Genomic DNA, 288,358 nt, shown 5'->3' with positions numbered 1-288,358 from the left:
AGCAGTGAGGGGAACGGCACCTCTGTACCTTCAGGCTCTGATCAGTCCCTACACCCAAACGAGGGCATTGCGTTCATCCACCTCTGGCCTGCTGGCTCCCTTCCTCTGCGGAAGCATAGCTCCCGCTCAGCCCAGTCAAAACTGTTCGCTGCTCTGGCACCCCAATGGTGGAACAAGCTCCCTCACGACGCCAGGACAGCGGAGTCACTCACCACCTTCCGGAGACATTTGAAACCCCACCTCTTTAAGGAATACCTGGGATAGGATAAAGTATTCCTTCCCCCAAATTGTAAAGTGGTTATCCCACTGGCTATAGGGTGAACGCACCAATTTGTGAGTCGCTCTGGCTAAGAGCGTCTGCTAAATGACGTTAATGTGCCCTTGAGCAAGGCACTTAACCCTAATTGCTCCTGTAAGTCGCTCTGGATAAGAGCGTCTGCTAAATGACTAAAATGTAATGTAAAAATGAATACACCTAACGACAGTTTGTGAGCGCTCCATGGCAGCCCAGGCTGATGGCCATACCCCCACCCGCACCCCCACCCCACTTCTCCCTCTCCATCTCTCTACCCTTTCCTCCCTCTACACCTATCCCTCTCACGGAACCAGACCAGAACCAGGAACCATTATTCAACACACCAGAAGAGATGCAGAGGGAGGACCAAAGATCTAGACCTATGCCGGAGCGAGCAGACCACAGTGGAGTACCATCACTGACATCCGGGTCTTGGGCTTCCAGGTGTGTCTGCTCACTCCTCAGGTTGTCCTTCCTCCCCTCTGCAGATCCAACACCAGTCCCAGTTCCAGACCCAGCACCAGCACCAGCACCAGCACCAGACCCAACACCATGGGCCTCATTCATAACTGTTGTGTAGATTTTGCACTAAATAACTGAGTGAGCCATTTCTGAAAAATCTGTGCACAGACAAAAATATTGAGATTTATAAACTTGGTGCACGCCATACATACGCATGTTTCCCGTTATAAATCAGACCTTTCATAAAACTGTGGAGCATGAACAAGCATTATAACGCCGCCTGGAAAATGCCTCCATTCACCTTTTATGGTGACAATAACGCCCTTTATTTTCTGTATAATGTGGAACTATTGGCATTAGGCCATGGCATGCAAAATACAAACTGTTCTTTAATATTTATTTATCAATAGTTTATCAATAGATTATTGGGTTTATGTGTCCTGCCTTGGTATGCTATAGTCTCTGAGATTAAATAGGGAATGATGTCGCGCTCCTATCCCACAGCAATACTGTCAAATACTTTAAATAAGCCACCGGTCTAGACACTGTGTTGGCAGAATTTTTTAATCTTCAGCAGTAATTTACTCTGTGTCTGTGTCAGGACTGTGTCAGTTTCTGAAGGAGAAAACAATAGTAAATTGTCTTGGACCGGTCAGCAGAATGTTTGAATTCAACAATGTTTTCCATCAACTTTTCCTCCAACCTAAATATGGTCTGCCCGCGAATTCTGAAACATTGTAGGGCAGGCAAAGAAATGCAATTACAGTACTTACAGTAGTTACAGTTCTATTTCTCATGTATTTTATAGTGCTACTGATATTCATTACTGTATTGTTGGGAAAGAGCAAGAAAGGCAGTTCATTGCACCTGACAATAAAAACTTAACTTGATGCATAGGCCTACTTCAATGTAAACGATCTGCTGTTAAATTCGACTGTATACCGGTATTATTAACCGCACTGCCTATGATATTGCAAAACATGAAAGCCTACTAGGTCCAATTAAATGAGAGATGTGCATGGTAATTTGTTGTATGGGTCCTTCGGGAATATGTGGGAAAAGGTGAGGAATAATAAAATAGGAAAAAGATTCCTATGTCTAATTATTTTAGATTCTAAAATTAAAACACAGATTTTCGCTCGTCACTAACGGCAAATGGTTGCATTTTTCTTAATATGTTTTTACATTTTTTTGAATGAATAAGCTTATCATCATATCCCCCATTTCCACAAAATACTTACTTGCCAGCTTGCATTACAACTTTTCAACTACTAGCAGATGTGCGTATGCATAGTTAACATTTTGCGGGGAGGAAAGCACATTCTTATGTCAAGTTCAGTTTCTATAAATGCCAACCTTTGAATGAAAACTGGCACATTTTGGGGCCTATTTCATACCTATGGCCGGTGTGAGCAGGCCACTGGGGAGTGCAATCACTGACCTCTGGGTCTTGGGCTTCCAGGTGTGTCTGCTCGCTCCTCAGGATGTCCTTTTTACCCTCTGCAGACCCAACACCAATCCCATCACCAGCACCAGAGCACTAGACAAGGTGCGAAGGAGGGACCAATGATCTTCACCCGGAGCGAGCAGGTCTCAGGAATACCACCATTGACATCTGGGTCTAGGGCTCCCTTGTGTGTCTGATTGCTCCTCAGGTTGTACAGCTTGCCCTCTACAGACCCAGCACCTGCACCAGCCCCAGTTCCCTTTTCCTGGCTCCTGTTTCCCGGTCCCCTGTCCCAGCACCAGACTCAGCCCCAACCCAAGGTTTCCAGTCCCGGCCCCAGCACCAGCACGGTTCCCAGTCCAAGCACCAACCCCTTACCCAACCATGGACACAGCAGTGGCAACTGCAAATGCCACCCCATCCAACAACTGCCAGCCCAGCCCAGACCCCACCCCTTTCCCCTTATCCCTCCCCCAACACAAGGACACAGACCATCAACCACTCCTCCAGACTAATCACACAAGTAAAAACGACAAAATCAAACAGGCAAGACCCACTTCCCAACAGACACTGTGAAACAAACAAACAAACAAACAAACTAACTAACTAACTAACTGTGAAAATATCTCATTTTGTTATTTAATAGTTTTTTTCTTTCATATCCTTCCTTTTGGAACAGTTGATTTGCGCTTACCAGATGTTTTTCACCTGCCTTTTTTTTCTTTGCTATGATGACTTATTGATATAATGATTATTATTTGAAATGTTGATTTATGAAAGGACTGATTATCTTTAAAGCTAATTGCAATTTTGTTTACCTGTAAAATGAAGAAATCTAATAAAATGACTTTCTACAGTGGCTTGCGAAAGGATTCACCCCCCTTGGCATTTTTCCTATTTTGTTGCCTTACAACCTGGAATTAAAATGGATTTTGGGGGGTTTGTATCATTTGATTTACACAACATGCCTACCACTTTGAAGAGGCAAAATATTTTTATGTGAAACAAACAAGAAAAAATAGAAAACTTGAGCGTGCATAACTATTCACCCCCCCTAAGTCAATACTTTGTAGAGCCACCTTTAGCAGCAATTACAGCTGCAAGTCTCTTGGGGTATGTCTCTATAAGCTTGGCACATCTAGCCACTTGGATTTCTGCCCATTCTTCAAGGCAAAACTGCTCCAGCTCCTTCAAGTTGGATGGGTTTCGCTGGTGTACAGTAATCTTTAAGTCATACCACAGATTCTCAATTGGATTGAGGTCTGGGCTTTGACTAGGCCATTCCAAGACATTTAAATGTTTCCCCTAAACATTTTACATTTACGTCATTTAGCAGACACTCTTATCCAGAGCGACTTACAGTTAGTGAGTGCATACATTTTCATACTGGCCCCCCGTGGGAAACGAACCCACAACCCTGGCGTTGCAAGCGTCATGCTCTACCAACTGAGCTACAGGGGACCACTCAAGTGTTGCTTTAGCAGTATGCTTAGGGTCATTGTCCTGCTGGAAGGTGAACCTCCGTCCCAGTCTCAAATCTCTGGAAGACTGAAACAGGTTTCCCTCAAGGATTTCCCTGTATTTAGCACCATCCATCATTCCTTCAATTCTGACCACTTTCCCATTGACTGCCAATGAAAACATCCCCACAGCATGATGCTGCCAAATGGGATGGAGTTCTCGGGGTGATGAGAGGTGTTGGGTTTGCGCCAGACATAGCGTTTTCCTTGATGGCCAAAAAGCTCAATTTTTGTCTCATCTGACCAGAGTACCTTCTTCCATATGTTTGGGGAGTCTCCAACATGCCTTTTGGTGAACACCAAACGTGTTTGCTTATTTTTTTCTTTAAGCAATGGCTTTTTTCTGTCCACTCTTCCATAAAGCCCAGCTCTGTGGAGTGTACGGCTTAAAGTGGTCCTATGGACAGATACTCCAATCTCCGCTGTGGAGCTTTGCAGCTCCTTCAGGGTTATCTTTGGTCTCTTTGTTGCTGCTTGCTTGGTGATGCCCCTTGCTTAGGGGTGTTGCAGACTCTGGGGCCTTTCAGAACATATACTGAGATCGATCATGTGACACTTAGATTGCACACAGGTGGGCTTTATTTAACTAATTATGTGACTTCTGAAGGTAATTCGTTGCACCAGATCTTATTTAGGGACTTCATAGCAAAGGGGGTGAATACATATGCACACACCACCTTTCCGTTATTTATTTTTTAGAAATTTCTGAAACACATTATTTCACTTCACCAATTTGGACTATTTTGTGTATGTCCATTTAAAAAATAAATAATAATATTTCACCTTTATCTAACCAGGTAAGCCAGTTGAGAACAAGTTCTCATTTACAACTGCGACCTGGCCAAGATAAAGCAAAGCAGTGAGATAAAAACAACAACACAGAGTTACATATGGGGTAAACAAAACATAAAGTCAAAAATACAACAGAACATATGTATACAGTGTGTGTGAATGTAGTAAGTTATGGAGGTAAGGCAATAAATAAATAGGCCATAGTGCAAAAATATTTACAATTTCGTAATTAACACTGGAATGATAGATGTGCAAAAGATGATGTGCAAATAGAGATACTGGGGTGCAAATGAGCAAAATAAATAACAATATGGGGATGAGGTAGTTGGGTAGGCTAATTTCAGAATGGCTGTGTACAGGTGCAGTGATCGGTAAGCTGCTCTGACAACTGACGCTTAAAGTTAGTGAGGGAGATAAGAGTCTCCAGCTTCAGAGATTTTTGCAGTTCGTTCCAGTCATTGGCGGCAGAGAACTGGAAGGAATGGTGGCCAAAGGAGGTGTTGGCTTTGGGGATAACCAGTGAGATATACAGTACCTGCTGGAGCGCAGACTACGGGTGGGTGTTGCTATGGTGACCAGTGAGCTAGGATAAGACGGGGATTTGCCTAGCATTGATTTATAGATGACCTGATTTATAGATGACCATTACATGAAATCCCCCAAAAAACAAAATAGCAAAAACACCAAGGGAGATGAATACTTTTGCAAGGCACTGTATATGAGTTCCTCAAGCACCAATGCAAAACCCAAAGTCAGAATAGTTACAACTTTATGTAATCAATATAATCAATGTTAACATTATATTAGAATACGCAATATGCATAAATATTAAAGGAACATTTAAATTTGCAGAGTACAAACTTAACATGATGAACAGGAATAACATTTATTCCAACGGGTGCCCAAAAATAACTTACTGAAAGGCACGCCTGTCACGCACGTTGACTGATGACTCGTGGAACCAAGGCGCAGCGTGATAAGCGTACATTTTATTTCGTACACAACACACGAACAAAACAACAAAACGATACGTGAAGTCCTGAGGTTACACAACACAAACCTTTACGCAACAAGATCCCACAAACTAACTGGTGCCAACAGGCTGCCTAAGTATTGTCCCCAATCAGAGACAACGAGCTACAGCTGTCTCTGATTGGGAACCACCCTGGCCAACATAGATCAACACGATCTAGAACAAAAACATAGAGAACTAAACAATGAAAATCCACACCCTGGCTCAACATTTAAGAGTCCCCAGAGCCAGGGCGTGACAACGCCTCCAATATTCCCATAGGCTGCCACCTCTACAATATATAGAGGTTTGCCAGGTGATGTAGACGCCTCCTGGCGGCCATGTTGGAAGTCCTCCTCATCAATTCTTCCGACAACAACAGCTGTGGCTACCCCAAGCTGCATTTTAACAGTGCCTAAAACGAGTTGATTTATCACCATGTTATATTTCTGTGCAGTATTTGGCTGCTCTAACAAAGCAGGAAAAACAACAGCAATTTAAATTTTTACAGATTACCCGCAATTATGAAACACCAAGGAGATTAGACTGAAGAACTGTCAGAAACGCGAATAAACCTTTTTGCCATCAAGACCTGAATCTAGACAGCTGTCAGTACAGGGTCTGTGATGATCATTTCATCACTGGTAAGTCTGATTGATTTCTAGTTTAGTTAGCTGTTAGCGGTTATGCTAACCTGGTGTTGACAACAAAACTAAGTTAGCCAACATTAGCTATCTAAATAGCTTGTAGTCTAGCTATTAGCATGCATCTCTCTTATAGGCGGCGTGTGAGTTTCAACTTTTGGGGAAGCCATTTTTCACCATAAAAATGCACCTTCTAATAAAGCATTGCATTCATCTATCATCACATTTGCAGACTAATGTAAGCCTACTATTCCTAATGTGATGAGTAGATTGGATGGATATAATTTATTAGGCTATTAATATAACTCAATCTAATTACTGTGCATCGCTGAGCGAATAGTGGCATAGGCCTATAAGCTATATCTGAGAGACATTTATTTTATTTCCTTTGCACGGGAAAAATGTGGCCATTGATAAACACATTTCGTGCAATTCTACTACACTTTATATGACTGGAGACATTATCAGAATCATATTAATACGCCAAATCACAGGGTTGCCTAGGCTTACTCTGCTGACACTGACAAACAGATAAATAAAAACAACCTTGTCTTGAATGCAACCATCTAATCTAGGCTGATGAAAAGGGGAGACACAAATTGTACAATATGACATCCATTTAGCCTGGAGGAGGACATTATTGTCCCAAAAACTCCAGTGGCACTGACCCAATGATAATTTGTTAAGAAATATATTCACAAGGAGGACAAAGGCCTCAATGGGATGGGACAACCTGCTGTGTTGGTTGTTCCAGCCCAACAATATATTTAATCTTTATATGACACTAAAACACCTGAATGAATTAAATAAAACCAAACAATCAAAAGCCCTGATAGGTGACCTAAAGAAGTGATATTCTAACATCAGGAGCTTGTTTCTGGACACAGGTCCAGGAATGGCTGAAGGATTGCAATATTTGAATGGAGCTGACCCTGCAGATAGCCCTACTGGGTGATCTGAAAAGTAATATTCAATCGATCAATAATATAATAATACTTTTTAGCAAAGATGTTTATTTTCAAATCACAAACTGTAGAAAAAATGAGAAGAGAAAGGTTCAGAACTTTTGTAAAACCTCACAGTACAGTTGAAAAATGTATGGCAAATAGAAATCCAATATGGATGGTGTTAAGAGATAGATGGGAGATGTTGAATGGAGCGGAAGGATGGGACTAATAACAACAACTAATAACAACAAGGTAACTAGTGTAAGACATGCTGTGTCCATAATAAGTATATAGGTTATATATTGTGAGCTTTTGTGAAAGAGCACAGTTAGAAAGATATGGCATATAGAAACATACCAGATGGACATCATGAAAATGATCGGAGGAAGTTCAGGAGTAAAACCAAACAAAATATAATTATTGTGTACATAAAATGTATATAGTATGTCTAAGCATGAAGTAGAGGCCTAAGCATTGTTGTTCACTAGTTTACTCCAACTAGGGAGGGGATGGTGGGGTTGGAAAGTAATAAAGGGAAATATATATATATTTTTAAAGGATATGTATGTATATATATATATATATATATGTACAGTGGGGAGAACAAGTATTTGATACACTGCCGATTTTGCAGGTTTTCCTACTTACAAAGCATGTAGAGGTCTGTAATTTTTATCATAGGTACACTTCAACTGTGAGAGACAGAATCTAAAACAAATATCCAAAAAATCACATTGTATGATTTTTAAGTAATTAATTTGCATTTTATTGCATGACATAAGTATTTGATACATCAGAAAAGCAGAACTTAATATTTGGTACAGAAACCTTTGTTTGCAATTACAGAGATCATACGTTTCCTGTAGGTCTTGACCAGGTTTGCACACACTGCAGCAGGGATTTTGTCCCACTCTATTCCATACAGACCTTCTCCAGATCCTTCAGGTTTCGGAGCTGTCGCTGGGCAATACAGACTTTCAGCTCCCTCCAAAGATGTTCTATTGGGTTCAGGTCTGGAGACTGGCTAGGCCACTCCAGGACCTTGAGATGCTTCTTACTGAGCCACTCCTTAGTTGCCCGGGCTGTGTGTTTCGGGTCGTTGTCATGCTGGAAGACCCAGCCACGACCCATCTTCAATGCTCTTACTGAGGGAAGGAGGTTGTTGGCCAAGATCTCGCGATACATGGCCCCATCCATCCTCCCCAGAATATGGTGCAGTCGTCCTGTCCCCTTTGCAGAAAAGCATCCCCAAAGAATGATGTTTCCACCTCCATGCTTCACGGTTGGGATGGTGTTCTTGGGGTTGTACTCATCCTTCTTCTTCCTCCAAACACGGCGAGTGGAGTTTAGACCAAAAAGCTCTATTTTTGTCTCATCAGACCACATGACCTTCTCCCATTCCTCCTCTGGATCATCCAGATGGTCATTGGCAAACTTCAGACGGGCCTGGACATGCGCTGGCTTGAGCAGGGGGACCTTGCGTGCGCTGCAGGATTTTAATCCATGACGGCGTAGTGTGTTACTAATGGTTTTCTTTGAGACTGTGGTCCCAGCTCTCTTCAGGTCATTGACCAGGTCCTGCCATGTAGTTCTGGGCTGATCCCTCACCTTCCTCATGATCATTGATGCCCCACGAGGTGAGATCTTGCATGGAGCCCCAGACCGAGGGTGATTGACCGTCATCTTGAACTTCTTCCATTTTCTAATAATTGCGCCAACAGTTGTTACCTTTTCACCAAGCTGCTTTCCAATTGTCCTGTAGCCCATCCCAGCCTTGTGCAGGTCTACAATTTTATCCCTGATGTCCTTACACAGCTCTCTGGTCTTGGCCATTGTGGAGAGGTTGGAGTCTGTTTGATTGAGTGTGTGGACAAGTGTCTTTTATACAGGTAAAGATTTCAAACAGGTGCAGTTAATACAGGTAATGAGAGGAGAACAGGAGGGCTTCTTAAAGAAAAACTAACAGGTCTGTGAGAGCCGGAATTCTTACTGGTTGGTAGGTGATCAAATATGTATGTCATGCAATAAAATGCATATTAATTACTTAAAAATCATACAATGTGATTTTCTGGATTTTTGTTTTAGATTCCGTCTCTCACAGTTGAAGTGTACCTATGATAAAAATGACAGACCTCTACATGCTTTGTAAGTAGGAAAACCTGCAAAATCGGCAGTGTATCAAATACTTGTTCTCCCCACTGTATGTGTATGTATATGTATATGTAAAGTGAGGGAAAAAAGTATTTGATCCCCGCTGATTTTGTACGTTTCCCACTGACAAAACAATGATCAGTCTATAATTTTAATGGTAGGTTTATTTGAACAGTGAGAGACAGAATAACAACAAAAAAATAGAGAAAAACGCATGTCAAAAAATGTTATAAATTGATTTGCATTTTAATGAGGGAAATAAGTATTTGACCACCTCTCAATCAGAAAGATGTCTGGCTCCCAGGTGTCTTTTATACAGGTAACGAGCTGAGATTAGGAGCACACTCTTAAATGGAGTGCTCCTAATCTCAGCTTGTTACCTGTATAAAAGACACCTGTCCACAGAAGCAATCAATCAATCAGATTCCAAACTCTCCACCATGGCCAAGACCAAAGAGCTCTCCAAGGATGTCAGGGACAAGATTGTAGACCTACACAAGGCTGGAATGGGCTATAAGACCATCGCCAAGCAGCTTGGTGAGAAGGTGATAACAGTTGGTGCGATTATTCGCAAATGGAAGAAACACAAAATAACTGTCAATCTCCCTCGGCCTGGGGCTCCATGCAAGATCTCACCTTGTGGAGTTGCAATGATCAAGAGAACGGTGAGGAATCAGCCCAGAACTACACAGGAGGATCTTGTCAATGATCTCAAGGCAGCTGGGACCATAGTCACCAAGAAAACAATTGGTAACACACTACGCCGTGAAGGACTGAAATCCTGCAGCGCCCGCAAGGTTCTCCTGCTCAAGAAAGCACATATACAGGGCCGTCTGAAGTTTGCCAATGAACATCTGTATGATTCAGAGGAGAACTGGGTGAAAGTGTTGTGGTCAGATGAGACCAAAATGGAGCTCTTTGGCATCAACTCAACTCGCCGTGTTTGGAGGAGGAGGAATGCTGCCTATGACCCCAAGAACACCATCCCCACCGTCAAACATGGAGGTGGAAACATTATGCTTTGGGGGTGTTTTTTCTGCTAAGGGGACAGGACAACTTCACCGCATCAAAGGGACGATGGACGGGGCCATGTACCGTCAAATCTTGGGTGAGAACCTCCTTCCCTCAACCAGGGCATTGAAAATGGGTCGTGGATGGGTATTCCAGCATAACAATGACCCAAAACACACGGCCAAGGCAACAAAGGAGTGGCTCAAGGAGAAGCACATTAAGTAGCCTAGGCAGTCTCCAGACCTTTATCCCATAGAAAATCTGTGGAGGGAGCTGAAGGTTCGAGTTGCCAAACGTCAGCCTCGAAACCTTATTGACTTGGAGAAGATCTGCAAAGAGGAGTGGAACAAAATCCGTCCTGAGATGTGTGCAAACCTGGTGGCCAACTACAATAAACGTCTGACCTCTGTGATTGCCAACAAGGTTTTTGCCACCAAGTACTAAGTCATGTTTTGCAGAGGGGTCAAATACTTATTTCCCTCATTAAAATGCAAATCAATGTATAACATTTTTGACATGCGTTTTTCTGGATTTGTTTGTTGTTATTCTGTCTCTCACTGTTCAAATAAACCTACCATTAACATTATAGACTGATCATGTCTTTGTCAGTGGACAAACGTACAAAATCAGCAGGGGATCAAATACTTTTTTCCCTCACTGTTATATATATATATATATATATATATATATATATATATATATATATATATATATATATATATGCAAGAAAGAAAAAAAACATATGGGGGATTGGAAGTGATGCAGACAATTACATTGATGGAAGTTACAATCTATCTGCAATATTAAAGCTAATCTACCCCCTAAGAAAAAAATAAAAAAACATCAGTTGTGCTTTTCATTTGTTTATGTACTTCACCAGCTGACCGATATCAAGACACCCATGTCGAATGAATTCCCACTGTGAAGATGATCAATGCTGCAGCAGTATCAGTTTCTACTTCTAATACTTCCAGATATGAAAGGAGACATCTCTCAATTAGACAAAATGGTTGTCATATGCTGTGCCTTGGTCAGTCTGAATGATTCTGTTCTGCAATTTGAGTAGAGAGTACCTTCAACTTGTTGTCTTGACAAAAGTGCCCACATTACCCCCTAGAGTCGATGTCCGCGCCCTGCGGAAATTTAATTAGTATGATAAAAAATCCCCAACAAAATCAGTCAGTTTAAGCTAGAGATATCAGGGTTTTTTGCATGGGCTGCATCTCAATCCACCACATCCGCCGATGTCGCCTTCCGCGGTGAAAGTTGGCAGAGCTAGAGTGGTGTTTTTCAGACCATGAGACATCCCGAAAATCGGTCTTCTAACGAAAACATCTATAGTGTCCGAATGGTTCAAACTATTATGACCTCTCTACGGAAATATGATACTTTCACGAACACGATGGTGTTCTCTATTTTGCTCCACAAACCCCACAAGTGTCACGGGACTCATCTGAAGTCAGAACAGCCGATCTGCCAACTTCTGTCTGTAGCGTCGGAACAGTTTGGGCTACACACTAAAAGGGGAGTCTCTCACGAACACGTACATGTTGGTTGTTCTGCTCTAGGATCCCCACAAGCCTCTCACGACTAATCTGAAGGTAGCCGGGTACCAGTTGAAAAACAATTATGGAAGTACAGTGCCTTCGGGAAGTATCAAATCAAATGTTTTTGGTCACATACATGTGTTTAGCAGATGTTATTGCGGGTGTAGCGATGTTAATGCTTCTGCTTCTAGCTCCGAAAGTGCAGTAATATCTAACAAGTAATATCTAACAATTGCACGACATGTACCCAATACACACAAATCTAAGTAAGGAATGGAATTAAGAATATATACATATATGGACGAGCGATGTCAGAGCGGCATGGACTAAGATACAGTAGAATAGTATAGAATACAGTATAAACATGATAGATATGAAAGATATGTAAACATTATTAAACTGGTTAGTTTTCCAATTCATAAAGTGCCCAGTGATTTCTAGTCTATGTCTATGGGCAGCAATGATGCCATTGAGATAGAAGCTGTTTTTCAGTCTCTCAGTCCAAGCATTGATGCACCTGTACTGACCTCGCCTTCTGGAATAGCGGGGTTAACAGGCAGTGGCTCGGGTAGTTGATGTCCTTGATTATCTTTTTGGCCATCCTGTGACATTGGTTGCTGTAGGTGTCCTGGAGGGCGGGTAGTTTGCCCCCGGTAATGTGTTGGGCAGACCTCACCACCCTCTGGAGCGCCTTGCGGTTGCAGGCGGTGAAGTTGCCGTACCAGGCGGTGATACAGCCCGACAGATGCTCTCAATTGTGCATCTGTAAAAGTTTGTGAGGGTTTTAGGTGCCAAGTAAACATTTATTTAGCCTCCTGAGGTTTAAGAGGCTCTGTTGCGCTTTCTTCACAACACTGTCTGTGTGTGTGGTACATTTCAGTTTGTCAGTGATGTGTACGATAAGGAACTTGAAGCGGTCCCGTCAATGTGGATAGGGGGGTGCACCCTCCACTGTTTCCTCAAGTCCCGATCATCTCCTTTGTTTTGTTGACATTGAGTGAGAGGTTATTTTCCTGGCACCACACTCCCAGAGCCCTCACCTCCTCCCTGTAGGCTGTTTCGTCATTGTTGGTAATCAAGCCTACTACTGTTGTGTCATCTGCAAACTTGATGATTGAGTTGGAGGCGGGCTTGGCCACGCAGTCATGGGTGAACAGGGAGTACAGGAGTGGGCTGAATGGGCACCCTTGTGGGGCCCCAGTGTTGAGGATCAGTGAAGTGGAGGTGTTGTTTCCTACCTTCACCAACTGGGGGCAGCCTGTCAGGAAGTCCAGGACCCAGTTGCACAGGGCGGGGTTCAGACCCAGGGCCTCAAGCTTAATGATGAGCTTGGAGGGTGCTATGGTGTTGAATGCTGAGCTATTCTCAACATTCAACTGATATGATCCTTGACTAGTCTCTCAAAGCACTTCATGATGACAGAGGTGATTGCTACGGGGCGATAGTTGTTTATTTCAGTAACCTTTGCTTTCTTGGGTACAGGATCAATGGTGGCCATCTTGAAGCATGTGGAGACAGCAGACTGGGATAGGGTATTCAGACCCCTTGACTTTTTCCACATTTTGTTAGGTTACAGCCATATTCTAAAATTGATCAAATAATTTTTTCCTTCATCAATCTACACACAATAATGCATAATGACAAAGCAAAAATAGTTTTTTTGAAATGTTTGCTAATTTGTTAACAAGAAAAATATCACATTTACATAAGTATTCAGACCCTTTATTCAATACTTTGTTGAAGCACCTTTGGCAGCGATTACAGCCTCAAGTCTTCTTGTGTATGACACTACAAGCTTGGCACATCAGTATTTGGGGAGTTTCTCCCATTCTTCTCTGCAGATCCTCTCAAGCTCTGTCAGGTTGGATGGGGAGCGTTGCTGTACAGCTATTTTCAGGTCTCTCCAGAGATGTTTGATCGGGTTCAAGTCCGGGCTCTGGCTGGGCCACTCAAGGACATTCAGAGACTTATCCCTAAGCCACCCCTGCATTGTCTTGGCTGTTTGCTTAGGGTCGTTGTCCTGTTGGGAGGTGAACCTTCTCCCAAATCTGAGGTCCTGAGCACTCTGGAGCAGGTTTTCCTCAAGGACCTCTCTGTACTTTGATCCGTTCATCTTTGCCTCAATCCTGACTAGTCTCCCAATCTCTGCCGCTGAAAAACTTCCCCACAGCATGCTGCTGCCACCACCATGCTTCACTGTAGGGATGTTGCCAGGTTTCCTTCAGAAGTGATGCTTGGCATTCAGGCCAAAGAGTCAAATCTTAGTTTCATCAGACCAGAGAATCTTGTTGCTCATGATCTGAGAGTCTTTAGATGCCTTTTGTCAAACTCCAAGCTGGCTGTCATGCACCATTTACTGAAGAGTTGCTTCCGTCTGGCCACTCTACCATGAAGGCTTGATTGGTGGAGTGCTGCAGACATGGTTGTCCTTCTGGAAGGTTATCCCATCTCCACAGAGGAACTCTAGAGCTCGGTCAGAGTGACCATTGGGTTCTTGGTCAACTCCCTGACCTAGGCCCTTCTCCCCCAATTGCTCAGTTTGGCCGGGCGGCCAGCTCTAGGAAGAGTCTTGGTGGTTCCAAACTTGTTCCATTTATGAATGATGGAGGCCACTGTGTTCTTGGATCCTTCAATGCTGCAAAAAAATGTTGGTACCCTTCCCCAGATCTGTGCCTCGACACAATCATGTCTTGGAGCTCAACGGACAATTCCTTCGACCTCATGGCTTTTTTTTTTGCTCTGACATGCACTGTCACCTGTGGAACCTTATATAGACAAGTGTGTGCCTTTCAAAATCATGTCCAATCAATTGAATTTACCACAGGTGGACTCCAATCAATTTGTAGAAACATCTCAAGGATGACTTTTTTTAAATAATAGGCTATATTGTTGTATGGGTGAAATGAAAAGTGTTTTGTGTGTCATTTCTGCATTTCATTGCCACAATGAATAACAAGTATTTCTTATACCGTAACTATTCGTTATTTATTTTACAATTAACACATTTAGCACAGACAATGTAATTGTTGTGGTAATCTTAGGCCAACCATCTTCATTATCACAGTGGCACCTCTCAGGAATTCACCAGGGCAGCTGTCTAGGCCCCTTACTTTTTCCAATCTTTACTAACGATATGCCACTGGCTTTGAGTAAAGCCAGTGGGTCTATGTATGTGGATAACTCAAAACTATACACGTCAGCTACTACAGCGACTGAAATTACTGCAACAATTAACAAAGAGCTGCAGTTAGTTTCAGAATGGGTGGCAAGGAATAAGTTAGTCCTAAATATTTCAAAAACTAAAAGCATTGTATTTTGGACAAATCATTAACTAAATCCTAAACCTCAACAAAGTATTGTAATGCATAACGCGGAAATTGAGCAAGTTCTGGTGACTAAACTGCTTGGAGTAACCCTGGATTGTAAACTGTCATGGTCAAAACATATTGTTACAACAGTAGTTAAGATTGGGAGAAGTCTGTCCATAATAAAGTGTCGCTCTGCCTTCTTAACAGCACTATCAACAAGGCCCTACAGGCCCTAGTTTTGTCGCACCTGGACTACTGTTCAGTCGTGTGGTCAGATGCTACAAAGAAGGACTTAGAAAAATTCCAACTGAATAGGGCAGCACGGCTGGCCCTTGGATGTACACAGAGAGCTAGCATTAATAATATGCATGTCAATCTCTCCTGGATCAAAGTGGAGGAGAGATTGACTTCATCACTACTTGTATTTGTGAGAGGTATTGGCATGTTGAATGCACCGAGCTGTCTGTTTGAGCTACTGGCGCACAGCTCGGACACCCATGCATACCCCACAAGACATGCCACAAGAGGTCTCTTCACAGTCCCCAAGTCCAGACCAGACTATGGGAGGAGCACAGTACTACATAGAGCCATAACTACATTTATTTCTATTCCACATCAAGTAACTCATGCAAGCAGTAAAATTAGATAAAAACACACCTTATGGAACAGCGGGGACTGTGAAGAGACACAAACACAGGTACAGAGACATGCATACACACACGATAACATATGAACTATACACACACGTACACATGGATTTTGTGTTGTAGATATGTGGTAGTAGAGTAGTGGCCTGAGGGCACACACTTAATGTGTTGTGAATGTATTGTAATGTTTTTAAAATTATATAACTATCTTAATTTTGCTGGACCCGAGGAAGAGGCAGCAGCTAATGGGGAGTCATAATAAATACAAATACAAGTGCCACTCAGACCTTCTGGGAGAAAAGTATCTGGCATAGAACTTGGTAGCAGCAGTTGTGTGTATGTTTTAAGCTAAGGCTCCCATCATCTCCTGCTTCCAGACATTTCACTACCTAGATTACAAGGGTTGGATTTGCACTAAACAGTTTAATGTCAGCACAAGGCATGTACAAAATATAGTATAATGATTAGCCTCATATACATTGTCTACTGGTATCATTTTTAAATTGAGAACATAGCTTAACAATATGTAAACAATGTCTGAGTTAAGCTATTCTCTGCATCAGATGCACAATGTCAAGGGGTGCATTGCAAATGCCCATACTATATATACTGTAGGCCTATGGCTGCATTGGCGTTGCATGCCATTATCATCAGCTGCAAAATGGGTTCACATGGCTGATATCCTGAGAAAGAGTGACAATCAAATAAAACTAATTGGAGAGCTTACAACTGATCAAATAGGTAATGTTTATTTGAGAAAACAACACATAAACACAGACAAATTAGAGACGGATTCTCTTCCCCTCTTTGTTGCAGGATTGTAATCTCTGATTAATCAACATTGACACTAGTTCATTTTGAATAATAGTTTTAAGTTATTAATTAAGAAACTTAACTTCAAAGAATCAACACTTGATTTCATATCATTTCAAAGTGTACAAGTAAGCTAACTCATATGTAAAGGTTAGACATCTTAGTAACAAGTAGGCTATTATTACTAAAGCAACATTTAAGTCAATACCAGAGGTGGCCAACCTCACTCCACTGATCCATGGTCTACTTGTTGAGCATACTTCTATTCCAGCCCAGCAATAGCACACTTGATTATCAACTCATTAGGTTTGATCAATTTAATCAGGTCTGTTAGTGCTGGGCTGCCTGGAACAGAAGCCTGCACACTCAGCAGCGTCGTCCTGCTCCAGTTGTAATAGGTTTATACATTGTGTGACATTAAACTGTATTTTTGTTTACATCATTTGTTAACATAGGTACATATACACTGAGTACACAAAACATTAGGACCACCTGCTCTTTCCATGACATGGACTGACCAGGTGAATCCCGGTGAAAGCTATGATCCCTTATTGAAGTCACTTGTTAAACCCACTTCAATCAGTGTAGATGAAGGGGACGAGACAGGTTAAATAAGTATTTTAAGCCTTGAGACAATTGAGACATGGATTGTGGATGTGTGCCATTCAGAGGGTGAATGGGCAAGACAAAATATTTAAGTGACTGAAAAGTGTATTGTAGTAGGTGCCAGGCGCAACGGTTTGAGTGTGTCAGGAACTGCTACGCTGCTGGGGTTTTTCCACTTTCAACAGTTTCCTGTGTGTATCAAGAATGGTCCACCACCCAAAGGAAATCCAGCCAATTTGACACAACTGTGGGAAGCATGGAGTCAACATGGGCCAGCATCCCTGTTGAACGCTTTCGACAACTTGTACAGTGAGGGAAAAAAGTATTTGATCCCCTGCTGATTTAGTACGTTTGCCCACTGACAAAGACATTATCAGTCTATAATTGTAATGGTAGGTTTATTTGAACAGTGAGAGACAGAACAACAACAACAAAATCCAGAAAAATGCATGTCAAAAATGTTATAAATTGATTTGCATTTTAATGAGGGAAATAAGTATTTGACCACCTCTCAATCAGAAAGATGTCTGGCTCCCAGGTGTCTTTTATACAGGTAACGAGCTGAGATTAGGAGCACACTCTTAAATGGAGTGCTCCTAATCTCAGCTTGTTACCTGTATAAAAGACACCTGTCCACAGAAGCAATCAATCAATCAGATTCCAAACTCTCCACCATGGCCAAGACCAAAGAGCTCTCCAAGGATGTCAGGGACAAGATTGTAGACCTACACAAGGCTGGAATGGGCTACAAGACCATCGCCAAGAAACTTGGTGAGAAGGTGACAACAGTTGGTGCGATTATTCGCAAATGGAAGAAACACAAAATAACTGTCAATCTCCCTCGGCCTGGGGCTCCATGCAAGATCTCACCTTGTGGAGTTGCAATGATCATGAGAACGGTGAGGAATCAGTCCAGAACTACACGGGAGGATCTTGTCAATGATCTCAAGGCAGCTGGGACCATAGTCACCAAGAAAACAATTGGTAACACACTACGCCGTGAAGGACTGAAATTGTGCAGTGCCCGCAAGGTCCCCCTGCTCAAGGAAGCACATATACAGGGCCGTCTGAAGTTTGCCAATGAACATCTGAATGATTCAGAGGAGAACTGGGTGAAAATGTTGTGGGTAGATCAGACCAAAATCGAGCTCTTTGGCATCAACGCAACTCGCCGTGTTTGGAGGAGGAGGAATGCTGCCTATGACCCCAAGAACACCATCCCCACCGTCAAACATGGAGGTGGAAACATTATGCTTTGGGGGTGTTTTTCTGCTAAGGGGACAGGACAACTTCACCGCATCAAACGGACGATGGACGGGGCCATGTACCGTCAAATCTTGGGTGAGAACCTCCTTCCTTCAGTCACGGCATTGAAAATTGGTCGTGGATGGGTATTCCAGCATGACAATGACCCAAAACACATGGCCAAGGCAACAAAAGAGTGGCTCAAGAAGAAGCACATTAAGGTCCTGGAGTGGCTTAGCCAGTCTCCAGACCTTAATCCCATAGAACATCTGTGGAGGGAGCTGAAGGTTCGAGTTGCCAAACGTCAGCCTCGAAACCTTGAACCAACTTCAAGAAACGTCTGACCTCTGATTGCCAACAAGGGTTTTGCCACCAAGTACTAAGTCATGTTTTGCAGAGGGGTCAAATACTTATTTCCCTCATTAAAATGCAAATCAATTTATAAATTTTTTTGACATGCATTTCTGGATTTTTTGTTTGTTTTTCTTTCTCTCACTGTTCAAATAAACCTACCATTAAAATTATAGACTGATCATTTCTTCGTCAGTAGGCAAACGTACAAAATCAGCAGGGGATCAAATACTTTTTTCCCTCACTGTAGAGTCCATGCCCCAACGAAATTGGGCTGTTCTGAGGGCAAAAGGTGGGGCAACTCAATATTAGGAAGGTGTTCCTAATGTTTTGTACACTCAACGTATAAGCTATGGTATACAAGGTTGTACCCTTATTCTCTAGGGAGATTAATTGGGACCTCTTCATCTGCAGAAATGGTTTTACAGCTCTCTGTATCTGAGGACAGAAAATATCACAAAGAAACAGGCTTCATTATACTCAAATTAGACAGCACTGAATATTATGTTGCTATATCTCTCTGTCTTCATAGTTTTTCTCGCTAGGTACTGGGACTGGAGAATCTTTTCGTGATGTCCTCCCACAAAGGTACCTGCCCTATCAAGAGTAGCCTACTCTCTCCCTTCTCTGACAGCTGGAGTTGCTAATCCTTGTTTCACCCTCTTCTATGGCTGTTAGCTAGCTAGCTAGCTACAAATGCATTTAGAGTTTGATGGAATATAACATTGGTTTGCTGATTTCATGGATCTTTGGCCAATTCGGATCTGGACTGTCTGTGTATATGTGACTTTTTATCAGAAAATGCCAATTTGCATGTCACGACTTCCTCCGAAGCTGCCTCCTCTCCTGGTTCGGGCAGGCTTTGGCATTCATCATCACCGGCCTTCTAGCCACTGCCGCTCCTCATCTCATCTCATCATTCCATTTGTTTTGTCTTGTTTATTACACACACCTGGTTCATATCCCCTCATTAGTACGTGTATAAGTGTCCTTGTGGGTGATTGTTTATTGTGAGGCGAGTGTAGCCCGGTTGAGCGCTGTGTATTTTATATTGCGGGGGTATATTTTCCCTGTGTACCTGTTTGGTTCCAGTGCGCCTGTTTTGTGCACTGGACTGTTTTGACACATTTCTGCTTAACTCTGTATTCCGGAATAAACTCTGTATTCCGTGATTTACACTCCTGCGCCTGACTCCTTCAAATCACCCATCACAGAATCACCCACCTGACATGGAGTCAGCAAGAGAGGAGTGCATGCCTGGAGTCGTGGCACGGGTCCAGGAGCATTCGACGATGCTAGCCATCTTGGGAGAAGCGATGGATCGTGTTCTCCAGGTCGTCCAATGCCTGGAGAGGAGAGGACCCGATCTGTCGGGACCAGCTGGGCGACCGGATCCAGCCACCCATACTCCAGCGCCTGACTCGGATCATGAGCTGATGGAGCTGGGTGGAGCGGCGATCTGGGAGAGCGGAGGACGACAGCGCCAGTGTCACTCTGGTGGCACGAGAGGACATTTCACTGCACAATGTCGTCAGCATTCTTTTGGGTCTGGAGGCAGCAGGCGGGGCACTCTCGTGTCACCCCAGGTATCGAACACACACACTCGTTCAGAGCCCTCTGCTGCGCACTGTACCCTACTCATCCACTTTCCTGATTACATTGTAGTTCCCCAGTGTAAGGCGGTGGTCAATTCAGGCGCAGCTGGGAACTTTATGGACAGGTCATATTTCACACAGTCAAGGCATTACATTGGTTCCCCTATCCATACCACTCCCCATCAGAGTACTTGACAGTTGACTATAAGGGTCAGGGTCCGTTAGGGAGGTTACAGCACCAGTAACTATGGTTACACACGGGACTCATCGCGAGCAAGTAACTTTTTTTTTTACTGAGTCTCCTGCTTTCCCTGTTATGTTAGGTATTCCCTGGTTAGCACTCCACAACCCCACCTTTACATGGCCGCAGACGGTTCTCACGGGGTGGTCGCGAGAGTGTCAGGGTAGGTGTCTCTGTGTTTCCGTTGGGGCATCCATGGTGAAAAGTCCAGACAGTACCTCCACCGTGCGCATTCCCTCCGAATACCTCGATTTGCCGCACTCGTTTTCCAAAACGCAGGCGACCAAATTACCACCTCATCGGGCGGGGGATTGCGCGATAAACCTCTGGGTAGACGCTGCGCCTCCCAGGAGTCATGTGTATCCCCTTTCACAGGCTAAAACGGAGGTAATGGAGACATACGTCACTGAGTCCCTGCGCCAGGGGTTTATACGTCCCTCCACTTTGCCCGCCTCCTCGAGTTTCTTTTTTGTGAAGAAGAAAGATGGAGGTCTGCGCCCTTGCATTGATTACCAATCACTGAACAAGGGGACGATACGATTTAGTTATCCTCTACCCCTCATTCCATCTGTGATCGAGGCAATGCATGGGGCACGCTTCTTCACAAAATTAGATCTTCGGAGTGCGTACAACATGGTGCGTGTCAGAGAGGGGGACATTAGGAAGGTGTTTCTAATGTTTTGTACACTCAATGTATAACCCATGGTATACAAGGATGCACCCTTATTCTCTTGGGACATTCATTGGGACCTCTTCATCTGCAGACAGGGTTTCACAGCTCTCTGTATCTGAGGACAGAAAACATCACAAAGAAACAGTCTTCATTATACTCAAATTAGACAGCACTACATATTATGTTGCTATATCTCTCTGTCTTCATAGTTTTTCTCGCTAGGTACTGGAACTGGAGAATCTTTTCGTGATGTCCTCCCACAAAGGTACCTGCCCTATCAAGAGTAGCCTACTCTCTCCCTTCTCTGACAGCTGGAGTTGCTAATCCTTGTTTCACCCTCTTCTATGGCTGTTAGCTAGCTAGCTAGCTACAAATGCATTTAGAGTTTGATGGAATAAAATACCACTCATCACATCGCTTTGGTTTGCTGATTTCATGGACCCCCCCGACATTCCACAATTTTTATGCATGGGTTTTATCAGGTAATGTATAATATTTATTTTGTTAAAAGGTGTATGTTTAGCAAAACATAATGTAACAAATGTCCTATAAAAACAATGGTAACAATTTACATTATTAACGGTATGTTCATAAATAATACATAACACATCTAAAAGCACATTATACACATGATGTTATAGATTTTTTGAGCATTATTAAAGCTTATAAAACCAAGGAATTAAAGGAATAACTGAATTAAAATGTCCATCAGTTTGTCACCATCTCCAAATAGTTGGTGGTTACATAATACACCCGGGTGATCTTGTTTAGACAAACTGTAAAAAACAGAGCACGATGTGAGAGTCAAAATTAAGACGCTTTCTTCAAAGAGGATCTCTGAATAATTTAATAAAGTTAATGAAGGTTCATGAAAAATGTAATTCTCACACACAGACACATCTCAAGAAAATTGGTTGCGAATATTCTGAAATGGGGGGGAAGCTTTCCATAATTCAACATCTCTGGGTTTGGTCTTTGAAATCAATAATTAGTAAGTCTAATTGAGAGGGTCGATCCCGTTTGAGTGATGCCTCAGTTGGGATCTCAGAAAACTCCTATTTGCATACGAAATTGTTGTTTTACTGTGCAGAAAACTTTTTCACCATTACAGTATTGTGCCTAATAGGAATGTTATTTGATGCTGAGCTGCATATTGCACTATAATATTGTGTTTCTAACTTTTCCACTGCTACTACAACCTATCAAACATAATTGCTCAATATTGCTTAATTTTAAAGTCACAATGACTTTCCACCCTCAAGTCAGGACATGTTCCTTTCATATAAGGGGATACATTATGTAATAGGTGAGGTTACAGTTTCCCATTTCTACATCTAACAACAAGATGTGAAATACACCTAACACTGCTTTTATCACACAACTGGCTCCCCTTTAGCGGAGTAAAACTCTACTTCAATCAGTGGTGTAGTGGAGGGTACACACATTTTTTTTTTAGGTGGTAGATCAGCTTTAATATTGCATATAGATTGTAACTTCCATCAATGTAATTGTCTGCATCACTTCCAATCCCCCAAATGTTTATTTTATCTCGCAAAATATATATATATATATATATATATATATATATATATATATATATATATATATATATATATACATAGATGTATACAGTTGAAGTCGGAAGTTTACATACACTTAGGTTGGATTCATTAAAACTCGATTTTCAACCACTCCACAAATGTATTTTTAACAAACTATAGTTTTGGCAAGTCGGTTAGGACATCTACTATGTGCATGACACAAGTAATTTTTCCAACAATTGTTTACAGACAGATTATTTCCCTTATAATTCACTTCATCACAATTCCAGTGGGTCAGAAGTTTACATACACTAAATTGACTGTGCCTTTAAACAGCTTGGAAAATTCCAGAAATGTATGTCATGGCTTTAGAAACTTCTGATAGGCTAATTGACATCATTTGAGTAAATTGGAGGTGTACCTGTTGATGTATTTCAAGGCCTACCTTCAAACTCAGTGCCTCTTTGCTTGACATCATGGGAAAATCAAAAGAAATCAGCCAAGATCTCAGAAAATATATTTTAGACCTCCACAAGTCTTGGGAGCAATTTCCAAATGCCTGAAGGTACCACGTTCATCTGTACAAACAATAGTACACAAGTATAAACACCATGGGACCACGCAGACGTCATATCGCTCAGGAAGGAGACGCGTTCTGTCTCCTAGAGATGAATGTACTTTGGTGCGAAAAGTGCAAATCAATCCCAGAACAACAGCAAAGGACCTTGTGAAGATGCTGGAGGAAACAGGTTCAAAAGTATCTATATCCACAGTAAAACGAGTCCTATGTCGACATAACCTGAAAGACGGCTCAGCAAGAAAGAAGCCACTGCTCCAAAACCGCCATGAAAAAGTCAGACTAAGGTTTGCAACTGCACATGGGGACAAAGATCATACTTTTTGGAGAAATGTCCTCTGGTCTGATGAAACAAAAATAGAACTGTTTGGCCATAATGACCATCGTTATGTTTGGAGGAAAAAGGGGGTTGCTTGCGAGCCGAAGAACACCATCCCAACCGTGAAGCACGGGGGTGGCAGCATCATGCTGTGGGGGTGCTTTGCAGTAGGAGGGACTGGTGCACTTCACAAAATAGATGGCATCATGAGGAAGGAAAATTATGTGGATATATTGAAGCAACATCTCAAGACTTCAGTTAGGAAGTTAATGCTTGGTCGCAAATGGGTCTTCCAAATGGACAATCACCACAAGCATACTTTCAACGTTGTGGCAAAATTGCTTAAGGACAACAAAGTCAAGGTATTGGAGTGGCCATCACAAAGCCCTGACCCCAATCCTATAGAACATTTGTGGGCAGAACTGAAAAGGCGTGTGTGAGTAAGGAGGCCTACAAACCTGACTCAGTTACACCAGCTCTGTCAGGAGGAATGGGACAAAATTCACCCAACGTATTGTGGGAAGCTTGTGGAAGGCTACCTAAAACGTTTGACCCAAGTTAAACTATTTAAAGGCAATGCTACCAAATACTAATAGTGTATGTAAACTTCTGACAAACTGGGAATGTGTTGATAGAAATAAAAGCTGAAATCAATAATTCTCTCTACTATTATTCTGACATTTCATATTCTTGAAATAAAGTGGTTATCCTAACTGACCTAAGACAGGGAATGTTTACTAAGATTAAATGTCAGGAATTGTGAAAAACTGAGTTTAAATGTATTTGGCTAAGGTGTATGTAAACTTCAGACTTCAACTGTATATACATACACATATTTACATAACCACCACCCCTTCCCTAATTTGAGTAAACTAGTGAACAACAATGTTTATGCCTCTACTTCCAGCTTATTCTTACAATTTATATTTTATGGACACAGTCAATTTTACAATAATTGTATTTTGTTTGTTTTTACTCCTGAACTTCCTCTACCCTCAACCTCTCCGATCATTTTCATGATGTCCATCCGGTTTGCTTCGATATGCCATATCTTTCTAACTGTGCTCTTTCACAAAACCTCTCGACCTGTAACCTATATACTTATTATGGACACATTATGCTTTACATTATTAGTTATCTTGTTGTTAGTTGTTATTAGTCCCATCCTTCAACTCCATTCAACACCACCCATCTCTCTCTTAACACCATCAATATTGGATTTCTATTTGCCATATACAGTGGGGGAAAAAATTATTTAGTCAGCCACCAATTGTGCAAGTTCTCCCTCTTAAAAAAATGAGAGAGGCCTGTAATTTTCATTATTGGTACACATCAACTATGACAGACAAAATGAGGAGAAAAAAATCCAGAAAATCACATTGTAGGATTTTTAATGAATTTATTTGCAAATTATGGTGGAAAATAAGTATTTGGTCAATAACAAAAGTTTCTCAATACTTTGTTATATACCCTTTGTTGGCAATGACACAGGTCAAACATTTTCTGTAAGTCTTCACAAGTTTTTCACACACTGTTGCTGGTATTTTGGCCCATTCCTCCATGCAGATCTCCTCTATAGCAGTGATGTTTTGGGGCTGTCGCTGGGCAACACGGACTTTCAACTCCCTCCAAAGATTTTCTATGGGGTTGAGATCTGGAGACTGGCTAGGCCACTCCAGGACCTTGAAATGCTTCTTACGAAGCCACTCCTTTGTTGCCCGGGCGGTGTGTTTGGGATCATTGTCATGCTGAAAGACCCAGCCACGTTTCATCTTCAATGCCCTTGCTGATGGAAGGAGGTTTTCACTCAAAATCTCACGATACATTGCCCCATTCATTCTTTCCTTTACACGGATCAGTCGTCCTGGTCCCTTTGCAGAAAAACAGCCCCAAAGCATGATGTTTCCACCCCCATGCTTCACAGTAGGTATGGTGTTCTTTGGATGCAATTCAGCATTCTTTGTCCTCCAAACACGACGAGTTGAGTTTTTACCAAAAAAGTTCTATTTTGGTTTCATCTGACCATATGACATTCTCCCAATCCTCTTCTGGATCATCCAAATGCACTCTAGCAAACTTCAGACGGGCCTGGACATGTACTGGCTTAAGCAGGGGGACACGTCTGGCACTGCAGGATTTGAGTCCCTGGTGGCGTAGTGTGTTACTGATGGTAGGCTTTGTTACTTTGGTCCCAGCTCTCTGCAGGTCATTCACTAGGTCCCCCGTGTGGTTCTGGGATTTTTGCTCACCGTTCTTGTGATCATTTTGACCCCACGGGGTGAGATCTTGCGTGGAGCCCCAGATCGAGGGAGATTATCAGTGGTCTTGTATGTCTTCCATTTCCTAATAATTGCTCCCACATTTGATTTCTTCAAACCAAGCTGCTTACCTATTGCAGATTCAGTCTTCCCAGCCTGGTGCAGGTCTACAATTGTGTTTCTGGTGTCCTTTGACAGCTCTTTGGTCTTGGCCATAGTGGAGTTTGGAGTGTGACTGTTTGAGGTTGTGGACAGGTGTCTTTTATACTGATAACAAGTTCAAACAGGTGCCATTAATACAGGTAACGAGTGGAGGACAGAGGAGCCTCTTAAAGAAGAAGTTACAGGTCTGTGAGAGCCAGAAATCTTGCTTGTTTGTAGGTGACCAAATACTTATTTTCCACCATAATTTGCAAATAAATTCATAAAAAATCCTACAATGTGATTTTCTGGAGAAAAAAAATCTCTATTTGTCTGTCATAGTTGACGTGTACCTATGATGAAAATTACAGGCCTCTCTCATCTTTTTAAGTAAGAGAACTTGCACAATTGGTGGCGGACTAAATACTTTTTTTCCCCACTGTATATGGGACGGCTGTCAATCCTTTGGTCCTTAAATGAAATTGATATACTTTTTTATTTATCACAGTTTTCCTTAACCAATTATGTTATTTAATGCAAGGCCGAAAGACAAGTTCCTTCCTTTCTCCTCCTTCCACTTTCCTCCTCCATTTTTGCGGTAAGGCTGCAATTATTTGGTTGTAATTTTGGGTAGAGCAGACGTTTCCATATATTTTTGTTAGCTGCATGTGCGACATAACTCCACCAGTCCTACCGATGATATCATTTACAAAGATTATACCTTTTTTAAACATTTTGTCAAAAAAAATAGTTTTTTTGTCTATTAGTATATTTGAGTTAAACCACAATATTTGTTGCATTATTTGTTCTGTAGTTTCTGGAGGATTAAATAGAAATTGCAACCAACTTTCTATGGCTTGTTTTAGAAATAGTTATATCTGGGAGATGATTTCCTTTTCAAATAACTGAAAGTGAGTGGTTGTAATCTGAATAAAGGGAAAAAGGCCATTCTTGAACATTGGGTGAGACAATCTTACTAATTTGCTAGAGAACCAGTTCGGATTTAAGCATAACTTTTGTATGACTGAAGCTTTTAGTGATAGGTCTAATGCTTTAATATTTAATAATTTCTGTCCTCCGAATTCATATTCATTATATAAATAGGCCCGTTTAATTTTGTCTGGCTTGCCGTTCCAATTAAAATGGAATATTTTTTTCTCATATAATTTAAAAAACTGTTCGCTAGACGTAGGCAATACCATAAGCAAATAGGTAAACTGGGATAATACTAAAGAGTTAATCAGGGTGATTTTTCCACAAATTGACAGGCACCCACCTTTCCATGGTAGCAAGATCTTATCTATTTTTGTGAACTTTCTATTATAATTTATTGAAGTGAGATCATGTATTTCCTTTGGGATATGTATTCCAAGTATATCCACATCACCATCAGACCATTTTATTGGTAAACTACATTGCAATGTAAAAATTGTATTTTTATTGATCCAATGCGTAATATAGTACATTTGTCATAATTTGGTTGTAATCCAGAGAGGTTAGAAAATGTAACTAGATCCTCTATGAGGCTGTGGAGTGATTCTAGTTGTGGATTTAAAAGAAAACATGAATCATCAGCGTACAATGACACCTTTGTTTTTAAGCCCTGGATTTCTAATCCCCTGATATTATTGTTGGATCTGATTTTAATAGCTAACATCTCGATGGCCACAATAAATAGATATGCCGAGAGTGGACAACCTTGTTTCACTCCTCTTGACAGTTTAAAACTTTCTGAGAAATAGCCATTACTATTTTACACCTAGGGTTACTATACATGATTTTGACCCATTTTATAAGAGATTCACCAACATTGAAATGCTCTAGGCATTTATATTTAAACCCCAGTCATACTTTATCAAATGGCTTTTCGAAGTCTGCTATGAATAGCAGGCCTGGTTTCTCCGATTTTCCATAATGTTCTATTGTTTCCAATACTTGCCTTATATTATCTCCAATGTATCTTCCATGTAAAAAACCTGTCTGATTAGAATGAATAATATCCGACATTACCTTTTTAATTCTATGCGCTATACATTTTGCTAGGATTTTTGCATCACAACACTGAAGTGTAAGGGGACTCCAATTTTTTTAATGGACTGGATCTTTATATTTTCCACTTGTATCCTGTTTCAGTAATAATGAGATCAGACCTTCTTCTTGAGTGTCTGATAATCTACCATTTACATAGGAGTGGTTAAAACATGCTAATAACGGTCCTGTTAGTATATCAAAAAAGGTTTGGTATACTTCGACTGGTGTGCCATCCAACCCTGGAATTTTCCCGGACTTAAAGTCTTTAATTGCATCCAGAAGTTCCTCCTCTGTAATTTCACCTTCACATGAGTCTGTTTGGCTGTTAATTTTACATTATCAATTTGACCTAAATAGCTTTTGTTTTCGAGATGAGTACTGAATTGCATGGCCTCTAAAGGCACATTTAAAGGTCTGACAAATTTGTGTTGCTGGTTTCCAGGTTAGGCTGGCGGTTGTTAAGGAGCGTGGTTAGGTGGGTCATGTTTCGGAGGATGCATGACTCCACCTTCGCCTCTCCCGAGCCCGTTGGGGAGTTGCAGCGATGAGACAAGATCGAAATTGGGGAGAAAATGGGGTGTAAAAAAAGATTGCAAGTGATAGTCAGCTTTTTCCAGTCAGTTTCCAACAGTATATCTCCTAAGTCTTCAGAAATTGCTGTGACTTTCCATGCCTTTTATTCAGATCAGTGTTAGGAATGTCTGTCATCTTACAGTATCTACATTTCAGCACAACTGAACAGTACATTTGATTCAAGAAATTCAAGAAAGCTTTTCAATCGCGTGGTGTTGTTGTTACTCGACTCTGTTGAGTTCATTTCCGTTAACTATCTCATTATCATATTTCCCAACATACTTTGTTGCAGGTAGATTTTTAGAATATTTGATTTTAATATCTATGTTTTTCCTCATGGATATTGATTAATTGATCTTATACTATAAAGATATCTAACTTCCTTTTTTTCTGAAACTAATCCAATCTGTAAGGGGTTGGATTTATTGCACCAATTACTGAGATGGTTGTTCCATTTTAGATCATTTAGGTATTCTACTTTGATAGTTTTTACAATAGCAGTAATGCTTAGTGCAGGTTGCGGGTGATAAACTGTGCTTTCTTTGGCTGGTTTCTGATAGGAATTACCAATGTCTTCAAAAACAAGCATATTGTAATTTGCAGGACTGGTGTTGACCATGAGCCAGGATTTTCAGTCTACAATGTTGAGGATAAGTACAGTGGCTTGCAAAAGTATTCATCCCCCTTTGCGTTTTTCTTATTTTGTTGCATTACAACCTGTAATTTAAATGGTATATATTTGGATTTCATGTAATGGACATACACAAAATAGTACAAATTGGTGAAGTGAAATGAAAAAAATAACTTGTTTCATTAAATTCTAAAAAATAAAAAATAAATAAAATAAAAATAAAATAAAAATAACGGAAAAGTGCTGCGTGCCTATGTATTCACACCCTTCGTTATGAAGCCCCTAAATAAGATCTGGTGTAACCAATTACCTTCAGAAGTCACATAATTAGTTAGATTTCACAAAGTTGGACTTTATTTAAGGGTCACATGATCTCAGCATATATACACCTGTTCTGAAAGGCCCCAGAGTCTGCAACACCACTAAGCAAGGGGCACCACCAAGCAAGCGGCACCATGAAGACCAAGGAGTTCTCCAAACAGGTCAGGGACAAAGTTGTGGAGAAGTACAGATCAGGGTTGCTTAACTATTCACCCAAGTCAATACCTTGTAGAGACACCTTTTGCATCATTTCACTCCACCAATTTGGACTATTTTGTGTATGTCCATTACATGAAATCCAAATAAAAATCCATTTAAATTACAGGTTGTAATGCAACAAAATAGGAAAAACGCAAAGGGGGATCAAATGTTATTGGTCGCGTACAAAGATTTGCAGATGTCATCACAGATGCAGCGAAATGCTTGAGTTTTTAGCTCCAACAGTGCAGTGATACATAGCAATACAAAACAATACACACGGAATCCAGCATTTTTTTATTTATATATATATATAGTATGAGCCATGACTAAAATACAGTATACAGTGAGGGAAAAAAGTATTTGATCCCCTGCTGATTTTGTACGTTTACCCACTGACAAAGAAATTATCAGTCTATAATTTTTATGGTAGGTTTATTTGAACAGTGAGAGACAGAATAACAACAAAAAATATCCAGAAAAATGCATGTCAAAAATGCTATGAATTGATTTGCATTTTAATGAGGGAAATAAGTATGTTTGACGGTGGGGATGGTGTTCTTGGGGTCATAGGCAGCATTCCTCATCCTCCAAACACAGCGAGTTGAGTTGATGCCAAAGAGCTCCATTTTGGTCTCATCTGACCACAACACTTTCACCCAGTTCTCCTCTGAATCATTCAGATGTTCATTGGCAAACTTCAGACCGCCCTGTATATGTGCTTTCTTGAGCAGGGGGACCTTGCGGGCGCTGCAGGATTTCAGTCCTTCACGGCGTAGTGTGTTACCAATTGTTTTCTTGGTGTTGATGGTCCCAGCTGCCTTGAGATCATTGACAAGATCCTCTCGTGTAGTTCTGGGCTGATTCCTCACCGTTCTCATGATCATTGCAACTCCACAAGGTGAGATCTTGCATGGAGCCCCAGGCCGAGGGAGATTGACAGTTCTTTTGTGTTTCTTCCATTTGCGAATAATCGCACCAACTGTTGTCACCTTCTCACCAAGCTGCTTGGCGATGGTCTTGTAGCCCATTCCAGCCTTGTGTAGGTCTACAATCTTGTCCCTGACATCCTTGGAGAGCTCTTTGGTCTTGGCCATGGTGGAGAGTTTGGAATCTGATTGATTGATTGCTTCTGTGGACAGGTGTCTTTTATACAGGTAACAAGCTGAGATTAGTAGCATTCCCTTTAAGAGTGTGCTCCTAATCTCAGCTCGTTACCTGTATAAAAGACACCTGGGAGCCAGAAATCTTTCTGATTGAGAGGGGGTCAAATACTTATTTCCCTCATTAAAATGCAAATCAATTTATAGCATTTTTGACATGCGTTTTTCTGGATTTTTTTGTTGTTATTCTGTCTCTCACTGTTCAAATAAACCTACCATTACAATTATAGACTGATAATTTCTTTGTCAGTGGGCAAACGTACAAAATCAGCAGGGTATCAAATACTTTTTTCCCTCAATGTATACATATACAGTGTGTGAAACAGTATGTAAACATAAGTAGCCCTTTCCTGCAGTCAAATGACCTAGCGACCTCATGGGTGGAAGATTATTCATATTTTTCATAATTTCAGAGTTAATAATGTAAAACAAAATAAACGCTGAAAATCTGGTGTTTTTATGTCAAAAAGTTTTGTTATATTTCAGTTTTCTATGATGTATAGAAAGTGTAATATTGGGATGCAAACTCAAAATTGAATACATTTCAACTCTATATCTAACATGGTACAGGTGTCTTCTTCTTTTTTAAGCTCATAACCATGTGTGTGAGGTGTATACTTTTGTTTCAAAGTAGATTTGTTCAAGACTACCAAGAAACACACTGTGTGACCCTGATTTAGCCCACTGCAGTAAAAGGTTACTAACGTTACCAGTGTTCAATGACACCATGTACATAGGTCATTAGTGTCTAAGGTGCAAGGTAGTGTACCGGGTCGTAGCCGGCTAGAACAGTGACTAAGGTTCAGGGCAGGGTACTACTGGGCGGAGGCCGGAAAGTGGTAAATATTTAGCAGTATGACAGCTTGGATATAAAAGCTGTTTCTCAGTCTCTCGCTCCCAGCTTTGATGCACCTGTACTGTATCCGCCTTCTAGATGGTAGCGGTGTGAACAGGCGCTGTTGCGCCTTCTTCACCACGCTGTCTGTTTAAAGGGATAATTTCAGGTTGTCAGTGATGTGCACACCGAGGAAGTTGAAGCTTTTGACCCTCTCCACTGCAGTCCCGTCGATGCGGATGGGGGGTGGGGGGGCGTGCTCTCTCTGCTGTCTCCTGTAGTCCACGATCAGGTCCTTCATTTTGTTGACGTTGAAGGAGAGGTTGGTTTCCTGCCACCACTCCGCCAGGGCTCTCACCTCCTCCCTGTAGACTGTCACATAATTTTGGGTAATCAGGCCTACCACTGTTGTGTCGTCAGCAAACTTGATGATTGAGTTGGAGACGTGCTTGGCCAGGAGGGAGCTGAGCACAAACCCCTGTGGGGCCCCTGTGATGAGGATCAGCGTGGCGGAGGTGTTGTTGCATATCTTGACCACTTGGGGTCGGCCCGTCAGGATGTCCAGAACCTAGCTACACAGGGACGGGCTCAGACCCAGGGCCCTGAGCTTAGTGATCAGCTTGGAGGTAGAGGTCTGCTTGCGACTGATTTCTTCATCCTGCTCCCGCCCGCACCAACAGCAGCTCACCCTCCAGCCATGGTCCCATCAATTGTCTGCCCTATAGGCAATATCAAAATGCGCAACAAAAAAAACTAAGAAATAGGTGAAGTTAGCAGAGAGTCTTACGAGACCCATTATATTAGTCTATCGGTATTACTGGGCTATATCAGCCAATACGCTAGATGTACAGTTTATGTCGGAAGTTTGCATTCACCTTAGCCAATTACATTTAAACTCAGTTTTTCACAATTCCTGACATTTAATCCTAGTAAATATTCCCTGTCTTAGGTCAGTTAGGATCACCACTTTATTTTAAGAATGTGAAATGTCAGAATATAGTAGAGAGAATGATTTATTTCAGCTTTTATTTATTTCATCACATTCCCAGTGGGTCAGAAGTTTACATGCACTCAATTAGTATTTGGTAGCATTGCCTTTAAATTGTTTAACTTGGGTTTCGGGTAGCCTTCCACAAGCTTCCCACAATAAGTTGAGTGAATTATGGCCCATTCCTCCTGACAAAGCTGGTGTAACTGAGTCAGGTTTGTAGGCCTCCTTGCTCGCACACGCTTTTTCAGTTCTGCCCACAAATTTTCTATATGATTGAGGTCAGGGCTTTGTGATGGCCACTCCAATACCTTGACTTTGTTGTCCTTAAGCAATTTTGCCACAACGTTGAAAGTATGCTTGCGGTCATTGTCCATTTGGAAGACCCATTTGCGACCAAGCTTTAACTTCCTAACTGAAGTCTTGAGATGTTGCTTCAATATATCCACATAATTTTCCTTCCTCATGATGCCATCTATTTTGTGAAGTGCACCAGTCCCTCCTTCAGCAAAGCACCGCCACAGCATGAAGCTGCCACCCCCGTGCTTCACGGTTGGGATGGTGTTCTTTGGCTTGCAAGCAACCCCCTTTTTCCTCCAAACATAACGATGGTCATTATGGCCAAACAGTTCTATTTTTGTTTCATCAGACCAGAGGACATTTCTCCAAAAAGTACAATGTGCAGTTGCAAACTGTAGTCTGGCTTTTTTATGAAGGTTTTGGAGCAGTGGCTTCTTCCTTGCTGAGCGGCCTTTCAGGTTATGTCGATATATGACTCGTTTTACTGTGAATATAGATACTTTTGTACTTTTTGTTTCCTCCAGCATCTTCACAAGGTCCTTTGCTGTTGTTCTGGGATTGATTTGCACTTTCGCACCAAAGTACGTTCATCTCTAGGAGAAAGAACGTGTCTCCTTCCTGAGTGGTATGACGGCTGCGTGGTCCCATGGTGTTTATACTTGCGTGCTATTGTTTGTACAGATGAACGTGGTACCTTCAGGCGTTTGGAAATTGCTCCCAAGGATGAAGCAAACTTGTGGAGGTCTGAGGTCTTGGCTGATTTCTTTTGACTTTCCCATGATGTCAAGCAAAGAGGCACTGAGTTTGAAGGTAGGCCTTGAAATACATCCACAGGTACACCTCCAATTGACTCAAATTATGTCAATTAGCCTATCAGAAGCTTCCAAAGCCATGACATCATTTTCTGGAATTTTCCAAGCTGTTTAAAGGCACAGTCAATTTAGTGTATGTAAACTTCTGACCCACTGGAATTGTGATGAAGTGAATTATAAGGGAAATAATCTGTCTGTAAACAATTGTTGGAAAAATTACTTGTGTCATGCACATAGTAGATGTCCTAACCGACTTGCCAAAACTATAGTTTGTTAACAAGAAATGTGTGGAGTGGTTGAAAAACAAGTTTTAATGACTCCAACCTAAGTGTATGTAAACTTCCGACTTCAACTGTAGTTTGAAGAGAGCAAAGTTGGAGAGAGAGCAGACACTTGCACTTTCTCTTGAGCTACTTTTATAGCCTACCAATTAGGAGTGGGACGATTTTCAGACGGAGACAAATATGGGTGATCAATATGTATTTCTAGGCAACGTATTAAACTATAGCCTAATCATATTTAGTAAGTGAATTAACTTTTTAGAAAGACGGTTTGCAGGCAGAGACAAATCAATTGTTAATCAATATTTACTGAAAATAAAAAGGTGCAACGTTCGCTCACCATGTTAGCCTATGCGTGCATTACGCCATTTCCTTTTCAATGATGATCCCATTTTTAGATTGAACCTCAACTCTCATTGGTAGAGCGCCCTCCACTTCTTTCCATCATCAATATTTATTTACAGACACTGTAGTAAACTACAGCCTATTCATATTTAAGTGAATTTCCTTGGAAAGATAACTGCCACGTGATTCTCCACCCATGCATTGGCAGCCTACTCTATTTAATTGAGACCACACACATACTAGTCACACGTTATCTCACACACCCAACTAGGAGAGGAGAGGTAGGCTACTGAACTGGAAACAGCGAATTCTGAGTGTGTGAATAATGTGACAAAGAGGTGCTTTAATATAACAAGTAGGCTGACGCATACAAAGCAGAAAGATGACTTTTTCCAAATAATCTGAGGGCCCAAAAAATATTCTCATCCCAAAGTTGTCTGTCGGACCGCCCGCAGCATAAAATATGCCCATAATCTCTTTCGGGACCCGCAGGTCCCAGGGAATGCAGCCCTCTACTTGGAGGGCACTATGGCGTTAAAGGCTGAGCTGTATTCGATTAACAGCATTCTTACATAGGTATTTATTTTGTCCAGGTGGGATAGGAGGTGGGATAGGGCAGTGTGCAGTGCAATGGTGTTTGCATCATCCCTGGATCTGTTGGGAAAATATGCGAATTGTAGTGGGTCTAGGGTGTTGGGTAAGGTGGTCACGATAGTCATTTAGTTCAGTTACCTTCGCTTTCTTGGGTACAGGAACAATGGTGGACATCATGAAGCAAGTGGGAACAACAGACTGGGATATGGAGAGATTGAATATACTGTATCTATAAACACTCCAGCTGGTCTGCACATGCTCTGAGGACACGGCTTGGGATGCCATCTGGGCCGGCAGCGTCGGCAGCTCGATGTTGTTTTCCTCGAAGCGGGCGAAGAAGTAGGGAATAGAGTGGCTTTTGGGACACAGACATTGTCAAGTTGTCACCTCGCTCTCACGTCACATATCTACAACTCCATTCACATTGATATGCTGTGGGGTTTATATTCGGTGATTGGCTATATGTTGGGTACATAATCCGATCATCATTTTTGGTTCTGTAGTATCGCTGCACTTATGAAATATTTACACTGTGTTCTAGGGATCTCAGACTGGAGTGTGTGCGTGCGTGTAAATTGTTGCTATACTGATCTCTATACTGATCTCTAACTTTATTTCCATGTTCTCACAAGATTGATACTGAAACAAATACTGCACTAGAACAAAAGCATTTTATTCAAAGAGTGTACAAGTAGTTGTAGAACCAGCTCCACATTCTAGGAGAAAAAAATCTCAATAACTGATGAGTGAAATAAGGGAGAGAAAAGATCATGTGATACTCAGAAAATGTCTCGCTGGTTGGAGAAAATTGCTCGCTTTTACTCATTCCATTAGGAATGCATTGGCTTCATTTACAAGAAACATAGGAATGCAATGGAAGAGATGCAACAACATACACACACGATTGTGTCTTCAGCAAAACCAGTGACCCAGACCAATCAGACTTGTGTGTTTGAAATACAAACACATACTTGCATTGGGGGATGAAGATTCTGCAGTTTAGTTTTTGAGTATAAAAGTCATTTCAGTGGGCTGCTGTTAAGGATTGGGCCATTAAGATTTCAACTGATGAGACAACTCTTCAGTCTTCACTGCTCATCAGACACAGGGTTTACGTTGTTTGCATTATTGGTTGATTCAGTCTATATCGGAAGTATGCCTGAACTAGCAACATACTGTATGCAGAAAGAAACAAAGAGAGGTTTTGGGCATGAGGCTGCTTCCCTCTTTTAGTGATTTCTCACAGAACTTTAGCTTTTCTACTCCCTGTAAAGGGATTCATTTTGAAATGCAGCCCAACAGCAGAGGACAACGTTGAGTAGTATTTCCATGTCTGATCGTTGTTTCAGAGAAGAAAAGAGAGTTGCTCCCTTGCCTGACTTGTCACATAAATAGTGTAGCGTTAGCCTGAGCTCCTTTGAACTTTCGGACATGGTTTCAGGAAGGAGTCTTGAGGGAGCAGAAATATAAGAGATAATCTCTCAAATGTGTCTGTACAAAGACAAAAAAGTGTATTTCTCTGTGGAGACACTCACGGCATAAGTATTTTCTGCGACAGTGTATAATGTGTCAGCGGTGAGGAGATATAACTTCAGACACACGTAGCTTCACGACATTACCGAACAATGAACTGAGATGTCAACCATTTATAGTGCCTTCAGAAATAATTCACACCTTTTTCCACATTTTGTTGTGTTACAGCCTGAATTTATTGAGATTTAGTGTCACTGGCCTACACGCAATACCCCATAATGTCAAAGTGGAATTATGTTTTTAGAATTTTTTTTAAAATTAATTACAAATGAAAAGCTGAAATGTCTTGAGTCAATAAGTATTCAACCCCTTTCTTATGGCAAGCCTAAATAAGTTCAGCAGTCACATAATAAGTTGCATGGACTCAATAATAGCATTAAACATTATTTTTGAATGACTACCTCATATCTGTACCCCACACATACAATTATCTGTAAGGTCGCTCAGTGGAGCAGTGCATTTCAAACTAAGATTCAATTACAAAGACCAGAGAGGGTTTCCAATGTCTCGCAAAGAAGGGCACCTATTGGTAGATGAAAATAAAAAAAGCAGACATTGGATATCCCTTTGAGCATGGTGAAGAAATCAATTACTCTTTGGATTGTGTATCAATACACCCAGTCACTACAACGATACAGGCGTCCTTCCTAACTCAGTTGCGAGGGAGGAAGGAAACCGCTCAGGGATTTCGCCATGAGGCCAGTGGTGACTTTAAAACAGTTACAGAGTTGAATGGCTGTGATAGGAAAAAACTGAGGATGGATCACCAACATTGTAGTTACTCCACAACACTAACCTAAATGACAAAGTGAACATAGGAAGACTGTACAGAATAACATGCATCCTGTTTGCAACAATGCACTGAAGTAAAACGGCTCAGAAATGTGGCAAAGAAATTAACTTTATGTCCTGAATACAAAGCGTTATGTTAGGGGCAAATCCAACACAACACATCACTGAGTACCACTCTTCATATTTTCAAGCATGGTGGTGGCTGCATCATGTTATGGGTATGATTGTCATCGGCAAGGACTAGGGAGTTTTTTAGGATGAAAAGAAACGGAATATAGCTAAGCAAAGACAAAATCCTAGAGGAAAGCCTGGTTCAGTCTGCATTCCAACAGACACTGGGAGACAAATGCACCTTTCAGCAGAACAATAACCTAAAACACAAGGCCAAATATACACTGTAGTTGCTTACCAAGATGACATTGAATGTTACTGAGTGGCCTAGTTACAGTTTGGACTTCGGCTTGAAAATCTATTGCAAAACTTGATAATGGCTGTCTAGCAATAGTCAACAACCAACTTGACAAAAATAAAAGAAAAAGTGCAAATATTGTCCAATCCAAGTGTGGAAAGCTCTTAAGAGACATACCCAGAAAGACTCACAGCTGTAATTACTGCCAAATGTGATTCTAACATGTATAGACTCAGGGGTGTGAATACTTATGTAAATTAGACATTTCTGTATTTCATTTTAAATAAATTAGAATGAAATTTTCACTTTGTCATTATGGGGCATTGTGTGTAGGTGTGTGAGAATTAGTTTTTATTAAATCCATTATGAATTCAGGCTGTAACACAACAACATGTGGAATAAGTCAAGGAGTATGAATACTTTCTGAAGGTACTACAGGCTGAATCAAATCTCTCAGTTATGATCACAAGGAGACACCGAAACACGACACATAATACTGTTTCTAAGCTCTTAGTTCGGCCACAACCACTCAGAAACCACAACCACCATCTTTCACTGGATTCATTTATCAAAATGTCCTGAATAAATACCATGCACAACATAAATAATGTGCATAAGTTATACCTAGAGTGTTGAACATTTTAGATACAGTATATAGTGAATCCCCACCTCTGGTCTTTGTGATCATTAACACACTCTATTCAGTAATGCAGTAGCTTGAGGGGTACTCTAGGTCATGAGGGATTACATGTAATGTGGAAGTCCCATTGTATATGTTATTCACCTGAGGGTTATAGCTCTGCCATGGATAAGAACCCCACTATAGTGGGTATCATAAATATTCACCCCCTTGGATTCTGTTGCATTACAAAGTGGGATTGAACTTAATGTAATCGTTTTTTTTTTGTCATTGATCTACACAAAATACTCTGTAATATCAAAGCGGATGAATGTTTGTAATTTTGTAAAAACAAAAATAATGACAAATAAAACACTAATATACCTTGATTAGATAGGTATTCATCGCCTGAGTCAATACATGTTAGAAACACCTTCAGCAGCGATTACATATATTGACTCAGACTCACCGCCTGAGTCAATACATGTTAGAAACACCTTCAGCAGCGATTACAGCTGTGAGTCTTCTTGGGTAAATCTCTTAGAGCTTTGCACACTTGGATGTGCAATATTTGCTCATTATTCTTTTCAACTCTGTCAAGGCGTTGGAGATCATGGCCACCCTTACAGAAATACATGTGCAATTTCATGTGGTTTTGAAACGCTACACATGCTTTTAACATGTGTTTTTAACTTAAATATTTGACACATTTCAACATACATGAGTACATTGTGTATGTTTTTTTATACAGTATTTATTATTCAAAGTGTCCTTAAATGGGATTTGAATTAACATGCACCTACAACAGCATTTCACAAGGCCAGACACTTGACATTGTGGATGCATTGTGTTTATTAACAAAATACAACAGATCATATTAATTGTGATGATATTCCCACTCATGGGAGACCAAAAAAAGAGAACTGATGGCCACGCCTGCAATATTATGCTGCCAATTAGCAAGTAATGTTGCATGTTGTCAACAGAAAGAGTCAGTAGCTAGGTTTCCATCCAATTGGCGACAGATTTTAATGCAAATATTCTAAAATCTGCATAAAAACAATATGCACATTTTCCCACCAGAGATATGTTTCCATCAAATTGACTTGTTGCAGATAAAAGGCTGTGCTTGATGACATACTGCACACAAAAATATATTTTGCGGTTAAATTCCCATGTACCGAATAAAATAATACAAGTTAAATGGGTTAAATTCCAACCCCATTTTCAACTCTAATTATGTTTTTTTCACAAAAAAATATTGCATTACGTAACGAATGTGTCCACTCTGGTATTGGCATGTGCACTCCAGCACTATCTGCACGCTGTTGTCTAGAGCGCACATATAGCCTACATGATGAGATTATTATGGATAAAAGAGCAAGATTGTTTTTATATGTCAAAGGGCAGCCAAGCATCGTTTATCATGTCACCAGAATAAGACCATCAATATTTATTGGAAAGGAGAATCAAGTTCATCATCTTACACTTTCACCACCCTGTTAAGTTCATCATAATTTATTTCATCTGTAGCCTAATAAACTGCATGCTTTCCCGACTAGTCATAGTGGGAGGACCACACAACATGTCATCAATTGACTCCAAGTTTACTAATATTTGCACATAAAAGCGTTTCCACCGACATTTCTCAAATAATTCAATTTATCGACACATTTATTTTGTGTGTTAATACATGTTCCAAGCAATAAGTATGAACCTGGTGGCACTGCAGAAACTTTGAGGTTGCAAGTTGAAATCTTCTAAGCATTCATGTATACTCTATTTCAAGTGTCCTTGAGCACTGCTAGTTTTAAGTTGATGTAACATTTGTGGTGATAATTGGACAATTATTTACTTGATTCTGGGCAGCTTTTAGCGAAGTGCAGGAATGTATTCTTGCCAATAAGTCTGTAGCCATATCTCTTCTAGGCTCACAGACCTGGTGGTGTAGCAGGATATGTGCCAGGACATTTCAGGTTGCTAATGACCAAGAGGTTATAAATTCAAATCCCAGTTAAGGCTGAGTCCCAAGTGTTGTAACAGTACAAGATTCAAGTTGTATGTACTTTAGGCAAACATCAAAAAATGTATTCTTGTTAATATAAATGTATGTGTAGTCAATCTCTATGTCCACAGACCTGGTGGTGCATCAGAAACTTCAGGTACCTAACAACCAAGAGGTTGTGAGTTCAAATCCCAATTGATGTTGTGTCCCAAGTAATCCAGGAGAACCTGACACAATGTTCTACAAAAAAAAAAGTTATTGGGGATATCCCTGGAACTAGACAAAACCTGCAGGGGACCATGACTGTTTTAATTGAATTAATGTCAATTATGCATTATAAAGTAAAATATTCTCAATTACATTTGACACCTGGGTTTTCATATGTCACCTGTGTAGTTTCATCGTATCACATGTTGAAATTCTACATCCCCATGTTGTCACATTTATTTCACGAGATCATGTTTTCACGTGCTCACGTTGTCATGTGTAGTTTCATGTTATCACATGTTGACATTTTGCATTTTGCACACGTGAATTTCATGTGGTTTTTCCGTAAGGGATAGATAATTTTCAAGTTTTGCCATAGATTTTCAAGCCGATTTAAGTCAAAACTGCAACTTGGGCACTCAGGAACATTCAGTGTCTTTTTGGTAAGCAACTTCAGTGTGGATTTGGCCTTGTGTTGTACATTTATTGTCCTGCTGAAAGGTGAATTCCTCTCCCAGCGTCTCGTGTAAAGCAGACTGAAGAAGGTTTTCCTCTAGGATTTTGCCTGTTCTTAGCTCCATCCCGTTTATTTTTTTCCTGAAAAACTCCCCAGTCCTTAACGATTACAAACATACTCATAACATGATGTAGCCACCACTATGCTTGAAAATATGGAGGCAGTTACGCAGTGATGTGTTCTGTTGGATTAGCCCCAAACATGAGCCTTTGCATTTAGGCTAAAAATGTATTCCTTTGTCATGTTTTTTTGCAGTATTACTTTGGTGCCTTGTTGCATACAGGATGCATGTATTTTTTTCTGCTTTTCTCTCTGTCGTTTAGGTCATTATTGTGGAGTAACTAAAATGGTGTTGATCCATCCTGTGTTCTCCCTTCACAGCCATTGAACTCTGTAACTTGTTTTAACCTCTACGGGATCGGTGTCCCGTATACGGGACAGTTGAGCTAATGTGCGCTAATGTGATTAGCATGACTGTTGTAAGTAACAGCAAACTTTCCAGGACATAGACATGTCATATATGGGCAGAAAGCTTAAATTCTTGTTAATCTAACTGCACTGTCCAATTTACAGTAGCTATTACAGTGGAAAAATACCATGCTATTGTTTGAGGAGAGTGCACAACAACAAAAAACTTGTCACGGCAACTGGTTTGATACATTCACCTCTGAAAGTTACCAATGTACTTACATTCAGTAATCATGCTCTGATTTGTCATCCTAAGGGTCCCAGAGATAAAATGTAGCCTAGTTTTGTTTGATCAAATCCATTTTTATATTCAAATGTAGGAACTGGGTTCTACAGTTTGAACCCCTGCTGTCTCTGGCTCCACACCCGCCCCGCCCGGCCATCTAGATGTGTGTAAGTTAGTGTACAAGCTAATGATCCATCATGTATGACATTCCTGGGAGTGTGTAAACTTACATTTTGTATTAACATATTATTTTTGTATGTTCTCTATAGTTATGTACTTGAAAATGTATCAATTGACCAATTCGGCACATTTGGGCTGACTTGATACAATATAGTCCATCATTGCAATGCTTCACTGGATCAATCTGAAACTTTTTGCACACACACTGCTTCCATCTAGTGGCCAACATCTAAATTGTGCCTATATTATATTGTGGCCTTTCTCTTGCATTTCAAAGATGATCAAAAATAAATTTAAAAAACATGTTTTTTTGTTTGTATTATCTTTTATCAGATCTAATGTGTTATATTCTCCTACATGAATTCCACAAACGTCAAAGTATTTCCTTTCAAATGGTATCAAGAATATGCATATCCTTTCTTCAGGTCCTGAGCTACAGGCAGGTAGATTTGGGTATGTCATTTTTAGGCAAAAATTGAAAAAAAGGGTCAGATCCTAAAGAGGTTAAAATCGACAATAGCCTCATGGTGACATCCCTGAGCAGTTTCCTTCCTATCCTGCAGGTCAGTTGAGAAGGACAACTGTGTCTTTGTTGTGTCTGGGTTGTTTAATACATCAACCACAACATAATTATTACATTGATCATGCTTAAAGAGATATTCAATGTCTGGTTTGTTATTGTTACCCATCTACTAATCAAAAAGCTCCCTGTTCTTTGTAGTTGAATCTGGTCTTGAAATGCAATACTTGACTGAGGGACCTTACAGATGTATGTATGAGGGACAGACGAAAGGGTATCCATTCAAAAATCATGTCAGCCTCCATTATTTCACACAGAGTGAGTCCATGTAACTTATTATGTGATTTGTTAAGCCAAATGTTATTCCTGAACTCCTTTAAGCTTGCCTAAACAAAGGGGCTGAATACTTTTGCAACAACTATATTTAAGGTACATTACATATTTATAATTTTTTTACATTTTCTTTTCACTTTGACATTATGGAGTATGTTGTGTAGATCAATGACAAAAAATCAGAACAATATCCATTTCAATCCAGCTTTGTCATGCAACAAAATGTGAAATATTATGCGGGGTGAATAATGATGATACCCACTGTATCTGCCTGGGGTCGACCATCTTATTCAAATGCAGCTGAATACTTTGATGTCCGGGTCAGTCAGGGGCACTTTTGATAGAAGTGTTTGGCCAGTGGCAAAGTGGCAGCATGCATCCAAATATATATTACCTTCATACTTAACTTGTGGATTTCCGTATGTTATTCTGCAAATCTTTCTATCTGCTGCGGGTTCGTAATTTCTTTCTAAATTATTTCTTGTTTTTCCATAAGTGATGCTTTTAATTAAAATTGCCCCACAAGACAAAACAAAGCCTCTATTTTAAGGGAGCATAATATGTTCATCGTCTGTGGATCCAAACTCATAATGGAGATCAGTAGGGTATATTCCTTTGCCATTACGCTGATCTGCTGCTCGTACAAATATAATAGCGTTTAGCATCGGTAATGCTCCTGCAGGGCCATTGGGATTGTGAGAGATGGTTAAAACCTCAACTACAAATCAATACCAGATGTTGAGGAGGAGATACTTTTTTTTTAGGAAACAGTTTTAAATGGATGGGGATGGGTTGTTGGTGGGCTATTGGGAGATGGTGTAAATTCCACAGTCTCAACTACAATACAATAGCAGGTGTCAGAGTTTGGAGAGCATTTTTGTTTTCGGAAACAGTTGAATAGGGATGGGGATCAGTGGGCTGTTGGTCATGGCTGAGTGCTCTGAACTCCATATCTTCACAGCCCAGACTCGGTCTCAGAGGTCACCTTTACCCACTCAGTGAAGCTCTAAGGGTCTTCATGCATAATCCCCCATTCATTCCGATGGTGGAAAAACACTAGCCAAATTTATACAGTTTGTATGTGTGTAAATAAAGCCTTGTGTTCTTATGCTTATCCCCACCTGGAATGTTCAGGTGAAGAACGGAATATGTTACAAATGCTTTCAGACAAAGGTGGATGTGTGTTTCTGTCTTACAGGGAAGTGGTGTTACATGCAGGGGCCATAATATATCCATCATTTGCATAAATTACAATTTGTCTGTTTACAATTATGATTCATTGTATGCTGAAACAAGGTGTGTTGGCAGAAGCATCAACTAATCCCACCAGACAAAACAGAGGTATTAGTGATAAATACCTTAACCAGAAAGTTGTGATTTTTAAAGGTCCAATGCAGCCGTTTTTTATCTCAATATCAAATAATTTTGGGGATAACAACTAAGTACCTTACTGTGATTGTTTTTCCAATTAAAATGGTCAAAAAGAAACAAAAATACCTTCTTAGCAAAGAGCAATTTCTCAAGCAATAATTTTGCTAGGACTGTCTGGGAGTGGTCTGAGTGGGGAGGGGAAAACTGAAAATTAGCTACTATTGGCAGAGAGGTTTGGAACTGTCTTTCTTATTGGTCTATTAACTAATTTACCGCCTGGTGATGTCACCAGGCAGGCCAAAACTCCATCCCACCAAAAAATGATGACATTTCAGGCAGTCTTTTCAAACAGGTCTTACTCTAAAAGGGCATTATCATAATTTTTCATGTATGGGAGATACGTCCTTAAAACACACACACTGGAGCAGAATTGACAGTATTTAATGAGTCGGTATGGCTGAGATGCTGATTTTAAGCTACCCTCAAAATGACATAGTTCCTTCATCAAGATTGGCAATAGAACATTCTGTAACTGGAAGAAAAATCACCTGGCTACACTTTTTAGATTGAGAAAGTGGTGCTCCTACTGTGAACTAAGTACTTCAATTTCATAAGCATTTTTTCACAGCAGCTCTTGGCATATGTCAGGATGACATTCATATTTCTGACAGGATACGTACAGTGAGGGAAAAAGGTATTTGATCCCCTGCTGATTTTGTACGTTTGCCCACTGACAAAGAAATGATCAGTTTATAAGTTTAAAGGTAGGTTTATTTGAACACTGAGAGACAGAATAACAACAAAAAAATCCAGAAAAACGCATGTTAAAAATGTTATAAATTGATTTGCATTTTAATGAGGGAAATAAGTATTTGACCCCTCTGCAAAACATGACTTAGTACTTGGTGGCAAAACCCTTGTTGGCAATCACAGAGGTCAGACATTTCTTGTAGTTGGCCACCAGGTTTGCACACATCTCAGGATGGATTTTGTCCCACTCCTCTTTGCAGATCTTCTCCAAGTCATTATGGTTTTGAGGCTGACGTTTGGCAACTCGAACCTTCAACTCCCCTCCACAGATTTTCTATGGGATTAAGGTCTGGAGACTGGCTAGGCCACTCCAGGACCTTAATGTGCTTCTTCTTGAGCCACTCCTTTGTTGCCTTGGCCATGTGTTTTGGGTCATTGTCATGCTGGAATACCCATCCATGACCCATTTTCAATGCCCTGGCTGAGGGAAGGAGGTTCTCACCCAAGATTTGACGGTACATGGCCCTGTCCATCGTCCCTTTCATGCAGTGTGGTTGTCCTGTCCCCTTAGCAGAAAAACACCCCCAAAGCATAAAGTTTCCACCTCCATGTTTGACGGTGGGGATGGTGTTCTTGGGTTCATAGGCAGCATTCCTCCTCCTCCAAACACGGCGAGTTGAGTGGATGCCAAAGAGCTCCATTTTAGTCTCATCTGACCACAACACTTTCACCCAGTTCTCCTCTGAATCATTCAGATGTTCATTGGCAAACTTCAGACGGGCAAGTATATGTGCTATGATTTCAGTCCTTCACGGCGTAGTGTGTTACCAATTGTTTTCTTGGTGACTATGGTCCTAGCTGCCTTGAGATCATTGACAAGATCCTCCCGCGTAGTTCTGGGCTGATTCCTCACCGTTCTCATGATCATTGCAACTCCACAAGGTGAAATCTTGCATGGAGCCCCAGGCCGAGGGAGATTGACAGTTATTTTGTGTTTCTTCCATTTGCGAATAATCTCACCAACTGTTGTCACCTTCTCACCAAGCTGCTTGGCGATGGTCTTGTAGCCCATTCGAGCCTTGTGTAGGTCTACAGTCTTGTCCCTGACATCCTTGGAGAGCTCTTTGCTTCTGTGGACAGGTGTCTTTCATACAGGTAACAAACTGAGATTAGGAGCACTCCCTTTAAGAGTGTGCTCCTAATCTCAGCTCGTTACATGTATAAATGACACATGGGAGCCAGAAATCTTTCTGATTGAGAGGGGATCAAATACTTATTTCCCTCATTAAAATGCAAATCAATTTATAACATTTTTTACATGCGTTCTTCTGGATTTTTTTGTTGTTATTCTGTCTCTCACTGTTCAAATAAACCTACCATTAAAATTATAGACTGATCATTTCTTTGTCAGTGGGAAAACGTACAAAATCAGCATGGGATCAAATCGTTTTTTCCCTCACTGTACGTTTAATAAACTAAAGTGATACTGGCAAGAGCAGTGTGCAAGTTGTTCTTTTTTTATTTTATTTTATTCCCACGCACAAGCAAATTCAGATGCTTTTGGAGAACTTGCGATAAAATGTACACTTTTAGTAGAACTGCTGTAGGCCTAACTGGTTACCAAATATTCTATGAAAGGTCAAATAAGCAATTAGTAGGCTATTATAGCCACACACTATGTCTAATCACATGAATCCCAAATGACCACTTAACCATCAATGACTAAGCATTTATCGTATATATAACGGACATTAAGCACTGCAACGTTGTGGGTCCTTAAATAACTCACCAGCAGCAAAGGCTTTGGGGCTGGTTGAGTGCTGCTGTACTCTACAAAGACTGCTTAAGTGGAGCACTACGTCAAACGAGATCATAGGCCAAAACAAGATATCCCACATGATTCTAAAATAAAGAAGGCTTGAGGAGGCACGATGGTGGGATGTCCATGAGAAATAAGAGAAACTGGAGTACATAAAAGATGAAAATAATTTCAAATAAAAAAGGCTGAGGCAGTCTCTTCGCTGTCTCATCCCTCCTCCCACTGACACAGACTTCCCTCAGGACTCCATATGTGAGCTAAACTTGATTGTCTTTGGCCGTCGACAGAACATTACAGAGAAAGCAGCAAATATTTCAAACGCCTGAAGGTACCACGTTCATCTGTACAAACAATAGTACGCAAGTATAAACACCATGGGACCACACAGCCATCATACTGCTCAGGAAGGAGACGCGTTCTGTCTCCTAGAGATGAATGTACTTTGGTGCGAAAGTGCTAATAAATCCCAGAACAACAGCAAAGGACCTTGTGAAGATGCTGGAGGAAACAGGTACAAAAGTATCTATATCCACAGTAAAACGAGTCCTATATCGACATAACCTGATAGTCCGCTCAGCAAGGAAGAAGCCACTGCTCCAAAGCCGCCATAAAAAAGCCACACTACGGTTTGCAACTGCATATGGGGACAAAGATCATACTTTTTGGAGAAATGTCCTCTGGTCTGATGAAACAAAAATATAACTGTTTGGCCATAATGACCATCGTTATGTTTGGAGAAAAAAGGCGGTTGATTGCAAGCAGAAGAACACCATCCCAACCGTGAAGCACGGGGGTGGCAGCTTTGCTACAGGAGGGACTGGTGCACTTCACAAAATAGATGGCATCATGAGGAAGGAAAATTATGTGGATATATTGAAGCAACATCTCAAGACATCAGTCAGGAAGTTAAAGTTTGGTCGCAAATGGGTCTTCCAATTGGATAATGACCCCAAGCATACTTCCAAAGTTGTGGCAAAATGGCTTAAGGACAACAAAGTCAAGGTATTGGAGTAGCCATCACAAAGCCCTGACATCAATCCTATAGAACATTTGTGAGCAGAACTGAAAAAGCATGTGCGAGCAAGGAGGCCTACAAACCTGACTCAGTTACACCAGTTTTATCAGGAGGAATGGGCCAAAATTCACCCAATTTATTGTGGGAAGCTTGTGGATGGCTACCCGAAACATTTGACCCAAGTTAAACAATTTAAAGGCAATGCTACCAAATACTAATTGAGTGCATGTAAACTTCTGACCCACTGGGAATGTGATTAAATAAATAAAAGCTGAAATAAATCATTCTCTCTACTATTATTCTGACATTTCACATTCTTAAAATAAAGTGGTGATCCTAACTGACCTAAAACAGGGAATTTTTACTAGGATTAAATGTCAGGAATTGTGAAAAACTGAGTTTAAATGTATTTGGCTAAGGTGTATGTAAACTTCCGACTTCAACTGTACATTATGGTGATGTAGTTGGATAGCATTCATATATGCATATATATATATACACACACTACCGTTCAAACGTTTGGGGTCACTTAGAAATGTCCTTATTTTAGAAAGAAAAGCAATTGTTTGGTCCATTAAATTAACATCAAAATGATCAGAAATACAGTGTAGACATTGTTAATGTTATAATGGCTATTGTAGCTGGAAACGGCTGTTTTTTTATGGAATATCTACATAGGCGTACAGAGGCCCATTATCAGCAACCATCAGTCCTGTGTTCCAATGGCATGCTGTGTTTACTAATCCAAGTTTATCATTTTAAAAGGCTAATTGATCATTAGAAAACCATTTTGCAATTATGTTAGCTCAGCTGAAAACTGTTATGCTGATTTAAAGAAGCAATAAAACTGGCCTTCTTGAGACTAGTTGAGTATCTGGAGCATCAGCAACTGTGGGTTCGATTACAGGCTCAAAATTGCCAGAAACAAATAACCTTCTTCTGAAATGCATCAGTCTATTCTTGTTCTGAGAAATGAAGGCTATTCCATGCGAGAAATTGTCAAGAAACTGAAGATCTCGTACAACGCTGTGTACTACTCCCTTCACAGAACAGTGCAAACTGGCTCTAACCAGAATAGAAAGAGGAGTGGGAGGCCTCGGTGCACAACTGAGCAAGAGGACAAATATATTAGAGTGTCTAGTTTGAGAAACAGACGCCTCACAGGTCCTCAACTGGCAGCTTCATTAAATAGTACCCGCAAAACACCAGTCTCAACGTCAACAGTGTAGAGGCTACTCCGGGATGCTGACGTACTAGGCAGAGTTGCAAAGAAAAAGCCATATCTCAGACTGCCCATCTTAATCTTTTTTTTTATTGGCCAGTCAGAGATATGGCTTTTCTTTGCAACTCTGCCTAGAAGGTCAGCATCCCGGAGTCGCCTCTTCAATGTTGACGTTGAGACTGGTGTTTTGCGGGTACTATTTAATGAGGCTGCCAGTTGAGGACTTGTGAGGCATCTGTTTCTCAAACTAGACACTCTAATGCATTTGTACTCTTGCTCAGTTGTGCACCGGGGCCTCCCACTCCTCTTACTATTCTGGTTATGGCCAGTTTGCGCTGTTTTGTGAAGGTGTAGTACACAGCGTTGTACGAGATCTTCAGTTTCTTTGCAATTTCTCGCATGGAATAGCCTACACTGTATATCAATTTTATGTTATTTTACTGGACAAAAGAATTGCTTTTCTTTCGAAAACAATGACATTTCTAAGTGACCCCAAACTTTTGAACGGTAGTGTACATACAGTGCATTCGGAAGGTATTCAGACCCCTTGAGTTTTTCCACATTTAGTTACATTAGTCTTATTGTAAAATTGATTAAATAAAAACAATCCTCATCAATCCACACACAATACCCCATAACAACAAAGTGAAAACAGGTTTATAGATATTTTTGCTAATTTATTACAAATAAAAAACAGAAATACCTTCTTTACATAAGTATTCAGAACATTTGCAATGAGACTCGAAATTGAGCTCAGGTGTGCCCCGTTTCCAATGTTCATCCTTGAGATGTTTCTACAACTTGATTGGAGTCCACCTGTGTTAAATTCAATTGATTTGACATGATTTGGAAATGCACACACCTGTTTATATAAGGTCCCACAGTTGACAGTGCATGTCAGAGCAAAAACATAGCCATGAGGTCGAAGGAATTGTCCGTAGAGCTCTGAGACAGGATTGTGTCGAGGCACAGATCTGGGGAAGGGTACCAAAACATTTCTGCAGCATTGAAGGTCCCCAAGAGCACAGTGGCCTCCAACATTCTTAAATGGAAGAAGTTTGGAACCAACAAGATTCTCCTAGAGCTGACCACCCGGCCAGACTGAGCAATTTCGGGAGAATGGCCTTGGTCAGGGAGGTGACCAAGAACCCGATAGTCGCTCTGTCAGAGCTCCAGAGTTCCTCTGTGGAGATGGGACAACCTTCCAGAAGGACAACCATCTCTGCAGCACTCCACCAATCAGGCCTTTATGGTAGAGTGGCCAGACGGAAGCAACTCCTCAGTAAATGACACGACAGCCAGCTTGGAGTTTGCCAAAAGGCACCTAAAGGACAATCAGACCATGAGAAACAAGATTCTCTGGTCTGATGAAACCAAGATTGAACTTTTTGGCCTGAATGCCAAGCGTCTCGTCTGGAGGAAAGCTGGCACCATCCCTACGGTGAAGCATGGTGGTGGCAACATCATGTTGTGGGGATGTTTTTCAGTGGCAGGGACTGGGAGACTACTCAGGACCGATGGAAAGATGAACAGAGCAAAGTACAGAGTCCCCCATAAAAAAAAAAAAAAAAAGTACAAAGAGATCATTGATATAAACCTGCTCCAGAGCGCTCAGGATCTCAGACTGGTGCGAAAGTTCACCTTCCAACAGGACAACGACTCTAAGCACACAGCCAAGACAACGCAGGAGTGGCTTCGGAACAAGCCTTTGAATGTCGTTGAGTGCCCCAGCCAGAGCCCGGACCTGAATCCAATCGAACATCTCTGGAGAGACCTGAAAATAGCTGTACAGCGACGCTCCCCGTCCAACCTGACAGAGCTTGAGAGGATCTGCAGAGAAGAATGGGAGGAACTCCCCAAAAACAGGTGTGCCAAGCTTGTAGCGTCATACCCAAGAAGACTCAATGCTGTAATCGCTGCCAAAGGTGCTTCAACAAAGTACTGAGTAAAGGGTCTGAATACTAATGCAAATGTGATATATCAGTTTTTTATTTTTAATAAATTTGCTAACATTACTAAAAACCAGTTTTTGCTTTGTTATTATGGGGTATTGTGTGTAGATTGTTGAGGAAAAAAGCAATGTAATCAATTTCAGAATAAGGCTGTAGCGTAACAAAATGTGGAAAAGGTCAAGGGGTCTGAATACTTTCCGAATGCACTGTATATATATTACATCTGTGTTATGCAGTGTAACACATATAGCTGGCCTTAGGCTAAGCATTTATTATTATACTGATGCAGTGCAGTGCTACAGTATAGGGAAAGGCTTCCACAGTTCAGTTTCATACAAAACCAGGCCTATATTAGACAACCCAAGTTGTGATTACAGGTGTATTCTATTTTGAATACCAAAGGATTTTATTTTCATTATGTCATTACATTGTCTTTATGCTGTGGCCAAAGTAACGCAGGAGAATCTTTGTGTCCCAAATGGCACCCTATTCCCTTTATAGTGCATACAATTTTTCTGGGGCCTAGTGCTCTGGTCAAAATTTGTGCATTTTAAAGGGAACATGGTACCATTTGGGACGCAACCAAAATGTTGAAATGTGTTTACCATAGAAATGCTATGTTGAACATTGAGGCAATAATCACTATTATTCAACTGTCAGAACACTTACCACTTCAATTTACTACACAACACAGTCCTGTGGAAATACAGACAAGGCATGAGAATGAAGAGCCTGCCTTTCTGAATACAGAGATGTGCCATTACCCATCGTCAGTGGTGGCTGCTGATTGGCTGAACTGGTACATGTTCCTAGGAAAACTTATGCTGCGTTCTAACCAAGTGTGAAGGTGGTAATTACTAGTTCTGAAGTCGTAAATACCAGTTGGATGCATTCATGTGCTTTGAACTCATTGAGAAACACTGATTGGCTTATGGCCAACAATCAACCATAAACTAAAAGTACAGCTATCATGCTTGGAAACAAATTATGGTGTTCAAAAACCACATTAATAGATTGTTTTTTATAAAGAATGTTTTGTTGTTACATATATCTTTAGAAAATTATGTTATCAAGGTAATTTCATTAGAAGGCGTAGTCAGTGGTCAGCATGTGGAGGAAGTCAGAGCTCAGGGATGATAGACCAGTTTCCCACTAGTAATTATGAATTGGAGGGGCGTTCGAGTGGATTTTTCCCACTCGTATGTGGTAAACACCATCTTCCCACTTGGTTATGAGCGGAGCATTAGACACGTGGTTCCTGGGACAATGTACATGTTTTTCCACAGTTTAATAAGCATATTTGTTTAGCATTTTTTCTTTGCTATTGTTTTTGTTTCCTTATGGTTGCTTAATGTAAAGCCTTTTGAGGCTTTTAGAAAAGCGCTATAGAAGACCTATGTATTATTATTTATTATTAATATGGAAATGTTGATTCATTCCACTAATTCCGCTCCAGCCATTACCACAAGCCCTTCTTCCGCAATTAAGGTGCCACCAACCTCTTGTGCTGGGAATACTGTCTGTCAACAGTGAGAACAGACAGGAGAAAGGGGGATACTTATTCATTTCAGAGTGACTATAAAAAGAACATACTTTTTTATTATTGTGAACTAAATGTAAGGAATTCTCATAACATACAATAAAGGTTTCAGTTCTTCTGTCACTCAATGACCCAACTGAAATGTTCACATTAAGGCATGATGGTGATGTAGTTGGATAGCAGTAATTATATATATTTTTAATCTGTGTTAAGCATCCTTAGGCTAAGCATTTATTATTATACTGATACAGTGCAATGCTACAGTATAGGGAAAGGCTTCCACCGTTCGGTGTCATACAAAACCAGGCCTATGTTAGACATCCCGAACTGTGATTACAGGTGTATCCCATTTTGAATACCAAATTATATAATTTTCATTACTTCATTACTTTCTCTTTATGCTGTGGACAAAGTAACACAGGAGAAACCCTAAGGATGTTTCCCAAATGGCATCCCATTCCCTTTATAGTGCACAAATTCTGACCAGGGCCTAGTGCGCTGGTCAAAATGTGTGCACTATAAAGGGAATAAGGTGCCATTTTGGGACGCAACCCAAAATGTTGAAATGTGTTTACCATAGAAATACTACGTTGAACACTGAGGCAATAATTACTATTATCAAACTGTCAGAACATCTTCTACTTCAATTTAATACACAACACAGTCCTGTGAAAAGACACACAAGGCATAAGAATAAAGAGCCTGCTTTCTGAATGCAGAGATGCAACATTACCAATCGTCAGTGGCGGCTGCTGATTGTCTGAATAGTTGGGGCGGGTTTATGTTCCTGGGACAACTTGTGCTGCGTTTATAACCAAGTGGGAAGGTGGTAATTACCAGTTGTGACGTCGTAAATACCAGGTGTATGCATTCACATGCTCTGAAATCATTGAGAAACGCTGAATGGCTAATGGCCAACAATCTGCGTCAACCATAAACTAAAAGTACAGCTGTCATGCTTGTAAACAAAGTATAGTGTTCAAAAACCATATTCGTCAATTGCTTTTATAAATAATGTTTTGTTGTTACATTTAACTGCCGAAAATGCTGTTATCAAGGTAATTTCCTTAGTGACATCAGAGGTCAGCATGTGGGAAAAGACAGAGGTTAGGGATGATAGACCAGTTTCCCACTAGTAATTACAAGTTGGAGGGGTGTTCAAGTAAATACCACCTTGCCACTTGATTATGAATGCAGCACTACACACACATGTAGTTCCTGGGACAACATACAGTACATGTTGTCCCCCAGTTTTATAATTCAATTTGCTTAGCATTTTTTGGTTGATTCTGTTTTTGTTGCTTAATGTAAAGCATTTTGGGGGTTTTATAAAAGTGCTTTAGAAAACGTATGCATTATTATTTATTGCTAATAAGGAAATATTGAGCCGTACAATTATCTTTGAACAAATATTTACAATTTAATCTCAAAGGCTTTTGAACAAATATTGTTTAATAATTAATCCTCTTAGACCTGCTGGGTTCTGGTACTGGTTCCGATCTACATTTTCGCTTATAAATCGATATGTGGACACCATAGATCAAAATGGCTTGCATTGAGTGGTAGCCCTGATTCTCACGGACACAGGAGTATGTCTCTTCTATCTGTGTGAAGCAGGATGTGAAATCTGACATCACTTGAAGCTGGGATGTCACTCCTACAATTTCATTAGCTCTTCCGACTGTCCATCAACTCCTGGCTGAACCCTATGTCACAGCCACTAACAACATATTCCTGGAATCCTGACATCGTAACGCAGCGGGAGAGCAAAGTTTTGTCGCTGTAGCACATTCAGGGATCAATTTATAGCCTGTAATTTAAAATTATTCATAGATTTTAAACAAAAAACACTTTTTGATTGTCATAGATCGACAAGATGAAAGGTAAGTTCCTAACGAGTTCAGGAAGCCAAGCTAGAGCTCTGTGAGACGTTCACAGCGATGAGGGCAGATGTTTTGATCAAGAGAGACCTTTAGAAAATATGCCAATTTTCTCTACCACTAAATATACAAACATGTATTTTACAATTATAAGGAACGTGAAATCTTATAGTTAGTCATTTAATAAATTGATTATACTATATTTATAAATAATATAAGTCATTTCAAGCCTTATTCATACAGTTTTGACGAATAGGAAATACATCACATAAAATATTTCATATTTATATCATGTTTGTGCTGTGTTCTCAAAAGTGACTACACCTCAGCCATTTATAACTATTTTTACCAGAAAGGGGACATTTTAACTTTTGTTGGAGTATGCAGCATTACGTAGATTACGTTTTTGGATTACATTAAATTACATTTAAGAGTAAAAAAATAAATAATCTGAGACCAATCCAGTAGAAAACAGTAAAACATTTAGCATTTACCTGTGATTCCAGTCCGTTTTTTCTGGTGAACTGCCAATAATGCAGCCAAATCACAGCCCCCTTTGTCAGTTTCCCTCGTGTTCATCTGAGGTGAGGACTTTCCTTGTCTGCGCCTAGTTTGAATTTGATTGTCAGCAATGCTCCTAAAGCTCAACAGTGCGTGGCACTCCAAACTAGTGATGGGAAACCAAGGCTTTCTGAAGCTTTTGGGGCTTTCACCAAATTGTGCCGAAAAGCCGTTCATTATGCTGAGCTTTTAACACAATGCACATTAGTGACATCTGCAGGGCAGCAATAAAAAACAGTGTTTAATGTTCATAAATACGTTTTTTTCCACAACATTCATCACATCTCTGCTGTGCAGTGGTTGGTCGTGGGTCTTAGTAGCCTACAATTATAGGTTCTCACCTTCCATCATGCTTCTGTTTCTTTGCTGTGAATCCCATTATTTAGGATGCTTAAGACAGAAGCTTATACTTTATTAAATTAAACAAATTGTTTGAACAATAATGTGCAGAAAGTGTGGTGTCACATAAAACTATTTTCAAAATGGCATGCCTTTGCCAGGTTTCAATCCCATTGCCTGTGAGTGTTCTGGTCCCTGCTGAGCTACCCTACAAGTGAGGATACATGAAAAAACCCTAACTGCATTGTAAGTATGATGTCCAGTAGAGGTCATGGTTTGAAAGCAACTTGAAACCATGGTACATTTCCATGATTCAGATATAAATGACTAAAATGTAAATGTAAATGTAAATATACCATAGTATAAATGATGCAATACCATGGTAATATTTAGGCTAATACTTCAAGGCTAAAACCATGGTACAATTCCATTATTCAGACTATACCATGGTATGAATGAAGTACATTTCTGTAAGGGATTGGAGCTCCAGTATCAATCGTCCCGTCACTACTCCAAAGTGAAATCCCTCAAAATACATGTAAAGAGTGAGATCAAGCCATTTCCTGGGAAATTCACAACAGTATCTTTTTAGATTTTGGCATGTCATGAAAGTAGCAAGATAGCAAATGCTGGCTAGCTGCTAGGTAGCAAGCTAAAGTTCGCTAGAGTATCTAGCGAAGTATCTAGCGAATTCACAACAGTATCTTTTTAGATTTTGGCATATCATGAAAGTAGCAAGATAGCAAATGCTGGCTAGCTGCTAGGTAGCAAGCTAAAGTTCGCTAGCTTGCTAATGACATTGACTGCTGGCAACCTAGCTAGCTAGCAATTAGCTAGTTTTCTGTTTATCTCAATAATTAGAAAAAGGCATGAATGCATTCTTCTTTAGTTATAAGCTAATGTTAATTAAATTGATTATTACCTTTGAGAATGCACATGTGACAACTGTCATGTGACAACTGTATCCAATTTCTTATTGGTTACCAAGGCATACAATTTTGCCATTGGTTGTTGGTGTTGATGACACACAACCATCATCATTTTATAAAGAAAGTGAGAGGATTTGTAGAAAATAGTTTATGTGAAACCACAAATGTTCAAATATTTTTATTTATTTAGTATAGTATAAGCTTCTGTCTAAGCATCCTAAATAATGCCATAGATTCCAAAAAAGGGAAGCATGATGTAAGACGCGAACCTGGCAAGTCAATGGACTGTAGGATATTTAAGCCAACAATTTACCCCTACACTCAGTAGAGGAAAAAAACATATCTGATAATCACACGTTGCTATTTATTGCTGACCAGCAGATGTCACGAATGCACATTGTGAACGGATAATAAAGCTCAGCGTAATGAACCTATTTTCCACACAATTGGCTGTAAAGCCTCAATGCTTCGGGATGCTTTGTTTCCCCATCAGTAGTGTTAGGAATGTCCTGGTTTATAGGCCACATTAGGCCTGCAAGTCATATTATGCAGGCCTGGAAAGGGATGTGTAATTCTTATTGGAATCCAGAAAAGTGTTAGGCTATCCAACAAGTGGAATGTTTTATCGCTTACAACCTGCATTCAAAATGACTGCCAGGGTAGGAGGAGTGGAATATGGAAACTATCTCAATCATGTAAATGGGAATAACCATCTCAGTATTGGGTGCGAAAAGTCCAACTACTAACAGATTGTATTAGTTTAGAAAACGGTATGTTATGTAACTTTGTGCAGCATAAAATGTATCAACCAATCAAAGTACTTATAAAAACACAGATAGTAAAACAAACAATTCAAAAACTTACCCTGCAATAGAGCATGCTGGGAAATGTAGTTATATGTCGAACCCATCTTGCCTTCCAAAGAACCCTTCTTGCCTTCCAAAGAATCTTTCTTGCCTTCCAAATAATCATCAAAGAACACGTTCTTCCAAAAACGTTTCTTAGGATGTTAAAGGTTCTAGGTAGAACCCTTTGCCTTACAAATAATCATTGTCTTCCAAAAAGAGTTCTTCAGATCAAAACGGTTCTTAGTAGAACCCTATCCCTCCACAAATAATCTGTTTGGAACCCTTTTTTCTAAGAGTGGAACATGTGATGCAATAATTTAAATAGCCAAAAATAGCAGCCTTGAGCCGCCTCTAGCTTCTTTATGACCATTATAGGCATTGGAAACAGGTAGGTTTTTACCTTACACACAGAGAGAGAAAGTAACATAGCATTAATGATGTTGTTTCACAAGTAATATGGAAATGCGTGTGGACAAATGCATTAAGTGCATTGTTGTGCCATGTAACACAGCAGGTTTCCCATCAGGTTTCCCACAGCTTGGATGTTTGGATGTAGCCACAACTGTAGCCACAACTAATAACTTTGTTTCTGTGGGAAAACATGGGCAGACTTAAACAGAATTTGTCATTTGCGTTATTACCCAATTGTTATGAGAGAATTATAATATGTTTGTATGGGTTTACAATATATTAAGGAATCATTCTCTCTATACACCAAGTCACTTGGCTCTGTCATATCCTCACATGGTCTCTCCTATCATTGCTACGCAGACAACACACAACTAATCTTCCCTTTCCCCCTTCTGATAACCAGCTGGCGAATCGCATCTCTGCATGTCTGGCAGACATATCCCGGGGAAGGACTGCCCGCTCCATGATCTCGCCATCATGGTTGACAACTCCGTTGTGTCCTCCTCCCAGAGTGCAAAGAACCTTGGAGTGACCCTGGACAACACCCTGTCGTTCTCCGCTAACATCAAAGCGGTGACCCGATCTTGTAGGTTCATGCTCTACAACATTCGCAGAGTACGACCCTACCTTACACAGGAAGCGGCACAGGTCCTAATCCAGGCACTTGTCATCTCCCGTCTGGATTACTGCAAATCGCTGTTGGCTGGGCTCCCTGCCTGTGCCATTAAACCCCTACAACTCATCCAGAACGCTGCAGCCCTTCTGGTGTTCAACCTTCCCAAGTTCTCTCACGTCACCTCGCTCCTCCGCACACTCCACTGGCTTCCAGTTGAAGCTCGCATCTGCTACAAGACCATGGTGCTGATCAGTCCCTACACCCAAACGAGGGCATTGCGTTCTTCCACCTCTGGCCTGCTGGTCCCCCTACCTCTGCGGAAGCACATTTCCCACTCAGCCCAGTCAAAACTGTTCGCTGCTCTGGCACCCCAATGTTGGAACAAGCTCCCTCACAACGCCAGGACAGCGGAGTCATTGACCACCTTCCGGAGACACTTGAAACCCTACCTCTTTAAGGAATACCGGGATAGTATAAAAGTAATCCTTCTACCTTCCCTCCCCCCACAAAAAAACACACACAAAAAAAAAACGATATATATATATATATATATATATATATATATATAAAATAATTTTAACAAAATAAAACATATACTCTCAAAATAAACAATTCAAAAATTAGAGAAATATATAAAAAACTAAAGTAAAGTGGTTGTCCCACTGGCTATCATAAGGTGAATGCACCAATTTGTAAGTCACTCTGGAAAAGAGCGTCTGCTAAATGACGTAAATGTAAATTTGCAAGTCTAGAAGAGCAGTGCAAATGTATAGTTTAATTTCCAAGCCACCTTTTGAATTTCTGTGTTTAATTGTAGCATTAAAACAGAAATCCATGTGGGTACTGAACGTTGAGAAAAATAGATTAATAGGCATGTTTCCATGAGGAGACATTGATCATTTTATTCAGATGAGGACAATACCACGCAGTCATTTGTGATGATATTCGGGACTAATGGCTATCACACAAACCTGGAAATCAAACTAATCATTGGAGGTGTCATGCCTGCTCCCGTTCCCCCTCCCTGGCGCTCGAGGGCGCCAGGCTGCCCATCATTACGCACACCTGTCACCATCGTTACGCTCATCTGCGCTTCATTGGACTCACCTGGACTTCATCACTGTTTAATTACCTCCCCTATATCTGTCTGTTCCTCAGTTGTGATCCTGGTGTCAGCATTAATGTCATTATGTTTCCCCTGTCCAGACGCAGTCCGTGTTTTGGTTAATGTCTGTATATATTAAATGTTCACTCCCTGTACTTGCTTCTCATCTTCCAGCATCTGTCCTCACAGGAGGTTTGTGTGTTGCTGCTACACTCCTACAAAAAAGGGTTCCAAAAGAGTTATTTGAACCATTTTTGGAAGAAAGGGTTCTTTGATGATTCTTTGGAAGGCAAGAATAATTATTTGGAAGGCAAGTAGGGTTCTACATAGAACTATATATAATATTTCCCAGCATGCTCTATTGCAAACCATTTTCAGAATTGTTTGTTTTACTGTAATATCTGTGTTTTTGCATGTACATTGATTGGTTGATAAATTGTACGCTACACAAAGATAAATAACATACAGTTTTCTAAACTAATCCAATCTGTTAGTAATTTGATTTATTTCACCCGTTACTGAGATGGTTGTTTCAGTTTAGATGATTGAGATAGTCTCAGCATTTAATCTTCCCTACCCTGGCAGTCATTCAGAATGCAGGTTGCAGGTGATAAAAAATTAAACTTGTCGTCATATCATAACTCTGGTTGGCTTCCAATATAAATTAAGCATCACTTTACAAGCCAGCATGCTGTTACTTTTGCAGGCCTAATGTGGCCTGTAAACCAAGATATTCCTGACACCACAGTGTTAGGGTATAACTAGGCCTTCAAAGAAAGGCCTTATGATGTACAGTTTAATGATTGTCATAAATAATAAAATGTATTGGCTGGTGGAATGGTTCATAGAGGGTTCTAGGAAGAACCCTCCAAAGATAAAAGGGTTCTTTGAAGAACCCTACATAGAGTAAAATATGTAAAATAATGATTTTGGCAAAATCTACTTCCTCAGAGTCAAATGAACTCATGGATACCATTTGTATGTCTCTGCATCCAATATGAAGGAAGTTAGAGGTAGTTTCACGAGCCAATGCTAACTAGCGAGCGTTAGCTAAATGACTGGAAGTCTATGGTATCCATGCTAGCAGTTACCATAGACTTCCAGTCATTGCACTAATGCTTGTTAGCAACTTCCTGCAGAGACATAGAAATGGTATCCACGAGTTTAGCTGACTCTGGGGAAGTAGATGAAGGGCTTCATTGCCAAAATCCTGAAGTATCACTTTAATGTGTCAGCAAATGGAAAAAGGAAGCGTGGCTGGCCAAAAGAAACCTGTCGAAAAACCATAGAAAAGATGAAGAACTGTCATGGAAAACTATCCCCAAAAAGGCTAAGGATTGGCAGCAGTGGATGCTTTGTGGAAGCCTTGCGAAAATGATTAAGTACATAAATGCGTCAGAAAGCCTGTTTAAATGGTGTAGATAAGGTGGCTGACATTTACATTAAATCACAACAGGTTAAGTTCAGGCATTGGTCTATGGCTGAAGTTACATAATGTAGCTACGGCTATATTGTCAAAGATGCCACAAGCTGGTTATTCATAACACTTGATTTGCTATTCTATCTTTACCATAAGTCGTTGGTCTTTGTTATAGACCAATGACAAAAAGTACATACTGTTCCTGTCAGTTATACAAATTGCATGCATTACTAGTCAGTGAGTGGTGTTATAGAAGAGAGAAGTGGCGAGGGCCTGACCCCTCCTCTGCAGGGTTGGTCTGTTGGACAAATACATGAATAATAATGCTACAGTTGACATGGTGGATGAAAGGTAAAGCTCTGCTAGGTCTAACTATCACAACCTTGCTGTCATTTTAATTTGCTATGTTGGGCATCTTAGAATAATATTATAATATACAGTACCAGTCAAAAGTTTGGACACACCTACTCATTCAAGGGTTTTTCTTTATTTTTACTATGTTCTACATTGTAGAATAATAGTGGACATCAAAACTATGAAATATCACATATGGAATCATGTAGTAAACAAAGAAGTGTTTGGTTACTACATGATTCCATATGTGTTATTTCATAGTTTTGTTGTCTTCACTATTATTCTACAATGTAAACAATGGTAAAAATAAAGAAAAACCCTTGAATGAGTAGGTGTGTCCAAACTTTTTACTGGTAGTGTATATATTTTTGTCACTTGATAAGTAATGCAATAAGTAATGTAAATAAAACGAAGGAGCTGATCGTAGACTACAGGAGACAGCAGAGGCGGCACGCCCTCATCCACATCGACGGGACCGCAGTGGAGAGGGTCAAAAGCTTCAAGTTCCTCAGCGTGCACGTCACTGATGACCTGAAATGGTCCATTCACACAGACATTGTGGTGAAGAAGGCACAACAGCGCCTCTTCAAAATCAGGAAACTGAAGAAATTCGGATTGGCCCCTAAAACCCTCACTAACTTCTACAGATGCACCATTGAGAGCATCCTGTCGGTCTGTATCAACACCTGGTACGGCAATTGCACAGTCTGCAGCCGCAGGGCTCTCCAGAGGGTGTTGCGGTCAGCCCAACGCAGCACCCAGTGTCACAGGAAGGCCAAGAAAATAATCAAGGACCTCAGCCACCCGCTCACCCCACTATCATCTAGAAGGCGGAGACAGTACAGGTGCATCAAAGCTCGGACAGAGAAACTGAAAAACAGCTTCTATCTCCAGGCTGTTAAATAGTCACCACTAACTGGCCTCTATCTTGAGGCCGGGCGGCAGGTAGCTTAGTGGTTAAGAGCGTTGTGCCAGTAACCGAAAGGTCGCTGGTTCTAATCCCTGAGCCAACTAGGTAAAAAATATGTCGGTGTGCCCTTGAGCAAGGCACTTAACCCTAATTGCTCTGGATAAGAGCGTCTGCTAAATGACAAAAAATTACCCTGCCCTGAACCTTAGTCACTGTTACTAGCCAGCTACCACCCAGTAGTCTACCATGCACCTTAGAGACTGCTGCCCTATGTACAGTACATAGTCATTGAACACTGGTCACTTTAATAATGTTACATACTGTTCAACAAACTTTATATATACTGTAAAATACAAACAGTAAAGTTATTTGAAAAATATCATTGTGTATTTCATATTAATAGTATTTCACATTACACAAGGAGTTATGAGAACATTCCAGAAGGTCATCCAACATGATAGTACTACAGTAATTAATGTCTTTTTATTCAGTATGTGGGGTAACATAGAGCAAGTTAGTTTTGTAAAGGTGCATTTGAAGCTGGCTATGTGATAGTACACTGAAGAAAATAAAGGTTCTTAAATAGTTATTCCTCAACTCTTAAGGTTCCTTGGAGAACTGTTGCCAGATAAAGAACCTTTGAGATAAGTGTGGGGTAGTTGACGTGGCATCCACAGTTCTTCAGAATTCTAAACGGTTCTTGAAATGTACGGAAGCCTGCAGATGTGTGCCTTTCATAAACAGCAAATTCTTCAATGTTAAATCAACACTGAGAGTATTAAATCAACACTGAGAGTGTTAAATCAGCACTTAAAGAGTGGGGCCATATAGAGTGCCTTCAGAAAGCATTCATACCTCTTGACTTATTGCACATTTTGTTGTGTTACAATCTGAATTGAAAATGGATTAAATAAAACAAATTCTCACCAATCTACATAAAATAACCCATAATGACAAAGTGAAAACATGTTTTTAGAAATGTTAGCAAGTTTATTGAGCTATGAGTCTGGTTAAGTCTCTAAGAGCTTTCCACACCTGGATTGTGCAACATTTTCCCAAAATTATTCAAGCTCTGTCAAATTGGTTGTTGGTCATTGCTAGACAACCATTTCCAGGTCTTGCCATAGATTTCCAAGTAGATTTAAGTCAAAACTGTAACTCAGCCACTCAGGAACATTCACCTTATTCTTGGTAAGCAACTCCAGTGTAGATTAGGCCTTGTGTTTTAGGTTATTGTCCTGCTGAAAGGGGAATTTATCTCCCAGTGTCTGGTGGAAATCAGACTGAACCAGGTTTTCCTCTAGGATTTTGCATGTGCTTAGCTACATTCCGTTTCTTTTTTATCCTGAAAAACTCCCCATTCCTTAATGATTACAAGCATACCGATAACATGATGCAGCCACCACTATGCTTGAAAATATGGGAGGTGGTAGTCAGTAATGTGTTTTTTGGGATTTGCAAAAAGTTGATTGCTTTGCCACATTTTTGGCAGGATTACTTTAGTGCCTTGTTGCAAACAGGATGCATGTTTTGGAATATTTTTATTCTGTAGAAACTTCCTTCTTTTCACTCTGACAATTAGGTTAGTACTCCTGAGTGGCGCAGTGGTCTAAGGCACTGCATTGCAGTGCTAACTGTGCCACTAGAGATCCTGGTTCGAATCCAGGCTCTGTCGCAGCCAGCCGCGACCGGGAGACTCATGGGCGGCGCACAATTGGCCCAGCGTCGCCCAGGGTAGGGGAGGGAATGGCCGGCAGGGATGTAGCTCAGTTGATAGAGCATGGCGTTTGCAACGCCAGGGTTGAGGGTTTGTTTCCCACGGGGGGCCAGTATAAAAAAAATAATATGTAAGTCGCTCTGGATAAGAGCGTCTGCTAAATGACTAAAATGTAAAATGTAAATGTAGTATTGTGGAGTAACTACAATGTTGTTGATCCATCCTCAGTTTTCTCAGATCACAGCCATTAAACTATGTAATTGTTTTAAAGTCACCATTGGCCTCATGGTTAAATCCCTGAGCGGTTTCCTTCCTCTCCGGCAACTGAGTTAGGAAGGACACCTGTATCTTTGTAGTGACTGGGTGTATTGATAATCCATCCAAAGTGTAATAATAACTTCACCATGCTCAAAGGGATATTCCATGTCTGCTTTTTTTTTACCCATCTACCAATAGGTGCTCTTCTTTGCGAGGCATTTAAAAACCTAACTTTGTGGTTGAATCTGTGTTTGAAATTCACTGCTCGACAGAGGGACCTTACAGATAATTGAATGTGTGGGGTACAGAGATGAGGTAGTCATTCAAAATTCATGTTAAAAACACTATTATTGCACACAGAGTGAGTCCATGCAATGTATTATGTGACTTGTTAAGCAAATTGTTACTACTGAACTTATTTAGACTTGCCATAACAAAGGGGTTGAATACTTATTGACTCAAGACATTTCAGCTTTTCATTTGTAATTAATTTGTAAAAAAATAAATAAAAATAAATAAAAAAACATTATACCGCTTTGACATTATGGGGTATTGTGCGTAGGGCCAGTGACACAAAATCTCAATATAATCATTTTTAAATTCAGGCTGTAACACAACAAAATGTGGAAACAGTCAGGGGGTGTAAATACTTTGTGAAGGCACTATGTGTACTGCTAGTACCATTTATAATTGGTTAACCTAGGGCTAGACTATAACCCCCCTAAACATAGACAGGTCTGCACTGAAAATATTCAAATCATTAAGCCTAGGCCTACTCACCAAACAGATGTTGTGGCCGTAATTCATCACCATGCAGTGTTCAATGTGAAAATGTCAATTTAGAAAATTCCAAAGAACACGCAGAATAATATAAAACATCTGTATATCGAAAAGAAGACAGATTGAACCCCGTTTTGAATGACCACTCTTTGAAAATACCCTAACTGTTCCAGATGTGAGATGAGCATCACCATTGCACAGCCATAGGCTTCTACAAGCAAAAACCACTGCTGAGATTACTGCCTTTTTAAAGATTGTGTTCCACAATATAATATAACAAGTTGATACTACGGTTTCAATAAATCATTCTTAAATGGCAATTGTTTTTTTATTCACTGAATATATACGAAGCTATTTAGCAATTAGGATTTGTTATCTGTAATGTTTATAATGAATAAAGCATTGTTGCGCACTGTTGGCATACAGATAGATGTGCACATATTTTTTTTCTGGTCTTGTGTTCTAAAAAGTTTTATTAAATTTTATTAGAGTGCTCGATTTCAATATAATTTAATGGGGAAAAACCTACGAAAAATAGTTATGTTCTGTTCATAAATATGGATTTCCCCTGTTGAGAAACGGTGTAAATTGCAGGAAATGGTAGAAAAAATGGTACAATTTTCAATGTTTAAATAAAGAAAATATAAAAAATGATTGCACCCCCACGTTCAGACAATGTCAGGCACAGAGCCCAAGCCCGAAAAAAATACTACATTGAAATAATGATTGTGCCTTCATACAATCAGACATTGAATGTACAAAACACTAGGAACACCTGCTCTTTCCATGACGTAGACAAACCAGATGAATCCAGGTGAAAGCTATGATCCCTTATTGATGTCACTTGTTAAATACACTTCAATCGGTGTAGATGAAGGGGAGGAGACAGGTTAAAGAAGGATTTTTAAGCTTTGAGAAAATTGAGACATGGATTGTGTATGTGTGCCATTCAGAGGGAGAATGTGCAAGACAAAATATTGAAGTGCCTTGGAACGGGGTATGGTAGTAGATGCCAGGCGCACCGGATTGAGTGTGTCAAGTACTGCAATACTGCTGGGTTTTTCACGCTCAACAGTTTCACATGTGTATCAAGAATGGTCCACCACCCAAAGGACACCCAGCCAACTAGACACAACTGTGGGAAGCATTGGAGTCAACATGGGCCAGCATTCCTAGGGCTGTTACGATAACCCTATTACCTTCACACCGGCAGTCATGAGTCATGACCGCAGTCAAATTCCACATGACCGTTGAGTCGCGGTAATATCCTCCTATGCACTCTGTACATGAATGGTGCTGATGCGTTTGTAGTACCCAACTCGCTAACGACGGTCAGGTTGCTAATGACCTGATACTCAGCGCTCTATTGTCCCTGTAATCACTCTGACATCAATGCAAATGCAATCGAAAATTACATCAAACATTTCTCATCTAAACAATATAATCCTTTTAAAACTCACCTCTATGCTACATTGTTTGACTTCACTGTGAACGATCAATTTGAAGAAAGAAGTTCAACAACAGGTTGAAACATGGTCGTTGTGGATCTCGTTTCAAAGCCAAGCACAACGAAATGGACAACACTTTCTAAGGTGATGATTAATTCAAAGCATTTAAGATGTTGCATGTAGAACAACCATATGCATATTAGAGCCCGAAAAAAAGCCTGAATTAAAATAATGATTGTGAATTTATGCAATACATATAGCCTAATAGCCTACACAGCAAATTATCCAGTGTTAAATCAACATTGAAAGAGTGGGACCATATACATACTAGAATCAGTGTTCATTAAAATCAACACTGAAAGAGTGGGACCATATACACACTGGAACCAGTGTTAAATTAACACACTGATTAGTGTAAAACCTCTTTCAAATATTTCCCAGAGCCTTTGGAGTGAATTGTAGAGTTACCACCCATGACTGTATTTGTTAGTGACAGAGACATGATTTAATTAACCCATTTTCAGTACTATGGACTTCACCCAGTAAGAGAATATGTAATAATAATAATAAAAAATACGACCGGTTTTTCTTCATTACACGCAACCCTGCATGGTGGAGATTTTCTGGGGTTGTGTCCCTCTCTCTACCCTCTCTTTCACTATCCTTTTCTTTGGATGGACCAGGAGGCAGCAACAGTAACAGTGGCTTGACTGTGGCTGGTGCTGTCTCTCTGGTCCAGCGGACAATGCCGGAATTGCCGGAAGGACTGGGGAAGACGGAAGAGGCCTGAATCGCCAATCCACGGACCACCCCGGAATCCAGCCAGCATCCAGAATCAGCACTGGACCAGCTGCCTGAGGAGGAGACGACGGACTGCAGGCCTTGAGGACAGTAGAGTGCTGCTGAGGCGAGCCTTACTCCCTCTACCCTTGGCCTGCAGCCCTCCTACCTTGCCTTTTGACCAGACCAGGACCAGCTGAGTGTCAACCACCCAGAGCAGACCAACAGAAGGAGAGACCAGACCAGACACCACCATCACCCGAACCAGAGGTGCGAAGGAAGGACCAAAGACACCAACCTACACCTGGAGCAAGCAGACAACAGGGGAGTGCCTCCATTGACCTCCGGGTCACGGGCTTCCAGGTGTGTCTGCTCGCTCTGAGGTTTGTCCTTCCTCCCCCTGCGGTTCCTGAGCAGACCAACGACCAAAAATCATCAAGACCAAAACCAAAACCACCACCCCCCACCTGAACAAGATGACCAGGATGAACCCAGGAGTGATGCGCTGTTACAACACAGTGAGGCTGATGCTAATCCCCAACGAGGAGGCTGCCGGAGACAGAGCCACCAATGGCCGGGAGCAGCGGGAGCAGGAGCAGGAGCAGGAGCAGGAACAGCAACAACAACCACCAGACCAGAAACCATGACCTGCCTGGAATTCAGCAGGGCAGTTCTCCAGAGAGGTATGGGCTTTGTGCCGTCTGACCTGAACTGCTTGGTGAAACCCCCAGGGCCACAGGAATAATTTGAAGCCAGTTTCAAGACCCCCCAGTTACTAGAAAGTTTAAAATACAGATGCAACGATACAGCCACGTTTAACTGAGCTACCCTTTTTCTGAGAATAATTCCAATGGAGTTAGAGTATAGCTTCACAATGAATGCATCCAAGACTATGATATACAAGTGTAGTTAAGCAGGTTCGCCACCCTCATATCAGCGGCTAAGAAGGTCCTGGAAGAAGACAACGTCTAGACTGGGGCACGAAAATGGATGGTCCAGTTAAGACCGGACACAACCAGAGTAGGCGGAGTCCAACAACTCCCCAGAACCATCACGCTGGGGAACAACAGGGGCTCCGTCCACTTCTATGGCATTCTCAAACTCTGCAGGGACTGTGGCCAAATCGGCCATCTGTAAAGACAACCATCCCACCTCAGACTGTACTTCCACATGCCCCTGCAACCTGTGGGGAAAGGGGGCCACTTCTTCAGATCCTTCCCCAATTCCTACGCCAACCCCACTAACCCAAATCCCAACAACAACAACAACTAAGACCCAGAACCAGCCCCAGACCTTTCCAATGGCACCGCCCATCCCACCACCCAAGATGTCCCAGAAACAGCCCCCACCCCTGTCGCCCCCCCCCAAAAAAAAGTTCTTAACAACCTACACCTCTTCCAACCCCCTGGTCAAAGGGGGCCAGTTTCGAGAGAGGCCAAACAACCAGAATAACCCCTCGCCTCACAAATACGGTTCTTAGACAATGACCCAAACTGGACAAAATTTACCAAATGGAAAAGACCAGACAAACAACAGACCAACAAGAGACCAGACCAGAAGACCACCCCAGAACCCAAACTCTGACACCAGCAAACAAGACTCGCAAAACCCCCTATGCCCTCTGAGAAACCGTCTCCCCATCCTAGACTCCTCACCATACCACCCGCCCCCACAGTCCATTACTTCCTCTGATCATGACTGTAAGTCGCTTTGGATAAAAGCGTCTGCTAAATGGCATATTATTATATTATTATCGCTCCTCCCTGCCCCTTACTGTCCCTGATCCCCCCTCCCACCACCATCTTCCCTTGCCCCCCTACCATAACCCCTATTGCCCCTGACTCCTTCCCCCTGCACCTTAGTGACCCAGATCCACCCCCCTTAGCCCTCCCTACCCCTGATACCACACAGCACTAAGTCAGTGTAGGGGGCCACCAGGCAGTCAGTGGGGAGGCACGCCAAGACCTGTGAACAGCCAAGAACCACCCAACAACACAAACGGCCCTCATCCACCTCTGCAAAGAAATGATCAAACCCGGACCTGGACCCCCCCAATAACCCATCACCATGACCCTGACATTACACCATGACCCTGACAGAACAGAAAGACACACTCCAGAAGGCTGTTCATGGTTGCCTCCCCACTAGGGAATCCATCCATAGACGGCACAAGGTACACTACATGACAAAAAGTATGTGGACACCTGCTCGTCGAACATCTCACTCCAAAATCTTGAGCATTAATATGGAGTTGGTCCCCCCTTTGCTATTATAACAGCCTCCACTCTTCTGGGAAGGCTTTCCACTAGATGTTAGAACATTACTGTGGGGACTTGCTTCCATTCAGCCACAAGAGCATTAGTGAGGTCGGGCACTGATATTGGGCGATTAGGCCTGGCTCGCAGCCACCGTTCCAATTTATGCTGTAACAGGAAAGGGCCTTCCCCAAACTGTTGCCACAAAGTTGGAAGCACAGAATCGTCTAGAATGTAATTTTATGCTGTAGCGTTAAGATTTCCCTTCACTGGAACTAAGGGGCCCAGCCCGAACCATGAAAAACAGCCCCAGACCATTATTCCTCCTACACCAAACTTTACAGTTGGACAATATGCATTGGGGCAGGTATCGTTCTCCTAGCATCTGCCAAACCCAGATTTGTCCGTCGGGCTGGCAAATGGTGATGTGTGATTAATCTCTCCAAAGAACGCATTTCCACTGCTCCAGAGTCCAATGGTGGTGAGCTTTACACCACTCCAGCCGATGCTCGGCATTGCGCATGGTGATTTAGGCTTGTGTGCGGCTGCTCAACCATGAAAACCCATTTCATGATGATCCCGACGAACAATTATTGTGCTGACGTTGCTTCCAGAGGCAGTTTGGAAGTCGGTAGTGAGTGTTGCAACCGAGGACAGATTATTTTTACACGCTATGCGCTTCAGCACTCGGCGGTCCTGTTCTGTGAGCTTGTGTGGCCTACCACTTCGCGGCTGAGCCGTTGTTGCTCCTAGACATTTCCACTTCACAATAACAGCACTTACAGTTGACCGGGGGAGCTCTAGCAGGGCAGACATTTTACAAACTGACTTGTTGGAAAGGTGGCATCCTATGACGGGTTTTAAGTCACTGAGCTCTTCACAGTGGCCGATGCCAGACCAGACCCCATCCCACCCCTCCCCTCCCATCCCCAAACACAAAGACAAAGACACCTTGTGGACTGACTGACTAACTGACTGACTGACGGACTGATTGAATGACGGACTGATTCTTCTGATTCTATAAAAAAATTAATTGTGTTTGTTTTTGCTTTTGTTTGATTAGATAACCATTTGGTTTGCCTAATTTGAATTGATTGCTTATTGTTAGAATTTGTTATTATTTCAATTTTTTTATTAATTAATTAATTTCCATAAATTATTTTCTTCTTACTGTAAAATCATATAATATAAAAAATGGAATGGGATTTATAACCATATCTTGTCTGCTAAATGAACTAGCCTACTGCCTAATCTGCCATTGGCATGGTCCATAGCCCAATAATAGATGCTATTATTTTCTTCTGAAATACATTTTCTTGATATCATGTTTCTTTAGACCTGCCTAAAATAAGTCATGGATTTATTGTGATGTTGTAAATTACCTTTAATTATTAGACTTTTTCAAAATACTGTATGTTCTAAAGGCAGACAGCAGCTTGTATGCGTGGTGGCCTGGAGATGCTAAACGTGTTTATGTTAATTAACCTCTTAAGGATCGGACCCTTTTTTTCCATTTTCGCCTAAAATGACATACCCAAATCTAACGGCCTGTAGCTCAGGACCTGAAGCAAGGATATGCATATTCTTGATACCATTTGAAAGGAAAAACTTTGAAGTTTGTGGAAATTTGAAATTAATGTAGGATAATATAACACATTAGATCTGGTGAACGATAATACAAACAAACAAAAACATGAGTTGTCTATTCTTTTTTTTTTTTTATCATCTTTGAAATGCAAGAGAAAGGCCACAATATAATAGATTGATCCAGTGAAGCATTGCAATAATGGACTATTTTGTATCAAGTCTGCCCAAATGTGCCGAATTGGTCAATTGATACATTTTCAAGTGCATAACTGTAGAGAACATACAAAAATGACATGGTAATGCAAAATGTAAGTTTACACACTCCCAGGAATGTCATACAACTTTCACACATCTAGATGGCCGTGCGGGGTGGGTGTGGAGCCAGAGACAGCAGGGGTTCAAACTGTAGAAACCAGTTCCAACATTTGAATATAAACATTTATATTATCAAACAAAACTATGCTGCATTTTATCTCTGGGACCCTCAGGATGACAAATCAGAGCAAGATTACTGAATGTATGTACATTATTTACCTTCAGAGAGGTGAATGTATCAAACCAGTTGCCGTGATACGTTTTTTTGTTGTTGTGCACACTCCTCAAACAATAGCATGGTATTTTTTCACTGTAATAGCTACAGTAAATTGGACAGTGCAGTTAGATTAACAAGAATTTAAGCTTTCTGCAAATATATTAGACATGTCTATGTCCTGGAAAGTTTGCTGTTACTTACAACAGTCATGCTAATCACATTAGCGCACGTTAACTCAACCGTCCTGTATACGGGACACCGATCCCGTAGAGGTTAACGGTCTCCGGGAGACATTTACATGAAAGTAACCGGCGGAAAATTGTCATAACCACCACAGCCCTAGGCATGACAAGGGCGTGGCGGGTGCGGCCCGTCGGCGTGGCTGAAATATTCAGACAATTTTAGGGGCTCCATCTTGGCAGTGCAGAAACATTTGCATTTTTATGGCAGTTTCCTCCATGGACCTGAGAGAAATGTTTGCTGTTTTAAAGCTAATTTCCTGAAGTTCTACACATTTTGCCATGACTAATGCTGTTATTTCGCTCAAACATAATAACAAAATCATTACTGCTAAATTGATTTTAAATTCTCCCTAACTGTCTAGCTTGTATTTTGGTGATTGTTAGTTCTCAAAGATTATATAATTAAAACATGTATAGCTCCATTATCTTTTCTACATACTGTGTATTTGTTTTTTTTTTACACTGTTTGGACAGTGTAAAAAAAAAAACACGTCCCCCTTAAGGATTTCTAGATGTGGACTATAAATTCCCTCCTGCTTGATCCCATCTGTTCCCACGTGGGACATGAAGGATGTCCGCTCTATGAAAGCAATTACCCCCAATGCAATAAGAAAACTGCTACATGTAAAAAGCGACCAAAACGGCAATTGCGCAAGCAACTTTGTCCTTCACATTAAAATGTAATTACTGATCAATGCCCTTTATCGTTGACAATTGCTTGGTAAACATATAAAGTGTGAGTAGTGTGATAGCTAGCCAGCTTGCCTGTTTCCCAAGGTGCTCCTTCCTGGCTGTGTATTAGCCGACCAAGCCCAGAGGTTTCCGTGCTGTAATTTATTCAGGTGAGGTTTTCTTCTTCTAAACTGAGATCAGATTCTTCTACAATTATCCGCCGCCATCACCTCATGTTTCAGCATGATTATGCACGGCCCCATGTTGCAAGGATCTGCACACAATTCCATGTCCTGCATACTCACCAGACATGTCATCCATTGAGCATGTTTGGGATGCTCTGGATCGACGTGTACAACAGTGTGTTCCACTCCCCGCCAATATCCAGCAACTTCGTACAGACATTGAAGAGGAGTGGGACAACATTCCACAGGCCACAATCAACAGCCTGATCAACTCTATGCGAAGGAGATGTGTCGCGCTGCATGAGGCGAATGGTGGTCACACCAGATAGTGAGTGGTTTTCTGATCCACAACCATAAAAAAAAAAAAAAAAAAATGTATCTGTGACCAACAGATGCATATCTGTATTCCCAGTCATGTGAAATCCATTGACTGATTTCCTTAAATGAACTGTAACAGTGTGTTTGGAAAGTGTTCAGACCCCTTCACCTTTTCCACATTGTGTTACGTTATAGCCTTTTTCTAAAATGGATTCAATAAATAAAAATCCTCAACAATCTACACACAATACCCCATAATGACAAAGCGAAAACAGGTTTTTAGAAATGTTAGCAAATGTGTTAAAAATAAAAAACGTAAATATTTTATTTACATAAGTATTCAGACCCTTTGCTATGAGACATGAAATTGAGCTCAGGTGCATCCTGTTTCCATTGATCATCCTTGAGATGTTTCTACAATTTGATTGGAGTCCTCCTGTGGTAAATTCAATTGATTGGACATGATTTGTAAAGGTACACGCCTGTCTATATAAGGTCCCACAGTAGACAGTGCATGTCAGAGCAAAAACCAAGCCATGAGGTCGAAGGAATTGTCCGAGTTCCCGAGACAGGATTTTGTCGAGGCACAGATCTGGGAAAGGGTACCAAAACATTTCTGCAGAATTTAAGGTCCCCAAGAACACAGTGGCCTCCATCATTCTTAAATGGAAGACGTTTGGAACCACCAAGACTCTTCCTAGAGCTGGCCAACCGGCCAAACTGAGCAATCGGGGGAAAAGGGCCTTGGTCAGGGAGGTGACCATGAACCCGATGGTCACTCTGACAGAGCGCCAGAGTTCCTCTGTGGAGATGGGAGAACCTTCCAGAAGGACAACCATCTCTGCAGCACTCCACCAATCAGGCCTTTATGGTAGAGTGGCCAGACGGAAGCCACTCCTCAGTAAAAGGCACGTGACCGCCCATTGGAGTTTACCAAAAGGAACCTAAAGGACTCTCAGACCATGAGAAACAAGATTCTCTGGTCTGATTAAACAAAGATTGAACTCTTTAGCCTGAATGCCAAGCATCACGTGCAGAGGAAACCTGGCACGATCCCTAAAGTGAAGCATGGTGGTGGCAGCATCATGCTGTGGGGATGTTTTTCAGCGGCAGGGACTTGGAGACTAGTCAGGATCGAGGGAAAGATGACCGGAGCAAAGTACAGAGAGATCCTTGATGAAAACCTGCTCCAGAGCGCTCAGGACCTCAGACTGGGGCGAAGGTTCACCTTTCAACAGGACAACGACCCTAAGTATACAGCCAAGAAAATGCAGGAGTGGCTTTGGGACAAGTCTCTGAATGTCCTTGAGTGGCCCAGCAAGAGCCCGGGCTTGAACCTGATCGAACATCTCTGGAGAGACATGACAATAGCTGTGCAGCAACGCTCCCCATCCAACTTGACAGACCTTGAGAAGATATGCAGAGAAGAATGGGAGAAATTCCCCAAATACAGGTGTGCCAAGCTTGTAACGTCATACCCAAGAAGACCGGAGGCTGTAATCGCTGCCAAAAGTGCTTCAAAAAAGTACTAAGTAAAGGGTCTGAATACTTATGTAAATGTAATATTTCAGTATTTTATTTTTAATACATTTGCAAAAATGTCTTAAAACCTGTTTTTGCTTCGTCATTATTGGGTATTTTGTGTAGATTGATGAGGTGGAAAAAAAAACAATTTAATCAATTTCAGAATAAGGCTGTAATGTAACTGTCACGGTTTCGGTCGAGGCTGCTCCTCTTCCTTGCTCGGGCAGGTTTCGGCGGTCGTCGTCCCCGGAGTACTAGCTGCCACCGTTGTATGTTTCATGTTCGTTTGGTTTGGTCTTGATGTTGTACACCTGTTTCTAGTTAGTCTTCATTAGTGTCCTATTTAGTTCTCGTTGTGTGTGTCAGGTGTTGTGTGTGATTACGCTTCTGTTTGGTGTTCTGTGCTACGTGTTTCCCTCCGTTGTTTGGAGAGGTTTTTCGCACATGTTAGTGCGCCTTTTGTTTGACGCCTGTGTGCGCCTTTATTTCGCCTCCGAGCTTGTTGGGCTCGTGTACTACGTGAATATTTCACTAAAGTCTTTTGGACTTAGTTTCTGCGTCCTGCGCTTGATTCCTGCACCACACCCACCTTCAGCACCCGTGACAGAATCACACACCATAATTAATGGAATCAGCAGGAGCAACAGCCACACCTGAGTCGCTGGAGGAGCATGTCCGCGGCCAGGATGACCAGATCAGACAACTGGGGACCGCTCTACAGGATGTCATCAACACCCTGCACCGATGGGAGTCCAGAGGGGTACCCACACCTCCACCTACCTTGCCACCCCCATCGGCCGGTCCACCAGTCCCAGGTCCGGAACCCAGTGGGATTGGCGTATGACGGCACAGCTGCCGGGTGTCAGGGGTTCCTCCTGCAGGTAGAGCTCTACCTGGCCACTGTACACCCGGTGCCCTCGGGACACAAGAGCGTTTCCGCCCTAATCTCCTGTCTCACGGGCAAGGCGTTGGAATGGGCCAACGCCGAGTGGAGGAGGATAGACGCCACCACCATCTCCTACGCAGAGTTCTCCCGTCGCTTCAAGGCCGTGTTCGACCATCCACCTGAGGGCAAAGCGGCGGGGGAGCGTCTATTCTACCTGAGACAGGGGAGGAGGAGTGCACAGGCGTTCGCGCTGGGGTTCCGGACTCTAGCGGCAGACGCAGGGTGGAATGAACGGGCCCTCATCGACCATTTTCGATGTAGCCTACGGGAGGACGTTCAATGTGAGCTGGCCTGCAGGGACACCAATTTCACCTTCGACCAGTTGGTCGACATGTTCATCCGTCTGGACACCCTGCTGGCCACCCGTGGACGTTCCGAGTGGGGTCCGTCCATTCCACCCTCCAGCACCTTCGAGCCGAGCCCTATGGAGCTCGGGGGTGCTGGCGCTAGAGAAAGGAGGAGGAGGAGCCCGAGGGGTCCTGTCCCCTGCACCAATTGCGGTCGTGGAGGGCACACTGCGGCCAGGTGCTGGGGAGGGTTCCCAGAGGGAGGAGACAACAGGCCACGCACTGGGGAGCCTTCCCAGGTGAGTAGAAGCCCCACTTACCCAGAGCTCTCTGTTGTACACTTTTGTATACCTGTTTGTTTTAGACAGGTTGCACCTCATTCCCAGCATAAGGCGCTAGTAGATTCAGGCGCAGCTGGGAATTTGTTGATCGGAAGTTTTGTTTAGGTTTAGGGATTCCTCTCCTGCCTGTTGACAAGCCTTTTCCCGTTCATGCTTTAGATAGCCGCCCGTTGGGGTCGGGGTTGATTAGGGAAATCACAGCGCCACTTAGGATGTGTGCGCAGGGGGGTCATGAGGAGACTATACAGCTATATCTGATCGACTCTCCTGCGTACCCGGTGGTGCTGGGAATTCCCTGGTTAAGTACCCATAACCCTGCCATTTCGTGGCAACAGAGAGCTCTCAATGGGTGGTCTGCTCAGTGTGAGGGGCAATGTCTGGGTGTTTCCGTGGGGGCGACTTCGGTGGAGAGTCCAAACCAAGTGCCCGCACTGCACATTCCGCCTGAATATGGGGATTTGGCTATCGTGTTTAGTAAAGCTAGGGCGACGCAGTTGCCTCCTCATAGACAGGGGGATTGTGCGATTGATCTCCAGGCAGGAGCAGCGCTCCCACAGAGCCACGTGTATCCTTTGTCTCAAGAGGAGAGAAAAGCTATGGAGACTTACATAGCCGAATCTTTGAGACAGGGATACATACGGCCCTCCACTTCTCCCGCATCCTCAAGCTTCTTTTTTGTGAAGAAAAAATATGGAGGGTTGCGCCCGTGCATTGATTACCGTGGTCTCAATCAGATTACTGTGAAATACAGTTATCCACTCCCTCTGATTGCGACCATGACGGAGTCATTGCGCGGAGCGCGGTTCTTCACAAAACTGGATCTCAGGAGCGTGTATAACTTGGTGCGCATTAGGGAGGGCGACGAATGGAAAACAGCGTTTAGTACCACGTCGGGTCATTTCGAGTATCTCGTCATGCCATACGGGTTGATGAATGCTCCTTCAGTCTTCCAATCCTTCGTGGATGAGATTTTCCGGGATATGCAGGGGCAAGGGGTGGCCGTGTACATTGATGACATTCTAGTGTACTCGTCTACCCGAGCCGAGCATATAGCCCTGGTGCGTCGTGTATTGAGGAGGCTGTTGGAGCACGACCTGTATGTCAAGGCAGAGAAATGTCTGTTTTTCCAGGAGTCGGTCTCCTTTTTGGGTTAAGGTTGTCCGCGTCAGGGGTGAGAATGGAGGTGGACCGTGTGTCAGCCGTGCGTAATTGGCAAACCCCAACCACTGTCAAAGAGGTGCAGCAGTTCTTGGGCTTTGTGAATTACTACCGGAGGTTTATCCGGGGTTTTGGACAGGTGGCAGCTCCCATCACGTCCCTTCTGAAAGGGGGTCCGGTGCGCCTGCAGTGGTCAGCTGAGGCGGACAGGGCCTTTGGGAGACTGAAGGACCTGTTTACGTCGGCTCCGGTGCTGGCGCATCCGGATCCCGCCTTACCCTTTCAGGTCGAGGTGGACGCGTCTGAGGCCGGTATCGGGGCCGTACTCTCTCAACGGTCCGGCACGCCACCTAAACTCCGCCCCTGTGCTTTTTACTCTAAAAAGCTCAGCCCGGCGGAGCGAAATTATGACGTCCTTAAGGTGTGGAGGCATTGGCTTGAGGGGGCTCAACACCCTTTCCTCATTTTGACTGACCATCGGAACCTGGAGTACATCCGGGCAGCGAGGAGACTGAACCCTCGCCAGGCTCGATGGAGTATGTTTCTCGCCAGGTTCGTATTTAAAATCACGTACATCCCTGGGTCCCAGAACGGTAAGGCAGATGCGCTGTCCCGGCGGTATGACACAGAGGAGAGGTCCGTTGAGCCTACTCCCATACTACCGGCGTCTTGTCTTGTGGCACCGGTTGTGTGTGAGGTCGATGCTGAAATCGAGCGGGCGTTGCGTGCCAACCCTAGCCCTCCACAGTGTCCTGTGGGTCGGAAGTACGTTCCGCTCGAGGTTCGGGATCGACTCATTTACTGGGCTCACACGTCACCCTCCTCTGGACATCCGGGTATTGGCCGGACAGTGCATTGTCTTAGCACTAAATACTGGTGGCCCACGTTAGCCAGGGATGTGAGGGTTTATGTCTCCTCCTGCTCGGTGTGCGCCCAGTGTAAGGCGCGCAGACACCTGCCCAGGGGTAAGTTACAACCCCTGCCCGTTCCACAACGACCATGGTCCCACCTCTCAGTGGATTTTGTGACAGACCTTCCCCTCTCTCAGGGGAATACCACCATCCTGGTCGTTGTGGACCGGTTCTCTAAGGCCTGTCGTCTTCTCCCTATGTCGGGTCTTCCTACTGCCCTACAGACCACAGAGGCAATATTTACCCACGTCTTCCGGCATTACGGGGTACCCGAGGATATAGTGTCTGATCGAGGCCCCCAGTTTACCTCCCGAGTCTGGAGAGCGTTCATGGAGCGTTTGGGGGTCTCGGTGAGCCTTACCTCGGGGTACCACCCGGAGAGCAATGGGCAGGTAGAACGAGTCAACCAGGATGTGGGTAGGTTTCTGAGGTCGTATTGCCAGGACCGGCCGGAGGAGTGGGCTCGGTATATTCCCTGGGCCGAGATGGCCCAGAACTCTCTCCGCCACTCCTCTACCAACCTAACCCCCTTCCAATGTGTGTTAGGTTACCAGCCGGTTCTGGCACCTTGGCAGCAGAGCCAGATCGAGGCCCCTGCAGTGGATGATTGGATGAGGCGCTCGGAGGAGACGTGGAACGCTGCACACGTCCACCTGCAGCGGGCCATCCGTCGACACAAGGCGAGCGCCGATCTCCACCGCAGTGAGGGGCCGGTGTACGCACCCGGAGATCGAGTCTGGCTCTCAACCAGAAACCTGCCCCTCCGCCTGCCCTGCCGGAAGCTGGGTTGGCGGTTTGTGGGGCCTTTTAAAGTCCTGAGAAGACTGAACGAGGTGTGTTATAGGTTACATCTGCCTATTGAATATAAGAATATTAACCCCTCGTTCCATGTGTCTCTTCTCAGGCCGGTGGTAGCTGGTCCACTCCAGGAAGGTGAGATAGGAGAGACTCCTCCGCCCCCCACTGGACATCGAGGGGCTCGGCGTACACCGTTCGGTCCATCTTGGACTCAAGACGCCGGATGGGGGTCTCCAGTATCTCGTGGAGTGGGAGGGGTACGCCCGGAGGAGCGGTGCTGGGTGCCGCGGAGGGACATCCTAGACCCGTCTCTCCTGTCGGAGTTCCACCGGGGCCATCCCACGCGCCCTGCTCCGCGTCCACCTGGTCGTCCCCGAGGCCGGGGTCGGCGCACGGCTGGAGCCGCGCGTCAAGGGGGGGAGGGGGTACTGTCACGGTTTCGGTCGAGGCTGCTCCTCCTCCTTGCTCGGGCAGGTTTCGGCGGTCGTCGTCCCCGGAGTACTAGCTGCCACCGTTGTATGTTTCATGTTCGTTTGATTTGGTCTTGATGTTGTACACCTGTTTCTAGTTAGTCTTCATTAGTGTCCTATTTAGTTCTCGTTGTGTGTGTCAGGTGTTGTGTGTGATTACGCTTCTGTTTGGTGTTCTGTGCTACGTGTTTCCCTCCGTTGTTTGGAGAGGTTTTTCGCACATGTTAGTGCGCCTTTTGTTTGACGCCTGTGTGCGCCTTTATTTCGCCTCCGGGCTTGTTGGGCTCATGTACTACGTGAATATTTCACTAAAGTCTTTTGGACTTAGTTTCTGCGTCCTGCGCTTGATTCCTGCACCACACCCACCTTCAGCACCCGTGACAGTAACAAAATATGGAAAAAGTCAAGGGTTCTGAATACTTTCCGAATGCACTGTATATGGAAATGTGTATGGTGTCTCAAACAATTGGAGTTTTGATAGTCAATGACAACTCATATTTGCACAATCACAAGTAGTCTCTCTTATTGAATGCCTCCAGAATGACGATTTAACTGTCTTACAAACGATAGTAGGGTAAAAACACTGCATGTGCTTATTCCTCATTAGGAAGACTACTCATGCTTCTACCAGGGAGTGTATACTGGAATTATGTGTAAATCACTGAACATCGTATAATTATTCCGGAAAATATCATCATCGCCAGTATTTGCTTCAGTTTCTCTTTGGCTTTGAGTGCTGTGTGTTTAAAATCCATGAGCAATTGAGTATTTGTCAGCTAGCTCTCTCTCTCTCATGTTTATGCAGGAGGGACAACCTCCCTTAGTGCTGATGTCTGTATTTGGTTTGACTGCGTCTACCCACTGTCGGTAACAGGGTGACTCATTGCTGATATGGCAGTGTTGTGATTTTCAGAAGGCCACACTACATCAGGGGGACGTGCTGGTCCATCACAACAGCCACAGAGATCAAACAATACATTCGTAATGGCAAAAGCCCACTATTCAAAATTGATGAGGAGCGAAGGGGGTGACTATGGTTCATTATACAACAGGTGGTTCTAATCCTGTATGCTGATTGGTTAAAACCGCATTTTCAGCCGGTGTCTATTCCACAAGTTACCACCGGCTAAATCTATGATGTTAAAATGCCTATTTACTCTGTTCATCTGTCTCTTCAGCCTAGCCTGGCAATTATTCAAATATTCAAATTCGATCTCCAGCTGTCCTATAGTAATGAACATGTTGGGAGTCGGGACGAGACAGACAGGCAGGCAGCGTTTCTCAGCCAGTCGAAATCATGAATCAGCTGGCATAATTTTTATGGATATACTGTATACAAAGAAATGTCAATTGAATAAAGGTCAAACAAAACCAAGTGCAGCTAGTTTGCAGTCTTTCCAGCTTCAGTTTGAAGTGATTGTGTTAGCTGTGTTGTTGGCTAGCTCCTGTGAACAACAGTGCCCTGACGAGAGAGCACATTTTCTATGCCAGGTGAAATCGTGACTCATTTCCTCGTTGTTATGGATGTATCCAAATAAATGTCACTAGAAAACAGCTTAAACAAATGCAAGTGCAGCTACTGTTGTTATTCTGGCTGCACTGTTTGACGTGACTGTAAGTTAGCCGTAGTTGGCTAGCTAGCAATCAAGGAATAAGGTCGTTGCCAGCCAGTATGGCAATGGAACATTTAGAAGGAACGACTGGGTCGCTTGCGACCATAGATAAAAAACTAAAAGACTGAACGACTGGGTCGCGTCTCTGGCAACCGAACCGATAGAACGAACGACCAGCCAGATTGGGTAGCAATCCTAGATTTGTATTGGGACTATATCTTGTAGAAGGATGAAATAGTATGAATAAATTCATCAAAATAAAGTTTTTTGTGAAAATATGTCAATCATTATTTGAATATGTTGGTAACCCGTTGGTCTTTGTTTACTTAAGTGATTATGCCCTCGAAGCCAGTGTTTGCCTAACAACACCCATGCCAATATATCCTCCAAACACCGGCTTCTCTGGCATTATCACTTAAGTAAACAAAGACCACACAGTTACCACTTCAGTCTCTGGCCTCGGGGTATAAACCTGTTTAGATGGTGCCTGTTTCCATTTCCATCCATCTCATCCATACCGCTCCCCTTTGACAATATTGTCACCAGAAGTCATAGACATTAAATCAGCTCACATTGGCCCTGGACATCATTTCAATAGATTGAGGCTATAGGGTCCTTATTCAATCAAAACTGGTATCCTGATTTTCTGGATAAAAATAATATTACATTTTTCACACACAGCCAAACCAGATTGAGCGTTATTTCCCAACACTAAAATAAAAAAGAATAAAACATAAATAAATTAAACATTGTTGTTTTTATCAGTGGTGTTTATTTATGAAAACCATATTTATTACATTGACTGAACTGCATTATCTTGGTTAGCCCTAAATTAATTTTTACAACAAGTATAAGTCTATACACCTGACCCACCTGACTGAAACGTCCATTTTCGTGTGGGTCATGGAATAATTACAAAATCCTCAAGTGTCTTCAAAAATAAAAAATATGTATATGATTAAGAGATAAATAGATAAATATGTTAATAAAGAAAACCAACAAAAAACACCCAGACAATAAATAAATAATAGTAATAATAATAATAAATAACAATTCAAAATATCTTTGGCCAAACTTGGGCCAATTTATTGTCTGAGAGTAGTCTAAAACCGACATGCCTCTGTCTGCCAGTCAGCCTATGCTTGCATGACCAGCTTTATTCCAGTGTCTTAGAGAGAGAGAGAGAGAGAGAGAGAGAGAGAGAGAGAGAGAGAGAGAGAGAGAGAGAGAGAGAGAGAGAGAGAGAGAGAGAAAGAGAGGGAAAGAGAGGGAAAGAGGGAATAGGATATGTGCAGTGAAAAAACAAATCTGAAAACAATTATATTGAGGCACTTTTAAGGATGTCAAATAAGAAAATGCATTTTCTGTGTTTTCTGTCTTTCTTCCCCCTAGAGGTGAAGAAAGACATAAATAAGAATAAATAAGACATAAAACAACATTGAATATACAGTGGGGAAAAAAAGTATTTAGTCAGCCACCAATTGTGCAAGTTCTCCCACTTAAAAAGATGAGAGAGGCCTGTAATTTTCATCATAGGTACACATCAACTATGACAGACAAAATGAGAATTCTTTTTCCAGAAAATCACATTGTAGGATTTTTAATGAATTTATTTGCAAATTATGGTGGAAAATAAGTATTTGGTCAATAACAAAAGTTTCTCAATACTTTGTTATATACCCTTTGTTGGCAATGACACAGGTCAAACGTTTTCAGTAAGTCTTCACAAGGTTTTCACACACTGTTGCTGGTATTTTGGTCCATTCCTCCATGCAGATCTCCTCTAGAGCAGTGATGTTTTGGGGCTGTCACTGGGCAACACGGACTTTCAACTGCCTCCAAAGATTTTCTATGGGGTTGAGATCTGGAGACTGGCTAGGCCACTCCAGGACCTTGAAATGCTTCTTACGAAGCCACTCCTTCGTTGCCCGGGCGGTGTGTTTGGGATCATTGTCATGCTGAATGACCCAGCCACGTTTCATCTTCAATGCCCTTGCTGATGGAAGGAGGTTTTCACTCAAAATCTCATGATACATGGCCCCATTCATTCTTTCCTTTACACGGATCAGTCGTCCTGGTCCCTTTGCAGAAAAACAGCCCCAAAGCATGATGTTTCCACCCCCATGCTTCACAGTAGGTATGGTGTTCTTTGGATGCAACTCAGCATTCTTTGTCCTCCAAACACGACAAGTTGAGTTTTTACCAAAAAGTTCTATTTTGGTTTCATCTGACCATATGACATTCTCCCAATCCTCTTCTGGATCATCCAAATGCACTCTAGCAAACTTCAGACGGGCCTGGACATGTACTGGCTTAAGCAGGGGGACACGTCTGGCACTGCAGTATTTGAGTCCCTGGCGGCGTAGTGTGTTACTGATGGTAGGCTTTGTTACTTTGGTCCCAGCTCTCTGCAGGTCATTCACTAGGTCCCCCGTGTGGTTCTGGGATTTTTGCTCACCGTTCTTGTGATCATTTTGACCCCACGGGGTGAGATCTTGCGTGGAGCCCCAGATCGAGGGAGATTATCAGTGGTCTTGTATGTCTTCCATTTCCTAATAATTGCTCCCACAGTTGATTTATTCAAACCAAGATGCTTACCTATTGCAGATTCAGTCTTCCCAGCCTGGTGCAGGTCTACAATTTTGTTTCTGGTGTCCTTTGACAGCTCTTTGGTCTTGGCCATAGTGGAGTTTGGAGTGTGACTGTTTGAGGTTGTGGACAGGTGTCTTTTATACTGATAACAAGTTCAAACAGGTGCCATTAATACAGGTAACGAGTGGAGGACAGAGGAGCCTCTTAAAGAAGAAGTTACAGGTCTGTGAGAGCCAGAAATCTTGCTTGTTTGTAGGTGACCAAATACTTATTTTCCACCATAATTTGCAAATAAATTCATTAAAAATCCTACAATGTGATTTTCTGGAGAAAAAAAATCTCTATTTGTCTGTCATAGTTGACGTGTACCTATGATGAAAATTACAGGCCTCTCTCATCTTTTTAAGTTGGAGAACTTGCACAATTGGTGGCTGACTAAATACTTTTTTCCCCCACTGTAAACGTAATTGAAAGGCTGTCTTTTTCATCTAGCTATCTATCCCCCTTTTAAACCTCTTGCGATTGAGGACAGGACAAAATCACACAAAAAAAATACAACAAATTGATTAGCAAAAAAATAAAACCCTGAAATAGAAAAAAAAAAGTTTTGCTAAGAAAACAAGAATAATGCCATTTTATGTACACTTTTGGAGTCTACTGTGTGAATAACTTCATCAATGTCTGTTTTCTGTTGTTGTTGTCGTTGTGTCTGACTGAGTGTCTGACTGCTCTCCGAATATTCCCGCCAGAGTCTTAAATCGAGGACCCCATTCATTGAGGTAATCATAGTCCTCATCGGTATCTACTACCAGAGACTCGATGGAACTGAGTGACTCTGCTACAGAGCCCTCTCCCTCAAAGGCATAGGTAGCTAGAGAGTCATAGGGTGGGGCCGAGTTGTCCACATCGTTTTCCTTCAGTCGCTGATTGATGAAGTCACGGATATCTGCACTGTCTTGGGAAACAGGTGGTCGTTTTTTGCCGGTTTTGGGCTCGGGTTTGACATCCCGTCGGAATAGGTCCCGGTTCTCTTTCAGAAGGTTCTCCTTGACGACTTTGGGGTTTCGGAGGGTGCCCATGTCGAAAGCATGGGTGTCCTCTTCGCCCCCTCCCTCATCGTCGTAGTGGATCACATTGTCACGGATGTCCTCCTTGGATGTCATCAGTGTCTCCTTCTTCTTCTGTCGTCTCAGACCCATGTAGAGGACCACGATCACTGGAGAGAGATCACAGAGAGAATAACGCATTAGTGGTTTATGAAAACGATGAATCACTCTTAATGGTATTGGTATATGGTGGTATATGGTGTTGGTTATGATATTGCTAATACAGCATTGGAGAGAGATCAAAGATGATAGATGACACATTAGTGTTTGATGAAAAGTAAGAGATAATATAAAGAGCTACTTGCATTGGGGAAATGTAATGGACTGCATTTGATCCATTGTTTATGTTTTTGTTGGTGACTTGAGATGGTAAACATTTCCCTGGTATGCATTCATGTGACTTGCCAATGATGAAGTGACCAAATCTCCCACACATGTTGTTCCTTAGCAACAGACATTATGTACTGAGTACTGACATGACAAAAAACATGATGTAGCCTACTGACATTGCATTGTAGTCAAGCAAAATACACTGATCATTCCAGGGGGGTGGATGGTTATTCTTAAGAATGTACCTCCACAGTTTCTTCCAAATTCCCTCTACCTGGAGCTGCCCATATCGAACACACATCTCCCACACTCATTTTGTAAAGTAAGGGGGACGAAAGATTATTCCACCGTTTTTCCCTCCTCGCTGTGGTAAATACAGTACACATTTCCCATGTGGTTCTTCAATTGGACTATTCACAAGGGAAAGGAATTTACAGTTCAACACATGTAGAGAAAGTATTTCAATTGAAATGAAGAAATAAATTGGTTGAAAATTGACAAAAACAATAGAAAGCATGAGAACTGTAATCTTGAATGCCCTTCTCCTTTTCCTTCTCCTTAGCGTTCTCTTCTATGATATATGAGTCAAACAGTGCGTCAGCTCCCCCCGGTGGTCAAGGTTTGTATTTCATGCATGGTCAATATTATTTGGGCAGTTCTTTCAAATCAAATCCAATTTTATTAGTCACATGGCCGAATACAACAGGTGTAGACCTTACAGTAAAATGCTTACTTATAAGCCCTTAACCAACAATGCAGTTTTAAGAAAAAAAAGTGTTGAGTAAAAAATTGATGGATAAGTAAAAAACTATGCAAATAGTCCGGGTAGCCATTTGATTAGCTGTATAGGGGTAGTAGCTGGGTGTGGTCTAATTTTGATGGTATGGGGAGGTACCGCTAATGCCAGACAGGCCCTCATGCCAGCCAGTTCGACAAACAGCTTGATTTCCCCATCATTTCCACAAAGAAAGGAACAACTTTGTCAGCTTGACATATCCACCACAAAAAAATAACTGGCTTTCAAAAAGAGAGTTTATTCCTGTAAGTTGTGATTCACTCTGGCACTTCCCCAGGGACAGCATGACTTGATGGAATAACAGCGATGCCAGCCAGAGCCTCAAGGCATGTTGACTGAGCTCTGATAACAGTTCTCTCACCACGTGGTCAACCCTTTCAACACTAACTCTACCTTCACAGAGAGCACAGAGGGTGAAGAGGGCCTCCTTTATACAAACAAGGACTCACTCTCAACATGAAAAATAACTCCTCGAAGTTGGCTAGACTAACTAATGAAATCAACACTCTTTGAACAATCTCTAAACCCCATTATCTTTGTAGACATGTAATTTCTAAAAAGTTGAGATAGTGGAGACTTGATGCCATGTACATGCATTTACATTCCATATATGCGAGAGCAAGTTACATCTTAGATGCAAGGGCATAGTATAAAGTGATGTGGCTAGTAGCAGTAGCGGCTAATAGCAAATTATGCTTTCTGAATCTCAAGATTATATAGACATTATTAATTACGTATGCATGCATCATAACAAACGTTGGTTGATGTTAAGCTGATACATAAACTTACACTTTAACAATGAAAACAGTGATACATCTAATACTTTACACTGAGCATAGGGCAGGAGCATCACTCCGTGAAGTAGCATGCAGAGTACAGCAAAGCAAGGCAGAGCAATTCAACACAACGCAACGCAAGGCAGAGCAATGCAAGGCAGAGCAGAGCAAAGCAAGCACGGCATAAGGAAAGCAATACTACATGCACGTGTGGGCAGAGACCAAATTGAGAGGTACCATCGGGAAGGAAGGAGTGGGCAAAACAAACTCCTACTACTCAGCAACGGTGCAGAACTCCCGATAACCAACAAAGTGTTCAGGCAACGCAACAAACGCAAAGCAACATGGGCAGCACCCTCGCTCAAAACAATGGCATCTAATAGATTACGTCATTATGAGATCACAAGACCTCAGGGATGTAAACATCACCCATGCCATCTGAGGTACTGAAGCCTGCTGGACTGACCACCGCCTAGTCAAATCTGTGATGGCCATCAGACTGGCTCCCAGGCAAAGAAAGCAACCCAAAACCCCTACACAGAAATACAACCTCTACAAACTACAAGCAGAAGAGCTAAAAGACTCTGTCCAGTCCCATCTGAACAAAAACCTCCCTGAATGCAGCCCTGATTGCAACACTGCCGATGATGAGTAAGACTGGCATTTACAGACACTTTCACATGTGAGCCCCCATCACTTGGTGAAATGACACCTAATCACACTCAGTTAATTATAGGTGTAACTAAAGGGACGTGACTGGCATGCCAACCCATAACTCTAACCCTGACCCTAACTTAACCATAACACTGACCTTAACCTTAGCGTCTAACCATAACCAATTAGGTAATTAAACATGGGTTTGCAAGTTGATCATATCCCTTTAGCTTTTCCTGTTCATTATGCTAAGTAGTGGAGTCTGGGTGGAAGGGAAAAAATAAGAATTTTATGGCTAAAGATGAAAACGTTTTGATAATTCTATATGGGTCACGGCCATACTTGACCTACACTGTAAAAGGAGAACCAGTTTTAACACGAGGCAAAAAAGTGATATTTACATCCCCTCTCTCTCTCTCGCTGCTACACCAAATTAGCCAATGTTACCTAGTGTAGATTTTTCATTTCTAGTGTTGATTAAAGTGTTAAATTAACTCTGTAGGTCTTAAATGAACACTAATTGGTGTAAAAGAACCCCAGTGTTGGTGTTAATAACCAGTGTCAAACCAAAACCATGCCCATCATTATTATATTTCCCAGCATACTCTAGTGCAGGTTGATTTCTTGAATTGTTTGTTTCTCCCATTCTTCTCTGCAGATCCTCTCAAGCTCTGTCAGGTTGGATGGGGAGTGTCACTGTACAGCTATTTTCAGGTCTCTCCAGAGATGTTAGATCGGGTTCAAGTCCGGGCTCTGGCTGGGACACTCAAGGACATTCAGACACTTGTACCAAAGCCACTCCTGCGTTGTGTTGACTGTGTGCTTAGGATCGTTGTCCTGTTGGAAGGTGAACCTTCACCCCAGTCTGAGTTCCTGATCACTCTGGAGCAGGTTTTATCAAAGATCTCTCTGTACTTTGTTCTGTTCATCTTTCTCTCGACCCTGACTAGTCTCCCAGTCCCTGCCACAGCAAGATGCTGCCACCATCATGCTTCACCGTAGGGATGGTACCAGGTTTCCTGCAGACATGATGCTTGGCATTCAGGCCAAAGAGTTCAAACTTAGTTTCATGAAACCAGAGAATCTTGTTTCTAATGGTCTGAGAGTCCTTTAGGTGCCTTTTACTGAGGAGTGGCTTCCGTCTGGCCACTCTACTATTAAGGCCTGATTGGTGGAGTGCTGCAGAGATGGTTGTCCTTCTGGAAGGTTCTCCCATCTCCACAGAGGAACTCTGGAGCTCTGTCAGAGTGACCATCGGGTTCTTGGTCACCTCCCTGACCAAGGCCCTTCTCCCCCGATTGCTCAGTTTGGCCGGGCGGCCAGCTCTAGGAAGAGTCTTGGTGGTTCCAAACTTATTACGTTTAAGAATGATGGAGGCCACTTTGTTCTTGGGGACCTTTAATGCTGCAGACATTTTTTGGTACCCTTCCCCAGACTGTGCCTCAACACAATCCTGTCTCTGAGCTTTACGGACAATTCCTTCGACCTCATGGCTTGGTTTTTGCTCTGACGTGCACTGTCAAACTGTGGGACCTTATATAGACAGGTGTGTGCCTTTCCAAATCATATCAAATTAATTGAATTTACCACAGGTGGACTCCAATCAAGTTGTGTAAACATCTCAAGGATGATCAATGGAAACAGGATACACCTGAGCTCAATTTCAATTAAAATTCTAATAGCTAAATGATCCTTGGTAGACCATCTTAAAACAATTCCATATGTTAGCTTAGAACCCCTCTCCCCTGGCTTAGACAGGGCTTAGACTCTAGAGAGTTAATGTGGGTTTGTGTCCTGCGTCGTCCGTACAGGGACACACACTGATCTGTTACACAGTCATTACTGATTAGGAGGATCTACCACAGCTTTAAATGACTCACCCAGTAGAATGACGATGGACAGGAGGATGGCTATCAAAGCCCCAGTAGTCAGCCATACAACAAGAAATTACACAGTCATAACTGAGTAGGACCTACCACAAGGGTAAATTACTCAATACGCACCCAGTAGAATTATGATATACTGACTATGGTGGTGGTTAGTCTAGTGGTTATGACGCTGCTTTGTGAGTATGTTAGTGTTTTTGTGAATGTTGGTTGATGCCCAGGGTGGGCCTTAAAGTGATGAACTCCATCACACATTCAATGACTAAGAGGAGTGAATGAGGCATAGTAAATGACTCACCCAGTAGAATGACAATGCACAGGAGTATGGCTATCAGGGCCCCTGTACTCAGCCCCACTGGGAGGAAGATGGCCTCTGCACTGCAGGTGAGGAGCGATCCATCCGACTCGCAGCCACACACACGGATGGTCAGAATGCCTGTGCTGCTTTGGACGGGGTAGCCGCTGTCCTGGATCACCACAGGAAGGATGTAGATCTCCTGGGAACGCCGTCGGAAGTCGCTCCGCAGAGTCACTATCCCCGCAGTGTTATCTGGAACAGAAAGAAACAAATGTAACTACTCATGACTGTTGTTCATTATAGTCTTATTCGGGATACACTAGCCTATACAATGAGACAATGATAATGCTGTCACTGAACCTGTGCATTCTTGTGCATGTGTTTCTGTTGGTTGTTTTGTGTCCCTTGTCTTACAACAAGGTTGACCTGACGTTACCTCAGCCAGCAAGTCAACTCTGAAAATGTCTAAATTGCCTCCGGGACAACCTGCCAGCCCTACCCTCCTTATCCCCTACAACTGAGTGTGCAGGGGAACTTTTGTGGTTTCTATGTGTTCATTTAGCGAACATAACTCTAGGAAAATGGAAGGTTAAACAATGATTAAGAGTAAATGAACCATGTAGCCTGGTAAGGGGAGTAAGGGAACCATGTACTAAGAAAGTAAGGTGGCGTTGGTGTGGTGCTGGAGCAGGTGTGAAGTTGGTCAGAGGAATAGACCTGGACAGATTTTTCTCAGGAACAGGGCGATGTGTCAGGTTGGACCAGCCCCAGACCTGTCCAGTGTGGCTAGACTGTCTGACCCCTGTCAGGATTGGTTTGTTCCTCTGACAAGGCCGGGGACTTTTTCCTGACAGAAGGGTCAAGGTGTCTCAACACACCTTACATGTTATGCACAGACTATAGGTTCGTCCCAAATGGCACACTTTCCCTTTATAGTGCACTACTTGAATAGTGTACTACAAAGGGAATAGGGTGCCATTTGGGATGCAGATTGTGTTTTTTTATATTTTCTCCTGCTTTGCTAGACTTCGCCTTTGGTGCTTTGAATGCCTTGTCCCTGCGCATCAGATCTCATCCCTGTATCTGGAGATTGTGCCTGTTGGCACTGTGACGGCAGGGCGGAAAGCTGTGAGGCTCTGTGTCCAAAAGGTAAAACTGGATCAGGGGTTCAAGCCAGGTCTCTCTTCAAGGTTGAGAAATGAATTTGTTTCCACAGCTTCATACTGCAATGGGTCATACTCACACCCGTCTTCAAAGGGTGTGTTTCGCAATATGCCCATTGGAAAGAGACATTATACCTTTCTGAGAATATACTATACCGAACAAAAATATAAACGCAACATGTAAAGTGTAGGTCCCATGTTTCATGAGCTGAAATAAAAGATCCCTGAAATCTTCCACATGCGCAAAAAGCTTCTTACTCTAAATTGTTTTGCACAAATGTGTTTACATCCCTGTTAGTGAGCATTTCTCCTTTGCCAAGATAATCCATCCACCTGACAGGTATAGGATATCAATAAGCTGATTAAACAGCATGATCAGTACACAGGTGCACCTTGTGCTGGGGACAATAAAAGGCCACTAAAATGTGCAGTTTTCTCACACAACACAATGCCACAGATGTCTCAAGTTTTGAGGGAGTGTGCAATTGGCATGCTGACTGCAGGAATGTCCAACAGAGCTTTTGCCAGAGAAGTGAATGTTCAGTTTTCTACCATAAGCCGCCTCCAACATTGTTTTAGAGAATTTGGCAGTACAGCCGACCGGCCTCACAACCGCAAACCACGTGTAACCACGCCAGCCCAGGACCTCCACATCCGGCTTCTTCACCTGCGGGATCATCTGAGGAGGGGGGGAATTGTTGCATGTTGCGTTTATATGTATATATGACTACATATTTTAAATCATATAGAATTGACACAACAGTACTCATTTTTATACATATTTTAGATAGTTGACTCCCATTGGTGATGGCTATGGCTGCTGCACAAAATTAATAAATATATGCAGTACTTTTCTTGGGTTATATGATATATATATACTGTCTAACAGGTACCCACAACAACATATGTCTAAAGGAGCCTGCTGTGACCTTTTAGCAGGTGTTATGATTCACTGTATCACCTAGAGATATGTTAGCTGCTGTCATCATGCTTATTCACTATGTGGACTACTTTTTCTTCTTGACTGGCACAGTGTCAGAAACCTGGTCAAGATAACTCACTTCCAAAGTCTCGGATAGTGAAGTTCTTGTTGTTGACGTCCCTCTCTGATGGTTTGAAGGAAAACTTATGACCCCTTTGTGGAAGATCCTGGTCCTTTGCACTGAAGGTTTGAATTACCTGAGAGAGAAAAATATTTGAACATTGAACTGAAGGAAAATCATCAAAGGATTGCATGGCTGTTGAGATAGTATTTTTGGATCGTCTAGACACAATAAACTCAAGATGTCGGGACATTTAGTTAAGTTATCCTTTAAGTTCCATGACTCATGAAAAATTACATCAAGAAATTGTTGTATTTGTACATATTTTTTGGGCTTGCAACAATATTAAAGGGGCGGTGCAGTCAATATACATTAGATTGCACATTTCAGTGTCAAAAAGGGGCTCAGGGAAAATAAATGATAAAATATATTTGGAGTTAATTTCATTATTAATTTTTTCCTGTGATTTATTAGACATAAAGCCATGATTTGTAAATAAAATGTAGAAGACCTGCCCCCTGCAGCATTCTATTAGTACCCTCAGAGTGAACATACCGTATTCCCCTGACCACTCCTGTGAATACATAATGAAGCATAGACAAACTTTCTGTTTAATCATCTAATGCCCAGGGACTCAGCTGTGTATCCACATTATACTCCATTGAATAGAGACAATTTAAAATAAATTAAGAATGTTGTTTTTATTTTTCCTAAATCTCTGCAGCAATAAAACCTAGCTCTATTATCATTGTGTATTGGCCACAAAGTGATCCATACATGCTGGTGAACTGAACAGGGACATATCTGTAAGAGAAAATTCATTAACAGTGTCTCTAAACGTCGATCAGTGCACAGGGCTATGATCTCAATGGGAGGTTGTTTAGCCTTGCCACCTCTCCTCGCCTCCTCTCCTCGCATCGCAACTCTCCTCTCCGTGCATGGGGTTTCAGTTTGGGAAGGCAGTCCACTGCCTCACTAAACTCAACCCTCTTTATCTCAGAAAGCATTCAAGCGTGTTTTTGATAATGGTTTTTTCTCTGCTTAATCTGTTTTACTGAGAATGTTGAAACAGGGTATTTGTCCTGTGGCCTTCCTCCCTGCTTTCACATGGAAATATATCTCTCTTGTTTTTCTCACTTGAATACATCCCTGGTTATAGATGACTGTTCAGGGGAGGTTGCTGCTGCACAGCGTGATATGCTTCAGAATACCTGTACTGTACTATAAGTGCTTTGTCTGTTCTTTGGCAGGCAGTGTGAGGACGGCTAACCATCAAGGGGGACATGATTGCTCTTACAAAAGAAGACCTGCAATTCTTTATCGCCGACCAGCTGTGAGTAACACCTGGCGGAATCTTGCTGTGAAAAATACTTGTATGGAAATGTGATGATATTTGGATGAAACCAGATCAAAGTAGGACTACCAAAGTATGAAAAATTACTGTTGCTTCTACACTGATAAAGTTTGATCATAAAGTTAATGGTCCCTCCCCCAGGCGGGATTATTAAGAGCTTTTTGTGACATCACAAAAGCCTCAATTTAATACACCAATGGTAATGTCTTATTCTCTTACCTAATTTAAATAAGTACTGCCTTGTAACCAACATCGCAGAAGGTGTGTTCGCAGAGGGACGTTGTTTTCATAGGTAGCTAGCTAGTCTACTGGTGCCAAAATATGACTGCAGCGTGTCAGCAAATATTATTTAGGTTTCCCCTATTTATGTAAGGTAAAGATACTTATAGCCCATCTGTAATTAGCCCACACAACTACCTCATCCCCATATTGTTATTTACATTGTTATTTATTTTGCTAATTTGCACCCCAGTATCTCTATTTGCACATCATCTTCTGCACATCTATCACTCCAGTGTTAATGCTAAATTGTAATTATTTTGCACTATGGCCTATTTATTGCCTTACCTCCATAACTTACTACATTTGCACACACTGTATATAGATTTTCTATTTTCTATTGTGTTATTGACTGTTCGTTTTTGTTTATTCCATATGTAACTCTGTGTTGTTGTTTTTATCGCACTGCTTTGCTTTATCTTGGCCAGGTCGCAGTTGTAAATGAGAACTTGTTCTCAACTGGCTTACATGGTTAAATAAAGGTTAAATAAAAAATAAAAAAAATAAAAAAAGGTTTCTGCTTTCATCTGTGTCTGGTGTGAGCTAGTAACTGGCAAGCATGGTCTTCAGCCAGCATAGAACAAAAGTGGCGGAAGGGTTGCCCCAAACTCTGATTCATTATATTAAGAGACATGCCTAACTGAAAATGTATACAAACTTCTTGACATCATTGACAGTCTGCATATATTTATTGAAAAGTGCTGCTACCTCAACCTGTGACATTTCAACAGAATTTGTCCAAGCTGAATTAGCTAACTAGCTTGATAAACAGTGCTGACAATGCCATTTGGGCTCGCTGGCTAAATGATACAGCGAACATTTTGTCTATATTTATGCTGTTACAATAACCAAACAGTTGAATAAACACATCATTTGTGAAACCGTGAAGTGATGTATGACAGGATTGGATGTTGCATGCAATTTCAATGTTGTTTGAGTTACTTTGTGTATCAGCAAATTTGCTTTAGATAATCTCACTGCATCACCGCTCACTGCATCCATGTTGCTTGACATAGGCGTTATTACAGAACCGCCGTTCAAGGACCTTTCATCAATTAGATTTGCTCACCACCTGCGTCCTCTCTCCTCCGTCCTCTCACGCATCCTTTTGAAAAAGGTCAAAGTTAATCGAGGAGAGTTGGCGAGGAGAGTGAACGTGGATGGAAATGCGCTTGCTTGAAATGAGACGGTCCTTCTCCACTTGCGCGTCATTATGGAAATTACTTTTAGGGGGGTGGATCCCAAAATAAATGTTTAAAGTGAGTTGTGCATGTTTTTAAACGTGTATGTTTTTCTCTTCTGACAAAACAAAAGCTGATTCAAAGGGGGTGTGGCAGATTTCAAAACTCTTCCGCGGTAGGAAACATGAGTATCCTCAATGAAAGATGGCTATCGAGGAGGGGAGGACACGCGTTCGTTTGCCTACTAATGAACTGATACAATTCTCGACCACTTATCGGTTTCTGGGTCATGGCCTAATAGCTCCCCGCCACTTCAGTCTGTCTTTTCAGACTTCCTGGTAGTTTGACATGAGGGAAAAAGTTATTTTTATCTGTAAGAAATATTGTGTAATGTTTTAGTCACTCAAAAGGCTATTTTCCATGGGAATCAGAATGACTGTTCAGGACTTTTAAAAATAATGGTTAATTGAGCAAGGCATGGGTAAGCATAAGCAATGCTTCTTCAGTGTGTTAATGGAAAGTCTTTCTAGCTATTTGTTAAACCGCCAAAGGAGCTCTGTCGGCACGTGCATGGAGATGTTTGCTAATAGGCTAATTTGTAGGCACATGTGGTTTACAATGCGCACAGGCAGAGACTCCTCTGCATCAAAATATATAATCTGGAATGTACACTTGGTTGCTGATCTGGAAAGCACACCATGCCCCCTCCATTAGCTAAAATAAAGCAGATGGTTTTAGCAATATGCAAAACTTTGATAGAACGATACCTGTGCTATGCATGGCAATGGGCCGTTGTTCTATATGATTTATTTGGTTTTAAATCATAATGTAAAGGCATATTGTATACAGCCGAAGATGAGATTTTACTGGTTCTATTTTAACTGGTTCTTTTCCCTATGGGCCTTGGTCAAAAGTAGTGCTTTGGTACGTAGCCTCTCTGTGTGGACGCACATACTATTACTGTGAATCAGTCATCCTTCCCTTCACTATTAGCATTTTATTCAAGGATGTTCTTTTCAAAATTCCCTACTGACCTTTTTATCAATATGGCACCTTTAATGAGACAGTGCCTCTGAGCATACTTCAAGATGACACACGCATACACACACACACACACACACACACACACACACACACACACACACACACACACACACGCACGCACACACACACACACATGCTCAGACACACGTTCACTTACCTGGCCTACTTTGGCATTTTCACACACAAAGCTCTCGTAAGGGATGCCTAGTTCAGGGGGAAACTCATTGACATCCAGTACATGAACGGTGACAGCCACTCTACTGGTCAGCACTGGGCTATCTGAAGAGTCAAAATCACACAATAAACAACAATGAGCAGTTATAAATGTTTCTAATGAGTTTGATTGTGCTTGCCTGTGGGTTAGTACATGAATGAAGAGAGAAAACCGTGTAAGAGACAATTCCCCATTGATTTTACAACCCTGACATCATGTGGTTGTAATATGCACTGCAGTCTTAGAATTGGCAAATGGTAAAATGATGACTACACTGGCCACGCGGGTTGATTCTGTCCATCCACACCAGACCCGATCATGACATGCAGGTTAAAATATAAAAACCCCAAGACTTAAACATAACTGATATTGGCACAAGATGGAGGGATTGTTGGAACATAACTAACAAATGTACAGTTAGTGAAAATGTACGCTTAATCCAGTATAAACTAATTTATAGAATGTATTATACATGTATTATACAATGTATTATAAAATTCACACATGTTACAGCATAACAACAAAGTAATGTCTTAAGTGTAAAACTAACAATGACTCAATAAACCATGCATTCTGGAAATGCTATAAAGTCCAAAAATGATGGGTGGAGTTAAAAAGTTGGCTGTCAGAAGTATTACAATGTCAATTTACTTTTAATCCGTCTGTCTGCATATTTCAAAACATGTCATACGAAGGTGCAGTGAGATACCCGATGGGTTGGACGATACTCTTCTCTTTAATTATCTTGAAAAAACATATACGTAAAACTGGAAATCAATCAATCCTACATCATTAAGACAATGGAAAAAAATAATATACTTCATTATCTAAATATTGGAAGAACGTGGGCGACGGAGAGGAACAAAATGGTGCAATTTGAGGATATGTGGCAGAGAGTAGTGCAGGCACTGAATGTAGGGGTGAGAACAAGTAGGTCTGAGCAGGTGTTTGTGTGCATCTGTATGTCGTATTTTGTATGTGTATGTTTTGTATTGTTAAAAAAAAAATCTTACAAAGATTTGGGGGCATGTCATAACAAACATGATACATTCACGGACATTCACCACAATACCAAAAGTATGTGGACACCTGCTCGTCGAACATCTCATTCCAAAATCATGGGCATTAATATGGAGTTGGTCCCCCCTTTGCTGCTATAACAGCCTCCACTCTTCTGGGAAGGCTTTCCACTAGATGTTGGAACATTGCTGCGGGGACTTGCTTCCATTCAGCCACAAGAGCATTAGTGAGGTCGGGGACTGATGTTGGGCAGTTAGGCCTGGCTCGCAGTTGGCGTTCCAATTCATCCTAATGGTGTTCGATGGGATTGAGGTCAGGGCTCTGTGCATTCCAGTTAAGTTCTTCCACACCAATATCGACAAACCATTTCTGCATGGACCTCGCTTTGTGAACGGGGGCATTGTCATGCTGAAACAGGAAAGGTCCTTCCCCAAACTGTTGCCACAAAGTTGGAAGCACAGAATCATTTAGAATGTAATTGTATGCTGTAGCATTAAGATTTCCCTTCACTGGAAATAAGGGGCATAGCCCAAACCATGAAAAACAGCCCCAGACCATTATTCCTCCTCCACCAAACTTTACAGTTGGCACTATGCATTGGGGCAGGGAGCGTTCTCCTGTCATCCGCCAAACCCAGGTGAAGCATCATCCATCACTCCAGGCAACACGTTTCCACTGCTCCAGAGTCCAATGGCAGTGAGCCGACGCTTGGCATTGCTCATGGTGATCTTAGGTTTGTGTGCGGCTGCTCGGCCATAGAAACCCATTTCATGAATCTCCCGACAAACAGTTATTGTGCTGAAATTGCTTCCAGAGGCAGTTTGGGACTTGGTAGTGAGTGTTGAAACCGAGGACAGACGATTTTTACACACTGTGCGCTTCAGCACTCGGCGGTCCCTCTCTGTGAGCTTGTGTGGCCTACCACTTCGCGGCGGAGCCGTTGTTGCTCCTATAAGTTTCCACTTCACAATAACAGCACTTACAGTTGACCGGGGCAGTTCTAGCAGCATGTATGTGTAAATTTTATTTGCAACGCTGGCACACACAACGTGACCGTTGTGGTTTGCGTGGAAGTTCTTAGATGCCTGATGTATTCCTCAAAAGTGTCAATGTATTGGAAAATAATATATGAAGTCAATACCTTTAAAGGGGCAATCAGCAGTTGCTACATCGATTTTCTTGACTTATAAATTAATTATTAATGTACCTATTGATTCTTGAAGAATATAGCTTATACCCCATCAGAACCACTAATATAAGCTTGTTTTACTCCAATGTTTGTAAACAAAGTAAATGTAAACAAACACTATATTGCTTCAAAACATGGTTAAAACTATGATTTTGATATCATGGAAGGTCAGTCCTTTCATCCATAGCTCTGTCTATGAATTTGAGAATGGTTACATTTCTCCAGCCCCATCCTTCAGCTTTTTACTGAACAGGGGCGGGGAAGAATGCTTTGTTATTGTTTCTACTGCTGATTGCCTCTTTAAATAAATATGTTCTTTCAGGGAATCTAAAAACAGAAGACTATATTCCATGAACAATAAACGCAGCATGACTGAAAGTTGATAGCTATACTTGAACCCATTATTTGTGTACAGTCCTGTATAGATTGTGCAAACCATTCTACCTCAGAATTCTCCCATGCCAGTTTAAACTGCTGTTAAAATGCAAGTCACATATTAACCTCTTAAGGATCTGACCTTTTTTTTCAATTTTTCGCCTAAAATGACATACCCAAATCTAACTGCCTGTAGCTCAAGACCTGATCAAGGATATGGATATTATTGATACCATTTGAAAGGAAAACTTTGAAGTTTGTTTGAATGTGAAATTAATGTAGGAGAATATTACACATTAGATCTGGTAAAAGATAATACAAACAAAAAAACATGTGTTTTCTATTTTTTGTTGTGTTCCATCATCTTTGAAATGCAAGAGAAAGGCCACAATATAATATTGCAGTTTAGGCGCAAACTATGCTATATTTTATCTCTGGGACCCTCAGGATGACAAACAGAGCAAGATTACTGAATGTAAGTACATTATTTACCTTCAGAGGTGAATGTATCAAACCAGTTGCCGTGATAAGCTTTTTGATGTTGTGCACTCTCCTCAAACAATAGCATGGCATGTTTTCACTGTAATAGCTACTGTAAATTGGACAGTGCAGTTAGATTAACAAGAATTTAAGCTTTCTGCCCATATAAGACATGTCTATGTCCTGGAAAGTTTTCTGTTACTTACAACAGTCATGCTAATCACATTAGCGCACGTTAGCTCAACCGTCCAGTATAAGGGACACCGATCCCGTAGAGGTTAATGACATTGTCAAACCTCACTATAGAAGCTATTACCAGAATCTCTGCTTTTTATACAACATTTCCATACAGCTGGAACTATTTTTTGTAGTGCAAGGCAGAAGTGAAGGTAAACTTGATGGTTGTGAAGTGGGGGGATCGGCTAAGCTTTGCAGTGGAGGCTTACAGGGATGGGAGCGGTGGATGGTGGATGGCCCTCCTCCCCTCCCCAGGGGAATCAGACATACAGCTAAGGCTCAGCTAGAGACTTGTGTGTGACCTTGATGGAAAAAGCAATCTTCTTCACTGAAGGAAAAATGACTGAGTACGGGATTTGCTGCTCTCTCTGATCACACCGACCGCCACCACTAACACTGATACTCCGCTGGCAGAAATTGTGGACATTGCATCTCTCCATCCCTGTGATCTTTTTATCTGTTAAGGGTTTTCTCTTGGCCCTCTTTGACCCAGAACATTGAGCAACGGAACCATCGAAATACAATGAAAGAAACATATTTTGAGAATTATGTCTATTAAAGACTATTTCTATGAGAGGTGAATTGTATCCTTTTAGGAAGCAAGAGTTCTATGACTTTTGTATTGCAAACTACATTTACAATCAAATAGAGGTCGCTAAATAATATAGGGTTAAATAAATGGCATTTATATCATTCATGGAACTGCAAGGGAAACCTCATCCTATCCAATTTGCTGACTGGTTCATTCATTTTAGCACATGACACAATTGTTTCCCCACTAGATGGTGCAATAGTTTAGTTGTTAAAATCAATGTAGTAATAATAATAATTATAATAATAATAATAATAATAATAACTTTATTTGAAAAGTGATTTTCAATACAATAAAATAAAAGTACTCACAAAGAAACAAAGACAGGAGGAGAATGAAAAAGACAGCTAATTAAAATCATACATTGAAATCATACATTAAAAGCATCTTTGTAAAAGTGTGTCTTCAGTAGGGATTTAAAAAGAGGCACTGAATCTGCAAGCCTGATCTCTTCTGGCAGACCATTCCAAAGTCTAGGGGCCCTAATGGCAAATGTCCAGTCTCTTTTCATTTCAACCTAGACTTTGGAATAGTCAACAGTGCCCTGCCAGAGGAGCTCAGGCTGCGTCCTGGCTCGTAGGGAGATAAAATAGCTAAGATATAGGATGGGGCTAAAACCAAGCCTAGCCTTAAATATTAATTATATATATATATATATATATATATATATATATATATATATATATATATATATATATATATATATATATATATATAAAAGGGACTGGTAGTAGGTGTAGATAAGCTAAAATTTGTGTGACAGTTTTTTAAATATTCTGTTATTTTTCTGATTATGTTGTGCACAATAGAAAGTAATGGGAAATAATATATTGTGCCATTTTGGAGTCACTTTTATTGTAAAGAAGTATAGAATTAGTGATGGGGAAATAAAGCTTCCTGAAGCATTGAACATTTCCAGCCAATTGTGTCGAAAATAGGTTCATTACTTGAGGGTTTGATCAACACAATGTACACTAGTAGCACCTGCTGGTCCCAAAAATGTAGAACAGCCAAATTATTATAGATGTTGTCGCACATGCCGTAGTGTAGCCTTTTTGTCTTCATATTCACTTAGGATCTCACTTGGTGAAGACAACAGGAGTTAAATTGAACGAATGCAACAACCATGTCTTTGTCACTAGCAAACCCAGTCATGGGTGGTACTGGTAACTCTAAAATATACTCAAAAGGCACCCTGGGAAATATTCAAATAAGGCTTAAAACCCTGCACAGGGCTGTTCCTGTAGGGCCGAAACATTTCTGTTTTTTTTATTTTTATATGGTTCTTTAGAAACCCTAAAATGGTTCCCATATGTCATCGCTCTCAATAACCATATTTGGTTACAACTTGCACCTTTATTTTTAAGAGTGTTGAGCCAAATTAAAAGTTTTAGCTTCACTGTCCAAATAGAAACGTAGGGTAGTGTAATAATGTGTTATGACTATTAGCTCCTGCATGGTTGGCCCCCCAATACAATTTTTATCCACAAAGTGTGAATATAACAAAACAGAGCACACAGACAGACAATCATCTAAAAGCATTACAATCACTGATTCACATGATGAGTATGACGGCCTGAGCCCCCTATCCCTCCAACCCTCCAGCTCTCCATCCCTCCACCCCCTCCATCAATCCATTCCTCCAATCTCTCCAGAAACAGGAATTAGCATTTCACCCCCACCCAATACGACCTTGAGGGGAAGTGACTAATTCTAGTTTCCAAGGCGATAAAAGCAGCTCAACTTTTAATGGCCCTTATTTCACAGTCCGTCTTAATGAGAATACAGCGTGGGTAATTTTGATTGAGCATCAGCCTGCCTCCCAGATAATGACTTTGATGGCTCTTAGCAGATTTGATGACTTGATGACGATGGATTTGCTTATTTATCTGGAAATTTGCTTCACTTTCCTTCATAAAAACATAATTAGTCTGATGGCATGTCTTAAATTCACAGTGATGTGATTAACTCTTAAAGCAACACTGCAGGGCTCTCCATCATGCATATATTTGACTCTACCTCTTTTTTGTGACGTGACTGAAAACAGACAATTTCTTCATCATCGTCAATATAAGATGATTCAAACAAGAAAACTCAGATCCTAAAATGCTTTAGAAGACAGTTAAAATGTATAGATGGTAAAGCATGAAGAGTCAGACAGAGAGAGTTTAAGAGACATTTTAGGTGGGCACGGCCAGAGGAGACAATGTCCTGATGAAACACGCTCCAGAGGAGCCATCATGCTTTACGGTCGCCCATACACAACTCACACAAAATGGGATTGACTATTGACTTGAGTAAAACCACCTTAAATTCGTCACACAGATAACAATAGAGAAAGGCAACAGTGACACCTACATGAATCACGATCAATCTGTTGTCATCATACTTACTAAGTTTGGTGGCCACAATGGTGATATTGTGCTGGGCGATACTCTCTCTGTCCAGGAGTTCATTAGTGGAAATCGTTCCCTCCACTGGATCAATGTCAAAGTAGCTGTCCAGGTCACTTTTCCAGTCAATGGAATACCTGATAAAAAGTTTGGTAAATTAGGCCATTTCCCACATAAACAAGAGGGTAGCAAGGAATTGATTTTCCCCATGGGCAAATGTGTAGAATTTGTTGTAATATAGTGACCCAGGGGCTGTGTCCCAAATGGCAGCCTATTCCCTATGCAATGCACTACTTTTGACCAGAGCCCTATGAGCCCTGGTCAAACGTAGTGCACTATATAGGTAATAGGGTGCCATTTGGGACACAGTTAATAATTATTTATTACTCATACACTAAGGGCATTTCTACAAAATGGGCTGTGGTAAGCAGCATACATCCTAATTGAGTAATGGGGGCACATATATCTTGGTTTATGCTGACAAAATGCTTTTCTAGAGTAACACGAATGGAGACAACACAAGCAGCCTTTAAAAGAAACATTGCTCTAGAAACATTCTTTGATTGAGGGTTAAGGGCAACTGAAAGCAGTGACATCGTTAAGACACAAGGATGCAAGCTGCATGTTCATTATATGTTGGTCCTATACTGTACTTTTCCTTGAATGTAAAATGTTGGTAGCACAGCTCTCCAACAGCTTACCTGAGATTCTGATCACTGATAAACAGGTCAATGGTTAAAACCTTGTCTCTCATATTTATGAGTTAGTAACAAGAACATGTTTTAGAGTCAACCATTAAAGAGACAGAGTAAAGTTCTAACCAGATAACATGTTTCATTAAAAAAATATTCTGGTGGTTTTCTATTCAAATTCCCAGTTCTCTTAGCCCTCTCTTTAACCCTGTTTATTTGAATGCCTTGAAGTAGACCTGATTTGGTAAGAACCGTTCAGTGTTACTTTCTTTGATGAATATTACACTACAACTCTGATTACAGGTTCAAAGGGGTGAATGCTTATAAAGCCATCCTTTGGGCATTACCGATATTTTTATGGTTGAATCTCAACCTGTCTCATCAGTTTACCTTTATAAATGATCTCCCTTTTGAAATGCTAGTTTTAAGATATCATTTGTAATGGTTAGTATGAAAAGATACCATCCCTTCAAACTTAATTTCAATTATGTATCCAAAAGACACATCACCAGTCTTGTATTTTATATTCATATTTCAATTTACAAGAAAGAATATCATCCTCTAGTCCCATTTTAAACACCATATGCTAATATTATCAATAAAAAACACATCAACAGCTGTGTAACATCATATATACTTAATTGTGAATACCTAACATATGTGTGTAGTCAGTCAATGGAATAACTGAGTGAACAAGAGAAGCAAAACAAAACTCAACAGATAGGATAGCGTATAGTGCTTCAGTCCATTTTTCAGCACCATGGACAGCTCAACTCACTGTTTTGCACCATGGGCAACTCCAGTCACTATCCAGGGCCATGGACAGCCCTGCATACTTTTCAGAACCATGGACAGCTCTAGACACTGTGCAGGACCATGGATAGTTCATTTTACAGTTTAGAACCACTCTGGCGATGGACAGCGACATAGCACTGAATTCAGCACATCTATGCAGTTCACAACTGCTTAACTTTCTCTGTTCAACCAATTGGCATTGAAGTGTGGCCTGCTCCTCAAACTAGAGTAGTTGGAAAGACAACTCCTCACCACACCTACTCTTCTACTCTTTCACATACAATGTGTAGTCTGTCACAAAGAGAACTCAAAAGAGAATTCCAATTTGCCACTCATGACTTTGGAACATATTTCCGTTCAATATTTCTCCGAAATATTGTCTGTGCAGAAGAAGCTTGCACATCAACTGAACACAACATTCTGAAATGGACTGTGCAGTCAAGTATTTGTGTTGTTCTCCTCCACAGCACAAACTAACGTTCGCCTCCATCGAGTCACTATTGAGGAGGCCATAAAGGCCTTTCTCGTGACAGAGTATGATGGAGGCGGCTGAGAGTTTACAGCCAACGCGAGCGAGGGCACTGGATGCTGCACCTCTTCCTTTCAGAATGCTTTCAGATGTTCGTGACCTCTTGTCATGTCAGAAAAGGTTGCACAAATGCAATCCCTCAAAGTAATCTGAACTTTAAGTTGATGTTTGGAGTAACTGTAAAATGCATTATTCATGCCTGTTCTTCCCTCAGTTAGAGATAACTTGGTGATCCACCATTGAAAAGTGGGAGTCTGTGGAGGCTAAACTCTAAAAGTGTGATTTGCTATGCATGGAAGGTCATTGGTACTATTGTTTTGGAGGTGAGAAAGCAGTCTCTTCTTTCATGGCATGAAAATGTGGAGTTGCTGAATAATTAAACACACTCAAGACAAAGTGAAAAATCTAAACAATGGAGAGCAAAGGCTTTTTGTTCTACAAATCTCTGCCTCGTCCATTCTATTGTCTTTTACGAGATGAAATATTCATATTAAAACAAATACTTTCTTGGTTGCAACAGGCTATCTTTGTCATCTGTGTCTTGTTCAACCCTTGAGTAGTACATATTGGAAAATGACCACTGTAGAACTAAAAAGTAATCTGTCTAACTAATAGACTCCAAGACAAATCACCCTTCATAATTTTTGTTACAATGTGCTCTGTTTCCATCTGTGCCGGGACACTCAATTGTGTACTATGTGCTGAGATTTTATTTTAAATACGCTTTGCACTGAGACAGAGAGAGAGTTTTTGGCTTCATTGTTGGTTGAGTAACTTAATCAGTTTAGTATTGTTCAGCTGTAACAAAAGTATATGTGTCAGAGTACCTCAGGTCCAGGAGTGAAGAACATAGTATTACAGCACTACCCAAGCTCCTATAGTTCCTCATCCTATTTCCTAAACCATAATTAAACCTGTAACTTTACTTGACAGGACTGGGTAACACAGCAAAATAGGTAGAGATGGTTTGGGCTTTATTGTTGTTGAATCAGGTTAGTGTAGACCTGGAACAAAGATCTTACACTGCCACCGAGTGTCCTATTCCAGGGCTTTCCAACCCTGTTTCTGGAGAGCTACCGTCCTGTAGGTTTTCACCTTAACGATAATCTAGTGCACCTGATTTTAATAATTAGCTGGTTGATAAGCTGAATCAGGTTAGTTACAACTGCACTCCAAAAAAAAATGCTGGGTTGTTTGGTTGACCCAACTGCTGGGTTGCACGCATTGGGTCAATTAGTTGGGATGTTTTCTGCTGGGTTATTGATACTGGGTTACTGAGATATGACCCAGCAGGTCAGATCAGAAGACTGGAGGCATACTTTAGTAGGGGAGTGGCATTCAGCAAGTTATTTTTAGCCATCCATGAGAATAAATGTAATTCCTATTCATCTGTTCTGTTGTATAAGTATTACATGTTAAAGTTGAACATTAAAACAAATATATATATATATATATATATATATATATATATATATATATATTATAGTCTCACTGAAGCTTACAGAAGTGTATGAGTTCCCTAAAAGCCTTTGTATATCCCATTGTTGCGAAGCATTAAGGTGGTATACCTTATTATTAGTGATGGGGAAATGAAGAATTGATTCTTCCTAGCCAATTGTGTCGAAAATAGGTTCATTACTCAAGGCTTTGATCAACACATTGTACAGTAGTGGCACCTGCTGGTCAAAATAATTTAGAGCAGCCAAATTATTAATAATGATATCCTACAACTTTAAACTATTCATCTATGGCAAAGATACTTATATGTTTCCCATTTCATCTGTGTTAGCTAGTTACGGGCTAGCTAGGTCTTCAGCCAGCATGGAACAAAAGGGGGGAAGGTTTGTTCAAAACTCAGACGCAGTTGTCATGTCAACATATCCGTCAGTGCTGAAATAAAAGATCCCAGAAATGTTCAATATGCACAAAAAGCTTAGTTCTCAAAAATATTGTGCACAAATTTGTTCACGTCCCTGTTAGTGAGCATTTCTACTTTGCCAAGATAATCCATCCACCTGACGTGTGGCATATCAAGAAGCTGATTTAATAGCATGATCATTACACAGGTGCACCTTGTGCTGGGACAATAAAAGGCCACTCTAAAATGTGCAGTTTTGTCACACAACACAATGCCACATATGTCTCAAGTTTTGAGGGAGCATGCAATTGCCAGGTTGACTGCAGGAATCTCCACCAAAGCTGTTGCCAGAGAATTTAATGTTCATTTCTCTACCATAAGCCACCTCCAACGTCGTTCCAGAGAATTTGGCAGTACATCCAACCTGCCTCACATCCGCAGACCACGTGTAACCACGCCAGCCCAGGACCTCCACTTCCGGCTTCTTCACCTGCGGTATCTTCTGAGACCAGCCACCCAGACCGCTGATGAAACTGGGGAGTATTTCTGTCTGTAATAAAGCCATTTTGCGGGGAAAAACTCATTCTGATTTGCTGGGCCTGGCTCCCAATTGGGTGGGCCTATGCCCTACCAGGCCCACCCATGGCTGTGCTCCTGCCCAGTCATGTGAAATCCATAGATTAGGGCCTAATAAATTCATTTCAATTTACTGATTTCCTTATATAAACTGTAACTCGTTGAAAATTGTTGAAATTGTTGCATGTTGCGTTTATATTTTTGTTAAGTACATTAAAAAATGATATCATTGATGCAATTTCAATGTTGCTTGAGTTGCTTTGTGTATCAACAAATTTGCTTGAGATGATTTTACTGCAACACTGCTCACTGCATCCAAGTTTCTTGACATAGGCATTTCAAAGAGCTGGCAGTCAAGTTGAGCTCATGAATATAAGCTCCCCGCCCACTCAGCCTGTCATTTCAAACATTGTGGTAGTTAGTCAGGAGAGATAAAGCACTTTTCAGAATGAGTTTTCAGGACCTTTAACTTACCTGACAGGTCTGTTGCTAGCATCCAGATCCTGTCCGGTGACTGCTCCGATGATGTCGCCTACAGGTGAGTCCTCGTATACCTCCATCTCATAGGAGGGCTTAGTGAACACTGGAGGCTCATCTACATCCAGGACGTTAATCTTCACTGTGGCCGTGTCCTTGAATGCCCCGAAGCTGTGGAACCGCGGGTCCAGGTGGGCGTTGGATGCATCTACCTTGAAGGTGTAGGCCTTCTTCGTTTCATAGTCCAGCGGCTGAAAGATAAATAGAAAGAAAATAAAAGAAGACAGTGATTAGATGTATTGACTGTGTTGACTTCAACAAAGGTGAAATTGCAATAATGCATACTTAGTTTACACCCACTCAATGTGTTCCATATCCTCAATAGATTTCACTCCATGCGAGAAAGTCAAGCAGCTTTGCATAATCCTACATGGTTCAGAAGCATTAACTGCTCTATAAAAGCTCTCAACAAATGTCAGTTTACAGGTTCAAGTGTTCTCGCTCCTATGTCTCTGACATCTCTGCACCGGGTAAGTTAGCTAGAGCTTAGGGTTGCCTCCGTAACCATCGGTAACAACACCATGTCTGCAGCTGCGATGTAAACATCGACTAGTGGTGACAACCATGTCCGCACCACTGCCTGTCTCCTGGCCTCTCATGTGTGGCCGGCCGGCACTCACGTATGTGCACGCACGCACACACACGCACACACGCACACACACACACACACATATTATACGTACACACACACACTGACCTCTCATGTGTGACCGCAGAGCATGGTAGTCACACCCGACTAGTCCTATGTCACATGAAAGACATTTGTTTCTGTGTATTTCAAAACGATTAACACCCAGCCACTATTGCACCAATGCTATCTCCCTGCCCCTAGACCAGCAAAATCCTGGGAATATTCAAGTCCCCTTATGGTGCCAACAAGTGAAAACATCTGGTAAAAGCTGAGGTAAAATGTATGTTTAAGGAGGCCACAAGCGAGAGGGAGAAGTTGTGAATTTAACATGATACAGTTTCTGTGAGGAAAAAACATGGTGAATGTCTTGATGACATTTGTATGCTGTCATGTACAGTGTACAGTCTGTCATGTACAGTGTACAGTCTGTCATGTACAGCGCCGTGAAAAGTATTTGCCCCCTTTCTGATTTTCTCTAATTTTGCATATTTTTGATACTGAATTTTATCAGATCTTCAACCAAAACCGAATGTTAGATAAAGAGAACCTGAGTTTACAAATAACCAAAAAACTGTATACTTACTTTATTTATTTAATTAACAAAGTTATGCAACACCCAATTCCCCTGTGTGAAAAGCAATTGCCACCTTACACTCAATAACTGGTTGTGCCACCTTTAGCTGCAATTACTGCAACCAAATGCTTTGTGTAATTGTTGATCAGTCTCTCACATCGCAGTGGAGGAATTTTGGCCCACTCTTGCATGCAGAACTGCTTTAACTCAGCGTCATTTGTAGGTTTTCAAGCATGAACTTCTCGTTTCAAGTCCTGCCACAACATCTCAGTTGGGATTAGGTCTGGACTTTGACTAGGCCATTCCAAAATGTCAAATTTGTTGCTTTTAAACAATTTTCATGTAGACTTGATTGTGTGTTTTGGATCATTGTATTGCTGCATGACCCAGCTGCGCTTCAGCTTCAGCTCACAGACGGATGGTCTGACATTCTCCTGTAGAATTCTCTGATACAGAGCAGAATTCATGGTTCCTTCTATTAAGGCAATTCGTCCAGGTCCTGAGGCAGCAAAGCATCCCCAAACCATCACACTACCGCCACCATGATTGACCGTTGGTAAAAGGTTCTTACTGTGGAATGCAGTGTTTGGTGCCTAAAAGTACAGTACAAAACACTTTGCTCTGTAAAAGGCATGTAATACGTTCAAATTGCCTCACAATCAGATGACTGATTAGTGTAAACAGGGTTTTTTACTCCTCAGCACCTCTTGTGTTAGGGTCAATGAGTCACTAGCATTTAAAAGGTCACATTAGAACTACAGTATTTGTAGATTTACGTGCTGTTATCAAGCACAGGTCTTAAGTTTTCATGTTCTTCAGGTTGGGGATCAGTAGCATTCAAAGAAAGGCTGTTCCCTTACCTTACAGCTCGTACACACACAGCAATGCATAGCCATTTACATTTAACAGACGCTCTTATCCAGAGTGACTTACAGTTAGTGAGTGCATGCATTTTTTATACTGGCCCCCTGTGGGAATCGAACCCACAACCCTGGCGTTGCAAGCACAAATGCTCTACCTACTGAGCTACACGAGGCCCTGCTCAGCTGAAATATAGGCACAGGTGGAGGGAGGTTGAGAGAAGAGGTGTGCAGCAGAAGGTCTAAAGTAGGCCTCATTAGACACACTCTCACTGGACACCTGGAGAGACATTACACTCCATATCCACAAACACACGCAGTACCCACTCGTGTATCTACAAAGGCACACACGCATGCACGGACATGCACACACGCACGCATGCACGTGCATACACACAAAGCATCGCCACAACCAGGATGGAGGCCTGAAATCTCACTCGATTTCCTCCATATCCGATGTCCATTTATTGTTATCCAAATGGTGTGCTGGGGAAAACCATGCTTTAAGCCAATGTATAAATTCTAGGTAAATGGGTTCTGTAGCTATACTCAAATCTTTAAAAATCGTTAGAAAGAGAACATAAATGAATTGCAGTAGCTTTCCCCAAGCCTGTAAAATACCAGCTAGCACTGCTTTTATTTTACTCCTTAGTCCTCTAACATTTTTATCAAGTCCTGTCCACAAAGTTATTTTCAAAGGTCAGAACTTTGGCTTGTAAACATCGTCATACAGTATAGGGTGCCAAGCAGTGAATTAAGATGCCGTAACAGCAGAGGTCAGAGGTGGAAAACACACTCCCGGCCAGCCACAGTTTTCAGCAATACATGGGTAGGAATAGGTTTGCAAAATTCTGATTCTTTCCCAAAATGTCCAGATTTTCCAGGAATCCTGGTTGGAGGATTCTGTATCCCTGCTTATTCCCTCCTGATTCTGTGAATCTTCCAACTGAGATTCATAGAAAACCAGTACATTTTGGGAAAGTTACTGGAATTTTGCAACTCTATAGGTAGGAAGAAAATGCAGCCATTTTGAACACCCTGTTCACAATGTACAAACTCACCCACTATGATGATTAAATGTCAAATAAATCCCATAGACTACCATGGGTTGCCAGGGTTAGGTTGGGAAGAATGTCAAGAGCTTCATCGCTCTTTTAATGTGTCTGACTTCAGTGATAGCCCCGGTATTGGATTGGCCGGGTATGTTTCTGCTAATGGCTTCCACCAAAAAGCTGTGAAAATGGAACAAAATGGGGTGAAGAGGGGTAATGAGAGAAACTCTAAGTTAATGAGAGGAACTAGCTAATGTGTCAATGCTTGAGCTGTAATCAAAACACATCTCCAAGGCTGTGTCCCACATGGTACCCTATTCCCTTTATAGTACACTACTTTTGACCAGGGCCTATAGTGCTCTGTTCAAAATTAATGCATTATGTAGGGAATATGTTGTCATTTTGGACGCATTATTGGTGTCTGCTGTCAGATAAGAGAGAAGTATGTTCTTACCTCCCTATCTAGAACATGCCCCACTTATCCATGTCCATGGTCTGGTGTCTTATGGGTAAAAACATTTTCAGCGTTCCACATTCCTGAAGTGTCTCATTATGACAGGAATTTGTATGCGTGTTATTCTACGTTCACTGACTGAGAGAGGTAGTCTGCATTACAAATGACACCCTTTTCCCTATATAGAGCACTACTTTTAACCAGGTTTTAGTCAAAAGTAATGCACTATATAGGGAATAGGGTACCCTTGGAGACGCAACCACATGGTCTCTCTTCTCAACAGAGGGGAATGTGTAAAGAGGACAGACAGACAGACTTCCTCTCATGTCAGTGTTGCTGCTCTTCAACATCACAACAGAGCATGCTTTAAATTCTAGACGCGCTGGTTTAGCCCTTTGATATGTAAATGTACACCTTCGTTGCACTGGCGGTGATACTGAATGAAGGAAACCCAAGGTTTTTCAATTGAACACTATTTATGATCCAAGGGACTTTGTTAATTTTGAATTAATCAAGGCACTGTCGTCATAATCTCTTAGGTAAAGATGATAAGATTTCAAAATTATGAATTCAAAACACGATACAAGTGACAACATTTGTTATAATAGCCCTTTAAAAACCTAGTACATACAGTATATTGTAAACTGTCGTTCCTTTTTATCTGTATTTCTGGCTTTGACTTGGGGGTTGCTTTTGGCTTCTCCCTCTGATCTACCTCCCTGAGCGCATTAACGTTTTTTATGCAGGCATTTCTCAGCCTAGTAACTCCCTGGTGCTTTATTTGGAAGCGGAAGCAGGATGATACATTTTTAATAGGTTCTCCATTTGTTTGTGTTGAGTTCAATATTACAATAACAGATCTTTCAACAACCTCCGTCCCTCTGTTACCTCTTTCCCCCATTATTCCGCCATCTCTTTTCCTCCCTCCCTCCTTAACCTCCTCCCTCCCTCCCTCCCTCCCTCCCTCCCTCCCTCCCCCTCTCAGCCCTCTAACCAGGGGGTCCAATCTCATGCTAACACCCTGAGATAAATATAAACCTGTTTTTCTACAGAAAAACTGTTGCATTATGACACTTTATCACAAAAGCTAATTATCAACACACCTGTATAAGTGCCAGACAAACAAGCCCGAAGATGAAAGCAGGTGTAAAATTGAGCAATCCTTCCTGTTAAATCTTTCATAAGCGGCTGAATCATAAATCCCATTTAGTATTATGTATGTAGTACAATGTCACTCATGAAGCATTAACTTCCCTTAGCTTCACATGACTTCAGCCCCGATGAGAGAAAATCACAGCCGAACAGGGCAGTCAACACAACACCATTTTTTATTCCACTCATAAACAACAACAAAGGAAGCAGAATAGCAGGAAAGGCAAAGGCACAGGGTCTCTTGCTGACCCCAGATCAGTCGAGCCATTAAAGTATGTATAATAAACGGCTCAGTGGATGAGGGCCGGTCCAATAGCTCTCTTTGGAGCTATAGCTGTGTTTTTCACAGGGTCAACTCAGCCATTGACTGACTGACAGCTCTAAAAAGTTATCCCCATCATGGGGGTGTCAGACTAGCATTAGCCCTCCATCTCCTCCCATGACATCACCGGTCAATTGAGCATGGAGCACAATGAGGGGACCTACAGCACCATTTACGTTCCGGGAGAGTGCCTTGATGTTCCATTGCATTTGGTGGCCTCACACTGCGGAGATAGAGAAGAGGATGCTCACTTTATTGTCCTACCATCAGTCACACTGGTCATTGTCCTTGGCTCTCTCACTGCTCTTCCCTCCATACAGCTCTCTCACAGTGATGTTGTGTCGGTCTGAGGTTGCGTCCCAAATGTCACCCTATTCCCTTTATTGCACACTACTATTGACCATGACACATAGGGCGCTCATCAAAGTAGTGGGCTGTTTCTGGAATAGGGTGCAATTTGGGATGCAAACACAGTGATGTGGTGTTGGTGTTGGTCTGCGAGACCCACCAGCCAGCTAGCAGCCAGCTAGCAGCCTAGCAGAAGTCCTGCCTAGCTGTCCACACTGCAGCGAGCTGAGCCTATAGGGGAGTGGAATCCTCACACTAGCTAGGACAGGGTTTAGCCGCAGATGAGCCCTGACACAACTCTAATCTATTACACGCCCACATTCACACTCCTCCAGGCCACCAGAGAGAAACCACCACTCCATCCTGAGTGCATTGCTCCTAGTCTTCTTTATTTCCTTTTCTCAATCTCTCTCTTCCACTCTCTCTTTTCATTTATTTATCTCTACATTCCTCTTGCTCTCTCTCTCTCTCCTTTCCCTCATGCACACACTTATACACACGCTTAAGGTTTGATGAAGGTACTATGTCTGTGTTGGGCCACCTGTATCTCCTGCATCTTCTTTGCCTTCCTCCTCCTCCTCCTCCTCCTCCTCCTCCTCCTCTTCCTCCTCCTCCATGGGTGCCTTGCACACCAGGGCCCAAAATAACTCCCCTCACCTCCTAGTGTAACATGCAGCTCAAACCACAGCTTTTAGTTCTAAGACTGTTCTCTCCATTTCAGCATGGTATGTCAGTTAAGGTCCCTATTTGCTATATATCCTTCAGCTCACTCTCTCTAACAGTGATACACAGTATAGGATGACTGTGCATTCAAATTAACAGAAAAAATACAAATGAGATTTTCATCACTTTTGGGATTAGTCGGTTTTGTACTTTCAAAGGACTTCGATCTTAAATAAATGTTGAAACGCTTACTGGAAGCCATTGATTCTAAAGTTCCCAATGGGTGGCAGTGTGTCCACATATCTAAAACCTCCACTTACTTTGTTTGACAAGCAGAAAATCCAGGCTCATCATTTTCACTTCTTCTCCACTGAAGATGGTGCCGTCGTCTTAGCACTTAGCTTTGACCATTACCTTTTTAGAGCCCAGTAGTAACTCATCAGGACCCAAGAAGCGGCAATGGTTTAGAGGCTCTCTGAGAGTTGAATGTAAAAAAATCCCACAAATTACATTTCTGATAGAGAAATGAGACTGTCTGGCTTTGGCGAAATTAAGTGCTTAATTGATGACGACTGACCGGGATGAAAAGGTCCACTAGACTAGCTGAAAAATGGTTCTGACTTTGAAAAGTAAAATTGGAGGCAAGTTAGAGGAATCACTTCAGTTTGTTCTTCAAATGATTAAATCAATACTGCTGTTTTGCTGTTCATTGTGCTTTGTGCTTTGTGTTTAGAAATTGCAGTGCTTTGTTATTTTATTGTGTATTTTAAATGCATCTTTCTACAGTGCCGTAGGGTTAATGCGCCCCCCCCCTTGGTTTGTGCTGTGGTGGAGACCTCTGTGGGCTATACTCGGCCTTGTCTCAGGATTGTAAGTTGGTGGTTGGGGATATCCCTCTAGTGGTGCGGGGGCTGTGCTTTGGCGGAGTGGGTGGGGTTATATCCTTCCTGTTTGGCCCTGTCCGGGGGTTTCTTCGGATGGGGCCACAGTGTCTCCGGACCGCTCCTGTCTCAGCCTCCAGTATTTATGCTGCAGTAGTTTATGTGTCGGGGGGCTGGGGTTAGTTGGTTATACCTGGAGTACTTCTCCTGTCTTATCCAGTGTCCTGTGTGAATTTAAGTATGCTCTCTCTAATTCTCTCGTTCTCTCTTTCTCTCTGAGAACCTGAGCCCTAGGACCATACGTCAGGACTACCGGGCATGATGACACCTTGCTGTCCCCAGTCCGCCTGGCCTTGCTGCTATTCCAGTTTCAACTGTTCTGCCTGCTGGCTACGAAACCCCTACCTGTCCCAGACCTGCTGTTTTCAACTCTAAATGATCGGCTATGAAAAGCCAACTGAGAGACCTGAGCCCTAGGACCATACGTCGGGACTACCGGCCGTGGTGACTCCTTGCTGTCCCCAGTCCGCCTGGCCTTGCTGCTATTCCAGTTTAAACTGTTCTGCCTGCGGTTATGGAACCCCTACCTGTCCCAGACCTGCTGTTTTAAACTCTAATGATCGGCTATGAAAAGCCAACTGAGATTTATTCCTGATTATTATTTGACCATGCTTGTCACTTATGAACATTTTTGAACATCTTGGCATGGTTCTGTTATAACCTCCACCCGGCACAGCCAGAAGAGGACTGGCCACCCCTCATAGCCTGGTTCCTCTCTAGGTTTCTTCCTAGGTTTTGCCTTTCTAGGGAGTTTTTCCTAGCCACCGTGCTTCTACACCTGCATTACTAGCTGTTTGGGGTTTTAGGCTGGGTTTCTGTACAGCACTTCGAGATATTAGCTGATGTAAGAAGGGCTATATAAAATAAAATTGATTGATTGAAATTGATTGATGTAATAGTGTACACATTAAAAACAGATGGTTCTATATACAGTGAGGGAAAAAAGTATTTGATCCCCTGCTGATTTTGTACATTTGCCCACTGACTGTCTATAATTTTAATGGTAGGTTTATTTGAACAGTGAGAGACAGAATAACAACAAAAACATCCAGAACAACGCATGTCAAAAATGTTATGAATTGATTTGCATTTTAATGAGGGAAATAATTATTTGACCCTCTCTCAATCAGAAAGATTTCTGGCTCCCAGGTGTCTTTTATACAGGTAACGAGCTGAGATTAGGAGCACACTCTTAAAGGGAGTGCTCCTAATCTCAGCTTGTTACCTGTATAAAAGACACCTGTCCACAGAAGCAATCAATCAATCAGAATCCAAACTCTCCACCATGGCCAAGACCAAAGAGCTCTCCAAGGATGTCAGGGACAAGATTGTAGACCTACACAAGGCTGGAATGGGCTACAAGACCATTGCCAAGCAGCTTGGTGAGAAGGTGACAACAGTTGGTGCGATTATTCGCAAATGTAAGAAACACAATCTCCCTCGGCCTGGGGCTCCATGCAAGATCTCACCTCGTGGAGTTGCAATGATCATGAGAACGGTGAGGAATCAGCCCAGAACTACACGGGAGGATCTTGTCAATGATCTCAAGGCAGCTGGGACCATAGTCACCAATAAAACAATTGGTAACACACTACGCCGTGAAGGACTGAAATCCTGCAGTGCCCGCAAGGTCCCCCTGCTCAAGAAAGCACATATGCAGGGCCATCTGAAGTTTGCCCATGAACATCTGAATGATTCAGAGGAGAACTGGGTGAAAGTGTTGTGGACAGATGAGACCAAAACCTTTGGCATCAACTCAACTCGCCGTGTTTGGAGGAGGAGGAATGCTGCCTATGACCCCAAGAACACCATCCCCACCGTCAAACATGAGGATGGAAACATTATGCTTTGGGGGTGTTTTTCTGCTAAGGGGACAGTACAACTTCACCGCATCAAAGGGGACGATGGACGGGGCCATGTACCGTCAAATATTGGGTGAGAACCTCCTTCCCTCAGCCAGGGCATTGAAAATGGGTCATGGATGGGTATTCCAGCAGGACAATGACCCAAAACACACGGCCAAGACAACAAAGGAGTGGCTCAAGAAGAAGCACGGTCTTAATCCCATAGAAAATCTGTGGAGGGAGCTGAAGGTTCGAGTTGCCAAACGTCAGCCTCAAAACCTTAATGACTTGGAGAATATCTGCAAAGAGGAGTGGAAAAAAATCCCTCCTGAGATGTGTGCAAACCTGGTGGCCAAATACAAGAAACGTCTGACCTCTGTGATTGCCAACAAGGGTTTTGCCACCAAGTGCTAAGTCATGTTTTGCAGAGGGATCAAATAATTATTTCCCTCATTAAAATGCAAATCAATTTATATTTTTTTTTTACATGCATTTTTCTGGATTTTGTTGTTGTTATTCTTTCTCTCACTGTTCAAATAAACCTACCATTAAAATTATAGACTGATCATGTCTTTGTCAGTGGGCAAACGCACAAAATCAGCAGGGGATCAAATACTTTTTTCCCTCACTGTAGTGCCAAATTATTTGGGAAGGGTGATGGGTTCTTCTGATCCCTTTTTGGTGCTGTATAGAACCCTTTTTTGAAGTTCTATAAAGAACCATGCTCATACAGTTGTAAATGGAACCTTTATGGTGCTATAAATAACCCTTTCCTAATATTAATAAATAAAATAAGATTCTATATAGTACCAAAAATGGTTCCACTATGGTTATAACCCTCAATGGTTCTGTATATAACCTTAATGGGGAATGGTTCTATAATCTCAATCTCAAATGTTCTACAAATAACCTTTTGAAGAACCATACAGGGTTCTTTTTTAAATTGTTAGCCATATTATATTGTTAAAATTCCATTGTGTTCATTGAAAAGTTGAATAAGGGTATGATAGCTCTGGAATAGCTGAGGGTCCTTACAAGAGAATTGAGAAGCACTGATTTTCACAACAGTTCTCAACACAAGGCCATACATCACTCTTTCACAAGACACCGTCACTGGCCATAGTCTTTGCCAATATTGCATAACACAAAACATTAGATGAACTGGAATTTCATTCTCACTCACGGTTGCACAAAAAGAGCTGTGCGCAAACCACGGCCCAATATTCTAATGAGCTGTCGCCATACATTTTTATAATCACTAAAAGAGGAAAGATCCCTTTTCTGAACTGCAAAGAAACATTTAATGGCTCAAAGGTTTCTTTGGGTCAGTATGGTTTTTACATAGAAGCACCCTTCCCAAAGAACACTTGAGGAACCCTATTTTTGTGTGTGTACATTTTGAATGTGTGATACTAATAGGATTCATAAGGAAAGAAGAACCTGACATTTTTTGCTGCACTAGTTTGGTACTCGTCATATCCTACTGTACTTCTGGTTGGCTTGCGGGATAAAGAGTGTTTCTAAATGAGAGACAGCATGAGTCCTGTACAGTATTTAATTGGATCCCCTGGACAGGAGCCAGCAAGGTTTATGCCACACATGTTGCCGCTAAACAATACCATTCCTCTAGGCTTAGTACATTTCAATTACACATATCAGCAGCCTAGTCATTTTCCCTAACATATGCTTAGAGGAAGACTAGAAGAAGCAAATGAACACGCGAGCAGACAAATCACCACAAACACGCTAATCTGACTACAAGCCTCTTACCAGCACAACCCAAGGATGTACTTTCTCCCTCTATCATTCTTTCTCAGTTTGGGCACGTGTGTAGGTTTGTTTGTGTGTGTGTGTGTATCCCTGCATGTATGTGTGCCTCTACTTGTGCATATTCAGGCAAGTGTAAGTTTGTTTTCTCTCAGCATGTGTGTGCATGCATCCCTTACTGGGACTGGGGATTCCTCTACAGTGGCATCTGTCTATTGTCTCTGGTAATCTTTTATTTTGCAGAGGGGATGTCTAACCCTGCATGCGTATGTCCTTATCCCTCCACGCCTCACCCTGCATGTTACTGTATGGGTAGAGTGGGAAGCAGATGATTATCCCCTGAACCCGTTACCCTGCCTGATCCTCTTATCATACAACAAACCTCGCTGAGCCCCTGATTTGGGGTCTGCCAAACTGTGTGCAGAGCTGCTGCTTCTGGTTTCCTCTGCCCTCTACCCCTCTCCCCACTGCTGTGGGGGCAATGAGAGAGGAAAGAAAGAGAGTGAGGGATAGAGAGAATGAGAGAGGTGGTAGAGTGAGAAAGAGAGAGAGAGAGAGAGAGAGAGAGAGAGAGAGAGAGAGAGAGAGAGAGAGAGAGAGAGAGAGAGGGGGGGGGGGAGGTTCAAACAGGGGCCTATTTGCACACACCTCTCTAGGGACGGGCAGCGATCCATTCTAAGACTGTGTGTAGGTTGGTCAGCATACTGAAGGAACACTGTCAAGAATTCATAAAGACTCCATCTCCAACCTCCCTCTTACTCCCCACTCCCTTTTCACACCCTTCTACTCATACCCAAATGCGTCCCAGAGATGGGTCGAAGAACGTTTAGCAAATTACTCTGTGGGCTGTGGGGGGATCCAGTGTGAGTGGCTCAAAGATGTCCCCCATGGACGGTAGCTTTGTGCAATCGCGTCCCAGCGAGGGGAATACATCACACTGTTCCATTGTTGTGATGGCACTGTATCAAGCACAGGAGGTAAAACAATAGAGGAGATAAACGATGGAAAATAATCCTTGGCCCATCAATCTGTGGTTTGTATGACGTAAACAAAGAAATGTCCTCATTTACATCATAATCATAATCTGGGCCTGTCTTGTTTTCTAATTCCATTATTCACAATCGGAGAAGGTCAGTTCAGTTTCGATGATCTATTGCAGTGGTCACCAACCTTTTCTGAGTCAAAATGCAAGCCGAGATCTACCACTCAGATTGTTTTTATACACGATTTTAAAAATGTGAGCCTATGCAACATTTTCCAACTAAAAACAGTTCTGTAGCAATGAGGTTTGTGCAGTAGGCTATAGGCCCAATACAATATCAGTGATATTGGCTATGCTTGAATTGCCCTGCAAATGTAGTTCTTCTTAGACTATTTTGAAATTATATTTAAAAAATGTAGGTATATGAACAAACTGGTAATAGATCATTTGTTGTATTACTTGTGAGGCACAGCTGAGTGAGCGTAATACTTTTTTTACTGTACTGATGGCCTGCATCTGATGGTCAGTCTGAGGGGAGGGAGGGAGCAGTGGTGAGGCTACCTCTCACCTGACTCACCTACGCTCCGCTCTCCCTCCCTCCATCGATTTCATCACTACTTGTATTTGTGAGACGTATTGCCATGTTGAAAGCACCGAGCTGTCTGTTTAAACGACTAGCACACAGCTCAGACACCCATGCATACCTTACAAGACATGCCACCAGAGGTCTCTTCACAGTCCCCAAGTCCAGAACAGACTATGGGAGGTGCACAGTACTACATAGAGCCATGACTACATGGAACTCTATTCCACACCAGGTAACTGATGCAAGCAGTAGAATCAGATTAAAACAATTTAAAAAAAGATAAAAATACTATACACACATGTACACATGGATTTTGTGTTGTGAAATCTGTTATGAATGTATTGTAATGTTTTTAAAATTGTATAACTGCCTTCATTTTGCCGGATCCCAGAACGAGTAGCTGCTGCCTTGGCAGCAGCTAATGGGGATCCATAATAAATACAAACACTGAGAAAGGGGTACCGGGGGACCTTCAACTGGTACCGGGGGACCTTCAGACGAGTCTTGTGAGGCCTGTGGGCGTCATTGAGACACATCCAATGCAAAAAACAGATATCTCTAGCTTAGACTAATGGATTTTTATGGGGATTTTATTTTATGCTAATTAATTTTCCCAGGTAGGTTTTCAGGATTTTGTTGGAATTGTTTTTAATAAATGTGTTTTTGCATGTACATTGAGTGATTGATTGGTTAATCTTATGCTACACAAAGTTGCAGTTAGGGTTGCAACATTTTGGTACATTACCCAGGTTTTCCAGAAATCCCAGTTGGAAGATTACTGCAAATCATTCTATCAGGTTTTTTAAACAAATTTATCTGGGAATATTGAACTCTACCATGTCTCTGTCACTAACAAATACAGTCATCGGTGGTAACAGTACAATTCACTCGCAAAGGCAAGGCACACCGGGAAATTATATTGGAGGTGTGGTTTAGTCAGGGCGTTATATCAAAATGTTCAAGCTGATAAAACTCAAATCTGGACCCCCTACAGGGTCACAGTGACTCTATCAGTTTGAGTAATGACTACAAAATCATTTTAAGTAACTGTACTCAGATATATTAAGTGCAACAGGTTTCCTCAAATGTTTTGAGTAATGACAGCACATTGGGCTTTACAGCATATCAATGGCTGGAATGGAATTATTGGAATGGTATCAACATATAAACATAACGAAATTACTATAACTGATGTTCCCTGAAGGAGGGAAATGAAATTCAACATACTATGGGAAGTTGCACTCTCGCGACTTCGGTTGAAGGGTCTACAATCACACCTGACAAGGCCAATGAAATCCACCCCTCGCTGGATGCCCCTCCTTCCACAGGTGATAAGTGTGAGGCTTGAATTCATTTCTTCAATTTAATACCGCTCTTCACTGACCCCAGGAACAAGGTGCGTGGAGCCAAACAGGTTTGGTACGTCGTTTCCCTCCTTCAGGGAACAGTAGTTATAGTCATAACATTATATAAAGCTATATAGTCATAAATCAGTTAACTTCGATATAACAATCACGCACCAAGCCAGCCAACGGATGCTAAATGAAATGGCCCATGGCAGACCACCCACACCTGACCCCACCAGAGGCGGCAGTCTGGGAATTGCGCACACGGCATGCTGCCTAGTGACTTTCCCCTGTCCCAGCCGTAAGCACACTGTGGGAGCAGACCCAAAAACCACCAAGACCAACAAGATGATCGGGATGAACCCAGGAACAATGCACCACTAAAATGCGGTGAGGATGATGATTAACTCCAACGCGGAGGCTGACGAGGACGGAGCCGCCGATCGCCGTAGAGCAGCAGCAACAACAACCGCCAGACCAGAAACCATGACCTGCCTGGAATTCAGCAGGGCAGTTCTCCAGAGAGGTATGGGCTTTGTCCCCTGTAGCTCAGTTGGTAGAGCATGGCACTTGCAACACCAGGGTTGTGGGTTCGTTTCCCACAGGGGGCCAGTGTGAAAAATGTATGCACTCACTAACTGTAAGTCGCTCTGGATAAGAGCGTCTGCTAAATGACCAAAATGTAAATGAAATGTACCGTCTGACATGGAGTGCCTGGTGAAACCACCAGGGCCACAGGAATCATTTGAAGCCAGTTTCAAGATCCAGTTTTGGTCAACATTCTGAAAGTGCAAAGATTCAGCATGGTTTAACAGATTGCAAGCATACCCTTTCCGACACCGAATCCAAAGTAGTTACAGTACAGTTTCACAATGAATGCGTCCAGGACTATGACAAGTATGGTTAAGCAGGTTCGCCACCCTCAAGTTAGCGGCTAGGAGGGTCCTAGACGAAGACAACGTCTGGACTGGAGCACGAAAATGGCTGGGCGGAGTCCAACACCTTCCCACTACTATGGCATGCCCAAACTGTGCAGGAACAGTGGCCAACTGGCCAACATCATCTGCAAGAGCTGTAAAGACAACCATCCCAGCTCAGACTTTACCTCCACATGCCCCTGCAACCTGTGCAGGAAAGGGGGCCACTTCAGTTCTTACACCGGCAGGGCAAGGGCAAACACCCCCAACCCCCTGGCCCCTCCACTAGATAACAGCAACAAAGAGCCAGTCCCAGACCCAGACCTTTCCACAGACACCGCCCAACCCACCAACCAAGTCCCAGAAACGTCCCCCACCCCTGTCGGCACCTTCACCTCTGCCCCGCCAACAAATCCTTTCCTAGTCACCTCCACCCTCTTCAAACCCCTGGTCAAAGGGGAGCCGATTTTGAGAGAGGCCAACAATTGGTAGAACCGTTTGCCTCACAACTCCAGTTCTTAGACGACGATGATCCAAACTGAACAAAAATTACCAAACGAAAAACAACAGACAAACATCAAACCAACAACAGACCAGAAGACTACCCCAGAACCCAAACCCCGACTCCAGCAAACACTACCCGCAAAACCCCCTATCTCCTCTGAGAAACCGTCTCCCCCTCCGAGACCCCGCACTATGCCCCAGTCCATTACTTCCTATGATCGCTCCTCCCTGCCCCTTACTGTCCCTGATCGCCCTCCCACCACCAACTGCCCTTGACTCCTCTACCATAACCTCTACTGCCCCTGACTCCTCCCCCCTGCTCCTTAGCAGTCCGCCAGGCTCAGTCCCGACCCCCTGGACCCACCAAACCGACTTCACCACTCCCAGCACCCCCCAGTCTATCACCAAGTCAGTACAGGGGGCCACCAGGCAGTCAGTGGGGAGGCCCACCAACACCTGTGATCAGCCAAGAACCACCAAACAACACAAAAAACCCTCTAGAGGCCCTCATCCACCTCTGCATCGAAATTATCAAACCCGGACCTGGACACCCCCAAGAACCAATTATCATGACCCTGACAACACACTCAGAACTGAAGGACTTTCTTCAGATGGCTGTTCATGGTTGACTCCCCATGAGGGAAACCATCCATAGATGGCACAAGGTAAGTACAGAGAACTGCCCCCACTGAGGCAGTCAAACTGAACACACGTACCTAATGTTGGTGACTGCTCCGTGGCCGGGCGTGGTCTGGGCCCTGTTTAGTCCCACTGTCCTCCAGCCTCCAGCATCCAGCCTTTCCGTCGCTTTGCCCCTCCACCACCCCCAAACCCCCTTCTCCCTCTCCATCTCTCTCCCCTTTGCTCACTCTACACCTATCCCTCTCACAGAACCAGACCAGAACCAGGAACCATTCATCACCACACCAGAAGAGACGCAGAGGAAGGACAAAAGATCTAGAACTACACCCAGAGCGAGCAGGCCACAGGTGAGTACCATCACTGACCCTCGGGTCTAGGGCTTCCTTGTGTGCCTGCTTGCTCCTCAGGTTGTCTTTCCTACCATCTGCAGATCCAGCACCAGTCCCAGCACCAATCTAGATCCCGGTTCCAAGCACCAGCACCAGACCACCAGACGAGACGCAGAGGAGGGACCAGATCTACACCCGGAGCGATCAGGCCAATAGGGGGAGTACCACCATTGACCTCTGGGTCTAGGGCTTCCTCAGGTTGTCCTTCCTCCCCTCTACAGACCCAGATCCCGACCCACCTGCAGCAGCCGCAGTTCCCAGTTCCCGTTTTCCCGGTCCTCAGCACCAGACCCAGCACCAACCCCTTGTCTCCAGTCCCGGTCACGGCACGATGTCCAGTCCCGGCCCCAACACAAGTACCAACCCAGGTTTTCCCGGTGCCAGCCACAACACCAGCACCAACCCTGGACACAGCATCGACAAACCACAACTGCTACCTCCTTTCAGCAACTGCCAACCCAAACCCCTCCCCTTCCCCTCCCACCAACAGAAATACACACATACACCGTCATCCACTCTCCTCCACTAGATTCCATTTTTTTACTGATTGCATTTGTCTACTTTTGTCTTTTTTGTTTTGTTCTTAGTTTTATTTTGATTTAATAACCATTTGATTAGCCTAAGTTGGATTGATGACTTATTGATATAATTGTCTTATTTAGAATTTCACCTTATTGATGGATTGAATTATGTGAATTTCCTTTTATACTGATTGAAAAACAAATCAATTGACCTTAAACATTTACATTTTAGTCATTTAGCAGACACTCTTATCCAGAGCGACTTACAGTTTTAGTGAGTGCATTCAATATTTTTATTTGTCATACTGGCCCCCCAATTTCCAGGAATCTTCCCACTGGAATTTCTTGAAAACCTGGGAAAGTGTCCAGAATTTTGCAACCTGCAAGTCATAATAAGCTGGCTTGCAAAGTGATGTGTAATTCCTATTGGAATCCAACCAGAGTTAGAATAGTCAACAGTTTGAATATTTACTCACCCTCAACCTGCATTCATAATGACTAAATGATTGGATTAGTTTAGACAAATGTATATTATTTATCTTTGTGTAGCATAAGATTAATCAATCAATCACTCAATGTACATGCAAAAACACAGATATTAAAAACAATAAAATAACAAATCTACCTGCCTTAGTGCATGCTGGGTAAAAAGTTTGTTATCATAACTTTAAGAAATGGGAGTTGCCACGGGTCCCCACCTAAAAAGGCAAATGATCGCTTCAAACCAAGGAACCTTGGGCCAATGGGGAGTCACAATAATTAATGATATGCCCTCCCGCCGCACCCTCTCCAACATGGGCTGAATCAGAACCACTGCCGGAAACGCTTAAAGAGGGTCCGAGGCCACTGGTGCGCCAGAATGTCCTTTCCCAACGGGGCACTTGGGTCCCTCATCGAGAAAAATAGATGACACTGTGCATTTTCTTGCAACGTGTAAAGATCTACGTCGGCCCTGCCGAATCTCTCCCATATCTGGGCAACCACCAAGGGATGTAGTCTCCACTCCTGAGGAACAGCCCCCCACCCCCTGGATAGCAGATCTGCACTTGAGTTGAGGCAACTGGGAACATGCATCGCCTGAAGTGAGAGCAAATGCGCACTGCTCCACAGTAACAGGGAGCTGCCTGTTGATGTACTGTATGCCACTGTTGTCGGAACTGACCTGCACATGCCGCCCGACAAATATGTGGGGCAGAGCATGTGAGCGGAGTTCAGCGGTTGGAAATCCTGCACACCGCTCTGGTGCTCCATGTCCTTTCCTACCACTCTGCTAAAAAACGCTTTGAGCTCACAGGAAAAAAAACTCCCACTCCAACTTCCCTCCATTCATTAAAATCACAATTTAACCAACACCCATCTATTTTTGTGAATACCTGGACCTACCAATTGTTTTTTAAGTATTGAAACCAAACCATATGGATTTGAATGAAAAGTATTTGAATAAACATGAAAAGGTGAATGTAAGAAGCAAACATAATTTCAAATAGGCTACATGTCATATTACACAGCATATAAACACTCTTAATACGTCAGGAGCCAGACAGGGAGCCTAAAAAGGAATGAAAATGAATGATTTATGCGATGTTATTTAAATTATTTCAAGGCTTAGCCTACAAAGAAATACATTTGAAGCATTTGCGAGTGCGACACAATAGGCTGGCAGGGACATAAAGAGTTCAGCATTAAAAACAACAACATTTTGTTGTATTAAATCATTATATAGTCTATACATTGCACATATAGGCTGTGACTTACTTAGAATTCAATACAAATTAAACGAAAAATGACTTATTAGTGCCTTTGAATTCATTTTTAGAATTCATTTTTAGGAACACGAGTTTGGCCAGTCTGTGGCTTCAGGCTCATGCGATGGTGCCTGGAGAGCAGGCCAGCAGTGGAGAACATCCTCTCCACACTTGCAGAGCCACTGGGGATGCTAAACACCCTTTTGGCCAGTCTTACCAGGCTGGGCAGAGATGCAGAGTTTTATTTTCTTTTTTTCTACAAGTAGGCCTAAAAGTTTTTAGGCAAAATAACCCAATCAAAACAGAAAGCTCCTTGAACGTGGGAATATGCCAGGCCTATTGGGCAAAAAAATCAATTATGGCCTATTGTACAGATAATAGAACTAAAATGAACGAAACGTTTAAGAGATCTGATTTGTAGTTTTAAAATACTTTGCTACAATGACACACTTAGTTATCTACCCACCTCGTTTCTTTCTTTTATCATGTCCACGTAGTAAGTACACCATCATGCTTGTGGGATAAGTGTATTTTCAGATTCCACAATGATTATTTAGTTGTGGACACTACATCACCGCACTCCCTCTCTTGCTCTTGGTCCTCATCTGTGTAAGTCACCTTGATTCAGCACCTGTGTATTTTATCAGTTTATTTCTGAAAATATTTAGCGAACTACATGACAGTAGCTAAAGCAAGGGGCTATAGCAGCACACATGTAGGATACAAATGCATGCTGGGGTGGGCATGCCCTAAGCTCGTGAAGTGATGCTCCACCCTTTGGGTATCTTGCTCCAAGCTCCAGTCAAAGTGGGCACGCTCAACACCTCGCTACACTCCGCTCACATACTCTGGTGAGAGGTGCCTGAGAGCTAAGTACGACGTCAGAAGTTCCAGGTAATTGATATGCCAAGCTGTGACACCGTCCATAGTAACCGAATTGAGTAACTCTCGCACAGCGCGCCCCACACGTCTATTGTGACCACCTTGCGGGACAACACCTGGCACCCTGCGACAGGCTGGATGTGTGCGACACTGCTTGTTCCCTTGACTCTGCTGCTATTAGCCAATCGTCCAGATAGGCCTTGTCAAGCACAATTGTAGATCCTTCAACCGAAGTCGCGAAAGTGCGACTCCCAATAGTATGTTGTACCGAAGTTGAAGGGAACACTGAAAGGGAACCATGTGTTTGATGTGTATGCTACCGTTCCATTCATTCCATTCCAGCCCATTACTATGATCCCGTCCTTTGATTTAAAGTGCCACCACGTGACTGTTGAAGGCCCTTACCCTTTTGAGAATGATGATTCCTTCCTGATTGTGTTCATTGGTGATGATGTCAAACATGTTGCCTCCGTCCCCCGGTACGATGTTGTACTCTACTTCAGCGTTCTTCCCGATGTCCAAGTCATGAGCTTTGATTCTTCCCACAGCAGAACCCACTAGAGAGGACTCAGGGACTCTCAGGTGAAAGAAACCTTACAGACAAAAACAAACAAATAGATTGATCTAGACTCTAGTTCATTTTCAACTTCTGGCATTGTATTGGTCTTTTGTTCAGTGTGTCCCTAAATGGTTTGGAAGTGAGCAGCACAGCAACAGCATCTGTTAATTGCCATTGGTGGCATGGTAATTATTTGTGCAATACAACAAGAGAAAGGGAGGGAGAGCAGCAGACATAAAGAATAGACCGACGACATCACCCCTGGTCTGAACCTTTGTGCTGTAACATCATTTTGGAAATATCATAGTATTTTCACAGAGTGGAGTGACTGCCTGCCTAAGTAGGCTGTCGTAAAAGGCATATCAAAAATACCCAGAGACCAGAGCAGCATACTCAGTCACAATTGCATGTTTGCATTATTCCCTTAACCTTTCATATTCAGTTACAGGGTTTTGGAGAGTGATCTTAAATATATGTATAAAGGCTATATTCATAAATATGCATATTCAAAGTTGTTGTATTGACCAATGTTGTTCAAATATGCTGACTTTTGATTTTCATAGATCAATAAATGAATGAATAACAAAATCTTACACAATGACACAATATGCATGTTTGGCCTGCCTCCTGTATCTTACTTTTTGCACTGATTAACTATTTAAATGAATTGATTTGTTTGTTGGCTTAAAATAAATACTTAATTCCAGCTATTTTAATTACAGGCATCAGCTCCCATTTCAGTTGAACAACACTGCAACTGAAAACATAGAAACTCCCTTTAACAATTGAATAACTAATTAATGAAAGGTAAATACCGAAGTCTGTTTAAGTGAATGTGGCAAAGTACTAAGCTACAAGTAAATAATATATAGTAAGAAATGCAAAGAACATAGACATCTGCCCTGAGGGCATCAGCATCACACTACCAGTCAAAAGTTTGGACACACCTACTCATTCAAGGGTTTTTCTTTATTTGTACTATTTTCTACATTGTAGAATAATAGTGAAGACATCTAAACTATGAAATAACACATGTGGAATCATGTAGTTACCATAAAAGTGTTAAAGAAATCAAAATATATTTTATATTTGAGATTCTTCAAATAGACACCCTTACCCTTGATGACAGCTTTGCACACTCTTGGCATTCTCTCAACCAGCTTCATGAGGTAGTCACTTGGAATGATTTTCAATTAACAGGTGTGCCTTCTCAAAAGTTAATTTGTGGAATTTATTTCCTTCTTAATGTGTTTCAGCCAATCAGTTGTGTTGTGACAAGGTAGGGGGGTATACAGAATATAGCCCTATTTGGTAAAATACCATATCCATATTATGGCAAGAACAGCTCAAATATGCAAAGAGAAACGACAGTCCATCATTAGTTTAAGACATGAAGGTCAGTCAATACGGAACATTTCAAGAACTTTGATGGCAAAAGCCATCAAGCGCTATGATGAAACTGGCTCCCATGAGGACCGCCACAGGAATGGAAGACCCAGAGTTACCTCTGCTGCAGAATATAAGTTCATTAGAGTTACCAGCCTCAGAAATTGCTGCCCAAATAAATGCTTCACAGAGTTCAAGTCACAGACACATCTCAACATCAACTGTTTAGAGGGGACTGTGTGAATCAGGCCTTTATGGTTGAATGTCTGCAAAGAAACCACTACTAAAAGACACCAATAAGAAGAAGAGACCTGCTTGGGTCAAGAAACATGAGCAATGGACATTAGACCGGTGGAAATGTGTTCTTTGGAAATTTTAGTTTCCAACCGCTGTGTCTTTGTGAGACGCGGTGTGGGTGAACGGATGATCTCCGCATGTGTATTTCTCACCGTAAAGAATGGAGGAGGAGGTGTTATGGTGTGGGGGTGCTTTGCTGGTGACACTGTCTGTGATTTATTTAGAATCCATGGCACACTTAACCAGCATGGCTGCCACAGCATTTTGCAGCGACACGCCATTCCATTTGGTTTGGCTTAGTGGGACTATCACAGTGACCCAACACACCTCCAGGCTGTGTAAGGGCTATTTTACCAAGAAGGAGAGTGATGGAGTGCTGCATCAGATGACCTGGCCTCCACAATCCCCCAATGCCAACCCAGTTTAGATTGTTTAGGATGAGTCGGACCGCAGAGTGAAGTAAAAGCAGCCAACAGGTGCTCAGCATATGTGGGAACTCCTTCAAGACTGTTGGAAAAGCATTCCAGGTGAAGCTGGTTGAGAGAATGCCAATAGTGTGCAAAGCTGTCATCAAGGCAAAGGGTGGCTATTTGAAGAATCTCAAATGTAAAATGTAGTTTGATTTGTCTTTTCGTGGTTACTACATGATTCCATATGTGTTATTTAATAGTTTTGATGTCTTCACTATTGTTCTACAATGTAGAAAATAGTAAAAAATAAAGAAAAACCCTTAAATGAGTAGGTGTGTCCAAACTTTTGACTGGTACTGTATAACCAATTATTCAATAAAAAAAATGAAACAGGAATATTAAAACCGATATTATCAACATGCTTATTTAACAGAGTTTAAAATAAACGTCATACACAGAACAGCACCATCCCTCTCCCTCTCTCTCTCTCTCACTTACTTTTGGAAAACCTTGGTGGGTTGTCGTTGACGTCACTGAGGGTGATGTTGATGGTAGTGGTCCCAGCCAGACCTCCCAGCTGACCTCCCATATCCTTGGCCTGGATAAGTACCTGGTACTGCTCCTTCACCTCGCGGTCCATGTTCGGCAAGGCCGTCCTTATTATACCTAATGGCAACATGGTATCTTTAGAACAGGTCAAATTGACATCTGACATCAAGGCACTATTATGCACATAAGTTGTGCAGTCCGAATAGGAGATAGGTGGAAGCAAGATAATAGAGAAGGGACAAGGTGAGTGTTAACGTGTTCTGAAGGATGGCTGATGGCTGCTGTATGATGCGTCCTTTTTGATGCCCTCTTTTTTTGCTAGATAGTTAAAATGTACAAATTACCTGTCTAGTACACTGTAAAAAAAAATTTGTTGAGTAAACTTTAAAAAGTTTGTTACCCTGCCGCCTTAAAATGTTAAGTCAAGTCCAATCTAAAGTTACTTCAACCTAGTATAGTAAGTGAAACTGACACATTTCGATTTAATCACTTGTTGAGTGAACGTGATACTTTTAGTCAAAAGTAACATTCTTGTAAAATTCTTACTATGAGCACACTTGAGAATCAACCTTATCTATTACCATATTTATTACTGAAAACATGTATTCACACACCAGCAAAATAAGAGTAGGATTAGGTTATTCATCTGTGGCCAATCTCTGTCATACCTACAGATTTGGTACCGAGCAGAACCATGCAAGCTCATATGTGTACCTCTGAAGGTACAGTGCCAGTATTCATCCCCCTTGGCGTTTTTTATATTTTGTTGCATTACAACCTGTAATTTAAATGGATTTTTATTTGGATTTCATGCAATGGACATACACAAAATAGTCAAAATTGGTGAAGTGAAATGAAAACAATTTCTTGTTGTATTCACCCCCTCCCTTTGCTATGAAGCCTCTAAATAAGATCTGGTGCAACCAATTACCTTCAGAAGTCACATAATTAATTAAATAAAGTCCACCTGTGTGCAATCTAAGTGTCACATGATCTGTCACATGATCTCAGCATATATACACCTGTTCTGAAAGGCCCCAGAGTCTGCCACACAACTAAGCAAGGGGCATCACCAAGCAAGCGGCACCATGAAGACCAAGGAGCTCTCCAAACAGGTCAGGGATAATGTTATGGAGAAGTACAGATCAGGGTTGGGTTAGAAAAAAATATCAGAAACTTTGAACATCCCACGGAGCACCATTAAATCCATTATTAAAAAATTGAAAGAATAACAACAAACCTGAATAATTATGCATGCTCGTTTTCAGTTTTTTTTTGTCTTATTTCTTTTTGTTTCACAATAACAAATATTTTGCATCTTCAAAGTGGTAGGCATGTTGTGTAAATCAAATGATACAAACCCCCAAGGTTGTAAGGCAACAAAATGGGAAAAATGCCAAGGGGGTGAATACTTTCGCAAGCCACTGTACCTTACGTGTACATTTTACCTATTTGTACACCAGGGAACAAAACTGTACCCTAACTGTACAGTACATTTTTGTAAATGTACTTTTCAAAATACAGTTCAGTTGTAAAAATACAATATAAGTCGTATATTTACTGTATTTTTACCGCAACTACGTAACCGGTAATGTATTTCACAATTATAAATCATTTTTAAAGATGTGTGCCGTAAGCACATCTGAAATATCCTATAATAATAACTGTAATTGCAAGGCATATTAAGATCATTTACAGGACGGTCCAAAAAGTAACCAAGTATATTGCAATTGACAGTAAATATACAGCAAAACAGTAATACAGTACTTATTTACCATACAATTATCAGTATCATAAAATCTATAGCAATTGCTAACAGTGTAGCTTTGTTAGCACAACAAAAAACAAACAGTTGAAGCACATTGATTTGACTAAAAGTATCAAGTTTATGCAACAAGTCATTAAAGGCAGCAGGATAACATACTTTTTTGTAGAATTTTTTTTTTCTCACAATTAACAATTTCTGTATTTTTCAGTTGTGTTGACTTTGGAAAATGAACTGAACAACTAAAAGGCTAAATTACTTTTTAGAGTGTAGCAGCCCCATTAGAAAGAGCCTATACTTAGAGGTGCATTAATGTGCCTGCAGTGAAGGCTGTGATATATAGAAATAGAGGTCATTTCACCAAGTGGACATACTTGACATTCAATACTGAACTAAGTGAGGCTTTATAATGACTCGCCAGAGGATCTGAGGGACCTTGAGATCAGAACAAATACAGCCGAGTAATGGCCACGTCAGCTAGGAGGATGTCAGCGTGAAAGAAGGGATAGAAATGGGGCAAGATGTACATTTCCTCTTCTCTTATTCCCCCATTCACAATATGAATAGGATGGATTTCACATTTGATCCTCAACTCCTGTGTTCTGCAAGTGCAACAAAGGATGTTTTTTTTTTGACATTCTTCTCATCTCTCTAACAGGGAGGGATGATGCTGTGAAGTGCATGGTGATTAAGGCATGTGATTCTCTCCCCCACTTTCCCCTTTTTCGTTTCTCTCTCCTGCTTGTTTGTTCAGCTGCGTTGATGTATGTAGTGGCAGGATCAGCATGGTAAACATTTGTGTTAACAGTTGGATTTTTTCGCCATCAGGTTTGAAATACAGTCACAGTGTGTGTTCTGTATACTCTCCAGGGTGGAAAGGCGTAATCTGTGATAGATTCTCCCCCTTCCCTTTTTCCCTGTGATATCACGTTGGAAATGGTTATCATGATCTATTTCCTTGTATTTTTTCCCACCCTTTTCTTTCTTTTGCACACTTTGAACTGTGTTATCATTGTGGAGATTGTGCAAAAAGATCAAACCTTTTTCATGGGAAGCTCTGTTTGAGCATGAATGCATACAGAACCGATTCAACCAAGACTCCTGAGGATATAGTTTTTTTCCTGTGATATGCATTCATTTTCTTTCAGTTGCTTTCAAATTAAAATACATAATACCAATCTAAATTATAACACAGCCAATTAGACTTTTGAACACACTGATAGAAGTAGAAACTGTATCGACCATTAGGCTACAGCAAATACATATGGTAAGAGGGTTGTAGGGTTCTCGACAGTTAGCTGTCTATTATAAGACTGAGACTCACTGGCCCAGGCTGGCTCCCAGATACACATGACAACTGGAGCGTACAGGGTCGGAGAGGTGCTGATCCTTTGACACGGTCAAAGATCTCAAGCCACAACCATTACTACTGCAGTCACTACCACTAGCACTACCACTACTACTATTTCACAACAAAACATACTTTAAGAAAAGCAAGCACACACATTTTCTGTAGGAAATGTCCTTTTCTAGTTTAGTTTACATTTTCACAGAGGACAAAGTAATGTGCACTGCACGCATATTGAATTTAATTGCAGTTCCTTCAGAAAGCATTCACACCCTTTAACTTTTTCCACGTTGTTGTGTTACAAAGTGGGCTTAAAATTGATTTGTCCTTTTTTTGTCAATGATCTACACAAAATACTCTGTATTGTCAAAGTAGAAGAAAAATAAAATAAAAACTGATTTAACCCCTTTTTTTTGGGTAGGCACAAAACTACCTTCATACTGTAATTCCATTCATTTTCTAAACTGGTACCGGTTACATTCAGACAAGTCCTGTGACACTTGTGGAGGTCATAGAGTAAAACAGTGAACGCCATCGTGTTTGGGACAATCTCCCCTTTCCACCGGAGGGTCACATTAGTTTGTAACCCAAACGGTTTGGACGCTACAAACAGAAGTTGGCACATAGACGGTACCAACTTCAGACGAGTCCCTTGGGACTTGTGTAGGCCAAACCGTTCAGATGCTACTGACGTTTTCGTGAGAAGACTGATTTTTGGGATGTCTCATAGTCTGACAAACACTGCTGTAGCTTGGCCACTTTCCACTGCAGATGTTAAAGTCCGCCACAGGCAGATGAGGTGGATTGAGACAAAGCCCATGCAAAATAACAGAGATCTCTAGCTTAAACTGATGGATTTTTATGGGGATTTTTTTATTACGTTACTTAGATTGCCGCACCGTTGCATTAATAGACTCTAGGGGGTTCAACTCTGTAACTGTTTCAAAGTCACCATTGGACTCATGGTGAAATCCCTGAGCGGTTTCCTTCCTCTCTAGTAACGGAGTTAGGAAGGACGGCTGTGTCTTTGTAGTGACTGAGTGTGTTGATACACCATCCAAAGTGTAATTAACAACTTCCCCATGCTCAAAGGGATATTCAATGTCTGCTTTTTTTTTACCCATCTACCAATAGGTGTCCTTCTCTGCGAGGCATTGGAAAACCACCCTGATCTTTATGGTTCAAATTCACTGCTCGACTGAGAGACCTTACAGATAATTGTATGTGTGGTGTACAGAGATGAGGTAGTCATTCAAATAGGTCAGTGAGAAAAAATCTCAATTTAATCAATTTTAAATTCAGGCTATAACACAAAGAAATGTGGAAAAAGTCAAGGGGTGGGAATACTTTCTGAAGGCACTGTTTATGACTATTCAAGCTACAGAATGTTATTACCTGCTGTCATACAATTTCCAAAAATGGAGGTGTGTGAAATGTAATTTATAAGCGATATCACTGATTGTGTTTCCAGCCTTAGCAAATAAGTTAAGAAAGGGTACAAAGTCCACTTTCTGTATAGCAATAGCTAGGTTTCCAACCAATTGATGACATATTTTCATGCAAATATTCTCAAATCAGCATAAAGAAATATGCACATTTTCCGACCAGTGCTGTGTCTCCACCAAACGGACTCCACCAAACGTAGTGCACACAAAATGTATTATTTCACTTAAGTTTTCATATAACTAATAAAAATCTAAAGTTCAACTCTATCAATAGTTTTGTCACAATAACTGTTGCGTTAAATAGAAAATGTGCCTACTCTGGTCTTGGCACGTACGCTCTAGCCAACAGCTCGCAGATACAGTGCGGGTAGGCTGTGGTCTGCAACCTTGTCTCAGAGCATTTCACATTATTCTGTATGTAAATCCGGGACACTCCATTTAGTATGATATGTTATGTTTGCATGGTATGTATTAATCTGTGGATGTCCATCACCCATTTTGTATAATTATATGTTATGAATTTGCAAAACGTACAATATATTATGAATTCGCAACACATACTATATGTTATGAATTTTCAAAACGTTTGGTATGTTACGAATTCTAGCTAGGTGGCTAATATTAGCTAGCTGGCTTATGTTAACTAGGCTAGGTGTTAGGGGTTTAGGTTATGTTTAAGTTTAGGAGTTAGGTTAAAGGGTTAAGGTTAGGGTTAGCTAAAAGGGTTAGGGTTAGGGTTAGGGGAAGCGTTAGCTAACGTGCTAAGTAGTTGCAAAGTAGCTAAAAAGTAGTAAGTAGTTGAAAAGCTGCTAATTAGTTCAGATGCTAAAGTAGTCCGTGATGAGATTTGAACTTGCAACCTTTGGGTTGATAGATGGTCGCTTTATACATCCACCCACCCCGCATTAAGTAATCATACCAAACGTAACATATCATACCAATTTGAATGTCCAGGTTTTATATTTACTATGTAACGGTCTACTCTATGAGACCAGGCTGGCTGTGCAGTTTGGCTAGTCTACATGATGAGATTATTATGGATAAGAGCGAGAATATTTTTTGGGGCCAAACAGCAGTCACGCATCGATCAGCATATTTATATATATATATATATATATATATATCATATATATATATATATATATATATATATATATATATATATATATATATACAGTGGGGAGAACAAGTATTTGATACACTGCCGATTTTGCAGGTTTTCCTACTTACAAAGCATGTAGAGGTCTGTAATTTTTATCATAGGTACACTTCAACTGTGAGAGACGGAATCTAAAACAAAAATCCAGAAAATCACATTGTATGATTTTTAAGTAATTAATTTGCATTTTATTTCATGACATAAGTATTTGATACATCAGAAAAGCAGAACTTAATATTTGGGACAGAAACCTTTGTTTGCAATTACAGAGATCATAGGTTTCCTGTAGGTCTTGACCAGGTTTGCACACACTGCAGCAGGGATTTTGGCCCACTCCTCCATACAGACCTTCTCCAGATCCTTCAGGTTTTGGGGCTGTCGCTGGGCAACACAGACTTTCAGCTCCCTCCAAAGATTTTCTATTGGGTTCAGGTCTGGAGACTGGCTAGGCCACTCCAGGACCTTGAGATGCTTCTTACGGAGCCACTCCTTAGTTGCCCCGGCTGTGTGTTTCGGGTCGTTGTCATGCTGGAAGACCCAGCCACGACCCATCTTCAATGCTCTTACTGAGGGAAGGAGGTTGTTGGCCAAGATCTCGCGATACATGGCCCCATCCATCCTCCCCTCAATACGGTGCAGTCGTCCTGTCCCCTTTGCAGAAAATCATCCCCAAAGAATGATGTTTCTACCTCCATGCTTCACGGTTGGGATGGTGTTCTTGGGGTTGTACTCATCCTTCTTCTTCCTCCAAACACGGCGAGTGGAGTTTAGACCAAAAAGCTCTATTTTTGTCTCATCAGACCACATGACCTTCTCCCATTCCTCCTCTGGATCATCCAGATGGTCATTGGCAAACTTCAGACGGACCTGGACATGCGCTGGCTTGAGCAGGGGGACCTTGCGTATCGCTGCAGGATTTTAATCCATGACGGTGTAGTGTGTTACTAATGGTTTTCTTTGAGACTGTGGTCCCAGCTCCCTTCAGGTCATTGACCAGGTCCTGCTGTGTGGTTCTGGGCTGATCCCTCACCTTCCTCATGATCATTGATGCCCCACGAGGTGAGATCTTGCATGGAGGGTGATTGACCGTCATCTTGAACTTCTTCCATTTTCTAATAATTGCGCCAACAGTTGTTGCCTTCTCACCAAGCTGCTTGCCTATTGTCCTGTAGCCCATCCCAGCCTTGTGCAGGTCTACAATTTTATCCCTGATGTCCTTACACAGCTCTCTGGTCTTGGCCATTGTGGAGAGGTTGGAGTCTGTTTGATTGAGTATGTGGACAGGTGCAGTTAATACAGGTAATGAGTGGAGAACGGGAGGGCTTCTTAAAGAAAAACTAACAGGTCTGTGAGAGCCGGAATTCTTACTGGTTGGTAGGTGACCAAATACTTATGTCATGCAATAAAATGCAAATTAATTACTTAAAAATCATACAATGTGATTTTCTGGATTTTTGTTTTAGATTCCGACTCTCACAGTTACAAACCTCTACATGCTTTGTAATTAGGAAAACCTGCAAAATCGGCAGTGTATCAAATACTTGTTCTCCCCATATATATATATATATATATATATATATATATATATATATATATATATATATATATATATATATATATATATATACACTGCTCAAAAAAATAAAGGGAACACTTAAACAACACAATGTAACTCCAAGTCAATCACACTTCTGTGAAATCAAACTGTCCACTTAGGAAGCAACACTGATTGACAATACATTTCACATATAATAATATATAATATATAATATGCCATTTAGCAGACGCTTTTATCCAAAGCGACTTACAGTCAAGTGTGCATATATTTTTACGTATGGGTGGTCCCGGGGATCGAACCCACTACCCTGGCGTTACAAGCGCCATGCTCAACCAATTGAGCTACAGAGGACCACATGCTGTTGTGCAAATGGAATAGACAACAGGTGGAAATTATAGGCAATTAGCAAGACACCCCCAATAAAGGACTGGTTTTGCAGGTGGTGACCACCGACCACTTCTCAGTTCCTATGCTTCCTGGCTGATGTTTTGGTCACTTTTGAATGCTAGCGGTGCTTTCACTCTAGTGGTAGCATGAGACGGAGTCTATAAACCACACAAGTGGCTCAGGTAGTGCAGCTCATCCAGGATGGCACATCAATGCGAGCTGTGGCAAGAAGGTTTGCTGTGTCTGTCAGCGTAGTGTCCAGAGCATGGAGGCGCTACCAGGAGACAGGCCAGTACATCAGGAGACGTGGAGGAGGCCGTAGGAGGGCAACAACCCAGCAGCAGGACTGCTACCTCCGCCTTTGTGCAAGGCGGAGCAGGAGGAGCACTGCCAGAGCCCTGCAAAATGACCTCCAGCAGGCCACAAATGTGCATGTGTCTGCTCAAACGGTCAGAAACAGACTCCATGAGGGTGGTATGAGGGCCCGACGTCCACAGGTGGGGGGTTGTGCTTACAGCCCAACACCGTGCAGGACGTTTGGCATTTGCCAGAGAACACCAAGATTGGCAAATTCGCCACTGGCGCCCTGTGCTCTTCACAGATGAAAGCAGGTTCACACTGAGCACGTGACAGATGTGACAGAGTCTGGAGATGCCGTGGAGAACGTTCTGCTGCCTGCAACATCCTCCAGCATGACCGGTTTGGCGGTGGGTCAGTCATGGTGTGGGGTGGCATTTCTTTGGGGGGCCGCACAGCCCTCCATGTGCTCGCCAGAGGTAGCCTGACTGCCATTAGGTACCGAGATGAGATCCTCAGACCCCTTGTGAGATCATATGCTGGTGCGTTTGGCCGTGGGTTCCTCCTAATGCAAAACAATGCTAGACCTCATGTGGCTGGAGTGTGTCAGCAGTTCCTGCAAGAGGAAGGCATTGATGCTATGGACTGGCCCGCCCGTTCCCCAGACCTGATTCCAATTGAGCACATCTGGGACATCATGTCTCGCTCCATCCACCAACGCCACGTTGCACCACAGACTGTCCAGGAGTTGGCAGATGCTTTAGTCCAGGTCTGGGAGGAGATCCCTCAGGAGACCATCCGCCACCTCATCAGGAGCATGCCCAGGCGTTGTAGTGAGGTCATATAGGCACGTGGAGGCCACACACACTACTGAGCCTCATTTTGACTAGTTTTAAGGACATTACATCAAAGTTGGATCAGCCTGTAGTGTGGTTTTCCACTTTAATTTTGAGGGTGACTCCAAATCCAGACCTCCATGGGTTGATAAATTTGATTTCCATTGATAATTTTTGTGTGATTTTGTTGTCAGCACATTCAACTATGTAAAGAAAAAAGTATTTAATAAGATTATTTCATTCATTCAGATCTAGGATGTGTTATTTTAGTGTTCCCTTAATTTTTTTGAGCAATGATATATATATATATATATATATATATATATATATATATATATATATATATATATATATATATATATATGATATAATTGTGCCGGAGGGGGTGGCTGCCTTTTTACCTTCTCCTAACCAACTGCGCTATTTTGTTAAAGTTGTTGCTACTGTCTCTTATGACCGAAAAGAGCTTCTGGACATCAGAACAGCGATTACTCACCTCAAACTGGACAAAGATTTTTTCTTTAATGAGTCCGACGCGAAGGATATACTGCTTCCCGGAGACCAGGCCCAAATCCCCGTCATTCGCGTGAAGAAAAGACGGAGATACAGGGGGCTTAGGTTGGGTGCCTAGTGAGAATTCGTAGGCGAGTGAGCAATCACTGGAATGTGCAATCACTGGAAAACAAACTGGATGAACTATGGTCGAGACTATCCTACTAACGGGACATTAAACACTGTAATGTCTTATCTTTCACTGAGTCGTGGCTGAACGACGACACGGATAATATAGAGCTGGCTGGGTTTTCCATGCATCGGCAGGACAGAGCAGCTACGTCTGTGTCTATTTGTCAATAACAGCTGGTGTGCAATGTTTAATATTAAAGTATTTTCAAGGTATTGCTCGCCTGAGGTAGTGTACCTCATGATAAGCTGTAGACCACACTATCTACCATGAGAGTTCTCGTAGCAGTCTATTCATAGCAATTTATTTACCACCACAAACTGATGCTGGCACTAAGACCGCACTCAACAAGCTGTATAAGGCCATAAGCAAACAAGAAAATGCTCATCCAGAAGCAGCACTCCTAGTGGCTGGGGACTTTAATGCAGGCAAACATAAATCAGTTTTACCTAATTTCTACCAGCATGTCACATGTGCAACCAGAGGAAAAAAAACTCTGGACCAGATGAAGGGATGCTACGCCACAGGACTGTTTTGCTAGCGCAGACTGGAATATGTTACGTGATTCATCCAATGTCATTGAGGAGTATACACCTCATTCCCCGGCTTCATCAATAAGTGCATCGACGACGTCGTCCCCACAGTGACCGTACGTACATATCCCAACCAGAAGCCATGGATTACAGGCAACATCCGCACCGAGCTAAAGCCTAGAGCTGCCGCTTTCAAGGAGTGGGACACTAATCCGGACACTTATAAGAAATCCCGCTATGCCCTCAGACGAAACATCATACATTGTGTAATTATTTTACTTTTTTTTTTTTTTTTTTTTAATTTAGCAAATATTTTCTTAATTCTGTTTATTTAACTGCACTGTTGGTTAAGAGCTTGTAAGTAAGCATTTCACGGTAAGGTCTACACCTGTTGTATTCGGTGCATGTGACAAATAACATTTGATTTGATTTGATCATCATGTCACCAGAATAAGACCGTCAATATTTATTGGAAAGGAACATCAAGATCACCGTGCACTTTCACCAGCCTGTGAAGTTTTTCATAACCTATTTCATCTGTAGCCTAATAAACTGCATTGATTTGTAGTGGGAGGACCACACACCATTCATCGCTTGACTCCAAGTTTACTTCGATATGATGGTTATTATATAAATAATGGAGCATAAAGGTGTTTCCACCAGCAATTCTCACATAATTAATTTTATAGACACAAAAAGATCACACCATGTCGAACGAACAAATTAACTGTCAGCATTAATAAAGTTGCACCAAAATGTCCTGTTTCCATCACAGCTGTCATGTTTTTTTATTTTTTATATACAGTATGACTTTAAAAACTGTGGATGGAAATGTGGTTAGTGATAGAGATCAATTTCTCTGTCCACCATAAAGGAATGGAAGCTATAACTTGTCACTGTTTCTAATCCATTGCCCTGGCCAGCAACAATGTAATCAAATCAAGTTATCTCACTCATTTGTTTAATCGGATCGATAATCTATAATTAAATTAAAGACAACACTTTGTCAATACTAATGTGCAGAGTTAGAATATATGCCCACATATTAGATTAATACAATTACAAAACTTGGCATTTGGAAACTTTTTTGGAGAGGTAAGCTATATTTTTTCTTCTTCTATTTGACAGATAGTTACCCTGCCTTTTTGTCATTTCAAAGAAAGCTGGATAATAGTTAACACAATCCCAAACAAAACAGCATTCAACATCGACCAACAAATGGGTCCTCTGTGGCTCAGTTGGTAGAGCATGGTGCTTCCCAGGACCACATGTACATAAAAACTGTAAGTCGCTTTGGATAAAAGTGTCTGTTAAATGGCATATACAATTATGTAAACAGTAACAACAAAAAGTACCAAATTAGACCCATTTCTGACTGATGTTGCCCATCTTATTTACCTGTCTTGGGATCAACAGAGAAGTATGGCTGGCCATGGAGGATGCTATAGACCACTCTGGCACTGTTTCCATAGGTAGGGTCATCTGCATCTGTGGCTGTCACCTGCATCACATAGGTCCCTGTAAAACATACACATACATTTGTAACATTCAGATGGGGTCATTTTTTATGGAATAGTTTTCATCCAGTTTAGCAGCTTTTGCCACCATGTATGCCTCCCAAATGGCACTCTATTCCCAATAAAGTGCACTACTTTTGAGCAGGGCTCAGGTCAAAAGTAGTGCACTATGTAGCGAATAGGGAGCCATTTGGGACAGAGTCACTTAGATTACAGTGTGACGAGTATATGATAGAAGATGAGTGTGCATCATTGGAACGTTGAATTATTCACTATGTGAAATATACATTTGCAAGTGGATGTTTAGCCAAAACATACATCAGGGGTAAAATGGCTGTTCAGACACGCATTCATTAGACATTGCCTCCATTATAGAAACAAAGAGCCATCCACAGCAGGAATAGGAAACATGGCAGCCATCCAAACTTCCTGCAGTACCAGGAACAGAGTAATTACTGGTTATAGAAGTATGGGCTCATCCTCTTTAATTACTGAAGCTTGAATCTAAAACACCAATTGCATTAATCCACCATCTCCACAGAAGCATGTAAACCTACCATCAAATCCAATGGCAATTATTGTATCTATAAGCTCAATAAAACCACTCCTGTGGCTAAATGAGATTTCTCTGTTTTATTCCATATGTACAGGCTGGGACTGTATAGTCTGCTTGGTGGACATCCAAGAGAAGCTACATGCACAAATGGCCATTGACACATGCTAATCTTTTAGTTGGCTGTAACAAGCCTTTATTAAACAGGCTTTGCGCTGTGAGCAGATGGTAACAATTGTATTAAAACATTAGGTGAGAGAGATTAAAGTGTTAATCCTTCCTAACAAAGCCCTGCACCACCCATCCGGGTGTCATGTAGCTGAGATGCTCTACAGGCTCTATTACTGCTGTGCCAATGCTAATGGTTAATCACTCATTTATAACTAGGCAGTTTGTGCTGGTTTATCAGCATGTGCTGTATTCGTGTTTTTGCTTGTGCGTTTTAGTGATGCAATCCTTTTATAAACAGCTCTATTTCCATAAAGCTTTCAAATACGAGTGCTTGGTTTAAAATGGGTTAATAATAGCTAAACAAAGCTATGCACCACTTTTTAACTTGGCTCATTCCAGTTTCTTGATGTTCTTTGAAAATAAAAATACAGTATTCATCGTAATTGGTGTTTTGAATCCACGCCCATCTCCCTAAGGAAGGCCTATTAGTTCCATTCATTTCATTAATGTAATTAGCAGTGATTCCTATTTTTCTCAGGCACACGCTCCATCAATGCCCTATTGAACCATTTATCACACACACTGCAGACATTGTTGCCAACTATTTTCAGTGAAATCCGCTATTGGCTCCTTGATTTGTCACTAGAAGTTGGTAGATGACGTGTTGATTTTACAGCATGACGTCACAATCAGAACACAATCAGAACGATTGGGAACTATTTCACACTGGGAAGATTTTTACATGACACCGAACACCCCCTTCCCTTGTGCTTGTCTGCCTGTGTGTGTGCTGTTGCTGTGATTTCTGTTGCTCAGACAGCTTCTCCCACTCTTGTTTGCATCAGAGTTGAGTGGGAAAAGTCGCTAAATGCTATCAAAACCATAGAAACCCTCTGTGTCAAAACTCCCCAAAGGCAGCCTGAAAAGTAGTTGAATTTGTCGCTAGACTCTTTTACTAATAAATGTCCCTGGAGGGGTCTGAAAACTTGCTAAATATCGGACAAAGTCGCTAAATTGTCAACAGTGACTGCAGACTAATCTGAAAAGAATAATTATTCCAAAAGCATGCTCAATCCCTTATTTAAAGGTGCAATAACATTTGAATAGTTCACCTAATTTCAGTTTATGTGACAAAACAAGCAGTGTAGAGAATCATTGTACCATCCAAACCGCTGTGAAATATATTTTCAATAACCCAAAATATTGTATTTTCAGCTGTTTGAAGTTGGTGCACAAAACTGAAAGTAAAAGACGCGAAAACGAAACTTAAGAACGGGAAGCATAGAAATAGCGCACATAGAACAGATCTACTGCTTCTTAGACTTGCTTCCAATGAGAATGACAGATCTATAACACACATTTTCTATGTGAATTTGGTTGGGTCGCCCCAAAAGTAACATATTGCAGCTTTAAAGAAAATTGTTATTTCGCAGGCAGGTCCTAGATTCCAAACTCCTGATTTAATACTTGAGTAAAAGTAAAAATACATTAATAGAAAATGACTCAAGTAAAAGTGACAGTCACCCAGTAAATTACTACTTGAGTAATGGTCTAAAAGTCCTTGGTTTTAAATATACCTAAGTATCAAAAGTAAATGGAATTGCTAAAATATACTTAAGTATCAAAAGTAAAAGTAAAAGTATGAATAATAAAACATTCCTTATATTTAGCAAACCAGATGGCACAATTGTCTTAAAAATACAAATATATTATAGCCAGGGGCACACTCCAACACTCAGTAATCATTTACAAATGAAGCATTTGTGCAGTAGGGATGACGAGGGTTGTTCTCTTGATAAGTGTGTGAATTGGACCATTTTCTGTCCTGCTAAGCATTCAGAATGTAACGAGTACTTTTGGGTGTCAGGGAAAATGTATCGAGTAAAAAGTACATTATTTTATTTAGGAATATAGTGAAGTAAAAGTAAAAGTTGTCAAAAATGGAAATAGTAAAGTAAAGTACAGATACCCCCGAAAACTACTTAAGTAGTACTTTAAAGTATTTTTACTTAAGTACTTTACACCACTGATGCAAAGTATATTGAAAGTAGGTGCATCCACACAGGTGTTGTTCCTGAGTTACTTAAGCAATTGTCATCCCATCATGCTTAGGGTCATGCATAAAAATGCCCAGTTACCCATTATTTTAGCTACAATGGCTAGAAGAAGAGATCTCAGTGACTTTGAAAGAGTGGTCTCAAAGGAGCATAGGGGGTTTAAAGTGTGTGTGTCTCAGTCACCAGCAGTGGAGGCTCCTCAGAGGAGGAAGGGGAGGACCATCCTCCTCAGTGAATTTCATAAAAAAATATATTTATTTTTAATTTTTTAAACATTTAAAAAGTTATCATTTTTAGATAAAACTATACTAAATATAATCACGTCACCAAATAATTGATTCAAACATGCTATTTTGCAATGAAGGTAGGGCAGCACCATGGTGTAGCTGGAGGACAGCTAGCTTCCGTCCTCCTCTGGGTACATTGACTTCAATACAAAACCTAGGAGGCTCATGGTTCTCACCCCCTTCCATAGACTTACACAGTAATTATGACAACTTCCAGAGGACGTCCTCCAACCTATCAGAGGTCTTGCAGCATGAACTGACATGTTGTCCACCCAATCAAAGGATCAGAGAATGAATCTAGTACTGAAAGCATAAGCTACAGCTAGCACTGCAGTGCATAAAATGTGGTGAGTAGTGGACTCAAAGAGAGAAATAAGACAATTGTTGAACATTTTTGAACAAATTCATTTCTTCCAAAATGAAGGAGAAGCAAAAGAGAGATTTCATTATTTTATTTTTTCACTTACTTAGCTAGCAAATGCAGCTAGCTAGTTTAGCCTACTCAAACACCCTGCTCAAACAGAGGGATGGTATGTTTAGCTAGCTGGCGATGACTATCCAACACAATGCTGGAACTCTTCCAAGTTAAGGTAAGCTTTTGGTTTTACTAATTTATTGCCACCGGGGCCCGCCGGTGTAACTGCTTACTGACTGTACACTGTAACTTTACTGCATAATTGTAGTGGGTTTACTAACGCATTAGTTATATTAGCTATGTTGACTATGAAGTTACTTTAGCTAATATAGTGACAACGATGTAGGCTATATGTAGCAGTTATAATATAGTTTGGCTTGAATAGGTTTTTTCGCCTGGTCACATACAGCTGATGTGTTGTGCATAGAAATCCACAAGCGAATGGACAAGATGAGAGGAGGAGAGCGCATAGATGTGAGAAGGAATACAATGTGGCTGCTATGAAAGTGAACTGTGTTTACGCGTGATCAGGAGTGTATTCATTCCGCCGATTCTGTTGAAAATCCTTTCTTAAATGGAAGCAAACAGAACCAAACGGGGATGAACATACCTGAATTTTTCAATAGAAACTCTCATTTGCAACTCTTGGACCAATGATTACACCCTATATCAGCTAGATGCAGCCAAGAGTGTGGAAGGCGGTATTGAATGTGTCAATGTCTGACCTGTGTGCACCTACGTTGTAAACTGTCATTCATAGGCTAGGTTGTAGCAACCTCATGATGGGTATAGGGAAAATTAGAGTGTAATCTATTAGCCTGAAATCAAATAAAATAAAATGTTGTGCCGAATACAACAGGTGTAGACCTTACAGTGAAATGCTTACTTACGAGCCTTTAACCAACAAAGCAGTTTTAAGAAAAAATAAGTGTTAAGAAAGTATTTACTAAATAAACTGAAGTAAACAATAAATAAATACAAATGAAAAATAACAAATAATTAAAGAACAACAATAAAATAACAGTAACGAGGCTATATACCGGGGGTACCGGTACAGAGTCAATGTGCGGGGACACAGGTTGGTCGAGGTAATTGAGGTAATATGTACATGGTAGAGGTAAAGTTACTATGCATAGGGGGGGGGATCAATGCAAATAGTCTGGGTAGCCATTTGGTTAGCTGTTCAGGAGTCTTATGTCTTGGGGGTAGAAGCTGTTAAGAACCCTTTTGGACCTAGACTTGGCGCTCCAGTACTGCTTGCCGTGCGGTAGCAGAGAGAACAGTCTATGACTAGGGTGGCTTTGGCAATTTTTAGGGCCTTCTTCTGACACCGCCTGGTATATAGGTCCTGGATGGCAGGAAGCTTGGACCCAGTGACGTACTGGGCCGTACGCACTACCCTCTGTAGTGACTTGCGGTCGGAGGCCGAGCAGTTGCCATACCAGGCGGCGATGCAACCAGTCAGGATGCTCTCGATGGTGCAGCTGTATAACTTTTTGAGGATCTGAGGACCCATGCCAAATCTTTTCTGTCTCCTGAGGGGGAATAGGCATTGTTACATTGAACTGGTTGAATGGAATATGAATGACAGTCATCCAATACGCTGTAATAGAACTAAGGCCATGCTCATTAAAAAATTAAATGGTTCTCCCTCATCTTAAATGGCATTGACTGCCACTGGTCACCAGATCTCAACCCAATTGAACACTTATGGGAGATTCTGGAGTGGCACCTGAGACAGTGTTTTACACCACCATCAACAAAACACCAATTGATGGAATTTCTCATGGAAGAATAGTGTCACATCCCTCCAATAGAGTTCCAGTCACTTGTAGAATCTATGCCAAGGCACATTGAAGCTATTCTTTTGGCTTGTGGTGGCCCAATGCCCTATTAAGACACTTTATGTTGGTTTTTCCTTTATGTTGGCAATTACCTGTACATTGACTGTACCCGGCTCCATTCAACATTTCTATCTGGTTTTTCTGTTCTCTTCGCCAGGGCTTCATTGCCATTCAGATCAAGAGGAGCCAATCTCAGAGTGAATTACCTTGATCTCCCTTCCCTGGGGGTGAGATCATAAAGACAAGCCTCGATCTGCAATGTACTCAGGCACGTTGTGCATAACTGGCTTGCTCGCTAAAACATCAAAATCTGTTGGGTTCTCTTTCTCCCTCCTGTTTACCTGTGGTTATAAAACTCCCTTTCTTACTATGTCTGGATCTAAAACTCAGTACAATACAGTGTTCTAAGAAATGCATCTATTTTCCTATGCCAAGTTAAAGGTGATACATGAAGTATTCTGTGATAATTTGCCTACGTTCCAAATGGCACCTTATTCTCTACATAGTGTACTACTTTTGACCAGAGCCCGTAGGTCTCTGGTCAAAAGAAGTACACTATATAGTGAATAGGCCACACAAAGTATTTTCTGATATTTCTTCTTACCTACAGGTGACATCTCAGGGACACTGGCTGTGTATGGGCCTTCCAGAAACTTTGGCTCATTGTCGTTGATGTCCTGGACTTTGATCACAAACTCTGATTCGGGCTCCAGGGGCCTGTTTGTGTCGATATCGACAGCCTGGGCGCGAAGGGTGTAGTAAGGCTTCACCTCCCTGTCAAGGCTTCTTAAGGCATGGATGTCCCCGGTCGTTGCATCGATGGTGAAAATGGAGCCGGCCCCTTCTCCCATGAGAGTGTACTTCACCTCGCTCTCGCCCTTATCCAGGTCAGTGTGCAGCTACAAGATAAGAGGAAAAGGACAGGTTCAGTCCAAACAATGATACTGCTAATGATTCATTGAGACCACTGGGGGAGAACAGTTTAATGTAAAGGCAGTTGATGAAGTGAGTCGATGGGACTCACTCCACTTCCTGACTACACTTACAAAATACAAAGAAAACCTCCCACATAGTAGGGTATGTGCTGCTAAGCCCACACACAAAATACACTGAGTGTACAAAACATTAAGAAATAAAGATTGAGTTCTGCCCCCAGCCTCCCTTCGTCGGGGCATGGACTCTACAAGGTGTCGAAAGTGACCCACAGGGATGCTGACCCATGTTGACTCCAATGCTTCCCACAGTTGTGTCAAGTTGGCTGGATGTCCTTTGGGTGGTGGACCATTCTTGATATGTTGAGCGTGAAAAACCCAGCAGCATTGCAGTTCTTGACACAAACCGGTGTGCCTGGCACCTGCTACCATACCCCTTTCAAAGGCACTTACATATTTTTTCTTGCCCATTCACCCTCTGAATGGCACACATACACAATCCATGTCTCAATTGTCTCAAGGCTTAAAAATACTTATTTAACCTGTCTCATCCCTTCATCTACACTGATTGAAGTGGATTTAACAGGTGACATCAATAAGGGATCATAGCTTTCACCTAGATTCACCTGGTCAGTCTATGTCTTGGAAATAGCAGGTGTTCTTCATGTTTTGTACACTCATTGTATACAAAGTAGTGTACGTTTTTGGCCCAGAGCTGGTAGAAAAGGTTAGGGATTTGGGATGTGCATATTACCTACATGATGGCTCTCCCAGCAATACAGATCTTAATTTGATCACCTTGTTGTTGCAGGAAACCTAGTATAGTAAGTGAAACTGACATATTTAGACTTAACGACATGTTGAGTGAACGTAACACTTTTGGTCAAAAGTAACATTCTTGTAAGATTCTTCAACGTGAGCACACTTCGCACTTGATCTCACAATCTCTTGGTTGCCAGTGACTTGAATTTCCTGCTATGCCACCAGGTCTGTGGGCATGGAAGAGATTGGCCACCTATTTATTGTAAAGAGTTCATTAAGTACTTTGCTAAAACACCTTTTAAAAAATCCCTGCTGCCTTAAAATGTTAAATCAAGTCCAATACAAGCATTTCACTACACCCGCAATAACTTCTGCTAAACACATGTATGTGACAAATACTATTTTATTTTTTTTGAATACGGATTTCGTGTTGCGTTAACTTCATCTAAAGTTACTTCAACCTTGAGTGTAACAATGCTCTCACTGAACTGTTTTAGCATGTGTCTGTTTTTTTTTTTAACACCTTTACAAAATCTGACTTTGTCTGTCAGCCTGGGGGCATATGTACTGGCTTGACCCAGTTCTTTCTCCACTTCACAGTGCAGTTCCACTTTCTACAATTTATATTTCTGCGTTCCAAATTGCACCCTATTATTAACTACATAAAGAGAAATGGGCGCCATTTGGGACACACACTAGCACCCTATAAGAAGGCATTTCTTTGGCTACAGGCGTTACACCTGTTGACATGGAAGCGTTTCTTCCCTGTACAGGACATCAGACTAACAGATTCGAGTGTGTTGTTTCTAATATTCAGCTACTGTAAAGTATTGTGACCGTCACCATGGTAGAACCCTGTTAGTTACAGGGTTATATATATATATATATATATATATATATATATATATATATATATATATATATATATATACAGTGTGGGAAAAAAGTATTTAGTCAGCCACCAATTGTGCAAGTTCTCCCACTTAAAAAGATGAGAGAGGCCTGTAATTTTCATCATAGGTACACGTCAACTATGACAGACAAATTGAGAAAAAAAAATCCAGAAAATCACATTGTAGGATTTTTAATGAATTTATTTGCAAATTATGGTGGAAAATAAGTATTTGGTCACCTACAAACAAGCAAGATTTCTGTCTCTCACAGACCTGTAACTTTTTCTTTAAGAGGCTCCTCTGTCCTCCACTCGTTACCTGTATTAATGGCACCTGTTTGAACTTGTTATCAGTATAAAAGACACCTGTCCACAACCTCAAACAGTCACACTCCAAACTCCACTATGGCCAAGACCAAAGAGCTGTCAAAGGACACCAGAAACAAAATTGTAGACCTGCACCAGGCTGGGAAGACTGAATCTGCAATAGGTAAGCAGCTTGGTTTGAAGAAATCAACTGTGGTAGCAATTATTAGGAAATAGAAGACATACAAGACCACTGATAATCTCCCTCGATCTGGGGCTCCACGAAAGATCTCACCCCGTGGGGTCAAAATGATCACAAGAACGGTGAGCAAAAATCCCAGAACCACACGGGGGGACCTAGTGGATGACCTGCAGAGAGCTGGGACCAAAGTAACAAAGCCTACCATCAGTAACACACTACGCCGCCAGGGACTCAAATCCTGCAGTGCCAGACGTGTCCCCCTGCTTAAGCCAGTACATGTCCAGGCCCGTCTGAAGTTTGCTAGAGTGCATTTGGATGATCTAGAAGAGGATTGGGAGAATGTTATATGGTCAGATGAAACCAAAATATAACTTTTTGGTAAAAACTCAACTCGTCGTGTTTGGAGGACAAAGAATGCTGTGTTGCATCCAAAGAACCTACTGTGAAGCATGGGGGTGTAAACATCATGCTTTGGGGCTGTTTTTCTGCAAAGGGACCAGGACGACTGATCCGTGTAAAGGAAAGAATGAATGGGGCCATGTATCGTGAGATTTTGAGTGAAAACCTCCTTCCATCAGCAAGGGCATTGAAGATGAAACGTGGCTGGGTCTTTCAGCATGACAATGATCCCAAACACACCGCCCGGGCAACGAAGGAGTGGCTTCGTAAGAAGCATTTCAAGGTCCTGGAGTGGCCTAGCCAGTCTCCAGATCTCAACCCCATAGAAAATCTTTGGAGGGAGTTGAAAGTCTGTGTTGCCCAGCGACAGCCCCAAAACATCACTGCTCTAGAGGAGATCTGCATGGAGGAATGGGCCAAAATACCAGCAACAGTGTGTGAAAACCTTGTGAAGACTTACAGAAAACGTTTGACCTGTGTCATTGCCAACAAAGGGTATATAACAAAGTATTGAGAAACTTTTGTTATTGACCAAATACTTATTTTCCACCATAATTTGCAAATAAATTCATTAAACATCCTACAATGTGATTTTCTAGATTTTTTTTTCCTCATTTTTCTGTCATAGTTGACGTGTACCTATGATGAAAATTACAGGCCTCTCTCATCTTTTTAATTGGGAGAACTTGCACAATTGGTGGCTGACTAAATACTTTTTTCCCCCACTGTAAGTGTCCCTACACTCTTAGAAAAAGGGTTAAAAAAGGGTTACCCTATGGGGACAGCAGAAGAACCCTCTGTGGAAAGGGTTTAACATGGAACCCAAAAGGGTTCTCAAATACTTCTAGTAAGTCAATGAAATGTCATTATTACTTAAAATGTTTATGTGGTACTGACTCAAAACTAAATGAAAAGTCACATAGACTTTCTTGATGCACACGGGAAACTGTTGAGCATGAAAAACCCAGCAGCATTGCAGTTCTTGACACAAACTGGTGTGCACACATACACAATCCATGTCTCAATTGTCTCAAGGCTTCAAAATACTTTTTAAAGTTATGATAACAAATGAACTTTTTACCCAGCATATTTTATTGAAATAGTTTTTAATACCTGTGTTGTTGCATGTACATTGAGTGATTGATTGATCAATCTTATGCTACACGAAGATAAATAACATACATTTTTCTAAACTACTCCAATCATATAGTTCGATTTTTTGCACCCATTACTGAAATGGTTGTTCCTTATATATGGGTTAGATAGTATCCTCACACTTGTCTTAACCCTGGCAGTCACAATGAATGCAGGTTGCAAGTTCATAAAAATTCCAACTGATATTGTAACTCTGGCAGGATTCCAATACGAATTACACATCTCTTTACAAGCCAGTATAATGTGCTTGACTTGGGCAAGAGTTCCCCAGAACTGAGTACCGGCACCTCTAATTTACTACTACTTGAGCACCACTTATAAAATAAATATAAGCTTAAAAGTATTATGCAGTTCCTGCACCTACTTATAAACAGTACTGGCACCCAAAATGAGCACCGACACCTATTTTAGACCAAGTCAAGCATTTACACTAATGCAATACCTGCAAATCAACATTTCAAGGGGGGGGTTTAAAACTCATGTTAAATTCGAACCCTAGCCACAATCTGTGACAATTACCTGGACTAAGCAGTCAGTCAAATACACGTGATAGTTGTTTTGATAATCAGAACACGCTGTTGGAAAGGGAAACCCAGCCACGAGCTGCCCAAAGACGCGAGCCTACCAGACGGGCTAAATGCCTTTTATGCTCGCTTCGAGGCAAGCAACACTGAAGCATGCATGAGAGCACCAGCTGTTCCAGACGACTGTGTGATCACGCTTTCCGTAGCCAATGTGAGCAAGACCTTTAAACAGGTCAACATTCACAAGACCACAGGGCCAGACGGATTACCAGGATGTGTACTCAGAGCATGCTCGGACCAACTGGCAAGTGTCTTCACTGACATTTTCAACCTCTCCCTGACTGAGTCTGTAATACCTTCATGTTTCAAGCAGACCACCATAGTCCCTGTGCCCAAGAAAGCGAAGGTAACCTGCCTAAATGACTTCCGCCCCATAGCACTCACGTCGGTAGCCATGAAGTGCTTTGAAAGGCTGGTCATGGCTCATATCAACACCATCATCCCGGAAACCATAGACCCACTCCAATTTGCATACCGCCCCAACAGATCCACAGATTACACAATCTCAATCGCACTCCACACTGCCCTTTCCCACCTAGACAAAAGGAACACTTACGTGAGAATGCTGTTCATTGACTACAGCTCAGTGTTCAACACCATAGTGCCCACAAAGCTCATCACTAAGCTAAGGACCCTGGGACTAAACACCTCCCTCTGCAACTGGATCCTGGACTTCCTGACGGGCCGCCCCCAGGTGGTAAGGGTAGGCAACAACAGATCTGCCACGCTGATCATCAACACGGGGGCCCCTCAAGGGTGCGTGCTTAGTCCCCTCCTGTACTCCCTGTTCACCCACGACTCCAACACCATCATTAAGTTTGCTGACGACACAACAGTGGTAGGCCTGATCACCGAAAACAATGAGACAGCCTATAGGGAGGAGGTCAGAGACCTGGCAGTGTGGTGCCAGGACAACAACCTTTCCTTCAACGTGAGCAAGACAAAGAAGATGATCGTGGACTACAGGAAAAGGAGGGCCGAACAGGCCTCCATTCACATCGACAGGGCTGTAGTGGAGCGGGTCGAGAGTTTCAAGTTCCTTGGTGTCCACATCACCAACTAACTATCATTGTCCAAACACACCAAGAAAGTCGGGAGACTGAAAAGATTTGGCATGGGTCCCCAGATCCTCAAAAAGTTATACAGCTGCACCATTGAGAGCATCCTGACCGGTTGCATCACCACCTGGTATGGCAACTGATCAGCATCCGACCGTAATGCGCTACAGAAGGTAATGCATACACCCCAGTACATCACTGGGGCCAAGCTTCCTGCCATCCAGGACCTATGTACTAGGCGATGTCAGAGGAAGCCCACATTTTTTTTCAAAAACAGCTTCTACCTCCAAGCCATAAGACTGCTGAACAATTAATAAAAGTAAATCAATGCTTTTCATTGGCTGATACTCATTTTGTGTGTGAGAACGTAATTAACTTTAAATGCTTGCTTATGTTCGCAAGTATGGCCCCATTAAGTCTCACCAAAATTATGTGTTTTTACCACATAGATACAGAGGTACAGAGTCCAACTCCATGCAAGCAGAGGCTTGCGTTTTGAGAAATATATATTTCTGTGAATCACACAATCCAATCTAAGAGATCTGCCTTTCAATGGCTAAGTTCAGCACATGTCCCTCTCACTGTACCTGGTTTTGTCCTAGTCTGCTGTACAGTGTAGTGTTAATACACTGAACAGAAATATGAATGCAACATGTAAGGTGTTGGTCCCATGTTTAATGAGCTGAAATAAAAGATCCCAGAAATGTTCCATATGCACAAAAAGCGTATTTCTCTCAAATGTTGTGCACAGATTTATGTACATCCCAGTTAGTGAGCATTTTCTCTTTGTCAAGATAATCCATCCACCTGATAGTGTGGTATATCAAGAAGCTGATTAAACAGCATGGCCATTACACAGGTGCACCTTGTGCTGGGGACAATAAAAGGCCACTATAAAATGTGCAGTTTTGTCACACAACACAATGCCACGGATGTTTGAAGTTTTGAGGGAGCGTACAATTGAATGTTAATTTCTCTACCATAAGCCACCTTCAACGTCATTTTAGAGAATTTGGCAGTACGTCCAACTGGCCTCACAACCACAGATCATGTGTATGGTGTTGTGTGGGCGAGTGGTTTGCTGTTGTCAATGTTATGAACAGAGTGCCCCATGGTGGTGGTGGGGTTATGGTATGGGCAGGCATAAGCTAAGGACAAGGATCCCAATTAGATTTTATTGATGGCAATTTAAATGCACAGAGATACCATGATGATCATCCACCGCCATCACCTCATGTTTTATCATGATAATGAATGGCCCCATGTCGCAAGGATCTGTACACAATTCCTGGAAGCTGAAAATGTTCTTCCATGGCCTGCATACTCACCAGACATGTCACCTATTGAGCATGTTTGGGATGCTCTGGATCGATGTGTACGACAGCGTGTTCCAGTTCCCGCCAATATCCACCAACTTCGCACAGCCATTGAAGAGGAGTGGGACAACATTCAACAGGCCACAATCAACAGCCTGATCAACTCTATCCGAAGGAGATGTGTCGCGCTGCATGAGGCAAATGATGGTAACACCAGATACTGACTGTTTTTCTGATCCACGCCACCCCTAGCATTTTTGTAAATTACCAGTCATGTGAAATCCATAGATTAGGGCCCAATTAATTTATTTCAATTGACTGCTTTCCCTATATGAACTGTAACTCAGTAAAATGTTTGAAATTGTTGCATGTTGCGTTTATTTGTTCAGTATAATATACCCTAAGTAAATCAATGGAAGGACAGAAGGGGAGGCTGCCTGGATTGTGATGGAAACATTTAGAATGAGTAAGTATATCTTATTATAGTTTATTCAACGCACCACCCATCTTATTCAATACAGAAACCCCAGGAGTGACACTCTTTTATCAGACCCTGCGAATCGATTCAGAACTGCACAATTAAAGATGAAAATTCAATACAAACCCTAAAAAGGAATAGGCCCATTCCCCACGTTAATTAGAAGTGAAAAATTGAGTAATACTAATTAAAAATTCCATTAGGCTAACAATGGTAATCAATTATACAAATTAATTAATTAATGTGAAGGCAGGCAAGTACACTTTTTTAACATGCCACATAATCACCAGGGCCCCACAGACTAGAGGTTTGGAGGATGAAAGCATCTATAAGCACTGCAGAGATGTAATTTTAGTCAATTTGTTGTACAGTAAGAAAATAAGTTAAACTATCGAACTCAAACCCTCTACAGACTCTGCCTTAGTGCATTTGTTTTAACACATGAATCAACAAAACCCAGACCTATGCATGCTGCATTCAAATGATCACATTGTAATATCATTATGTAAATCCAGAAAAGGCATACAGAGATTTGGTTAACAAAACAAAACAAGTCGGAAGTTTACATACACCTTTGCCAAATACACTTAAACTCAGTTTTTCACAATTCCTGATTTTTAATCCTAGTCAAAATTCCCTGTTATAGGTCAGTTAGGATCACCACTTTATTTTAAGAATGTGAAATGTCAGAATGATAGTAGAGAGAATTACTTATTTCAGCTTTTATTTCTTCCATCACATTCCCAGTGGGTCAGAAGTTTACATACACTCAATTAGCATTTGGTAGCATTGCCTTTAAATTGTTTAACTTGGGTCAAACATTTCGGATAGCCTTCCACAAATGTCCCACAATAAGTTTTGGTCCATTCCTCCTGACAGAGCTGGTGTAACTGAGTCAGGTTTGTAGGCCTCCTTGCTCGCACACGCTTTTTCAGTTCTTCCCAGACATTTTCTATAGGATTGAGGTCAGGGCTTTATGATGGCCACTGCAATACCTTGACTTTGTTGTCCTTAAGCCATTTTGCCACAACTTTGGAAGTATGGTTGGGGTCATTGTCCATTTGGTTGACCCATTTGCAACCAAGCTTTAACTTCCTGACTGATGTCTTGAGATGTTGCTTCAATATATCCACATAATTTTCCTTCCTCATGATGCCATCTATTTTGTGAAGTGCACAAGTCCCTCCTGCAGCAAAGCACCCCGACAGCATGATGCTGCCACCCCTGTGCTTCACGGTTGGGATGGTGTTCTTCCGCTTGCAAGCACCCCCCTTTTTCCTCCAAACATAACGATGTTCATTATGGCCAAACAGTTCTATTTTTGTTTCATCAGACCAGAGGACATTTCTCCAAAAAGTAAGAACTTTGTCCCCATGTGCAGTTGCAAACCGTAGTCTGGCTTTTGTATGGCGGTTTTGGAGCAGTGGCTTCTTCCTTGCCGAACGGCCTTTCAAGTTATGTCAATATAGGACTCATTTTACTGTGGATATAGATACTTTTGTACCTGTTTCCTCCAGCATCTTCACAAGGTCCTTTGCTGTTGTTCTGGGATTGATTTGCACTTTTCGCACCAAAGTACGTTCATCTCTAGGAGACAGAACGCGTTTCCTTCCTGAGCGGTATTATGGCTGCGTGGTCCCAAGGTGTTTATACTTGCGTACTATTGTTTGTACAGATGAACGTGGTACCTTCATTACATTTACATTTTACATTTTAGTCATTTAGCAGACGCTCTTATCCAGAGCGACTTACAGTTAGTGAATACATATTTTTTTTATACTGGCCCCCCGTGGGAATCGAACCCACAACCCTGGTGTTGCAAACGCCATGCTATATCAACTGAGCTACATCCCTGCCGGCCATTCCCTCCCCTACCCTGGACGACGCTGGGCCAATTGTGCGCCGCCCATGAGTCTCCCGGTCGCGGCCGGCTGCGACAGAGCCTGGATTCGAACCAGGATCTAGTGGCACAGTTAGCACTGCGATGCAGTGCCTTAGACCACTACGCCTTCAGGCGTTTGGAAATTGCTCCCAAGGATGAACCAGACTTGTGGAGGTCTACAATTCTTTTTCTGAGGTCTTGGCTGATTTCTTTAGATTTTCCCATGATGTCAAGAAAAGAGGCACTGAGTTTGAAGGTAGGCCTTGAATGTCAATCTCCAATTGACTCAAATTATATCAATTAGCCTATCAAAAGCTTCTAAAGCCATGACATCATTTTCTGGAATTTTCCAAGCTGTTTAAAGGCACAGTCAACTTAGTGTATGTAAACTTCTGACCCACTGGAATTGTGATACAGTGAATTATAAGTGAAATAATCTGTCTGTAAACAATTGCTGGAAAAATGACTTGTGTCATGCACAAAGTAGATGTCCTAACTGACTTGCCAAAACTATAGTTTGTTAACAAGAAATTTGTGGAGTGGTTGAAAAACGAGTTTTAATGTCTCCAACCTAAGTGTATGTAAACTTCCGACTTCAACTGTATATGAGCGATGCAATGCATTCCTGTCTGAAGCATGGAGGTTTAGGGTTGTGGAGGGCTGACTGAGACAAACAATGAAAATGCGTCCCAAATGGCACCCTATTCCCTATATAGTGCACTACCTTGGACAAGAGGCCCTGGTCCAAAGTAGTGCACTATTAAAGCAATAGGGTACCATTTGGGATGCAGCCTGAGGAACTACGCCACAATTAAATGCCATATATTAACATACTCCAGATACATGAGTTACATGTTTTGAATTTACAGCATGACTAGCTACGATAATAATAATGTTGTTTAATTTGAACAGATTATTTCCCTAGAGATGATCCAGTCCTCTGTAGCTCAGCTGGTAGAGCACGGCGCTTGTAATGCCAAGGTAGTGGGTTCGATCCCCGGGACCACCCATACACAAAACAAATGTATGCATGCGTGACTGTAAGTCGCTTTGGATAAAAGCGTCTGCTAAATGGCATATTATTATATTATTATTATCCATTTATTAAGTTGGTGCATTGCAGGTGTTAGGTGTTAGACAGGTGTTAGCCCCTTGATGCTACACACTGCCTTCTTCATAATAGGTGCAATTAGCGAGATGCTCCACTCTTGTTGACGCTATACAGCTATAATAAGAAACAAGTTGTCAGAAGAATAATTATATTCGTGTCTCATTATCGTCAAATATGTGTCTGTTAGGGGAATAATACATCTTTAGCTTATTAAAAATCAAACTTTACCATTATGTTTGATTGCTCACTATGGACAGTCAGGTACTGAGGGCAATGAAGAAGTATATGTACTGGAATATGCCTGCAGTATAACATGACAAAATGCACAGTAAACATCTAATTAACATTAACCCTTTTGTCCTGTTTTACATGAAAATACAGTATTACCTGATACAGTTATGAAACCACACAGGAGATTTTGAAGGGCCTTTTGAATAATGCCTTGTGTGAATAGTGTTCTACAGTACATGCATATCATTTTACTGATGATGCTGTTATAAAGTTAATCCCAAATGGCACCCTATACTGGTCAAAAGTAGTGCACTATATACTGTAGGGAGTAGGATGCCATTTGGGACATAGACAGTCTATTCTGTGGGGCCTGTTCTGTTCATGGGGAGTCTGTGTGGTGAGCAGCCTGCCTGGGTCTCTCCTGGAGGATTTTCAGCAGCGGCTGCTTTGCTCCCACATTGGTCATATTGATTAATTCCAGTGATTCAATTGGTAAATGTAACCAACCTCTGTAGAAAATGCTATAATTGGATTCCCGAAACCGGGATTATAAGAGTTTCATGTTGGGAATGCATATTGAGGCAACATCTTATGTGACATGGCTCCAGCTGAGAGCAATGAGAACGAGGCTTAAATACTGCAATGGAGGAGCTCAGAGGGTATCTACATACACTGTAGGCCTACAGACTTTATATGTGCACATGGTGGGGCTCCAGAGGGTGTTATCTATTCAAAATGGGATATTCCTGGATGGAATTTCAGGTCTATATAGACTATTTTGCAATATTACCATCTGACCTCTTTTGGCCATGGTGGGGTTTTGACTGAAATTATGTTATTGGGTTTAAATTAATCTCCAGTATTTGGATTTCTGATGAAATGACATGGCATTTGTATGTTTCTCATTTGTCACATTACATGGCATGTTTGATTATTGATGTTAGAGGCCAATGTCTAAAACATGACACCTTTTCTCAAACATTAATAAAGACAAGAAAAAATATATATCTTACGATATAAATGTTCTCATCCTTAGTCATGGGATGCATCCCAAATGGCACAGTATTCCCTATATAGTACACTACAGGGAATAGGTTGGAATTTGGGACGAAGACATTGTGACATTATTCATCTTTGTTCAGGTACCAATACAATATCTTGAGCAGGCCCGGTAAGTGATACTGATTGTAATATTAACCATTTTGAAATATGTTCCAATGCCAATTCAAGCAGAACCCATTATTAAAGTAGACAAAAATATATGAAAAGGTATTATATTTGCAGGGCTTGATGAATTACATAATTATCTTTCATTTTAGCTCCTCTCCTTTCACAGAGCCTTGCTATATTCATCATCAACATACAATACAATTGTAAATGCCATCAACTCCTTAACACATTGTAATGAGCAGCGAAATTACTGGCAGACCTGACACATTATTATAGGTACAGTAATCCGTTCAAATTACTTCACATCTGCATCCATTAATTATATTGGCATTGAGTCTTTGAGCTAAACACTGGAATGAGATGAAAGTGGTTTTGTTTATACAGTATATGAGAACATCATTACAGTTAGGAGTCTAATCCACATTAATTATGACATTTCATCCCTGCTTTCAAACATATTTCCCTAATTCAGAATATACTGTATCACAAATCATGAAATTGAAATATCTAATTGCTGCATGCACACACGTGTGCGCACACGCACTCACACACACACAATCTGACATGCAGAGTGAATAGCCAAAATTGTGTCCTCAATTCACTCTCCTCTGTGGTTCCATAAAGTACTGTATTATTCCAGACATCCATTTAATGCTTTAGGCATGCTTCATGGATAGATCAACATGATAATTGTCAACTACTTTGCTGTGTCTCTATGCGTGGCAACCTTGATTAGCTTGAAGGTCATTGAACAGACCTCTCCATGATATTGCATGGTGCATGACATGCAAGCTAACGACCCTGTGATTCTAGGCTAGTAATTAAACATTGGCTCTCAACCATTAACTGATCCAATTGAGCTATTTTACTATAGTGTCCACTGGCCAACATATTAGTAGTTAGGGGGATAGGCTGTTCACCCATGCATTGTTTTACACACTTATGCAAAGCAGGTAAACCCATGCCACTGTTACAGGCTTACCATTATCATTGTTTGCAATGCGGAACTCAGTGTGTGGGATCATAACAATGAAGAGCCTAAACGTCAAACAGTCCGGCATTGAAAATCTCACTTTGTTGTTGGGGGATGTGGTGATCAATCAACATACAAGTCTTCTTGAAAAAAAATTATGACCTAATGATAGGTTCTTACTAAAATATTAAATTGCGGACCGAACGCCAGTCATAAATCGTGGCCAAATGTTGGAGGGAACTGGCAAGGGAAGAGCCATCAATAAAATGAAGAATTGCAAGTTTCTGTCAGCCCAGTACCACACGGGTAAACAAGTTGTTGGAAAAACACGGCTGCCCTTTCCAACAAACACTTTTATTGACTCATATTCAAATGAGAGACCTTTACGATATATGGTGGAGAAGAAAACGTATCGGACCATACTGTCAATGCTATTGCACACTATCACGTACTCACGTATGTATTGATCATTTTTTCTAAAATCTATGGCATATTCGTATAATGAATGTCCTCAGATTAATGGCGATATTCCAATGTAATCAATCCTCTATATCAGGGTTGTCAAACATAAGGCCTGCGGTTGGTTTGAATGAAAAAAGTAATAATATATATACAGTTGAAGTCGGAATTTTACATACACCTTAGCCAAATACATTTAAACTCAGTTTTTCACAATTCCTGACATTTAATCCTAGTAAAAATTCCCTGTCTTAGGTCAGTTAGGATCCACTTTATTTTAAGAATGTGAAATGTCAGAATAATAGTAGAGAGAATTATTTATTTCTGCTTTTATTTCTTTCATCACATTCCCAGTGGGTCAGAAGTTTACATACATGCAAATAGTATTTGGTAGCATTGCCTTTAAATTCTTTAACTTGGGTCAAACGTTTCGGGTAGCCTTCCACAAGCTTCCCACAATAAGTTGGTGAATTTTGGCCCATTCCTCCTGACAGAGCTGTTGTAACTGTCAGGTTTGTAGGCCTCCTTGCTCGCACATGCTTTTTTCAGTTCTGCCCACACATTTTCTATAGGATTGAGGTCAGGGCTTTGTGATGGCCACTCAAATACCTTGACTTTGTTGTCCTTAAGCCATTTTGCCAAACTTTGGAAGTATGCTTGGGGTCATTGTCCATTTGGAAGACCCATTTGCGACCAAGCTTTAACTTCCTGACTGATGTCTTTAGATGTTGCTTCAATATATCCACATAATTTTCCTTCCTCATGATGCCATCTATTTTGTGAAGTGCACCAGTCCCTCCTGCAGAAATGCACCCCCACAGCATGATGCTGCCACCCCCGTGCTTCACATTTGTGATGGTGTTCTTCGGCTTGCAAGCATTCCCCTTTTTCCTCCAAACATAATGATGGTCATTATGGCCAAACAGTTGTATTTTTGTTTCATCAGACTAGAGGACATTTCTCCAAAAAGTACGATCTTTGTCCCCATGTGCAGTTGCAAACCGTAGTCTGGCTTTTTTATGGCGGTTTTGGAGCAGTGGCTTCTTCCTTGCAGAGCGGCCTTTCAGTTTATGTCGATATATGACTCATTTTACTGTGGATATAGATACTTTTGTACCTGTTTCCTCCAGCATCTTCACAAGGTCCTTTGCTGTTGTTCTGGGATTGATTTGCACTTTTCGCACCAAAGTACGTTCATCTCTAGGAGACAGAACGTGTCTCCTTCCTGAGCGGTATGATCTCATGGAGCTGCGTGGTCCCATGGTGTTTATACTTGCGTACTATTGTTTGTACAGATGAACGTGGTACCTTCAGGCATTTGGAAATTGCTCCCAAGAATGAACCAGACTTATGGAGGTCTACAATTAGCCTATCAGAATCTTCTAAAGCCATGACATAATTTTCTGGAATTTTCCATGCTGTTTAAAGGCACAGTCAACTTAGTGTATGTAAACTTCTGACCCACTGGTATTGTGATACAGTGAATTATAAGTTAAATCATCTGTCTGTAAACAATTATTGGAAAAATTACTTGTGTCATGCACAAAGTAGATGACCTAACTGACTTGCCAAAACTATAGTTTGTTAACAAGACATTTGTGGAGTGTTTGAAAAACTAGTTTTAATGACTCCGACCAAAGTGTATATAAACTTCCGACTTCAACTGTAGCCCTTGTTTGGGGGGGGGGACAGAGTCAATATACTTTAAAATAACTAAAACCAAATCAAAACTATGTAGAAATTATAATGGACCTGCAGTGGGTATGATACATATTCACCACCCCTGGATTTTATCACATTTTGTTGCATTACAAAGTGGGATTGAAATAGATTTAATTGTGATTTTTTTATTTTGTCATTGCTCTACACAAAATACTCCATAATGTCAAAGTTATACAAATTTAATAACTATATTATAGTTGTTACATAAGTATTCACCCCCTTTGTTAAACAAGCAGGCAGGAGTAAAATGTGGCTTAACAAATCATATTACATGTTACATGGACTCAATATGTGTGAAATAATAGGGGTTGACATGATTTTTCAATGACTACCCCTTCCTCTGCCCCCCATTTCAAGCACAGATTCAACTACAAAGACCAGGGAGCTTTTCAAAGGCCTTATAAAGAAGGGCAGTGATTGGTAGATGGGTAACAATAAAACATCAGACATTGAATGTATCTTTAAGCATGGTCAAGTTAATAATTATGTTGTGGATGATGTATTAAACCACCCAGAAACAACACAGATACAGTCGTACTTCTAAACTGAGCTGCAGGACAGGAAGGAAACTTCTCAGGGATGTCACCATGAGTGTCACGAACAGAAGAGGACCCAAGAGCGCAAGTTCAAATTCAGAGTTCTTTATTCAAGGTTACAGGCGGGAAGAGGAGTCCCAGGGGTGTCAGGGGTCTTTCAGGGTCCTCCTGTGGGTGCCTGTGCTCCGGGGGTCACCAAATGTCCGGGGGTGTCCAGTCCAAGTGCTTAGTGTGTGTGTTCCCCAGTGATGGAGCGGCGTATCGGGCTGAGGGTGGTGAAACGTCTGGGCACGCTCCTCTGGTGGTCGGAGACCGGAGGGGCTGAAGATCGGAGAGTAGTCGAGGTCCAGAAGGCAGGTTGGGATAGACGGGGCAGTAGAACAAGGAGGCAGTCAAGAAAGGATCGGTATCACAAACAGGAGTCAGAGCGCAGACAGGCAGGTTACTGGTCCGGGTATGAAGACGATCTGACAGGGCTTGGCTGAAAAACAGGGCTTGATATACTGGGAGAGGTAGTGGGGAAATGCAGTTCAGCTGGCAGAGTAATTAGAACAGAGTGAGGCAAGGTGAGGATGGTGAGTGGGAAATGCAGTGCAGCTGGCCAGGTAACAAGAGCAGAGCAGGGCAGGTGGAGCTAGTTAGGCTGAGTAGAGAGAGGGAGGTGAGCAGAGTGGAAGATAATTGAATGCAATTAATGTTGCTACCAGGGAGAGAGAGTGCTCATGACAGGACCCCCCTCCAAGGGACGGCCCCAGAAGTCCCAAGAACAACATCATGCCGGGAGGGTGGAGGGGAGCAGGCGGCGGGTCAGAACTCCTCCGAGCGGTCCGAGTGAATCTCCTCATCCTCAGAAGGAGCTGGAGGGTCACGGTCGGGAGACAGGACAGGCACTGAGACAGGAGCAGGGCGGGCCGGACGGCTAGGAACCCCTCTTGGACGGCCCCTACGGATTGCAGGCTGATCAGGATGTAGTCGGTGGAAGTCAGTGATAAGGGTCCGGTCCACTATCCTCCTGGCCGGGATCCAGGTCCTCTCCTCTGGACCATATCCCTCCCAATCAACGAGGTACTGGAGACCCCTACCCCTTCGCCTAGAGCGGAGCAGCCGCCGGACGGTGAAGACAGGACCGCCATCTACGAGGCGCGGAGGAGGTGGCGCCGGAGCTGCAGGGACCAGGGGACTTTCATGGACCGGCTTGACCTTGGAGACGTGGAAGGTGGGGGTGGACCCGCATGGAAGCGGGCAACTGAAGTCGGACCGCCGTTGGACTGATGACTTTCTGCACAGGAAAAGGACCAATGAAGCGAGGGGCCAGCTTTCGTGATACAAACCCGCAGCGGCAGATCCCGGGCAGACAGCCAGACCTTCTGACCAACCCGGTAAGTAGGTGCTGGGGTCCTCCGTCGGTTGGCACCGACGGCGTAGCTGGTTCCAGACTTCAGGAGCACAGTGCGAGCCTGGGCCCAAGTGCGGCGGCAGCGGCGGGCATACGCAAGAGCAGACGGACAGGTGGCATCCGCCTCCTGGCTGGCAAACAGTGGAGGTTGATACCCGTAGACACACTGAAAGGGGGAGAGCCCGGTGGAGGAACTGGTGAGTGAATTATGGGCATATTCCACCCAGAGCAGGTGTTGAGCCCAGGCCCGGGGATTTTGGGAAGCCACACACCTCAGTGCCTTCTCCAGCTCCTGGTTCATGCGTTCAGTCTGGCCGTTTGACTGCGGGTGGAATCCAGACGATAGGCTGGCGGTGGCCCCAAGGAGATGACAGAACTCCTTCCAAAAGGTTGCTGAGAATTGCGGGCCCCGGTCTGACACTATATCCTGGGGTAGGCCATGGATACGAAACACATGTTCCAGGACCACCTGGGAGGTCTCTTTAGCAGAGGGTAGTTTGGGAAGGGGCACGAAGTGGGTCATCTTACTAAAGCGGTCAACAATGGTAAGGATGACTGTGTGTCCGTCAGAGGGCGGAAGGCCCGTAACAAAGTCCAGTGAAACGTGGGACCAGGGCCTCTTGGGTATGAGTAGGGGTTGCAGCAACCCAGCAGGAGGCTGGTTGGGAGTCTTGTTTCGGTTACAAGTGGGACAAGCTCGGATGAATTCTCGGACATCCCGTCTCATCCCCCGCCACCAGAACCGCTGGCGGACCAGATGAAGGGTGCGAGTGATGCCGGGATGACAGGCCAGACGGGATTCGTGCCCCCACTGAATCACAGGTGACCTGAGATTTGCTGGAACAAACAGACGGTTGGGGGCGCTGGTGCTTGGACCTGGCTGGTCCCGAAGAGCCTCCATGACCTGCTTCTCGATCTCCCAGGTGAGGGCCGCTACGACCAAGTGGCTGGGAAGAATGGGAGCTGTCATGGCGGTGGTCTCGTCCTTCTGAAACATCCGGGAAAGAGCATCAGGTTTGATGTTGCGAGATCCCGGGCGGTAGGAGAGCGTGAAATTGAAGCGCGTAAAGAACAGAGACCACCGCTGTTGACGGGAGTTCAGCCTCCTGGCTGTTTGGATATACTCCAGGTTCTTGTGGTCTGTCCACACTACGAATGGTTCCTTTGACCCCTCTAACCAGTGCCGCCATTCTTCAAGGGCGAGCTTGACAGCCAACAGCTCGCGGTTCCCAATGTCGTAGTTGCATTCGGCAGGGGTTAGCCGACGGGAGTAGAAGGCACAGGGGTGCATCTTGCCATCCTCAGCTGCTCTTTGAGAAAGCACTGCACCCACTCCCACGTCCGAAGCATCTACCTCCACCACAAACTGCCTTGCTGCATCTGGCATCTGGAGGATGGGAGCAGAAGTGAAACATGTCTTGAGGATATTGAAGGCCTTATCAGCAGCTGATGTCCATTGGTACGGTTGTTTAGTGCTGGTTAGCGCCGTGAGGGGTGCAGCCACTGTGCTATAGTTTCTGATGAATCTCCTATAAAAGTTGGCAAAGCCCAGGAACTGTTGCAACTTCTTCCGAGACTCAGGAACTGGCCAGGAAGTGACAGCCGACACCTTCGTGAGATCCATCTGAATGCTGCCCTCGGTCACCACATACCCCAGGAATGAAACGGTCTTGGCATGGAACTCGCACTTCTCTGCCTTCACGAAAAGAGAGTTCTCCAGCAGGCGGCGCAGGACCAACCGGACGTGGTGCGTGTGTTCTGACAGAGTCTTTGAGAATATTAAAATATCGTCAAGGTACACAAATACGAACGTATTTAGCATGTCCCTGAGGATATCATTCACTAGGGCTTGAAAAACTGCTGGGGCATTGGTGAGGCCGAAGGGCATGACGAGATATTCATAGTGGCCGGTTGGTGTGTTGAACGCTGTCTTCCATTCGTCTCCCTCCCTCATCCGCACCAGATGGTAGGCATTGCGAAGGTCCAGCTTAGTGAATACAGTGGCTCCCTGCAGCAGTTCGAAGGCAGACGAAAGTAAGGGCAGTGGGTAGCGATTCTTAACCGTGATGTCGTTCAGACCCCGGTAATCTATGCATGGACGAAGAGAACCGTCCTTCTTGCCGACAAAGAAGAATCCCGCTCCTGCGGGGGAAGACGACGGTCTAATTATCCCGGAGGCAAGAGAGTCATTAATGTAGTCCTCCATGGCCTTTCTTTCCGGGGCTGACAGTGAATACAGACGACCCTTGGGAGGTGCTGTGCCAGGCAGGAGATCAATCGCGCAGTCATAGGGTCTGTGTGGGGGTAGAGATGTCGCCTTGGATTTGTTGAACACCTCTTTCAGGCTGTGGTAACAGGCCGGAACATTGGATATGTCGGAGGTAGCGCTAGATCCTTCCCGGTGAACGGGCAGGGTAGCCCCCTTAAACAGGTCTGGTGACAACTCCTTCCCCACTCACGGACTGTTCCTGTCTCCCAGTCGATGTGGGGGGTTGTGCTGACGGAGCCACGGGTATCCAAGAATGAGTGGTTGGCCAGGTGAGTGTAGGAGGTGAAACTGGATGGACTCCTGGTGGTTTCCTGACAGCAGGATTGTCACAGGGGCGGAGATATGAGTGACAGTGCCAAGATGATGCCCATCCAGGGCTCGTGCAGGAATGGGTTGTGTCAGTTGATGATGGTTCACGCCCAGTTGCTGTGCAAGCTCAGGGTCCATGATGTTTGCTTCGGCTCCGGAATCCACAAGGGCGGCCAATGTATGAGTCTTGTCAGAAAGCTGAAGGCGGAGATGAAGCAGGGTCTTTCGGATGGAGGGAGACTGAAGGCTTGTTGAGCTCACCCGGATCTCCCCCTACACCTGGTGAGCTGCGGCTTTTGCCGGACAAGTAGCGACACGGTGATTCTCGCCACCACAGTAGAGGCAAAGGTTGGAGCTTAGACGGCGCCGACGCTCCTCGGGAGTCAGAGAGGCACGGCCAATCTCCATGGGCTCAGGCTGATTGAGTTGGCTATGGGACTTGACAGGCAGGGGCTGGACAGAAGCGGTATCGACCCGAGTACGGATGGCAGGTTGACTGAGACGGCCCTTCTCCCTCCTCCGGGTCTGTATACGGCGGTCAATGCGAACGGCAAGGTCAATGGCGGCATCAAGCGTTGAGGGCGGGTCATGGGAAACAAGCTCGTCCTTGATATAGTCCGCCAGGCTATGGAGGAAGGCTTGCACCAGTGCCTCTGGGTTAAACGAGCTTTGACTGGCCAGGGTACGAAAGTCAATGGAGAAGTCTGCCACTGTCCGATTGCCCTGACGGATGGTGAGCAGAGCTTGTGACGCTTCGGCTGTTGGCGAGCCTAGGTCAAAGACCTTTAACATCTCCTCCTCAAAGGCACTGAAGGAGGCACAGGCTGGGGTTTGCCGGTCGAATTCCGCCGTTCCCCACAACCGAGCTCGACCGGTGAGATGTGTGATGACATACCCCACCTTGGCTCCCTCTGTTGAGAAAGTCCTGGGCTGTAGTGCAAACTGGATTCGGCAGCTGCTCAAGAATGGTCTTACTTGCTTCTGGTTGCCATCAAACGTTCCGGGTTCCCAATCCTTGGTTCAGGAGCGTGGGGATCTGGTGGCAGCACTGCCGGGCCTGCAGCATTGGGACCTCCAGCGGAGGGATGAAGGAGTATCGGTGGTACAGGAACAAAAGGACCAGGGGGTGCAGGTGGAGTAGCCGGGCTTGAGAGTAGTTGCAGGGCTTGGGCTAGCTGTTGTTGCTGCAGTTGGAACTGTTGTTGCTGCTGGTTGAATAGCTGGAGAAGGGAAGCGATGTCGCCAGCCATCCGATTTATGTCTCCCTCAGAGCGTTCCAGTCGCTGTAGGGCAGTCCTCTCTGGCTCTTCCTCCATCGTGGTCAGGGAGTGCGCTGGGTCCATGATGGTCAGATCGTTCTGTCACGAACAGAAGAGGACCCAAGAGCGCAAGTTCAAATTCAGAGTTCTTTATTCAAGGTTACAGGCGGGAAGAGGAGTCCCAGGGGTGTCAGGGGTCTTTCAGGGTCCTCCTGTGGGTGCCTGTGCTCCGGGGGTCACCAAATGTCCGGGGGTGTCCAGTCCAAGTGCTTAGTGTGTGTGTTCCCCAGTGATGGAGCGGCGTATCGGGCTGAGGGTGGTGAAACGTCTGGGCACGCTCCTCTGGTGGTCGGAGACCGGAGGGGCTGAAGATCGGAGAGTAGTCGAGGTCCAGAAGGCAGGTTGGGATAGACGGGGCAGTAGAACAAGGAGGCAGTCAAGAAAGGATCGGTATCACAAACAGGAGTCAGAGCGCAGACAGGCAGGTTACTGGTCCGGGTATGAAGACGATCTGACAGGGCTTGGCTGAAAAACAGGGCTTGATATACTGGGAGAGGTAGTGGGGAAATGCAGTTCAGCTGGCAGAGTAATTAGAACAGAGTGAGGCAAGGTGAGGATGGTGAGTGGGAAATGCAGTGCAGCTGGCCAGGTAACAAGAGCAGAGCAGGGCAGGTGGAGCTAGTTAGGCTGAGTAGAGAGAGGGAGGTGAGCAGAGTGGAAGATAATTGAATGCAATTAATGTTGCTACCAGGGAGAGAGAGTGCTCATGACAATGAGGTCATTGGTGATTTTAAAACAGCTACAGAGTTTAATGGTTGTGATGGGAGAAAAATTAGGATGGATCAACAACATTGTAGTGACTCCACAATAATGACCTAAATGACAGAGTGAAAACAAGAATAAAAATATACAGAATAAAAATATTCCAAAACATGCATCCTGTGTACAACAAGGCACTAAAGTAATACTGCAAAAAAACATGGCAAAGGAATACACTTTTTGGCCTAAAAGCAAAGCCTTATGTTTGGGCATATCCAACAGAACACATCACTGAGTAAATGCCTCCCTATTATCAAGAATAGTGGTGGCTGCACTCAAGGTATGGGTATGCTTGACATCAGCAAAGACTGGGGAGTATTTCAGGATAAAAAGAAACGGGATGGAGCTAATCACATGCAAAATCCTAGAGGAAAGCCTGCTTCAGTTTGCTTTCCACCAGACACTGGGAGAGGAATTCACCTTTCAGCAGGACAATAATACACATCACAAAGGACAAATCTACACTGGAGATGCATACCAAGAAGACAGTAAATGTCCCTGAGTTGCTGTGTTGACTTAAATCTACCTGATCATTATGGCAAGACTTGAAAATAGCTGCCTAGCCATGATCCCCAACACTTCGACAGAGCTTGAAGAATTTTGAAAATAATAATGGGCAAATATTGCACAATTCAGGTGTGCAAAGCATTTGGAGACTTACCCAAGAAGACTCACAGCTATAATCGATGCCAAAGGTGTTTCTAACATGTATTGACTCAGGGAGATGGATACTTATCTGATCAAGGTAGCATTAAGAACACCTTCCTAATACTGAGACTCTACAAGGTGGACTCTACAAGGTGTCAAAAGCCTTCCACATGCATGTTGGCCCATGTTGACTCCAATGCTTCCCACAGTTGTGTCAAGTTGGCTGAAAGTCCTTTGGGAGGTGGACCATTCTTGATACACACAGGAAACTGTTGAGCATAAAAATCCAGCAGCGTTGCAATTCTTGACACAAACCGGTGTGTCTGGGACCTACAGTGAGGGAAAAAAGTATTTGATCCCCTGCTGATTTTGTTTCTGGATTTTTTTGTTGTTATTCTGTCTCTCACTGTTCAAATAAACCTACCATTAAAATTATAGACTGATCATTTCTTTGTCAGTGGGTAAACGTACAAAATCAGCAGGGGATCAAATACTTTTTTCCCCTCACTGTACTAACATACCCCGTTCCAAGGCACTTAAATATTGTGCCTTGCCCATTCACCCTCTGAATGGCACACATACACAATCCTCAATACTCAATTGTCTCAAGGCTTAAAAATCCTTCTTTAACCTGTCTTCTCCCCTTCATCTACACTGATTGAAGTGGATTTAACAAGAGACATCAATAAGGTATCATAGCTTTCACCTGGATTCACCTGGTCAGTCTATGTAATGGAAAGAGCAGTTATTAATCATCTTTAAAAAATATACACTACCATTCAAAAGTTTGGGGTCACTTAGAAATGTCCTTGTTTTCTAAATAAAAGCAACATTTTTGTCCATTAAAATCACATCAAATTGATCAGAAATACTGTGTAGACATTGTTAATGTTGTAAATGGCTATTGTAGCTGAAACGGCTGATTTTTAATGGAATATCTACATAGGCGTTCAGAGGCCCATTATCAGCAAACATCAGTCCTGTGTTCCAATGATACATTGTGTTTGCTAATCCAAGTTTATCATTTTAAAAGGTTAATAGAACATTAGAAAACCCTTTTACAATTATGTTAGCACAGCGGAAAACTGTTGTGCTGATTAAAGAAGCAATAAAACTGGCCTTGAGACTAGTTGAGTATCTGGAGCATCAGCAATTGTGGGTTCGATTACAGGCTCAAAATGGCTAGAAACATATTACTTTCTGATGAAACTCATTAGTCTATTCTTGTTCTGAGAAATGAAGGCTATTCTATGCGAGAAATTGCCAAGAAACGGAAGATCTTGTACAACACTGTGTACTACTCCCTTCACAGAACAGCGCAAACTTGCTAACCAGAATAGAAAGAGGAGTGAGAGGCCCCGGTGCACAAATACAGTGTCTAGTTTAAGAAACAGGCGCCTCACAGGTCCTCAACTGGCAGCTTCATTAAATATTACCCGCAAAAAAACAGTATCAACGTCAACAGTAAAGAGGCGACTCCGGGATGCTGACCTTCTAGGCAGAGTTGCAAAGAAAAAGCCATATCTCAGACTGCCCATCTTAATCTTTTCTTTTTATTGGCCATTCTGAGATATGGCTTTTTCTTTGCAACTCTGCCTAGAAGGTCAGCATCCCGGAGTCGCCTCTTCACTGTTGACATTGAGACTGGTGTTTTGAAGGTACTATTTAATGAGGCTGCCAGTTGAGGACCTGTGAGACGGTAGTGTATATAATTTTTCTTCCACTTTGACATTACATAGTATTTCGTGTAGATCGTTAACAATGACATCCATTTGAATCCAACGTTTTAACACAATAAAGTATGAAGAAATACAAGGCGGGTGAGTACTTATGATTCACACAGTTTCTTGACTGTGTCCAGCTCGCTAATAATCACTGAAATGAAATCTAGACAGTAAGGGAGCACAACAAATTCCCAAATAACTATGGATGGAAGACTAGTTTGACGGCAAGGAACACATTTTCAGTTCCACCCAACACATAACACATTTTCAGTTCCACCCTTCAAACATTTTTGAAGAACCAATGTGGCCCCCAAGGCAACATTAGTTTGACACCCCTGTTTTATACTGTACATTGTGGCCACCTTAAGGTCATTTCTAAACCTTCCCTTGGTGACTTTTTAATGATTTGATCTAGTATACTGCACTATATGATTCTTTAAAAAGTCTTTGCCACTGCCCGCCTATCATGCCATTCATATTCCTACGAAAAGGACATGGGTCTGCAGTGTGGTTCTTTCAGGGAAACCAACACAGTGGTTTCCCACTGAGCCACAGTCTTTGTAAATACACCATGAGCCCAGAGACCAGGACAGCTTTATGTGGGCCCAGTGAAACCCATATCAAACTGATTGGGGTGTATGTGATCTTCAACAAAGGCTCTGTGTGATCTCTTATGACAGAAGTGGCAACACACACACACATATACTGTACAAACAGGCACATACACCAAGAACGAGAAAGAGAGAGGGGGAGAAAAATAGAGAGAAATAGAGATAGACACGTGGCTTTGCTTCCACTGAAAATTGAATAAATCCATTTTCTGGGAAAACAACATGCGGTACTGTATTTTGTATTTATTTATTTACTTCTCCCAATGTCAAGCTGTAGTGTACACTTCCCTATCAACTGTTGTCAATGAATTATTGTGACATCACACATGTTCTAAGTTCTCCCTGAACAGGAAGTACCACACATACAAAAAAAGTATAATATTTGAAATTAATTTTTTTACATAAAAAAACTTCGCTATCAACTGTTGTCAAGGAAATACTGGGACATTGCACAAGTTCTCACTGAACACGAAGTACCATCCATACGAAAAAAAAAATATTAAACATGTATTTTTTGATTAAATCATATAGTTTACATGTGAAATATATATATTTTTGAATAAATATGTATTTATATAATACATTTTAAAGACATCCGAACATATATTACGGAATTTATTTCAAATGTATATACACTTATGTAAAAATGTATATCACATATGTTAAATGCATCAGAACATGCATTTAATCCATTTCAAAATACCTTCTGAAATACATTATTTTTGAATACATGTTCATATGAATTTAATAATATATTTGGTAAATATATTTTGAAATGTTTTTGTAAACGTTTTGTAAAATATATTCGAACATTTATTTTAATGTATTTGTAAAAAAAGTTTTTTTTTTTATTAAAGTGTATGACAAATACAACAAATTGGCCAAATCATATTAAACCAAAATGAAAAAATAAAACAATTAAATGTTAGTAGTCTCTTTGGTATCACATGCACTTACGTCAGTCTCATTAAGACAGTAGAACTGACAGTGTACAAGCTTGACTAATAATTAGAGAACACAACATAACACATGACCTGGCATGACAATCCATATCATTGGAGGCCAAAAAGCACAAAAACAAAGCCATGCCCCCAACAAGTCTTTTAATAGGCTGCCGCTGCTACAATATACAGTGGAAAAAAAGTATTTAGTCAGCCACCAATTGTGCAAGTTCTCCCACTTAAAAAGATGAGAGAGGCCTGTAATTTTCATCATATGTACACGTCAACTATGACAGACAAAATGAGAAAAAAAAATCCAGAAAATCACATTGTAGGATTTTTAATGAATTTATTTGCAAATTATGGTGGAAAATAAGTATTCGGTCAATAACAAAAGTTTCTCAATACTTTGTTATATACCCTTTGTTGGCAATGACACAGGTCAAACGTTTTCTGTAAGTCTTCACAAGGTTTTCACACACTGTTGATGGTATTTTGGCCCATTCCTTCATGCAGATCTCCTCTAGAGCAGTGATGTTTTGGGGCTGTCGCTGGGCAACACGGACTTTCAACTCCCTCCAAAGATTTTCTATGGGGTTGAGATCTGGAGACTGGCTAGGCCACTCCAGGACCTTGAAATGCTTCTTACGAAGCCACTCCTTCGTTGCCCGGGCGGTGTGTTTGGGATCATTGTCATGCTGAAAGACCCAGCCACGTTTCATCTTCAATGCCCTTGCTGATGGAAGGATGTTTTCACTCAAAATCTCACGATACATGGCCCCATTCATTCTTTCCTTTACACGGATCAGTCGTCCTGGTCCCTTTGCAGAAAAACAGCCCCAAAGCATGATGTTTCCACCCCCATGCTTCACAGTAGGTATGGTGTTCTTTGGATGCAACTCAGCATTCTTTGTCCTCCAAACACGACGAGTTGAGTTTTTACCAAAAGTTATATTTTGGTTTCATCTGACCATATGACATTCTCCCAATCATCTTCTGGATCATCCAAATGCACTCTAGCAAACTTCAGATGGGCCTGGACATATACTGGCTTAAGCAGGGGGACACGTCTGGCACTGCAGGATTTGAGTCCCTTGGCGGCGTAGTGTGTTACTGATGGTAGGCTTTGTTACTTTTGTCCCAGCTCTCTGCAGGTCATTCACTAGGTCCCCCCGTGTGGTTCTGGGATTTTTGCTCACCGTTCTTGTGATCATTTTGACCCCACGGGGTGAGATCTTGCGTGGAGCCCCAGGTCGAGGGAAATTATCAGTGGTCTTGTATGTCTTCCATTTCCTAATAATTGCTCCCACAGTTGATTTCTTCAAACCAAGCTGCTTACCTATTGCAGATTCAGTCTTCCCAGCCTGGTGCAGGTCTACAATTTTGTTTCTGGTGTCTTTTGACAGCTCTTTGGTCTTGGCCATAGTGGAGTTTGGAGTGTGACTGTTTGAGGTTGTGGACAGGTGTCTTTTATACTGATAACAAGTTCAAACAGGTGCCATTAATTCAAGTAACGAGTGGAGGACAGAGGAGCCTCTTAAAGAAGAAGTTACAGGTCTGTGAGAGCCAGAAATCTTGCTTGTTTGTAGGTGACCAAATACTTATTTTCCACCATAATTTGCAGATAAATTCATTAAAAATCCTACAATGTGATTTTCTGGAGAAAAAAATTCTCAATTTGTCTGTCATAGTTGACGTGTACCTTTGATGAAAATTACAGGCCTCTCTCATCTTTTTAAGTGGGAGAACTTGCACAATTGGTGGCTGACTAAATAATTTTTTCCCACACTGTAATATATATATATATATATATATATATATATATATATATATATATATATATATATATATATATATATATATATATATATATATATATATATATATATTTTAACTAACTTGCATTTAAATGAATTTTAATTACTACAAAAATGACTACAAACATGATCAATTATCAGTCATGTTTTGACTCCATGTGTATATGACAAGTAAACAAACAAACTTGACGAGAGCAATGCAACCAACGTCCAATAGGCACAACTTAATGTGTACTAGGTCATTCCACGAAATGAGTTCCTTTTGATATGTTAAGTAGAAATGTTCCACCAATATTGACATTTAAAAGCCTGTTATATGAAATGAAGTGCTGTTTAATATAGACCACATGGAGAATTCAATGAATCAGACTTGCTAAAGTGCCAACATTAAGCATTATGACACATCCCTCCATGCACCCTCAGTGACTTCTAAGAAGATTTTAACCCACTTACCCCCCAAAATACTCAAAGATTTCACCATCATTGTAAAGCTCTAGTTATTTTGTTGCTTTGACAAAGTTGTTTCTGAAGATTATTATTTATTTAATGTGATTAGTGATTCATTTACGTCTGTCTCTCATTTTAAGGTCAACACTTTTACTTGAATTGAACATTTGTTTCAATATGGTGAAACTATTCCTTTTTAAATTGATTTCAAAAGAAACATTGAACATCCAATAGCCAAATCATAGTGGAAAAGTATGTGAGCTGGTTCTACTCATTTTGGCAATTTTCTGGTGTTTTGTGGTGAAAAACTAAGCGGGTCGAGCATAACGCGTCAACCCTGTTACCCATAGATAGAGAGGCTAGAAATGCTTTAACAATGTGAATATTTCATTAAATTGCCCCTCCCTGTTGCACACAACAAGCTTCCATTCCCCCTGTCACAAGGGGATTCATGGCTGATTTAACTAGTAATTACCAGTTGGAGGGCCGTTCAAGTGGATCTTTCCCAGATGTGGTAAATTCCCACTTCCCACTTGGTTATAAACACATCATAACACTGGTAACCATCCACTGTAGAGCTGTGTAATACCACTAATTGGAAGCACAAGACCTAGACCTACAATGTGACATATTGTGGAGTGTTGTATGATGTATAGTTTTTGTGTACATTGATAATAATAATAAAAACAGCCTAGTGCCTGATCTCACTAGATTAATTAAGCTGAAGAGAGCCACTTACTACAGTACTTTTTTTGTACCTCTTGAGATGGGAAAACTTGTTTTTATGAAGTTGAACATGTGTGCTTTATGACAGAATGTAAAAATTAGGTGAAATCAAAAGTAGTTTTTTTTTACACAATTTAAATTATATCACTGACAAAGTTTTTCAATGACAAAAATATTCCCATTGATCAATACCGAAAGAGTAATTTAAGAAGACAAATTAGAAACCACTTTGGCCACCATGTAGACTAGTTGTCATGGCCATGCATTTCTGGAATGTTGTCAGGCATTACATGCATTTTTAGCAAAGATGCAAATGTGCCTACAGTTGAAGTCGGACGTTTACATACACCTTAGCCAAATACATTTAAACTCAGTTTTTCACAATTCCTGACATTTAATCCTAGTAGAAATTCCCTGTCTAAGGTCGGTTAGGATCACCACTTTATTTTCAGAATGTGAAATGTCAGAATAATAGTAGAGAGAATGATTTATTTCAGCTTTTATTTCTTTCATCACATTCCCAGTGGGTCAGAAGTTTACATACACTCAATTAGTATTTGGTAGCATTGCCTTTAAATTCTTTAACTTAGGTCAAATGTTTCAGGTAGCCTTCCACAAGCTTCCCACAATAAGTTGGGTGAATTTTGGCCCATTCCTCCTGACAGAGCTGGTGTAACTGAGACAGGTTTGTAGGCCTCCTTGCTTGCACACACTTTTTCAGTTCTGCCCACAAATGTTCTATAGGATTGAGGTCAGGGCTTTGTGATGGCCACTCCAATACCTTGACTGTGTTGTCCTTAAGCCATTCTGCCACAACTTTGGAAGTATGCTTGGGGTCATTGTCCATTTGGAAGACCCATTTGCGACCAAGCTTTAACTTCCTGACTGATGTTTTGAGATGTTGCTTCAATATATCCACGTAATTTTCCTTCCTCATGATGCCATCTATTTCATGAAGTGCACAAGTCCCTCCTGCAGCAAAGCACCCCCACAGCATGATGCTGCCACCCCCGTGCTTCATGGTTGGGATGGTGTTCTTCGGCTTGCAAGCATCCCCCTTTTTCCTCCAAACATAACGATGGTCATTATGGTCAAACAGTTTTATTTTTGTTTCATCAGACCAGAGGACTTTTCTCCAAAATGTACGATCTTTGTCCCCATGTGCAGTTGCAAACTGTAGTCTGGCTTTTTTCTGGCGTTTTTAGAGCTGTGACTTCTTCCTTGCAGAGTGGCCATTCAGGTTATGTCGATATACAGTGGGGGAAAAAAGTATTTAGTCAGCCACCAATTGTGCAAGTTCTCCCACTTAAAAAGATGAGAGAGGCCTCAATTTTCATCATAGGTACACGCCAACTATGACAGAAAAATTGAGATTTTTTTTCTCCAGAAAATCACATTGTAGGATTTTTAATGAATTTATTTGCAAATTATGGTGGAAAATAAGTATTTGGTCACCTACAAACAAGCAAGATTTCTGGCTCTCACAGACTTGTAACTTCTTCTTTAAGAGGCTCCTCTGTCGTCCACTCGTTACCTGTATTAATGGCACCTGTTTGAACTTGTTATCAGTATAAAAGACACCTGTCCACAACCTCAAACAGTCACACTCCAAACTCCACTATGGCCAAGACCAAAGAGCTGTCAAAGGACACCAGAAACAAAATTGTAGACCTGCACCAGGCTGGGAAGACTGAATCTGCAATAGGTAAGCAGCTTGGTTTGAAGAAATCAACTGTGGGAGCAATTATTAGGAAATGGAAGACATACAAGACCACTGATAATCTCCCTCGATCTGGGGCTCCACGCAAGATCTCACCCCGTGGGGTCAAAATGATCACAAGAACGGTGAGCAAAAATCCCAGAACCACATGGGGGGACCTAGTGAATGACCTGCAGAGAGCTGTCACCAAAGTAACAAAGCCTACCATCAGTAACACACTACGCCGCCAAGGGACTCAAATCCTGCAGTGCCAGACGTGTCCCCCTGCTTAAGCCAGTATATGTCCAGGCCCATCTGAAGTTTGCTAGAGTGCATTTGGATGATCCAGAAGAGGATTGGGAGAATGTCATATGGTCAGATGAAACCAAAATAGAACTTTTTGGTAAAAACTCAACTCGTCGTGTTTGGAGGACAAAGAATGCTGAGTTGCATCCAAAGAACACCATACCTACTGTGAAGCATTGGGGTGGAAACATCATGCTTTGGGGCTGTTTTTCTGCAAAGGGATCAGGACGACTGATCCGTGTAAAGGAAAGAATGAATGGGGCCATGTATCGTGAGATTTTGAGTGAAAACCTTCCTTCCATCAGCAAGGGAATTGAAGATGAAACGTGGCTGGGTCTTTCAGCATGACAATGGTCCCAAACACACCGCCCGGGCAACAAAGGAGTGGCTTCGTAAGAAGCATTTCAAGGTCCTGGAGTGGCCTAGCCAGTCTCCAGATCTCAACCCCATAGAAAATCTTTGGAGGGAGTTGAAAGTCCGTGTTGCCCAGCGACAGCCCCAAAACATCACTGCTCTAGAGGAGATCTGCATGGAGGAATGGGACAAATTTGTGGAGTGGTTGAAAAACAAGTTTTAATGACTCCAACCTAAGTGTATGTAAACTTCCGACTTCAACTGTACATCTATTTGAAATACATTTTACTTGACGTTAAATATATTGAAATGCATTTCATTCCATATGGGCACTAGGGAACTATACTGTATATAGTTTTATGTAGCTAGCTAGCATGTCATTTCTGACAAACACATTGCTTAAAGTGAGTCAAAATGGCCTGGTATCTCAGCAACTCTCCAAAACTACAACTTTTGTGGGACACAGTAATTCATAACCATTATAGTCATGTCTGCCATGATGGCAAAAATAAATGCTAGAGTGAGAGAGTGCATGCTGCTGAATTCAGCGGAGAGAGTTTAATAGTGATTGAGAAGAACGAGCAGGAATTGATTCATTGCCCAACAGCTGATGACAGTTTTTCATGCAGATAGCCATTGCTCAACATTGGGACTGTAGGACATTATCTAATTGTTGAGTGTATCAGTCTTGTTACATTATCCCTCAAGGCTATCCAGGCCTTTATTTCCTTGTAATAATAAGTTAAGTTGTTGATGCGCTGCATATAGCTGTTTTTGTTATAAAGGCGGTGGTGTTTTTTCGCAGCTTGTACATGCAGTAATGTAATCCCATAGGTAGCAAACTAAGTTATATTGTCATCAATGAAGGAAGGTTTATGTACACTACCAGTCAAAAGTTTGGACACACCTACTCATTCAAGGGTTTTTCTTTATTTTTACATTGTAGAATAATAGTGAAGACATCAAACTATGAAATAACATTTGAAGTATCATGTAGTAACCAAAAAAGTGTTAAACAAATCAAAATATATTTTATATAGCCACAAAATAGCCACCCTTTGCCTTGATGACAGCTTTGCACACTCTTGGCATTCTCTCAACCAGCTTCATGAGGTAGTCACCTGGAATGCATTTCAATTAACAGATGTGCCTTTTAAAGGTTAATTTGTGGAATGTCTTTCCTTCTTAATGAATTTGAGCCAATCAGTTGTGTTGTGATAAGGTAGGGGGGTTTACAGAACAAAGCCCTATTTGGTAAAAGACCAAGTCCATATTATGGCAAGAACAGCTCAAATAAGCAAAGAGAAATGCCAGTCCATCATTACTTTAAGACTTGAAGGTCAGTCAATATGGAACATTTCAAGAACTTTGAAAGTTGCAAAAACCATCAAGCACTATGACGAAACTGGCTCTCAAAAGGACCGCCACAGGATGTGATGAATACTCAGGGAGAAAAAGGTGTAGATTCTAGAGCAGAGCGTGGCAGGTGTGTATTATGCCTTCGCAGAAGGCAGGAATAGTGCACAGGCAGGCAATGGTCATACACAGGTAGGCAAACAGGCAGGTGAATCAAAACTTGGACTGAAGGCTATAACTGGTTCTCACAAACAAGCTAGGAAAAGGCTTAGTAGAGTCAAAACGAACAATACCTCACAAGGCACAAACAGAATGAACTGAACTAAATAAGGAGCTGATGAGACCAGGTCAGTAACTAACACAGGTGAAATCAATAAACAAAAATGAAAGACAGGGCTACGTTCAAGAACACAAAGAAACAGGGCTATGTTCAAGAACACAAGGTGAACTAAGAAAATAAATATAGAACCTTACACAGGAATGGAAGACCCAGAGTTACCTCTGCTGCAGAGGATAAGTTCATTAGAGTTACCAGCCTCAGAAATTGCAGCCCAAATAAATGCTTCAGAGTTCAAGTCACAGACACATCTCAACATCAACTGTTCAGAAGGGACTGAGTGAATCAGGCCTTCATGGTTGAATTAATGTAAAGAAACCACTACTAAAGGACACCAATAAGAAGAAGAGACCTGCTTAGGCCAAGAAACAAGCAATGGACATTAGACCGGTGGAAATTTGTCCTTTGGTCTGGAGTCCAAATTGGAGATTTTTGCTTCCAACCGCTGTGTCTTTGTGAGATGCGGTGTGGGTGAACGGATGATCTCTGCAAGTGTAGTTCCTACCGTAAAGCAGGGAGGAGGAGGCGTTATGGTGTGGGGGTGCTTTGCTGGTGACACTGTCTGTGATTTATTTACAATTCAAGGCACACTTAACCAGCATGGCTACCACAGCATTCTGCAGCGATACACCATCCATCTGGTTTGGGCTTAGTGGGACTATCATTTGTTTTTCAACAGGACAATAACCCAACACACCGCCAGGCTGTGTAAGGGCTATTTTACCAAGAAGGAGAGTGATGGAGTGCTGCATCAGATGACCTGGCCTCCACAATCCCCCGACCTCAACCCAATTGAGATGGTTTGGGATGAGTCGGATGGCAGAGTGAAGGAAAAGCAGCCAACAAGTGCTCAGCATATGTGGGAACTCCTTCAAGACTGTTGGAAAAGCATTCCAGGTGAAGCTGGTTGAGAGACTGCCAATAGTGTGCAAAGCTGTCATCAAGGCAAAGGGTGGCTCTTTGAAAAATCTCAAATATAAAGTATATTTTGATATGTGTAACACTTTTTTGGTTACTACATGATTCCATATGTGTTATTTCTTGTTTTGATATCTTCACTATTATTCTACAATGTAGAAAATATTAAAAAATAAAGAAAAACCCTTGAATGAGTAGTTGTGTCCAAACTTTTTACTGGTACTGTATGTATTTAATGTATCAATTGAAGCATAACAGATTGTCCTTATAAAATGTTGTGTGAAGGGCATTGTAGACCAGCATACAAAACCATTCTTGTTTTATTGTTTTAAATCTCAGTATATGGAACATGGCAGAAATTATGCTTTAGGGGTTTGCTAGTACTCAAATTAAAAATAATACAATGCCCCAAATTATATTTATTTTTGCATAAGTAAAGTCGAATGCATGCAAGTCATTGTTATTTTATTGTGTTTATTCCTTTGACACATTGACAAGTGAAAATGCTAACTTAGCTTTTTCCTCCTCTGGCGTGTCACAGAAGAAAACAAACGTTGCTTTGCTTGCATTCATTATTTCGAAATAGACGAGAAGGCAGTTCTTGTGAAGAAGTCTTTAAAAAATCCTTTCAGAATTCCCTTTCCCTCTTCCCTGCCATTCCCCACTCCAGTAATATAACCCAATTATTCACCACAGAACTCTAGCCTTAATTTCTTTGGATTGCAATACAAGTAGATGTAAACATGAGGGATGCAGTGTTATGGAGGTTTAAACAGGGGTTATCTCATTAGACTTTTTATTTTAAGTAAGATGGATAATGCTCATAGGGATGTTGTTGTGTTATTATGTTTTGGTTGTCAGAGTGCCCCTTTGTGTTTTGGCCACTGCAAGAGAGTGTTGTCGTTCCTTTCTTGGCAGGCACACTTCTCTTGGACCAATTTCAACATCTTGTGTAAATTTGAAAGCAGAACCCATTCCATAAATTAATTCAGATCTTTGGAATAAATTACAGAAGCTCTGAATTTTCCTCATAAGGCCTCCCCAAGGTGTGAATTCATGACATCCCAAAAATGTTTTTCCATGAAGCCTTGATGACGTCATCTGAGATTATCAGCAGGGCAAAGATTACATAAAACCTATTCATCATACTTCATTCGGAGTGAACATGTACAAGAGTGCTTCCTCAACCTAACCCATGGAGCACAGGGGTCTAACCACAAGTCCATTTAAATATATGATTTAGCACAACAAACTCCTAGTCACTGACCAAGAAACAGTTTCTAAAAAAATCTGAACAGTTTGTTTATGACCTTCGCCTATAGCTACTGGTACTAACAGCCACAGGATGAGCAGCAGAGAGGAGACCTGGTGTGCGTCCCAAATGGCATCATATTCCCTATATAGTGCTCTACTTTTGACCAGGGACCACAGGGTGCACTAAATATGTAATAGGGTGCAAGCTGGTTGTTGGCTTGTTGGGAAACTCTATTCTAGAATGTAATGCATAGTAATTATGTTTGTGTTCTGATGTGAATGTATTTCTGCAAAGTCTAGTCTTGATGTATTTAGACATTAATTCCAGCCACATTACAGCCCACTCTGGTCAATTACAACTCTCGAAAATAAAACAATAAAACAATAAAACCATAATTATGGATATATTATGGATACAGTATGTGTACGAAGACTGTGCTTGATCTAAATCCCTGCAAGAAATGCCACTGTCTGACACCCAGCCAATCAAGTGTCCATTGTCTAGGTAGCATATGCTCCATTGGGTCACTCATCCTGTGACACTGTATTTATTTGGTCGCAGCAGATTATCCCTCTTTAAGATTGTCCTACGCAAGGTCGAGGGACTTGATCTCCAAATGCCTTTGATATGGCAGAGAATCAGTCAATTCTTTTGAAGCGGTGCAGCGGCCAGGGATTAAGTGATTTAGGAGTGCAGCAGACAGACAGCACCCGGGCTGCTTTAGCCTGTGAGATTTCCACAAACATTGCAGCACGTCAGGGCTGATTGCAGTGGCACCGGGGTAGATAGGTCAGTCTTACTATTATCCTGCCTAAGCTAGGGGTGCCAAATTACATCTTCAGTCTTAAAACCCCTCTGACTTTAGTTAAGGATGTCTTAAGCCAGAGCAAGGAGAAAAAACATATTGTGTTAAAAGGGGGAAAAGACAGCCTGACGGGTGTGATGAGAAAAGTGGTGGTGAGGCGATGTTTTAGTGGCTTACAGTGCAGTGCAGACTTCATGCAATTCAGTTCTATAAAGCCGGGCGTACGGTACGCGATTTTGGCCCCAATTTAGCTGTCCCAGACAGGTTTTTGAGATCAGAGACAAAATCCCCATGTCATTGCCTACTCGGGACACGCGGCAGTCACCGAAACTCATTTAATGTGAGCGGGTCAGCGATGCAATCTGAGGGCTACCGATCTCATCTTTGTAGTGTGAGTTGTGCAACGACAAGTTTTTAGAAAGGTGATCAGCAATAGCCAATGAGAGCTTGCCAGAGAAGAAGCCAGTGAGATGATGACGTTGTTTCGCATCACCCAGAATGTGTAGACTATCGAGCAGGAGTGATTACTACTAGTATACGTTAGTACTTGCCTTTAACAAAAGCATCAAATCGTTACAGATCTGAAATTCACAAGCAATGTTATTCAATTCCAAATGTTGGCTAGCTATTTCAACTTTGTATGGCAAGTGTGAATGTCTGACTGAACGTTTATGAGGCTGCTTTGAGCCACAGCGTTTAGCTACGTTAAATCTAATCACATCATTGTTTTTCGAGAGACAGCGTGGTATCCTGAATCCTCACGACCAAGTGAAGAATCTTTCAGTGTGTGACCACCGTCTGTGCCACATCGTTTAGTGTGCACACCACTACATTGGCAACACAAAAAATACTACAGGAAAGACGGTCGTTTAATGTGAGAGGCTCAGCGATGTTAGAATTTTGAAAGTTGTGTAGTGTCCACCAGGCTTAAGGCTATGAGGTGCGTGTCCTCTGTCTTTTATTGCTGTCAGCATCCTCTCTACCTCGTAACTAGGATGTTCTGACAGCTTTACAAGACCCATAATTTAAGTGTATTCCTGCTGGGTCATTGATGCACTCACCACACGAATGCTGCGTGTAGCTGCTATGAAAATGTACGTCTGACATGGAAACATTGGCATGAATCCAAAAAAGACAGACATTTTTCATTGATTTCCTTTCATTCATATCCTAAAACACTCATTAAAAGACATGTTTTGCAAACACGACCCATTATGAGATTAAAATCGTAAAATGTAGCTCCAGGAGCGAAGCTAAGTAAAAGAGTGACAATTGGTAATAGTGATCTGATGTCAATGGACATAGAACTCTCTAATTCAAACACGCTCTACTCCTAGTACCACTCTACCTATATCTTCCTTCTCCTCTCCCTCACCCTCTTTCTACCTCTCTCTCCATTTTAACAATTTCTCCTGAGCTCTTAGCTATGATTTATGACACACTCCCATGCTATAAATAACACAACGTAAAGCATCCTTACCTTGCCCACGTACTGTGGGTCTGACCCCATGTACTCCTCAAGCACAAAGAACTGGTTCCACACCCAGCCCCTCTTGACTCTCTGAAACCCAGATGCCCCATTTCTCATCGGGCCCACCAGGCTCCTGGGATGCTCCTTTCCCAGCCTGCTCCTGCTCAGCGGTGCGCCTGGCCGGCGTACAGGAGACAGGGAGCCTTTGTCGAAGACAAACCAAAGGAACAGCAGCATGCAGTTCCTTGTAAGCATTGGCGGTCTGTGAGTTTGAGGTCTCCAAGTTAAAGTCCCAACAAATGGATCACAACTGAAAGAGGCAGGGATGCTGAATCCGTGGTGAAGGACTGGACACAGCCAAGATTAAGAGCTGCTGGCCGGGTTGGGTTGCCTGTCACGTTCAACGATTAATGGAGCTCATCACCTGGAGGAGAGAAATCAGAAAGAAACGTTAAGCTCCTTCACCTGTATCCTTTATCTCAGTCACCTGTTGGATAATGGTAATGGGCCCCAATTACACAACACACAGAAAACAGTGCTTGAGTCAAAAGAGAGCAACTCAATTTGAAATAAAACTTTCTGCATTTTTGGTGTTTATCTATTTTTCTATCATTCCTGCTTTATCCATCCAGGATATTTATTTAAAAATGTAACAAAGTGCCTTGTAGGAGTAATCCTTTCAGCAAGCATCACTTGATACATGTTGCCTCCTGATAGTTTCAAAAGCTCTTAATAATAGCCTTTTGAAGTGAACACATGCCAAAGGTACAATCTTATCATGTTTCCAGGTTTGCACGTACTATACTGTAGGTTAGCAGGTGGTTATTACCTATGATGGAATAGAGAAACTATGCCTTTTTTTTATCAGAGACCTTCATGGGTGAAGTAATCCATCAAAAGTTCACACCAACCATTAGGAATAAAGATTGTGACATAATTCATAAATCGAACAGTAGATTTCCCCTCTTTTGACATAAAAAGGAGAGATCACAATTTAATTGAGGATACCTATTTTTGATGAATAGAGGTCATTGCTTGTCCCACTGCCTCCCCAATCATTCCAATTACACACTGGAATTATAAGTTGTAATATGCGTCCCAAATGGCACCCTATTCCCTTCATAGTGAACTACTTTTGGCCAGAACCCTATGGGCACAATATAGGAAATAGCGTGCCATTTGGGATACAACTGTAGCCTTCTCCCCAAAAAACACTAAACAAACCCCTCAGATGAGCTATCTGCTGTTCTGTGATCTTAAATAACAGGCTGTGTGCAATTGGATGTGGGCTTAGTAGACTGTGGCGATGCCCGACTCAAAACAAAAACAACAACATATCAGACCAGTGTCAACAATAACAACAAAAACATATCAAACCAGTGTCAACAGAGAGTGCCAATACTGTCTCTCACTTCTCCAATTATCACAGTCCGGTATTCACATCAACTAATGCATGAGAAATACTGTCTAACCCTGCTCTCATATCACCCACGCTAAGACATGCTTTACAATGCTTATCCATTCAACATGGCCATGGGCTAGTAGTATATTATAATTGCATTGTGTTAACTTCAAATTGGTATACAAAGTACAATAATGAATTGAAATGCCCTTAAATAGCCAACTCATATTTTTCCATCTTCTGAATACAGATAGCATGTGTCAATGACATCACTTCAGCCACTCACAACTGCCAGACAGAAAATGGATGAATACAACAACTATGTCTCTGTCAGTAACAAATACAGTCATGGGTGGTAACTATAATTTACTCGAAAAGCAAGGCACTATTTGAATAAGGCTTTCCTCTAAGCAGTGTGTTAATTTAACACTGTTCCGGTGTCTATATGGGTTCACAGACTCAACACTTTCAGTGTTGATTTAACACTCTCATTGTAAAATTATAGTTTTTTTTACACTGGAGAATTTGCTGTGTAGATACATATGTTTTCGCTCAGAACCCTTCACCCACAAACAGTACACTTTCGTTGAACTTGACAATCTTCAGTATAAGTGGCCTCCTTTAGCTCAGTCGGTAGAGCATGGTGCTTGCTTGCAACGCCAGGGTTGTGGGTTCGATTCCCACGGGGGGCCAGTATGAAAAATGTATGCACTCACTAACTGTAAGTCGCTCTGGATAAGAGCGTCTGCTAAATTACTAAAATGTAAAATGTAAGTGCTCTACATTATCCAGTTGAATCCAGACGAACAGCACCTGAATGCCTCAAGCAGTTAAGAATATAAGAACATTTGGGATAATTAGGCCTAATCATTAATCCAGTTAAGCAATGAAAAAATTTGATTACACAAAACCCAGAAAATACAAATAAAATACTGTTGTTCTGTCCAATGAAATTAGAGATGGGCAAGTGGCAACATATAATTTAGAGTGAACAATTGATGCGATCACAGAGCCGTATAAATGAGAATCAACCAAATATGTTCAATGCCAACCAAATATGTTCAATGCCAATCATAAATTGTGCAACCATTAACATTATTTATAATGTGGGCAAACCATATTAAAACACTCAAGCGTTCAACTGTAAGTTGCTCGTATACTGTATGCTTCAATTGAGCTATGGTCTTGTTACAATGTGATGAAATGCAATGGTGCAGATATAGATTTTAATAATTTCTTGTAGTAGCATTTAAGCCATTTGATGCAAAAATAATCAACAAGAAGTCAATAATACACCCGTATTAAGAGTGGCAGTAGGAGTAAAAGCCATGGGAAATATACTCTGAATTGTCCATCAACAATGGAGACAACTTAGTTTAGGATGATTCAACACCTGGCACACTCTCTCTCTTTAGTTCCTTCCTAATGTAGTTATGAGTGATGTAATAACGTGAGCACCAAGGCTTTAATTGCATAACCACAGCCCTCATTGACATCATTGTCTTTGATTAATTTCATAGACTTGGAACATTGGCGTCAGAGGGAGGATAATAAACCAAGGTTACACCCCCATACACCCAGACATTTAAGTTGATACTGTCACTGCAGTATCTTAAAAGTCTAAAGTAATCTGCAAAGTTCCCTTGCAGAATCAGGAGGAACTATCTCGACATGAGGTCAGCCCGTTGATCAGACAGGTCAATCCTTATTTCACAGAGACATAATGAAAAATGACTGTTCCCATAATTCCTGAGAATCTTGTCTACGCTCCGCTGTGCGTTCCTGGAGGGCGCTTGATGCATATTTAATGAGATAAGTTCATTAGCATGTGTCGGCCCTCGGTGCCGAGCCTTGACCCACAGTGTCTGCCTCAGATAACACCACGCAGCCGGCTGACACCATTCTCACACATTACCTCCCATAATCAAAGAACATATGGCTCACCGAGCTGCCGGCGCAGATTGGGAACCGTAAGAGACTCCCTCTGAAAGTTATTAGTTGTCAAGGCTGTCGTAAACATGACAAACAGATAAACGGCATTGACTCTGGCAGAGAGAAAAAATAGAAAACCATTATCTGGTTGAAGTTCTCCTTCATTATATATTTAATTTTTTATGATGTGGAGTGTGATATTTTAATTGTGTCACTACCACAGGTGCGTTGCTGGGTGACATGAGTGTCATCCTGAGGTGCAGAGAAGTCAAAGTTGTTTTAATAAGGTTAAGGACACGTCCGGACCAGATTCAAGAGTTTTAAAACAAGACATGTTTATATTACAAAAGTTTGGCCATGATTCTAAGGTGACAGGTGTCAAAGACTTTTCAGAATCTGCCTCCTGTAGCTCAATCCACACTGTCATTTTTGTATAACAAATATGGTAGTGGATCAGTGTGTGCAAAGTAATTAAAAATATGAATTAAGTTGTTCTCTCAGGATAAACCCATGAGCAAATATAATTGGGAAGAGAAAGATAAACCATCTTTTCAAAATCCAACAGTTGTCAAGCAGAAGTAATTTATTTTATAGATGCTGTGATTCAAACATCTGCATGTTTGACTTTGAAGAATTCATATGCCAATCATATTATGTCAGAATATGAATTTTTACTTAGTTAAGTCTCTCGCTCTCTTTCTCTTTCTCTATGATGCTCTGTGTGAAAGTTTATACAGATTTGCTTCGTGTTAATCTGAGCTCGTTCATGTCAGCGCTGCATACTCATCTTGGTGCAGAACACAATGCTGCATAACATCTGATTTAGGGGCTTCCTCTGCACTGAAAACTCATCTGGTAATGACAGCAGATGTTTCAGGGTTCGACAAACTCAGCATAATGCTCAAGGCGAGAAACTGGAGGGAAGCTGTGGCTGGCAGGCTGGCACATCCGTACTGAATAAATATGAACAGGCACAGAGAGAAACGACCCAAATAAGGAGAAAAACCCCTCCAACATCAGTAGAATGTGTAGCCAGTGCAGTCACAGAGAGAATTCATAGTAAACTCCAGCTTGCAGTCGTGTTTATATCGGCCAGACCAAAGCAGGTCTTAATATGTCTGGGAGCCTCAGGGACTAGAGGAGGAGGAGAACATAGCATTAGAGGAAAGGTAAAGAAGACTGAAAAGGAAAGGTAGTCAAAGAGAGAAAACGTGTCAGAGGACGACAAACTACCTGGAGGATGAGAGGAGGGGGAAGGTAATAAAAATGGACTAACAAATGTCTGGCCAGGCTAAATAAATAATCAGGGAGTAAAGCTTATGAATAAGTGATTGGGACTCTAAAGTTGCTGTAGTAAAGCAGAGTCCCAGCAGGGAAAACCTTGGTTACGTCCAAAATGGTACCCCTTATATAGTGCACTGCTTCTGACCAGGACCCAAAGGGCTGTGGTCAAAAGTAGTGCTCTATTTAAGTGATAATTCCCTCGAAACCGGTGTTTGGAGGATATATTGGCACGGATGTTGTTAGCAAACCATGCCAATATACAGTATCCTCCAAACCCCGGCTTCGAGGGAATTATCACTTTTATACAACGGGTTACCAACATATTCAAATAATGATTGACATATTTTCATTAAAAACGTTATTTTGATTAATTTATTCATACTATTTCATCCTTCCACAAGATATAGTCCCAATACAAATCTAGGGTTTCTACGTAAACCGGCTGGTTGCTCGTTCTATCTGTTCCGTTGCCAGAGACGCAAACCAGTCATTCTGTCTTTTTATTCTGTATCTATGGACGCGACCCAGTCGTTTGTTCTAAATGTTCCATTGCCATACTGGCTGGCAAAGTTCTTATCCCTTGCTTGCTAGCTAGCCAACTACGGCTAACTTACAGTCACGTCAAACAGTGCAGCCAGAATAACAACGAAGTTGCAGCATTTGTTTAAGCTGATTTCTAGTGACATTTATTTGGATACATCATAACAATGATCTAATGATGCGTGATTTCTCCTGGCATAGAAAATGTGCTCTCTCATCAGGACACTGTTGTTCAGAGGAGCTAGCCAACAACACAGCTAACACAATCACTTCTAGCTGGAAAGACTTCAAACTAGATGTACTTAGTTTCGTTTTACCTGTTTTCTATTGATGGTTCTTTGTATATATCCATAAAATTGATGCTGATTCAATTGGCTGAGAAACGCTGCCTGCCTGTCTGTCTCATCCCGACTCCCGACACGTTCATTACTATTGGACAGCTGTAGATCGAATTTGAATATTGAAATAATGTTGCAAATGTCGGAGAGACAGACAGCAATGTTTATATCAAATCTCCACAGTTGAAAACTAAATGTTAGTCTAAAAGAAATGTGACATAATGTGTAGATGCTTTTTATAGTGGAGATCAAGTTTATAAATTCCCGGCTGGGCTGATGAGACAGTGGATTGCGCAGTCAGATAGAACAGAGTAAATAGGCATTTTAACATCATAGATTTAGCCGGTATTAATTTGTGGAATAGACACCAGCTGGAATGTGGTTTTAACCAATTAGCATTCAGAATTAGACCTACCCATTGTATGAATAGGGAATAAAGTGCCATTTGTAACACAGCCTCAATCACATATACACACTTACTGGAGCTCAAAACAACCAGGGCTGGGAAGTGCCCACTTCAGGGGCTTGACTATCATGCTAGGGTACCACACCATGGTAACTTTCTCTCTCTAAATACAAAACAACTCTTTACAAACTCTCAAGTCAGCACATTGCACGGGGCTGGTAGATAAGGAAGGCTAGGTGCATGTATTTGTTAGCCTTGGCAGTTTGGAAGTGCAATCACTTGAGCGAACTTGCGCTAATGTGATTAGCATGACTGTTGTAAGTAACAGCAAACTTTCCAGGTCATAAACATATCTTATATGGGCAGAAAGCGTATCATGGCACCTGGTTTGATACATTCACCTCTGAAGGTAAATAATGTACTTAAATTCAGTAATCTTGCTCTGATTTGTCATCCTAAGGGTCCCAGAGATAACATCTAGCATAGTTTTGTTTGATAAAATCCATTTTTATTTTTAAAATGTAGGAGCTGGGTTGTACAGTTTGAACCCCTGCTGTCTCTGACTACACACACACCCCGCCCGGCCATCTAGATGTGTGAAAGTTAGTGTATAAGCTAAGGATCCATCATGTATGACATTCCTGGGAGTGTGTAAACATTTTGTATTACCATATCATTTTTGTATGTTCTCTATAGTTATGTACTTGAAAATGTATCAACTGACCAATTTGGCACATTTGGGCAGACTTGATACAAAATAGTCCAGTATTGCAATGCTTCACTGGATCAATCTGAAACTTTGCACACACACTGCTGACATCTGGTGGCCAAAATCTAAATTGCGCCTAAACTGCAATATTATATTGTGGCCTTTCTCTTGCATTTCAAAGATGATGGAACAAAAAAAAAAATAGCAAACACATTTTTTTTTCTGTTTGTATTATCTTTTACCAGATCTAATGTGTTATATTCTCCTACATTAATTTCACATTTCCACAAACTTCAAAGTGTTTCCTTTCAAATGGTATCAAGAATATGTACAGCTGTGGAAAAAAATAAGAGACCACTGCAAAATTATCAGTTTCTCTGGTTTTACTATTTATAGGTATGTGTTTGGGTAAAAATAACATTTTTGTTTTATTCTATAAATTACTGACAACATTTCTCCCAAATTCCAAATAAAAATATTGTCATTTAGAGCATTTATTTGCAGAAAATGACAACTAGTCAAAATAACAAAAAATATGCGGTGTTGTCAGACCTCGAATAATGCAAAGAAAATAAGTTAATGTTCATTTTTAAACAACACAATAATAATGTTTTAACTTAGGAAGAGTTCAGAAATCAATATTTGGTGGAATAACCCTGATTTTCAATCACAGCTTTCGTGCGTCTTGTCATGCTCTCCACCAGTCTTTCACATTGATGTTGGGTGACTTTATGCCACTCCTAGCGCAAAAATTAAAACAGCTCGGCTTTGTTTGATGGCTTGTGACCATCCATCTTCCTTTTGATCACGTTCCAGAAGTTTTCAATGGGGTTCAGGTCTGGAGATTGGGCTGGCCATGACAGGGTCTTGATCTGGTGGTCCTCCATCCACACCTTGATTGACCTGGGTGTGTGGCATGGTGCATTGTCCTGCTGGAAAAACCAATCCTCAGAGTTGGGGAACAATGTCAGAGCAAAAGGAAGCACATTTTCTTCCAGGACAACCTTGTACGTGGCTTGATTCATGCGTCCTTCCCAAATACAAATCTGCCCGATTCCAGCCTTGCTGAAGCACCCCCAGATCATCACCAATCCTCCACCAAATTTCCCAGTGGGTGCAAGACACTGTAGCTTGTAGGCCTCTCCAGGTCTCCGTCTAACCATTAGACGACCAGGTGTTGGGCAAAGCTGAAAATTGCACTCATCAGAGAAGATGACCTTACTCCAGTCCTCTACAGTCCAATCCTTATGGTATTTTGCAAACCTCAGCCTGGCTCTTCTTTGCTTCTCATTGATGAAGGGCTTTTTTCTAGCTTTGCACGACTTCAGCCCTGCCCCTAGGAGCCTGTTTCGAACCATCCTCACCGTGCACTTCACCCCAGCTGCCGTTTGCCATTCTTTTTGTAGGTCACTTGATGTCATCCTACGGTTGGTGAGTGACATTCAAATGAGTTGGCGGTCATCCCGGTCAGTAGAGAGTCATTTTCGCCCTCTGCCGGTCTGTAGCTTTGTTGTCCCCAATGTCTGCTGCTTGACCTTGTTCTTATGAACCGCCGTCTTTGAAATTTTAAGGATGGAAGCAACCTGACGCTCACTGTATCCCTCTGCCAGTAAAGCCAGAATTGAACCCCTCTTTTCCTCACTCAAAACGTTCCTTTTCCACTCTTTTGGCATGGTCAATAGTTCTTTTTTGATTAATATTACTTTTGAGGTACTATTAGCACTGTTTTTGCCATCCAGCTGGTCCTATTGCAAGAGAATAGTGATAACCACAGCAGTGGTTTTTATATTTTTCCTCGTTAAATAAGATTTGGTTCATGTGATCACCTAATCAGTACCCAATTCAGTAGAATGAGGTGTGCCTGTGTTGGAATTCAACAGACACTGGAATGGAATGGGTGTCATACATGTAGAGATGCTGATTTAAGAACAATTTGCAGTGGTCTCTTAATTTTTTCCAGAGCTGTATATCCTTGCTTCAGGTCCTGAGCTACAGGCAGTTAGATTTGGGTATGTCATTTTAGGCGAAATTTGAAATAAAGGGTACGATCCATAAGAGGTTAAATTCCAGATGTTCAAAGACAGTGTGTTGCTCTGGAGTCTTTCTCATTTGATCAAATCAAAGCCCAATTCTCTCTTTTGTTTTCACAAAAGTAGTTCAAAATACAGTAGTGTATCTTAAATGAGCACTTAGAGTGCAATGAGTAAGTGAGAGAGTGAGAGACTCTAGCTTAAAATGCAACCCACTGGGCACACCACGTCATTTCAACGTGGAAATGTGGGTTATATTTGGTTGAGATGTTTATCAATGAGATTTCAACCTTTATTCACCCACTTAAAAAGACGGCACCCACTCAAAAAGAGAGCCAGAAGTTTGTTGAATTCCCAATGTGTTACAACTATGCTTTCAACCATCTAAAAGCACAACTAAATTCCAATGGAAAAACAGGGTTTGGTTTTTGGCGTAGTTGTCATCTAAATGGGTTATCACTTTCAACCATTTAAAACCACCACAAAGTTCAAATGGGAATACAATGTCAGATATTTTGTATTTATTCAACAACTTAGGCCTAGATTCAATCAGATCAAGAGTCAACCGGCTATAGCCGAAACCAGCATAGATGATGTTTTGGCAGTGTCGGAGGTGTAACTGCATCAAATCGGTGAGCAACTGTCAAATCGGTGAGCAGCTGCTCTTGATCATTGTCACAAAGCCACACACGTCCCTCTCGCGTTAGAAGTTCGAGAATGTGTAAGCCATATAGAAAGAATGATGCTCAAATTGAAAATCGTTAAAAAAAATAATAATGAGGATTTCTATCAGCCTAATGGAGGTGTATATTACATCTCACATTCCAGTGTTCGAACTTGTAAACAAGGCTGCATGGGATATCTTGTAATGCGACTTCTTGCAGCCATTGGCAATGTCCGCTTTAGGTATAATGCCAGGAGCTGCTTGTGGATTTGACAGCTCTAAGGCAGTTCCACCTCCTTAGTTCTATGTCTGACACTGCCAAAACAGCCGCTATGCGGATGTCAGCTAAAGTGGATCTGTTTGAATAGAGCCCTTAATGTGTTCTCACTGTGCTTCATCTAATAGCACAACCAAATGACCTGGATTGCAGTTGAGATTACATTAAAAGTACATAGTGCAAGTGATCAATGCTGTTCAAGATTCTGTGCAGATTATTATAGCAATTGTGAAGATCTCCAAAGACCTGCAAACTTTGCATGCTATGTTGAACATGCACACTTTCTATGATTACATAAAAATACATTTATTGTTACAGTGACCTCAAAATGTGGCCATGGATGTGTTACACATTTTAAGGTTGAAGAAATACTGTTACAATAGTTTGTAAGGTAGCCATAGCTGTAGGCTATTTACTGTATTACAAAAGTAATATTGCATTGTATTTGGTTGTCAACGCAACCAAATATCAACATTTGAAGGAGATGTATCTTTTGTACCAATGACTTAGTCTGGCTTTAAGTCCAGTTTGTCTAGAAATTAATAATTGATATGTTGGATTCACGACTCAATCTCAACCAAAAAACTAAGTTGAAGAATAGGACTAAATAAAATCAATTCAAACTTTAAACCTACTTTAAATAAATTTGATTTGATTTAGTCCTATTCTTTAACTTTTATTTTTGGTTGAAATGGAGACACTAAATAAGCATGTCCCATTCAAAGATTTCTGAACTAAGAACATATATAGCCCCTGGTTCACCCAAGACTTGACTGCCCTTGACCAGCACAAAAACATCCTGTGGCGTACTGCATTAGCATCGAACAGCCCCCGCGATATGCAACTTTTCAGGGAAGTCAGGAACCAATATACACAATCAGTTAGGAAAGCAAAGGCTAGATTTTTCAAACAGAAATTTGCATCCTGTAGCACTAACTCCAAAAAGTTTTGGGACACTGTAAAGTCCATGGAGAATAAGAGCACCTCCTTCCAGCTGCCCACTGCACTGAGGCTAGGAAACACTGTCACCACCGATAAATCTACAATAATCGAGAATTTAAATAAGCATTTTGCTATGGCTGGCCATGCTTTCCACCTGGCTACCCCTACACCGGCCACCAGCTCTGCCACTCCCGCTGCAACTTGCCCATGTCGCTCTTGCTGCTGGTGACTCTCAGATCCACATCTATGCAGACAACACAATTTTGTATACATCTGGCCCGTCATTGGACACTGTGTTAACAAACCTCCAAACGAGCTTCATTGCCATACAACACTCCTTCCGTAGCCTCCAACTGCTCTTAAATGCTAGTAAAACTAAATGCATGCTCTTCAATCAAACGCTGCTTGCACCCGCCTGCCCGACTAGAATCACTACTCTCGGCGGGTCTGACTTAGAATATGTGGACAACTACAAATACCTAGGTGTCTGGTTAGACCGTAAACTCTCCTTCCAGACTCACATTAAGCATCTCCAATCCAAAGTTAAATCTAGAATCGGCTTCCTATTTCGCAACAAAGCCTCCTTCACTCATGCAGCCAAACATGCCCTCGTAAAACTGACTATCCTACCGATCCTTGACTTCGGCGATGTCATTTACAAAATAGCCTCCAACACTCTACTCAGCAAATTGGATGTAGTCTATCAAAGTGCCATCCGTTTTGTCACCAAAGCCCCATATACTACCCACCATTGTGACCTGTACGCTCTTGTTGGCTGGCCCTCACTACATATTCGTCGCCAAACCCATTGGCTCCAGGTCATCTATAAATCACTGCTAGGCAAATCCCTGCCTTATCTTAGCTCATTGGTCACCATAGCAACACCCACCCGTAGTATGCGCTCCAGCAGGTATATATCACTGGTCATCCCCAAAGCCAACACCTCCTTTGGCCGCCATTCCTTCCAGTTCTCTGCTGCTAATGACTGGAACGAACTGCAAAAATCTCTGAAGCTGGAGACTCTTATCTCCCTCACTAACTTTAAGCATCTGTTGTCAGAGCAGCTTACCGATCACTGCTCCTTTACACAGCCCATCTGTAATTAGCCCACCCAACTACCTCATCCCCATATTGTTATTTATTTTACTAATTTGCACACCAGTATCTCTATTTGCACACCATCTTCTGCACATCTATCATTCCAGTGTTAATACTAAATTGTAATTATTTTGCACTATGGCCTATTTATTGCCTTACCTCCATAACTTACTACATTTGCACTGTATATAGATGTTCTATTGTGTTATTGACTGTATGTTTTGTTTTATCCTATGTGTAACTCTGTGTTTTTGTTTTTATCGCACTGCTTTGCTTTATCTTGGCCAGGTCGCAGTTGTAAATGAGAACTTGTTCTCAACTGGCTTACCTGGTTAAATAAAGGTTAAATAAAAATAAAAAAACTAATCCAACATATTAATTATCAACTTGAAGATCACATTTAAATTAACCAAACATTGAAACCCTAGTCATATATGTATTGTCTATTTTTTGTTGAATCCTGGATTGACTTCGATAGCAACAGTGAATCTATTTAGTTAAGAGATCTCTCAATAAACATTCTCACGATAGCACATTGGTAGTAGTCAGTGACACTAAGCATGGCTGAGCTTGGTTAAAACATTGGATGGGAGACCAAAAGGATAGCTGTAGATAGATCAACTTTCCAGTCGGAGGTGCTGCCCAAACAATTTTTTCTTCTTCAGATAGTGGCTATAACGTTGAACATCTGACGTTGTTTCAAAGGTACAAATTCAACATATTTTACACAAGGTTTGTCTATGCTGAAAATTGGTTACCATTATGACATAATCCTGTGGTTGAAATTTCACCCTCAAAACAACATTTTACTTTGATGACTTTTTTCAAATCCAATGTATTTTCCACATAGATTCCACATCACAATACATTGACACATTACGTTGAAACACTGTTGATTCAACCAGTTTGTGGCCAGTGGGAAGCTATTAATAGTGCATAAGGCCAGTTATTCTCATTGCTATAGTTATTGCAGTAATAATTGCTCTTTGATGTTCAGAGAAACGCACCGTCTGCAGTACAGGGAGTAAGCAACTGGGGAAAAAAACACTGAGTCTGTTGGGTATTGATTCGTACAGTACGCTACCAGAGCAAATAGTAATCAACCTATTGTGTTGATTCAGGAACAAACCAGCAATCAGAAGAAATGGGGAAACACAGAATAGCTTTGACCTGAGGTATCATTTTTCTACCATGCTATCTTGTTCACCTATCTTTTATTCTGACATCTATCTAGTGACAGATACAGATATTATTCTATGATCGTGTTAGACACAACTGATTTCATTGTATAGCAGTCAGAAACCGACAGCAGACAGATACAAACATATATACTGTATTTCTGAGTCAGTCTGAAGCCTCTACAGCTGAAAGCCTTCAGTGAGTGAGAAACTGAGCATGCAATTGGTGTCCTAGCTAGCAGATGGGCAGATCCAGCACCACATGGAGCTGCGACACTATTTTGACCCCAATCCCAAACCCTGTGCCATATGGGACCGCTGCCTGAAACACTCTGCTAGCGGCCACTTTTCTACATGTGAGAGTACCAGTCCACTACCCAAAGCATTCAGGGCTCAGGCGCTCCCAGGCCTGTGGAAAGGGGTAAGAGGGGTAAGAGAGGGCTGGGGGAAGAGGGGGAGTGCAGGCTGGACGCTTAAGATGGGTCTTAAACTGCTAGGGACATTGGGGAACGACTGGATTAAATGCCAATCATGTCATTTATTGCTTGGGCCTCTTTAATCTCTGTGGTTTCCTGAGGACTCTATCCCGATCAAGTGACAAGTGATGTGTTTTTCAGCGCCTCAAACACTACAAGAAAATATTTGTAGAATTGCTCAGGCTTTTTTGCAAAACGACCCCCCATGAATTTGAGTATGCAAATTCCCAGTGCTGGCATATTACCTAAAATGTTATCATCAGAAAAAAATAAATGAGATGCATGTCCTACTGAACGAATGTTGCCTCTCTGTGAGACTGAACTCTTCCCCCTGAAGATGTGGAAAGCTTAATACTGTGCAGACAGAAATGTCCGGAAGCGAAATGAAGCAACATACTGAGGTAGCGTTCCCCCGTGTGTGAACGTGTCTGGACTCACTGCCAACGAGGTCTATCTATGATGCAACAGATATAGCTCCAATGAAAGATCTTCTACAATTAAAAGTGAAAATGATATGACAGCCCAAAATGCTCACAGGGTCTGAATTATGTATCTTCTCCCAGCCTCTCTGATGTAAAAGCTACTGTGACATATGGTACATAGAAAATAAAACATAGTACTTGATCACATCATGGGGCTTTCAGAATCCTTCAAAAGTGACATGCTGTGCATGTTTGGGTCAGAGCCATTGGGTCAGAGCCACTGTTAGATACTCCAATCTTCACAAAGCAGATCTGGACACAAAAGGCCTTGGATGGAGAAAGCTGTCAGAACATGATTTACTGTAAAGCACAGGCCAAACGGACAGGAAAGGAAACTTGACTATCCACTCCTTTAAAGTTTGAGTTCTCACACTAGAGGCACTGACAGACAGTTTTTTTCCCCAGTTCTTTTAAGTTAGCTAACAAAGAGGACGTTAGACCCTAAATCTTTATCTCTGGTTTTCTGTTGCTGTATTATACAGTATGATGTTATGCATCATAAAATGGAGCTGGTGGCACAGAGAGCTAAGCACAGAGAGTAGAAGATAAGGTAGAGGATATTTGTTATAATATGACAGCTAACATTGAGAGTGGATATGTGCTGGACAGAACAAGATAATAACAAAATGCTGAGTTGAAAAACCAGGGATAACCAAAAAAGCATTCATAACATACCAGATTGTTGCATCACCTGAAGCAGTTCCCTGATTTCTTGCCAACTAAATTCAAGTACCCTGTTGTGAACATTACCTAAATCCCCTTTGTGAGCATATTTTTTAATCTAATCTTTTAAATTGTGCAAGCTGCAAACAGGTATATCAGTCTTAAGTGCAATGTAGGAATGTACAGTGGGGAGAACAAGTATTTGATACACTACCGATTTTGCAGGTTTTCCTACTTACAAAGCATGTAGAGGTCTGTAATTTTTATCATAGGTACACTTCAGCTGTGAGAGACGGAATCTAAAAAAAATATCCAGAAAATCACATTGTATGATTTTTAAGTAATTCATTTGCATTTTATTGCATGACATAAGTATTTGATACATCAGAAATGCAGCACTTAATATTTGGTACAAAAACCTTTGTTTGCAAATACAGAGATCATACATTTCCTGTATGTCTTGACCAGGTTTGCACACACTGCAGCAGGGATTTTGGCCCACTCCTCCATACAGACCTTCTCCAGATCCTTCAGGTTTCGGGGCTGTCACTGGGCAATACGGACTTTCAGCTCCCTCCAAAGATTTCTATTGGGTTCAGGTCTGGAGACTGGCTAGGCCACTCCAGGACCTTGAGATGCTTCTTACGGAGCCACTCCTTAGTTGCCCTGGCTGTGTGTTTCGGGTCGTTGTCATGCTGGAAGACCCAGCCACGACCCATCTTCAATGCTCTTATTGAGGGAAGGAGGTTGTTGGCCAAGATCTCGCGATACATGGCCCCATCCATCCTCCCCTCAATACGGTGCAGTCGTCCTGTCCCCTTTGCAGAAAAGCATCCCCAAAGAATGATGTTTCCACCTCCATGCTTCACGGTTGGGATGGTGTTCTTGGGGTTGTACTCATCTTTCTTCTTCCTCCAAACACGGCGAGTGGAGTTTAGACCAAAAAGCTATATTTTTGTCTCATCAGACCACATGACATTCTCCCATTCCTTCTCTGGATCATCCAGATGGTCATTGGGAAACTTCAGACGGGCCTGGACATGCGCTGGCTTGAGCAGGGGGACCTTGCGTGCGCTGCAGGATTTTAATCCATGACAACGTAGTGTGTTACTAATGGTTTTCTTTGAGACTGTGGTCCCAGCTCTCTTCAGGTCATTGACCAGGTCCTGCTGTGTAGTTCTGGGCTGATCCCTCACCTTCCTCATGATCATTGATGCCCCATGAGGTGAGATCTTGCATGGAGCCCCAGACCGAAGGTGATTGACCGTCATCTTGAACTTCTTTCATTTTCGAATAATTGCGCCAACAGTTGTTGCCTTCTCACCAAGCTGCTTGCCTATTGTCTTGTAGCCCATCCCAGCCTTGTGCAGGTCTACCATTTTATCCCTGATGTCCTTACACAGCTCTCTGGTCTTGGCCATTGTGGAGAGGTTGGAGTCTGTTTGATTGAGTGTGTGGACAGGTGTCTTTTATACAGGTAACGAGTTCAAACAGGTGCAGTTAATACAGGTATTGAATGGAGAACAGGAGGGCTTCTTGAAGAAAAACTAACAGGTCTGTGAGAGCCGGAATTCTTACTGGTTGGTAGGTGATCAAATACTTATGTCATGCAATAAAATGCAAATTAATTACTTAAAAATCATACAATGTGATTTTCTGGATTTTTGTTTTAGATTCTGTCTCTCACAGGTGAAGTGTACCTATGATAAAAATTACAGACCTCTACATGCTTTGTAAGTAGGAAAACCTGCAAAATCGGCAGTGTATCAAATACTTGTTCTCCCCACTGTATATCCACACTGTAACTACACACAAAAAACATATGTTGAGGGGTTCTTTTTCAGAGTGAGGGTGACGTGTAACAAATTTTCAGGAAGGGTTCTTTAATGCTCAGGAATGGTTCTTTACTGCTGTGATGGTTGTGAAAAACCATACTGTTCTTTCCCTCTCCACCATGTTTAACTTCATGCTATGAAATGCTACACTGTTAAAAAGTTCCTGTAATTTTACAGTACACTACAGGCTACTGGTTGCAGTGAAAGTACGGCAAACAACAACAAGTTACTGCATTTTGTGTATTTGTGCCAACCGTCAGAAGGAAGTATTGTACCAGTTTAAGTGATTGATGGTTATGTTGTCAAAGGTTAACACTAGAACTGCTAAAATGGTCAATCTGACCGTTTTCAATTTTGTAATTTAAATAACTTAATTTAAATAAAAACCTTTAACCCACCTGCCCCTGACTTTTCCTATATATGTGTATTTTGCACTCTAGCAGTACTTTGAGAAAAATATAAAAGACAAAAACGTTTCATCCTCAAAGCGCCATGACGACCGTATGCATATTTAAAAGTAGAATAACTGGGCCTCCACGAGTACCATTAACCACAAGTCTAATAAATCCATTTAACTTTGCCAATGTCGTTTGATTGTGTTTGTGAAGGTGTTAGGTAACATTAGAATACAAAATGTAAATTTTGAAAGCACATGACATTTTCATTAGTTTATTCTACTGTAGGGTATATGTAAAAAACAAAAACAAACAAAAACATTTCAAGTGTAAAATCTATTTTATTCGTCTGGTGCCTTTGTTACTATCAAACAAAAAGTATGTATGTTGAAACATAGTAAAAGGACCTTTTCAAAACAAATACAAATACCGAAACCACAAGACACACGGTCAATTCAGAAAATATTAGAACATATCAGTAGCCCAAACATCATTACACAATGTTTTTCTTTATTTTTACTATTTTCTACATTGTAGAATAATAGTGAAGACATCACAACTATGAAATAACACATATGGAATCATGTAGTAACCAAAAAAGTGTTCTATATATATATTTAATATTTGAGATTCTTCAAATAGCCATCCTTTGCCTTGATGACAGTTTGGCACACTCTTGGCATTCTCTCAACCATATTCATCTGGAATGCTTTTCCAACAGTCTTGAAGGAGTTCCCACATATGCTGAGCACTTGTTGGCTGCTTTTCCTTCACTCTGCGGTCCGACTCATCCCAAACCATCTCAATTGGGTTGAGGTCGGGGGATTGTGGAGGCCAGATCATCTGATGCAGCACTCCATCACTCTCCTTCTTGGTAAAATAGCCCTTACACAGCCTGGATGTGCTGGGTCATTGTCCTGTTGAAAAACAACTAATAGTCCCACTAAGCCCAAACCAGATGGGATGGCGTATCGTTGCAGAATGCTGTGGTAGCCATGCTGGTTAACTGTGCCTTGAATTGTAAATAAATCACAGACAGTGTCACCAGCAAAGCACCCCACACTATAACACCTCCTCCTCCATGCTTTACGGTGGGAAATACACATGCAGAGATCAACCGTTCAACCACACTGCGTCTCACAAAGCCATGGTGGTTGGAACCAAACATCCCCAATTTGGACTCCAGACCAAAGGACAAAATTCCAACAGTCTAATGTCCATTTCTCGTGTTTCTTGGCCCAAGCAGGTCTCTTCTTCTTATTGGTGTCCTTTAGTAGTGTTTTTTTTCCAGCAATTCGACCATGAAGGCCTGATTCACTCAGTCCCTTCTGAACAGTTGATGTTGATATATGTCTGTGACTTGAACACTGAAGCATTTATTTGGGCTGCATTTTCTGAGGCTGGTAACTCTAATGAACATATCCTCTGCAGCAGAAGTAACTCTGGGTCTTCTATTCCTGTGTAAGGTTCTGTATTTATTTTCTTAGTTCACCTTGTGTTCTTGAACGTAGCCCTGTTTCTTTGTGTTCTTGAACGTAGCCCTGTCTTTCATTTTTGGTCATTGATTTCACCTGTGTTAGTTATTCACCTAGACCGCCATATGGACTGCCAACAGCACAGAACTCTGATCCGAGACCCATTTCCACACCCTCTTCAAAGAGGTATTCAATCACTCTCCTTCCGGTCGTCCTATAGGAGACCTCCTCATAGAACTTCAACAAGGACGCAATTCAGCTGCCGAGTATGCCCTTGAGTTCCGCACCATGGCTGCAGGGAGTGGATGGAGTGAGGCTGCTTTACTTACCGTCTTCCGACGAGGGCTCAACAGGGAACTTCAGGCGGAGCTGGCCTGTAGAGGTGACCTTCAGGATTTAAATCAATACATTCGTATGTCCATCTCCATGGACCACCTCATCGCCGACCGCCGAAGAAATCTGCCACCCAGGAACCCAAAACCTTCTTTCCATGATTCCATCATCCTGTCCGAGTCTTCCAGAGCCCATGCAGTTGGGTCAAAGGCGGATCCAAGAAGGGCTCTGCCTATACTGAGGAAGGAAAGATAATCTACTCAGCCATTGCCCTGTTCCCCCCCACGGAGAGATGAGAAGGGTCCCTCCGCTGCCATGCAGGTAGGCATGTCCTTATTTCTAAATATCCCTTCTGAACAGTTGATGTTGAGATGTGTCTGTTACTTGAACTCTGAAGCATTTATTTGGGCTGCAATTTCTGAGGCTGGTAACTCTAATGAACTTATCCTCTGCAGCAGAGGTAACTCTGGGTCTTCCATTCCTGTGGCGGTCCTCATGAGAGCCAGTTTCATCATAGCGCTTGATGGTTTTTGTGACTGCACTTGAAGAAACTTTCAAAGTTCTCAATTTTCCTTATTGGCTGACCTTCAATTCTTAAAGTAAGGATGGACTGTTGTTCATCTTTGCTTATTTGAGCTGTTCTTGCCATAATATGGACTTGGTATATACCTCCCTTACCTTGTCACAACACAACTGATTGGCTCAAACGCATTAAGAAGGAAAGAAATTCCACAAATTAACTTTTAAGGCACACCTGCTAATTGAAATGCATTCCAGGTGACTACCTCATGAAGCTGGTTGAGAGAATGCCAAGAGTGTGCAAAGATGTCATCAAGGCAAAGGGTGGCTATTTGCAGAATCTCAAATATAAAATATATTTTGATTTGTTTAACACTTTTTTTGGGTTGTTACATGATTCCATATGTGTTATTTCATAGTTTTGATGTCTTCACTATTATTCTACAATGTAAAAATAAAGAAAAACCCTTGAATGAGTAGGTGTGTCCAAACTTTTGACTGGTAGTGTATGTCTCTCACATAGCCTGTGTGCCAGATATATGGTGAAATCTCTCCTGCTCATGGTGTTGTTTATGCACTGCTTGAGCAACACGTGTGTGTTGATAGCAGCCAAGCATGTTGTAGAACACAGCAACAGGCCCGCGGCAAGTTCCTCCTTTCACCTAGTACAGCTTTGCCATCTGATCCGACACATTATCCAACACTTGCTCACCTGCTGTCCGATATGGATCCTTTCCCAGATATGGAAAGCCGTTCAGCATGAATCGGAATAATAATCATCAGAGATGTCATGATCCATTTCTTCCCCGCCATCTGAGTCATTTTCATTCAGATCTGGTAGCAATGCTAACGCAGCATATGCATATATTTTTCTTGGTCTTGCCATTGTAAATTACGCACACTCTCAATGTGTAGCCTACTCCAAGTAGGCCTAGAGTAGATTAATAAAACGTATTGGATTCGGTGGACTGATACAGGATACACCGTTTTGAGATTATAATTAGAATAGATGAATACAATAGAATGGCCCGCCCTGTTCTTCATTTACAATTGGTGATTACATAATTATACATCGTTCGCTTCCCCTCACTCATCAACTCACCCATTCTTCCCTTTTCTCCCCCATCATACTATACTTCATTTCTTTAATCTGTTATAGTTTCGGTTCAGTTTCAAGGCAATTATCATGGTGATTATCAACTGTCAGAGAAGGAGCGGAGCAGGCCGGGGAAAATTATTAAAATAATAAGTGGTTATAACTCAAGTTCTGTTTGTGATATTAAGATTCTAACAACCACCATGTGTTATATAGACACATTTGGGAAAGGTCGAGGAGGACTAAAAATGGTTCTTCAACAGGGACAAAATTAAGAACCCTTTTTTTGTACTACCTTGCACCTTTCTCTGAGAGTGTACAACTCTTAATATTACACATACAACAGTTGGTGTGCATGCATGCTAGCCTGGAGAAATCCAGTCTGTTTGTGCTATCATTCCACTCCTTGTCATGGCAATGAAACGGAGTACAAGCTGTGAAATGTTAGCACAAAACAGGTTCTGGATTTCAGGCTACATGTATGCATGTGTTTCAGGGATAATTCAGTTGGGAACCCTGGCATGTGAATGAAATGAACTCTACTATTTTAATATGCCCGTGGCATATTCTTTCCAATGGCAACATTTGCTCCCTGTGATGTAAAATGCTTCATTAAACTGTGTAAAGGCTCCCATGTGCTTTCCTAGAAGAACTTAGTTAATGATAATTGTTTTCATTTGTAACAGTTTGTTTAATAAGGGCACACTCCAGGACAACTGATATTTCTTAACTCTGAGCACACATTCAGTACTGAAAATACACTTATCCCCAAAGGTAGTAATAAACACTGAATGAAAATGAATGATTTTCATTACATATCTTACGTAAGGAAATAATAAGGAAATATATTTTATCAATGAACTTTACATACACAGCTAATATGGTGTATTATACGGGGTAAATACATTTTAATAGAGGTAAGGGCACATGCTCAAAAGATACACATGCATAATACAAATGTGGTGAGCCATCTAGTCTGGAAATAATGTCCATTGCTGGAGCTATTTCTGAACTGAACAGTTAAGTAGGCTGGATACTTCATCTTATTTGTATGCCTAGCAATCAACAAATGTACATTCTTTAAAGCACACTTTTACAAGTCTCAGTCACAAATGACAGCTCCAATAAGCCCCTTATGACAGAGATCTCTATATAATGATAAGATGCTCATGTCTCCACCCTAACAATGGGAGTCGTTGTCCCAAAGGCAGGAAGGCAGGCGACAAGCTTAGGTCCAAAAGAAGCCCATAGAAAAGCATTGGGCTTATTTTGGACAGATTTTAGCGAGAGTGAAACCTCTCGCTTCGTCTCTTCCTCTCTGCTTATGGTGAACGAGAGGCTTTTAGAATCATGACTTTCAGTTCATAATTTGCCGGTAGGGGGTCCTGCGTGCTCTGGGCATTACTGACTCAAATGTTATTTTGACTGAACGAGTCAAAGACCAGAGTCAGTAAAAAGAGCTGAACTTCCCATTACTAGCACATGAATTTCACAAGAGTCTATGCAAATCCAAAAGTTGGAATATTTACAATTGTATTACTGTATATAATCAGCAATGTTAATATTATTCATATTATATTAGAATTTATAATATGAATACATATTCAAGGCTCATTTGAATTTGCTGTTTACAAACTTAACATGATTAACAGAAATTACATTTACGCTAACTGGTGACCAAAAATAACTATGTGAAAGCCACACCTCCAATAAGCCACGCCTCCAATCTGATAGGCTGCCACCTCTAAAATATACTGTATTATTAAAAAGGTTAAACATTTAGCCCATCCCATCACAAAAAGGTTCCAGTTTGAACCTTTACACAGGGGTTTCTCAAATACCCTTTTCAGAGGTACCTTTTTCAACTGGAAAGGTTCCACCGGTGTGGCAACCCAAAAGGTTATTCCAGGCACCTTTACTTCTAAGAGTGTAGTTTACAGTATGACTGCTTAACCAAGTCTTAACAAACTTTCAGATTCACCTAAATATTTTAATGTCTTGCCTTGGTGACCTTACTTATTACATTGCATGACAATCCATAGAGATTTGCCTTGAGATCAGATGGATCCTCTTCAATCATGGCTGAGCAGCTATGTCCAATACAGCTGTTGTTTTGCACTAATTACCCAGTTAATTTACATTGAGTGGCAGACACATATCCCAAACTATTATGACTGCCATTATCAGGCAGCAACCATTTTACAGCCAATACATCCCAGTTTTCACTTAATTAGACATTGTAAAATGTTAACACATAAAGCTTGGGTGAGCAAGTCAGTCTGTGTTCAGATTTACACCCTGCCAAAGCAGATGGCAATGAATTATAGAACAGAGGGAGAGGGAGACACAACAATACGAGTGGAGTCACTGGTCCAAACACAATTCCTGCTGTAATGGTGGCCACAAAGGGCTCCTGCCATGTTTGCTTTTGGTTGTGTTTTTAAAGATGCCACTCAATATTCAAATCAACAATGTAGAATCAGGATGAGGAAAATAATAATTAATATTTAGTGAAGTCCACTCCCTTTCTATTGATTCACTAGCTAAATGTGTAACAACCACTCACATGCAGGTCTAACGATAATTATAGAAATGTTTAGACCTCTGTTTTCCATTGTTGGCAAAGAGCTTTCTTTGTGTGTGAGAAGTGGTGTCACAATCGCAACCTAAATCATTCAACATAAATTGCTCCATTGCACTTACCTTGTTTATGCTGTAATCAGATAATTAACTAATCTCTCCCCACAGTGAGCTCTTACTCTGTCTGCGTTTAGAGATACTAAAATATGAATAGTGAGCAAGTGTCTTGGTCATCTCAGTGTTGTTATCCTCTGAAGCTTAAGCAGGGGCAACGTCTTCATCTCTACAGTTGACTGAATGCTGATGGTGTCTGACAGTTCAATGATTGCCATTTACAGGCTTTCTGTTGAGCAACAGGTCTGCCTCCACATCCTGCCGAGAAATTAATCAGTCCTTCGCCCAGATTCACTCCACCGCGCCCCCATGCACAGACAGAGGCTGCGCCCCAAATGGTAGCCTATTCCCTATAGTACACTAATTTTGACCAGAGCCCTATGGACCCTGATCATAAGTAGTGCACTATAAACACAATAGGGTGCCATTTGGGACACACTCAGAGCCTTCACTCCTTTACTTAGGGCCGAGTGGATTACTCAAGGCAATGCCAGCAGGCGGGGAGTCTATTCTCACTTTATTTACAGCATGACAAAAGTCAACACTGAAGGGGGTGGATGGATCCTAACTTTATGCCCATTAATGTCCCCTTTATTTGTTGTTCATTGTTTATGCTCATTAATGTCCCTTTTATTTGTTTTCCTGTGATACGCATTACTAAAGCTAGGGAGAAACACAGGGGTTCCTAATGGGTGGATCAGTATTTCATTTTGTGACATCTCTAAATTGTGTGTGTCTTTGTAGAGGATGGTGCAGTGGATAATTAAGTACCTCAGATACTGAGGAGCTTGCTATCACTTGTGTGATTGGGGAAGAGGGAAGGCTGAAAACAAATAAGACCCTCTCAGTATGCGCAGGAGTGTTGACAAACAATTCAGTACTCATGAATACGAAAATCACCACCATGTTGCGTTTTAGGCTTGAGGCACTGTAGGTTTTCTTCTCCAAGTGGATACATGTAGGTACAAAGACTGTACTGTACTGAACTGTACTGTTACCACTAAGAGGCCATAGGTTTATGTTGGCTTCATTTATCGTAACACACATGTAATTTCCCCTCAGTTGACACAATTGTCCTCTTTCGCTATCTATATTTTACCACATATCCATCAAACTCTCATTAAGTTGTTTTGTTTGTGGAATTATTTGCTATAAAACCTTAAGGTTTCTTATAAACTGCATCTACTATGAATTATGATGATTCCGTTTTCACTGCAATTCATACCAATTTTCTTTGAGTGTTCGGAATTCAAGCACATCAGTCTCTTTTTCACAACGAGATTCATTGCCACGGTTTCTATTACCACAGTAATCTAAATGCAAATTCAAAAGTGTCCTTTTTTCACCAGAATCATGCTTCTGGCACAGGATATGCTGCACTAGAATTAAGATGTGTTTTCCTCCCTCCACGTTCTCTCTGTGTTTCGTAGGGAATTAAATAAGAATGAGGACGACAAGGCCGATTGAGTTAGCTAACATGATGTAAGAAGATGCTCTGAAATGTCAGGGATTCTAGTCAGGTCCCATGCACCTCCCTGCAGGTCCACCAGCCTTAAACACTTAGGCTGGAGTTACCGAGCTAAATGAAGGCAGATCATCAATCATCTATTGCACTGGGATACTGGTAGTTGGTGGTTTGTGTTGGATTATGTTTTATAGACAAAACTAAAAAGCAGTTACTACTTAATGCAAAGGAAAATCAATTGTGGAGTCATGCTCATGTAGCACTGTGCAGTGTGTGGTAGGTGAATGGTTTATTTTTTTACGCAATCAAAATCCAGCCTAGATCTATTCCTTTGTGATATAATGTTTGTGTAAGTAAGCTACTGTGGATATACTGCAGTTGTCACCTGGACAGACATGCAAATGAGGTTTTGGCCCTTCCTTTCCATTTCCCTTCCCCTTTGAGTGGTCAGCTCGCTTAGCTTTGCTCTGCGGAGGAGGAGAAAACCACTGTGTTCCCATACAGTTATGTCTCCAGCCTTCCTGGATGCACTGATATGGATTGGTGGCAGTGAAAGGCTTCATCATTCCTGCCTTCCCTTCTGCCCCCGCCATCAATCTTGCCTTGCATGGGTGTAGTCCTGAGTGACACAAAGCTGAGTTGCTCTCCCCTATCTCCCGTTCCTGTTCCTCCGTAAAAACATCCATAATGCACCAGGTGAACCTGCCTGCCCGTTAGCTTTAACACGTGCTGTTGGTCTGATACCAATAATCTCACCCCTGCATTTTGTTCCTTCTGCTTTGCCACTATTTCAGTCTGTATCGGAGCAGTGAATTATTACAGGAGTATAAAACCATGCAGGGGCATCCGCCATGGTCGCCATGTCACCTCCCATTGATTTGAGACTGGGAGGGCTGCAAAATACCTGCGTCCGCATCCCTTATTCATTTGTTCTACACTTTCTTCCCTGAGTAAGATAAATATGTAGAGCGAAAGAAGCAATTAAACTGAGGTGCTCTGAGGTTTATGTGGTACCTACACCTACACAGTGTGTTTTCTGGGGACCGTAGCCTAATTGCACTTTTGATAAGTAGTGACTGGATGTAGAAACGCTACTTGCTTCATTGCTTACCCTGATCAAGTAATTAAATCATACATCAACTGCTCTGCTGATTACTTACCCCTTGTCTTTCTGTTTGTCTGCCTGACTCCTATTTGAGGCACGACTTGTTAAATGACGATAAGAACATCACTTTTGATGGTCTTAGTTCAACAAGAGGATAATAGATTGGACAAGTTGACACATGAAGTAATGTCATTCTCTTACACTTAGTAACAATTTGTATCATGTAAACTGTATCAAAACATACCATCTTACTAGTACAGGTAAACTGGTAGTAAACAACACCTTGCATTCAGTACTATGAAATAACAATGTGAATGGGGTATTATCAAATTCACTGAAAATATTGCAAAGCCAAACATTGCCCTCAGAGTTTGGTTGCTTCCCAAATGGCCCCCTATTCCATATGTAGTATATTACTTTTGACCAGATGGGCCCTGGTCAAAAGTAGTGCACTATATAAGGAAGAGGGTGCCGTTTGGGACAAAGCCGTTGTCAATCTGCCTTATTCACACTTCACTCTGGTGCAGTTAATGAGACATACAAGCTGGCCTGTGGACAGAAGGTCATGGACAGGTTGTGTTGGAATGTTGTTGACTTTGTGACTTTCAGGGTCATGTGACATATTCTGTGAAACCCTTAGATAAGATGGTGGCGCTGAGGAGGGCGCACGTCTTGCCGGTTCCTGCTCGACTTTGCTTTATGGCTATTTTGGCGTTAATTATTACTTTGTTTTCTCAGAATGTTTGTGCAATAATTTCTTACGACCGACAAACACTAATCTCTCAACACACTTATCTCTCAGCCTCCCAGATCTGGAATACTACATTTGCTCCTTTGTTCCCTGCACAGCAGGCTTACCTGTTGCTGCTGACCAAAATAACCGAAGGCAATGCCGTCAATGAAGAAGAGGAAGGGAAGGGGACTCCCTGCACGGCCTCTTCTTCCTAGTATCATCCTGATGGCTATTGTCCAATCGCTGGAAAATAAACTTTGAACTCTGAGCAGGGCTTCAATTTGCAGAGACATGGCTTACGGACAATATACTCGACTCTGTTATTCAACCAGACAGCTTTTTCATTTTCCGTATGGATCGAACAGTGGCTTCTGGTAAGAGTAGGGAGGAGGGGTATGTTCCTCATCTACAATCCCTGGTGTACCGAAGTTGAAAACCTCTCGAGTTCCTGTTTATCCGACCTGGCGTTTCTGATGCTAAAATGCCAACCCCACTATATTCAGAGGAAATTCACACACATGTTATTATCTCAGCTGTGTACATACTGCCACAAGCAAACACCAAGGTGGCACTCAGTGATCTGTATAAGAACATTAGCCTGCAAGAATCCTCTCACCCGGAAGCAGTCTTTATTGTCGCGGGGGATTTTAACCAAGCCCATTTAAAACAATGTTTTTTCAAAATATCACCAGCTGGTGGGCGCCATTTATATCGCTATTCACACTGCCGTAACACATCTGGACAAGAGGAACAACTACAGTATGTTAGAATGCTGTTCATTGACTTCAGTTCAGCATTCAACACGATTGTTCCCTCCAAGCTCGACACCCAGCTCAGAGCCTGGGTCTGGACACCACCCTCTGCAACTGGATCCTGGACTTCCTGACGGGCGGACCACAGGCTGTGAGGATTGGCAACAACATTATACTTTACATATTATCCTGTATTATACTTATGCTAAAATCTTTATTCTATTCTACTGAGCCATTTATTTTATGTTCATATTCTTATTCTTTCTTATTTCTTATTGTTGTTGCATTGTCAAGAAGGAACCTACAAGTAAGCATTTCGTTGGACGGTGTATACCATGTGTATCCCGTACATATGACTAATAAAACTTGAAACTTTAAATGGATTTTGAGCGGCATGTGAAATTATAATGCTATGTTCACAACGTGTGGGTGGTAGGTTGCACACATCCATACACTGTTGAGAAGGGCCTAACTATATGGCATTTTGTATTAGTTTGTTTGCTTGGTTTTTCTGTAAAGTGTGCTATAAATGTGTTTAAGTTTCTAGGAAAAATGTCATTAACATTTTAATAAAATCCAATAGAAATTTGGAGAGCATATCTGATATGGTCCAATAAGCATTCTTAATAAATAATAACGGGATTTTAAACTTTCTTAATTATTTAAAGCCACAAATAGATTCACCATTTGACTTCATTTGACCTTAAATCATACCACAATCATTTAGAATGTAGACACAAATATAATAATTTTTTGTATTTACATATTTCTGAGGTATTTTATATAAATATGCAATTAAGGTGAATTCTCATTAAATATGCACATATTTGCATATCGAGCAAATCAATTTTTTCTGGACACTGGACGAAGTCATCTTAAATACTGTTACATTTCGTTAAGACACTCCAGGTCCGGACTTGTCCAGAGAAGATTTTGGATAAATCCTTTTAAAAAATCGTTCTCTCTATAGAATATTAAGTACATGTACGTAAAATGCATTTTTTGGTGCAGTTTTCCAAAGCAAATGTTATCCAGAATAAAACATTTACAACATATCAACAATTCCCTCTGGGCAAGTCTGGAGAATATATCTAAGGATAACCACACAACATTTGGTGAATGCAGATGCTTCTGAAGCTGATTAATTTTTTTGCCGTTTGGGAAGAGTCTGACTTTCAGGAGATGATAAGTACACTGAATTTAAACTACCAAATGCCAAACGCCTATTTAGATCAAATCCCCATCTCTTCAAAGTAAATTACTAAATATAGCCCAGTTTGTAACATGATCTATGAAATGGGCTTTTACATTGTGTAATTTAATGTAGTGAACTTTGCAATTATTGATCTTTGTCCATTTTAAAGTTGTTAAAATTCATTAAAATGTTGATGACGTTAGTATGATCAACTAAAGAAAATATACATTCGAATTTTTATGTTTACTATTTGAAAATACTATGTTAATCAACCAAAATCTGAAAATGTATAGGTAGATGCAAAAATGTAATTTCAGCCTGTGGTGACTGGCCTTAAGGATTACAGTTTTTATTTTGTATTTCTTCCACTAACATTACAGAGTTGTTGTGTAGATTGTTGACCAAAAATGACAAATCAATTTTAATCCCGCTTTGTAACAGAAAATGTGAAGAAATCCTAATCCTGAATACTTTTGCAACATTTCTTCCATTACAACTTTTCCTCTTATCGACGATTTCTCTCTTTCATACCCACGTTCCTACACACACATGCTTAAAGGAAGCCAGGATTCAATGTGTGCAACTAAAACTAGTACTGTGAATAATGAATTACAAAGGGTGAGCATGCATTGCATTTCAGTATACACAGTGTAATGCGTTTTGTGATTACAAAGATACATTTTAATGCAGCATAAGCAAAGAATAACAATATGTGTTAGGTTAATTCAGTCAAACATGGAGAAACTTGTTTTGTTGAGATTTATTTCTAGACTGTCTACCTCAGAAGGCCTCTAAGGTTTAATTGAAAATGGTTAAAGCGTTTTTAACATAGAACATACATGCATAATGAAAACAATGAGAATGATTCTTCATCCATACACAAGATACTGTGTTGAATGTGCAAGAGTCAAGACTTCCCTGTTTTTGACCTCTTCTCTTGTTTTGACAAGATAAATCATGGTCTCCAACGATGAACATTGGCTAGCACAACAAGCTGGCCTGACATGTCACTCTATGATAAGTATACACTCTTGAACTATTATTTGCCTGTTCACCATGCCATGTCACTTGTGATTTGTGGTCAAAGCTAATGTAACATGATGAGGGGACAGTAGAGGGTAGCTGTACAAGACAGTGATTCTCAACTGGGTGGTCGCGATGAGGGTCACGGGAGGATTTTATGGGGTTGCGGGACTAGTTCAAGAATATATAAAAAATACAAAATATTATTTTGAAAGGATATCGCTGCACCACTTATTGTTGCTGACTTGGCTCGCAAAGGTTGCCTACCTGGCGGATATTTTTGATCATCTAAATTCGCTCAATGTGTCAATGCCAGGGGGAGGGGGCACAATCGATTTGAAGAGAGGGACAAAGTGGATGCCTTCAAGATTAAGCTTAAATCATGTTTCTAACGGGAGGAATGACATGTTTCCCAATGCTGATTTCGATATTCAGAATCTGATCAACAAAGCGTACAGTGACACGCTGAAAAAAACTGTTTAACAGCATCCTGTTAAACTGCCGGGAAGGTTTTGCGACTACTTCCCAGAGGAGAACAGGAGACAAGACGACTGGATACAGGACTCCTTTCAAGTGGAGATGGGAAACGTCACATTGTCAAGCAACGAAGAGGATTAGCTGGTGGAGCTGTCATTTGATCGCAGACTGAGCATGCACTTCCTGGAAATGAATCATGCTACCGTTCAGCACTACCTATCTGTGTGAAAGTGGCTTCTCTGCTATGGCCGTGCTGAAAACTAAAAGCAAAAACAAACTGGACAGCCAGCATGACCTCCGAGTTGCCCTGTCAACCATCACCCCAGACATCAATAAACTTATCAAAATGAAAAAACACCCCGTTTTTCCACTGACACACACACACACACACACACACACACACACACACACACACACACACACAAACACACACAATAAATAAAAACAGGTAAATTAGTTATTGTTCAGTATGTTAATTATTATTGTTAATTAATTCTGACATTCATACTACATTTTATTGAACTGGTTAAAAACGTACACCTTTAAAAAAACATTTCACGGTTGTGAAACTATTCACATGCTAATTGCTGATTCCGAAATCCTAATGATTTTTTTTTTCTATTTTAAACACTGGTACTACCTCTTCCATCAATCCTATTAGCCAACGTTCAATCATTTGAAAATAAATTGGACGACCTAAGATCAAGGTTATGCTACAATCTTATGTTTCACCGAGTCATGGCTGAACAACGACATGGATAACATACAGCTGGCGGGATATACGCTACATCGGCAGGATAGAATGGCTGACTCCGGTAAGACAAGGGGTGGTGGTCTATTTGTAAACAACAGCTGGTGCATAAAATCTAATACTAAGGAAGTCTCGAGGTTTTGCTCGCCTGAGGTAGAGTATCTCTCGCCTGAGGTAGAGTATCTCATGATAAACTGTAGACCAAACTATTTACCAAGAGAGTTTTCATCTATGTTTTTTGTGGCTGTCTATTTATCACCACAAACCGATGCTGGCACTAAGATTGCACTCAATGAGCTGTATAAGGCCATAAGCAAACAGGAAAACGCTCATCCAGAGGCAGCACTCCTAGTGGCCGGGGACGTTAATGCAGGGAAACTTAAATCCATTCTACCTAATTTCTACCAGCATGTTAAATGTGCAACCAGAGGAAAACAAACTCTAGACCACCTTTACTCCACACACAGCCCTCCATCACCCTCCATTTGGCAAATTTGACCATAACTCTATCCTCCTGATTCCTGCTTATAAGCAAAAACGAAAGCAGGAAGCACCAGTGACTTGATTAATAAGGAAGTGGTCAGATGATACAGATGCTAAGCTACAGGACTGTTTTGCTAGCACAGACTGGAATATGTTCCGGGATTCTTCCGATAGTATTGAGGAGTTCACCACATCAGTCACTAGCTTCATCAATAAGTGCATCGATGACGTCGTCCCCATAGTGACCGTACGTATATACCCTAATCAGAAGCCATGGATTACAGGCAACATCCGCACTGAGCTAAAGGGTAGAGCTTCAGCTTTCAAGGAGCGGGACTCTAACATGGACGCTTATAAGAAATCCCGCTATGCCCTCCGACGAACCATCAAACAGGCAAAGAGTCAATACAGGACTAAGATTGAATCGCACTACACCGGCTCCGACACTCGTCTGATGTGGCAGGGCTTGCAAACTATTGCAGACTACAAAGGGAAGCACAGCCGCGAGCTGCCCAGTGACACAAGCCTACAGACGAGCTAAATCACTTCTATGCTCGCTTCGAGGCAAGCAACACTGAAGCATGCATGAAAGCATCAGCTGTTTCGGATGAGTATGTGATCACCCTCTCCGTAGCCGATGTGAGTAAGACTTTTAAGCAGGTCAACATTCACAAGGCCGCAGGGCCAGACGGATTACCAGGATGTGTACTCCGAGCATGCGCTGACCAACTGGAAAGTGCCTTCACTGACATTTTCAACATGTCCCTGACTGAGTCTGTAATACCAACATGTTTCAAGCAGATCACCATAGTCCCTGTGCCCAAGAACACTAAGATAACCTGCCTAAATGACTACCGACCTGTAGCACTCACTTCTGTAGCCATGAAGTGCTTTGAAAGGCTGGTCATGGCTCACATCAACACCATTATCCCAGAAACCCAAGAACCACTCCAATTTGCATACCGCCCCAACAGATCCACAGATGATGCAATCTCTATTGCACTCCACAATGCCCTTTCCCACCTGGACAAGAGGAACACCTACGTGAGAATGCTGTTCATTGACTACAGCTCACCATTCAACACCATAGTGCCCTCAAAGTTCATCACTAAGCTAAGGACCCTGGGACTAAACACCTCCCTCTGCAACTGGATCCTGGACTTCCTGACGGTCCGCCCCCAGGTGATAAGGGTAGGCAACAACACATCTGCCACGCTGATCCTCAACACGGGGGCCCCTCAGGGGTGCGTGCTCAGTCCCCTCCTGTACTCCCTGTTCACCCATGACTGCATGGCCAGGCACGACTCCAACACCATCATTACATTTGAAGACGACACAACAGTGGTAGGCCTGATCACCGACAACGATGAGACAGCCTATAGGGAGGAGGTCAGAGACCTGGCTGTGAGGTGCCAGGATAACAACCTCTCCCTCAACATGATCAAGACAAAGGAGATGATTGTGGACTACAGGAAAAAAAGAGGACTGAGCACACCCCCATTATCATCGACGGTGCTGTAGTGGAACAGGTTGAGAGCTTCAAGTTCCTTGGTGTCCACGTCACTAACAAACAATCATGGTCCAAACACACCAAGACAGTCGTGAAGAGGGTACGACAAAGCCTATTCCCCCTCAGGAGACTGAAAATATTTGGTATGGGATCCTCAGATGCTCAAAAAGTTATACAGCTGCACCATCGAGGGCATCTTGACTGGTTGCATCACCGCCTGGTATGGCAACTGTTCGGCCTCTGACCACAAGGCACTACAGACAGTAGTGTGTACGGCCCAGTACATCACTGGGGCCAAGCTTCCTGCCATCCAGGACCTCTATACCAGGCGGTGTCAGAGGAATGCCCTAAAAATTGTCAAAGACTCCAGCCACCCTAGTCATAGACTGTTCTCTCTGCTACCGCATGGCAAGCGGAACCGGAGCGCCAAGTCTAGGTCCAAAAGGCTTCTTAACAGCTACTACCCCCAAGCCATAAGACTCCTGAACAGCTAATCATGGCTACCCGGACTATTTGCAATGTCCTCCCCACCCCACCCCCTCTTTTACGCTGCTGCTACTCTGTTTATTATCTATGCATAGTATCTTTAACTCTACCCACATGTACATATTACCTCAATTACCTCGACTAACCGGTGCCCCCTCACATTGACTCTGTACCTGTACCCCCTGGATATAGCCTCCCTACTGTTATTTTATTTTACCGCTGCTCTTTAATTATTTGAAAAAAAAAAATTACTTATCTATTTTTTACTTAACACTTCTTTAGCTTTTCTTAAAATTGCATTGTTGGTTAAGGGCTGTAAGTAAGCATTTCACTGTAAGGTGTACACCTGTTGTATTCGGCGGATGTGGCAAATAAAATTTGATTTGATTTGAGAGATCCTTGATGAAATCCTGCTCTGGGGAACTCAGAATGGGGCTAAGGTTCACCTTCCAACAGGACAACAACCTTAAGCACACAGCCAAGACAACTCAAAAGTGGCTTCGGGACAAGTCTCAATATCCTTGAGTGGCCCAGCCAGAGCCCGGACTTGAACCCGATCAAACATCTCTGGAGAGACCTGAAAATAGCTGTTCAGCAACGCTCCCCATTCAACCTGACAGAGCTTGAGGATCTGCAGAGAAGAATGGGTGAAATGCCCCAAATACAGGTGTGCCAAGCTTGTAGCCTCATACCCAAGAAGACTCGAGGCTGTAATCGCTGCCAAAGGTGCTGCCAAAGGTTCCAAAGTACTGAGTAAAGGGTCTGAATACTTATGTAAATGTGATATTTCCGTTTATATATATTTTCTATACATTTGCAAACATTTCTCTAAAAACCAGTTTTTGCTTTGTCATTATGGGGTATTGTGTGTAGATTGATGAGGATTATTTAGTTTTTCATCCATTTTAGAATAAGGCTGTAATGTAACGAAATGTGGAAAAACTCGAGGGGTCTGAATACTTTCCGAAAGCGCTGTATGTGTTGCTAGTCCAGATGTTGGTGTTTGCGACCTACACATTGCTAATGCTTATTGAATATTGACATAGATTTTAGAGTATGTCTTGAGGGCACACGTTGGGTAGTTAAACAAATGACTCTGAAGTGTAGGATCGATAGAGCAGTAGCTCTGGAGTCCAAATGTCAACACAGCCTTATGTTGGCATGTTGCGGTGCGGTAGGTCTAGAAGTTGAAGGGATAGTGAAGGGTGTTTTACGTGTTGTATTACAGTATTCATTTTACCAATTAATATGAATTGCAGCAATTTTCTCACTAAATTACCATGCAAACTTCAATACCATATATACTCCATTCAGACAGTTCCTTATGCAAAAATCACATGATTTCACATTCGGAAAATGTCACGTGAAATAATGTGAAAACATAATTTTTGGAACACTACACATTTCAAATTTCACATAATATAATATGCCAATTAGCAGACGCTTTTATCCAAAGCGACTTACAGTCATGCATGCATACATTTTTTGTGTATGGGTGATCCCAGGGATCGAACCCACTACCTTGGTGTTACAAGCACCGTGCTCTACCAGCTGAGCTACAGAGGACCATGTGAAAATATTTGTTTTTGGAACACTTTACATATGAAATTTCACATGTAAAAACACTTCACATGTCTAGGTTCATGTTATCACATGTATACACATTTTGCGTCCCAATTTTGTTATTTCACATTTATTTGACTTGAGATTATGTTTTCACATATGCTTTTGTCACATGTAGTTTCATGTTATCAGATGTTGCTTTACATGTTGTCACATGTTATCACAAACTTCACATGTGATCACGTGAGATCACATGGGGAAACATGTAAACACGTGAAATGCATGCCATAAGGACTGTGTTTTTACTCTAATTTCAGAATAGCCTTATTCAGAAGTTTATTATTGGTAAGCAATGCAAATATAACATTTTGTATACATTAAACTAATGAATTGTGATAGCAATAATTATTTTCATTATACTTGCATGATACAGCAAAACCTGTGGAAGAGTGTTTGGTCGACAGGCTGTTTGTGTGTGAAAAAGTCTGTGCTAACTGAGTAAAACAGGAGGAAGATAAATGTTACCTGTTACTTGATTTGTTTTCTTTCGCTCTGCAATTTATCTTGTCTTTATTAAACATCTTATCTACAATTCTAATGAGACCAAAGGATCTGCTTAAGTACTGAAATCTACCTCATTTAGCTTATTCATCTGTTAGGATTGTTATCCGTAATCTAGCAGACACAGGTAATTTAGCCAATTATTTATTTATTGACCTGTTTGCTGACGTGAGCGTGCCTAATGTGAATGCGCTCAAAAAAGATTAGATGTACTGCATTAACATATTTCAGCTACACCAAATAATTATTTGTTCTCCAAACTATTTTAATAGTGCTATATATTTTGTAAATTGTACAATGCTATTTGTGGAATGGGATGTATCCTTAATTGTATAGACCTGTCCTTGAATGTAATTCACCAGAGGTAGCACCTCTGTGCCTAATTACATTAAACAGTAGATTTTGACAACTCAGGGAACCTAAAATGATGCATTTGACATTGGTCTCAGCAGGGGGCTAAGAAGAGGTAAATGGTGAATCAGACCTTTTGAGCTGGCTGCTAGAAATGCACAGGACCGCCCTTTGAAACCAGCCTAGGCGAGCAAACCGAGCTAGCTAAGAGACTGCTTGCCCCACTGGCTCACTTCAACTCCTTCCTTCACCCCCAGCCCTCAACACACTTTTCTCCTTTTTCAACTATTAATTTTCTGCTCAACTGCAATTCAATGTGAAAAGCTAATATTTTTTCCAACACGCTGTGGATTATTATTCAAACAGAGCCTCATTATGATATGATAGACATAGTTAAAAACAAATGCAGAAACCAAGCCCACCGCTATGATCACACTGCTTATGCTAATGGTTCCTAGTATGGCTGTGTGTGTGTGTGTGTGTGTGAATACAGTCACGACTCATGTTCATTCAAAGGGGGTCCATGGTTCTAACATCGCAGGGTGTTGATGGAAGCAGATTGGCAGACTGAGGCGTGGGAGTCAACACATTCTCATAGCCTTATAATAGTTCATTGACTCTACTCAGTTAGGGATGGATTCAGTGGTCCAATCTCATCATCTTGAACTAATGTGGCATTAAAATACACACAGCACACATTGGAAATGATTACAATAATTTTCTAATTGAATTAAATGCAAGCAGATGAGAATGAGCTTGGAGCGACTTACAGAGCGACTTACAGTTAGTGAATACATATTTTTTTTATACTGGCCCCCCGTGGGAATCGAACCCACAACCCTGGCGTTGCAAATGCCATGCTCTATCAACTGAGCTACATCCCTGCCGGCCATTCCCTCCCCTACCCTGGACGACGCTGGGCCAATTGTGTGCCGCCCAATAGTCTCCCGGTCGCGACAGAGCCTGGATTCGAACCAGGATCTCTAGTGGCACAGTTAGCACTGCGATGCAGTGCCTTAGACCACTGCGCCACTCAGGAGTACAGTGCGCCCTTCTCCCCCAATTGCTCAGTTTGGCCGGGCGGCCTGCTCTAGGAAGAGTCTAGGTGGTTCCAAACTTATTTCATTTAAGAATGATGGATGCCACTGTGTTCTTGGGGACCTTCAATGCTGCAGAAATGTTTTGGTACCCTTCCTGTGGAGTGGAAACGCGTTCTCTGCGGTGATTAATCACGCTTCACCATCTGGCAGTCCGACGGACAAATCTGGGTTTGGCTGATGCCAGTAGAACGCTACCTGCCTGAATGCATAGTGCCACCTGTAAAGTTTGGTGAAGGAGGAATAATGGTTCATGGTTCGGGCTAGGCCCCTTAGTTCCAGTGAAGGGAAATCTTAATACTACAGCATACAACGACATTCTAGATGATTCTGTGCTTCCAACTTTGTGGAAATAGTTTGAGGAAGGCCCTTTCTTGTTTCAGCATGACAATGCCCCTGTGCACAAAGCGAGGTCCGTACAGAAATTGTTTGTTGAGATCGGTGTGGAAGAACTTGCCCTGACCTCAACCATTTGGGATTAATTGGAACGCCCGCTGTGAGTCAGGCTTAATCGCCCAACATCAGTGCCTGACCTCACTAATATTCTTGTGGCTGAATTGAAGCAAGTCCCCGCAGCAATGTTCCAACATCTTGCGTAAAGCCTTCCCAGAAGAGTGGAGGCTGTTGTAGCAGCAAAGGGGGAGACCAACTCCATATTAACGCACATGATTTTGGATTGAGATGTTCAACAAGCAGGTGTCCACATTATTTTGGTCATGTAGTACCTCAATACCTCTTACCCCTGCAAATTGATCTGGTACTGGCACTCCCTTTATATAGCTCCATTATTGTGTATTTTATTCCTCTTGTGTTACTATTTTTCTTTTTATTATAATTGTTTAACTCTTAATCGTCAGGAAGAGCTTGTAAGTAAGCATTTCATGGTTAAGTCTATGTCATGAAATGATAAATAAGAGGATATAAAGTAACATCACAACCAGGAAAATACTTGCTCATTCTTTTTGCATGTGTGTATTTTGCGTATTTTGAGCATGATTACACTCATGCCTTGTTTGGAGCGTCACTAGCTATGTTTCCATTAACTTGTTCAGGGATTTTTTGTCGACATTTAAAAAGTTTGCATAGAAAATAGATGTCACAATTGCCTGCTAGGGTGCGTTTCCATTTAACTATCTTGTGTTGATAAAAACAGCTAGACGTAATGACATCACACCTACAGTGTTGAATAGAAATGTAGTGGTTGAAGTGTTTCCATTACCCATTTAGGCAAATTGCGCATTAATAAATTGGTGACAACTGTATGCACTCCCACCTATCTGCTTCCAGCATGGATAGAACACAATAATCCAGCATGGATAGAACGCAATAATTGACAAACATTTGCCACATTCTAATAATTCTCATGTGTCTAACGCAGCGTTTCCCAAACTCAGTTCTCAACACTACACAGCTAATTCAAATTATCAAAGCTTGATGATTAGTTAATCATTTGAATCAGCTGTGTATTGCTAGGGAAAAAACCGAAATGGGTCCCGTTTTTTGGGTCCAGAGGACCGAGTTTGGGAAACCCTGGCCTAACGTATCGCCACGGATCTAGCGCCCTAGGCTGCCTAGGCTAGTCCGTGCCATTGTAAAACGTGCACTCTCTAGATCTGAAATAATTGGAAGGTGAAACTTGCCAGCCAACCATAAAAAAAAAGTCAGGCAAAGAAATTCAGGCATTCTTGAAAGTCAGGACAATCCTTGTCCTGCAAAGAAACATTATTTTTATAGTTGCAAAAAAATATTTTGCAAGTAGTAGGCTATGCATAAGTATTCTGCAATCATAATTTATTTGAAAAACAGTTTCCATCATCATGTGTCACAATAAAGAAAGTTTGACAAAAGAAAAATCCACCCCTGTCAAACGGATCAAAATGTTGTCGATCTTCAAAAAGTGTATCCTATATCTACCGTTTCCATTTCCATGTTGCAATGACATGTTGCTTTTGTTGAATAAACCTGGGTCAATGGAAACGTGCATACTATGTGTTTTTAATAGGAGCATTGTCAGCAAAACACTGGAGCGAAACTATGTAGGGAAAACGGGAGTGCACCAACTTCTGGAATTCTCAACCCACTTGTGAGAATAGCCTGCCTCCTGAGAATGAAGGTACCAATAATCAAATGTTCATCCACATTTGTGCTTGACAATATTGCATTGTCTATTCAATGGCCACGGAGATGGCAGATGGGTTCGGGACGAGGACGTACCTCAGACAACTGGCAGCACAAACTCTTCGGCGGAGCAGCGTTGGCTCTACCCTGGCCTAATAAACTGCATGCTTTCCTGATAAGTTGTAGTGGGAGGACCACACAACATGTCATCGCGTGACCCCAAGTTTACTTCCATATGATAATTGTTGTATAAATATTTGCACATGAAAGCGTTTCCACCGACATCTCTTGCGCAATTCATTTTACTTACGCAAAAAGATCCCATCTTGTCTAGCGTATTTTGTTTTGCCGACATTTGGAAAGTTTACTGAAAAAAAGTATGTTTCAATCAGACCTGTCATTACATTTTTTACTGACATGCACTTTTTAATGGATGGATTGAACTGATAACAGATTTTAAGGACCGGAGAAGGTTTAAAGGAAAGGATTTTCAGTTTCTCTTTTAAATATCTATTTATTCTGAAGCAACTGTGACCTTTTTATTAGTCTATATCTCACTGTGATTCAGGAGACTCTGAGGAGGCGGAGCTAGAGAAAATGAAAACCAGGAGTGGATTCAACCGGGCAGACTGCCGAAATAACCGACCTACCCTCTTAACTAAAAAAAATTAAAAATTAAAAATGATGGATCACTTCCACCATAACCCATTAGTGGGTGGTTTACATTTCTGCATGTTAATTGTCCCAAAAAAGTACATGTCCATCCTTTTTGCAAAATACCTGCCTCCTTGTGTCTATGGTTACTGTTGTGGTTCCCAACTGGTCAGTACTGCTTGAACCTTTAATAGTTAAGAGTCCTGGTACCGCAGTCAGGTACTTATGACATCTAACACGTTGTATTCGACGGATGTGACAAATACGATTTTATTTTATTTGAAAATAATCCTGCAGCAAAAGGATTTGAACATTTAGGCCACAATGTTGCTTGATCTGTGGTTAGGCTATTAGCTGGTCAAAATTAGGCTACATGAAAAGTGGAATACTGGTAACATAACGTGTGTTAGCACAGGTTATCAGTAAATTTATGTAAATCACATAGCTTATCTTCATTTCCTGTGGTTCAGGAAAATTGTCAGCAACAAAAGAGTGATCAAATTAAGATCCTACATCTGTATGTTAAAATGTACCGCAGTGTATGTTCAAATGTTATCATGGGTCTACAATTGATGACAACATGTAAACAAGCAGCATCCTTATTGACCTCCAAATGCATAATTAAGCTGCTATAAGGTGGGGGGGGTTAAATGGTATGAACATGTATAGTAAATCTTTAGAGCCTTAATTCGATGTGGTGGCGGTGCTGCTGTGTTGTTGTCATCTGGCCCTGAATACTAAAAACAATCCCTGGCAACAGAGGTGACAGGGACCATTAGGGCTGCAGAGGGTGATGTGTTTTCAATTAATCGTGAAGTCCCTCTTTATATTCCCCTGCATTAAAGTATTCCTCTCAGACGACCCTCTCTCTAGAAAACTCTAGTGTTCTGTTGGAATTGAATAAGGATTCCATAAGTATGAGGGCCCTGGCTACCGGGCTACCCCAGCCCCTTCTATTTATTTATCTGATAACCAGTCTCCCTAAAGAGCCTCCCTGGTTCCTGGTGCTAATACTCCATACCATATGTGTGTCCAAAATAGCACCCTATTCCTTATGTAGTGCACTACTGGTCAAAAATAGTGCACTACATAGGGAATAGAGTACCATTTGGGATTCATCCCATGGCTCTCCTTCCTTTTTCTGAATATCCGTTTTACTCTGCCGAGGCCTCAGTCTCAATTCACAAGATAATCTAATGAACACTCCACTAGTCCCCACCATTACACTGGAGTGGTCTGGGCCCTCAAAGGCATTTATAAAGCTACTTAAATACTTGTGCTCTTAACACTTAACTTGAGTGACACGGGCAGTACTTTCAGAGTATTTAATGAAAGTAGTCTTGACTTCAAAGGGTAAGAATCCTCCTCTTGACAGCGCGGCTGGTCCAGTTATGCTGTTGTTCACATTAAGGAGGCTGGCTATACTGAGAGTCAATAGATGTATTATTACTGTAAGATTAGATTAATGGCAGAAGGTGAATGCTAAATCGCTAATAGGCAGCTGCCACTACGCCTGGGTGTTAATGTATGATGTAGTGCTGCTGTCCACAGAGTTTATTAGCATTCAACAAACATCCGTTATACAAAGTCAGGCCAGGGCCCAATATTTAGAGGGAGTTTGGATATTAGAAGTATTTCAAGAGGTTTCAGTTAATGTATTGACTGGCGTTTATTAAATAAATATTTTTTTGAAAAAATTCAAGTACACTTTGCCACTCACTGAAGGACCCTTAGCATAGTAATCAAGCACTTAATTCTTCATATTAGCACCTCTAGCGTGGTAGCTTTAATCACTCTGCTAGGTATTAAAGGTGGCCTATTTCAGATATACTCAAATGAAATAGCTGCCAAACAGATCATGTGGAGGTCACAGGGAGGCATAGTCATACAAGTGCAATAGACTGGATGAATAATCAGCAGTCAGTCTGTCTCTCTGCTGTGATGGTGTTGACACACTGAGGCAATCATTTAGTATAGTACAATATACTGTTAAATAGATGATGAATTGTATGTAAATTGCTCTTCCCAGGTGTCATAGTTAATGAAGTTGATGTGTGCCGAAGACCTCAGCCTCATTTCCTTCCTTGGTATTGACAAGCTAAACACTAGAAGTAAGAACTTACTGTATCTCATATACACTGAAAAAACTAAAGGTTCTTAAATGGTTCTTCCTCAGCTCTTAAGGTTCCTTGGATAACTCTTGCCCGATAAAGAACATTTGAGTTAAGTGTGGGGTTCTTGCCGTTCTTCAGAATTCTGAACGGTTCTTGAAATGTATTGAAACCTGCAGATGTGTCCCTTTCATAGCACACAGCAAATTGACCAGTGCTAACTAGTGTTGATTTTTTCTGTGTAAAAGTTCAAATGTTGATTCAAGAGTTAAATTAACACTTAAAAGAACCCCAGTGTTGGTGTTAATAACCAGAGTTGACCCGAAACCACTCCCATCATTATCATATTTCCCAGCATGCTCTAATATGTATGTTCTTACATTGATTTATTAATTTATCTTAAGCTACTCAAATATAAATAACATACAATTTTCTAAACTATTCTAATCTGTTACTTGGACTGAAATTGTTGTTCCAGTTTAGATGTTTAATGTAGTCTCATATCTTAGTTTTGGTATTTTTGGTATTTATTAGGATCCCCATTAGCCTCTGCAAAAGCATCAGCTACTCTTCCTGGGGTCCACATGAAACACGACATGGACTGACCTCTTCCCATTTTAGAAACCATTGAGTCTATATGTTTTGACCATGACAGCTTGCTATCTAGGGTTACACCCAACAGTTTAGTCTCCTCAACTTGCTCAATAGCCACATTATTCTATAATAGATCTAAAAGAGGTTTAGTGTTGAGTGAGTGATTTGTCCCCAAAATTATGCTTTTAATATTTTTTTAGATATTTAGCACCAGCCTATTGCTAGTTACCAATTCTAAAACTGACTGGAGCTCTATGTTCAGTGTCTGTTATTTATTTTACTGTTGCAGCCGACGTATATACTGTTGAGTCGTCAGCATACATAGACACATTGGCTTTATTCAAGGTCAGTGGAAGGTCATTTGTAAAAATTGAAAACAATAATGGCCCTAGCAGGCTGCCCTGCGGTACACCACACTCAACTGAATTTGCATGAGAGAGGCTTCCATTAACGAAAACCCTCTGTGTTATATTAGATAGGTAACTATCAATCCCTAATAAGACAGATGATGCAAATCCATAGCATTGCAATACTGGACAATTTTGTATCAAGTCTGCCCAAATGTATCGAATTGGTCAATTGATACATTTTCAAGTACATAGCTATAGAGAACATACAAATATGATATGGTAATACAAAATGTAGGTTTACACACTCCCAGGAATGTCATACATGATGGATCATTAGCTTATACAACAACTTTCACACATCTAGATGGCCGGGAGGGGTGGCTGTGGAGCCAGAGACAGCATGGGTTCAAACTGTAGAACCCAGTTCCTACATTTGAATATAAAAATTGATTTTATCAAACAAAACTATGCTACATTTTATCTCTGGGACCCTTAGGATGACAAATCAGAGCAAGATGACTGAATTTAAGTACCTTATTTACCTTCAGAGGTGAATGTATCAAACCAGTTGCCTTTATACATTTTTTGTTGTTGTGCACTCTCCTCAAACAATAGCATGGTATTCTTTCACTGTAATAGCTACTGTAAATTGGACAGTGCAGTTAGATTAAACATAATTTAAATGTCCTGCCCTTATAGGACATGTCTATGTCCTGGAAAGTTTGCTGTTACTTACAACAGTCATGCTAATCATATTAGCGCACGTTAGCTCAACCGTCCCATATACGGGACACCGATCCCGTAGAGGTTGAAGTGGTTGGCAATATCAAAGGGCTTTGTTATGAATAAGCCATCTGCCTCAATGAAGGATGGATCCAAGTTTGGTTTTTAGCCTAGAATATCATTTAAAGCACTCCAGAGCTTTTACTGTCACTCTTTATATCATTTATCTTTGTTCCATAGTATAGTTTATTCTTCTTTTTGTTTAGTTTAGTTACGTGATTTCTCAATTTACTGTATGTTTGCAAGTCTGCTGTGTTGTCAGACTTATTCCCTTTGCCTAATCTCTCTCAGCCATACAGTTTTTCAATTCATCATCTTTCCATGGGGATTTGGCAGTTCTAACAGTCAGTTGCTTGATGGGCACATGCCTATCAGTAACTGGAAGAAGCAGTTTCATAAATGCTTCAAGTGCAGTGTCCTGTTGTTCCTCATTACACACATCAGACAATATTTTTCACATCTTCGACATAAGAATCATTGCAAAACCTCTTGTATGATCATTTATGGACAATTTAGTTTTTTCTAGATATGGCTATTACAGTATATTATGAACACTACATCCGATGGGTGTTGATACTGCTTTAGAGCAGATTTCTGCAACATTAGTAAAGATGTGATCAAAACACGTGGATGATTTAGTTCCTGTTCTGTTTGTAAATACCTGATGACAGATTGCAGGCACTGGTTACAGCTTGGAGCTTGTTTTTGAGTGGGCAGCTTGATGACAACCAGTCAATATTTAGGTCACCCAGAAAATATACCTCTCTGTTGATATCACATACATTATCCAACAGTTTACACATATTGTCCAAATACTGACTTTTAGCACTTGGTGGTCTATAGCAACTTCCTGCTAGAATAGGCTTTAGGTGAGGCAGATCAACCTGTAGCCATATTACCTCCACATCATCTGACATGAGATCCTCTCTCAGCCTAACAGGAATATGACTATGGACATACAGTGGGGGAAAAAAGTATTTAGTCAGCCACCAATTGTGCAAGTTCTCCCACTTAAAAAGATGAGAGAGGCCTGTAATTTTCATCATAGGTACACGTCAACTATGACAGACAAATTGAGCATTTTTTTCTCCAGAAAATCACATTGTAGGATTTTTAATGAATTTATTTGCAAATTATGGTGGAAAATAAGTATTTGGTCACCTACAAACAAGCAAGATTTCTGGCTCTCACAGACCTGTAACTTCTTCTTTAAGAGGCTCCTCTGTCCTCCACTCGTTACCTGTATTAATGGCACCTGTTTGAATTTGTTATCAGTATAAAAGACACCTGTCCACAACCTCAAACAGTCATACTCCAAACTCCACTATGGCCAAGACCAAAGAGCTGTCAAAGGACACCAGAAACAAAATTGTAGACCTGCACCAGGCTGGGAAGACTGAATCTACAATAGGTAAGCAGCTTGGTTTGAAGAAATCAACTGTGGGAGCAATTATTAGGAAATGGAAGACATACAAGACCACTGATAATCTCCCTCGATCTGGGGCTCCACGCAAGGTCTCACCCCGTGGGGTCAAAATGATCACAAGAACGGTGAGCAAAAATCCCAGAACCACATGGGGGGGCCTAGTGAATAACCTGCAGAGAGCAGGGACCAAAGTAACAAAGCCTACCATCAGTAACACACTACGCCGCCAGGGACTCAAATCCTGCAGTGCCAGACGTGTCCCCCTGCTTAAGCCAGTACATGTCCAGGCCCGTCTGAAGTTTGCTAGAGTGCATTTGGATGATCCAGAAGAGGATTGGGAGAATGTCATATGGTCAGATGAAACCAAAATAGAACTTTTTGGTAAAAACTCAACTCGTCGTGTTTGGAGGACAAAGAATGCTGAGTTGCATCCAAAGAACACCATACCTACTATGAAGCATGGGGGTGGAAACATCATGCTTTGGGGCTGTTTTTCTGCAAAGGGACCAGGACGACTGATCCGTGTAAAGGAAAGATTGAATGGGGCCATGTATCGTGAGATTTTGAGTGAAAACCTCCTTCCATCAGCAAGGGCATTGAAGATGAAACGTGGCTGGGTCATTCAGCATGACAATGATCCCAAACACACCGCCCGGGCAACGAAGGAGTGGCTTCGTAAGAAGCATTTCAAGGTCCTGGAGTGGCCTAGCCAGTCTCCAGATCTCAACCCCATAGAAAATCTTTGGAGGGAGTTGAAAGTCCGTGTTGCCCAGCGACAGCCCCAAAACATCACTGCTCTAGAGGAGATCTGCATGGAGGAATGGGCCAAAATACCAGCAACAGTGTGTGAAAACCTTGTGAAGACATACAGAAAACGTTTGACCTGTGTCATTGCCAACAAAGGGTATATAACAAAGTATTGAGAAACTTTTGTTATTGACCAAATACTTATTTTCCACCATAATTTGCAAATAAATTCATTAAAAATCCTACAATGTGATTTTCTGGATTTTCTGGATTTTTTTCTCTCATTTTGTCAGTCATAGTTGACGTGTACCTATGATGAAAATTACAGGCCTCTCTCATCCTTTTAAGTGGGAGAACTTGCACAATTGGTGGCTGACTAAATACTTTTTTCCCCCACTGTACATGGCAACACCTACTCCATTTGCATGTCTATCTTTCCTTTATATTCAATAACCATGTATAGCTACTACTGCATCATCAAAGGAATTATCTAAGTGTTTTTCAGAGATGGCCAGAATATGAATGTTTTCGGATGTTAAGTGGTCCTCTGTAGCTCAGCTGGTAGAGCACGGCGCTTGTAACGCCAAGGTAGTGGGTTCGATCCCCGGGACCACCCATACAAAAAAAAAATACAAAAAAAAAATGTATGCACGCATGACTGTAAGTCGCTTTGGATAAAAGCGTCTGCTAAATGGCATTATTATTATTATTAATAAGTTGTCAATTTCATGAACCTTGTTGCTCAGGCTACATATGTTAATGTGTGCTATTTTTAGTCCTTTTCTGGGTTGCTTGTTTGTTTTTAGTGCTATTCTGAGAGGCTGATCCGAGGTAGACATGTCAGTGACATTTAAATTTGAGTCAATGTTACTGAGTGGGCTGCCCACAGTGGGCTTTTTCCTTAGGCAGAAAGTTTCAATGCAAACAGTGGAATTCAATTCTATGTGCATATGATTATTGCAGACAATACCCTCGGCGCTAACAATTAAAGGAACATAAATTAGGTACTTACATTTACTGCACTTCTATTTCTCTGGGATATAATATGATTTCCATATCCTCTTTTGCTTATTATGACAGGAAGGACTGGAGTGCTACCAAACCCATACCGTCAGTCTCTTAAGTAGTTCGCTATGTTGATGGAGATAATCCCGGAACCCCTGCGGTTAGGGTGAATCCCATTCCTGTCTTTGCAGAGTTTCTTCAAGAACTCGTTTAGGGCAGCGAGGCAGCTGTAATGTTCCAAACCACTTCTATAGCACGAGAGGGAGTCAGAGAGGAATGTTGTAGTCCTCCTTCAGTTCCTCAGATTGCCAAAAGCGAATGTCATTAAATCCAATGACTGACAATGGTGCCAATATTAGAGTAGTTAGCTAGAACTGTGGGCAGGAAGTAGTTAATATCTTGGACACAGACAGGCCAAAATCTCTCACCATCGAGCTGCCCACGATGATGGTGGAATCCCATGGAGAAGGAAGAGGGGGAACAGAACGGGCCTGCCTCGAGCAGGGGGGAGGAGGTGTGCTTCGACTCATGCCAGTTTGACTCACCGCACATGTTGAAGTAGCAGTGGATGATCTGCCCGTCGGAATCCTCGAGGAGATGGTGGAGGGCCCAACACCTTGTTTCCTTTGGTCAGCGACCGGCTGAGCTGTGGAGGGTGCCCCTGGATGGCTGCTGGCTGTTGGTGTACTCCTAGGATCAGAACTGACTCTCGGGGCCGGTATGTGCGCCTCCAGCGGGGCAAAGCTGTTTAATAGCTGGATCTGATCTTCTAGAATATATGGAGGCCAACCAGACTGCCCCCCACCCGACCTCCTTCGCCTTGCCAGTGTCCAGTCTCCCACTGGCTGTGGAGTTGAGCTTACCATCTGTCCAGTGGATTGGAGCAGGTCAATACCGCACGACTTTTCGACCCCTTGACTATAAGAGGCATTCAGAACTGAAATGCTGTGTGCCTGGGCTGCATCAAAGTACTTAGAAAGCCAATCTTATTTTTCCCGCAGCTGAGCAAGCAGCCAGAGAATCTCTTCCCTAAGCTGCTTGATGATGATACATTTGGAACAGACAAAGAATTTATGTTAATTTATCAGTACCACTTTATTTTCCTCCTGTGACGTAGATATCATCTCACACCTAGCACATTTGAGACCAGACATAGACACACATACTACTGGTGTTTTGACTTTAGCACTGCTAGCGTTATCTTGCTCTGCTAGCATGATGACTAGCCGCTAACTATTGTGTTTTTAATGCAGAAATCCGGGACAAAAACTTGCGGTCCCAAACATAAAAGCTAGCCGCGTCGCGGAATCCTTAGCTATCAGAACTTCCAATGTGTCACGATCGTTCATGAACGAGAAGGACCAAGGCGCAGCGTGATATGCATTCATATTTATTTACGTACTGAACACACGACAAAACAACAAACGAAACGTAAAGTCCAAGGTAGACAAATAACATACATCACACGGAACAAGATCCCACAACCCACTAGTGCCAACAGGCTACCTAAGTATGGCCCCCAATCAGAGACAACGAGCTACAGCTGCCTCTGATTGGGAACCACCCTGGCCAACATAGATCTAAACGATCTAGAAACTAACATAGACAAACCCAACACAGAAAATACACACCCTGACTCAACAAATACAAGTCCCTAGAGTCAGGGCGTGACAGTACCCACCCCCATAGGTGCGGACTCCGACCACGCCACATAAACCTAACAGGGTAGGGGCCGGGTGGGCATACCGCCTCGGAGGCGGATCCGGCTCCGGGTGTGACCACCACTTACTCTCCACCTCCCCGTTGCGCCCCTGGTCTGGTCTGGACCTTGGCGCGCTGCTTCCTCTCTCCTTCCTCCCACGAAGTACCACGCCCTGTCTGGACCCTGGTGTGGGAGACCCCGAACCTGGAGAGGGGCTGACGTCTGGGTCTGGACTGGAACCCCTTACTGGAGTTGGACCCGACGACGGTGGATCGAACTGCTCTGGCTCCGGGGTGGAGCCGCTGACCGGAACTGGATCAGGCACCGGTGGAGCGGGTTGCTCTGACTCCGGAGTGGAGCAGCTGACCGGTGCCGGACCAGGCATCGGTGGAACAGGCACGGGCCGTGCCGGACTGGACACACGCACCACTGGCTTGGTGCGGGGAGCAGGAACGGGCCGGACTGGGCTGACGACACGCACCCCTGGCTTGGTGCGGGGAGCAGGAACGGGCCGGACTGGGCTGACGACGCACACCACTGGCTTGGTGCGGGGAGCAGGAACGGGCCGTACCGGACTGGCGAAGCGCACCACTGGCCTGGTGCGGGGAGCAGGAATGGGACGGACTGAGCTGACGACGCGCACCACTGGCTTGGTGCGAGGGACAGGAACAGGTCGGACCGGGCTGGCGATGCGCACCACTGGCTTCATGCGAGGAGCAGGAACGGGCCGATCGATACTGGGAACACCCACCACTGGCTTAGTGCGGGAATCAGGAACAGGCCGGACCGGACTGGTGACACGCACCACTCGATTGGCGCGAGGAGCGGGACTGGGTTCCTTCATTAACCCCCGCTCCTTCTGCTGCCTAACCAGCTCCTCTCGCCGTGCCTCTACACTTTCCTTCTGCTCCCTCTGAACCAATGACCCCCTTAATCTGGCGGCCTCCTCTGCTAAACGGCTGAACCGCTCTATCGCGGCCTCCTGCTGCCTCGTCGTCCACGGCGTGAGCCCCCCCCTAAATTATTTTTGGGCTTGTCTCTCCCCCGTGATCATGGCCTCCATCCCTCTTGCCAGACTCTCGCTCATCTCCTCCCAAGTCCATCCTCTCTCCTCGTCATGCTGCTTGATCCAGGATTGGTGGGATCTTCTGTCACGATCGTTCATGAACGAGAAGGACCAAGGCGCAGCGTGATATGCGTTCATATTTATTTACGTACTGAACACACGACAAAACAACAAACGAAACGTGAAGTCCAAGGTAGACAAATAACATACCTCACACGGAACAAGATCCCACAACCCACTAGTGCCAACAGGCTACCTAAGTATGGTCCCCAATCAGAGACAACGAGCTACAGCTGCCTCTGATTGGGAACCACCCTGGCCAACATAGATCTAAACGATCTAGAAACTAACATAGACAAACCCAACACAGAAAATACACACCCTGACTCAACAAATACAAGTCCCTAGAGTCAGGGCGTGACACAATGGTTAAAGATGTTGTTGTTGACATGATTAAAAATGATTTAATGAAAACGATTTCCTAAAAACAACAGAACGAGTGTAGACAGTACACTGATCTGTTGCGAGCTCTGATGACGTCTGTTGTGTGATGCGTGTATGATCAGGGCAGCTCTAGCAGGGCAGACATTTTTATTCGCCCGCAACCTGCAGTCAATCTAAATGCAGGTTGCAGGTGAATAAAAACTGGATATACAATTGTTGGCTATCCCCTCTCTGGCTGGATTCCAACAGGAATTACACATCACTTTGAAAACCAGAATAAGTTGACTTGCAGGCCTGATGTGGACTGTAAACTGTGAGTTTCAGGCCACTGTAAAAGAGGGACTTATGAAAAGGTTCTTAAATGGTATGATATTGTCTTAAAGAATTACATTTTAATGAAAACATATTCACTTAGGAGCTCACTTGGTGAAGGCCACAGGACTGACATTAATGAATGCAACAACCATGTCTCTTTCACTACCAAACACAGTCATGGGTGGTACTGGTAACGCTCAAATTAACTCAAAAGGCACCCTGGGCCTATATGCAAATAAGGCTTAAGTCTCTACAGCAGGGCTATTCAATTCCGGTCCTGGAGGGCCGATACATCTGGTTTTTGATTTTTGTATGATTCTTCAGAGACCCTAAATGGTTCCCCTATGGCTCTCAATAACATAATTTGGTTCCAACTTGCACTTATATTTTTAAGAGTGTATAGTGCACTGACACAACTCACAATGCATCATTGTAAAACTAAGGCAACTCTCCCCCCCTGATTTGAATCACCTGTGTGATCTTAGCAGTTGGCTAGAGGCTGTTCCTAGTGTGCTTAGTCTGTATTTGCGTCACAAATCATTCCCTATGTTGTGCATTACTCTTGAACAGAGCCCTAGTTCACTACATAGAGAATAGGGTGCCATTTGGGATGCAAAATGAGTCTCTGTCTGGTATTGCTGATGATGTGTGTTTTGCTGATCAAATATTTTTACATTATCATGGAAAGGATAACATGCACTGTATTATCATGCCATATTATGGGTTGTATGTAGCACACAAATGGGAAAGGCTTACTTTCCCCAATATTACTTTAACTTGCAATGACTGTTTTGTGGTTTGTCTGGCACCTACATTTGCCTTAAGAGCCCAAAGGGAGGAACATTTTTCATTTTCTCTCCTTTCCCACTGAACACTCTTCGCAAGCTCTACTGAAATATTGAAAAGCCAGAGTCTAATGCTGACAAAAGCTATAAAAGGCTTATAAATAACTTGATATACAAAGTTTGCTCTTCTACTGCTGATTTTGGTTTAGCTCTGACTCATATTGGAACTTTTTCTGAGACGTTAAAAGGTATTTTCACAGGTATAGGTGTATCCTTTTGTTTCAAAGTAGATTTGTTCACGACTACCAAGAAACACTCTGTGTGACCCTGATTTAGCCCACGGCAGTAAAAAAGTTTTAATGACCATAACCTTTATAAAATGTTATATATATATATATATTGTGATGTCACGAGAGGCTGTGTCCTGGAGGGACGTTACATCCCCCTGAGATGGCTGCAAACCCAGACAGCTATGGCTCCATCTGCTGGTATGGTCGGGAACTCCACCCCTCTATGGCCAATCTTCCCACGCAGCTGAAACAAATCAGGAGCTGATGAGCTGAAGGTTTGGGAAGGGAAGAGACACACTGAGGGAGTGTGTGGGGGGTGAAGAGACACAGTCTCCAACCTGGGCTCTCTGGAGGACAAGAGTGCTGCACGTCCACTTCCATGAGGAATATAAGGATTTGGAGATACTTACCTTTGGGAAATACTCACCTTTGGATATATGCACCTGTGGAAATACGTGAGAGACATTTGGAAGGACTTTTTGCTGGGTTGGCCACTAGCTGCAACGTGGACTACAGTAAGGCTGGGGAAAAGTTATCTGAGCGAGTGAGAATTATGATTTTGGATGTGGAAGAGACATCCCTGAACTGATAACCCTTAAAGAGCCACAAGAGAACAGAATTTTGTTATATTTTCGTTAATTTCCCAAGACCTATAATAAAATCCTTGTTTTGTTTGAACCTTGTCTCCTTGCACTACTTGAGCAATCCCGCTGAAAGCTGTGTAGCCTCTCGTGACGTCACAATATATATATATATATATTTTTTAAAGAACTTTATCGAATGCTGAAAGAAGCACTATGTTATAAACAGTCCACTGAAGAGTACATTATTTAATCACAAAATAATGATAAATAAATTACGGATTATAAAAAAATGGAATACAGTGAGACATAATCAATAAAATAAAACAGAATCAAATAAATGACATGCTTGACTTACTTATTAGTTTAGTAGCTATTACTATACCATGTGATGAAATTCATCTAAAGGTTTCAGATTAAAATGAGAAAGTATTGATTCCGAGGTGATGAGAAGTGTCGTAGTGAGAAATTGCTTCACTAACCTGAAGATACTAGCTAAGAAACTCTTCACTTTCCTTCCCCCAACCCTCCAGCTTCTAGGCTTAATCATGATTTCCACAGTGCAATTAATAATTATGCAATTCACGCTCCTAAAAAGATAGCACTTCATACATGTACTTCCTCAGTGGATGAAAAATATCAAATGTTCTTCTGCTGTTGGTGACATTCTCATGCATTCTCTTTCTCTCGCTCTGATTAGAATTAGAATTCTCCAAAGTCCCCTACACAATAATTACCTATAATACATATCTGCACTGCTATTTTAGTTATCAGTTAATAGGACTATTCTGTCATCATTGATTTAATTTACTTCTTTAAGAAACTTGAGGGTTTTCTGTATAATTGTATAATGTTGGTGGGGCATATTATTCTGTTTTAATGTTACTCCTGAATCACTATGATATATATCACATGAGGCTGCTGAGGGGAGAACGGCTCATAATAATGGCCGGAATGGCACCAATGTAATGGCATCAAACATCTGGAAACCATGTGTTTGATGTATTTGATACCATTCCACTGATTCCGCTCTAGTCATTACCACGAGCCCGTTCTCCCCAATTAAGGTGACACCAACCTCCTGTGATGCATATATACAGTATATTAAAATCGTTTTTCTTGAGTGTATTATACAAAGCTGAGATTTACGTTGAAGTTCAGAGTGTAGGCATACAGGTGAAATCATTCATTGATGCAGACATGTTGGCGTAGCAGGAAGATTGTAATTCTGTGAATCAAGAGGTTGTGAGTCCAAATCCCAGGTGAGGGCATGTTGAATATTCAAATCAAATCAAATTTTACTGGTAACATATACATATTTAGCAGATGCTATTGCAGGTGTAGTGAAATGCTTGTGCTTAGGAGCTAGAAGCAGAGCTTCCATGTCTGTCGGTGCCATCTTCATATTAATCAATATACAGTACATACACAGTAATCATGTAGGTCAAAGTGAGTAAAATATGTATGTTGAAAACAAGGAGGCAATTTTGTGACATTTTAATGACTAATTTTTGTTTGTAGGGCATCATGTGAAAATGTGAATCCCCATGTAAATGGTTATGTGATAACGGGAAATATCATCACGTGAAGTGTTCCCCAGAAAAATTACATGTACAAAACATGTGGAAATTTCACATGTGAAATCATGTGATTTTCCACATGTTAAATAATGTGGGTTTTCCGTAAGTGAAATCATAACGCCTACAAGAGCATTTATTTTCTCTGAGGGAGAAAATGTAATGTGTTGGCCCTCAGCGTAATTGTGCAAGATTAAATTACAGGCACCAATTACTTCAGAAGCATTTATGCCACGAGAAAGCAATTTAGATTTTCAAACACAAGGTCACCAAGGAATTATTTGGAGCACCACGGTGGTGGAAGTGAGAGCGAAATGGAAGTGAGAGAAGAATGGAGGAATCTCTAGTTAGCTAATGAGTATGGAGGACACACATGCACATTCTCAAAGTTCAGCTGGTTTGTTCGAGTTTTGCTGCCAATCTGTAACATAGCAACTGAGAAATACTGCACAGTACATCAGACAATGTATGGGCCGATTGAAAAAGTGTATTATTTATATTTGAATTATGGTTTCTTCTGCAAAGTAGAACAAGCTTTCTTCCCCTATCTGGTGACCCTAATGGATACAGAATACATCATGGAGGCAACATCTATTGCCAAAATGCAAATCCTGCCAAGATGTTGTTTTGTTCTCCAAGGCAAGATTAACCTTCTTATGACCAACTTTCCTTGATTTAACATGTTCTTTGAATCTGCTGTCAATTATGCTGTCAAAACAAATATTTAAATACATTTGAGTAGCTAAACATTTCCTATTTCATGCACAGACATAATTGAGCAACTCAGTAATGTGCTGTAGCATATCTTCTACTTTCTTTGCATCCCACACTACTAATTGTACCTATTTCCATCATTTCAAACTTGCACATTCTTTCCAGAATTATCTATTGTTCCCTATGAAAAAGATGAGAGGTTTGTGAACCCCCAGTGACTGACTCTGTGTGGGCAGTTATGACTGACGGGGTGAATATAGGGTTTGTGTATTGTCCACTATGAGGTCAGTGGAACCGTGCTTGTCAAGAACATTTTCCCTACCAGAACACTAACTGTCAGAAAGAAACCTTCCGGTCCTTTTTATTTTAGTCTACAATTATGATGCCTCCACCATCAAGGTCTGGTCTGTTAAAGAGAGAGAAGAGACAACATTAACGTGTGTGACTGGTCTAGTCACAATGTCCTTTTCTGCCTGCATCCTGCATCCTGACAACTGAATACTACACCCATGCAGCGATGCTCATATAAACAACCAGGGATACTAATGGGGCGGCAGGTAGCTTAGTGGTTAAGTGTTGTACCAGTAACCGAAAGGTCGCTGGTTCTAATCCCCAAGCCGACTAGGTGAAAAATCTGTCGATGTGCCCTTGAGCAAGGCACTTAACCCTAATTGCTCCTGTAAGTCGCTCTGGATAAGAGCGTCTGCTAAATGACCAATTTATTTATTTAATGTGAGTAGCCTACATGACTGACTTGATTGAAGGGAGACCTTCAACGCTACTACACACACGTTAACAAAATACATACAACCTTATATGTAGCAACAATACAGTCAGTCTACTAAGAAATGTTTTCTTTGGGTATAGTCTTCCAGGAACATAAAATGTGACAGCCTGTCCCATCTGGGGCTTATGTCAAAAAACCTAATTTTTACAGTTTAGCAGACGCTCTCATGCAGAGCTATTTACAGGAGCAATTAGGGTTATGGGCCTTTCTCAAGGGCACATTGACAGATTTTTCACCTAGTCAGCTCAGGGATTCAAACCAGCAACCTTTCGGTTACTGGTCCAACGCTCTTAAACGTTAGGCTACCTGCCGCCCATAATTGTATGTTTTTTTTTACAGATTACAAAACTTCTGATTCAGAACTCCAAAATGGTATATTACACACTGTGATTGGAAGAAGCATGGGAAAGTTATGCTGCTTTAAAAGTTGATAAACTTGTTATCCCACTTAGGAGAAAAATGCCTTTGAAAGATTTTGTTGAGTGCTAGAGAGCTCTTCTTTGTTTATGCCCATTCAGCATCATTCACACCCTCTTAAACCATAGACCCACTCATCTCTTTAAGAATTCACAAGGAAACGCATGGCCAACTGTCGGCTTGGTCAACCCTTCCACTATCTCAGCCAATTGGGATGGGGGGAGGCAAGTGTGTGCGCATGCGTGTGTGTGTGTGTGCTTGTGTGTGCGTGTATGCATGTGTGTGTAGAAGGGGGGAAGCATCATGGGGGTGAAGCATCAGAGGGGCAGATTCATGGGGGATTAATTAAAAGGTATTCTGCTCTCGCTGCTTCTTTAATCTCTCTCACAGCTGAGATCCACAACTCTCTGCTGTCTCCATTTAATGCATGCATTAACACCTGTGAATCTGCCCCTCTGATGCTTCACCCCCATGATGCTTCCCCCCATCTACACACGCACACACACACACACACACACACACTTGCCCCCGAACCCCCATCCCAATTCATCATGGAAAGTCCAGTCTGTGCTGACTGAGGAAAGTATGACCAAGCCGACCTTGAGGACAACTCACCCAGGCCAGGACTCAGGGTCTGTCAAGATGATTTCTTATTCCATTTAATAGAAGAAGTGCAATGGTTTATATAAAGGGGTCATGGTTCATATAAAGCACGAGGGCCAACCCTACTTGAAATGGTAAGCTGTTTAGTCAAAGCACTGTACACAAAAAAACATATCCTTCCCAGTCACAATGATTTAGGGGCAGCAGGGGTGGATGGTGGGTAATTTTTTGTTAAATCATCGGTCTTCTGAATAATAAAATAAGAAGCAAATGACAATTCTCCCCTATCTCCTCAATGACATGTTTTATGTGTCATTTGCAAGAGATAAGGGTGAAGGGATATTGCTGAAACAATGCCCTCTTCGTCGTGGACTCAATTTCATTCACAGGACACCAGAACGCTTTGCTCTATCTCCAACACAACACACATAAAAGGGTTTGATGGCACTATATACTGATATATTTGTCCAGAAGTGGGTGTACGACCAACGGACAATTTGTTTTGCGCTGTTCCATGCTGACAATCACACAATAGTATATTAAACCAGTTAAATACAACTAAATGTTATCGAAAATGTAATCTACGTAATCCCTAAAAGTGTTTATTCATCATGAGAGGGCCATAAACAATAACTAGTAATGCTGTATACTCAAAGAAAGGTTAAAATCCACCTTTCTGGTAAAAATAGTTATACATTGCTGAGGTATTGTCACGCCTTCCGCCGAGGCTGCCTCCCCTCCTTGTTCGGGCAGGTTTCGGTGTTCGTCGTCACCGGCATACTAGCTGCTGCCGATCCATTCATCATCACTCCACTTGTCTTGTCTAATTAATCACACACACCTGGTCCTTATCCCCAATGAATCATTGTATAAGTGTTCCCTCTGCTTCCTTGTCTGTGTGGGTGATTGTTTGTATGAGTTTGTTTGTTTGAGCTACCCTTACCTTGTTGTTGCCAGGGTAGTATTTTCCCCTGTGCCTGAGTTTTGTTGTCGCATGCTTGCGCAACTGTTTATCGACGGAATAAACTCTGTGGATGCGTATTACTCTCCTGCGCCTGACTCCTTCTATCACACGCATCAAAGAATCACCCACCCGCTATGGAGTCAGCGGGAGAAGAGCACATGCCTGGAGTCGTAGCACTCCAGCAATGGTTCGGGTTATTCAGGTAGTCCAACGCCTGGAGAGGAGCAGACCCGATCTGTCGAGACCAGCTGGCCAACTGGATCCAGCCACCTACACCCCAGCACCAGGAGGGATCCAGATATCCCGACCACGGGCGTTTGACGGGAGAAGGTGTCCATTCTCGTTTCCTGCCTCTGTGGGAAAGCCCTGGAGTGGGCCAACGCGGTGTGGAACAAAGGAGGAGCTGCATTGGAGGACTACAGGGAGTTCGCTCGCCTCTTTCGGGCGGTATTCGACCACCCGCCCGAGGGTCGAGAAGGCGGGTGAGCGACTGGTCCACCTGAGGCAGGGGACGAGGACCATGCAGGACTTCGCGTTGGAGTTCCGGACTCTGGCAGCGGGATCCGGGTGGAACGAGCGGGCCCTGATCGACCATTTCCGGTGCCATCTGCGGGAGGACGTCCGACGGGAGCTAGCCTGCCGGGACACCATGTTGTCCTTCGATAAACTGGTGGACATGGCCATTCGGTTGGACAACCTGCTGGCAGCCAGAGGACGTCCTGGTAGGGTTCTGCCCGTTTCCACCCCGGACCTCGAGCCGATGGAGCTGGGTGGAGCCGTCGGCTGAGAGAGCGGAGGAGGACAGCGACAGTACCACACGTCGTAGTCAACGTTCTTTTGGGCCTGGAGGCGGCAGGCAGGGCACTCACGCATCACCCCAGGTATCGAACACCCACACTCGTTCAGAGCCCTCTGCTGCACACTGTAAAATACTTGTCTCCTTTCCTGAGCACATGGATGTTCCCCAGTATAAGGCGCTAGTTGATTCAGGCGCAGCTGAGAACTTTATGGACAGGGCATTCGCACACCGTATAGACATTCCATTGATTCCCCTATCCATTCCACGCCCCATCAGAGCACTTGATAGTCGACCATTAGGTTCCGGGTTGGTTAAGGAAGTTACTGCACAAGTCACCATGATTACCCAGGAGACTCATTGTGAGCAGGTTACTTTTTCCATTATTGAGTCTCCTGCTTTCCCTGTGGTATTAGGTATCCCTTGGCTAGCACTCCACAACCCCACCTTCTCATGGCTGCAGAGGGTTCTCACGGGGTGGTCGCAAGAGTGTCAGGGTAGGTGTCTAAGTGTTTCCGTTGGTACAACCATGGTGGAAAGTCCAGACAGTACCTCCACCGTGCGCATTCCCCCTGAATACCTAGATCTGGCCCAAGCATTCACTAAAACGCAGGCTACTAAATTACCACCTCATCGGGCGGAGGATTGCGTGATAAACCTCCGGGTAGACGCTGTACCTCCCAGGAGTCATATATACCCACTGTCACAGGCTGAAACGGTGGCTATGAAAACATATGTCACGAGTCCCTGCGCCAGGGGTATGGTATATAAATCCCTCCACTTCAACCGCCTCCTCGAGTTTCTTCTTTGTGAAGAAGAAGGACGGATGTCTGCGCCTGTGCATTGATTATCGACCACTGAACAGGGTGATTTACCAACTCCAACCACGGTATAGTCACTTTTGAGGACACAAGCTCAAGTACACAGTACAAATATGATTAAAATATGAAAATATGTATTTCCTATTCAATATGTATTTCCTATTCAACAAAACTGTACGAATAAGGCTTGAAATTACTTATATGCTTTCTAATTATAGCATAAACAAATTATAAAATGACTAACTATAAGAGTTCATCTTCCTTACAACTGCAAAGTAAATATTTGTAAGTTTAGTGTTAGAGAAAATGTGCATATCTCACAGACCTCTAGTTTGGCTTCCTGAACTCATTAGGAACTCACCTTTAATCTCATATTAATATGGTCTGTCTATGACAAACCGAAAGTGTTTTTTCTTTAAAATCTATGAATTATTTTAGATAAATGGCTATAAATCAATCTCTGAATGTGCTACTGTGATGAAACCACTCTATCCTTCTGCGCTACGATGTAACGATTGCAGGCATGTGCTTTGTCAGTGGCTGTGATGTAGGGTTCAGCCAGGAGTTGATGGACAGTCAGAACCTGGAAGAGTGAATGAAATGGTAGGAGGGACGTCCCAGCTTCAAGTGGTTTCACATCCTACGTCACACAGGCTCAGAAAACACTACTGTGTCCGTGGGAACCATGGCTATTGCTCAATGCAAGCCATTTCGATATAAAGGTGTCCACATATCAATTTATAGCTAAAATGCCGGTTGGAACCGGTACCAGAACCACGCAGATCCCCTAAAAAGGGTAACTTACATCTAAGAGGTTTAAGATAGTATTTTTCCACATTACTGGGTAGGCTGGCCTCTTTTCAAATATAGTTTCAAGTTGTATTTATTAGTCGTATGTACAGGATACCCCATGGTATACACCTTCCAACAACATGCGTACTTGCAGGTTCCTTCTCAACAATGCAATAACAATACGAAATAAAAGCTAAGAGATAAAAGGTAAGAATATGAACATAAAGTAAATGGCTCTGTAGAATAAATATTTTATCATAAATATAATACAGAAAGGCATAGTTTATCGTGGAATATTTACATATGTATCAGGGAAATGGGGATTGGGGGGCAGGTGTTTTGTGCAGTATTAGCAATAGTAAATAAGAGTCTGGTAGCAGCAGTTGGGAGTGAACAGCTCGTAGATGGGGTGTGTGGGGTCCTTGATGATGCTGCGGGACTTCCTCAGGCACCGTTTGTAGATGACCTGGATGGGTGGGAACACAGCCCAGTGATGTACTGGGCCGTCTTCATCACCCGCTGGAGGGCCTTGCGATTGTGGAAAGAGCAATTCCTTTTGAATGCTGAGCTATAGTCAATGAACCGCATTCTTACATAGGTATTCCTCTTGTCCAGATGGGATAGGGTAGTGTGCAGTGTGATGGCGATTGCATCGTCTGTGGATCTATTTGGGCGGTAAGCAAATTGAAGTGGGTCTAGGGTGACAGGTAAGGTAGAAGTGATATGATCCTTGACTAGTCTCTCAAAGCACTTCATGATGACAGAGGTGAGTGCTATGGGGCGATAGTCATTTCGTTCAGTTACCTTTGCTTTCTTGGGTACAGGAACAATGGTGGCCATCTTGAAGCGTGTGGGGACAGCAGACTGGGATAGGGAGAGATTGAATATGTCCGTAAACACACCAGCCAGCTGGTCTGCGCGTGCTCTGAGGACGCGGCTAGGGATGCTGTCTGGGCCGGCAGCCTTGCGGGGGTTAACATGCTTAAATGTTTTACTCCCGTCGGCCATGGAGATGGAGAGCCCACAGTCCTTGGTAGTGGGCCGCGTCGGTGCACTGTGTTATCCTGAAAGCGGGCAAAGAAGGTGTTTAGCTTGTCCGGAAGCAAGACGTCGGTGGTTTTCCTTTTGTAGTCCGTGATTGTCTGTAGACCCTGCCACATATGTCTTGTATCTGAGCCGTTGAATTGTGACTCCACTTTGTCTCTATGCTGAGGTTCTGCCTGTTTAATTGCCTTGCGGAGTGAGTAGCTACACTGTTTGTATTCTGCCATATTCCCAGTCCCCTTGCCATGGTTAAATGCGGTGGTTCGCGCTTTCACTTTTAATAGTCACAGTGGGCACAACATCTCCTATACACTACCTGATAAACTCAGTCACCGTTTCAGTGTATTCGTCTAAATTATTTTCGCAAGCTACCCGGAACATGTCCCAGTCCACGTGATGAAAACAATCTTGAAGCGTGGATTCCGATTGGTCAGACCAGCGTTGAATAGTCGTTAACATGGGTACTTCCTGTTTGAGTTTCTGCCTATAGGAAGGGAGGAGCAAAATGGAGTTGTGGTCAGAATTGCCGAAAGGAGGGCGGTGGAGGGACTTATAACCTTCCCGGAAGTTCGAATAGCAATGGTCGAGAATTTTAGCAGGCCGTGTACAACAGTTGATATGTTGATAGAACTTTGACAGCCTAGTTCTCAAATTTGCTTTGTTAAAATCCCCGGCTACAAGAAATGCAGCCTCAGGATATGTGGTTTCCAGTTTGCATAAAGTCCAGTGAAGTTCTTTGAGGGCCGTCGCGGTATCGGCTTGATATACACGGCCATGACTATAACCGAAGAAAATTATTTTGGGAGATAATACGGTCGGCATTTGATTGTGAGGTATTCTAGGCCGGGTGAACAAAAGGACTTGAGTTCCTATATGTTACTACAATTACAGCATGAGTCGTTAATCATGAAACACACACCTCCACCCTTCTGCTTCCCGGAGAGATATTTATTTCTGTCTGCGCGATGAACTGAGAACCCATCTGGCTGGACCGATTTCTACAGAATATCCAGAGAGAGCCATGTTTCCGTGAAGCAAGTATGCTACAGGCCCTGATGTCTCTCTGGAAATAAATATACTTGGAAGCGGAGGGTGGTGTTCTAGCCTCCTAAGTTGAACCAGCAGGCTGCTCCGAGTGCCTCTCCTCCGCCGGCGATGTTTTGGATCAGCCGCTGGAATTAGTTCAATTGCCCCGGGGAGAGCAAACAAAGGATCTGCTTCGGGAAAGTCGTATTCCTGGTTGTAATGCTGGTGAGTTGCCGCCGCTCTGATATCCAATCGTTTTCCCCAACTCTATGTAATGATACAAAACACTTTATGAGCTAATAATGTAAAAAAATAATACATTAAAAAAAACGAAATATCGCAAAGTTTCCTAAGAGCTAGTCTCAACAACCCATCCGCGAGGCTGACTCTTAAGACGGGGGTCCACAGGGGTGAGTGCTTAGTCTCCTCCAGTACTTCCTGATCACCCACAACTGCGTGGCCGCGCACCATCCAGGACCTCTATACCAAGCCATGTCAGAGGAGGGCCCTGAAAAAAGTCAGACTCCAGCCACCGAAGTCATATACTGTTCTCTCTGCTACCGCACGGCAAGCAGTACCAATGCACCAAGTCTGGAACCAACAGGACCCTGCACAGCTTGTACCCCCACGCCATAAAATATATACACTGCTCAAAAAAATTAAGGGAACACTTAAACAACACATCCTAGATCTGAATGAATGAAATAACCTTATTAAATACTTTTTTCTTTACATAGTTGAATGTGCTGACAACAAAATCACACAAAAATTATCAATGGAAATCAAATTTAGCAACCCATGGAGGTCTGGATTTGGAGTCACCCTCAAAATTAAAGTGGAAAACCACACTACAGGCTGATCCAACTTTGATGTAATGTCCTTAAAACAAGTCAAAATAAGGCTCAGTAGTGTGTGTGGCTTCCACGTGCCTGTATGACCTCCCTAAAATGCCTGGGCATGCTCCTAATGAGGTGGCGGATGGTCTCCTGAGGGATCTCCTCCCAGACCTGGACTAAAGCATCCGCCAACTCCTGGACAGTCTGTGGTGCAACGTGGCGTTGGTGGATGGAGCGAGACATGATGTCCCAGATGTGCTCAATTGGATTCAGGTCTGGGGAACGGGCGGGCCAGTCCATAGCATCAATGCCTTCCTCTTGCAGGAACTGCTGACACACTCCAGCCACATGAGGTCTAGCATTGTCTTGCATTAGGACGAACCCAGGGCCAACCGCACCAGCATATGGTCTCACAAGGGGTCTGAGGATCTCATCTCGGTACCTAATGGCAGTCAGGCTACCTCTGGCGAGCACATGGAGGGCTGTGCGGCCCCCCAAAGAAATGCCACCCCACACCATGACTGACCCACCGCCAAACCGGTCATGCTGGAGGATGTTGCAGGCAGCAGTGCTCAGTGTGAACCTGCTTTTATCTGTGAAGAGCACAGGGCGCCAGTGGCAAATTTGCCAATCTTGGTGTTCTCTGGCAAATGCCAAACGTCCTGCACGGTGTTGGGCTGTAAGCACAACCCCCACCTGTGGACGTCGGGCCCTCATACCACCCTCATGGAGTCTGTTTCTGACCGTTTGAGCAGACACATGCACATTTGTGGCCTGCTGGAGGTCATTTTGCAGGGCTCTGGCAGTGCTCCTCCTGCTCCTCCTTGCACAAAGGCGGAGGTAGCGGTCCTGCTGCTGTGTTGTTGCCCTCCTACGGCCTCCTCCTTGTCTCCTGATGTACTGGCCTGTCTTCTGGTAGCGCCTCCATGCTCTGGACACTACGCTGACAGACACAGCAAACCTTCTTGCCACAGCTCGCATTGATGTCCCATCCTGGATGAGCTGCACTACCTGAGCCACTTGTGTGGGTTGTAGACTCCGTCTCATGCTACCACTAGAGTGAAAGCACCGCCAGCATTCAAAAGTGACCAAAACACCAGCCAGGAAACATAGGAACTGAGAAGTGGTCTGTTGTCACCTCCTGCAGAACCACTTCTTTATTGGGGGTGTCTTGCTAATTGCCTATATTTTCCACCTGTTGTCTATTCCATTTGCACAACAGCATGCAAAATGTATTGTCAATCAGTGTTGTTTCCTAAGTGGACAGTTTGATTTCACAGAAGTGTGATTGACTTGGAGTTACATTGTGTTGTTTAAGTGTTCCCTTTATTTTTTTGAGCAGTGTAGTTAACCAAATAGCTACACAGACTATCTGCATTGACCCTTTTTGTGATGAATCTTTTGACTCATCACATACACTGCTGCTACTGTTTATTATCTATCCTGTTGCCTAGTCACTTTACCCCTACCTATATGTACATATCTACCTCAGTTACTTCGTACCCCTGCACATCGACTTGGTACTGGTTCCCCGTGTATATAGCCAAGTTTTCGTTACTCATTGTGTATTTATTCCTCGTGTTATTATTTTCTCTCTGCATTGTTGGGAAGGGCCTGTATGTAAGCATTTCACTGTTAATCTACACCTGTTGTTTACGAAGCAAATGACAAATATAATTTGATTTGATTTACTGCAGTCCCGTTGATGTGGATCGGGGCATGTTCCCTCCTCTGCTCCCTGAAGTCAAACAACTGCTTTGTTTTGCTGATGTTGCGGGAGAGATTGTTGTCCTGGCACCACAAGCAAGTTCACTTACCTCCTCCTTATAGGCTGACTCATTGTTGGTTAGCAGGCCTACAACTGCAATGTCATCAGCAAACTTGATGAAGGAGTTGGTGTCGTGCAATGCCACGCAGTTGTGGGTGAACAGGGAGTACATGCAGCAGAGTGAACTGGTGGGCCCCTGTGTAAACAGTCAGTGTGGAGGGGGTGTTGTTTCCAATCCTCACAGCCTGTGGCCAGTTGCAGAGGGTAGTGTCCAGACCCAGGGCTCTGAGCTTGGTGACAAGCTTGGAGGGAACAATAGTGTTGAATGCTGAACTGTAGTCAATGAACAGCATTCTCACATAGGTGTTCCTCTTCACCAGATTTTTATTTTACAAAGGTTTCATCCCGAGAATAAATCACTTTCCTCCCGGGTAACCTGGTATTTCCCGCCAAAACCGGAAGTGTCATTCAAAAGCATTATAAAGCAAATACATATGTCTGGATTTGATTAGAGCTTTGATCGAAAATTCAAGCCTGATGGAACCTGAGCCTGATTAAATGCATTTTATGTGCCCTACATTAAAGACATTTAATGAGCCCAAGCCCAAAAAAGCCCAAATGACTGTGCCATTATCCAATGCATAGGCTATATGATATATAGGCTACTGCACATTACGCACGACAGAAAAACATAAAGGCAAATAGATGTAGCTATGCTCTCTTGGGTAAATAAATCAAACAACCTCCAGTAGGCATATCTGTATTGCTGAACTGTATTACTGTACTGTATTGTATTATACTGTATTATATGGACTGGAATTATGCACCTTGTTCAAACCATGATAAAGCAGGGAGAGAACATGAGATTCTGGTGCAGCAAATGCGGCCTACAAAGTTACAAGTAGGCCTATAGGCTAGCGAATTTGATTTTCATTTTTTATAATATTTCCTCTGTTATTAGCTTACCTACTCTTTCTCACTCTAGTGTTGCTTTATTCCTTTCTCGCTTTCAACAGTTAAATTAAATACATTTAGTTGTCCTTATCTTCGTCTTTCTAATGACATCCTTGAAAAATATAGGGCTAGAATGACATGCAGAAGGCTTTCACTTCTCTTCACAAGGATTGAATGGTTATGGGTCTGAATAAATAACTGCTATAGCCTTGTCACGGTATACTACGCCAGAACCCAGAAGCAGACCAGGACAAGGTACTTAGAGGAAAAGGTGAGTGTTTATTAATTGACTCCCGAGTGAGGCTGAATAATCCAGGGACAGAGCGGGTGGCGTGGATGGGTTGTTGAGGGTGCAGTGGTAGGTCCAGACATGGCTCGGCAGCCGCCGACCATCAGGCAGAGGTTGGGTGAAGGTTCCGGGTGAGAGACTGCAGACAGAACAAAACGGAGGTGAGTACACAGCAATTCAACAAGGTGCAAAACAACAAAAACTAACGCTAGAACTCAAGGCTGATACGCTGACAAACATACTGTTCATGGCTAACGATCCGGCAGGAACTGGATGTTTGGCCAGAGCCTAAGAAGGGTGATGATCAGGACCAGGTGTGCAGATTGCTGATGGGATGCAGGTGCGGAAAACAAGAGAGCTCCCCGGAGCGTTCCCGAACCCTCGGGAAACTGGAGATCACGAACAGGAAAAACTAGTCACCAGACAGGACCCGACTCAGACTGCCGGGATCGTTACAGTACCCCCCCTCCGACGAACGCCACCGGGCGGACCTCCCGGAGCGCCAGGATGGAGGCGGTAGAAATCACTGATGAGGTCAGCATCTAGGACCTGTCGCCGCGGAATCCAACTCCTCTCTTCAGGACCATACCCCTCCCAGTCCACGAGATACTGGAAACCCCGGCCCCGCCGTCTGGAATCCATGATGCGACGCACCGTGTAGGCAGGACCACCTCCGATCATCCGAGGAGGAGGAGGAGGAGGCGGAGGAGGCAACAGAGGACTGAGGAAGACAGGCTTGAGGCAGGAGACATGAAAGGTGGGATGGACTCTGAGCGTCCTCGGTAGTTTGAGTCGAACTGCCACTGGATTGATCACCTTCTCCACCACAAACGGACCAATGAACTTCGGTAACAACTTCCTAGACTCAGTCCGTAAAGGAAGATCCCGTGTGGCCAACCAGACCCTATCTCCGATGGTGTAGGTGGGAGCGGGGATCCGGCGACGATTCGCCTGGAGCTGATACCGGTCCGAAACTCTAAGGAGTGCCTTTCTGGCCCGATGCCAGGTCCGGTGGCAACGACGAATATGGGCCTGAACAGAAGGCACTGAGAGCTCCTTCTCCTGAGAAGGGAACAAGGGAGGTTGGTAGCCATACAGGCACTGGAAGGGAGACATCCCAGTGGCAGATGTAGGGAGAGTATTGTGGGCATACTCAACCCAAGGCAACTGAGAGACCCAGGAGGTGGGGTTGGAAGAGACCAGACAGCGTAGCGTGGATTCCATCTTCTGGTTGGCTCTCTCCGCCTGACCATTGGATTGGGGGTGAAAACCAGATGTGAGACTGACTGTAGCTCCAATGGCCAAACAGAAGGACTTCCAGACAGCAGAGGTAAACTGAGGGCCACGGTCGGAAACGATATCACTGGGCAACCCGTGGACCCTGAAAACCTCCCTAACCAGGATCTCGGACGTCTCCGAGGCAGAGGGAAGCTTGGCAATAGGCACAAAGTGGGCGAACTTGCTGAATCTGTCCACGATCGTCAGAACGACCGTGTTCCCCTCAGAAGCGGGCAACCCAGTGACGAAGTCCAGGGCCAGATGCGACCATGGTCGCCGGGGAATAGGAAGGGGGTGAAGTAGTCCAGAGCTGGGCCGATTGGTACTCTTATTCTGCGCACACACTGGACAGGCAGCAACAAAACCCCGAGTATCCTCGGCCATGGCAGGCCACCAAAAAGCGTCTGCGAAGAAACGCCATTGTCCGAGCCACGCCAGGGTGACAAGCCATCTTGCTGGCGTGGGACCATTTGAGGACAGCAGGACGAACCGACTCAGGCACAAACAACCGACCGGGTGGACCGTTACCGGGACCGGGCTGAGTCCGAAGGGCCGCCAGCACCTCCTCCTCAATCTTCCACATAACTGCTCCCACGACGCAGTTCCGGGGGAGGATTGTCTCGGTCTTGGACCCACTCTCCTCCGTCTTGGAGAACATCCGGGGACAAGGCGTCCGCCTTGCCGTTCTTAGATCCAGGTCGGAACGTCAGGGCAAACTTGAATCGTCCGAAAAACAACGCCCACCTGGCCTGACGGGAGTTGAGACGTTTAGCCGATTGCACGTAAGCAAGATTATTGTGGTCAGTCCAGACAATAAACGGTTGCTCCGCCCCTCCAACCAGTGGCGCCACTCCTCCAAGGCAAGTTTCACCGCGAGAAGCTCCCGGTTACCCACATCGTAATTCCTCTCCGCAGGCGAAAGGCGACGAGAGTAGTAGGCGCAGGGATGGAGTTTACTGTCCGTGGAGCATCGCTGCGACAGGATGGCGCCAACTCCCACATCAGACGCGTCCACTTCAACGACGAACTGACGGGCCGTGTCCGGTTGAGAGAGAATCGGTGCGTTGGTGAATCGCCTCTTCAAATCCAGAAACGCTCGATCCGCCTCCGGATTCCACTTGAAGGTCCTGATACTGGAAGTCAAGGCAGTTAACGGAGCGGCCACACGGCTGTAATCCCGGATGAATCTGCGGTAGAAATTCGCAAACCCCAAAAATCTCTGGAGCTGCAATCTCGTACCGGGCTGGACCCATTCCAGAACCGCTCTAACCTTCTCCTGGTCCATCCTAATCTCTCCCCTGGAGATGATGTACCCGAGAAAGGATGTCGTGTGGGCGTGAAACTCGCACTTCTCGGCCTTCACGAACAGGCGATTCTCCAACAATCGCTGCAGCACCTGCCGGACATGCTGGACGTGGTCGGAAGGTTCCTTCGAGAAGATCAGAATGTCATCCAGGTAAACAAACACAAAGAGACCGATCATATCTCTCAGGACGTCGTTCACCATACTCTGGAATACCGCTGGAGCATTGGTCAGTCCAAACGGCATCACCTGATACTCGAAGTGACCCATCGGTGTATTGAAACCCGTCAACCACTCGTCCCCCTCTCTGATCCGGACCAGGTGATACGCATTGCGTAGGTCTAGCTTGGTGAACACCGTAGCACCCTGTAAGGAGTCGAAGGCAGAACTCATCAAGGGCAGGGGATACTTGTTCTTGATCGTGATGTCATTCAACCCCCCGATAATCAATACACGGTCGAAGAGAGCCATCCTTCTTACCCACAAAGAAGAATCCTGCCCCCAGGGGCGATGACGAGGGCGAACGAGACCAGCAGCTAGGGACTCCTTGATGTAGGTCTCCAACGCCTCACGTTCAGGTCGGGAGATACTGTATAACCTTCCCTTGGGGTAGACAGCTCCAGGGACCAGGTTGATGGCACAATCATATGGTCGGTGGGGAGGGAGTGACAGAGCCTTCTGCTTACTGAAAACTTCCCCCAAATCGTGATATGTCTCGGGAACCAGGGACAAATCTGGGGGTTTAGCCTCAATCACCTGACTGGGAACCGAATGGGGGGCAGGCAGTCTTGAGACAGTTAGCATGACAATCAAGGCTCCAACTCGTTACCTTGCCCGTCACCCAATCGAACGTGGGATTGTGTTCCTTCAGCCAGGGGTATCCAAGGACCAGAGGAACATGGGAAGACGGCAGAATGAAGAATGAAATCATCTCAGAATGATTCCCCGACAACCGCATCTTAACCGGTTCAGTCCTCATCGTGATACGTGCCAGACTACTGCCGTTCAGAGTGGTCGCTTCAATGGCTTCCGGCAATTGCTCCTTGGAAAGCCCCAGCTGTTCCACCAACTCGGCATCAAGAAAGCTTCCATCGGCACCTGAATCGATAAAAGCGTTAAGCGCTAAGCTCTGATTCCTGTTCACAAGGGTAGCCGGGAAACGGGGTCTGACAGAGGTACTGAGAGGTTGAAACTGGCTCGCTAAAAGTCCTCCCAACTTTAGCGAGCCGGGCAGTTTGACGACCGCCGGGAACAGGTGGAGATGTAATGTCCCGAGCTACCACAGTAGAGGCAGCAGTTGGTCTGACGTCTATGTTGACGCTCCTCCTTGGTTAACCCGTGCCGCCCCACTTGCATGGGTTCAGAATCGGGAGAGAGGACCTCTCCACTAATCCATTGTGGAGGAGAATGATCGACGTGTTCTGGTCCACCACCCGACCCGACTGGGAACTGAGAAGCTGATCGATTGGACGGACCCCATTGCTTCTCCCTCCTTCGCTCTCGGACTCGATTATCCACCCGAATAGACAAGGCTACCAAGCTGTCCAGGTCACTAGGCTCCGGATAGGAGATCAACTCATCCTTGAGCTGCTCCGACAGACCCTGGTAAAAGGCCGCTTGCAGAGACTCCTCGTTCCACCCACTCTCCACAGCCAACGTCTTGAACTCGATCACGAAGTCGGCCACGCTGCGAGTTCCTTGGTGAAGCGAAAACAGGCGCCTAGCTGCGTCCCTCCCTCGGACGGAATGGTCGAAGAGCTTCCTCATCTCGGCCGTGAACCCCTGGTATGAAGCCATGCAGGGGTCTTGTCGTTCCCAAACGGCTGAAGCCCACTCCAGCGCTCGACCACGCAGCAACGCAATCACAAAGGCTATCCTAGCCTTGTCTGTGGCATAAGAGTAGGGCTGTAGATCGAACACTAATCCACACTGCATAAGGAAGGAACGGCATCTTCCCAGCTCCCCCTCATATCTATCCGGCGTCGGAACCTCGGGCTCACGGAAGGACACAGCTCCCGAAGCGGCAGGCGAGATGGGGGAAACCGGTAGTGGATCCTCCACCGGAAACTTGCGTTGGTTCTGGACCTCCGTCAGACCGGTAGAAAGGTTCCGAACTGACAACGCGATCTCCTGTAGTACCGTGCTATGATGGCCCAACATCTTCTCCTGATGGGTAATGGCATGGCGAACAGAGTCCAGGTCCGCTGGGTTCATTACTGGCCGGATCGTTCTGTCACGGTATACTACGCCAGAACCCAGAAGCAGACCAGGACAAGGTACTTAGAGGAAAAGGTGAGTGTTTATTAATTGACTCCCGAGTGAGGCTGAATAATCCAGGGACAGAGCGGGTGGCGTGGATGGGTTGTTGAGGGTGCAGTGGTAGGTCCAGACATGGCTCGGCAGCCGCCGACCATCAGGCAGAGGTTGGGTGAAGGTTCCGGGTGAGAGACTGCAGACAGAACAAAACGGAGGTGAGTACACAGCAATTCAACAAGGTGCAAAACAACAAAAACTAACGCTAGAACTCAAGGCTGATACGCTGACAAACATACTGTTCATGGCTAACGATCCGGCAGGAACTGGATGTTTGGCCAGAGCCTAAGAAGGGTGATGATCAGGACCAGGTGTGCAGATTGCTGATGGGATGCAGGTGCGGAAAACAAGAGAGCTCCCCGGAGCGTTCCCGAACCCTCGGGAAACTGGAGATCACGAACAGGAAAAACTAGTCACCAGACAGGACCCGACTCAGACTGCCGGGATCGTTACAAGCCTACTGCCATTGCGTTTTCGCTCTTCTTTCAAACTTCCTGTGAGTTCTATTGGCTGCTGTATTTAACATTCAGCAAACAAGAGCTTGCGTCTCTCTTCGAATAGTCTATTGGTATAAGAAATGCTAAAAAAATAATGTCTAGCAAGTTATTCTAGTCTAGCTTTTTCTGCATGGAGCTAAGGAGCCTTCTTGACAGAGAGAGGCCAGCAGAGCACAGGTAGGTGCATATTGCGAAGGAGAAAGAGGCTATAAGTTAGAAGCTTATTATGTATAACCCATCATTAATTTGCTAAATATGAGGCTAATACTGCATTGCATTGCATTTCAAATCAAATCAATTCAAATTGTATTTGCCACATGCGCCGAATACAACAGGTGTAGACAATAACTTGAAATGTAAACTTACAGCCCTTAACCAACAATGCATTTATTTCATAAAAAAAAAGTAAAATAAAACAACAACAAAAAAGTGTTGAGAAAAAAAGAGCAGAAGTAAAATAAAATAACAGTAGGGAGGCTATATACAGGGGGGTACCGGTGCAGAGTCAATGTGTGGGGGCACCGGCCAGTTGAGGTAATATGTACATGTGGGTAGAGTTAAAGTGAGTATGCATAAATAATTAACAGAGTAGCAGCAGCGTAAAACGATGGGGTGGGGGTGCAAATAGTCCGGGTAGCCATGATTAGCTGTTCAGGAGTCTTATGGCTTGGTGGTAGAAGCTGTTGAGAAGCCTTTTGGACCTAGAATTGGCGCTCCAGTACCGCTTGCCGTGCGGTAGCAGAGAAAACAGTCTATGACTAGGGTGGCTGGAGTCTTTGACAATTTTAAGGGCCTTCCTCTGACACCGCCTGGTATAGAGGTCCTGGATGGCAGGAAACTTGGCCCCAGTGATGTGCTGGGCCGTACGCACTACCCCCACATTTAGACATCGCATATAAATTAACAGTTCCATTTCAAGTTATGCTGTTCATATAAATCATTTATTATAATTTACCGGTTTCTCGCAGTTGTTTTCCCAGGAAAAGGGAGTGGTTTTGGGCGGTAATTCTCTGTAAATCTCTTTAACCTGGTTCCCGTCATTCAACCCTAGTCCAGATGTTTTAGGGCCGTGTGAATAGCGATGCATATGGCATCTTCTGTGGATCTGTTGGAGCGGTAGGCAAATTGGAGTAGGCCTTGATGTGGGCCAAGACCAGCCTTTCAAAGCACTTCATGATAACAGGGGTGAGTGCGACGGGGCGATAGTCATTTGGGCATTTCACCTTGGTTTTCTTGGGCACTGGGACGATGGCAGTCTCCTTTAAGCAAGTGGGGACTACAGCCTGGGAAAGGGACAGGTTGAAGCTGTCAGAGAAGACACCCGCCACACTCTGAGGACGTAGCCAAGGAAGCCATCTGGGCCTGCAGCTTTGTGAGTATTCACTCTTTTGGGAGTTTTCCTCACGTCAGCTTCGGAGAGCGAAAGCACTTGGTCGTCATGAGCAGCGAGAGCCTTCCTGGACAGCTCGGCATTGTTTGCCTCGAAGCGAGCATAGAATATGTTAAGCCCGTCGGAAAGAGAGGTTTCAGTGGGTACCACAAAGCTGGATATGCCTTTGTAGTCTGTGAGACCTTGTAGTCCTTGCCACATGCGTTGCAAGTCTATGTTGTCGAACATTGATTCAAATTTGAGTTTGTATTTGTAAATATATCTCTTTATGAGGGTGGATGAACATCAATAACATAATTGAATTGTTGAACTGTGGATATACAGTATTATAGCACTAGATTTGTGGAATATTGATTAGGCCATATTTCAGCAGACAAAAATGATAGTGTAGGACTTGCTTATCTTACATTCTTAGAGGAAGAAAGTGATTTAAGAATACAGTGAGGGAAAAAAGTATTTGATCCCCTGCTGATTTTGTACGTTTGCCCACTGACAAGGAAATTATCAGTCTATAATTTTAATGGTAGGTTTATTTGAACAGTGAGAGACAGAATAACAACCAAAAAATCCAGAAAAACTCATGTCAAAATTTTATAAATTGATTTGCATTTTAATAAAATTATAGACTGATCATGTCTTTGTCAGTGGGCAAACGTACAAATTCAGCATGGGATCAAATACTTTTTTTCCTCACTGTAAATACTATATGTTTGCTTTGGGATTTTTCTGGTTCGGGAAACTGATGCACAGTCTGGAAGTACAAAAAAAAGCAGAGTATGGATTTCGGTGCAGTTAGGTAGCCTAGCAGTAGAGCCTTGGCCAGCAACTGAAAGGTTGCTAGTTTGAATCCTCAAGCTGGCAAGTTGAAAAATATGTCGATATGCCCTTGAGCAAGGCACTTTACCCTAACTTCTCCAGGGTTGCCCTGGCTGTGACCCCATTCTCTGAGGATGTTTCAGGGAGAGTGGCATATGGAAAAAATACATTTACACTCGTTCCGTATACTGATAAGCGCCTAAATTGGAACACAATGGCTGTACAGTAAGATGCTGTAAATGACGTCAGGGCTCTGCACTTCACAGTGCTGTATGAGATTTCACTGAAATTCGTTCTGAACTTGAGCACTGCAGGCGAAAAGAAGTTGCCCCCATCACGCCAAGTACCCGTGAGTCCAACTGTGCACTTCACATTTCTATATCATAAAGCTCAGGTCATATACAGTGTACAATTTGTTTGATCACTATGTTTGATGTACACTTACAAGATGACATGGCATCATATCCTGGATTGTTCTGAAAAGAATGAGCCTATGTTTGGCTGTTGTGAAGAAACATTTGCAGCAGAACACAAACCTGAATGCACTCATGACTCCTTTCAATGCGCACCAAAATTACGATCTGTTTCTCTGAATTGCCTTGTGAAACCCTGTTAGATCGTATTTTATATATTAGCTAGTCATGTTGGCAATAGAACAAGCTTTGAAATTATGCCCATCTGACCCAGATTGAGATTTATAATGGGCCGTTTTTGGATTACATAAACAACAACAGTAATTGTGTGATTGTGGGAATGCAGGGTTGTGTTCCAAACAAAACATCTACAAGTGTGCTTGCAGTAGTTCCTCAACGACACAATTAGGAGAGCAAAAAGAAAAAGCACCTTATAGTTGAAGACTCTTCTTTGAGTCCTAAAAGTGAATTGAAATTACTTAAGAACTGTGCATACTTTGGAGGGGTGTGTGGCCACTTGGAATAGTAATAATATGCCATTTAGCAGACGCTTTTATCCAAAGCGACTTACAGTCATACGTGCATACATTTTTGTGTATGGGTGGTCCCGGGGATCGAACCCTCTACTCTGGCGTTACAAGCGCCGTGCTCTACCAGCTGAGCTACAGCGCTACAGATACACCAGTTAGTCCTCTCACTCAAACCCTTTCATTTTTTTGTCTTATGTTGCACCTACCCCACATTTTCCAGGAATATTCGTATCATCCTACTGAATGTATCCAGAGTATTTTCAGATTTCGTTATCAACAAATGTGGCAACAAGTACAGTAAATGGACATGAAATCAACAGTGTAATGTTTGGATTCAGTCTTGTATCAGGTGAACTGTTGTGTCCTCAACTTTGGTCTAATCATTTCCACCATAATCTCCAAACTGTTCCCTTTCAATTGCTATCATGCTTATGCAGATGCATTTCATATTTCTTCTGTAAAAAACATTTCAATTTAGCCCTATCCATAAATCCCAATTCTCACGAGTGTAAAGGGTTATTAATACACACTTGTGCATGTGTCAAATAGGACAAATATAAACACCCACCAAATTATTGTATTATTATTATCATGGAAATGAGTGGGGTTGACATTTACTTCTTAGCTGCTATATAAGTGTCCTGCATATCTCCTGGCCTGCATTATCCTCCTGTCATATCAAACCAAGTACTCCTGTTAGTGTTTTTGTTGGCTCAGGACAGCTGCTTCTTCTTCTATCCTACACTTTAAAGTTATGATGTAATTTCCGCCATGTCAAGATAAGCATTATGGGGGGGGGGGGGGGGGGGGGGGTGGAGTGAGGTAATCAGGAAGACGAGATGCTCTGAATCCAATGTCAAAACTCAGAAATGCTGAGTTGCTTGCCAGCCAAACCAGAAGGAATCCACAGTCCAATGACCAGCTTGATACTGATCAAAATACAAAGTATTTATATCCAAGTCCATGTTCCACTATTTTAAGGAGCCGTTAGTTGTTGTGAATAGATATATCAGTGTTATAATGCCAAATTGATATGAGGAATAAACAAACAAAAAATCTAAGAAAGCATTCCCCAAATTCCTTTATGTGATTTTGTATTTATACAAAAATATTTATACAAAAATGCAAAATATACTATAATATGATTACAGAAAAGTTCAACTGTGAAATGTAAAAGGTCAGATGTAGATTATTTTCATTAGGTGTTTCACAGGGATGTGATGTCCATTGCCTTACTGGGAGATGGTAGCATTTAAAGGAACAGGTTTCTCTCTAATGAAACGAAGATTAGTTTTGGCATGGATGAATATAACTCAAAATTCTATGTGACATCCGGTAGGGGATAATATGTTAAATGCGTAGGAGTAAAAGCAAGGATTGGATAAAAACAGACAGACTGAGATAAATATTGTGAGAGTTCTCACATATGGCTGACACAAAATTGTGCTAAAGCACAAATGTTTTATCCATTAGATAGCCGCCTATCTTCTTGGCTAAGAGGATTTCCCCATATAAACGGTCAAAGATTAATTCATATTTCTCTGATCAAAGTAATAGTGTATACCTTTATATTTTGCAGGATATACTCTGCTGAAAATCTCAGCAGAACCATGATAAAAGCAAATCAATTCTTCAAATTGTGTTTTTGTTGCAGAGGGTACTCAAAGGTTTTGATAATTCTCTCTTGAGCTTCATGGTAGTACATAGGCTAAATTCACAATCATGCCTATTGAAAGGCAGAGAGAGAGATACATTATACAGTTTAGTAATTACAGACACCCATGTATTATTCTCTCTTGGAATGAATCATGAATTCCACATACACAAAGTGTTTCAATAACGTTTGAAGTGTACAGTTGCATCCAAACACCAGAAGATAATTAATATACAGTACCAGTCGAAAGTTTGGACACACTGTCACAACTTCCGCCGAGGCTGCCTCCTCTCCTTGTTCGGGCAGGCTTCGGTGTTCGTCGTCACCGGCTTACTAGCCACTGCCGCTCCATATATCATCATTCCATTTGTCTTGCCTTGTCAATTACACACACCTGGTTCATATTCCCTCATTAGTCCGTGTATAAGTGTTCCCTCTGCCCCCTTGTCCTTGTGGGTGATTTTTTTATGTGAGTTGAGTGTAGCTCGGTGGAGCTACACGTACCTTGTATTACCGGGGTAGATTATTCCCCTGTGCCTGTATTTTGTTGGAGCTACCCGTACCTTTTATTGCCGGGGTAGATTGTTCCCCTGTGCCTGTATTTTGTTGTCGCTATCCAGCGCAACTTTGTACGACGGAATAAACTCTGTATTCAGTGATTTTACCCTCCTGCGCCTGACTCCTTCTAATCACACTCATCACAGAGGAGCCCATGTCTGGAATCGTGGCACGGGTCCATGAGCATTCCACGATGCTGGCCGGCTTGGGGGAAGCAATGGATTGGGTTCTTCAGGTTGTCCAACGCCTGGAGAGAAGAAGACCCGATCTGTCGAGACCAGCTGGCCAATCGGATCCAGCCACCCACACCCCAGCTCCCGGAGGGATCCAGATATCCCGACCACGGGAATTCGACGGGACGGCGGCGCTCTGCCAAGGATTCCTCCTCCAACTGGAGCTCTACTTCTCCAGCATCAAGCCGGCCCCATAGGAGTGGGAGAAGGTGTCCGTCCTCGTTTCCTGTCTCTCTGGGAAAGCCCTGGAGTGGGCCAACGTTGGAGAATTTCGGGAGTTCGCTCGCCTCTTTCGGACTGTCTTCGATCACCCGCCCGAAGGTCGAGAGGCAGGTGAGCGGCTGGTCCACCTGAGGCAGGGGACGAGGACCGCACAGGACTTCACTTTGGAGGTTCGGACTCTTGCAGCGGGGTCCAGGTGGAACAAGGCGGCAGGCGGCAGGCAGGGCACTCTCACATCACCCCAGGTATCGAACACCCACAATCGTTCAGAGCTCTCTGCTGCGTACTGTACCCTACCCATCTACTTTCCCGATCACATGGTAGTTCCCCAGTGTAAGGCGCTAGTCGATTCAGACGCAGCTGGGAACTTTATGGACAGGGCATTCTCACGGCGTCTACGCATTTCATTGGTTCCCCAATCCATTCCACTCCCCATCAGAGCACTTGATAGTTGACCATTAGGGTCCGGGTTTGTCCAGCGCAACTGTGTACGATGGAATAAACTCTGTTTTCGGTGATTTACCCTCCTGCGCCTGACTCCTTCTAATCACACTCATCACACACACCTTCTCATTCAAGGGTTTTTCTTTATTTTTGCTATTTTCTACATTGTATAATAATAGTGAAGACATAAACACTATGACAAAACACATATGGACTCTAGTAGTAACCAAAAAAATGTTAACCAAAACAAAATATATTTTATATTTGAGATTCTTCAAATAGCCACCCTTTGTCTTGATGACAAATTTGCACACTCTTGGCATTCTCTCAACCAGCTTCACCCGGAATGCTTTTCCAACAGTCTTGAAGGAGTTCCCACATATGCTAAGCATTGTTGGCTGTTTTTCCTTCACTCTGCCGTCCGACTCATCCCAAACCATTTCAATTGGGTTGAGATCGGGGGATTGTGGAGGCCAGGTCAGCTGATGCAGCACTCCTTCACTCTGCGAACAGCGCCGGAAGAAGATGGCTGCCGTTTTACAGCCCTCTAACCAATTGTACTATTATGTGTGTTTTTCCGCGTTATTTGTAATTTATTTTGTACATAATGTTTCTGCCATCGTCTCTTATAACCAAAGAGAGCTTCTGGATATCAGGACAGCGATTACTCACCTCGCATTGGACGAAGACTTTTTCTTCAACGAGGCGTTCGCGAAGGATATTCTACAGACACCCAACAAGGCCCAGATCCCCGTCATTCGCGTGAGGAAGAGACGGAGATATCGTGGACGCAGATCCGGGTGCCTTGTAAGGATCCGACGGCGTGCGAGTAAACTGCATCTCCCATCAATCCTATTAGCCAACGTTCAATCTTTTGAGAATAAAATTGACGATTTAAGATTACGGTTATCCTACCAACGGGACATTAAAAACTGTAATATCTTATGTTTCACGGAGTCGTGGCTGAACGACAACAATGACAACATTCAGCTAGCAGGCTATACGCTACATCGGCAGGACAGAACGTCTGACTCTGGTAAGACAAGGGGCGGCGGTCTGTGTATATTTGTAAACAACAGCTGGTGCACAAAATCAAATACTAAGGAAGTCTCGAGGTTTTGCTCGCCTGAGGTAGAGTATCTTATGATAAGCTGTAGACGACACTATTTACCAAGAGAGTTTTCATCTATATTTTTCATAGCTGTCTATTTACCACCACAAACCAATGCTGGCGTTAAGATTGCACTGAATGAGTTGTACAAGGCCATTAATCAACAGGAAAACGCTCATCCAGATGCAGCGCTCCTAGTAGCCGGGGACTTTAATGCAGGGAAACTTAAATCCGTTCTACCTAATTTCTACCAGCATGTTAAATGTGCAACCAGAGGGGAAAAAACTCTAGACCACCTTTACTCCACACACAGAGACGCATACAAAGCTCTCCCTCGCCCTCCATTTGGCAAATCTGACCATAACTCTATCCTCCTGATTCCTGCTTATAAGCAAAAACTGAAGCAGGAAGCACCAGTGATTCGGTTAATAAAAAAGTGGTCAGATGACGCAGATGCTAAGCTACAGGACTGTTTTGCTAGCACAGACTGGAACATGTTCCGGGGATTCTTCAGACAGCATTGAGGAGTACACCACATCAGTCACTGGCTTCATCAATAAGTGCATCGATGATGTCGCCCCACAGTGACCGTACGTACATACCCCAACCAGAAGCCATGGATTACAGGAAACATCCGCACTGAGCTAAAGGGTAGAGCTGCCGCTTTCAAGGAACGGGACTCTAACCCGGACGCTTATAAGAAATCCCGCTATGACCTCCGATGAACCATCAAACAGGCAAAGAGTCAATACAGGTCTAAGATTGAATCATACTACACTGGCTCTGACGCTCGTCGGATGTGGCAGGGCTTGAAAACTATTACAGACTACAAAGGGAAGCACAGCCGCGAGCTGCCCAGTGACACAAGCCTACCAGACGAGCTAAACCACTTCTATGCTCGCTTCGAGGCAAGCAACACTGAAGCATGCATGAGAGCACCAGCTGCTCCGGACGACTATGTGATCACGCTCTCCGTAGCCGATGTGAGTAAGACTTTTAAGCAGGTCAACATTCACAAGGCCGCAGGGCCAGATGGATTACCAGGACGTGTACTCCGAGCATGTGCTGACCAACTGGCAAGTGTCTTCACTGACATTTTCAACATGTCCCTGACTGAGTCTGTAATACCAACATGTTTCAAGCAGACCACCATAGTCCCCATGCCCAAGAACTCTAAGATAACCTGCCTAAATGACTACCGACCCATAGCACTGACGTCTGTAGCCATGAAGTGCTTTGAAAGACTGGTCATGGCTCACATCAACAGCATAATCCCAGAAACCCTAGACCCACTCCATTTTGCATACCGCCCCAACAGATCCACAGATGATGCAATCTCTATCGCACTCCACACTGCCCTTTCCCACCTGGACAAGAGGAACACCTACGTGAGAATGCTATTCATTGACTACAGCTCAGCATTCAACACCATAGTGCCCTCTAAGCTCATCACTAAGCTAAGGATCCTGGGACTAAACACCTCCCTCTGCAACTGGATCCTGGACTTCCTGACGGGCCGCCCCCAGGTGGTAAGGGTAGGTAACAACACATCTGCCACACTGATCCTCAACACGGGGGCCCCTCAGGGGTGCGTGCTCAGTCCCCTCCTGTACTCTCTGTTCACCCATGACTGCATGGCCAGGCACGACTCCAACACCATCATTAAGTTTGCCGACGACACAACAGTGGTAGGCCTGATCACCGACAACGATGAGACAGCCTATAGGGAGGAGGTCAGAGATCTGGCCGTGTGGTGCCAGGACAACAACCTCTCCCTCAACGTGACCAAGACAAAGGAGATGATTGTGGACTACAGGAAAAAAAAGAGGACTGAGCACGCCCCCATTCTCATCGACGGGGCTGTAGTGGAACAGGTTGAGAGCTTCAAGTTCCTTGGTGTCCACATCACCAACGAACTATCATGGTCCAAACACACCAAGACAGTCGTGAAGAGGGCACGACAAAGCCTATTCCCCCTCAGGAGACTAAAAATATTTGGCATGGGTCCTCAGATCCTCAGAAAATTCTACAGCTGCACCATCGAGAGCATCCTGACTGGTTGCATCACCGCCTGGTATGGCAACTGCTTGGCCTCTGACCGCAAGGCACTACAGAGGGTAGTGCGTACGGCCCAGTACATCACTGGGGCAAAGCTCCCTGCCATCCAGGACCTCTATACCAGGCGGTGTCAGAGGAAGGCCCTCAAAATTGTCAAAGACTCCAGCCACCCTAGTCATAGACTGTTCTCTCTGCTACCGCACGGCAAGCGGTACCGGAGTGCCAAGTCTAGGTCCAAAAGACTTCTCAACAGCTTCTACCCCCAAGCCATAAGACTCCTGAACAGCTAATCATGGCTACCCGGAATATTTGCACTGCCCCCCCACCCCATCCTTTTTACGCTGCTGCTACTCTGTTAAGTATTTATGTATAGTCACTTTAACTCTACCCACATGTACATATTACCTCAACTACCTCAACTAGCCGGTGCCCCCGCACATTGACTATGCAACGGTACCCCCCTGTATATATAGCCTCCCTACTGTCACTTTATTTTACTGTATATATAGCCTCCCTACTGTCACTTTATTTTACTTCTGCTCTTTTTTTTCTCAACACTTTTTTGTTGTTGTTTTATTCTTACTTTTTTTGTTTAAAATAAATGCACTGTTGGTTAAGGGCTGTAAGTAAGCATTTCACTGTAATGTCTGCACCTGTTGTATTCGGCGCATGTGACCAATAAAATTTGATTTGATTTGATTTGATTTGCTTCTTGGTAAAATAGCCCTTACACAGCCTGGAGGTGTGTTGGGTCATTGTCCTGTAGAAAAACAAATGATAGTCCCACTAAACCCAAACCAGATGGTATGGCGTATCGCCGCAGAATGCTGTGGTACCCATGCTGGTTAAGTGTGCATGGAATTCTAAATAAATCACAGACAGTGTCACCAGCAAAGCACCCCCACACCATAACACCTCCTCCTCCATGCTTTACGGTGGGAACTACACATGCAGAGATCATCCGTTCACCCACCTCGCGTCTCACAAAGACACTGCGGTTGTAACCAAAAATCTCACATTTTGACTCCAAACGAAAGGAAGAATGTCCCCCGGTCTAATGTCCATTGCTTATGTTTCTTGGCCCAAGCAGGTCTCTTCTTCTTATTGGTGTCCTTTAGTAGTGGTTTTTTGCAGCAATTCGACCATGAAGGCCTGATTCACACAGTCTCCTCTGAACAGTTGATGTTGAGATGTTGATGTGTCTGTTACTTGAACTCTGTGAAGCATTTATTTGGGCTGCAATCTGAGGTGCAGTTAATTCTAATGAACATATCCTCTGCAGCAGAGGTAACTCTGGGTCTTCCTTTCCTGTGGTGGTCCTCATGAGAGCCAGTTTCATCATAGCGCTTGATGATTTTTGCGACTGCACTTTTCCAGATTGACTGACCTTCATGTCTTAAAGTAATGATGGACTGTCATTTCTCTTTGCTTATTTGAGCTGTTCTTGCCATAATATGGACTTGGTCTTTTACCAAATAGGGCTATCTTCTGTATACCACCCCTACCTTGTCACAACACAACTGATTGGCTCAAATGCATTAAGAAGGAAAGGAATTCCACAAATTATATTTTAACAAGGCACAGATTTTAATTTAAATGCATTCCAGGTGACTACCTCATGAAGCTGGTTGAGAGAATCTCAAGAGTGTGCAAAACTGTCATCAAGGCAAAGGGTGGTTACTTTGAAGAATCTCAAATATAACATATCTTGATTTGTTTAACACTTTTTGGGTTACTACATGATTCCATATGTGTTATTTCATAGTTTTGATGTCTTCACTATTATTCTACAATGTAGAAAATAGTAAAAATAAAGAGAACCCCTTGAATGAGTAGGTGTGTCCAAACGTTTGACTAGTACTGTTTGTATAAATGATACTGATCTCACACTCAAAGACATCATCTTTAAAAGGGTATGCTAATTGCCTTTTGTGAAGATTTTGTGAATTCACCAGGAATGGGGTATTCCTATTCCCCCATATCTACTTTGCCTCACATCTCCAGCTCTATCGTCCAGCAGAGGTAAGGTATGCCACTAGTAACCTGAAAGGGCCCCTAGCTAGCTACCTTCCTTCTCTGGAAATAATTGCAATCTCCCTCTACCTCTAGGGTCAGTAAACTAACAGTAATTCACCTGTGTGACAGAAAATCTTTGCAGTGTTGCCAATGGGAGCTAAGGAGGTTATGTTTAAGGTTATGAACTCCAACCAGACCCACACATCATCACACAGTGGGGTTTTTCCTCCAACCCTCCAACAGTCCGTCCGTCCTCCCGCCCGCCCGCCTGCCTTCCTGTCAAACCATTTACTTGTGCAGTTGGACTAGAAGATAAATTACACCACAGACACAGATACATACCATAAAACTACAACACATTGTTGTAATGCAACACTCTTTATCATGGCTTTGCTTATGGATGGCCTCTAGTGAATTCATGGCTACTACTCCTGTCGACCGTTGACAAGGATTCTGTGGTGAATTTTTCACAGGCATGGAACAAAATGTATTCAAAGGCACAAAAGCCTCAGGCTTTTCACTGCTGTGACTGCTATTTTTAAGATATAATGCTGTGGTATTCAAAAACAGAAATGGAAGGCAACTAGCTAATGCTTTAATATAATTCTTTATATTATTATTAATAATTCACCAGTAAAAAACGTTTGAAGAAGACAAATATGAATTTGACTGAATGACAATGGGTCGGTTTCTGTCTCTATTTCACTGTACACATTCAAGGAGCTGATAGTTCTAAACTGCCACAAAGGTTTCGCCCAGAAACAGTTTTGATTGGAACAAAATGAACAGAACAGAATGGAATGAAATGAAATAAAATGCCATAGGACAGAATATAAAAGATCAGGTTGAACAGGGGTGCAACGTCAATCACATTTTGTGTGAAAGGGAAAGCCATGCCTTTCTCTCTCGCTTTGCCTCTGTCCCCTGTGCCAGCACCAAGCGGTGGCGGTGCGGGAGGGAGGCGTCTGTGGTGGCTGTACTCTGATATGGCCACATAATAATCTCTGTCCTGCAGAGTCGGCACATCTCCTGGCCAGCCGGGTCCTCCGAGGACTAGGTTTGGCCATTTCTGCTGGGCCCGCTAGCTCGCCATCCAGCTCGCTGCACCACACTCTTACAGCTTACATTGCACTATGGTAAACAGACAGACACCTATGCAACATGTTGTCTTTACTTCTGTCATATTATTTAGCTACACTCCCAGGGGATCACAAATCTGTAACGTTACAATTTATTTTTAACCTAATGTAATCTGATTGAAATGATGAGTGGTTTCCAAAATGATTTGGAAAATATTAGGGGAGGTTTTCCTTTCCTCCTTTCTAAAGAGGTGTTCCTGCACACGGCAGAATATACCACCTCCAGAAACTTGACAAAGTAATGGAGACAAATCTATTTCAATAATTGCAGCAGAGTTGGAATGGCCATCAGTCAGGAGGAAACGAGGAGCAAAAGCTCCTGTAGACAGAGGCTCATCCATCACGGCAGGACCTTAATTTGAGATGTTTAGGAATCCTGCTGTTGATTTTCTGAGACATGTCTTAAAGGTCAGCAGGGTCAAAATAAGTGCACTATGTAGGGAATAGAGTGCCATTTGGGACACAGGAGCCAGGGTCTCTCCCAAGCCAAGACATGGCCTTTTCGCCTGTGTTCTATGCTTGACATCATACACAATAGATATAAAACAAACAGGCAAAATAAATTATCCTAATCTGAGGGTGGCCTTGAAGCTAGACAGACCTGCTATGAGAGAATCAACTGGTTCAGTTGATTTGCATCCTAATTGTTTACACAAACAACATATTTCAAATAGTGGAGAGTTCATCTTTTAAAATAAACCACAGCACACTGAGGTTATGTACATTATGGCTACTTAAAGGTATAGTGCTCCTCCTCAAAGAAGAACTACAGAGTATTCAAAGTATAAAGGAGAAACACAGTGGTCACTGTCTAGAGCAAGGCTCTCCAACAGTGTTCTTGGAGAGCTACCGTCCCATAGGTTCTCTCTCCAACCCTAATCTAGCGCACCTGATTCTAATATTTAGCTGATTGATAAGCTGAATGAGGTGAGTTACAACTGGAGGGTAGCGCTCCAGGAACAGGGTTGGAGAGCTCTGGTCTAGAGACTCCAAACAATCTCAAGTATTGATCCCATTTAAGCCGAAGGCTCTTGACCGACACATTAGGCAGAATGGGGTGATAGGTGGCATATCCGAATGACTGGTCGTCTCTGCCCTGCTTATGATAATGGGAACAGGACACATATCCATAAACACTCTCCTTTTTCTGATTGCATGCCAAATAGCACCCTATTCCCTATATAGTGCACTACTTTTGACCAGAGCCCTAAAGTAATGCACTACAGTGCCTTGCAAAAGTATTCATCCCCCTTGGCATTTTTCCTATTTTGTTTTGGCCATCAAGGAAAACGCTATGTCTGGCGCAGACCCAACCCCTCTCATCACCCCGAGAACACCATCCCCACAGTGAAGCATGGTGGTGGCATCATGCTGTGGGGATGTTTTTCATCGGCAGGGACTGGGAAACTGGTCAGAATATGAAGGAATGATGGATGGCGCTAAATACAGGAAAATTCTTGAGGGAAACCTGTTTCAGTTTTGCAGAGATTTGAGACTGGGACGAAAGTTCACCTTCCAGCAGGACAATGACCCTAAGCATACTGCTAAATCAACACTCGAGTGGTTTAAGGGGAAACATTTAAATGTCTTGGAATGGCTTAGTCAAAGCCCAGACCCAAAATCCCAGTGGCTAGATGTGCCAAGTATATAGAGACATACCCCAATAGACTTGCAGCTGTAATTGCTGCAAAAGGTGGCTCTACAAAGTATTGACATTTTTTTTTGGGGGGGGTGAATAGTTATGCATGCTCAAGTTTTCAGTGTTTTTTGTCTTATTTCTTGTTTGTTTCACACAAAAAAAAAAAAGTGCATCTTCAAAGTGGTAGGCATGTTGTGTAAATCAAATGATACAAACCCCCCCCAAAAAATCAATTGAAATTCCAGGTTGTAAGGCAACAAAATAGTAAAAATGCCAAGGGGGGTGAATACTTTCGCAAGCCACTGTATAAAGGGAACAGTGTGCCATTTGTGATGCAGGCCCTTCTCTTTCCCCTGGTCAAACAGTGCTGGAGATGATTTCATATAGTGACAGTGAGGGCTTTGCGGAAGGATGTGCTCTTTTTGTGGAGCCACTCAATCTTGCCATTAAAATTACATGGAGCGCAGCAAGAGTGGGTAGAACCATGAGGAGCGGTTGACACAGGATGCGTCCCAAATGGCACCCTATTCCTTTTTTGAGAGCACTACCTTTGACCAGGGCCCATATGGTTCTGGTCAAAATTATTATACTTTTTAGGAAATATGGTTCCATTTGCGACTCATAAACTCCATTAGAGGGTTCGTAGGGGATGTCACAACTCGGCTGAGTGTATTAGCTGCTGTCTTGTTGTGGGAGATACATGCCTGTCATGCAACAGTAAGTGTAGTGGATTACCCAAATGCACTTGGATAGCTATGAGGTTTACAGAACAGATACAGTTAACAAATCTAATAGATAATGTCACCTGACTCTACTTTTGTTAATCTACCAGACCTGTACAAAATGGGATTTGTCAAAATTAACACAATTAGTAGGGCACTCCATCAGGCCCATCAAGGCTAGCTAAATGCTATTGACAGGAGTCAGTTCCAGAAGTGCTAAGCAATGTAACAGACAGGACATGTACTGTAGACAGGTAGTATCACTATCGCCAGTGTACATTCATGCATTATATGTCTCCCTCCTTCATCACATAATTCATGTAGTTATGATATCCCAGTGTGGGTGCATGTTTTGAATGCTCATCCTCTCTCCTGTACACCCTTCATAGATACTGAACAAGAGGGCCATCTCACGTTCTATGTAATAGTGGACTCCTTGGAGAATTATTGGATTATTCTAAAGCAGGTGCTAACAGCTGAATGGTGATAAGACAAGGGTTGTGTCCCAAATGGCAGCATACTCCCTACATAGTGCACTTGTTTTGACCAGGACCCAAAGATCTTACCCTATGGGCACTTGTCAAAAGTATTGCACTATGTATGAAATAGGGTGCCATTTGCAACACAACCCAATAACCCATCAAATACAGTTATGTATATGTCTATGAAGAGTGTGACATTAGATCTGCTCTGAGAAAGTAGTGCAGAGCAGTGTAGGCAAGTGTGGGTTTTACATGTAATCGGAAGGTATAGGTTGGGGAGTATGCCTGTGCATAAATGTGATGTCAGACGAGATGCAGGAAACTCATGAAGTGTCCCATGTCATCGCTGTCATATATACATTCTATTCTCCTTTGGAATTCCATCACAGAAGATGGAGATGAAAGGACTGAGAATACACACAGCATTTGCATTTGTTAAAGTACAGCATTCCAATTGGCAAATACTTACCTATATTCATATATGAGTATACCTGTTGGGTTTAGTTAAAATGGTACCATTATGTTACCAAATAATGTCTTAAAAAATAAAAACCTTTCAGCAGAGTAGATATACTATAACAGCCACTGAATAAAATGCTTGCTCACTGCTTTCAATTCTCCCTCAAATATATATCCTGTCAAATCCAGTATGCAATACATTATGAATGCATTGGATTTTCTACAAACAAAATACTCCACAGCAATGGATCACTGAGGCACATTACTCTCTACATGCACATTAAATTTGTCTCCCCACATGTAAACCCAAAAGGTATGTGCGGTTTAGCAGTGTAGATCTTTAATAGGTTGTACTCATATCTTCTTTCACAGCTTATCTAAATAACAGGGTGCATCTGTGATCGCATATTCCACATGCAGGATATCATATGTGTTGCTTTTTTAATATTCTCTCAGGTTGTTGGTACTAATCCCCTTGGATACCACAAGAAATCTTCTAATCCAGTAAGGTAATTCAGAAATGTATGTAAACATGGGCTATTTATTCACGGAAATTCACTACAAAGCTGTATTCTACATTTTGCAGTATATAAAGTCATACCTGCAATGTGAGATTCCAAAGCAGGCTGTCTTGTGTTTTGATAAAAAACTGCATATGAAAAGCACTCACACCCTAATATTTACTGTTACCTTTGCATATATGTTTACAGTTATTTGTACTATCGAAGGGATTGGAACTAAAGTCTATGATCCCTTACAGAAAAAACACATGAATTTCACATGTAATAACATGTTTAACAAGTGATCACATGTGATCTTATGTGATTGCATATGATCACACGTTATCTTCTGTGAAGTTAAAGTGATAACATGGGGATGCAACATTTCAACAAAGTTTTTCACAAGTGAAAATGCAATTCCACATGTGAGAGTTTATGTTAAACTGCAAATATCACATCTAAATCTGCAATTAACATGTGAGATGAAAACATGTTATTCTCCTCACATGTGAAATGGTGGTGTTAACATGTGAACTCTAAATATAATGCATGTGAACAACTGACCTCATGTGTCTCTTTATTTACATGTGAACATTTCTGCTCAACGTGAAAAAAAGCCATGTGAAACTGCAATTTTCACGTGTTTTTCTGTAAGGGAATTAAATGATATGGAGGGTTTTAAAGTAAGTGGTACGTTGTTCAGCTAAAATAGTGTACAGATATTTAATTAATGACAATATGACTACATTTGACATGATCACTTAGTACTGACTGTTCAATATGACCACACCTGGGATTTGAATTTACAACCTCTGGATTTGGGGTACGCTAATCTTTCTTCTGCACCGCAAAGTCTGTAACATTTTGCTACACATTCATTACCTATAATAATTTACATCTCTGCACTTAGCAAAAGACTTGCATCTGCACTGCTATTTTAGTTATCGGTTAAATCTGACTGTTCTCACATTTATTTTATTTACTTATTTCAGCAATTTGAGGGGTTTTCTGTATAGTTGTCTAATGTTGGTAGGGCCTATTATTCAGTTTAAATGCTACTCCTCAATCACTCCTCAATTGAGTGTATTTTTAACAAAGCTGAGATTTACTTTACTGAAGTCCAAAGTGTAGGAATACAGGTGAAATCAGTTCTTGACACAGACATGATGGCGTAGCAGGAAGATCGGAATGTTGTGAACCAAGAGGCTGTGAGTTAAAATCACCGATGAGGACATGTTGAATAATAATTACTATATCAATAAACATACACAATGTAATCATGTGTGCCAAATATGTAATTTGAAACACAGTATTTAAAAAATGCTGTTTGTGTCTGTATCCCAACGACACATTTTTGTTTGCCTGTGAAATACCAAGTGAAAAATATTCACATGTGAAAATCTGAATCTACATGTTATGTGATCACATGAACATCCACATGTAAAACTTCATGTGAAATATCATCACATGTGAAGTGTTCCAAAAACACATGGTTTCACATGATTTCACATGTGAAATCATGTTCCATAAAGAGAATACCTTACTAAAACTATTTTAGAAAATCCAATGATGCAATGTGTTATTTTCATCACATTACAAGAATGTTAAACAGTGTTGTGAAGCTGAACCACATGCAATGAACATATTGTGGCTTTTACTTTTTGGTTTCCCTGAAGGCAGTGTTGAAATCAGCTCCTTGATGTTGCCCAAACTACTTGACAGGTTTTGGTTTGATATCCAATGTTTGAACACTTTCCAATGCCGAGTTGAAAAGCAATATTGCCTTTTAAATGCAAATGAACAGAAATCACTCACTATGACTTATAAACAGGGTCAGCATACAGTCCCAGTGAGGGGTGTTTTGAAGCATGTGTTTTCCAATCTGCATTCACTGACACCTACTGTGTCATCTATGAACAAATTGATAGGCTCGCTTTGACCTAAAGACCATGAAGACCATACAGTCATGCATGAGAGACATTCTTCAAAAGGACTGACTGTAATCCGAACAGAACAGAACACAACACAAGCCTCATGTCTCTCTCAAACTCTTTTTGCGAAAACTGTTTGATGGACACCCGCTGGTTCTGCTCCCTCTGTGTGCACTTCCTAATCACATGTGGTGTGGATAACATCTAACAAATTATTAATGAAACAGACTTTATTGACAAGTCAAAATATAAAAAATATTTAAAATCATTGGCATCTAGGAGGCTTGGAAAGCCATTTGGGGCAGCTGCAGTGATAGAAATGTCCATGTGTGGCTGGCACTGTAACTCAGTTTGTTCATTATTGACTTGGAGGGGGAATATACTAAAGATCAGCATATCCTACATTTTGAAAAACAACAACAAAACACAGCCCAACTAAGACGTAAATAAACAGCCTCACTTACCATGAATGGATCACAATTACAGCAGACAGTTTCAAAGTCAGCTTAATCCAAGCTTCTTTTCCCTGTGAAGAAAACAAGACAAGCTTCTCCTCTCTTCTCCTTTTTTCCTCCTCTCATTAATTCTCTATTTTCTCATTTACCCCTACCTCTCTCTTTGGTGCATTTCTTTCATTATCCTTCTCTGTGCATAGAGCTGATGCCGGAGCTTGTGCCGTTAGAAGTACAACACAATAGAGTGAGAGAGAGAGAATGTAGGAGCCACAATGAGTCTCCCTGTGGTTTTAAAATGACGTGTGAGAGCGAGAGAGGGGAGTGAGAGAGCAAGCTTGTATGAGTGTGTGAGAGAGCGAGTGGAAGAGAGCGAGATAATGAGAGAGAGGGTTTGTAAGCACCGGCTAGTTCGCTGACTGGCTCAGTGGCGAAGGGCTTGCATGCACGCTGGGAGCTGGGGCAGCCGTGATTGGTGTGAGGCAGCCCCCTGTCAGGTCCCCGGAGCACTGGGATCTTCATCAAGCAGATTATAGGGAGCTGGAGAGCCCTCCCTCATGCAGTGAGAGAGCCAGTGATGTACACTGTGGTCACTGGGGGGATATTCTAATCAGAAAGACAGTAGTGCCACTTGGGGATGGTATCTCGTCCAAGCTAATGTGTTCACAGATGATGCCACGGAAATGGGGGAGTACTGTATTAGTGTTGTGAGGGAGAGACAGAGATAGCGAAAGGGGAGGGGGTTGGTTTACCATTAGGGCTTAACTCTTATTAGAGTCAGGGACATCAGCTGGCTTCCACTAATACGCCCTCATAACCCCTCACACAGAACACAAACAATATAACAAGCCCTTTACCTTTCCTATATCCTGCAGTAAACCAAAGACTGTAAGAAAACATCAAAACAAACTTCCTGGTCCCTCTGAAGTCTGTCAGTTGTCGTTAACATGTGACCTACATTCTCATATTTCCATGTCTTGCATGATTAAATGGATTGCTAGTTTTCCTCCACTTGAAGGAGGTGGACTCCTCAACTGCATCCCATATGACACTCTATTCCCTAAACAGTACACAACTTTTGATCAGAGCCCTGTAGGCTCTGGTTAAAAGTAGTGCAGAATATAGGGATTAGGATGCCATTTGGGATGCATCCGAGGACTCCTCCACGCCACTTGGCCATGATGCGGAACATCAGACATTGTCGCCCCTTCACCTCTGGGAGATTGAAGAGGAAACATGAGATTTAACCTTTCAAATGAGATCTTAATGTGATGAGAAAAAAACGGAGATGACACACATCACTCTTGGGAAAAGGTTACTGAGGCATTAGCATTTACCATGTCTAATCCACATCACAGTAGGATTGTCTTGAGGATGAGCAGTTTTTTACTGCATTTGAACATCCACTGAATGAACTGCCTGACTAACTGAATTTGGAGATTGAAAATACTATAATAATAATACTAATAATAATGCATTTTATTTGCCTTTCAAAATACCCAAGGAAACAGACAGAGTAAGGCATAACATAAAATAGCAAATATTAACATGACAATACTAAAGGAAAGTGCATTACAACAAAGGTGCATGGCACCCAAAAAATAGCAAGCTCAATTATACAAAACAACAACAACAATGACAAGGTCATCAAGGCAGTTCAAATTCAGAGGCTAACTTCAACAACCTTTGTGTCCCCTACACCAGTGGTTCCCAAACTGAGGGGTCGGAAGGAACTCAGTCCGGCTTTCAACTTACTCTTGAAAGTTGTAATGGTAGAATGCATAACGTGCAATTTCGAAATTGGCTAGTGCTTCATCCGTTTTCCTCTTGTCATGTCAGTCATTGCATACCTTAGAGCAGGGGATCCCAAACTTTTTCACAAAGGCCCCTCTTCCAGCATTGGGGAACATCCCGCATTGGGGAACATTTCTGAGAAGTTATAAATAGCTATCTAAGGTATGCAATGACTGACATGACAAGAGGAATGCTGATAATGCACTACCCAATTTTGAAATGTCCCCTTGTGAATTCTACTATTACAACTTTCAAGAGTAAGTTGAAAGACATAAAAAAGTGAGTTATATGGTGGACTTGTTTATTGACAAAAACACTGTCTCAGTGCCTTACAGTTAAAGTATTAAAACACCCACAGTAGAGTAGAACAATTGAAACGTCACTAGGGAAGTAATGGCGATGATTTGTGTGCCAAAAAAACTAAACATTTTTGGTCATAAATGCAATGCTCCACTACACCTTTCAATACTGTTGTTTGTAGAATGTGTAAAAATAACAGTCACTCAAAGTCCTCTTTTTGAGATAAATCATCTTCCAGATTGACAACACTACCACCCAACATTATAAACAGCACAGACCAAACATTAATTAGTCACTCAGTTGAGATGCTTTCATTACTATTCCCCTCCATCACCCCTCCCTCTCGAATCAACTCCTGTCCAGATGGCATGTCGCGACCCTAGAGGACGCCATCTTTAATCCTCTTGGCACATGCTTCACTGAGCGAGAGAGAGGTGGAACGGATGCTCCGAGTCAGGAGGCGTCAGCCGGCGAGGCGTTTCAGTTAGAATGGTCCAGTAGAGTCACTGGGTTGAGTCCAAAATGGCACCCTTTTCACTACACTGTAAAAAGTGGGATGGCGCTGTTGTTCATCTGAAGTGCTTTTACTGATTGGAATGATCGAAAACGACGTTTTGGTTCATCAACCTATTCTATCAAATTTGTCTGAAATTAAATAACAAATTTGTCAGATCAATGTGATTTGTTTAATTGAATGAAAGCTTCTAAATTGGTTTCAACGCCTACTGTGCATGCACATTGAATAGCGGTGGGGGCAATGTAGTGGCAGCAGCTTATCAGAATAATTATTGAGGGTGTGGATATCAGGTTGTTCTTTTTGCCCACCCGTGAGAGTGAATGTTATTCTAGTTCATCTAGTATATTGTATTTCTCTGTCAAATCTAAATTTGGACACAATTTGCAGCTGCAATGATACTTGCATTAGTGCATGTTCAGGTAGTCATTGCTTGGTTATGATATTGTGGTTACTAAATGTGAAGGTCTTCTGTAAACAATACATTTGGAAACAGTATATGAAGTTATCAAACAAATTGAATTTCTTAATTTACATGGAGTTGTTTTAGTTGCTTGAACCCAATTGAATAAATGTGCATAGATAATTCCAGAATAGAAAGTACACTTGGAACAAGATGACAAAATGGGTTGTATTCAGGGACGGGCAAAAATTACATTTGTAAAAATTAAATACCATAAAGCTCGATGTATCAAAATAAACTAAAACATATTTGTATTTTGAAATGTATTTAATTAAGGTGTCATAAAAAGAAATGCACCCCCCTCCCCAAAGTAAAAAAAACTATATTTTCACATGACTCTCCACTTGTACTGTAAAATAAATTGAACACCCTCCCCCTCACATAATTAACTCAAAATAATGTTTATGACCACAAATAACAATAACTCTAGTGACTCTGTGTTCATAGATGTGGATATCGACTTCAGCATGCTTTTGTGGCACAGTAGATGCCATGCAGGGCTACAGGGCAGAAGGTTGAGGGTTCGCCAACCATCACAGATGAGCTCACTCTCCCTGCTTGTTTCAATACACTACAGTCAGAGCTGGCTGCAGACAATGATCAGCTAGGGGGAAATCAGATATTTAACATTTTGATATAATATGATATAATAATAATATGCCATTTAGCAGACGCTTTTATCCAAAGCGACTTACAGTAATGCGTGCATACATTTTTGTGTATGGTTGGTCCCGGGGATCGAACCCACTACCTTGGCATTACAAGCGCCGTGCTCTACCAGCTGAGCTACAGAGGACCACGATTTATAATTATATAAAATGTATGCAACAAATGTCCCACCAACAGGTTTCTGTGACAATGCACCACAACCAAAAAAACAAAGCATACCGACTTCCGGCACTTCAATATTATGGTTTGCGTTCTCAACACCACAATAAATAGATTATGTCAATCTCGACAAACAGAAAATACGTCCCACTCTACCTTGTAGGTTTACCCAGTATCAAAGGCTTGGCTTGACAGTCTCCAAATGTCATTCAACTTTATGGGGGTTTTGAAACAGAGGTATTTTTCCATTCATCAATTGGCCAGGGCACAGTTTGGATTCATTGATTAATCCATTTTATTTGTTAGTTAAAAAATACATACATACATATATACAGTAGTGTGTGTGGCTTCCACGTGCCTGTATGACCTCCCTACAATGCCTGGGCATGCTCCTGATGAGGTGGCGGATGGTCTCCTGAGGGATCTCCTCCCAGACCTGGACTAAAGCATCCGGCAACTCCTGGACAGTCTGTGGTGCAACGTGGCGTTGGTGGATGGAGCGAGAAATGATGTCCCAGATGTGCTCAATTGGATTCAGGTCTGGGGAACGGGCGGGCCAGTCCATAGCATCAATGCCTTCCTCTTGCAGGAACTGCTGACACACTCCAGCCACATGAGGTCTAGCATTGTCTTGCATTAGGAGGAACCCAAGGCCAACCGCACCAGCATATGGGGGGGGTCTGAGGATCTCATCTCGGTACCTAATGGCAGTCAGGCTACCTCTGGCGAGCACATGGAGGGCTGTGCGGCCCCCCAAAGAAATGCCACCCCACACCATGACTGACCCACCGCTAAACCGGTCATGCTGGAGGATGTTGCAGGCAGCAGAACGTTCTCCACGGCGTCTCCAGACTCTGTCACGTCTGTCACATGTGCTCAGTGTGAACCTGCTTTCATCTGTGAAGAGCACAGGGCGCCAGTGGCGAATTTGCCAATCTTGGTGTTCTCTGGCAAATGCCAAACGTCCTGCACGGTGTTGGGCTGTAAGCACAAGCCCCACCTGTGGACGTCGGGCCCTCATACCACCCTCATGGAGTCTGTTTCTGACCGTTTGAGCAGACACATGCACATTTGTGGCCTGCTGGAGGTCATTTTGCAGGGCTCTGGCAGTGCTCCTCCTTGCACAAAGGTGAAGGTAGTGGTCCTGCTGCTGGGTTGTTGCCCTCCTACGGCCTCCTCCACGTCTCCTGATGTACTGGCCTGTCTCCTGGTAGCGCCTCCATGCTCTGGACACAGCAAACCTTCTTGCCACAGCTCGCATTGATGTGCCATCCTGGATGAGCTGCACTACCTGAGCCACTTGTGTGGGTTGTAGACTCCATCTCATGCTACCACTAGAGTGAAAGCACCACCAGCATTCAAAAGTTACCAAAACATCAGCCAGGAAGCATAGGAACTGAGAAGTGGTCTGTGGTCAACACCTGCAGAACCACTCCTTTATTGGGGGTGTCTTGCTAATTGCCTATAATTTCCACCTGTTGTCTATTTTATTTGCACAACAGCATGTGAAATTTATTGTCAATCAGTGTTGCTTCCTAAGTGGACAGTTTGATTTCACAGAAGTGTGATTGACTTGGAGTTACATTGTGTTGTTTAAGTGTTCCCTTTATTTTTTGAGCAGATATATATATATATATATATATATATATATATATATATATATATATATATATATATATATATATATATATATACAGTGGGGAAAAAAAGTATTTAGTCAGCTACCAATTGTGCAAGTTCTCCCACTTAAAAAGATGAGAGAGGCCTGTAATTTTCATCATAGGTACACGTCAACTATGACAGACAAAATGAGGGAAAAAAATCCAGAAAATCACATTGTAGGATTTTTAATGAATTTATTTGCAAATTATGGTGGAAAATAAGTATTTGGTCAATAACAAAAGTTTCTCAATACTTTGTTATATACCCTTCGTTGGCAATGACACAGGTCAAACGTTTTCTGTAAGTCTTCACAAAGTTTTCACACACTGTTGCTGGTATTTTGGCCCATTCCTCCATGCAGATCTCCTCTAGAGCAGTGATGTTTTGGGGCTGTCGCTGGGCAACACAGACTTTCAACTCCCTCCAAAGATTTTCTATGGGGTTGAGATCTGGAGACTGGCTAGGCCACTCCAGGACCTTGAAATGCTTCTTACGAAGCCACTCCTTCGTTGCCCAGGCGGTGTGTTTGGGATCATTGTCATGCTGAAAGACCCACCCACGTTTCATCTTCAATGCCCTTGCTGATGGAAGGAGGTTTTCACTCAAAATCTCACGATACATGGCCCCATTCATTCTTTCCTTTACACGGATCAGTCGTCCTGGTCCCTTTGCAGAAAAACAGCCCCAAAGCATGATATTTCCACCCCCATGCTTCACAGTAGGTATGGTGTTCTTTGGATGCAACTCAGCATTCTTTGTCCTCCAAACACGACGAGTTGAGTTTTTACCAAAAAGTTATATTTTGGTTTCATCTGACCATATGACATTCTCCCAATCCTCTTCTGGATCATCCAAATGCACTCTAGCAAACTTCAGATGGGCCTGGACATGTACTGGCTTAAGCAGGGGGACACGTCTGGCACTGCAGGATTTTAGTCCCTGGTGGCGTAGTGTGTTACTGATGGTAGGCTTTGTTACTTTGGTCCCAGCTCTCTGCAGGTCATTCACTAGGTCCCCCCGTGTGGTTCTGGGATTTCTACTCACCGTTCTTGTGATCATTTTGACCACACGGGTTGAGATCTTGCGTGGAGCCCCAGATCGAGGGAGATTATCAGTGGTCTTGTATGTCTTCCATTTCCTAATAATTGCTCCCACAGTTGATTTCTTCAAACCAAGCTGCTTACCTATTGCAGATTCAGTCTTCCCAGCCTGCTGCAGGTCTACAATTTTGTTTCTGGTGTCCTTTGACAGCTCTTTGGTCTTGGCCATAGTGGAGTTTGGAGTGTGACTGTTTGAGGTTGTGGACAGGTGTCTTTTAAACTGATAACTAGTTCAAACAGGTGCCATTAATACAGGTAACGAGTGGAGGACAGAGGAGCCTCTTAAAGAAGAAGTTACAGGTCTGTGAGAGCCAGAAATCTTGCTTGTTTGTAGGTGACCAAATACTTATTTTCCACCATAATTTGCAAATAAATTCATAAAAAATCATACAATGTGATTTTCTGGATTTTTTTTTCTCAATTTGTCTGTCATAGTTGATGTGTACCTATGATGAAAATTACAGGCCTCTCTCATCTTTTTAAGTGGGAGAACTTGCACAATTGGTGGCTGACTAAATACTTTTTTTCCCCACTGTATATATATATACACATACATACAGTGAGGGAAAAAAGTATTTGATCCCCTGATGATTTTGTAGGTTTGCCCACTGACAAAGAAATGATCAGTCTATAATTTTAATGGTAGGTTTATTTGAACAGTGAGAGACAGAATAACAACAAAAAAATCCAGAAAAAAGCATGTCAAAAATGTTATAAATTGATTTGCATTTTAATGAGGGAAATAAGTATTTGACCCCCTCTCAATCACAATGATTTCTGGCTCCCAGGTGTCTTTTATACAGGTAACGAGCTGAGATTAGGAGCACACTCTTAAAGGGAAGCAATCAATCAATCAGATTCCAAACTCTCCACCATGGCCAAGACCAAAGAGCTCCCCAAGGATGTCAGGGACAAGATTTTAGACCTACACAAGGCTGGAATGGGCTACAAGACCATTGCCAAGCAGCCTGGTGAGAAGGTGACAACAGTTGGTGCGATTATTCGCAAATGGAAGAAACACAAAATAACTGTCAATCTCCCTCGGCCTGGGGCTCCATGCAAGATCTCACCTCGTGGAGTTGCAATGATCATGAGAATGGTGAGGAAACAGCCCAGAACTACACGGGAGGATCTTGTCAATGATCTCAAGGCAGCTGGGACCATAGTCACCAAGAAAACAATTGGTAACACACTACGCCGTGAAGGACTGAAATCCTGCAGCGCCCGCAAGGTCCCCCTGCTCAAGAAAGCACATATACAGGGCCGTCTGAAGTTTGCCAATGAACATCTGAATGATTCAGAGGAGAACTGGGTGAAAGTGTTGTGGTCAGATGAGACCAAAATCGAGCTCTTTGGCATCAACTCAACTCGCCGTGTTTGGAGGAGGAGGAATTCTGCCTATGACCCCAAGAACACCATCCCCACCGTCAAACATGGAGGTGGAAACATTATGCTTTGGGGGTGTTTTTCTGCTAAGGGGACAGGACAACTTCACCGCATCAAAGGGACGATGGATGGGGCCATGTACCGTCAAATCTTGGGTGAGAACCTCCTTCCCTCAGCCAGGGCATTGAAAATGGGTCGTGGATGGGTATTCCAGCATGACAATGACCCAAAACACACGGCCAAGGCAACAAAGGAGTGGCTCAAGAAGAAGCACATTAAGGTCCTGGAGTGGCCTAGCCAGTCTCCAGACCTTAATCCCATAGAAAATCTGTGGAGGGAGCTGAAGGTTTGAATTGCCAAACGTCAGCCTCGAAACCCTAATGACTTGGAGAAGATCTGCAAAGATGTGTGCAAACCTGGTGGCCAACTACAAGAAATGTCTGACCTCTGTGATTGCCAACAAGGGTTTTGCCACCAAGTACTAAGTCATGTTTTGCAGAAGGGTCAAATACTTATTTCCCTCATTAAAATTCAAATCAATTTATAACATTTTTGACATGCTTCTTTCTGGATTTTGTTGTTGTTATTCTGTCTCTCACTGTTCAAATAAACCTACCATAAAAATTATAGACTGATCATGTCTTTGTCAGTAGGCAAACATACAAAATCAGCAGGGGATCAAATACTTTTTTCCCTCACTGTACATACATGCACACACACAAATATTTTTTGAAGTGACTGTGATTGCACAATAAAGTAGGGGACTTATTTCCATTGTGGTCCCTATTTTTTACAGAAATACAATTACATAGACACAGACACATTACAGAGATAGAGACGAAAACATTATCAACCTCCCGATTATTATGAGGGGCGTGTTTAAGTACAATTCTTACAAGCTTGTTTGGCTGGCATCTTATTCTTTAGATGTTTGAGGCTACTGGTAAACCATGATGTGCAAGCATATTGAAAGTGACACTGGACTAGCACACTTAGTCTTTAGGGTGTCTGTAGCTAGGTTTCCATCCAATTGACGACAGATTTCCGTGTGAATATTCTAAAATGTTCATAAAAACAATATTCCATTGCAGTTTCCTTTAGGAAAACTTGGTGCCATACAACATGACAGGGAACATTTTAATTTACCGGACATTTGAGAACTATTATGGACATCCATATGTGACTTGTTTCAGGAAACTAAGCGTATGTCGCACATCACTACTTCACAGGAGCAGCATTTGAACGTAAACATTTATTTTTTTATCTTCTGGAACATGAGAACTTTCATGTGCACAATAACACATTTGTATTCCTTCCATAAATATGAATACAATTGTTAAATTACGAGCCTAGTTGGTTTAGCCATGGGAAAAGACTGGAACCTTCCCACTAGCCATGATTAGCTGGGAAAATGTATGGGCTGGACTTGCTGGGAGATGAGTTTGGATTGGTCTGCCATGTAGCACACTTCTGTCTATAATGTGAGCCATTCAGTATGTATTGACAGTCCTTTCTACCGCTCCGTTTTTTGAAAGATATAACATTAGCAATCGAGAACTACAAAAGTTTTGCTACTTTTCTCAACAACATTGATGCCCTGAATTTAGCAGGCGCTATCGACAGATCAGTAGGAAAAAGTGATGGGCTACTTTCTGCATATGCCACGGTCAGTGTGAACCGGAGTGACTTGACACAAAGCTGGCCAAACAAGATGTAGCTATAAACAAAACGGAGTGAAATGGTTCTAGTCTGCCATGAAGCGTTTATCCATGTATACTGGTAAGAGTCTAGCTACATTTCCCAGATATAAGTTTCTAATTTTGTCTGAAAGTCATTTTTATTGCAAGTTAATAGCTTGCTAGCTAACATTACCTGTATGATCTGTGTAGTAATATTATTTCAATTAGAAAACAATTTGCATTGCTAGCTATAGCCTAATGTTAGCTAGTTAACATTGAACCTAGTTTGTTAGCTTTAGCTACCTGCAGATTCATACTACAGCTATGACAACGTTTGTATTGATAGTAGTATGAGTTGGGGCTATGCCGGTTCATTGTTTAACTAGCTAGCTACCTAGCTAGCTACATTTCTAAACAAAACACTCAATTTTGGATGGATTAATACATGACCATTCAAATTAGCAGGTGTGTCTGGGGGTGATTACGGCCATCGATTGTATTTAATGAACATGTGTACATGTCTAGACAATAGTGACCCATCCACTTAGCTAGATGTGGGTGAGGGGTGGTTATAGCATTTCCTTCACATCACCCATCAATTTAGACAAGTGTCTGGTAATTGTCATCTAATAACGATAAAATATTTATAAAATATTTTTCTTTGGACACTTTCTGTTTTTTATACTCCTACTATGCAATTACTATCACTGTACTGTTTACACCTTCTGAATCCTGCACATGTGACAAATAAACTTAGATCTTATTTGATATAGCATGTGTTTACCACATGGCCTCTCATGTGAATCCTTAAAGAGATGGGTGGGACTAAGGCTTAATATGGTGTGAATTATGCTGAATGGGTGTAGACAAAGAAGAGCTCTCCAGTAGGTGTTCCAAAACATTCAAGGGCCAATTTCTCAAAAGTGGGGTTACAAGTTTATCAACTTTCAAAGCAGAATTACTTTCCCATTGTTCCTCAACTGCAGTGTATGATATATCATTTTCTAGCTCTCAGTCTCTACTTTTATCCAAAGTAAAAAACACAATTTCAGATTTTGCTGCACAAGACCGAATCGAGGTGGTCAGTCAAATATGCATTCAGTTCCAACCTGGCGCAGCCAGCACCATCAATAAACGAGGGATGTTGGCCAAATGAGCCACATTTACGTGTCCTTAAAAATTGCCTATAACAAATGACAAAAACACTATTTCTTTTGTTTCGATGTGTAGCATATGCTAAACTTTATATGCAAAAAAAAGGCTACTTTCCTAAAACAATAATTGTCCACGTCACGGTTAAGCTGTCAGAGATTTGAGCACTAAATGTAGCAGGGCATTGCATGCAAAGGCTTAGGTGTCCACTGTATGATATTAATATTTTTATATTTAAATATATATAAAGGAAGATAAGCTTAGGCCTAACCCCAGAGAGATATAGATATGGCGGTGGCATGCTACGTCACCGACATGCATATCTTAATGTCAGATGGCTATTGCATCTGCTATAGAGATATAGACATACAGAAGGAGGGTAATTTGTTAATTTTCGATCCGAATATTTTGTATAAAGATAAAGTTTATATTGTTAGATTATAGGAGTAACTCTAGTATGCCTGAAACAGTCTTCATCACTTCAAGTTCAACTGTTGGAGGGTCAAGTTTGACAAACCTCTATTTTCTGTCCCTAAACTGCTGCGTAAGTTCTCCTAAACCTGCTACGAAAAGTCAATTTTGACAAAAGCTCTATCCTTTCTAGACAAAATCTTTGTGGTGGTGCTCATTAGAATAATACTCAGCATGCTTTGCTGTTGTGAAATTTGGCATTCACATTTATATGTTAATTTAGCAGACTCTCTTATTCCACCATAGAGCCATCAGACATCTGATACCAATGCAGGGTGAATTATCGTACCGTTTTCCTCAAATTATTGAAGTTTCCAGAAATTCCTAGCTAATCAGTGCTTTTATCAGCCAAACAGCTGAGTGAGGCATTATTTATTTTATAGATGAGAGATTAGACTGTCCAGTTTTCTACTGCATCTATTTATGATATGGTTTGTTGTTTTCACATAAATTGTATCAGCTTTGAATAAAACTGATATGAAACATATTGTAAAGACAGATAGTCTGTCAAGGAGAGAAAATACTTAGCTATCTGAACTTGTTTTCTTATTATCTTCCAGTCAGTGACTGTTTTTTTTTCTTCCTTCAGTTTCCCTGCATGGCTGGGGGGTTGAAGGCAGCCCAGCCGGACAATCGAATGGCTGCCGTCTGCCTTTCTTTCTTTCTCCAGACCACAAGACCAGCCTGTCCCTGGGGAGCCCAGGACCAGTGGAGGGCAGCGACACTGTCTGCTCTGTCTTTGCTCTGTGGCAGACATTGCAAACACTGGAAGGAGTGGCAGGAATATCTGTCCACACATCCTCACCACAACACATGAGGACCTTGGTCTGGTGTGGTGTCTTGAGGATCACAAGGAACACACTGTGTCTGACTCTGAATGGGCTCAAAGGTAAATAACTGTGTTTGCATTTAGGAGTTATGATAGTTGTTAGTGTCAGGAATTATTCCTAACAATAGTATTTCTATTTCCATCATTGTCTTGATCGCAGGAAACATTGCCATGAGAAAAAGACAACACAATCAATCTATCATTTATGAGGTTTGTATATGGTTACCGACCACATATATCTGAGAAAATTATGTATTTAGGTAGCTATCTAACTGTGTGCAACTGACAATTTGTTCCATAACATTATGAACTGACATTGCGCCAAAGAAGCAAAACACAGCTGGAAGCTTTGTGTTCCTTTGGCAGTCAAGCCTAAGATGAAATAAAAAAGTTAATATTTATATATTGCATTAGACAGCCAGGCCTTACAAGCACTGCAGCATGCAGTGAAGAAGAGATAAACAGAATCCAGTTGGTTGACTACTAAGTAACACCTATCCTGACTGCCTTGAATGGAAACCTAGTAACACAGACTATCTCTGTCCCAAATGGCACCCTATTCATTATATAGTGCACTACTTTTGACCAGTGCCCTATGGGTCGTGGTCAAAAGAAGTGCACTTAATAAGGAATAGGGTGCCATTTGAGACACAACTCTAGTTATAGTATATAGGCTGACTCTGTCTTGCTCCTGTTGCCAGAGAGCTGTCTAGCTGCCTCTGGTGTTTCCCTATGTTGATCCTGTCCACACCACGCAGCCTTCAGCCCTCATCCTCGTCCACACAGGAGTGATTAAAACCATGGCTGAAGAATCTCTGATTACCGTCCACACACAATCATGTCCCTTACAATCAAGTCCTGAGGCACATATCAAGGGGGAAAAAAGCAGTGGCACGCAAACAGCAGTAGCTTATATGTTGATCAGCGCGTGCAGACATTGCATCGATCGACAGACGAGGTACTGTAATTAAAACAACAATGTGTTCCAACTGTATTGCTTGCAAGAGAGAGTGAGGTATTTGCATTCTACCTGACAATACACTCTTAGAAAAAAGGGTTCCAAAAGGGTTCTGCAGCTGTCCCCATAGGAGAACCCTTTGACTCCAGGTAGAACTATTTGGGTTCCAGGTAGAACACTCTGTGGAAAGGGTTCTACCTGGAACCCAAATGTGTTCTTCAAAGGGTTATCCTATTGAGACAGCCAAAGAAGCCCTTTTGGTTCTACAAGTAATTTCCAAACTAATAGAAACACTTGAGTCAATGAGTAATGCAAAGTATATTGAAAGCAGGTGCTTCCAAACAGGTGTGGTTCCTGAATTAATTAAGCAATTAACATCCCATCATGCTTAGGGTCATGTATAAAAATGCTGGGCAGGACATTATTTTGGCTACCATGGCAATGCCCCAATCCACAGGGCACAAGTGGTCACAATGGTTTGATGAAAATGATGTAAACCGTATGCCATGGTCACCAGATCTCAACCCACTTGATCATTTATGGGAGCTTCAGGAGCGGTGCCTGAGACATCATTTTCTACCACCATCAACAAAACACCAAATTATGGAATTTCTCATGGAAGAATGGTGTTGCATCCCTCCAATAGCGTTCCAGATACGTGTAGAATCTATGCCAAGGTGCACTAAAGCTGTTCTGGCTCCTGGTGGCCCAACGCCCTATTAAGACAATGTTTGTGTTTCCTTTATTTTGGCAGTTACCCTTAGATAGCACCTTTTTTTCTAAGAGTGTATGGCTGGGTATTACAGGGCAATACAGGTTGCCATTAACGAAAATCACTGCAGGCACTTGGAATGACTGTGACATCTAATCAGTCGCTCAGAGCCGTAATGCAGACCTAATTAAACAGATTAAACATGCTTATTTTAGCAAGGTCGGGCCTGAGAGGGTCTTACTTGGTGTTTCCCTGATGATGTGTGTGTCCCAAATGGCACCTTATTCACTTTATAGTGCACTAGTTTTGACCAGAGCTCAATGGGGCTCTGGTCAAAAGTAGTGCACTATGTAGGGAATATGGAGATAAAAGCTATTGTAATGATGTAATTTAGGCATAGTTCTGAACCACGTACTGTATAGAATATCACACACAGAATCAATTTTCTTAGAGGAATAATTGAAAGTAAAGCAAACATTTTAAACAACTTTTCCAATTTTCTCAAACCTTGACAGCCATATAAAATCTGATTTAGCGAGCAATGTGCTCAATTGAACAAATAACCATTATGCTGTGTAATACTATGGCCATTGGTTAGGAGGTGGGAGGTGAGCGTCCACAATATTCTGACCGCTATAGTCCTCCTCCTCCTCCTACGAAATGACTGAATTCTATTTGTCTGCTGTATGGGGTGGGGGAGCGGAGTTATATCTGCCCGATCTAACGGGTGTGGGGGCTGGAGCTTTGGTGGACGATTCTGAGTGGGTTCAGGGGGGGAGAAAACACATTAGATAGGGTGCAGTGAGATTTGAGATGAAGGCACCGTACCAGTGTGGGATACAGCTTGCAGTGTCGAATGTATTTTGAGCGAAGAGAACAGAACAGTCCACAACTGAAGGAAGCCGGGAGGGAGGAAGGGCTATGATGGAGTAACAGTCTCTGCTCTCGGCACGCTCTCAATTGTGCTCTGCAGCTACACTATATTACATTCTCCTGCATGGTGTTCACCTGGCTGCATGCTAGCTTGAACAATACCCTTTCAGACAATTCTCATTTAAAGACTCTATTAGATGTTTTTCGCCCTTGTAAGTTGTAATGTGTTTTTATCTAGCTCTGTGAGTAGGATTTTCATCTACAATAACATGGTTGTATTTGTAATAACATAAGGGGAAAAAGTGAACACGAATCACACATTTTCCTTTCCAAGATTAAAGTAGCCACAATCTGAAGTCTGTTTCTCACCCAACGGCCCCCCACCAGCATCAGGACCGAGTTTGGGAAACCATGCCATAAGGGAACCATTTTAGGGTCTCTGAAGAACCATACAATAATACAAAACCAGAATTGAATAGCCCTGCTTTAGGGTTGTAAGCCTTATTTGCATATTTCCCAGGGTGCATTTCGAGTTAATTTTTGTGCTACCAGTACCACCCATGACTGTGTTTACTAGTGACAGAGACATGGCTGTGGCATTCAATAACTTACAATCCTGTGGCCTTTAGCAAATGAGATCCGAAGTGAATAGGTTGTCAATCAAATTAAAATCTATAATGCAATACATATTTCATAAGGCTTTCTTTTGAGGGCCTCGTTTTACCCTAATACTGTGGCCTGCATCTCTTAGTTTACAAGCTATATCAAGCCTGCAAGTCACATTATGCTGTGTAATTTCTATTGGAATGCAACCAGAGTGGGGATACCTAACATTTTGCATTTTTATTCATCCGCAACCTGCATTCAGATTGACTGCCAGGGTTGGGAAGACTAAGATATGAGAATACCTTAAACATCTAAACTGCAGAAACCATTTCAGTAACAGGTGCAATAAGTCCAAGTAACAGATTGGAATAGTTTAGAAAAAATTATAATATTTGTATTTGAATAGCATCTAAGCCCTCAATATATATATATATGAAACATTGAATTTGGCATTACTGCTATTAGCCAATTGAAACACATTGAATAACAGATTCACTACATGG

General features: G+C 42.3%; 1 protein-coding gene across 1 annotated transcript; it reads right to left on the bottom strand.

The window, feature by feature from the left end:
- Nucleotides 1–83,905: 83,905 nt before the first annotated feature.
- LOC121549971 (cadherin-12-like) lies at nucleotides 83,906–272,879 on the bottom strand. The gene is made up of 12 exons (XM_041862002.2): nucleotides 272,541–272,879; nucleotides 183,699–184,113; nucleotides 146,659–146,953; nucleotides 140,609–140,728; nucleotides 129,150–129,317; nucleotides 126,405–126,592; nucleotides 106,815–107,068; nucleotides 101,891–102,027; nucleotides 95,548–95,669; nucleotides 91,551–91,668; nucleotides 89,327–89,578; nucleotides 83,906–84,696 (listed from the first exon to the last, which is right to left on the bottom strand). Exons 2-12 carry the CDS (start codon nucleotides 183,942–183,944, stop codon nucleotides 84,155–84,157), a joined length of 2,442 nt encoding a protein of 813 aa, XP_041717936.2. The 5' UTR covers nucleotides 183,945–184,113; nucleotides 272,541–272,879; the 3' UTR covers nucleotides 83,906–84,154.
- Between the last annotated feature and the right edge of the window lie 15,479 nt (nucleotides 272,880–288,358).

The sequence above is a fragment of the Coregonus clupeaformis genome, chromosome 34, assembly GCF_020615455.1.
Source record: "Coregonus clupeaformis isolate EN_2021a chromosome 34, ASM2061545v1, whole genome shotgun sequence".
Taxonomy (NCBI): domain Eukaryota; kingdom Metazoa; phylum Chordata; class Actinopteri; order Salmoniformes; family Salmonidae; genus Coregonus; species Coregonus clupeaformis.
The sequence above is the reverse complement of the archived record's forward strand: the minus strand, read 5'-3'. Positions and strand labels throughout refer to the sequence as shown.

Excerpts from the sequence above, each read along its gene's own strand:
- LOC121549971 (XM_041862002.2), bottom strand. The coding sequence starts at position 183,944 with ATGCTTACAAGGAACTGCATGCTGCTGTTCCTTTGGTTTGTCTTCGAC. Across the intron at positions 107,069-126,404 it reads GAATCATCATTCTCAAAAGG|CCGCTGGACTATGAAACGAA; the intron begins GTAAGGGCCTTC and ends TTTATCTTTCAG. Across the intron at positions 84,697-89,326 it reads GTGCATTGTCATTCTACTGG|TGATCGTGGTCCTCTACATG; the intron begins GTGAGTCATTTA and ends ATCTCTCTCCAG.